Here is a 274347-nt window from a genome sequence, read left to right as displayed (position 1 = left end):
AAAACCTGTTGGAGTCTGCAAAAGACCTGAGACTGGGACGGAGATTTATCTTCCAACAGGACAATGATCCAAAACATAAAGCCAAATCTACAATGGAATGGTTGACAAATAAACGTATCCAGGTGTTAGAATGGCCAAGTCAAAGTCCAGACCTGAATCCAATGGAGAATCTGTGGGCAGAGCTGAAGACTGCTGTTCACAAACGCTGTCCATCCAACCTCACTGAGCTCCAGCTGTTTTGCAAGGAAGAATGGGCAAGAATTTCAGTCTCTCGATGTGCAAAACTGATAGAGACATACCCCAAGCGACTTGCAGCTGTAATTGCAGCAAAAGGTGGCGCTACAAAGTATTAATGCAAGGGGGCCCAATAATATTGCACACCCCACTTTTTAGGTTTTTATTTGTTAAAAAAGTATAAAATATCCAATAAATTTCATTCCACTTCACAAATGCGTCCCAGTTGTTGATTCTTGACAAAAAATTAAAATTTTATATCTTTATGTTTGAAGCCTAAAATGTGGCGAAAGGTTGAAAAGTTCAAGGGTTGGCCGAATACTTTCACAAGGCACTGTATTCCTCCCTTGAGACTGCAGTGTACAGATGACAGATTGAAAACACAGATTCAGACTTTTGGGTTACATACTTAACAAATCCGAGGAACCAATCTTGCAGTGTGAGGATTTCTGTATGACTATTCTTCTCCAGAATCACTTTCTACTTCAAACACATATGACTGAATTACTTCAGTTTTACAATTTGCCATTGTGTACAACAGAGTAGTTCGGCAGTGTCTGAGCCATGTGTGAGTCGGTGTACTCCAGCTGAAGTCAGCAGCGAAGGGTGAGTGGAGAAAGAGGCAAGGACTTCATAAAGTTATATATTCCAGAGGAAGTAACAATATTGAGCTACATCAAGGACATTTGAGGAAGGAAGGGATTTTTTTTCATGCAAAAACACAAATATGCAGAGATAAATTTTAGGAGATAAATCAACAATCAGAGGGAAATAAACTAATGAATCAAATTCTGTAATTCAGTTTTACTTAATCTGAGCAGATTGAAACTTTCAGGGGTTGTTTATTTCTGCTGATTGATCAATATACAGTATACTATGTGCTGAGGCTTCATGCTGACATAAGCCCCTTTCCATTAATAGTGGCACTCTGTGCATTTTGTATCATGCATGACTAAGGGGTTATACAGTAGTGTCAATGTGAATCATTTTACAATTTGATCAGATCCTCATTGTGAGACAGTCGTGCATTTGATAGTATTTTATGTGGCCAATCAAATTGCATTATCTGTCAAAAAATTGCAATCAGACATTTTCCTACAAATCTTACAGCCCTCCTACATACTATAAAACATATTGGGGAGAAAAATACATTGCTCATGAGCCACTTAATCTAAAACAAAACAGTAAAAATGACTTACAGGGTTAGGAGAGGAGGACATAGAGATAGAAGTAGGCCGCTTTCTGTGGTTAGCCTAGAACATGGTTGATTCATGGTAGGCAGGAGAAAATGGTCTATTTGGGATGTTTTAAACCTAATCTTTACGGTGTCTTGTTCTAAGTGGCAACCTGAGAATGTTGAGGCTATGAGAAACCATAACTGGAATACACTGGAATGAGAAACTTCTATTAACTTCTCCCATAATTCATACAGACAGGCTCAGATAAGGCCCCACTCCCAATTCCACACATAAATCATTACTATGTCTGAAGGCTGCCACTGCTCCCTCTGCAATAAGTTACCAATCAATCATCAAATACTACCTTGAACATTGTGAAAAAATTCTTTCAAAGGACTTCACTTTGAATAACATATTCATTTGCTACTCCTTAGAATAAACTCCAGTCTGATCTGGCCTCATACAGACTAAACTATCTACATACTTCAGTCAGTCAGTGTCTATTCCAGTAAAATGATAGGTTAGCAGGCTAAAATTTGTGTGTATTTATGACAGTTTAATTGTGACCATAAAATCCACAATAAATCATCACTATCTTCCTGTTAAAATCCTGGCATAACTTTGATTAAGTAAAGCACTGGAAACTAAGAGTAAACATTGAGGAAACAATGTTTTTGTAATTTACATACATTCTCTCTCTCTCTCTCTCTCTCTCTCTCTCTCTCTCTCTCTCTCTCTCTCTCTCTCTCTCTCTCTCTCACACACACACACACACACACACACACACACACACACACACACACACACACACACACACACACACACACACACAGTACTAGCCCTTCCCCCATAATTCTCAAGCAGGGCAGGCAGAGGCAAAGAACAGAAGAAAAGTACAGCATAAACAAAACCTTTGAGGAAAAAAAGATGGTGACAGCCAAATTTCAAACTGAAGATTTCAGACAGGTAGTCCACAAACCATTAGGTGTTTTTGATTTTTATGCATATCACGATGTTTTGTGTACAAGAAGCTGCTGCAAACAAATTGTTTCTAGGGGTATCAGTGAAGTTTTCTGTAATATATTGCATTGCATTTTGAACGGCATCGACTCATTCTGAAACAAATCTGACCAATTTCATTTTGCTGGCAGCACAGAGCCTCATGATTCCAACAGTGTAAGCCATTTTAAAGGAACAGTCCCACAACAGCAACAGTAGTAGCAGTTACCATAGTTTCTTACTTTGCAAAAAGAGTGTGTACGCAGCACAACAGTGTATCTCACCTTTTCTGCTGTCAGTAAGGCACATACTTGCAAACTGTTTTCACCATGAAAGACCAATAAACAAAACACTTTCAAGTTTTTATTCTTTTAAGGGGGAGGGGGGAGGTATACCCTTAATTCAATTTATAGCTTCTATTAATTGTACTTGCTTGCTGTCTGTGAATGTACACTTCACAGTAACTACACACAAATTATCACGCTCACTTTACAAACAAAAATACAAAGTTTGTACTTCCTTGACGAGTGAGCAGACTCCATCTAAAAGCTTGAGAACAAACGATTACCAGCCTCACTCTTTATGTCCAATGTGATGCACACTATCTTATTAGAGTACCATGAAGGGTTGGTTTGGTCCACCACTGAGACAACCAAGAACATTTTTGTTCTTGGTTGGTGTATTATAATGTTTAATTTAAACAGGGTTTCTCTATGCATCAGTCAGACTGTACAATGCTGCATTATAACTTTACTGATCCACCACATTTACTGCTGCACTTTTTTCTTCTTCTTACATACACATTTCACTGACTTACATGCAATAACTTTAACAGCCTCATCCTCTTGTATATAGTGTTCTTGAAATTTTCATCTTATCTATATAATGTTCTCTGCAAGTTTTGCACAGTTTTTTTTTTACTATATTCTCATACTGCCCTTTTACCCCTGTCTTTTGAGTTGCTGTAACAGTGAGCTTTCCTCACTGTGGGATCAAAAAAGTTTATCTTATCTTATCACAAATTTGCTTGTATGAATTCTGTTTTTAAAAGCTTTCTATGTGTGCAATATGAAATGCAGGGGCAGCAGTCAGTATGTGTGTGAAGAAATGAAATCTGGGTGCCAGCCTGCTGTTGCTGGCGGGATGGGAAAACTGGCCATGGCACTGTCTGCAGACAGCTCTGTGTTAAGATAACACAGCCAGGCGGCAACAACACAAATACATCAATGAGAGTTTAGAGAGAGCTTCCTGCCGCAGTTGAACTTATTTTGATAAGGCCAGTTGACTTTTTGCAGCACACAGCTGCAGGCAGAGACACTCTATGGACACAAGTGCGGCCATGTGGAGCATTGCTAATGGTCGCTGAGAAAACTTATATAGCCTGACTTGCAAGTCAGTTAGTGGGCACTAAGTTAAAATTATTTTGCAACATCATATCAGCACTGACAAAATTTCCCTGCTGGAATCACAGGATATACAAACTGTTGGATGTACAACTACTTCTGCACAGATTAGGGCCCACGCAATTATTTTCCAGAGTTCAAGTCAAGCAGCAGACACAAAAGAAACAGAAAAAGTGTAAAGAAGGAGCTGTATTTGTGTGGGGGCACTTTCATAATGACACTCTTGGAGATTTATTACATTTCAAAGTAACACTTCTCAAGCATGGCAACCACAACATTTTGAAACAGCGTTTAATGTCTTTGTTATTGCACCTGTACCTAAAGCACCGGCTCACACAGACTAGACTAAGTGTTATACTTTTACAAGAGAAGTATTGTTTCCATTTTCTTCAAAGTGTATCATGTTGCTGTACTTGTTGCAGCATCTTTGACCTGATGGGGACGATGATGGAATACGACCCAGCTAAGCGCCTCAGTCTGAAACAGGCCCTCAGACATTTCTTCTTCTCCTGATATTATAACTGGAGCAGCAGTAAAAGCAGCAGCAGTAGAAGCAGCAGTAGCAAAAAATACTGAACTGCTGAACCTGTAAACCTCGGACCTGCACCCTCGGTTGGTCCCTGGCTGTCACCGTGACATTTATCACAACACTCAGTACCAGCCACTACTTCCTGACTCTCCAGGAGAGGTGAACCATAAGTGACTGTATCAGTCCACTGCCTTGCTTTGCTGTGTCCTCCATAAATCAGTGTTGAGTCTCACTCATCATGTTGCATTAAAATCTGTTGCATATGTTCGTGCAATTGCATCCCCTGAGTGATGTCTATTTATTTGATGTTGTAATTTAAATTGAACTTCTAAGGGTATATTGGTCAAACTTTTTTTTCACTGCCTGCTGCAGAGACCGTTTTAGAATCTGTTTTAGAGCTGATGCTTACATGAGGTGCTTGCAGTTACAAAGTGTTATTGAAATTACCATGCCTGGGATCATGGTAACTAAGGATGTTCTATCAATCTGTGGTGGCCAGTGTCATCTTTTTTTTACCATGATATGCTGTGGATTTGTCATTGTGAGCTGTGGCTCAAACAAGCTGAATAAACTTGTTAGGAGGGCCAGCTCTGTGGTGGCAATGGAACTGGACAGTGTGGAGGCAGTAACAGAGAAGAGGATGAGGGGAAAGCAGAAGGCCATCATGGACAGTCCCTCTCATCCCCTCCATGCTGAACTGAGGAAACTCAGGAGCACACACAGTCACAGATTCCTACAACCAAAAGCCTCAAAGCAACTGGGTGACTCCTTCATCCATCAGACTGTACAACACCACAGTACCCGGACCATCCTAACAGTAGAGACTGTTGCCAGGACTACTGAACTTCTCTGCTCATTTAACAACATCCATGGCAATCCATTTGCAAAGTTTACATTCCAATTTGCACAACAGTAAAAGCAGTCATCAAAGCAAAGGGTGACTATTTTGAAGAATCTAAAATATAAAACATTTTGACTTTTTTTTGCTTACTATATTCCATGTGTTCATTCATAGTACTGATGTCTTCAGTGAGGACCTACAATGTAAATAATCATGAAAATAAATGAGAACCATTAAATGAGGTGTGTTCAATTTTTTGACGAGTAATGTATATTTGCACCCTAATTTTATTTCTATATCTTTATTTCTATATTTTCTTCTCAAATGTAGCTGTTGTGTCATGTGAGTCCCTCCCTCCCCCCTGCCAGGGGATAAATAAAGGTCTATCTTATCTTATCATTTGTTTGCACTCTCTGTAGCACTTAAGAATGTGGCAGGCCTGACAGCTTCATACGATCAGTCCAAAAGCCACGCTCAGGGGCCCTGATAGGCATGTAGTAGATATGCAGAGGATTTTTAGACATGTTCACTCACATTAAATCATGAAGATCTGCTCTTTCATGGCCAGCTTCAATGTAAAAAAAAAAAACCTCAGTGGCAGGGCAGTCTGACTTGCTTGAACATGGCAGCTGCCTTCCTCCAGGCTACTCTTCCTTCATCCATCACAATGAACGTAACAGAAACACACTTAGCTCTATTACGATAGTTGACATTATCACTCTACCTCTTAAGTAATGATATATGCAACCTTACATTGGTTTACCATAAAGGTGTACTTTACAGCGATAATTTCCTCCTTGATCACATTTTATGTCACTATGTTGAAGTCGTTGGCATTTATCACTCTGCTGAGAAATGAGTCGTACAAATCTAAATCCCGTCAACATACTTTGAACGCCAGAGCTCTGGGGAAAAATAAAGATATTTGTACAGATTTATTACAATATGCATGTGCTCATAAAATGCTGTAAAATAGCATTTTTGAAAACAGCATTTTCATGAAACTAATATTTTTTAAAAACAACAAATAAATACCTTAATGGAATTCCAGAAAAACGGAGTCACATTCTTCAAATTTTATAAAAACCTTCTCGCTTAATATTATTTCATGTGAGGTTAGAGGATACTTCAGTCTTAATAAGTTTTAACTTTCCGTTGTCAATGATATATCAAATGAGCATTAAATCAATTTTGAAATAAATACCTTTCTTTAGAATTTCTATGTTTTGTTGAACTATTTTTTTTCAGGGAAAATACATTTTTTATTCCATCACAGGCAAATGAGACAGCTAGTTTTCAGATAAACATTTTATAAATATACACTAACTTTATGAGGCACAAAATCTGTGAAATCAATCTAAATCTAACCCAATAAGAAGGCTTTCCCATGAACTGTACTTCTACATTAAAAAAAAAAAAAGAAGTGATAACTCTACTTTATGTATATTATATTATGAAGGTCATCGTGGATGGTAGTGGCTTTACTCATGTTTGGAACTTCTCATGTATATTATGGGAAGGTCAAAATATTTTTGGTTGTATTGTAGTGTAACTGACTGATTATTTTACTGCAGTTTTGTATTATGTGCTAGTAAATGAAACTTCTTTGATTATGGACTGCTTGTTGGACAAAACATTGAGAATGTAATCTTAGGTATGCAAAGTAGGGATTCCTGACACAGCTTCACTTAATTAAAAAAAAAAGAATTGTGTGATATACAGCAAAGGTCCACAACTAGACAGTAATGAAGATACTGTGGTGTTAGTGGGGCCACCAGGACACCGAGTTATCTTTATAATCTGTCTCTTAAAAGTCCAATAGCTTTTTTGTTTTAATGTAATACAAAGTCAGTGGTGGCCCCCAAAGAATCAAGATTATCAGAAGGTTCACATAGTTAGATCTTACCGATTTACAAAGCCAGTTACATCTTTGGGTTCACCATTTCCATCATGGTCAGGCCAATTGGGCAGGCACTAATTAAAGACAATACTACAGTTTTATATTGAAGTTTCTTTTTAAAAAATCTTCCATAAAATGCAAAGAAATTCTATTAGAGGAAGAATAAACTGAACGCTGTATTCAGCCGTGAATGTGCTGTTACAAGACTTAAGCTTTATATATGACAGCAGCTTTCATATAAAAACTTTGGAATAGAAAACCTCATTAAGGCTTGTTTCCTGTAAACCACCAGTGTAGTTTCTACATTTAATGTTACTGCAGTAATTTTTTTATTTCAGCAGGTGAGTTTTTTTTTTGATAGTAGATACCATCAGGCTATACATCTATATAGAAAAATGTTTATGAGGCTGTAAAGGGGCACATTTTATCCCTTGGTCTGAAGGACTCATCTCAAAAGCTGTTTATCTGCTCAGACTGCCCCCTGCTGTCCAGTATGATGTGTTTAAAGAATAACCCTACTGCTGTACTTGTGGTTGCCAAACAAGGGTAACACTTGCACCTCAGGGGGTGCCTCTGTGGTTACCTCGGGCTAAGTGAGAGTACCAGGAGGATGATCACCAGTCCATCACAGGGCCAACACATAAAGACTACCATGCACTTAAAAAAATAAGAATTTTGGCAAAGGTGTTTATATTTATATGCTTATATTTTATTGCAAAACATCTATGCAAAGAAATTTTTACTCAGAATAAAATACTCAGGCAGAAACCAAATAATGAACACAATCTTCTTCTGTGATCCTTATCCACTTGCAGCAACTTCAAAAGGGTAGTGCTGAGGGAAATCATGGATGAGCTTCACAGCTTCATTATACAGCTCTAAATCTGTGGGACAAACAGAACGTTGTGTAAGTGGCAATTGATGAACGCTGTCGTATTACACGGGTTATGCCTCACCACAATGAACCATACCAAAAGGAGTGCCCTTGTCCTCTCGTAGCACATCGTATGTGGTGGCCATTATTGCTCCTTTGTTGGACACCATACCGATGACTTCCACAATACCGCTCAGCTCTTCTTCGAGCTGGGGGGGGGGGGGGGAAAGAAGAAGAAAAAAAAAAGGTCAAGGTATTTTTAATACCACACTCTTGTTTGGTTTGTTGGTTCGGCATTTTAGATAGCACACTGAAAAGTACTCTTCACACTTAAGAAAAACAGCATGTAGTTTTGGTATATGATTACCTCAGTATCAAAAGTGAATTTCAAGAGAAAATCCTGGTTTATTTTAACCTGGCATACCTTCATCTCTTCAAATCAAGTTAACTTTGCACCCTCAACATCTGTTATTGATATTCAGGGAAATAAATCAGAATACATCAGCTGTACAAACCCTGGCTGTTGGAATTGTCTGTCTAGAATGGTCATTTTGGTCCAACACCATCACTCATTGCTTTGTGGACCGCTGTTTTGAAGCCTAGTGTTTGAAGTTTAGCTGTTGACTTCTTGGTCTTCTGAAAGTGGATATAATGAACAAGTGGTGGATCTGACTGAGATTTTGAGGACACAACACACAGTATTACAGCAACCACCATTCAATCACAACATTATCCTGCCTTAAAAAATATGATTGATTATTTTTTTCTAAATGGGACCACAATTTACGCCCCCCCCCCCGCACACACACACACACACACAAACAAATCATCATGCTTTATACAAAATTCCTACAACTAGCAATTGAGACCATAAACTCATTAGAGAAATATTTACTCGGGTAATAGATCAAGGAAAAGGTAGTATTATTTTGGTGTAGACTCGTATATACGCGCATATACTTCATTTGGGATTTCTTTTGCAAACAGATGAGTTGCCCCCTGCTGATGACTGGAAAGAGTGCAGCGATCCAAAAGTTTTCAAATTCATCAACTGACATCTAATATAATAGTTTCTCCTTTAATGAGTCAATACTTTGTAAATTTCTCAACTTCAACGAGCAGACCACAGTGTGTCCACAGACCCGAACAGCATTCCAGGACATAAAAAATGTCCCTACTGAACGTTTCTTGAGAAGAACAGAACTATTACATTATGGCAGAAATTATCTTGAGGCAAATGACAACAAAGCTTCACTAACTTAAAATCTGATCAAATGTGCACTCACAGGTTCGTTCAGCTCAACTGTTGCATTATTTCCTTCTCCATCCGAGACACTGAACGTTTTTCCAGTTGGGTGAACCTGAAAGAGCAGAAAACAACATTTGGCTTTACTGACATTCACAGTGTAGCTTGGTTAGCCACGTTAGCAACAGCTACACCTTAACTTGGACTGGCTGCAAACAGCACTGACCTTTTCGACACGTCCAACGAAGCAGACCGCCCTGTTGATGTGCTGCGACAGCATAGAACAGTTTATTCTGGGTTTTGGGACATCCAGTATTCCTGCCATCTTAACACGATGTTGTTCTTGCGTTACTGACCTAGTCGGAACAATGCAACATCGCGCGGGAAATGTTTAGTTCAACAAGTTCTTACCACATAGCAGCCCGCGCGGGCGGAGTTTACATTTACGTCAAAAGACTACGACTGACTAACCATAGACACGGCTAACACAGGAACTAAAACAAACGCCTCAACCTACGACATATCCGCTGTGGTCTATTATTATCTTCCCAAGAAACACCAGCAGTTCCGCCATATGCTGCTGATGTGTAGGGGAACTCGAGTTGTAGTCTGTAGTTTCTACACGAACACGGACCTCACTGAGGCAAGGAACGTCACCGTCAAAACAACACGGGTAATACCGACGGAAGATTTATCGTCTTATAATCTGTGATGTGCAGTAGCTGAGCGAAACTAACCCTTTGAACTGTATCTAACCGACAGACGCTAAACTAACAGAACATCAAATCCTACAGAACGATGAACTGACTTCAGCACCTCATTGAGAACTTGACAAAGCAGAACGAAGGTTAGAGCGTCATTTTCACTTTGTTGAGGCTTGGCGTTGTCTTGACTGTTATAGAATAATTTGCAGCCACAGTGATAGCCTCCGCATTTTATACTGTCATTAGACACGAATAGGCTGAAAGATGCAGTAAAAACAGTTCCGACCATGAGGACATTATCTTCTTTAAGGACCTTTGTGTAACTTTTAAAAACCAGTGCTGGAGGATTAAGGTAGAACTGATTTTTGGTTTGTTGTCATTGTCATCACTTCCTCTCGTGATCATCCGCGGGTGCGCCCGCAGACTGTTCATCAAATGTATCCAGCAGCATTTGTCTGACTCTAACAGATGATAGTTTTGCAATTATCATATGGACTGTAATCTTTAAAATGTAAAGCGTGAAGGAAATTAAATCATTCTGATGTATTACCAACATTCCATGCACAATGTAGAAGATACAATCACTTTTTGGCAAGGGTAAAATTGCATTATACGAAATCAAGTAGTCCTTTAAAGTCCTTTAAGCGGGCTAAAAAAAACCAAAACAAAACAAAAACATCTCTAAGTCTTGTTAGTTACATTGTAGCTTTCAATTGTAGACGTACGAAGGACGTTTAAGCCAAACAATTGAAACAATACCAAAATATTGCCTAAAGTTCTAAATCTCTGTTGCCTAATAACGATGTAAACTACAAATGCTTGATTAGTCACAATGGTTTGATTGCAAAATGCATTTAGGTTAGCAGTAGTGGAGCTATAGGATCAGCCATTAGAAACAACAATCTTTCCGAAGCAACATCTCAGGTTGAAAGTTACAGCAGGACATTACAGTACTAAATACCTCCTTCTAACCTACCATCACAGGAAAGGAAAGCAGTAGCTTCACTAAGCAAAGACAAGAATATTACTGCCATGTCTGGTGATAAAGGAAGATGCACCATGGTACTCAATACAGCCATCTACTGCACAAAAATAACAACATTACTCAGTGACAATACCTCCCATGAGGTCCAGAGATAAGAACCCACACCCATCTATCAAATGAAGGTTATAGACTGCTTACAACAGTTGGAAAAAGTAAAAAAAAAAAAAAAAAGCATTTACCACCCTTCAGACTACTAGCTGTATCCTTGAGCAGACACACCATACATATATGGACTTCCAAAATCCACAGAGAAGGAGCTCCATTTTGACTCATCATTAGCAGCATTAACTCTGCCACTTCAAACATTGTAGAACACCTTGCAACTGTCATAGCACTGCTGGTTGGAAAATGCACATCACAGCCACAACACCTCCCATTTTGTTAGCAGGGTTTTTTTTTATGTCACTTTACTCTTTGTATGCATATCCACATAGGAGCCAGTGTTGACTAAGCAGTAACACCCCGAGACAGGTATGTGCCCTGCTGAACTTCTGCCTGACCACCACATACTTCAGATATTAAGCAGATTTCTACAGACAGATGCTTCACTGTCCCACGGGCTCTCCAGTATCACCCATTGTGGCTAACCTCTACATGGAGAAAGTAAATAAACAGAACACTGAGCACTTTAAGGAGAACAACATGTGACTCATTCACACCTGGAGGCATGTGAGCCCTGGGTTGTTAATGAGCCATCAACCATGTGAGCTAGAGTGATAATATACATCTGGAAATCTTCAAACATGCCCTGAGACAGACTGGCGACCTGTCCAGGGTGTCCCCTGCCTTCGCCCGAGTCTGCTGAGATAGGCTCCAGCACCCCCCGTGACCCTAGTGAGGATAAAGCGGTGTATAGAGAATGGATGGATGGAAATCTTCAAACATCAGCTAGAACTGAAAAATACTTTTGAAAGATTTAAAGTCTTCAAGGAAATCTAGTTGCACTTCAAGAACTTGACACGAGCATGTCTGTGTAGAGCATCAGTATAAATCAACTGCACCTCTCTTGTAGGTTCTTGAAGACTCAGCAGTTCACATGCATCTGAAGGATAAGAGACATTCTTCTGAGAACACATTTTGGACAGAGAGGACAGATGGTAGACAGAGGAGTAAAGGAAGCTATCCATGTCAAATTGGAACAGACATCTCTAAACAGAGGATGGGGACCGTAACACCACTTATCAAACACCTACAGAACAGTTATAAGGTCTCTCTCCAGAAGGTTTCGCCATAGTTAACATCTTGAGTCACTCCTGACTTGGCAGATCCACATTCTTTGTTCTGTACCCCGGCATGCCCCATCACCATGATTGCTGATTTGACAACAATTCACACTCTGAGGCATGTGAGTCCTGGGTCGGTAATGGACTATTAGCCATGTGAGCTGGAGTGACTATATATTCTGGAACTCCCCATAAGTCATTTAGAACTGAAGAAGCCTCTTGGATGAGATTTGAAACATCTTCAAGAGCCTACAAGAGAAATTTTGTTGATTTCTATGAAAGCGCCTATGCCCAGAAAGAAGACCAGTTGCTTTTTACTGTAGCTCTTAGGATATAAGTCACAACGACATGCCTATCACCACCATAGATTAAATTCTGTGTGGTTGCATAATATCAATGTTTGACTCAGATGAAAGCAGATGCAGACAAATGTGAACTGGCTGATCTAATTTTAGTTATTAGAAAACAATTTTTGCTCATTTTTTGTCATGACATCAGCTTTGAGGAAAAAACTCGAACTGAAGTATTTTCAGCAGAAAAAAACATTTTCTTTTCTTTTCTAACACTTGAATTTTGAGTGTAACTAATCTGTTTACTTTAGTGGCACTGAAATGTGACAAATACTAGCAGCTCATGTGATATGCACAGTGACTACATGATGACCTTTGCTTTCTTCTGTTGACACAGGATAATCATGTTCAGTTTTCTTGGATCCCGCAAGGACTCAAAGAAGTCAACATCTGACAAGGAAGTAGATGGGGGCTTTGTTATCATTGGTGAGAAATATAAGTTCATACTAAAATGAAACAAACACTTTGGGACTGTCTTCTGTTCTTTGAATTGCCATATGTATAAAAGACTTGCTTACAATTATTGTTGCAATAGTAAACAGACAGTGGTAGAAAGCAGTGTGAACCAGAAAGCACGGTAAATTAGATGGTTAGTTTGGTGTATTTTAGTTTGAAGAGTAAAATGTTCCTAATGACACAAACATACCATTTTAATATTTATCTAGAAGTGAGGAATTGTAAGAATGACAGAATGTTAAATGGAGTTTGTTGTTATGTTCCATTCATTATTTGTGATATTCTTGTTTATGATCCAGTGTGGACATGCAAATGGATAGCTGCAGACACCAACTATAAGTCCATGCATACTCTTGGAGACTTTCTGAGATTGTAAAGCTTGTAAGCCAGCCATTGGCCGATATCAGTTTGCATTCTTCCCCCTTCTGTTACCTATGTATTACATTTTTTTAGCCACAGTAAAAAAAAAAAAAAAAGACAACAAACTTTGGGTGTCGACCTACCACACTGAAAATGAAACAAAGTTTGGCAGAGGATTTGGATCATCCAGTCAGACAGCTCTGCAATTTTTTTCAGTGGACTATCCATTTTAATCATGCTTAATTAAACTCCTCAATTATTTTTTGCCATTTATTATTTGCCCTGTCTGCATATTCCATAAAACTAGACCGCAGAAAGCTGATAAACTTAGTCTCTCTCCCTTGGCTGGACTAAAGTTTCCATCCATCTGTTAAAATGTTTTTCCTTGTGCTGAACACTAGGAGGCATAGTCTCTCTTATAGAGCGAAACAAAATGGTTAGGAAATGCGGCATCAAGACCACACTGTTACAGACCACGAAGTTTACTCACATCAGCAAAAATAGACTGAAAATGCATTGACAAAGCATTTACCCAAACACATATTGACAGCTAATGTAATAAGGTCTTCTGCACTCCTGATCATGATTCTTCTATTATTGGAGCGCAACTTGAGAAAAAGCAGTTCTGGAAACTCGTCAGGATTCGTCTCTCTGTCTTAAGTGAGCTATCTGTTGTTCATGGTTTCTGCATAACAGATGTGGACTTTGAAAGTGAACATGTACATATTTCTGTTCATACTTAAATATGTATGTGTCATTGATCTCATTTCCCCAATATAAAACACAGAAAAACACACAAGGCTTCTGTAGATGCTTCTGAGAGGCTGTAATTTTACACTTTCTTTAGTATATAGTAGCTAGCTACAGATTGGGCTGTAGCACCATGTTAATGTGTACAGTTGCCATGACATAGCAAATGGTTTCTAAAGAACTGTCAGCTTATAGATCAAAGCACCCCCAAAGTCTGGCAGTAATGACTTCAATCGCAACTTTGAAATTGTGACTTATAAAGGTGTGAATGATTGAGAATCTCCTTATGCAGTCTCATAAGGAGCATTTTTAAGCACCAGTTGTTTTCCTAACACATGCATAGTTTGTGTGCTTGCAGTATGGATAGTGTGCTCGGTCACAAATTTTGCACTGCATGCAAATGTCTGCATGGACCCTTGCTGACTATTTGTAAATGACAAAATTTACGCACATAACCATGCCGACTCATGGACATGGAAAGCTTGAAATGAAAAGGCCTTTAGGAAGGTCCTGCCACATTGAAAAGTCACTCCAAAGATGTTAGTGATGCAGAACTAAGGATCAGTTTGGTTAATTATGGGTTAGACCTGTAATAGAGTTGGTATATTTTAAGGCAGTAATTTTGATAAAGTGAAAGCAACTGGATGCAAGGTGATTTTCGGGAAACAATAACAGAATACTACTAGTAAAAGGCTTCATGAATGTTAATGTAGTTTAATATTCAGAGATATAATATGGCTGTGAAGGGAGCGCCACAAAAGAAGAAATTTGTAAAGAGGATTGGTTTACTGCGCTCTATCTCATGATCACGCAGCACAAAGTAAGAGAATCGGAAATATCACAGATTTCACAATTTCCTCATTGTGTAACTTTGTTTTGTAACTCTGTAAGTCAGTGTTGACATTGGGAACAATAGTGTCACATCATATCCCATGATGCCTATACTCGCATCTCATGGTCTCATAAAAGTATGGAGATCTCAAGGTACCACCGTATTTGCCCACCAAGTATCACATTATCAAAGTTCCATATTTTTTGATGTCATGCTAATCATCTTAACACATAGGCAGCAGATATTTTGACAGTACTCTAACATGACAAACCCTGGAATCAAATTAAATTGACAGTTAGGCATTAGTGTTGGCCCTTAATAAATACTGCCTAACAAGCATGATGAGCTTTTTTTCTACTTTTTCACAGTGATCTGTGTTATTTGACGTGACTTCAGTGAATACTGCTTTATATCCTTCCATTTTAGTATGGATCAAGCTCACTTTATTTATTCATTTATTTATTTTTACATAAACCTCATCGGTTGTGGTTGATCTTACATCAAACTGTATTCTACTTTATTTCCTGGAGAAGTGCTGTATTGTTTGCTGTTAGTCCTTGATTCAGTTTAATTGGAGAAGCTGGTGAAGTAGACACAGATGGTCAAGAGCTGCATGTTATTTTTGGCAAAGGAGGACAAGTGTTAGAGCCAGACCTTGTCTTTCAGATTTAGGCAACCAACTGAGCTCACAGACATTCAATGTAAACTCAGTGTTTACTATTTAAAAATGTTCTGTTATCAAAGATGGCCTCAAAAGTAGCTCTTCACCACTCGCTAACATAAACCCAAACATGTCAACAATGACAAGGGGTCCCATATATATAGCACCAAAATATTGCCTTAGCTGAGGTTTCACTAGAGTTTGAGTAGATTTTATAGAGCTGCAGAATGCACCTCTCCTTAAGTTTCAGTTTTTCTTTTTTACTCCTGTAGTTTCTGGTAGATTTAAACTGAACAAACAGATATCCAAAACTGAACTGACGATCCAGTGCATGACTAAATAAACAGGTGGGTCATTTCATGTGGTTTCAATAATGGGTGTTGCTGCACCATCTAGAAATTGGCTACATTTTCTTGTGATGGAAGATAGACACAAAACAACTTTCCATGCAAAAAATTTAGAGCTCTAGCTCTATTAGTTCCAAACTTATGGGATCTTGAATTTTTTAGAATTTGGGCTTAAACCCACCCCCTTAATCCTCGCATAGGATTTTGCACTATTTAACTGCTTATTTCTCAGCTTGGGTCAACATTTATAGCATTTCTTTTTAGACCCCTAAAACCTACTCCTGAGTGTGTTTTTCTTAATTTTTAGCATCTTTAGATGGCTCCTGTGGTTTGTAGAGAGTAGCTAGGAGGCTGTGAGGCTACCTGTGATGTCAGATGGTTGCTGTGAGCTTGTCTGCCAAATTTCAGCCATCAACAATGTCTAGAGGCTGAGAAATAAGCAGTTAAATAGTGCAAAATCCTAGGCGAGGACTTAGGGGGTGGGTTTAGGTCCAAATTCCAGAAATTTGAAGAGGTCATAATTTTGGAACTAGTAGAGATAGAGACCTATAATTTTGCATGGAAAGTTCTATTGTAACTATCTTTCAGCACATAAAACCCTGAGAAAATTGTCAATGGTGCAGCAACCACTTTTCTGGAAGTTGTGTGTTTTCACATGAAATGACCCAGATACGTGGCTATTTACTGCTCCAATAGACCATGCAAAGAACAGGTCACTCATTTAAGTATATTCATGGAGCTTTTAATCATTTGAAATACTCTTATGGTTTTTAGTATAGTATTTCAAAACGGTATTCATAATAGTCTTTATATGTGGATCAGTTTCACTTTCAACCCCAAAAATAGGTTTACAAAGTGCTTAATTAGGGAATAGAAGTCTGACTGGTGGGCACTAAAGAGTTATGAAGTAGGAGAAAAATGAAGTCACTGAAATGTTTACACAATGAAATGAGACAAGATTACAGAATACATACAAAATATTATTGAAAAATAAAGATTTTATTTATTCAGAAAAATGTTTAATTTGGCTCACTGACCACATTGTGTTTTGCAGTGTGTTTGTCTGTTCTGTCAGTTTAACACTTGGTTGGTTAAAGTTATTCACAACTGACCATTATCTTTATTATCAAATAATCTGAAATTACTTTGATTAATCATTTTTGTTTCTAAAATGCCTGTAAATAGGGAGTAATGTAATGGCCAAGGGGATGTTGTCATTTTTTGTTTTTCCAGGATATGCAGTTTACTGTTATATGTGACAAAGAGACAAATATTTGAAACAGTTGTTCAATTTTTACTTGATAAATGAACCCTTTGAACTGTAAACATAATCAGGGTGTTTTTTTCCCCTTGTGTTGCTCCTGGAACTGAGATCAGAGATAGTGACATGAGTATGAACGGTTCATGATGAAGACGAAGCCAGTTTGGCCCTGGAGAGGAAGAGAAGGATAACAACATTCCATTGTCACTTCACCCTCCCACCAGTGCCTCTGCTCAGTGATTATTATGGCCACTAGACGAAGGAGATGTAATTAATTGGCTTTGTAACAACAGCCTGCTGCCAGACACTGAGCATAACCTTAAAATAGTACAGAACATGGAATGAGAATAAATTACATTCCAAGAGATTTCACTTCCGTTCTTGGACACAACTGCAATCTGTATTTACATTGACTTGAATATTTATTCTGCCGACAGTGTTGTTGGTATATGGTAAACTTATACATATTTTAAATGTAGTGAGGGTAAAGGGGCTTTGTACCATATGGGACATTTAAAGGATAATTCTGGATTATTTTACGCTGGTATATTTTAATGTGGCTACTCTGCCTCTGTGGATCAAACTCCGCCTCCATTTTGGAGATTCAGGCAAATTAGGTGTCTCACAAAACGGTGTGTAAATGTCATTTACCATACCTGAAGCTTTCTAAAAACGTTTTCCATTTTTGACAAGCATTTTAAATGTGTGTTTTTATTATGACTGAAAGTAACAAGACAGAGAAAAACTGAGAAATTAGGCTTTTGGAACAGCCAATTGAATCAGGGATCTCCATCAGGGCACCTTACTGTCTGCTCTCAGCTGATTCAATACAAATGCAGTCCATCATCACTATAAAATAAAGCATAAAGCTACTGAACACTTTTTATGACCTTTATGTTTTATCACTAAAGACACATTACCATTTTGTGTACAACAAGTTTGAATGGACTTCCCTACAGAGAAGAACAATTATTCATCCTATGTGAATAGTTTGCATAACTTTCTTGTTGCACTTTCCAGACTACCTGACATCTCTTTAAACATTTAGATTCTGTAACTGTGAAACATGATCTGGCAGCTTCTGAACCCTTGATGTTCCTCGTGTACCCACAAACCAAATGAAGGGGAATGATCTCCAAACCTACTGCTTGTAATTGTTGTATATAATGCATCTTAGTTGTGGTAATTGTGATTGCTGATTGTTAGCCTGACTTCAATTTCAGTGGGACTACTTGTTTAATAATAACAATAGTATGAGTTCAATTAATGAGAGGCCTTGTTTTTTTTAGTATGTATTTTCAGTAAAGTGTCCGCTTCCCCGCTTTTTTTCATCTGCAGGAGAGACAGTTGAGGAACAGAGGCAGAAGATGCAGATCATGAACATCACACAGCCTTCAACAAATGTCATAGTGCAGCCATCAAGGGTGAGCTTGTTGAGGGTTTCAGCCCTGCACCATTATGGTCAGTGTTGTGGAACACCTTAATCAAACACATTTTATCACACAAAATGGCCTGGCTGTCCACTGTATCAGCTTTGAGACCAGCAGCTGTGAGCATCCCAGCTGGAATTGTCTTGCATGGTCCATACAGAACAATCTCTGCTACTGTGATGTTGACAGGTGCTGGGAGGAGGGCAGGGGGCTGTGAGCCAGCATGTCAAATTATGCCACTACCATTCACTACGCTAGCTTTAACACTGAGCTGAAACAGAAACCAAGCCAGATAGCAATGCTGGTTTGTTCATTCACTTTATGAGCCTTGCTGCTTTCTTGTTCATTACTTGATTTCTGATTAAGTCCATTTGTGTGGACATTGGTATGTGTTTATCTGTGTGTGTGCTTGCACATTTGGTGCATATGGCATCCTGGAGCAGCTTAGTGAGCAGCTCAGCCCTCCAGTTCTAATCACATCGTGCAACAGCAAGCACTGAGATACAGCAACAGCTATGTGGAAGTTGTTTTCCATTTTAACTGCTAAACTACCTAACAAATGAACCTGCAATTTATTATTAATTTTTTGCTTTAAGCAGTAAAAGTTGAAAACAGCATATGCATAAATTTGTTTTACACATAATTTTGCATGGCGGTACACTGAAAGCTTTACATCATAGTGATGAACCCACAGGTATTTATCAACCATTTCTGTACTTTACCTAAGGTTTGTGGTCTCGTTTAGCTGATTGTTTTAGCTTTGTCAGCCCACAAACAGAGTTACTACACTGATAGCCTGATTTGTGTACAGGCACCTTCTTAGGGAAAAGCGTTAATTTAATCATCTGATGACTGGTGAAGAGTTATTATTTCCAAGTTGGCATGTCAAAATAGCTTTTTTTGTGTGGCCAGTGGTCCAAAACCGAAATGGTAAACTTAACATTACAGTCAGCGGCCTTGACATGTAGTTGACTGTATCGTAAAGGTTTGAGAGATGGGGCATCAGCTGTTCGTCAGCCTTTGTGACCTACAGTTATTCATAACACATTTGCCTGTGTTGGTCTGTTACTTGTCCAGTATCTAGCATAACAACTGACAGTCCACTGGAGCTTATTATAAAGAATAATTTCACTTTGGTTAAAAAGCTGGAGCTCAGCACAGAAAGTAGCACCCAGCTGTTTTTTTTTCTGTACTCAGAGGACAGATCATAGCTTTAGTCTCTCCCACATTGTTTGTGTTAGCTTACCTTAAGGTGCGGATATGTTAAAAGCAAGTTGTCCGGAAGCATTGTCGGATCATGAATGGACAGAAATGTTATACCTGTTCTGAACAGACACAGTCAATAATGAGATGAAAAGCCTGCTGCCACAGAAAGGGTAAGATCAGGTGTTTAACTGGGCTGAAGCCCACTGCAGCTGAGCCTTACCTCCTGGTGTCTAAGACTTCCAGAACCCTGACTGTGATTCAATATGACAGCATTACCAGCTGACATCCAACTCTTGAAATCTGCTTTGAGATAGTGTTTCATGCTGAATAAACAATGAATATTCTTATAATATTCTTAGACTCTATTAACTGTACCATTACACAGCAACAGAATCTACACTGTCTCCAAACTGAGTCATGCTCAGAATTAGGCCCTTACCATCAGCTAAATGAAGTCGTCTAAACTATGGTAGTTTACTTTTTACCATTCACACTCCTAACTTTAATATATTGAATACAACCTAATGAAATGCGATTCTCACAGCAAACTGCCACTAAGGCAGTTTACCAATATATAGTTATAGAAGCTACTGTTAATTGAGTAAAGAAAGATTCAAAGAGATGGCATTCTCCCTATTACGAGCTGGTGTACTGTCAGAATAATATTGACTCAAACAATGTCCCACCCACAGCTCAACATGATTGGTTAAGTATCAACCAATAGCCAGCTACAAACATTGAAGAAATTTATTTAAACACATGTACAAAAGTAAAATAAAAGATTCATGTTGAAGTTTGTGTTAAATTTAGATTTAACACATTGATTACTAATGATTGATAATATTGGCCCTAGTAAATGGCCAATGCTGTGTCTTGCTTTCAACTCAGCATACATGCACACCATTGCTGTTTCAGAATCACATGACTCTATAGTCACTGCTATTTTATGTTTGAAGGCATAGAGTGTTTCTGTGTTCAGCTGATGATTAACAGTTGTAGAAGCAGACCTGTCAAGAGCAATGGCGGGGACTACGCCTTTGCAACCTCCTTCCTTAGGATGTGACAGAAGTGAAGGCTACTGTCTGTGTTCTCAACATACCTAAACAGGGATTAGTATCTATACTAACTAGCACTTCACAATTAATCACAATATCCAAATTACGAGAGATATTATTTGGTAAAGATGAAATATGTCACATCAAGCCATTATGAATAAAGTGCAACAACTAAGAAGCCAAGCAGTGTCATAGAGTAACCACAGTAACCACCAACATTCAATTTCATAATGGGAAGAGAATAATTGTATTTTTTTCCAAGTCAATATGTATATACAGTGGTACGGAAAGTAAACTGATATTTTAGTTTTTCTTTTTTTAATAAATTTGCAAAAAATTCTACCTTTCTGTTTTTTTTCTGTCAAGATGGGGTGCTGAGTGTAAATTAATGAGAAATAAAATGAACTTTTTTGATTTTGGCAAATGGCGGCAATGACACAGAGAGTGAAAAATTTCAAGGGGTCTGAATACTTTCCGTACCCACTGTGTATATATATATATATATATATATATATATATATATATATATATATACCAGGCTTTGCAAAAGTTGTTACACGGTTTCATGATCTTTAGAGATGTTTACATGTCGGAGTGAAAAATTCCATTAAATAAACTGAAAGTTCTACCTTATAGGCAGGTGTCCTTAATACAAATTTTTTTCTCCGGTGAAGTTGTATCAAGATGGAAGTCAAAAGAGTTGAGATATCTGCTCTCCTTTGTACTGAACATCAGCCGGATGACCGTCCAGAGTCGCGGAGAGGCTCAAGAATGGTGAAGATCTTTCAGTGATCTTTCAAGAATGGTGAAGACCTGAAACATCTTCACCATTCTTTAGCCTCTCTGCGACTCTGTATCACCTAAAATAGGAAATAGATTTTAATGTAATTGCTTTAAAGAAAAATAGACAATACCATTTAGTTAGACTCTAGTATACAGTACCAGCATAAATATACTAGTAGGCTAAAAAAAAACAAACAATATAGTCATTTGTCTATAGCAAAGAGCACAGCAATAATGTAACGTTAATGTAAGCTGACCTTCATCATAAGTTTAAAACCTCAGTTCTCAACAATGGAGTATGGCTGTAGATCTGCTGCTCTGAAAACACCAATGGAGTTGGTTACTGCTTTAGCCCGTTCTGAATTGCTAGGCAGGTGGCACATCGGATCGGTCGTCAACAGCAGCTTGCGATTCCCGTCGACAGACCCGGGTGATCTGCACAGTAAGGGATCGTGGCTTGGGCCTTTTAGGTAGCCAGCCTCAGCTAGTTATACCAGCTTCTGTCATCCCAAGCAGATTGCAATACTGAATATTGCAAAAGCTTACAAAAAAATCCTATTACACCTACAGTCTGTAGACACTACAGTCCTATTATGACTCTTGAACTTGTTTTATGGCACTTATACAGATTGTTTTCTCCTTACTAGATCATTGCTTGTGTTGTATCTATTCTCAGATGTATGTCGCTTTGGATAAAAGGGTCTGCTGAATGAAATTGTTAAATTGTAGAGTCAACAATTAAGAGAAGACCCCCCCCCCCCCCCCCCCCCCCCCCCGAGTGAATACAGAGGGTTTACCACAAAGTGTAAACCATTGGTGAGCCTCAAAAACAGATGAATTTATGAATATATGAATTTCTGGAACAACATACTATGGACAGATGAAATAGATAGATGCATTCATTTCACTTGCTGAAGGGAACCCTCCTGCACCTTCCTTCTTCTGTGACTGCCTCACAGTCAGCAGTTGAAGTCAATTGTAATCACTCATAAGAAGGTAGTAGGCAATACTGCTAAGGATATTTGATTAACACAACTTTCTTCATTGCTAACACTTATAATTCACATTGTTGTATGTATATTTTGCATATTTAGTCATTGTTTTCAATCATTCCATTATAGAAAATTAAGAATTGTAGAAGTCATTGTAAACTCAAGCTTGTTATGATTTACATGGCCTTTTCAAGTATATGTAAACATTTGTTCACAATTGTACATCAATCTGACACAGCATTAAGACCACCTGCCTATTACTGTGTGCTGCCAAATGCCCAACAGTTAATAAACACTGGATCTCTGTGGATGTCCTGTGAAGTCTGAACGGTGGCAGCGCATCCTTTAGGTCCTCTGGGCTGCAGGTTGATGCTTCCATGGGTCCACCTTTTACTGGTAACTCCTGTGGATGCTTGATCAGATTGGAATCTGAGGAATTTGGAGGCTTGGTCAACATTATGGGCTCATTTCTTCCCAATTTCATAGGCCTTTCCTTATTTGGTTTTTGATGTGCGCTGGGGCGCATGGTCATGGGGGAGGCTGTTGCCGTGGAGGGGTGTATTTGGTCTAAAACAGTGTTTAGATGGGTGGTACATGGCAAGGTAACATCAACAATCTTGCCAGGAGCCAAAGTTTTCTGAATTTCAATTTAATTCACTTTCAGTTTTAATTCTGTGGCTTAATGCTTGTCAGTGACATAGAGCCAACATTGAAATAAACAGCATTTTGTATACGATCTGTAATGATGGGAAACTACTTCCTGAAAATAAATTAAACAAGTTACTGTGGTTCATCAGCTTCAGGAAGCTGTTTGAAGAATATTCAGTTTTTTTGGACAAATATGGATATTTCTTTTTTAAACAAAAATGTATGGATAATTGGAAACAACAATCCAAAGGTGCAGCTGATTACACATATTGCTTAAGTTTCTGTCAGTACTGATAAGATATTCTGGTCTGATTAGAGAAACTTTTAATTTTTAGACAGAACTCCAAGCACTGTGTCTGGCAATTACCAGTTACTGCTCACCATCTGGCTAATACTATTGGCATGGCGAAGCATGGTATTGGCAGAATCATGCCTCTTGGCAGCAGGGACCTAAGGAGCATGCAACCTTAAATGGGGACCAGAGGACCAGAGACATCGACAATGTAATGGATTAAGAATTTTTGTACTTTTATATAGGAGAGATTTCAGTTTTTGATCTTACTTTTTGAAGAGTTTGTTTATATATACATCTATCTGTCTCCATTTTTCCTCTGTACACTGACAAGAAATGTTTTCTTTTCCTTGCAGTCATCCTGCCCAACTCCAGCTCAACCCACTGACCCAATGCTCCCTGCTGTTTTACCTAACATGGGTCCAGTAGTGGGGCCCCCAGTGGAAGGAGCAGCTTCCACTCTCCCAGATCTCCTGGGGGATATCCCCTTCACTTTGGCTCCTCATGTCCAGGCCATGCAGGCGGGTTTCACCTTTATCCCTGATGTACTGCTATCCCGTGACATAAACTACAACTTGGCCAATTTTCAGTATGACTTCACTTTAGAGAACTCTGTTCTTCATAATGCCTAGTTTTTTATTTAAATGTGATTAGTAGCTCACACTGTGGGAAACCTGGCTGATAGTTTAATATAGCCAGTTCTGGATTACATAAGTAATTACAGCTCTAAAACATTTAACAGGAAAATTTACTATGTAAACCAATCAAACCCTATTAAAATTACATTAATTTAAATATTTATAGAGATGGAGCTCTGAATTTCTGTAAATAACTTCAACGCAGTAAAGTGAAATGAAATCAAATTTGACTAGGTACAACTATTTTAAGTGAAAAGTTAACAGTTTTCTAGTAACTGTATGCCCTGAGTTTCCTCCTTCCTGTTTCACTCTCGCTTTGATTGTAGTTTGCTGCCGTTTACTTTCATTGCACATATGGGATTTGAATCAAGATGGGTTTAGTCATCATGACAAGTTCTAATGTCAAATGTGGGTGCAACTGAGGTGTTGTGATGGTTAAGACTGGAACTAATGGGAACCCCTGCACACGACAATGTAAATAGAGTGAACTTCAATGTGTTACAATGTCACAATTTGGTGTAAACAGTTAAAGAAAGCTGGGCTCAAATTTATTACAGCTTGAGTCCCATTTTTGGAGCTTTGGTCATCATTTATGTCAGCTATGATCACATACTCAGCTGAGTGACTGCTGAGATCTGTGAACACAGCACTAAAACAACTCAGTCAGTGCAAAAAACAGTCACAGACAAGAGATAAGCGGTTACCCAAATTATCTGAATTGCTACAACTGTGTACACAGTACAGTAGGTCAAAATTGGATGGAGTTTGTTAAACTGTCTTGGATGTTGAAAAAAATTGTAGCGATGATTTTACAGCTCATCTCTGCCAAATAGAGGGATGGTCTAAAATGTGTTTAACCCTTGGATGCATGGCCAACCAATACCTACACTCTTCCATGGGTGGGGTCAAAAATGACCCCAATTGAAATCAATGCTTTTTTGCAATAAACTTGAGACATTTCTTTCATGTTGGTTAGACATTATATATTTTGTTCAACAAAAGAGTATTTTCAGTTTTGATATGTTCTTTCTTCACTTTTATTTCAAATTTTATCACATAACAATCACTGAAACGGTATCAAAACATGTGTAATCTTCCTCTGTATTTTAAAACAGACAGAGGGACACATAAATTAACATTCAGTAACAATAATCATTAACATTCATAACAATCATAACATTCAATAACATTCATTCAACATTCAGGTTCAGACACAAACATGTCTCTTCTCACTCTTCACAGCTTACACAGACTATTTTCTTGTGGCTGTGACCATTGCAGACAAGGCTTTTGCATTTCCAACAGAAGTTGGTGGCTTTGCGGTCTTCGCACACACACACACACACACACACACACACACACACACACACACACACACACACACACACACACACACACACACACACTAACCCATTAGGTAGCCTATTATATGATCATCGATTATTCAATGGTGTATGTGTGTGTGAGAGAGTGTGTGTGTTTGTGTTAGCTAACAATACTTTAGCTATCAATCCTGTTAGCTAAGATACTGTGTAATAACAGTGCAACAACAGTGTATGAGTGTATGTGCATGTGTGTGTGTGTGTGTGTGATTGTGTTAGCTAACAATACTGTTTGCTAATAATAATGTTAGCTAACAGTATTGTTAGCTAACAGTATTGCTAGCTAACCACAAACTAGGCAAATTTCACAGATATTCACATAAAATTCACATCTTCTGTCAATGAAAAATAAGTTCATAAATGGAGATAATACTTACATGTATAATGCTGTGCAAAAATGACCTCCCAGGTGGTGGGACTGCTGACATCAGTTGTATGAGGGACAGTAAATGTTTATTTACACTCACAGTTGCCAAGAACCAATGTTAAGTGAAATATCCCATTGGAAATACTTGGGGTCATTTTTGACCCCGCCCATGGAAGAGTGGGGTACTGATACAAAAATTGAATCTTTTTTAAATTAATGAAAAAATGAATAAAAATGCAAATGGCATCATGTCACAAACATGTTTTATGAGGAATACCATACTCCATTGTTGAGAACTGAGGTTTCAAAACTTTTAATCTTAAAGATATTAAGGAATAACAACCTCTGGGGTCAATTTTGGCCCCACCTATGCATCCTAGGGTTAATTGTCTGCCTACTAAAACACTGCTACCCATCTTGGACATGCAGCATCTAGTTGTGTTTTTGCTTTTTTGTGGCAAATAGACAAACAAAAACCCGAGGAGACAACGTTAGAGTTGTAACCTATGCAATGCATTAACTTGGCAAGTTAACTGTAGTCAAGCATTATTGCAACATCAGGTCTTTGGTCGAGAATGAGGTCTCAGATTTGGCAGTACGCATCATGTTTAGACAAAAAGGTAAACTTTCATATATTCTTTATCATTATTATTATTATTATTATTATTATTATTATGTCCCGGAGAGGACATTATCGACAAAGTCAACACAGCCATCTACAGGAGATTTTAGAGCACTTCCTGCTTCCATCTGCCAACAAGCTAAATGGTGATGCTGATTTCTTTAGCTTAGTTTAACTTGGCTTCTGCCCACAGTGCCAAAACTCTTACCAAATGGTTTGCTGACCATGATATCACTGTGCTTGACTGGCCAGGCACATAACCTATTTGAGGTACTGTCAAGATTAAGATGACAACTGATTCAAAAATGCATGCAGGTGAAGGTTGTAATCAAAACAACCTGGACTTTGATTACACCAAAAGCAATCTGTCTGCTCTCCCCCATGTCATGCCACATTGATGCAGCAATCCATGTTAAATGAGCCCCAACCAAATATTGAATGTATGAAGTAGCGTACCTTTCAGAAGTTGGGCATTTCTGCAATGCAGTGTGTTTGTGTGTGTGTGTGTTTGTGTGTGTGTATATATATATATATATATATATATATATATATATATATATATATATAAAGTTTTATGTCTTTACCCTCAAAATAAGGTGGATTTTATTTCCCTCTGTTTCATGGTCCTCGTGTTGCCACTTGATCTTAGGGCATTTTAGGATGGGGACCCTAGATGATAAAGCAATAACATCATTTAAAGCTTAGTCATTGGACAAGGGAAAAAATTGTTCCCTCCATTTGTGTTAAACCTAAATCTTTTTATTTATAATCTTTGGAGTAGTCTTTTTATGCAAGAACTGCAACATGTAGACACCGAACAATAAAGTGAAATGGACAATTTTAATTAATGACAGCTTTTATGTAATCATTTGACATGTTGCTATTTACATTATTATTCAACAATATGTATTGCAATAACACCATGTTTTGACTATGTTACAACTGATACTCCTTTCCAACAATCACACTTTTGCTCCTTGAATATTGCCTTTTATTTTAGTCCAGCAGATTTTTCTGTTAGGTTTAGGCTCTTGTCTTACATTTTATGGCATGTAATAGATAAATATGAATTACATTAGCTATATCATTGCTAAGCTGGTTCATCATTTACTTGTTGTGAGCTATGACAGCATGTACTGTACACATTATTTACTGCAAAGGTTGAGCTACATTACACTTTTTTGCATTCATACATTGAATGCTCAGGATACCACAAGTCCTAACTTTGTTTTATTGATAGAATACACCACATAATGTGCGGACACCTGTCATTGTTTAGAATTCAACAAGGGCTTCATCCTTGATGCTGACATACTGTAAATTGTCAGAGTGGAGCCTTGGTTTACCTCAATAAAAATCTTAGCACTTCCTCCATATTGATCTGCTATCTTTCTGCAGCTTCCTCAGCACTAATTCAACAATCAGCCAAACTAGAATGTCATGCTTTTCATTCACTCATGACTAGCTGCTGTTTTTTGTGATTGTTAAGCTACTGCCAATAAAACCCACAATTTAATATGAGTATCAATATTTATAAGCCTTTCCTTTTCTCTCACATTTGCTTAATGTTGATTTTTTTTTTTATGGTAATGAAACCAGCTACTAGATGTAACCCCTGGCCTTCATTTGTTAATTCTGGTTATTGTTTGAGTCTTGGCCTTTATTAGAGTGGCAGTTTGATGTAGGAATTTGAAGTAACTGCATCAGTCAAGTTACAAACACTTGTGCTTTGTTGCTGGTAAACATTGTACAAATGTATAAAATTCATCTTTGTTATTTTGCACAAAACTCAGTGAGGAGTACTTAATATAAAGGGAGCAACAGACCAATTGCATCTCTTTTTAAGTCCTGTTCACTGAATTATGTTCTTAACTGATCACAAAGTTTAGCGGAAACAAAATCTTTCCCATATGACACTCTATTTTTTGTTATTTTGTAAATGAAATCTTTGTAAAAGAAGATATTTTTCTGAGAAGAGGAAATACATTTGTACAGTCATTACTGTACCCAGAAATATACAAGAACCTGAAATAATGAACAGTCAACTAAACAATGGATTAATTGTATGTACATGATCAAATTTCAGTTCCTCAACCTGCCATGCCTCTTATTGACTCCCACTAAAATCTTTTCTTTGTCCATGTTATTCCCCGAGTTGTCTGTTGATGTTGACAATGTATGATTGTGGCTGTGACTGTGTATGACAACTTCCTTTACAAATAAATTTGCCGTTTGACTTGTAACTGGCTATGAAGGAAATGTTTAATCATTTGTTGCTGTAGAAGAATGATTAGCAGGGGTAGTATTGCTAGTTTGTTAAGAAATAAAAAGTTCAGGTTAAACAGAAAACAGAGTAAAATGCAACTTCCACACTGAGAAATATTTGGATGAACAACTGTTAGTTTTACCACCACTTTTTCAATCCAGGTACTAATTTAATAATGTCATTGTTGTGTTCAAAACTGAACAAAAATAAATAAACCATCATCAAATTAATATTTGGTAATTCTGCCGTTAGCACGCAGTAGAGTTCTAATCCTGGCTGGCATGTTCCCCACAAGCCTTTCCCACTGTTGAGGGGTTAGCTTATCCCATTCTTCTTGAATTGCAACTTTTTAATTCTTCTACATTCTTTGGTTCCCCCCAGTAGGCCTACTACTGGAAATTGGGATCGGGTGCCGTGCCCACTGGGAAGTAGGCAGGAGCGGGCGCCTGGGTGCACAGTCTGCTGGTGGTGTAGGCTAGCTCTGGGGATGTCAGACATCACCTTACTAGCAGGGAAAGAACCTGAGCTGGTGTGGAAGGTGGAGCGATACTGACTAGGTACAGTTGGGCTCCCCTCCACACACAGCAAGGGTTCTGGAACCAAAATCCTGGAAAAGGGTTGGACTCTCTCCTTTTCCGGAGGTGCCCAGGGTGAGAGGCGCTGGGCAGGTGTGGGGATAACCACGACCCCCAGCTGAACCCCGTTTTGTTGGAGTTCTCCATGGAGAACAAGAGGGTTGTCTCTCTCTGTGACTTCATATTGCAGAGGGAAAACTCTGACTGTTGTCTGTGCTTATGCACTGAACAGCAGTTCGAAGTATTCGGCCTTCTTGGAGTCTCTGGGTGGTGTCCTGGAAGAGGTACTGCCTGGGGACTCCATAGTTCTCCAGGGGGAATTCAACACTCATGTGGGCAACGATGGAGAAACCTGGAGGGGGGTGACTGGGTGGAGCAGCCTGCTCGATCTGAGCCCGAGCAGTGTTTCGTTATTGGGCTTCTGTGCTAGTCATAGATTGGCCATAACAAACACCATGTTCAAGCATAAGGTTGCTCATGAATGTACTTGGTAGCAGAGCACCTTAAGCCAAAGGTCAATGATTGACTTCGTAATCATATCATCAGACCTGTGGCTGTATGTCTCAGACACTCAGGTGAAGAGAGGTTCAGAGCTGTCAACTGATCATCACCTGGTGATCAGTTGTGATCAGTTCCGATGGCAGGGAAGACTGCTGGACAGACCTGGTAAACCCAAACGTGTATTGAGGGTGAACTGGGAACATCTGGTGGAAGATCCTGTCCGTGGGATTTTCAACTCCCACCTCTGGAAGAGTTTCTCCTGCATCCCAGGGAAGGTTGGGGACATGTAGTCTGAGTGGGCCATGTTCAAAGCCTCCATTACAGAAGCAGCTGTTAGGGGCTGTGGCCAGAAGTTCACTGGTGCCTGCATCCAAAAAACCTCCTGGTGGACACCAATGGCGATGGTGATTTCCCAAGCGATGGACCTCAAATATCTCGGGATCTTGTTCACAAACGATTGGAAAATGGAGCGAGAGATGAACAGGCAGATTGGTGTGGCATAATGCAGGCGTTGTACCGAACCATCATGGTAAAGAGGGAACTGAGCTGCAAGGCGAAGCGCTCGTTTTACCAGTCCATCTACAGTGCATCCGGAAAATATTCTCAGCGCTTCACTTTTTCGACATTTTTTATGTTACAGCCTCATTCCAAAATGGATTAAATCCATTTTTCCTCAAAATTCAACACACAACACCCCATAATGACAATGTGAACATTTTGTTTTAAATTGTTGCAAATTTATTAACAATAAAAAAAACTGAAAAATCACTTGTACATAAGGATTCACAGCCTGTACTCAGTACTTTGTTAATGCACTTTTGGCAGCAATTACAGCCTCAAGTCATTTTGAATATGTTACGACGGTGGGATTTGGAGAACCCAGGTGCAGACATGACAGACAGGCAACCAGGCATGATAAAAAGGATTTATTAATCAAAATCAAATCTACTACAAAACAGAAAACAGGACTGAAGTGGCTAGAGGGAACTAAACGGTGGTAACCAACAGTGCTACAAAAATATTCACACTCGGGAGAACAAATGACCAACGGCAAAAACAAACTGAAGTCCATCCAAACTATTGAGTCAAAAAAGGGTTAAATCCACAAAGGGGGAAAAAGTTGAGTAGTCCATTAAACAGGTGTAGTCCAGAGGTAAGGGGAAAGCGGGGGAGCGGAGTCTGTGACAAAGTAAGTGTCCAACAATGAGCCAGCCGAGACTGAGGGGAAGAGCAGAGCTTAAATGGCAGAGGAGGGGAGCAGGTGAGTAGAGTTGGCTGATTAACGGCAGCTGATGCCCATGCAGCAATCAGTTGGCAGAGCTAGTGGGCGAGCGACCAGGAGGGAGAGACAGGAGGAAAAGGATGACAGACGGGGAGACAGGGGAACAAAACAACAAGGGAGGAAAAAATGGGAAAAGGGCAGAAACTGGGGCAGAATCCTAACAGAATATGATGTCACAAGCTTGGCACACCTATCTTTGGCCAATTTCGCAGATTCCTCAATGCAGTACCTCTCAAGCTCCATGAGGTTGGATGGGAAGCGTTGGTGCACAGCCATTTTCAGATCTCTCAAGAGATGTTCAATTGAATTCAGGCCTGGGCTCTAGCTGGGCCACTTATGGACGTTCAACAAGTTGTCCAGAAGCCACTCCTTTGATATTTTGGCTGTGTGCTTAGGGTCAGTGTGTGTGTGTGTGTGTGTGTGTGTGTGTGTGTGTGTGTGTGTGTGTGTGTGTGTGTGTGTATATTTATATATATATATATATATATATATATATATATACACACACTCAACAAAAATATAAACGCAACACTTGTTTTTGCTCCCATTTTTTATGAGATGAACTCAAAGATCTAAAACTTTTTCCACATACACAATATCACTATTTCTCTCAAATATTGTTCACAAATCTGTCTAAATCTGTGATAGTAAGAACTTCCCACTCCTCTTCAATGGCTGTGCGAAGTTGCTGGATATTGGCGGGAACTGGTACACGCTGTCGTATACGCCGATCCAGAGCATCCCAAACATGCTCAATGCGTGACATGTCCGGTGAGTATGCTGGCCATGCAAGAACTGGGACGTTTTCAGCTTCCAACAATTGTGTACAGACCCTTGCAACATGGGGCTGTGCTGCACCATGAGGTGATGTTCTTGGATGTATGGCACAACAATGGGCCTCAGGATCTCGTTACGGTATCTCTGTGCATTCAAAATGCCATCAATAAAATGCACCTGTGTTCTTCGTCCATAGCAAATGCCTTACCATACCATAACCCCATCGCTACCATGGGCCACTCCATCCACAACATTGGCATCAGAAAACCACTCACCCACACAACGCCACACACGCTGTCTGCCATCTGCCCTGAACAGTGTAAACCGGGATTCATCCGTGAAGAGAACACCTCTCCAACATGCCAGACGCCATCGAATCTGAGCATTTGCCCACTCAAGTCGGTTACGATGACGAACTGGAGTCAGGTGGAGACCCTGATGAGGACGATGAGCATGCAGATGAGCTACCCTGACACGGTTTCTGACAGTTTGTGCAGAAATTATTTGGTTATGCAAACCGATTGTTTCAGCAGCAGTCCGAGTGGCTGGTCTCAGACGATCTTGGAGGTGAACATGCTGGATGTGGAGGTCCTGGGCTGGTGTGGTTACATGTGGTCTGCGGTTGTGAGGCTGGTTGGATGTACTGCCAAATTCTCTGAAACGCCTTTGGAGATGGCTTATGGTAGAGAAATGAACATACAATACACGAGCAACAGCTCTGCTTGACATTCCTGCTGTCAGCATGTCAATTGCACGCTCCCTCAAATCTTGCCACATCTGTGGCATTGTGCTGTGTGATAAAACTGCACCTTTCAGAGTGGCCTTTTATTGTGGGCAGTCTAAGGCACACCTGTGCACTAATCATGGTGTCTAATCAGCATCTTGATATGGCACACCTGTGAGGTGGGATGGATTATCTCAGCAAAGGAGAAGTGCTCACTATCACAAATTTAGACAGATGTGTGAACAATATTGGAGAGAAATTGTGATATTGTGTATGCGGAAAGAGTTTTAGATCTTTGAGTTCATCTCATAAAAATGGGAGCAAAAACAAGTGTTGCGTTTATATTTTTGTTGAGTGTATATAGTTCCTGACAAAAGTCTTGTCGCATAAGGATATAGTAACCTTAAATGGCATATAACTTTATTTGTAATCAATCAGTTCTCACAAAAAATGGTTCATTTTAATGTCAAGGGCTTTCACATTAATAACTGGGTGCAAATTGAACCCGTCATAAAGTGTCCTGATGTTCATGTCTTGGTAAAGCCCATGACATCTGTTTTTGCAAGGACAAAAATTTTGTCATGTCTTTAAATGATTCAACCAATCACAGATTAGAAGTTCACCTGTGACAAATACTGTAACTGACACATTCCCAGGTGTGTATAAAAAGAAACCCAAGACACAAGACCTTCATATGAAGCCCAACCTGACCCCGACAGCATGCCAAAGACCCAACCACAGACCAAAGTGCTGATCATCAAGAGCCTGAAGACCAAGTCTGCTGCTGAGGTGGCAGACAGCTTTAATGTATCCAAATGTCAAGTAGAGAGGATAAGAAAAAGATCTGAAGAAACTGGTGACGTTTATGACAAGCCCAGGTCAGGCAGACACCTGTTAGAGAAGAGCATTTGTTGCTTCAACAGTCTAGGGCCAGCCCTTTTTCAACTGCAACAGAGTTACACGTGAACTGGTCTCCAGAAATCCCTGTATCTACAAGAACAGTTTGTCAAATTCTCTCACACGGTGTTCTCCATGGTCAAATTAGTGTGTAGAAACCAGCATTAAACAGAAGACAACAAAAAATTGTGTTGCATTTGTCAAGGTCATGGAAAAGTGGCAGAAAGTTGATTTTTCTGATGAATCACCCACTGAACTGCATCCCAATCAACGCAAATCCTGCAGAAGCCACACTGACCAAAGATTCACCAAGAAAACAGTCAAGTTTGGTGAAAGAAAACTCATGGTTTGGGGTTACATCCGGTATGAGGTGTACGAGAGCTCTGCAGAGTGGATGGAAACATCAACAGCCTGAAGTATCAAGAAATTCTTGCTGCCCGTTACATCCCAAACTATAATAGAGGGCAAATTCTGCAGCAGAATGACATTCCTTCTCATACTTCAGCCTCCACATCAAAGTTCCTGAAGGCAAAGAAGGTCCAGGAGCTCCAGGATTGGCCAGCTCAGTCACCAGACATGAACATTATTGAGCATGTCTGGGGTAAAATGAAGGAGAAGGCTTGGAAGATGAAACCGAAGAATCTTGATGCACTCTGGGAGCCCTGCAAGATTGTTTTCTTTGCCATTTAAGATGACTTTATCAATAAGTTGTTTGAGTCATTGATGAGACGTATGGATGCAGTCCTCCAAGCTCCGAAATTCATACACAATATTAATTCTTTTTTGCAAGACACCATGACTTAATGTTCTGATGTTTTAGAGCATGTTTGTGTATTCAGAATAAAGTATATGTATAATTTCAACATTATTTTCGTATGCGACAAGACTTTTGTCCAAGCAAAATCTAACCTTTCTGTCCTAATTAATTGATAAAACTCAATGAATGATACAAAACTTTTTTTTTGGCATAATAAATATAATCTAGAGGGCTTTGTCATTCATATGAGCCATTTCTGATTCCAATTGATCAACTACAAGTCCAGTTGTTATTTGTTGTTCCTACAACTTAAGAGAAGCGACAAGACTTTTGTCAGGGACTATATATATATATATATATATATATATATATATATATATATATATATATGTATGTGTGTGTGTGTGTGTGTGTATACACACCACCACTGACAGGTGAAGTGAATAACACTGATTATCTCTTCATCATGGCACCTGTTAGTGGGTTGGATTTAGTTTTGTCCTCAAAGTTGATGTGTTCGAAGCAGGGAAAACAGGAAAGCATAAGGATTAAAGCGAGTTTGACAACAGCCAAATTGTGATGGCGAGACAACTGGATCAGAGCATCTCTAAAACTGCAGCTCTTGTGATGTGTTTTGCAGTGGTCAGTATTTATCAAAAGTGGTCCAAGAAAGGAGCCATGGTAAACCGGTGACAGGGTCATGCGCAGCCAAGGCTCATTGATGCACATGGGGAGTGAAGGCTTCCTGTGTGGTTCGATCCAGCAAACGAGCTACTGTTGCTCAAACTGCTGAAGGAGTTAACACTTATTCTGACAGAAGGGTATCAGAATATACAGTCCATCGCAGTTTGTTGCATATGGGGCTACATAGCTGCAGACCAGTCAGGGTGCCCATGCTGATCTCTGTGCATCGCTAAAAGCACCAACACTGGGCACTGGACCCCGGATCAATGGAAGAATGAAACCTGGTCTGATGAATCATATTGTCTTTTACATTACATGGATAGCCAGGTGCGTGTGCATCACTTACCTGGGAAACACATGGCATCAGGATGCACTATGGGAAGAAGACAAGCTGGTGGAGGCAGTGTGTTTTACACCAAGTAAATGGAATAATGAAGAAGGAGGATTACCTCCTTCAGGAAAATCTAAAATCATCACCCTGCAGGTTGGGTCTTGGATGCAGGTGGATGTTCAAACAAGACAATGACTCCAAACACTCAACAAAAGTGTTAAATAAATGGCTAAATCAGGCTAGAATTATAGACTGGTCTCTCTGAAGTCATGACTTAAGCCCCATCAAGAACCCATGGACTGCGAGGAAGAACCAAATCTGTCAGAAAGCAACAAATTTAGTTTAACTGCAATAAATCTGTCAAAAGGACTGGCCAAAGACAACCAGAAGCTTGTGGACTGCTCCCAAAAGCACCTAGTGCAAGGCATACAATCGTATTATTCTTAGTTATAAAATAAGAAAAAGGTTGCATACTACCATGTTCATTTGATGTAAGGCAAATTATAAAGATACAGGCTGTTTACACGCATATCAACGGATCACGCATACAGTATACAACAGAAGTGACTACACTCCTGGTGTAGTAATATCAAACATCAAATGATTCAAAAATTCTATCACCTCTCAATAATTGTATTATTTCTAAGTTGACCAGTAGAATTTTTCTGAATATGAACAATCAAAACATTTTTTTTGGAAAGACTCCATTGAAAGCATTGGTCCCAAATTAGAAATCCGGTGCAACAAAACTGAATATACCTGTGATTACTAGCATAAAAGTCAGGAAACCTGTAATCATCACTAAGACAATATTGAGCACACCCATGATTTCCAATTAGCCTAAATGCATGAACATGGTTATATAAACACACATGGAAAAGAATATCAAGAAGAACTAAAAAATCTCACTGGCAAGCTTCATAAAGATCGAAAAGAATAGAGGAAGATTAACTACCAACCAAAAACCAGTGAAAGCACTGTTGTAGCAGTATTTAGGAGGTACAAAATGAGGCATAGTACAATTACACAAGTACACAGCTGTAGTGGTCATCCTCCTAAAATGATGCCGTAGACAGTGCACTACTATTGCTCTGAAAAGCACAGGGACAAGTGCTTCAGACCTGGCAGGTTAATCAGTTGAAAATGTAATTTCTGGGACTATGAAGACACTGTGAAGGACATTTGTATAACATTACCTTTAATAGATGGCGAAGCAAGATACCAGCAAGCGCTGTTCAGAACAAAGCTGCAAGACGAAAATTTGCAGAAGGACATGAAAAGGAGCTTGATATGCAGATGAGTTTCAGCATGGTTGGCATTAATCAGACCAGGACTTATTGCAGTTAACGTACAGTCCTAATACTGAAGCACAGAGGTGGGAGTGTGATTATGTGGGGCTGCACGAGTGCAAAAGTTGTTTGACAGAAAGCAAAGAACAGCTAAAAAAAAAAGGTCTAAGGAATGGCAGAGCATCTCTCCAGAAATCTGGTATTGTCCAACAATAAAGGTGGATTCACAAAATATTAGACTAATAAATGTCATGAATCTCAGCAATATAAGGTATACTGACTTTAGTTGCACGGAGTTCCTACAGTATGGCGTCCATTTTTGATACAACTGTTCTATATTAATTTTAAATAGGATTAAAAAAAATACTATTCAACTTAGAAGTAACGTAGTTACTGCAAGGTGATAGAATGTCCAATCATTTAATATTAAAATAATATTACACATGGGGTGCACTCACTTCTGTCATATACTGTAATACAAATAAATGTCTTGCCCTCACTATAGGAGTGACCAACCAATAGCACGCCCTCAAATCATTTCTGGTAAGCCTGTTGCTCATTTCTATTGGTTACATCTTCCATAGTCTTGCATATATCCAGTAAACAACCCACGGACATATTCAGGTGGTAGTCAAACGCCAATCAGAGAGAAGTTACACTGCTTTGGCCCCACCCATGGTCCAACCTCTGCTGTCAGTACTTTCTACTCATAACTGGACTGTGTTGGAGATTGTGACAAGACAGGAGTCGCGATAGAAACAAAGAGCAGTTTGACAGAGGTTATAAAGACGTTTCGGCTAAGTTAGTTCGCACTGTAAGTGCACTGTCTGTGTTGGTACTCTGGAAGTTCAGCAACTTAGACGACAGACTTTTTTGTAATTGACCGCTTTCAAGTCGTGTGCTTACAGCAAAAATATTAAACAACATTTTCAGCTGTTCAGCAAGACTTAACACTTTGAAAAACATGTATTGACTAAGAAACAACTAATAATAACTAAGAAAACAACTTGATGAACTGAAAGTGGGTGGTCATGTCAACATCAACAGCAGCAGTCAGCTCATCCCAGCAGCGGGTGAACCACTGTGCCTTCCCGACAGCCTCCTGCTCTTCCTGTAGCAACACCACCTCCACGGTCCGGTTGCAGCCTGTCCGCTCCACGGTGTCGTACCAGCTTCTGCGTGGAAGTCAGCACAGCCCAACCCGCTCCGTTTCCTCCTCCTCCTCTTCAGTAGCCGAGAGCGACACAGGACCGACGACGTCCCGTTGCTCCAGTCCCGCCAACCCGGGTGGAAGTGGCTCGGAGGGCAGGCTCGTTCCCAGGAAGAGGCTTTCACCGTCGCACAGCAGGAGCTCAACAGATCGCTCTTTCCATCCGTCTGTTTCCAAAGGTAACCTCAACCTTATGTTAAGTTTGTCTTAAATTTAGGCATCATCGTTCCGATAGCTTGATGCTATGCTAGGAGTTGTTGTGTCTCCTGTGGCGCGATGCCAGACTAGCTTAACAAACCCGGCAATTTGATTGCTTGGACGATAAATTAGCAAAATACGTGCGTTTCGAAACGAGAATCCATCCTGTTTCCAAACAATTACATGTTAATCTTATGTTCGGCGTATGTATAGTCCACTGTCCATCATTAAACGTAAATAAAAGCTCAACTTTAGTAATTCTTTCCCACCATTCGCCAACAAGCGCCACGTTGTGTTTTGGTAAGTCAAGCTAATGGGAATAACAGGCGAAGCAACTCAAAACATTGCATTTTTATTCAAATGTTAATAGTTGTGTTAACTAGATATAAGCCGAATTGTAAAATGAACTGTCTTTATTCAGACGAAAACTGACAGTCGTGAAAGCTTGTATCCCTTTCTCAATAACCCAGACAACTTAAAATTGCCAAATTTTGCATTGCTACGTTCAATTTACCAAAGCATTCTCTCAGTAGCTACGACAGAGCTACCAATATAGGGGCGATATGCTAGGCTACCTCGCTAGCTCTCTATTTAGGTCATAATACAGTAGGGATCTGATGCTTGGTCTAAAACATTGAGGGGATACATCGAGAATCGCTATATTTACTACAATCACGTTCTTATTTTAATCATATTACCAAAAATATTTTTTAGCACGCTCTTACTAGGTCTATTAAAGCTCATTATTCGACCGTATTACAATGGCGATTTAAACTGAATAATGTGTTATGATCAATAACTGATGGAGTTATTGTCTGGCATTTTCCTCGCTGTGATGAGGTAAATATGTCAGGGTTATGGATGCCTGTGTAGTGATGATGCAGCTACTGTGTCAGAGATAAACAGGGCTCACTGGTCATCATGACACGGATGATTAGCTAGATTTTCTATAGCTGATGTGTAGATCGGACACTACTATTAATTAGTTACAGGTAGACTGCTTACCATCATTGAAATGGAAAAAAAATAATTAGTCAGTTGGTAGGTCTATGGCTCCTATGACAACACTGGGGCCTAGTAGTCACTGAGACATAAACTTAGCCCTCTGGGCAAGCAGGCCAGGCTCTGAGACTACATGCACACACAAATAGTGCTACCTGACAAACATGAAGTAGCTAGAATGTGTGTACACCAACAATATGATGCTCTTTATTATTGATGATGTTTTTGTAATTCAGCTAATGCAAGCTTGTGTAATGGTTGCTACATGTTTGTGTGAAGAGCTGTTAGCCTTACTGTCATTCTTCTGCTGTATCACGACACTACAGGCAATCTCTTAGATATCATTGCTGGTAGCATGCCGTGTCCAGGGCTTTTTGATGGGGTTGGCCTAGGTGGGGCATGCATCCAGCCTAGATGGGACTGAGAATGACATTTTTTATCCTGGCCAAAGAAACAATAAAGGGACACATAGAGAGCAGGCAAGGGCTGAACGGTCAATCAAAATATAGCTTAAATTCCAATATGACCAAGTACAATATGCAAATTGTAGACTGCTTTCTTGTGATAATGTGTCACAACACGCCATTAGAAAAGAAGCATTGTTCTATATAAATGCCCTAGCTTACAGATCATGGTCTCCAGATTTAAGAGAGCATGCCTGTTTGATACCAGCAGCAGCTAGAAATCCAAAATACCGTTAAAGTTGTGATTCATGTTACAATATCTCCTTAAGTGTGTGTGTGTGTGTGTGTGTGTGTGTGTGTGTGTGTGTGTGTGTGTGTGTGTGTGTGTTCATGTATAATTAGACAGAGATAACCCACAAAACACAAAATGCAGTTTCTAAATGATGCTTTATTGAAAAATTATTGAAAATCTATATCACCACTACACTATGAAAAAGTAATTGCCTCCCTAAACCTAATAACTAGTTGGTCCTTTGGTGCAACAACTGTAGGTAAATGTTTTTGATAACTTGTGATCAGTCTTTCTCCTCACCATGGAGGGACGAACACATTCTTCTCTGCAGAATAGTTTTAATTCAACTGCATTAGATGGTTTTCCAGCAGGAACTGCCCTTTTATGGTCTTGCCACAGCATCTGAATTGGATTCAAATTTGGTCTTTTACTTGGCCACTCCAAAACCTTAATTTTGTTCTTTCTTGGGATCATTTTCATACTGCATAACTGAATATTTTTGAACTTTAGGTCATGAACTGATGGTGGATATTCTCCAGGAGGATGTTCTGATAGAGATCAGAATTCAAGGCTCCATCAGTGATGACAAGTCGTCCAAGTCTTGGACTTGGTTGTGTGCATACTTGTTGGTATAATGTTCTTCTTGTGGAATGCAGCTTTACACCAAATGTAATGGACCCATGTCTTCCTGAAAATTCCACCTTTGACTCATCAGTCCACAGGATGTTATCACAAAAGTCTGGAGGCTCATCGAGATATCTTTTTGCAAATGCAGGATGAGCCTTTACATTCTTTTAGGTCATGAGTGGCATGCAGCTCGCAACTCTTTCATGGATAACGTTTTTTCCCAGTGTCTTCCTTATTTTGGAATCGCTCTTTCTCTTTTGTGACCTGGATGAGATGTAAACTCTTGGAGAAACTTTAGTCAGCTGCCCACTACTGGGAAGGTTCACCACTATTCCAATTTTTTTCCCCCATTTTTTCACAGCGTTGTGTATATACAGTGCTGTGAAAAGTATTTGGACCACTCTTTTAAAGAAAGTGGGCCAAAATTCCTCCATGGACATGCAAAAGACTACCAGGTATTGCAAACATTTAACTGCAGTTGTTGCTGCCAAGAGGCCAACCAATGATTAGGCAATTACTTTTTCACAGGGATTAGGGAGGTTTTCAATAAATATTCAATAAATCATGAATTCAAAACGGCATTTTGTATTTTGTTGCTCATTTCTGTCTAATATTTAATAAATCTAATTATTGATTTGATGATCTGGATTTCTGCATTTAGGTGTGGGAAATATGCAAAAAGATATCAGGAAGTGGTCAGATACTTTTTCACAGCATATTGACATGCTAGCGTCACACAGTTGCTTCAGATTTGTCAGCTGCACATCCATGATGTGCATTATTGGATGGAAATCTGGTGACTGTGGAGACCATTGGAGTACAGTGAACTCAATCTCATGCTCAAGAATTCAACTTGAGATAATTTGAGCTTTGTGACATGGTGCATTATCCTTCAGGAAGTAGCCATCAGAAGATGGTACACTGCGGTCATAAAGGGATCGATATGGTTAGCAACAACACTCAGGTAGGCTGTGGTGTTTAAACAATGCTCAGTTGGTACGATTGGTAAGATTCCCAAAGTGTGCCAAGAAAATATCTTGACTGAATATTTGGATATTCAGATCCAGCTCTATTTGTTAGCTTGTCTTGTTTTAGTTTATCTCTATTTCTTCCACACATTGCATTCAACTAGTCTGCCGAAGCCTCCCTCCACTGTGAGTTTGGGTGAGACGTGACGATGCCCATCCCAAGTACTGATCAACATCCAGCCCCCCTGTGACCCATGGTTTGTCTGTATGTGTATTCAGAGCCAGTGAGTAGCGGACTTTTAGAATAATAATAAATGAAAAAGTGTGTGTGTGTGTGTGTGTGTGTGTGTGTGTGTGTGTGTGTGTGTGTGTGTGTGTGTGTGTGTGTGTGTGTGTGTGTGTGTGTGTGTGTGTGTGTGTGTGTGTGTGTGTGTGTGTACTTGTTTATCTATACCAGTGGGGACCTGGTGGGAACTTCAACCTGACTATTGCTATATAGGTGGGGACTCGTCTCACGGTGGGGACCTAAAATGAGGTCCCCACTATTACTAAAAATGTAAAAGTGCAAAAACGTTTCTTTAGGGTCAGGCATTATTTTGGTGAAGGTTAGGGTAAGGGTTACAGGTTAGGTATGAATTAGGGATGTGTGCGACTAGTCGTTTAATCGTTTAACCGCCTACTCATTTATTAAACGTTTAGTATTTTACTAGTCGGTTAAACGCTGCATTAAGCATCATGCACCTTGTTCTTCGCGCCTCTGCATCACCTTCTTTGTAAACAGGCTGAGCAGCCAGGGAGAGAATTGCTCCTCCTCCCCTCCCCTCACACGCACACGTAGCAGGGGGCAGGGCCACACAGTTTGGGGAAGAAAGTTTGGAAAAGTGAAGTGGGAAGATGGCGACACGTAAGAAAATCAGCACAGTTTGGCAGTATTTTGATGCAGCAGATGACAACAAGGTCGCCTGTTGGCTATGTAAGCAGAAACTCGCTTATAACCACTCTACCGGAGCGATGAGAAACCACATCCACCGTAGACACCCACCACGTCCCCTCCTGCCACCCCGGACCCGGTGAAGCAAAGCATCGGCTCCAGTATGTGCTGCTTGTGGACTGCCATGGCGCACCGACCCGCTGCCGTTATGCACAGACGCAGCGGTACTTTCTGTCTCACTGAACATCTTCATCAGAGGGTGAATATTCCTCTTCAGAATCTGAGTAAGCCATTATATGACAAAGTACTTTGTCAGCGTTGACCAGACCTCTCCTCACTCTAAAATGTGCCGTCTTGCGCTCTGATACGCTCCGACGACGAGTCTCGTCTCCTCGGTTTTCAAACTCTGTAAACTCCAAAACTTTGAATGAAAACACACCCACAACTGATGCTCAGATTGAAGTTCCAGATGTCCGCCATCTCCTGGTGTACAGTACATGAGGCACACGAGGCAGTATATTTGAAGCTATGGCTTGTTATGTTCAGGAATGTTGCTTGTCGCAATATTGCGACATTGGCGCTTAAAGGATAAATTGCAAGTTTTCCGAACCGACTAGTGGCAAATAAAATTTAGTCGGTTCGGAAATTAGTCGAAATTCCCATCCCTAGTATGAATGGGAGTCAATGGTAAGTCCCCACGGGGATATAAGAACCAGACACGTGCGTGCGTACATACATACAGACAGAGAGTCATGGAAAAAATATTAGACCACCCTTGTTTCCTTCAATTTCTTGTTCATTTTAATGCCTGCTACAACTAAAGGTACATTTGTTTGGACACATTTAATGATGATTACAAAAATAACTCACAAGAGCGTTTAACTGAATTAATTTAATTTAATAACATTTAATTCATTTAAGACCTGATATCTAGCTATTTTCCATGATTTTCTTGGTCATAACCAAAAATCACTTAAGTTCTTACATCAATAGCTATGGCAAAAAAACTGTAAAAAACTGTGTTTTTAAGCATCTCATGTTTTCTTTTCTGTATGTTTTAGTTACATGATACACACCAGAGTTAGTACTTGATTGCATAACCATTGTTTTTGATGACTGCAGCCATGTGTCTTGGCATGCTCTCTACCTGTTTCTGACATTGTTCTGCTGTCACAGCAGCCCATTCCTGTTGCACAAACAAATTTGCTTTGCTTTAGGGCTTGTGGTTCTCCATTTAGCGTTTGATGATTTTCCACGGGTTTTCCCTAGGATTTAGATCTGGTGATTGAGCAGGCCAAGGCATGGTTCCAATGTTCTGGTTCTCCATTCGGGCTTAGGGTGCTTTCACACCTGTTAGTCCGTTAGAGTGGTTCGTTTGGATCCAAAAGTTGTTACAATGTTGCTATTTTCAACTGGTTCAGTTCGCATTCACACCAGTGTTTTCGCAGTTGAACCAACTACGATGAATGTTATATTTCTCCCCCCAGTCGTTTGGCGGCGCTGTTCACAAAATAAGGTGTTTTAGATGATGTAGGTGGACGCTGATTGGCGCAGCATGTGAAGAGGGAAAAATCCCGGAAGAAAACAACAGGCTGTGTTTATTCCATGGATCGAGGTTTATTCGTAAACAATGAACTATGCTCTCCTGTTCGTTCTTGTTGCCATATATTCGTATCATTGCTTTATGCAGCAAGCACAAATACTGCTGTTGTTCCAACATTCGGTACGAGAACATTACACAGTCATTTTTGGCACGGAGAAGATGCATTGCAAGACGTTATCGTTATCCCAAAATTCCCTGTGTAGGTTGCTACGGAAGCTCCCGTAGACCAAAAAGTCTGCTGCGCCATCAAGCCGGTCCGAATGGAGACAGGTTTGTGTTCTCACCAGGAGCGAACCGAACTGGAGTTCACATAGAACCAGACCGAGACCACCTTCGGGAGGTGGTCTCAGTCCGGTTCTTTAGTCCGAACCAAAAAAATCTGGTCTGCTTTCACACCAGCCCAAACGAACCGTACTTGCAGGTGTTGCAGACTCCAGTCCGCTTTAAGCGGACCAAAAGGCGTGGGTGTTAAAGCACCCTAACTGACCTTGCCATGTGGCAAGGGGCATTTTATTGTTGGAAAATACAGTCATTGGAGGCAGGAAAGAGTTTTCCAGCTGATGGAAGAAGACGGTTTTCAAGAGTACCCTGTACAGGACCTGGTTCATTCGCCCTTCACACAATTGCATTTGCAATCTTCCTCCCATACTGAAACAACCCCAGATTGTCATTGATTCACCCCCATGTTTTACTGTAGGGGCAAGACAGTCTAGTTTGTTGGCTTCTCCAGGCTTCCTCTTAACCAGTAAGTTGGCTGGAGTGGGCATCAACATTTTTCATTCACGCAAGACTAGAAAATACACCAAGTGATGTATAATGCATAATGTAATAACAGACTCAACCTAAATTAATAACACCTAAACAAAGTGTCCAAATAAATAATAGCCCAGTTTATTTCTGATTCCTTAAACAGTGAAACTGAACATTCAGGACTCAACTGGAGGAGGCTGTGATGTAACAAAATATTTAACTGCAGCTGATAAGCTGTGACTCTTAGTACCAGCTCAGTTGTCTGAGGTGAACAAAGTACAGTGTGACCTGCTGTTAGAGCTGTCCATAAATGCACACAGCTCTCTCTCTATACTGACACTCGAGTACTGTACCACTATCTGATGCTCCAGGTATGCAATAAAATATGAAGAAACAGACTTAAACAGCTGGAAACTAAACTCCAGTCCTCCATGTGACAACTCACCTTTCTGATGTGATGACATGTAGGCATACACAGTGTGACCTGCCATCACATCCTGGCCAGGACCGATCTGTTCCCAATGCGCTCTCAGTGATAATTTGCAATGAGATTGACATTACAATATTGAATAACAATAAGAGTTTAATGAAGTTACCACTGCTATTACTCTGTGTAGAAATGTGCGAAACTCTTTCTTTGGAGGTGCGCATATAGCTGCTACTGCTGTCTGATGTTCTTAGAAGCTGTTAGAAGGCCCTGAACATCTTGTGTGTGGGGAAAAAAAATCTTTAAAGTGGTGATAAATTATTATTGTGTATATTTTATTTTGTTGCCGAGTAGATTTGAAATTGTAGAACAAAATGCATTATAAAAAAAAGTTGTGATGGGATTTTGGTATGCAAGATGTGTAGTAAACACTCTCTGTGCCCTCCATCCCAATAATTTGACAGCAATTTAAAATTTTGACTTGATGTTTGGGTGCACACCCTAATCATGTTTTCATAAAAGTTGCGCCAGGTATGCTGGTAGTTGAGATGCAGTAATGTTTATATATAACTTTCAACATGGCAGAGGTCTGAATTGAACCGTCACAGTAACGGTAAGGCACCTCACAAGGAGCGGTACTTTGAGCTGTGTGAAGTGATTGAAGGAAGAATCTTTCCACATTTCATTATCAGTATTCACCCAAAAACATCACAGAAACGCTTGATACACAGTCGATGTGCCACAGTCACAAGACACCTTTTTCATATGCCTTCCTCTACAATTTCAAATGTATTGTGCTCCAAAATAACATGTCCATAATAATAAAACTTTACTTTATGAACAGACACTAACAGCTTAATGATTAATGAAACTCACCAGTCATAAATGTAATCGAAGTTTTTTCCAGACAAGACATTAACAGGACAGCAGTAGGATCCATACAGTCAGGTCCATAAATATTTGGACATTGACACAATTTTCAACATTTGGGCTCTGTCTGTCACCACAATGAATTTGTAATTAAATAAACAAGATGTTCTTTAAATGCAGACTTTCAGCTTTCATTTGAGAGTATTAGCTGAATGGTATAGAAACTACAAAACATTTTATATTTGCCCTCCACCTTTTTAAAGGACCAAAAGTAATTGGACAATTGGCTGCTCAGCTGTTCCATGGATAGTTGTGTGTTTTTCCCTTATTTCATTTAAAAGGAGCAGATAAAAGGTCTAGAGTTGGTTTCAAGCGTGGTGTTTGTATTTGGAATCTGGTGAGGTCAACTCTCAATGAAGTCCAAAGAGCTGTCACTATCAGTGAAGCAAGCCATTATTATACTAAAAAATCCAGACAAACCCACCAGCATGATAGCAAAAACATTAGATGTGGTTAAAAAGAAAGAATGCACTGGTGAGCTCAGAAACAGCAAAAGACCTAGAAGACCTGGTGTGGTGGATAGAAGAAGATTTATTTTTATTTTTTAATTCCTTATTTTACCAGGTAACCTCAGTTTCTGGTCAGGAGAAAAACCCTTTACAACAGCTCGCCAGACCAAGAACGCTCTCCAGGAGGTAGGCATGTCTGTGTCAAAGTCAGCAATTAAGAGAAGACTTCCCCAGAGTGAATACAGAGGGTTCACCACAAAGTGTAAACCATTGGTGACCTTCAAAAATGGGAATGTCAGATTAGAGCTTGCCAAATAAAATTTTAAAAAATCGAAAACAGCCTGCGAAGTTCTGTAGCAAGATCCTATAGACAGATGAGACAAAGATCAACTTGTTCCAGAATGATGGGATGAGAAGACTGTAGCGAAGGGAAGGAACTGCTCAGCATTCAAAGCATACCAGCTCATCAGTGAAGCATATCTGTGGTAGTATTATGGTGTGGGCATGTATGGCTGCCAATGGAACTGGTTCTCTTTTATTATATTTTTTGATCATGCGACTGCTGACAAAAGCAGCAGGATGAATTCTGACGTGTTTCAGGCAATGTTATTTGCTCATATTCAGCCAAAGACTTCAGAACTCATTGGATGGTGCTTCATTGTGCAGATGGTCACAGATGGGACCTGAAGCATACAGCGAAAGCAACCAGAGTTTTTTAAGGTAAAGAAGTGGAGTGTTCTGCAATGGCCAAGTCAATCACCTGACCTGAATCCAATTGAGCATGCATTTCACTTGCTGAAGACAAAACTGAAGGGAAAGTGCCCCAAGAACAGGGAGAAAGTGAAGAGAGCAGTAGAGGCCTGGCAGAGCATCACCAGGGACCAAACCCAGCATCTAGTGATGTGTATGGGTTTGAGACTTCAGACTGTTATTAATCGCAAAGGATTTCCAACTAATTATTTCAAGTGTTGATTTGATTTTTGAGTGTTTGTTTGCCTAGTATACTTTAGGTCCCATAAAATGGTGGAAGGTACATATAAAATGTGCTAAAAATTTCTACCCTGAATTAATCTAAAATGTATAAAATGATTTGGATGTGAGTGCACACACTTTTTTCTGATAACCTCATCAGATCCATGTGTCCGAGTTGGCTTTGAGGAACTATACAGCCTTAGGGTATAATAGTAAATGCTTAGCTTTCATTTGTTTTAAAAGCTGATTGGTTGTGATGTTGACTCAAAGGTTTGTTCTGTTACCAGTGGGCTTGTTATGTGGCTGATTTAATGTCAGAGATGCTAAATATGGTATATCACAGTTTTTGTCTGTTGTAGGTTACCATTACAGGGATTTAATTCAACAACAGAAAAATGTCTAAGTGAATTGTGGTGATTCCTCAAATAACATCTGCACAGATGTTTCAGCCCTCACTGAGTATCTGACAGACCAGTAATAAAATCTGGTGTCTTGTATTTCTGTTGTCTCTATTTGACTTTTTATTGATGTTTTTAGTGTATGTGTACATATTTATGTCTGTACAGTATACAAAGAAGTGTGTACATCCATGTGTAGTATCACTTAAATATCAATGATTCTAAATTGGATTTCTAATTTGATTAGTAGGCGGTTTGCTGTGTCATGGCAGTTGGTCTAATGACCACTTTTTCAATTTTGCAGGGGGCACTATGGAGCCATTTTGAGACACACATGCGCAACTACACTAAAATCTCAAATTTTTCGCCAGTCCTAAGATGCATGCCAACGTTGATGCGTTTTGGGGTATGATAAGGCCGCCAAAAATGCAATTTCCCTGTCTATAGAAAAAGCGGAATAATAATAATAATTAAAGCTGCAAGCAGCGATGGATGGGTCCGCCATCCACGCTGGTCGGTGAATTCACGCGTGTCCACCAGGTGGTGCTGCGACCGAGAGTGTATGTTGGCCTATGGATGTCATCAGAATTGGACTCTGATCACACATATTAAATTTCAGGCAGCTCGAAGCATATACAGGCTAGTTATAGAGCATTTCCTTCCATCCACCAGGTGGCACTATGACCATGTCTGTATTTCAGCATGTGGATCTGATCGGGGCAGGACTCTGATCATACATCTGATCTTACATGTAAAATTTGATGCAGATTGGAGCACATGCAGGAGAATTACACAGCATTTCCTGTTTCATGGTGAATTGTAATTTTCCTGGGGTCGCCATTTCCACGTCCTCTGACTTTTGCGGAGCGTTTTGATAACTTTTAATCACCCATGCCTGCTGTACATCCTGGCCAAATTTCAGCTCTCTGTGTTACCCTGTTTGAGTATATAGCTTTTGAAAATAGTCAAAAATGACCCAAAATCATAAATACATCTGACAAATAATTCAAAATGGCTGACTTCCTGTTGGGTTTTGGACATGGGTGTAAATTACATTTTTGTGTGTCTTGACGAGTTACATAAGTGTACCAAATTTCATAACTTATGTGACACATACTGGCCATAGTAAATGTTTGAAATATTCCAGGTGGCGCTATGGAGCCATTTTGCCACAATTAGGTGAAATTCCCCTAAAACCTCAAATGCTTAGCCAATCCAGATATGTGTGTTAATTTTGGTGAGCTTGCAACATTTTTAACCTGTCAAAAAGTACTTTGTTTGTTATGGCAACGATGTGTTGCCACGGCAATGGCGTTTTATGAATCATGAAAATCTTCACACTGTGGCATTGTGAAGGCTTGAACACCGAGCTATGCAATTTCCAGAATGATATGACAAAGTTTGAGGAAATGGTACATGCAAATGTAATGAGAAGAAGTCCCTGCTACCAGTAGGTGGCGCTATGAAGATTTTCAAATTTATGAGTGTAGATTTGTTCAGACCCAGACCCTGACTGGTGTCCATCATATGAAGTTTGGTCCAGATTGGATCATTTGCAGCTGAGATATAAAGAATTCAATTTTTATGGTGAAAAATCAAAATTCGCCGTGCCGCCACGTACACGCCCTTTGACGATGAGTCACCATTTTCTCTGGGTATCATCATGAACGTGTTTGGGCTTGTGTCACCATATTTGACGTGAATCTGAGCAACCTGCTACGAATCATACATCAAAGTGTAAAAAAATTTGTAATTATTGATACCACAAGGTGGCGCTATGACTGTGAATGTACATAACTACACGGATGTCGTCAAGGCGGCACTCTGATCTTGCATGTAGAAATTCAAGCAGATTGGAGCATATTTAGCAGAATTAGACACTATTTCCTGTTTCATGGCAAACCATCAATATTTTTGGGGGCCGCCATGGCCACGCCCTTTGACTTTTGCGGAGCGTTTTGATAACTTCATCAGCAAGGACTGCTGCACATACTGGAGAAATTTGAGGTCTCTCAGACTTATCCCCGATGAGTTATTAATCTCCAAACATGTACAGCAAACTCAAGATGGCTGACTTCCCGTTGGGTTTACAGCATAGTCATGATTGAGTTTTTCATGTGTCCTGATGTGCTCCACATGCTTACCAAATATTGTAGCTGTAGATGAAATGTCGTGGAAGTTAGCCTAATGAGCACATTTTTGTATTTTGCAGGGGGGCGCTATGGAGCCATTTTTCCACAGACATGCGCAACACCCATAAAATATCAAATTTTTCCTGATGGGCATGCCAACTTTGACGCATTTTGGGGTATGATAAGGTTGGCAAAAATGCAATTTCCCCGGCAGACATAGAAAGTATAATAAACCCTAGGGTTTCAATAGGGTCCTAGGCACCGTGGTGCCTTGGACCCTAAAAATCGGCAAATTTACTGGTCGCACCTGCGTGAGTAGATGAAAAATTTACTTGCACTCCCTCAAATTTTGGTTGCAAAATGCGACCATTTAGTCGCAGTCTGAAGCCCTGTTCTGGCTGGTGATTTTAGGTTTTCCTGAAGAATATGGAGAGAATCCTCCTCCTTCATTTTTGTATTTACTTTGTGTAAAGCACCAATATGACTGGCATCGAACACGCTCCATAATACTACCACCACCATGTTTGACTGTAGTTTTGGTGTTGTTAGGATTAAAGGCCCCATTTACTCTACTACAAACATATTTCTTGTCATTGTGGCCGAGTGGCTAAATTTTTGTTTTATCTGATCCCAGAACTGTCCTCCAGAAGACATGTCCATGTGATCAGCCACAAACTTGAGTCAAGATTTAAAGTCCCACTTCTGAAGGAAGCGCTTTGTACCTGCACAGCATTATCTCAGCCTGTTTCAATGTAAAACATGCCTGGCTATGGACACTGACACCTGTGTTCTAGTAGCTTCTAATTCATTGCATGCAGATTTTTGGTGATACTTCCTGATCAATTTCCTCTCAGTAGCAGGTGATAGCTTGTGTTTTTTTCAAAGAATGATCTACCGCAGAAACTAACAATGATTTCAGTCTCCTGAACAGTCAAGCACAGAACCTTGCATCCTCACTATAAATTACATTCACAATATATAGAGTATAATTGGAATCTGTCTTGCTATTGGAATGTTGCAGCCACTATATTTGAGTTGATAATTTATTTTTATTTTTATTCTTATGCTTGAAGCCCCTGGGGTGCTTCACCAGGATTTAAAGAGTTGACGCGACGACAAACTTTAATGTAGCCGCAAGGGGACACAAGCCAGTGTCTTATTGTGCCGGTCCCAAGCCCGGATAAATACAGAGGGTTGTGGCAGGAAGGGCATCCAACGTAAAACTTTGGCCAAATCAAACATGCGACTCAAATGTATGACTTCCATACCGGATCGGTCAAGGCACGGGTTAACAACAACCGCCATCGGTGCTGTCGACCTACAGGGTGCCGGTGGAAAATGGACTACTGTTGGTCAAAGAAGGAGGGGAGGAAGGTCTGTTCGTAGGAAGAGAGAGAAGAGGAACACCAAGAGTCTAGGACTGAGAGTAGGGACTTTGAATGTTGGAACTATGACAGGAAAAGGTAGAGAGCTGGTTGACATGATGCAGAGGAGGAAGGTGGACATACCGTGTGTCCAGGAGGCCAGGTGGAAAGGTAGAAAAGCTAGAAGTTTAGGAGCAGGGTTCAAGTTGTTCCATCATGGTGTAGATAGGAAGAGAAATGGAGTAGGAGTTATCTTGAAGGAGGAGTTTGTTAGGAATGTCCTGGAGGTAAAAAGAGTGTCAGATCGAGTGATGAGCCTGAAGCTAGAAATCGAAGGTGTGATGTTCAATGTTGTTAGTGGGTATGATCCACAGGTAGGATGTGAGCTGGAGGAGAAGGAGAAATTCTGGTTGACCTTGATGAAGTGATGCAGAGCATCCCTAGAAGTGAGAGAGTTGTCATTGGTGCAGACTAGGGCTGGGCAAAAAATCGATTTAATCGATTTATCGAATTTGTTGCTAAAAAAGATTTTTATTTTGCAAATTCGAGTTTTTCCCCCGCAGTTTTCCGGCATCTTTCGCTTTCCGTCCGCCCATTCCTCGTGGGCTTCCGTAGCACAGTGTGACACAGCCCCCTTCCCCGTGGCAGCTGCAACATGTAACAGAGAACTCATTCAAAGAAAGGCACAGCTAACTCAATCATTTGGAACTGGTTCGGTTTTGATGCTTCAGACGAACAACAGACAAAGCTTCGCTGCAATTTTTTATTAAAACTTCAGTGTACCGCCGGCGGTACACTTACTAATTTGCATAAGAATTTCAAGAATGTCCGAAGGCTCCAAACGCGATTATACAAACACTATACGTCGATGGAAAGCTTAGATTCTCATGAATCCGCCGGTATAAACCACTTTCAGATGTGATTACCACAGCGGGTAATATAAACACATTTGTCCGACAAACAACGAATATCAATCCATCAGTTCTCTATACACGGCTTCAACGTACACAGCGCGACTCACATTTCCGGGTTCATTATTACACACAGATGAAAATATTCCACAAAAAACGGCCATAATCCAACCTTTTACATCCAGACGACACAAGCCAGTAAACTATATTGTCCAAAACATGTCCTGAAGTCGGTATATGATCCACGAATCGGTCGTTTTCAAGGAAATGCACCTCGCGATGCGCGTCCAATATTCCCTATATTTCTTGTCATATTTTTTATTTACAAATAGAATATTAGTGATTTTTTTGAAAATGGCTGGAATTGACTGCAACTGTTGAAAGTGTTAGATGCAAGGTACGTTGTACCCAGTCGCAAGTATTTCGCCGATGTGGCGCTGCCTCACCTGTACAATACCACTCGGCAAAAGATCCGCAACGAGCTGGAGGAGGTGGCCGGACAATGCAGCTCACAGCGCAACGACAGCTGGACCATGCACAGCATCTGCCTCCAGACAGCATATTTCCCCGATTACCACACCGGTGAAATAATTGCCCACGGATTAAAAGATGCTCTCAGTTCCTGGGGAAATTGTTGAATTACAGAGCCTCATTAACTTGCGTCATTAACTTGTTCATTAAATTGTTTACATGTGTTTTTTTATTCTGAGGACAATTACAGCAATAAAGTTACTTTTGACAGTATATCTGATGTCTGCAGTAATTTTTAAGTGCGTTGAAAGAAAAATTGAAAATCGAATCGAAACTCGAATTTTTCTTAAAAAAAATCGGAGATTTTTTTTTTTAGACCAAATCGCCCAGCCCTAGTGCAGACTTCAGTGGACATGTTGGTGCAGGAAACAGAGATAATGAGGAGGTCATGGGCAGATTTGGTATCCAGGAGAGGAACACAGGACAGATGGTGGTTGACTTTGCAAAAAGGATGGAAATGGCTGTAGTGAATACTTTCTTCCAGAAGAGGCAGGAACATAGGGTGACCTATAAGAGTGGAGGTAGGAGCACACAGGTAGACTACATCTTGTGTAGACGGTGCAATCTGAAGGAGTTTTTATCTAAAACAAACAATTCATTATTCCCAACTTCTTCGGGGGGTTCTTCGGCGGTCAGAACTGTTTTTCCTTCCGGGAGAAACCTGTCCAGACAGAGATGGCTTCCTATTTATAATATAACGAGCTCATTGACTCCTACATGATTATTGTATTTTTACCAGCTTTTGCTCCCCCAAGCAACCCATGGATATTAACTGAAATTTTGTGCTAAGCAATAGCCTTTTAGTAATATTTTGAAGTTTACTATGTGCCTCTGTTGAGTTACTTTCTTTCATTATTTTAGTGTCGTGTCAATATCTATGCTTTAATCTAATCAAACCTACCCGTCCATAAACCTTTCATTGCCATTCACTGCACAGAGGTGAGAAAACAAAACAAAACATTATAATGTTGCATTATACAGTGACAAATTTAGTACATAGAAATGATGTGCAAAACTTCTGAAATGGTTCTTAAATAGAGTCTTCTGAATAATATATGACCCTCCGGAAGGAGAGTTTCTGCTGCGGTTTGAGATGGCCACATGCCTCATACTCAGACTGGATGACCTTGCTGTCCTGCAAAGGATTTCAGCCAAGTATAGATCAGTCTGTAGGCTCTGTTGATTCACTTGAAATCCTATAGTATAGTAAACGTAGTCTTTGTTGTGACATTTGTCATGGGCTTGTATTTCTGAAGATATTATATTGGAAATCTCCCAAAAAACAGTAGTTTGTAAGTACGAAGTGCATGGCCTAGTTGTATCATTGCCATGACCAGAAGAAAAACACAAGCTATCACTTGCTGCTGAGAGACAATTGGTCAAGATAATTAAGGGTCAACCACTATTCAAAAATCAGGTTCATAATGAATTAGTAGCTGCTTGATCAAGCATGTTTTGTATTGCCATATCCTGAGAGGCTGCCATGCGAGAGGGAAGCGATTTCTCCAGAAATGGCACCTTAAATCTCTACTGAAAGTTGCTGCTGATCACACAAACAAAAGGCCGTGTGAAGGAAAGAGCTGTGATCAGATGAAACAAAAATAGGCTATTTGACCACAATGACTGTATGTCATATGTTTGAGGAGGAAAGGCGATGCTCTGAATTCCAAGAACACACACACAAAAAAAAAACATCAAGCGTGGTGGTGGTAGTATAATGATCAGGGGCTGTTTTGGTGCCTGTGGAATTGATTGTGCACACAAAGTAAATGGAAAAATTAATAAGGAAGACTATCTCCACATTCTTAAAGCTTGTGTCCGGAGTTTCCGTTTGTTTTCAATTTATGTATCATTGTTTAACAACGCTTAAATGTGTTAGTCTAGTTCGATACTATAATATGTTAGTATGACGCGATATGAAAATTTATTCATGAGCTCCGCCTTCCTCTCATAGACCCCCATGTTATTCCAAAAAGCGCCGGTCGCTGCCGACCAATCAAGTTCGAGCCTCCGCTTTGTCATGCTGTCAATCAACGGTTACGCGCACAGCAAGCAAGCCCATGCAGAGGTGGGTGAGCTACGCACTACGCAACCGCGCTTGTGGAGGAGAGAGCATCAGGGATCAGCAACTTCCAGAAAAGTTACCAATCCCACGGCTTGTCAGGCCAAGAGACTGCAGGACGTTTTTTGGCTCGGGGTGCTCGCGTCGCTCCCCGACCACGGCCTCCATAGCCCGCCTGACGGCTTCGTTTAGATGCCCAGCCTCTGGAGGAAGATATTGGGACATCTGGGACATACTCTTCGTCAGAGGAGCCATGCAATTCTGAACTCTAGATAGAAATAAATAATGTAACACATATACACGCGTAAATGCACTAAGTTTGATAAACAACGTCATCGAGAGGGATACACGAGTGTAATCACATATTGAAACTTTACTCGTTCGTCCTAGCAGATTCATGTTATTTTGGTATTGGGACAAGTTAGACTCAATACAGAATTCTAACGTAATTCCTTTATTATTTACTAAATGTACTAAATGTAGAAGAGTGGAAAACAGCAAAACAGGCAAGATGCTGCAGCACTCCGGGTACTCCTCTCAGGTACTGAGCGCGTGCACAAATAAAGGGGCGAAATCAGAGGGAGGGTGGGACCAACAGTGTTTTGGGAGATGCTGCGATTCAAACTCCGGACACGAACTTTAAGGAAAACCTAAAATCATTTGTCAAAAGATTGGGTCGTGGATGCAGTTGGGTGTAACAGCAAAATAATGACCCCAAACACACAACAAAAGTAGTGAAGACATGGCTGAATCAGACTAGAATAACGATTTGAGAATGGTCTCACTAATGTCCTGACTTGAGCCTTGTTGAGAACCCTGACTGGGCTGGAGAAACAAGTCTGTGTCAGAATGTCAATAACTCTTTTAAGAGGAGTGGTCAAAGATACAACTACAAACTTGCCAGAAGCTTGTGAACAGCTACTCAATGCACCCAAATGAAGTGAAAATGGCTAAGGGATGTTTACCTAAATATTAGCATGACTGTAGATTTTGTCATATTTTCAGAAGATCTATAATAAATTAATGGAAGAACCACAATGCATGATTGTTTTTGTGACAAAGACACATTTTAATCATTACATTATGGAAAATTAAGAGTTCTATTAGTCATTGTGTGATGTTGTAGATGTGTGAATGCTGCAATGATTATTTATTACAAGACATACTACTTACCTGTATAAATGCAACATGGATATCTAAGTATAATTGAGTAAGCTTATGTAAATATGGCAACTGGGATCAAGAATACTTGCACAGCCATTGTCATTGACAACACTGTCACAATTATTAACAAAAAAAACCCAAAAACGTATTATCTACCTCTTGCTGCCAGAGTTCAGAAAGGCAAATGGCAGGAGAATTAATAAGTTCCGTATTTCTTGCTCTTTAGAGGGGATGGCTGAACCAGGAGAGAGAAAAGATAGAATCTGAAATGCAAAGTGTAAGGGATGGGGATTGGCTGAAAGGCTACTTGTTTGTTGCACAGGTGAGTGAGGTTCCTTTGCTTAACACCAAGGATTTTGCTGCTGACCTCTACTATTTCTAAATGTGCAAATCTTGCCTTAACCTTAAGATCGCCACACCACCAGGGTATAGAAGAAGTTTATACGGAGTCTGTGTACAATTTGTAGAAAAGAGTCATGACAGTATTGTTAATGTGGAAGCATTACTGAAGGCATGATGTGAACTGTAGTGTAGTGACTTGCTGTTTACGCAGTACTAATCTACAGAATATTGTATCAGCCTGCTTCGTACATCCTTGGAACAATGGCACTTGCTTTCATCCATTCATATACATGTACTCTTTGTGTAATAAAAAGCAATATTTCAAACTGCATAAAGCTTTAATATGATAAACCTCTCCTAAAGCATATGACAGGGCTCAGATGCAAACTGGCGGTATTTTTGTGTTGCCCAGCTTATTCTGAAAATAACAACATAAGGCATGCCAAGCTAAGACATGCAGTAACTATGCCAAAACCTCTAGACAAAGGCAATAAACTGAAAAAGTCTAGTGTTTAAATGCTGACTGAAAAGGTGTATCCTTAGATGTAATCAAATACGTTTTCAGTCACTACTCTCAAGTGGGGAAAGTGTACTTTGTTGTTAGATTTAACGTTAATACTATAGTTTGCTAAAAGCCATTTCAATTCCTGATACAATATCTCACACAGGACATATCCCACAGCTGGAACATGTGTTTTTCTTCAGTGGTGTGCTGCTTACTTCAACTCTAATTGCTCTCTGGGGTCATGCAAGCAGACATCAAATGACAGAAAGTTAAAGGCCTGTTTCAGGGCAACAATTGTTCATGAAATCTTGGAAACAATTTGACTGACAAGAGTCACTATATTTCTGTGTACGCTGTAGAAAAGTTGACATACTATACAGCCAAGATAGCTCACAATCTACAGCTTGTCTGTACAGTGTTTGGCCCTTTCCGGTAGCATTAAAGCTAGCATAGGAAACCTGTTTGAAGTAAAAAGTCATTCTGGTTTATTACAACCTGGATCATATTATGTAGTATGAGCTATCAGTTATATGGTTATCAAATGCATTGTAGTGCACTGTATGCACAATTTAAAGCCATATATCATGTGTGTTGAAGTGAGGTTATAATGACAAGTTCAGATGTTGCATTCTTGGGCTGGGCTTTATGAAGTTTTAGTAGCCTTAAATTCATCTTTCTGCAGTATTTGCACAGTGTGTTATTGACCTGTTCTTCATGTAATGAGCAGTAGAAAACACAGGGCAGACTTTTTGTATGTAAGGATGGACAATATTTGTGAAATGCCAGATATCATGCCATTTAAAATTATATTACAATACACAGAAGACTTTTAAAAACAGCATATTTATGATTTAATCACATGCTTACTAAACTGAATATTTTTCTTCATGTATTTACAATCTTTCATGATATCAATGTTAACTGTGGGACACATGCATATCTACAAATACAGTACAATACATCAGTCCATTTAAAAAGTTAAATCTAACAGCTGCTGCTGTGTGTTCTGCATTTTTAACTTTGTGAAATTAAATTTTACATTAGAGTAAACTACAGGAAACAAATGAATGTAATGTGTAAATTCTTGGTAGTCTGCATCTGGTACAATGGTCACATTCCCACTTATGAAGCTGCTCTTCCTAGAAAATGTAGTGCTCTCTGCTGCTGGCCTGGCTAGAGACATATCTTACAGATAATTAGATCCACAGCAATTGGGGCAAGGGGTACGTCATACCTCAATTAATGTTAAAAAATTAATCAGTCAAGACAACTGCACTTGACTCACCAAGAGACTATGAGATTGGTAACCATGAAGTGTCACTGAAATGCCTTTCTGGGTAAAGTTGCATATTCGGTCTAGATTAATGACAATTTCTGACTAAGATGTGAAGCTGTTTCCTGTGAGACTAGGTCATTTACTACTAAAGTTTGTAAAGGTGTCCCTGAAGGATCAGTTTTAGATCCTGTTGATTCAAAGAACATTATAGGTTCAAAAACAGATTGTTAAATATTCATGGAAAAATTCTTGCTGATGTATTTCTGTCACAGTGAGAATGGGGCTGTATGTACGGTATACATGTATGTGTATATATATGTAGTCCTCAATAAATCATCATTTCAAAACTGTATTGTGCAGGTTATCTCTGTCTAGTATTCAATAAATATAAATATTAGTTTGATTATCTGGGTTTCTGCATTGAAATGTGGGAAATATCCAAAGATATCAGAAAGTGGACAGATACTTTTCACAGCTGACCTCTTTCTCTCATCATCTCTGTGCATTGTGTGTGTTTGCAACCATGCATTCTCAGACTGTGCAATACAAGTTTTAGCGGCCAATCTGTGTGACTTGAGCAGAGCCTTTCATGACCACCACCTGACAGCCAACAGCCAATGTCTTAAGTCCAGCAGACCACTTTTTTGTGTTATTTTTGGATTCAAAGCAGTAGTTTTGATTCACAAGTTGTGATTCAATATTTGTATACATTTTACAACCACCAGCCTTTAGTTGAAAACAGTGTATGAAAACAGTGTAAGCATAATGACAGAGAAACATGTGCATCTGTCCATATTATTCCCCTACATGGTTTACATGAATGTCAGCACACTCACCTGGGGAGTTGTGTCCTGCCAATCGCAGATACACTTACATTCTGTTCAGAAAGATGTATTGTCAGGCAAAGCGCAAACCTCGTCCCAGTCCTTGAGGTCTGCCAGAGATTGTTATGTTACCAAGATATTTTTATCCAGATTAAGAACAAAAAACTGCCACCACAGACGATGTGTTAAAGCCAGTTGAGAAACGCTTTAGCTTACTGACTGTACTCACTAGCTAATTTTGTGTGTTATTTATTGCTGGGCAGGTAGTGACTTAAAAGTAGTGAACCTTTAGGTGATAATTTGTTGTTCCTGCTACACTGACCTAATGCTGTCTCACTTGTCTTTTATCTGTGCAGTTGAAAGGACAAAGTCACAGCAGGTGCAGAGTTTGGGGGCCATTTGGCGGGCTTCCTCTTTGGGCGCTATCACTGGACCCTACCTCTTTGGACAGTGGCCTTGTGACCTCCATGTGCACTGCTCATCTTGTTTGAAAGATAAATCTACACAGGTGAGCACATCCCACACACCCACCTTTTGCCTTCATGTGTCATGCTGCGTCCAGTCCCCTACAAAGATGAAGTCGTGTGGCATTTTGCTGACATAGGTAAGACAAGGCAGATTTACTTATTAAATGCAGTTCTTGAAGGAGATGATTGTCGTGGGCAACTTTACACTTCCAAATATGGTTCCTGATATCGGGAGATGCTGCTAAAAAGTTATGTAAAATGGGGTCTTCATCTCTGGTGCAGGCTAAAAGGGCCACCTCCAGGCATTTTATTCACGGTACAAGGGGAGTCTGAAGCCAAAATGAGAGCACACAGAGCAGGCAGATTGTATTCAGACAGGTTTTTATTTACAAATTATAATCCAATCAACCAAGGCAAAACTCACTACAGGAGAAGGAGAGGGGAAGGCAAGCTCCCGGGGACCGATAGTCGGAGGAGGCACATGCCGATGCTCATAGCAATCGGCAGCCAGGGATGACGTCAGGTCCTCTTTGGGGAGTGGGGGCAGGGTTGACAGGGTTGAGTCCGGGGGTCCACGTCCTCTGTCCAGAGGACTGCAGGTTTCAAGTACTCTATCTGGAGGAATCCACTGGGGGTTCAAAGGATAGGGCTTGCACCGTCGTCAGAGTGCAGCTGAGCGGGCAAAGGGATCTGACAAAGAAAGATGTGCAGAGGACATCTTAATTGAAGTGGTGATGGGGATGAGATGATCTGCAGGTGTGCATGTCCAGCAGCTGCTCTCCATCTGCGCTGATTGCCAGCAGCACGGAGTGCAGCAAGAGCTGAAGATGTACAAACAGGCATAGGAGCAGACGGCAGGCAGTGGGGGCCAGGCAGGGGCTGTGACAAGTTTTGGGTTGTGGATGATAGAGAGAAAAAGGTTTGATTAGAAAAAAAATGTGTAAAGGGAAAAAAATACAAGCCTTTTCTTTTTAATACTAATACACAAGACAGATAGAGAGATAGATTAAGGCTACGTTCACATTGCAGGCTAAAGTGACCCAAATCTGATTTTTTTTTTTTTTTTGTCCCTATGCAACCTGTATCTGATCTTTTCATGACGGTCTGAACGACACAGATCCAATTTTTTCAAATGCTACCCAGGCCACTTGGATATGTGGTCCTAATTCCGATAGGTATCAGATCTTTTGCCATGCGACTTCAGCCTGAATGGCCAGGTCACATTTATCTGACCTATACGTCATTGGTACACGACAAACGTCACTATTCTGCGTTCAAGCAAAACACGTCTTCGGGCTGCCGAAGACTTGTCTTGCCGTGAGAGTGTTAAAAAGAGGCGCTCACATATGTACGTAAAGGTTGCCCTTGTCATTCGAAAATTCTGAATGAAGTCCGCATCTGTGAAGCCTCTCGCATCACTATCCCACCACTCCTGGCTGCAACTCCGCACCCACACAGTTCTCTGGACAGAAGATGCTGCCACTGCCCCACAAAAAGCCAGGGCCAAAATCCTAGCTCTCTTCCTTCTTCACCTTCTCCTTAAAAACGATTAAGTTGTAAATATGCTGGCTCCGGCTGGACAACAACTTTAAAATGGCCAGACATGCTCTACTGTTAGCGTCCATGTTTACTTCCGTAAACACTGAACACGCTCTCTGCGTGTCGTCGTTGTGTCCTCTTCTGCGCATGCGGGACACTTTTGGGTCGTGTGAGGTTCACACAGGAGATCACATACAAGTCACATTTAATTGGAAATGTGAACGAACTCGCAAAAAAATCGGAATTGAGCATTAAGCCCTGCAGTCTGAATGTAGCCTAAGAAAAAAAACTGACTGACTGGTAACATTTCCTTTTACAGTACTGTGCTATATTGTCATCAGTACAGTACCTTTACAATACTGTACTGTACTTGTTTCATACAAATTGCGATACTGTACTGTAAAAGGAAGCCTTTGTATGTTTATTTCTGCAGTATTACCATGTTCTTTTGTGACAGATTATTCCATTGTCCATGCAATCAGGATGAACTTGTGCCACAGTGTCACTAAGTAAATAATAGCTCAAGCTTGTCTCTGCCAGTCTGGAGTACAGCAGCCTTCAGTGTTGATAGAGTATCACGTGTAACAATCAGATGCCATGGCTCATCCATTGTCCAAAACCACAGAAAGATGATTACTGACATACATAGGCGGCTACATCAGAGTCATAGCCACACTATAGTTGTTATTCTTTTAGGAAATGTTACAGCTGAAGAATTGTTATTATTCAGATCAAAATTGCCGTTTTAAATATGGCCAGACTGATTATTGACCTTGCCAGTAATTATGGCCAATATTTGCCATTTATCCAGTCATTGGTATCTACACACGTGGACAAAATTGTTGGTACCCCTCAGTTAAAAAAGGAAAAACCCACAATTCTCACTGAAATCACTTGAAACTCACAAAAGTAACAATAAATAAAAATTTATTGAAAATTAAATAATCAAAATCAGCCATCACTTTTGAATTGTTGATTAACATAATTATTTAAAAAAACAAACTAATGAAATAGGGCTGGACAAAAATGATGGTACCCATAACTTAATATTTTGTTGCACAACCTTTTGAGGCAATCACTGCAATTAAACGATTTCTGTATTTGTCAATGAGCGTTCTGCAGCTGTCAACAGGTATTTTGGCCCACTCCTCATGAGCAAACAGCTCCAGTTGTCTCAGGTTTGATGGGTGTCTTCTCCAAATGGCATGTTTCAGCTCCTTCCACATATGTTCAATGGGATTCAGATCTGGGCTCATAGAAGGCCACTTTAGAATAGTCCAACGCTTTTCTCTCAGCCATTCTTGGGTGTTTTTGGCTGTGTGTTTTGGATCGTTGTCCTGTTGGAAGACCCATGACCTGCGACTGAGACCAAGCTTTCTGACACTAGGCAGCACATTTCTCTCCAGAATGCCTTGATAGTCTTCAGATTTCATCGTACCTTGCACACTTTCAAGACACCCTGTGCCAGATGCAGCAAAGCAGCCCCAAAACATTACTGAGCCTCCTCCATGTTTCACCGTAGGGACAGTGTTCTTTTCTTCGTATGCTTGGTTTTTGAGTCTATGAACATAGAGTTGATGTGCCTTACCAAAAAGCTCCAGTTTGGTCTCATCTGTCCAAAGGACATTCTCCCAGAAGCTTTGTGGCTTGTCAACATGCATTTTTGCAAATTCCAGTCTCGCTTTTTTATGAGTTTTTTTCAGCAGTGGTGTCCTCCTTGGTCGTCTCCCATGAAATCCACTTTGGCTCAAACAATGACGAATGATGCGATCTGACACTGATGTACCTTGGCCTTGGAGTTCACCTTTAATTTCTTTGGAGGTTGCTCTGGGCTCTTTGGACACAATTCGAACGATCCGTCTCTTCAATTTGTCATCAATTTTCCTCTTGCGGCCACGTCCAGGGAGGTTGGCTACTGTCCCGTGGGTCTTGAACTTCTGAATAATATGAGCCACTGTTGTCACAGGAACTTCAAGCTGTTTAGAGATGGTCTTATAGCCTTTACCTTTAAGATGTTTGTCTATAATTTTTTTTGGATGTCCTGGGACAATTCTCTCCTTCGCTTTCTGTTGTCCATGTTCAGTGTGGTGCACACCTTTTCACCAAACAGCAGGGTGACTACTTGTCTCCCTTTAAATAGGCAGACTGACTGATTATGAGTTTGGAAACACCTGTGATGTCAATTAAATGACACACCTGAGTTAATCATGTCACTCTGGTCAAATAGTTTTCAATCTTTTATAGAGGTACCATCATTTTTGTCCAGGCCTGTTTCATTAGTTTGTTTTTTTAAATAATTATGTTAATTAACAATTCAAAAGTAATGGCTGTTTTTGATTATTTAATTTTCAATAATTTTTTATTTATTGTTACTTTTGTGAGTTTCAAGTGATTTCAGTGAGAATTGTGGGTTTTTCCTTCTTTAACTGAGGGGTACCAACAATTTTGTCCACGTGTGTATATTTTTGTTTACCGATTATTGATAAACTAAATGCACTACTTCAGGTCTGATGCAGCGTCCTCTCTCTGTCTGTTGTCACTCTGTGGTCCCAGAAATGTCTCTTAAGCAGAGACTGCAAAACGTGAACAAGAAACACAAGACTTTTCCACAAACTAGGAAATTGACTACTCTTGCAGTGCCTAAGACTATGCTAATAGCTAATTTAGAAGGCAGCTAAAAATTACCCCAAAACAGAGTCTTGAAAACAGTAGCTAATAATGCTTTAAGATCTGCATCTTAGTGGGCAATAAAAATGATAGAACAGTGAAAGATTAAGAAAACAGAAAAGAACAGGAGACGTAGCTGCAGGAGACAAAGTGATCAATGTCAGTCAATCCCACGTAAACAAAGGAGATCACCCAAATGTAATCACTCCTATTTCTATTTTACATATTCAGTCATAGTCACTCTTATTATTGAAGAAGCTTAGTTATGAATGGCAGGATATCTGCTATCACATGCTGTTAAAACATTGCATTCAGTGTATATTGATTACAATTACTGGATATTGGCCTTTCTTGAGTACCAATAATCAGCATCAGTATCGACCCTGAAAAACCCATCCTGGTCGATCCTTTGTTTTAAGTAATGATATTAGCAAATCATGAATACAAAAGGCTAGTGTCAGATTTTAAGACATTTTTAAAGGAAATATAGCAATATGCTGATGGTAATGTGTAAGTGTAATGTTCTTTTCAGACTCCTGGATGTTGGAGTGACGAAACAAGAGAGAGGAGGAGCACCCATCAACGCTCTGCATCGTGGAGCAGTGCTGACCACCTCAGAGAGGCATGACATTACCATTTTCACACCATAGTCAGGCTGATTCTTTATTTCATTCACAGTACTGCACATACCCCACAGCATGTTTTTTTTTTATTATTATTATTATTTTTAAAGCAATGTTTGTGAAAGTCATTCACATGCAGTCCAAAAATAATATGCAGTTAAGTATCAGGTACATATATAGTGTGTATGAATACACACACTGGTCACTTTATTTAATACACCTGATGAAATGTATTGCGGTCCAATACAACTCCACCATTAACTCTATTGAGTTTTTCAGTTATAAAGGTGATAGTGCTACTTTAGATTTTTATTGAGGTCAAAGTGGGTGTGTTGCATTGTCTTGCATTATATTTAAAAGTGTTCTTAATATTTTGCCCACCACTTTTACATACATGAATGGGGCAATATACAACTTTTAAATGTAATGCAGTGCACTAAACCACCACCACAACCTCAGTAGCAAACAAAAGGTAAATTATCACCTTTTAGACCTATAAATTCCTACATTTTAACCAGTGGTAATTAGTACTAGGCAAATGAGAAGCTTGTACCTGAATATTTTGTGCACGGCTCTTTGCTAATGGAAAAGGACAGTTAGTCTGAGCTTTATAAAATCATGGTCTCTGCCAGTGCAGGCATACTAAAAAAACACCTACATGCACACACTAACATTCACTTGAAAATGCAACAAAATTCTACACTGTCACAAAGGAACGCAGAACTGCAAAATGAGAAGGCTGAGGTTGGCACATACTGGGATGACATGATACCAGTACCACTGAAAATTCTGTATTTCTCCATACAGAATTCTATACCTAAAACAACTGATAAATCATCTGCATTTTGACATATACTCTTTAATATATAAAACAAAAAGGATAAGCCTAAGATGGAAACAAATACAAGGCAACTTAAGACTCTACATTAGCATAAACAAGATATTAGCCTAAACAAGATAATGTTAGCTGCTATTTTAACTTCATAAGATAACATGAGCTCCTGCTTTAACTGCAACAAAATAACTATTTTAGCCAAAATGAGCTCATGCTAGCCTAAACAAAATAATATTAACTATGTTAACCTCATCCAGGTAACATTAAACACTACTTTAGCATAAACAAGACGTATTTAGCTGCTGAATTAGCCTAAACAGAATAATGTTAGCCTATACGCCTAAACAGGATAATGATAATTGCTGATTTAGCCTGAAAGGATAATGTTACAGGGTATTTTACGGTAAACAAGATAACAGCATCTAATGCATTAAGCTAAACAAGCCAACAGTAGCTTTTGTGAATGTTTTGTGTGTGGATAACTGCTACAACAGCTGTAGTTGTTGCAAGTCACAAATGGCAACTTTTCAGGATGTACACATTCATGACATGCTATTAATATAAAGCAACAACTGACTGTTTTTCAACTTGAATTCTGTTTACTCAAGTCTGTCTTTTAGCTGCTTTGATAAGTATGAGGCCACTTCACATGCTCTGTAACACTGTTTGCATTCTGGCTTTTGGTACTATACAACTTTCCAACTCCATGATCACCATACCCAGATCTTGCTTGTTTTTGTTTTGTTTCTTTGCTTTTATCCTTAACGGGCCTGTTCTTGCACCATCATTCCACATGTTGTTGCTATTGTACACTATCTGCAGTAACTAGAGCATCTACAGTACCTTTACTAATTGCAGTACTGTCATGAAAAGGGTATCATATTTTTAGTACAGTAAAGAAAGGATCACATTTCACTGACTTTATTTTAACTCATACCAATCCATAAAAATATGCCCAGATTGGCCTTGAGGTTTGGCCATTTTTAGTATTTGTTAACTAAAGTTTCAGTTCGTTTGCTCTATCAGTATACTGTACTCTTCACATGTTTTCCTGGTTCTATCTGAAAGCTTCATCTTAAGCAAGTGGAAGTCTTATTGTTAATGACAACACTCTTGTGAAATATTGGATTGAATTAAGAACTAGACCCTCAAGTCCTGTATGAAGAGGAAATAATTTCATTCAGTTCAATTATCACCATTTCTCAGCATATATCATCACATAGCACTTTATATTAGACCCTCCAGAAAAACGCGGGCTAAAATACTTGATTATGCAAATAAATATGCGGGGTTTTTATGCCATTTTATGCGGGGAAATTGCGGAAAGTTGCAAAGTATGCGAATAGTTGTGAAATATGCAAAAAGATCTAAAATATGTAAGAACTGGGAAAAAAGGTGATTCTTCTCCTACATCCTGTTACTAGGCTACCACTGAATGAAAAAGAGCAATATAAAGTTAAACAGACATACTACATGCAAGACACATCACAGTAAGTGCTGCCAATGTTTCATTTATTATTAGCTTAAGCATGAACTCAATCACAAATTTCTCGGAAATAAAACATTCTTTCTGCTTAGTTATACTTTGAGGTAGAGCAAACTACCTGCAACACGGTTGATTTTCTTCGGTGCTCCAGAATGATGTTGCACAGGGTGCAAAAACGTTTCCCCCCACTTTCGTGCAGTAAATCTGGGTACTGTTTTGCCTGGTCTCTGGCTGAAATATTCGTAGGTAAATGTGATCTTTGAGCATTCGCCATTCTTGTTTTTCGTCTCTGAGCACCGCGCTCCGCATCAGCTCGTGCTTCTAGTGTGTGTGTGAACTGATGACGCCAGGCCGGGCGTCACATAAAACTTACTCACAACTCCATTTATATTGGTTATAGTTTTCTCATTTTATGCGGAAATTGTGAAATAAAGCGCCTATTTCTCTTTTTTTCGTGGAAATGTGAGATTCTTGCGGGAGTTATGCGCTGTTTTGCGGGGATTGTGTGGCCTTTTGGGAAATAATTGACCCCTGCATAATCAGCGGCATTTTGGTGATGAATGCGGGAATTCATGCGATCGCATAATCACGTTTTTCTGGAGGGTAAGGTAAAGACTTTACAAATTTTAGACAGAGAAACCTAACAAATATAGAGATTTTTTTGCAAAAACACACCTTTCCTGGAATACCAAAAAGAAACGCTATGCTTCAGGTGACTGGTCATTTGCATTGAAACAATTGTGACTGAATCCCAGTTTTGGTGTTAGTTACATTATTAGGGTTCTATAGCCTCTTGTATGATATCTGAGCTGGGGTATGTGCGTGTTTATGGTGTTGATTGTGAACAGCAGTGACAGACAAATCCACTAAAGCTGCACCCTACCTTATATTATCAGCCCCTCTCAGCTCTACCCTGCTGATATTCAGCACCAAGGAGGTGTTAAGATAATGCTGTTTCAGTCTTGACTACCCCCTTCCCATCTTTAAAATGGACATAACACACTGCAGTTTATTGTCTGGCGAGACCCCGCTGTCTCCTCTCTGCCCCTGCAGCAGAGGCAACAACAACAATAATAATACAGTCCGAGTATTCAGATCTCACAATATTCAGATGCAACGACCAAATATTTGGATCTTCAGATATTCGGGTCCAGCCCTACTTGGCAGAGTAACAAATGGCAAATAACAGGTGACAGCTTATAAAGGCTATAAAAACACAAGGTCATCATTGCCATATAACAAAAGCTAAAATGAGCTAATTACTATTAGAATTGAGTACTGCAGAGTTTTTCTTAAATTCAGTTTGGGATAGTAAGTCGTCTATGATTATTATAATTGGAGGATAAACTCTGTGGAATAACTTTACAAAAATAGAAGGTAATGTTGTTCCCAATGGCCTTCAGCATATGAGGACAATGTGCTGCATTAATGTAGCACATTGTAATTATAGCATGTCGCTATAATCAAGAACTGGTGTTATGGTGGCAACAACCAGCACTTTCCTGGTTTCCAAAGTAAAAGAGGACTGTCAAAATAAAATCCAAATTTTTAGTTTGTGTAAACAGCATATGTTTGCCTCCCATGAGTCATCATAGTACTGTGTTTTTTACTGTGTTTTTTATCCTCTGTAAAGTGACCTTGGGTGTTATGAAAGACGCTGCCAAATAAAGTGTATTATTATTATTATAGTACCCGCAGTGGCTTGAGGGCATTTTTTTTTTTTTTTTTCACAATGCGTTAGAAATATTGTTGTCTGGTTTTGTCTGCATTCAATACAAGCTTGAGCTAAATGAGCTGAGCCTGTCAACTTACATTATCCTTCAGCCTGACTATCTCTGGGCTTGTTTTTTAAAGTCCTGCAGCTCTGTGGAAATGGCACCACCATGGCTAGAAGTATAAAAAAATATGTCATAAATCATAAGACACAAAATAAAATAGATTGTTTTTAAAATGTATTTTGCAAAATAATAATAAGTAAATAAAAAATACAATTAAAATCGTCATGTACAACATTATTCCAGGTGAACACAGGTACTACTAATACTGGGTAAAGAAATGATAATTCTATATACTATAGTCATTTACTGCTTAAATCTTTGGATTATAAATACAGACAGCAGGTCAGCCAAGTCATCCCAGATTTTTTATTTCATTTTTTATGGAATGTGGTTGGTATAAGTGATTTATTTTTGGTGACTTTCTAAATTAGATTTGTAGAACAAGAAAGAGGATTTAGGCCAACTATCAAAACCGAGATTTCAATAATTTTCTTAAATAAACCATATGACACAAATGATTAGTTTTAGGACTGTCAGAGATTTGGAAATCTGGTGATTCTTTCTGTTTTACAGTTTTGGGCTTTTTTATCCCCCGCCGGCCGTAGGAACGGAGGGGGATATTGGCGTGGGCACGTCCGTCCGTATGTCCGTCCGTACATCCGTACGTCCACACGTCCACATTTCGTTTCCGGAGCATATCTCAGAAACTACTTGAGGGATTTCATTCATATTGCACCCAGGCCATCTCTATATAGTATAGATGTGCCTTTTGGGGCGTATGACCTTGACCTGATTTTCAAGGTCATACTGAGGCACTTCAAATATTTTTTGGTTTCCGGATCATATCTCACAAACTAGTTGAGGGATTTCATTCATATTGCGCACACTAAGCCTGTTGGTAATGTAGATGTGCCTTTTGGGGTGCATGACCTTGACTTGACTGTTTCTTTTATTGTAGTGAAGATGTATCATTTTGTAGGTCTATCGTCCAGTATATATTATTATTTCTTGCACTTAGAGGCACTATATATAAGGCGGAGCGTGTTTATTTAAAGGTGCCGTGCTTTTTAAAACTACTTGTCTTAATTGGAATGGGTGCATAGCTATATAAAACATTGTTCATGGGTATATAAAAGGCAGCTAACACCGAAATATCGAGAGTACCAAGATGAGCAATGTTTGCAAGTAGTGAAAATTTAGGAAAGCTGTCATGTTGAAAATGTTTGTGGTCTTATCAAATCTTGATTGTGATCTATGGAAGATCGGCCATGTAATGACAGCATACACCTGTGCTAGGTGCCAATCCAATGCAACAACTCTTCCATAAGTTAATCTTTACAAAATTAACTATAAAATTTACACAGTGCTGTCCAAACATCTTAAAACACTGTCAAAGATACCTTTACTGTGTATTTGTTTTGAATTTAACTGAAAGTTAATGCCTGCTTCAGACAAGTCAGATTTTTGTTTTGCGTTGTGAAGTTCCATTTCTAAATTAGTTTACTGTGGCATCTTTTTGGATTTCGTCCTTGAATACATGTTTATTAATGAATAGCACAGCTATGTGGGAATACGCAGAGCTGAGACATAGCTTTGTCTTCTTGTGTGTGTGTGTGTGTGTGTGTGTGTGTGTGTGTGTGTGTGTGTGTGTGTGTGTGTGTGTGTGTGTGTGTGTGTGTGTGTGTGTGTGTGTGTGTGTGTGTGTGTGTGTGTGTGTGTGTGTGTGTGTGTGTGTGTGTGTGTGTGTGTGTGTGTTTTTTACAGACTGGATGTAGTGTCTGTTGAGAGGTGAATGGCCTGAGTGAAGGAAACAAAAACATACAGAACTGCACTGTGTGTCTGGTTCAGTGGCTCAGATAAAGTGATCACATAACAGTCTTTTCACACAGAGCCTTCATCGATAAGTCCTGCATGTTAATTAATTGAGCTCTTAGGACAAGATGGTACAATCCCTTAGATTAATCAGCACTTGGTACTGAGTGAGGGGAGGGGGTGAAAGGGTGCAAAGTGACCATCCAGGGGCAAACACTTCACTGGGGTCTTCAGGTGGGCACCCCTCTTCACTGGCGTTTCGTTAATTTAAGCCCACTACACCTCCAAAGGGCTTAACGGCGACACCCAGCGTCCCAGGTGTGCCCCCCTCTGCAGTTACCCCTGGACGGTCACCTCGCAGCCCAATTGGAGTCCTTTCTCTTGATCCATATCCACCTGCTGCTTCATTCGGCAGCCTCTGATACGGACTTGACAGCTCGTCGGAAGGCCTGTCCTCGCACTCCCATTCCCTTCAGAAGCTTGGTTGTGGACGTAGCAACAAAACCTCTACATTCGACCTCAACTGGAAGCACTTGTCCACGCCAGCCACGCAGCTCTGCCTCGGCTGCTATATCCGCATACTTCAGCTGTTTGCGCTCATATGCTTCACCAACTGCCGCCTCCCATGGTACAGTCAGTTCCACAATGCACAGAGACTTCTGGGAGAATGACCACAAGACCAGGTCTGGCCTGAGACTAGTTGTAACAATCTCAGGTGGAAAGATAAGTTTCTGGTCTAGGTCGTCCTGCATCCTCCAGTCCCTGGCAGAGTCCAGAAGGGTTGCCATCACTCTTGCAGATGGTTTTGCTGGGAGATGTCCTGCTTTTACGAATGAGGTGGTATTTGCATATCCTGGTTGTGTCTCCAGGTGTAGCGACCTTGGGACAAACTGGTGTTGCAGCCAGTGAGGATGCGCTTTAGTGTTGCAGGGGTTTGACAGAGTGGACAGGAGGGATCTTCTCCAAGCCACTGGCTTAGGTTCTTGGGTGTGGGAAGAACATCGTAGGTGGCTCTGATGATGAAGCTGATCTGGCTTCCTTCCATTTCCCAAAAATCCTTCCACGTGAGCTTACGATGTTCCAGATTTTCCCAGTTAGTCCACTGGCCCTGTTTAGACTGTGCAACTGCTCTTGCGCATCTGTTTGCCTCCTCTTGTTGCCGCACCTTAGCCACTACCAGCTTTCTCCTCTGGGTTGATGTTGCCTTATGCCATGTGGGTTGACTTGTACCAAGTCCGAATCCACCTCTTCCATACTGCACCTGCCCTACAATGTCACCATACCTGAAAGCAGATTTTGCTTGCTGCACGGCCTAAAATGGGATCCATTTTCTCCCAGTTGCCAGTTTGGGAGCAGCCGCTCGGATCGCATCATCTTGAGACTCAGTCAGGGTCATATCCAGCCTCACCTTGGTGCACTTAAACTCCTCTGTGAGGCTAGAAATGGGCAGTTCCAGAGCACCATGTCCATACAAACCGATGTTACTGAGGCAACGCGGGAGCCCAAGCCACTTCTTTATGTATGAACTGACTGTCCTCTCCAGTTTCTCGACTTTAGTCATGGGGATCTCGTACACCGTTGGATGCCACATCAAGTGGGGGAGCAATCCGAACTGCAGGCACCACAGTTTCAGCTTCCCAGGAAGTTAGGTCTTCTCTACACTGACAAGGCCTTTGATGGTTTCTTCCCTCAGCTGAACACTCTGGTCTGAGTCTTCGAGGGTTGCGTTGTACACTCGCCCTAGGCTCTTCACTGGCAGTTCTAACAGCAATGGAATGGGTGTATCCTTGATGTGGAATCTCTGGTCCACGAGTTTCCCCTTGAAAATGGACATGCTTCTGGATTTGCTGGGTTTATCTGTGCCCACGTAATGTTAGAATGAAGCTTTCCTAGCAGTTGTTTGGTGCATGCAACGGTTGAGGTCAGAGTGGTCAGGCATGAATGGGAGGTAGACACTGTCCACACTTCAGCCGTTCTCCTCCCACAACCCATTTTGAAGCACGAATGATCACTTCCATGGCCTTGGCGAAGGCTAGTGGGGAGATGGTACATCCAGCCATTATTCCCACCTCCAAAGATTGCCATGATGTTATATACTGTGTTATTTTAACACAGAATTGCAGATCTTGGAAGTAGTTTTTCACAGTTTTACAGCCCCCGCCGGCGGGGGCTCTAGGGAAGACATTTTCTGCAAAACAAAGTCAGCAGCTGTCTCCCTTTCACACACATACACATTCCACATACCCACAGAAAGCTTAGAATCTCCTCTAAACACTCATAAAGCTCACAGCACATTTTCAAATGGAATTGATACTATAAAGAGAATTTTTTTAGGCGAGGATAAAAAACTTTCATCTTTTCCTGTGTTCCTTCTGCATTTACTCTGACACAGTTGTACCTACAGTGATGGTTACACCTCTGATGAAATCTCACTGGTCTTACCTTTATTTTGATATCCAGATTATTCACATAGAGGTTGTATTTCCAGAGATATAACCTTTTCATTTATTTTTTTCATTTTCGAGCAGGTGCCTCAAAAACAGGGCTCAGGGACCAACAGGTTAAAGTGTAAAATATCTATACTTGTAATGCTTGTTTAATTCCTCCCAGCTGCACTGGGCACAGTGACATCTGGTGGATTTGTTTTGCCTTGGCAAAAAAAAATCTCCATTTTGTAGCTGTACTTTCTGCTAAAAATTAGAAATAGTGGAGAGGGAGGCAGAAGAGAAAAGTGGGGGCATCTGACAAGAACCCCCAGCTGGAACTACACCAGTATTGCGGTATTGCGATGAAAGTAACATATACAGTCCAGTTTTGAGCAGTAAAAGTGTTTCATGTTTTGTTGGAAAAATCATCTAGACATACCACCAACAATTTATTTGGTTATGTCTGAAGTTCAAAAAAGTTTGGTTTTTATTGTTAAGACCATTCCCATTTACTACAATGTTTATTTTGCTGTATATAGATGCTGAGATGTATGTATCAATTTACTCTAGCAATCAAAGGGTTGGTTACACCTGCTGTTTTTTTTCTTCATTTTAGATTGTATTTGAAAACTTGAAAACTATGAAAAAACATATGGAATAATTTAGCAAGCTAAACTTGTGTCCGAAAACCAAAATATGACAACTTTGTGTGCTCTTCATTTTTCTCAACCAGCTTATGAAGTTGTAACTTGGAGTTTTTCCTACAGTACTAGGAGTTTCTAGTACTGCTGACCACTTATTGGCTGCTTTTCTTTCACACTGTGCTCCAACTGATTCCAAAACATATCAGTTGGGTTTAGGTGGGTGTAGGGCTGGGTGATAAATCGAATTAATTCGATTAATTCGCCTTTTTAAAACCTGACGACTTGAAAATTTGCAAAATTGAAAAATCGAGGTGACCTTAAATATATAACGATACAGATTCTTCTTCTGCCTTTCATGACTTGTGCACTGGCGTTTTCTTCAGCCTCTCATCTCCTTCCGCCAAAACACTCACACCCCCGTCATGGCTGACACAACAGCAGAAGAAGAGTTGGTTGCGAGAAAAGGGCTTCATGCTACATCGATTATATGGAAGTGGTTCGGCTTTGACAAGACTGACACAGAGCAAACTACAGTCATGTGCAAGGTTTGCAAAATATTAGCAGCCCAACTAACCTCTTTCAGCACCTCCGGCAGAGGCATCCTAAAGAATGGGAAGAGTGCCCGTAGCTATGGGAGTGCGGCATGGCTAGCACTCGCCATAGCAAACAGACTGCAAAGAAACAACAAAAATCGATTAAAATCGTAATCATCCAAAATGACTAAAAAAATCGAGATTTTATTTTTTGGCCATATCGCCCAGCCCTAGGTGGGTGATTGTGGATGCCAGGGGTTTTAGTTTATTTTCCTGCTGAAAACCTAATGACAGACCAATGAAGGTCAGACCAAATGCAATGGTGTTTCTCTCCAGATGGATGTCACCTTGAAATCTGAACACATCTCCAACAGTGTCATAAGGAAAGCCCCATCCACACCATCACAGTGCCACCTTCATGATTCACAGTGGGAAATCACATGCTGATGCCATCTGTTCACCTTCTCAGTGTCTTCTCACAAAGCATCTGAAGCCCTAAATCTCGCATTTGGTCATTCTTCAGACTAAAGTCCAGATTTCCATTGGTCTGATGTTTTATGTTTTTTTGATTTTTGTTGATGCAAGAGGTTCTATTCTTGTTGTTGGTCTGCATCTTTGTTTTGATTGCAGCAATTCTACCGTAAAGGTCTGAGTTTCTACCGAACAAATGATGTTGGCATGTGTCTGCTGCTTGAAGTCTAGGAAGCGTGAATGTGGGCTTGGTAATTGTTGATTTGTAAGGCAGCTAAGTTGAATGGTCTTGTCTTTTGCAGCAGGAGGAACTCTTGGTCTTCTTCCGGGGGCGGTCGTCTTGACAGTCAGTTTCATCACAGCATTTTGTAATTGTTGTGACTGCATTAAAAGTTTTTGAAATTTTCCAGATGGACTGACTTCATATACTGTTATTCTCTTAGTTGAGTGGTTCTTGCCATAAGATGGATTCTGACATTACTGGGTGGAACAAATGACTTATATCGGCTCATCCCATTGTGTGATCACATAAGCATATTCACCTTATTCAGGAAGTGAGGCAGGGCGGTGCCATTTTTGAAATCGACTTCCGGTTGACCGTCTTCGCATTACAACAACATCGAGTCCTCTCGCTACTGTAGCTACTTTTAACTGTTCTTTTAAGCGATTTTAACATGTTTGGCATCAATTGCGCTGTCCGTGGGTGCCACAACAACTGGGGAAAGATGAAGCTTTCTCTCTCTCAGAATTGTTTAGAGCACGGAAAGGTTAGATCTGAATGCTGCGGACCAGCTCATGGCTATGTAAACACACAGCTTGCATCGGTCACTGTCAGCGCAGCTACAGCGATTCTACCAAAGTTCAGTTTCCACTAAAGACCTACCTATGCCATCAGTGAGGTAAAAAGATACTCTCTGCCATTTTGAAACGTTGTTATGACTGTGGTTTGGTCAGAATCAGTTTTTTGTTGCTCCAGGGAATTAGCATTAGCTTGTGACAGGGCTAATAACACAGTAAACCGCAGGAGCTGTTTCACAAATGACAATAATAACCTCCGTTTGCACAACCACATCATATATATATGAATCAAATAAAGTTTTATTCAAATCAACATACCTTCCATAATATCGCAGCAGTGTGACTGCAGGACCGTCCCAACCCAGCGATACAGGAGCATCCCGTGGTCTCCACCACTCCATCAGCTGTCACCAACACCCACACCATGTGTGAGGAGGTATTAGCCTGACTCGGACTGACATTAGCTTTAAGAAACGTATATTTCCGTTCTTGATGTAACAGAACAGCGCCGACTTTACCACTGTGCAAATATTGATAGGCTTCAGTGCTCTTATAATTCCTCATAGCCGAGCGATCAACGCCAAGAGACAACACGAAATAGTTAAAAAATATCGCCATACATGACTTGTGGCCACTTTTTCATATCATCCTCTCACTCTGTAATAAGTCGCGGATGAGGCAGACTTGATCCATTTCTGTTTTTTAAAGAGGTTTTCGTTTCTTCCCACATCACTCTCTCAGTTGTAAACACCGGCATGATCGAGTTACCGGAAGTGCTACTCAAAACAGGAAGTCCCGCCCGTTGGAAAATGGGCGGAGCTGAATAAGGTGAATACACATATGTCTATGACAGGGGTCGGCAACCCGCGGCTCCGGAGCCGCATGCGGCTCTTTCATCCCTCTGTTGTAGCTCCCTGTAACTTTGGAAAATAATCAGCAGGCTATTTAATTAAAAAAAACATTTTAGTTTATTAATTTTTAAAAATTTAATTCTAAATTTGAAGATTATGGTCATCTTGTAACATCAAAATAAAATGTCTTAATTTTTTGTCTGTCAAAATATGCGTCCCAGCCATCAATCTCCGACCCTCGCCGGCCTGTGTGTATTCATTTGGAGTCCTGTTGATCTTCGGATCCCAGTGTTTGCTCTACATTCATTCAGCAGTGGCCGGCCGCCATTCCTAAATCCTAGCCGTCGCTCCTTCAAATTTCTTTCTTTTTTTATTGTCGCAAATACACCACCGCCGCATGTTTCTGCCTTCACAGCAGAGTCCTGTATTGTGTCGGGTACTCGTGAGTACTAAGGTAAACTACGGATAATTATCTTGCTCAGTATCTACTCTTTGATGTGTCAGGTTAATACAACGTTACTCACGAGAGCATGGCTCGATGTCAGGTCCAGCATCTAGGCAGCAGGTCAGAGAGTCAGAGGAGTGTCATCTTGGAAAATAGGGCAGCGACTTACCGGAGAAAAGTTATTAGCTTAAGATAAATAGATAAATAGATTTTACAAGTTAAATAGACATTCGCAAAATATTGATTTCCAGCTAACATTACATAACATATGAGGTCCAAAAATGACATTAACCAGGTAAGATAAATATTAGTGGTAGGACACAACTGAAAAAATGAATCTATCTAATTAGAGGCTTTGTAATTAATTAATCACGACTGATTAACAAGGGCATAGAGGTAAAAAAGCGATATATGCAGTGTTGTCTTCATTTTAAATGCCAAAAGCATTTTGCGGCTCCCGGTGTTTTCTTTTCTGTGAGAAACGAGTCGAAATGGCTCTTTAAGTGTTAAAGATTGCCGACCCCTGGTCTATGACATATGTCTATGTGATCACCCCCTCCTCCCCCCAGAAGAAAATAGGAATATTCGGAGCTCGTCTCTTCCCTTTGGCCCGCTTCGGCTCATCCCGCCGTGTTCGGCTCATCTTGGCTCATCCATTCGTGTTTGTTACCACCACCTGAATGGCCAAGTGGCTGCCGACTCTGACGTCACGCTTCACTTCGTTGCATAAACACAAGACAAGATGCCGAAGACCTCCGCTGTTTGGCAATTCATCAGTTTAACTGAAGACAAAACGAAGGCAGTGTGCAAAATTTGCGTCCGGGAGACCAGACGAATGGATCCGAATATTCGGGCTGTCTCCGTCACAACAAAACATAAAACAAACATAAAGATATAAAATTTTAATTTTTTGTCAAGAATCAACAACAATTGGGACACAATCGTGAAGTGGAATGAAATTTATTGGATATTTTATACTTTTTTAACAAATAAAAAACTGAAAAGTGGGGCGTGCAATATTATTCGGCCCCTTTACTTTCAGTGCAGCAAACTCACTCCAGAAGTACAGTGAGGATCTCTGAATGATCCAATGTTGTCCTAAATGACTGATGATGATAAATAGAATCCACCTGTGTGTAATCAAGTCTCCGTATAAATGCACCTGCTCTGTGATAGTCTCAGGGTTCTGTTTAAAGTGCAGAGAGCATCATGGAGACCAAGGAACACACCAGGCAGGTCCGAGATACTGTTGTGGAGAAGTTTAAAGCCGGATTTGGATACAAAAAGATTCCCCGAGCTTTAAACATCTCAAGGAGCACTGTACAAGCAATCATATTGAAATGGAAGGAGTATCAGACCACTGCAAATCTACCAAGACCCGGCCGTCCCTCTAAACTTTCACCTGGAACAAGGAGAAGACTGATCAGAGATGCAGCCAAGAGGCCCAGGATCACTCTGGATGAACTGCAGAGATCTATAGCTGAGGTGGGAGAGTCTGTCCATAGGACAACAATCAGTCGTACACTGCACAAATCTGGCCTTTATGGAAGAGTGGCAAGAAGAAAGCCATTTCTCAAAGATATACCTAAAAAGTCTGGTTTAAAGTTTGCCACAAGCCACCTGGGAGACACACCAAACATGTGGAAGAAGGTGCTCTGGTCAGATGAAACCAAAATGGAACTTTTTGGCCACAATGCAAAACGATATGTTTGGTGTAAAAGCAACACAGCTCATCACCCTGAACACACCATCCCCACTGTCAAACATGGTGGTGGCAGCCTCATGGTTTGGGCCTGCTTTTCTTCAGCAGGGACAGGGAAGATGGTTAAAATTGATGGGAAGATGAATGGAGCCAAATACAGGAGCATTCTGGAAGAAAACCTGTTGGAGTCTGCAAAAGACCCGAGACTGGGACGGAGATTTATCTTCCAACAGGACAATGATCCAAAACATAAAGCCAAATCTACAATAGAATGGTTCACAAATAAACGTATCCAGGTGTTAGAATGGCCAAGTCAAAGTCCAGACCTGAATCCAATGGAGAATCTGTGGGCAGAGCTGAAGACTGCTGTTCACAAACGCTCTCCATCCAACCTCACTGAGCTCCAGCTGTTTTGCAAGTAAGAATGGACAAGAATTTCAGTCTCTCGATGTGCAAAACTGATAGAGACATACCCCAAGCGACTTGCAGCTGTAATTGCAGCAAAAGGTGGCGCTACAAAGTATTAATGCAAGGGGGCCGAATAATATTGCACGCCCCACTTTTCAGGTTTTTATTTGTTAAAAAAGTTTAAAATATCCAATAAATTTCGTTCCACTTCACGATTGTGTCCCACTTGTTATTGATTCTTGACAAAAAATTAAAATTTTATATCTTTATGTTTGAAGCATGAAATGTGGCGAAAGGTTGAAAAGTTCAAGGGGGCCGAATACTTTCACAAGGCACTGTATATAAACTTCTTGCGTATTTGTTGTCATGTCTTCACCTCTCCTCCTGTTTGATTCCAGCAGATTGCAAAGCTCCGGCAGCAGCTCCAACGGAGTAAACAAGGAGGACGTTACAGTAAAGACAGGGGCAGACCCTCCCTGCTTCAGTACAACACCATCACCCACATAGCCCTGACCAGCACCACCAACCACACTTCCACTACAGTCAGCCACATTAAGGTATCCTTATTACCTCCGCCAGGAGGTTATGTAATCACCGGAGTCTGTCTGTCTGTCTGTCCGTCTGTGTGTGTGTGTGTGTGTGTCTGTTTGTCTGTTAACAGCATAACTCAAAAAGTCATGGACGGATTTTCACCAATTTTTTACAGGATGTCCGGAAGAGCAAAAGTAACAATCGATTAGATTTTGGAGGTGATCCGGATCACTGTCTGGATCCAGGATTTTTTTAAAGGTCGAAGGATCTAATCGATTGTTACTTTTGCTCTTGCGGACATCCTGTAAAAATTTGGTGAAAATCCGTCCATGACTTTTTGAGTTATGCTGTTACCTGACAAACAGACACACACACACACACACACACACACACAGACGGACAGACAGAGAGACAAACGGCATGGCGGAGGTATGCGCTCTCCGAGTGCTTTTCTAGTAATAATCTTGTGCTTAAATTCTTTCCTTTTGTGAGTCAAGGGGTTCATAATGCAGTCCAGGGGCATTTTGTCAAATCGTGAATCTTTGGAAAAAGTCATTCTGTTTGTTGTCTGATATTAAGAGTGAAAGTATTTGATTTCCTGCTGGTAATAGGTCTGTGCTGATTGATAGTCTTGGAAGACTTGGAAAAGACTGCTGGTGTCCCTATCATTTTTAGGATGAATGATTTATCAAAATTGTTATTTATTTATAGGGAATACAAAATATTTGTAAAACATGATAAATGATATACAGTCATTTCTCATGCACTGTGGACTGTGTTTACAAAGACACACAGATTCCCAAGCAGAATTAAAATGAGGACTCTTAACCACTTGGTTTCCAGGGTGCCCCTGGACATTTCATGGTTGTAACACAACCTGAGACTAAAGTAACAAGTGCAGGCATTTTGTTACTGTTACTGCTCTGTCTCCCCTTTTACCGCTCTTCAGCTGCAGTAACAAATGCAAGCATTTTATTACTATGGTTGGAAAGAGGTTAAGAGATGGAGCAGTGTCTCAAGAGAGTTCAATTGGAAGTTTTGTGCTGCTGCTACAATGAGGTACAACCTGTTAAACATACATGATGCCTTAATACTAGAAATCCTAGGTTTTGCCATGTTTTTTTACTCCCAGGACTGTGCCAGATGGCTCTGGCTACTATCTATTTATTTTGATATGAGGACCATTTCTGAGGAATGCGAGCATTGTCCCTGATAATGGCTGGTGATCAACACTTGAAATCCCAGGTTCAAGTGGTAATGCGCACACTAGTGCCTCGTTGTCATAACAAAAACGTCTGTAAACCAGGGATTAGTGCCAAGTGGTTCTTCTCTGGGGTGCAGAGATATATGTGCCAAAGGGTTCAGGGATGGGACTTTTAGTGTTGTAAAAAGGGAGAATCCATACTGTTCCTAAGTAAGACACCCTTTCCTTATTTATGACTGCAGCAGTTTTCCATGTCGAAGTCGGCCCAGATGCCGCTGTCCAACATCACAGTGCCAAAGCCATCCATCTCCAGGGTGCCTAGCAGCATGGAAGGCATCAACCATGAGTTGGAAAAGGTTTTCATCAAAGATAATGGAGAGAAGGAAGAGCTAAAGGTAGGGCTTTCTGTCATCTTAACCAAACTTCACCCCCCTCTACCTCTTCTGTCCCTCTCAACCTGCCAACCAGCAGCAGATGGGTTCTCCCATATGAGCTGGGTTCTGCTCAAAGTTTCTTCCTGTTAAAAGGGAGTTTTTTCTTGCCACTGTCGCCTTAGGATTTGCTCTAGGGGTTCAGGCATATGGGCTCTGTAAAGCGTCTAGAGACAATTTGAATTGTAATTGTTGCTATATAAATAAAATTGAACTGAATTGTTTTAGTAAAGCTATCTTTTACTTGAACTCTGCATGTTGTCTTAGCTCTGACTTGTGCTTTGTCCTTCTGCTCTGGGAATCAAGTCCTTGGAGGTTCCTGATGGGCGACGGGCACCCTTCCCTCCCCAGCAACGCAGCAGCAGCACCCGCAGCGTGGATACGCAAACTCCCTCAGCTCCCGGACGGTCCAGCAGCTGCTCCAGCCTATCGCCATGCCCCTCACCAGCCTGCCCACCAGGATCACATGACGGCAGTCCGTATTCCACAGAGGATCTACTGTACGACCGGGATAAAGGTAAGCAACATCAAATTCATGTTGAAGCATCCATGTCAAGGGCCAGTCAGTGGGCCACTGGGGTCACCCAGTTGAAGTTCAAACCTACCCATATCTTTTAAGAGTGGATCACTGGTGATTTTGCTATTTTGGAAAGGAAGACAATAAATAAAGGACAGACTGAACTGGCATGTGTATATCTGCTTTTCTTTGTTTTATATACTACAACAGAGATTTCCAGCTTATTATTTTAATGTTGATAGTGTTCATTCTATGAGTAGGTGGTACATTGCAAGCTCCAACCCCTAAAAAGAAAAGTAGTTTCCTTTTATAAGACTGACGGCAGGATAACTTGACCTAGCATAATACTTTTTTGAACAGTAATGTGTACAAGCCGGTACAGCTTGCATCACTGTGCTTTGTAGCTCCCAAATCTCTGTTCAATGAATATTATTCCAATTAAAACATCAAACCATTTCAGTGAACCTCAGTGTCTCTTCATGACATGTTCCTCCATTACCATGAACACGTGTAGTTTATTCTGACTTAATCTCGCATACTATGCGCTATCCTATTGTATAAAATAGACACTAGTGTATCAAATGTGTATCAATCCACTGCTGACAGTATGCCCAACTTGAAATCTGTTTGAGTGATTGTATCCAGCTGTTATAAAATATTTTAAGTTTACAATTGAACTGAAGAGAGTAATATTGCTTGTGCAATATCACTCAAATGTCAAAAGATGTTCCGTTTTAGCACCTTACTACAATTGCATCATTTCCAAGTTGAACAGTAGGGTATTTGTTTAAATGTAATGCGATCAAGAAGTTCAGCATCTACATATCAGCGATACACTGCTCACAGCACTACTACTTGTAACACTCACTGGAACTTGATCTTAGAGACTACAGGGTCTCCCTCTGTGAAGACTGTTCGGCATGTGGGTCACAGCCATAGACCCAACTCTTATCAACAGTAATAATCCCCAAAATGATGGTTGAGTCATCTTGGGTCTGTTGACAGAGATTTTTGAAGAATTTTACATGGTGTTGCCTCTGAGGATCAGTGGTGAAATTGCAAATGTGCAGCTGCAATTGGTTTCAAAATAAGTAACACAGGTCCAGGTGTTGACCACACAATGTCTCAAGGAATGCTGACTCATTACAGTTTCTGCTCGCACCTATTGCATGCCAATGATTGCTCCCCTCTCCTGCACAACAGAAACTTAATCCAAACTTTGTCATCACACCTCATATGCAAAATGTAAAAGTTTACAACTTTCTGCAGACTGATATTTCTCAGCCAATATTTGGTATAAACACAGATATTCATGGTGCCATTGATTAATGTCATCTTCTTTTGTTGTATTGAGTTTTAGGCCTAATTTCGTAACATAGTATTTCTAAGCTACTTGCTTTTGGTTTTTCACACAAGAAAATGCATTGCTACGCAACTTAGAAATAACCAAAGTATTGTTATATGCAAAACTATCGTGTAAGGCACTTAGAAAATGCTGCAAATGTTTCCCATGAGCCAGTACCCACTCTGTCTCTCTGTGTTCAGACAGTGGAAGTAGTTCACCACTTCCAAAGTTTGCCTCCTCACCCAAACCCAACAACAGCTACATGTTCAAGCGAGAACCACCAGAGGGCTGTGAGAAGATTAAAGCTTTTGAGGAGATGAGGTATGGACTGTTTGATACTTGTGCTGAATTTCAACATCTCTTTGCTGCCTGAGGAATGTACGATCCTTGCTGACACTGCAAATGTCTTTTTGCAGCTCCAGGCAGTCCATATCGACATCAGTCCCCCTCTTTTCCTGCCCCGACAAAAACAAGGTCAACTTCATCCCGACAGGCTCTGCATTTTGCCCCGTCAAACTCCCCGGCTCTTTGCACCCCACCACAGCCTCAGAGCCTGAGGAGGATGAGGACAACGCGGAGGCAGGCTCCAGCTCAGAGCCTCAGGGGGTCACCTCGTTCTACCGGGCCCCCACTCAGGTCTCCACGAGCACCAGCACAGATGACCCCCCAGAGGAATCAGATTCACCATCAGAGACTGCAGAGCCCCAGACAGACAGTCCAGCCATCAGCTAGACTTAAGCAGGGATGGCCTCTGGCTCTCTAATCAACGCTAGCGACCACCAACCACCACCACTGACTGTCCCACCAACACCTCCGTCTGCTCTGTCAGGGGAGCCTCCGTCTCTCTGTGCTGACCCCTCCACCCCCCTTCTATCTCTGCATGACGACGCAACAATGTCCCAAATATCCACCACCGCCACCACAAAGACTCGCCACCTTAATGTACTGTCCTAAATAATGTCTGAGCTTTAGTTGGCAGGAAAGGACCTGATGGTTAAAGGTATTATATGCAGGCATCAGAGGGAAGAATGGAGCGCTACTACGGATGGGGGGAGGGGCATGCATTTTAAACTCGTAGTATATTTCTGATTAAATTATGTGTTCTCTGTTTCAGCATTCACAGTATGAATAAGCTCTCTAAACACACACACACACACACACACATATATACACACATATATATATATATTTTTCTTTTGTTTTTTTTAAACACATATGGTTCTATGAAAAGACAGAGAAATGCTTGTTTTTAAAAAAAATCCAAAACTGTGTATTTGCTGTGTGAAGTACTGAACAGGAAAAACAGCTGTAATATTCAGGATTATGTTTACACTATCCAGGTCACATTGTTAAACCCTGTCTCAAAGAAATGCAATGAGAAAACAATTTGGGCAAAGAGAAAAACAAAAGACAAAATGACTACAATCCGTTGCACACTCTCTGCATCTGGCCTCGCTTCAGGTATTTAACAATCAGAGTCTATACTCAGGTAATTTGGAATGTATGTCCATACGAAATATCTGCAGCTTCACAAAGCAGAACTGAGTCATTTATTCCTGTTTTTTTTTCCACATTTCCAGACAAATCATTCTTACAATCTTACTCTTACAAATTCCAGTCTGGGACTTGAATGGTAATAGTGGCTGCAAAAGGTAAAGAGTTGGAATAGTTGCTACCATCTTCTTCTGCTGGTGGTGGGATAATGTACAAGCCACACGTACTATGACTGATAGCATTTGCAGATGTGTGAAATACTGATGGAAGCATGCTGGACAGACTTGGATGACATACATGGGTTGTCTGTTATTTAAGCTTGATATAATGATTAACTCCTGAGCCTGCTGACAGTGGACCAGTTATGATTGAGTCTGCAGTAGCATCACATGAAGGTAAAATCGAATGGTACAGACTGGAGGTGTAGTTGTACAAAAATTGGTTTGTTATTTTGTTATGCGTTTTTGTTTGATGTTATCAAGACTAAAGCCCAACTGAAACTGAATTTGTAAGACCGATGTCAGCATTTAAAACACACACAGCTTCTGGGAGCTCACACATTTTTCCCTCAGAAATACTGTTTTGTGCAACTCATTGTTTCCCCAGATCTCTTCAACGTTAACATTAGTGAACAAGTGAAAAGCATAAGTAACACCAATACAGAATACAGTCAGAAAATCGACTCTGGAATGTCATTTGTACAGCATCATATATCTAAAACTTGCTAAATTGCTAACAAGCTACCGGTCATACCAAACTGTATATTGAATTAAAATTGGAGTCGACAGTATTTTTATTTGGCATCACTGAGTAAAAATCCCATGCTAACCTTTCAGCATGTTGTAATTTAAGTGATAGGAAACTAGACTTCTCCACCTCCTCCTGGCTGTGTTTTCAGGCTTTAGAAAATTTATCCTGTGGCAGGAGAATTTAGCTTTCCGCAGATCATGTCACCTACAGCTAGGAAATACTATAAAGAGCACCAAATTCTGTGGTACAAATAGGCTACAGTGGGACAGTGGATTAAATAGAGGACTTGACTATCTTTACACATTTGGAATGAATCCTCATTTAGTGAAAGGTAGGAGGGGCTCAGGACAGAGAAGATTCTAATTGTGGCTTCTTCTTTTGCCTTTTCCAGATTGCTGCTTGTACCACCTTTACACCTTTACATTCTAGTGTGTTTTGCTTATAAAGTCCAAGTTTAAATTGCAAGAGGAAAAATGTTTGATTTCCTCTTTTATTCAGCTCTCTTGTCATGATATGGTCAGGTAATTGGATGTCCTCAGGTGGTAACTGTTCAACACGGCTTGCGTAGTTTCTTTAATTTTGAGACCGTAAAGAAAGCAACAAAAGCCTGCAGACAGAAATATCAAGGCACTGCCTCCTGGTGTGTACACTGAAATCAGATTTGTGACAAGTTATTACAGTTGGAATGTGTACATTTGTACATGTTTGTCATAACCCTACAAGGCATTGTTTGAGCTCTAAGATGGCAAATTTAAAAAAACAAAAAACAAATATGCACCAGTCATGTTTTTATGACCAAAACCAGCAGGGCTGGGTATTGTTGGAAATATTTCAATAGTAGTGCTGATGAGAATGCTGAGTTTCAGTACTAGCAGCAGTATGAAAACAGTAGTTTTTGGATGCCTTACTTTATGGGAGATAGTTGTTGTTTTTTTATTTCTACAAAAAACATGTTCGAATGAAATGTATAAACACAAGAAGCTGTAAGATAGATCAAATCCAGCCAAATCATAGCTCTAATTGGCAAAATGATGATTTGAAGCTGCGTTAATCAGTGTTTTTGCATTAACAATGACACAGCATCAACTCTGCAGTGCATCTTTGTGCGTTACTTTTAAAATTTTCTTAGCTTTTTTCCATCAAAATAGTACAGATGCACCCCCTGCCCACCTGTAACTACTAATCAACAGCAAATCGACACAGTTAGTACTATCTGGTAAAGAGACAGACATTTTTCTAAGGACTTAGAGACCAAAGTAACTATTGGATTGACACAAACACCACTCTAAACAAAGCATGCCTGCTAAATGTTTTAATTGGAGAACTGAGTGCTGACACATTAGCACATATTCAGTGATAATTTGTCAATGTTGTGGTTTCAGGTTGTTTAGCTGCCTCTCGGGAGCCAAAAGCAAATTACTGAAAGCAGATGGAAATCAAAAACTAATCAAATAAGTAGGGAAGTTACAAATCTGAGTGAATATTTACCTCGAGCTTTCAGTAATTTGGTTCTGCATAGTCAGTGCTACATACACATTCCTGTCATTACTAAAAAAAAGTATTGAGTTTTGATGCCCAGCCCTGGGCTGTCTTGGGTGTAGTTACATAGTCCATACAAAACAAATGTTTGTACATCTTTTACCTCCAGTCTGCATCCAGGTTGATATCCAAACTTAGACTGTTCTAATATTCCAGAAAATTGCAATTCCGTTAAATGCATTCCATGATATTTTAGCATCCAACACATAAATAGACTAATGACAATTTGTTCCTAATGTATCTCTTGGCCTTTTGACGTGATCGCTGTAGGAGACTACCTACAGTACTAAGAGAGGTTTAATTGCAGTTGTACGTTCATCTGTTTGATCCACAGATAAAAGGATTGTGCTGGAATGCCTCACTCTCACTGTCGATCTGTTATTAGGCAGTGTTGTAAAGACCCTGATGCTTCCACCAAGCCACTAAACCTTCTTAGCAACTTATGTATTCTGTGCAAAGCACTACTCTCTAGGCTGTTAAAACAGACATCACCATGCAGAAGTGTAAATGACCCTTACATTTTCTTTTGCAAGAGTAAAACATAATCCACATTTATTTTTTAATATCTGGTGTGCTTGTGGAATCCCTGCATTGATGATCCATTCATATTTAGTACATGTGTGGCTTTTAAAGAGGTTCAGTGCAATGTTGTGGTTTCTAAAGATATTTCAGCACCTTACAAAGAGCTATAGCCTTCCCAATGTCCCATATATACTTGGCATTGGTAAACTAGATGTGTGCAATAATAGGGGAAAAAAACAAAAAGGTGTTGTCCTTCTGGATGATGTTCTTTGACACAAGCGTCTCATCTTGCATTCCTTTGGTTTTGAGTATGGAGGCTGGATCAGCAATGTAGTTTGTTGCGAAAGTCATTAACCAATACAAAACCAGCACTGAGAGTGACCAGAGCACATTACTGGCAGGTCAGAGTGTTCATCAACGCACTACATGATACTCCTTGTGTAACCTGCAATGTCAAAGTTCATGCACAATGGCAATAAAAAAATCTTGGTTGTTTTGTCCACTTTTTAGTGCGTGTACATCAGTGAAGGCCATCTATGAGAATTACTACTGGTCCATTTTTAAAACAACTGGCCTTCTGGGTTGTTCTGGTACTCTGTAACTGGTACCCATCAAAAGTGGCCCAAAGAAGACAAACTGGTGAACTAGTCACAGGGTCATGGGTACCCACTGATGTGTGTTTGGAGTGAAATTTGGACTGTGTCAAAGCACACAGTGCCACGCAGCTTGCCATGTATCAGACTGTGTATCGTAGAATGCTATTGCTGACCTGACCCACGTCCACCCGCAAAAGCACCTACAATGGACAAGTTAGCATCAGAAATGTATCATGGTACAGTGAAAGTAGATGGCATGGTCTGATAAATTATGTTTTCTTTTTCATCATGTAGACAGCTGAGTGTGTGCATCATTTTTCTGGAGAAGAGATGGCTGCAGGATGCACCGGGGGAAGATGGTGATTTGGTAGTGATATTCTCAACAATGTTCTGTTGAAAAAACTGCATTTATGTGGATTATACTTTGATGTTTACCACATTGCTGTAGACCATACATATACCTTCATGTCAACAGTATTCCCTGATGGCAGGGGCCACTTTCAGCAGAACATTGCTCCTTCTTAACTGCAAACACTGTTCTGGAATGGCTTGACGAACATGACAAAGAGTACAAGGATTTTACCTTGGTATCCGCATTCCCTATATGTCAGTCTGATAGAAAAATAAGTTCAATGCATGGAGGTTCCCCCACACAACTTTCAGGACTTTAAAGACCTGCTACTTAAATCTTTGTGCCTGATACCACCAGGCACCTTCAGAGGTCTGTGGAGTCTTTAATAGGATTCAGACTCTTAACAGGGCATTGTATACTTCCACATGCACACAGTGTTATTTTCCATTTTGTGTCTGGGCTCAGATCACCATGAGCTGTAATGAAGTCCCAAAAATACAGTTTTGGAAAACCATGTCCCTAACAAAGAAGACTGATTTGAAATTTGATGCTTAAGTTAACCTTAATGTGCTATACAAAAAGCCTCTGGACCATAAAGGCACCACAATGGATTTCTGGCTAGGTTACATGACTTAAAAAACAATGACATCTACTTTTTGAGCTTTTACAGTCACCGCACCAAATTTGGTGACCAGCACTGTGGAGTTGAGCTACATGTTTGTACTGTGTATGGACAGCATCGATTAATAATGTTTGCAAAGGTCTGGGCTTAACAGGTAATTGGCTATAACTTCTTGACTATTTGTGCAATCATCCTAGGTCTTAGTAGATAGAGTGGTGAAATTTTGCTTTCCCTTGCTAAGACCAAGCATATTACACAGTCCTGATTTTCCAATGGCTCCTATAACTCAGAATTGTCTATTATAAAATCAATGAAATGCGTGTCTTTGTCACAAATAACAAACAAAAAAACTATTGCACATTTTTGTTCTTTAACTGATTTATTATACGCCTTCTGGAGGTGACTGCTGGATCAAAAACTACAGCAACTGAATTATCAATTTTGGTGATGCAGAAAGCCAAGTTACTAAAATTTTCTTAGTGGCTTGGCCTTTCAACCTACCAAAAGTGATTATGACAGCCCTGACAAAAGTCTTGTCGCATTAGGATATAGTAACCTTAAATGGCTTATAACTTTATTTCTAATCAATCAGTTCTCACAAAAAAATGGTTAATTTTAATGTTAAGGGCTTTCGCATTAATAACTGGGTGCAAATTGAACCTGTCATAAAGTGTCCTGATGTTTATGTCTTGATAAAGCCCATGAAATCTGTTTTTGCAAGGACAAAAGTCTTGTCATGTCTTTAAATGATTCAACCAATCACAGATTAGAAGTTCACCTGTGACAAATACTGTAACTGACACATTCCCAGGTGTGTATAAAAAGAAACCTAAGACACAAGACCTTCATATGAAGCCCAACCTGACCCCGACAGCATGCCAAAGACCCAACCACAGACCAAAGTGCTGATCATCAAGAGCCTGAAGACCAAGTCTGCTGCTGTGGTGGCAGACAGCTTTAATGTATCCAAATGTCAAGTAGAGAGGATAAGAAAAAGATCTGAAGAAACTGGTGACGTTTATGACAAGCCCAAGGTCAGGCAGACACCTGTTAGAGAAGAGCATTTGTTACTTCCACAGTCCAGGACCAGCCCTTTTTCAACTGCGACAGAGTTACACGTGAACTGGTCACCAGAAGTCCCTGTATCTACAAGAACAGTTTGTCAAATTCTCTCACGCGGTGTTCTCCATAGTCAAATTAGTGTGTAGAAACCAGCATTAAACAGAAGACAACAAAAAATCGTGTTGCATTTGTCAAGGTCCACAGCTTGCAGGAAGGATGGACAATGAAAAGTGGCAGAAGGTTGATTTTTCTGATGAATCATCATCCATTGAACTGCATCCCAATCAACGCAAATCCTGCAGAAGCCGCACTGACCCAAGATTCACCAAGAAAACAGTCAAGTTTGGTGAAAGAAAAAATCATGGTTTGCGGTTATATCCGGTATGGGGTGTACGAGAGCTCTGCAGAGTGGATGGAAACATCAACAGCCTGAAGTATCAAGAAATTCTTGCTGCCCGTTACATCCCAAACTATAAGAGAGGGCAAATTCTGCAGCAGAATGGCGTTCCTTCTCATACTTCAGCCTCCACATCAAAGTTCCTGAAAGCAAAGAAGGTCCAGGAGCTCCAGGATTGGCCAGCTCAGTCACCAGACATGAACATTATTGAGCATGTCTGTGGTAAAATGAAAGAGAAGGCTTGGAAGATGAAACCGAAGAATCTTGATGCATTCTGGGAGCCCTGCAAGATTGTTTTCTTTGCCATTTAAAATGACTTTATCAATAAGTCAACCAAGAAGCAAAAAACAGGACCACAATAATTTAGAAGCAGCTGGAACATGTGTGTCAATGTCCAAACTGAACATGTTTTACATCACCATGAGCTGAGAGACTGCCGTGCAAGAAGGAAGCTGTTCCTCCAAAAGAGATACCCTAAGGCATGACTAAATTTGCTGTTGATCACGCTGACCAAAAAAGGCCTTCTTGAGTAAAGTTTTGTGATCTTTCTTTAAAAACAAAAAAAAAAATCAGATTTATATGTTTGGCCATAATGACCAGGAATGTGTTTGAATGAGAGACAAATGCCAGTGGCATGCACCTCAAAACAATGTTCCCAGAATTTCAACAATTTTGTTACACATGATCATGGTAAATGATGCATGGGGCTTTAGCCTTTTTCTTTTCCACCATTTTATGCATTTACTCAATTTGTTCTGATTTGGAACTATCTATCCAGAGGCATGAAACATTGTACCATGACTTAAAACGATGTGTAAATACTTCACAGAAATATGATCATATGGTCTGATGGTGGCGGCAGTGTAATGCTACAGTGGCTAGCACCGAAACCTCAAAGTTTCCTGAGTTAGAATGTCGGCTGGGGCTTTTCTGTGTAAAGTAGAGTTTGCATGTTCTCCCTGTATTTGTGTGGGATTTCACCGAGTGCTCTAGGTCTCTTTCACAGTTTCAAAGACATGCTTAGGTTTATTGGTGATTTGAAATTTGCCTTAGGTGTGAAAGTGAGTGTTCATTGTGGTCTGTCTCTCAGTGTTGGTCTTGTGTTAGATGGTGACCTCTCCAGGACGTACACTGCCTTTACTCTTAGCCATATGGGAGAGTCTCCATCTCCCCTGCGACTACAGAGGATAAAACGATGTATAGACGAAGAATGGATGGATTGCTGAGCTGTCCCTTAGTTATGGTGCTATAGGTTTAGACTGCTGGGGGATTCTCACGATGCACTGGGCTCCTCTCCTCTCTGTATGGTTATATACCATTACATGTCACTAACCTTGTGTTTCCCCTGAGGTCCTGTGCTTGTTCTCTCGGCGGATGTCTCTGGATCTGGAGCTACATGTCTTTGATCTGCAGGAGCTGACCTCACCACCTGCTAACTTGCCATCCCCACTCTCACCCAACCAGTTAAGGCAGATGGCTGCATTCCCTGAGCCTGATTTTGTCTGAGTTTTTTCCCCCTCCTTATCCCATTTTTTTTTTGTTCCTTCCTACTGTTGCTCAGGGAATCCAAAGGCAACTTCAGATTGTTGGATTTTCTCTGCTCTCTGTAATTTGTAAGGTCTGTACTTTATTATACAAAGCTCTTCGAGATGGCATATGTGGTAAATCTGTACTATTTAAAAAAAAAAATTGAATCGATTTGAATTTGAATAGCCTGACGGCGGTGCTTAACTAACAGTCAAAAACTGAAATTTTTTAAAGGCTGGCCCTCTCTCACCACGAGTGCTATTTATATTTTGACTCTATCGACATCAAATCTGATATACAGCATTGCAGAACAGACTTACGCAATTCTACTAAAACAAGCAAGATCAGTGAGTGGCAATTATTGATTTGAAAAAAGCATTTACAAATGGTATGTCTTAGCAGAAAATTTGAGACAACTCATTTTTCCAGTCATCAACAATCTCGGCAGATATGTTCAGGCAGTGTTTGAAAATAGGCCTACTATACTACCACAGACTGGACCAGTGCAGTTCTTGCTGACACAGTTCAGACGCAGCGGCTTTGCTCTCCTCGAAGTGGATGTTTATAAAGCAGCTGAACCAGTGCAATAAATCCCAGTGCAATAACTCCTGAACCTGTACATTTAGCATGGGCAGTGCAGCTTTGGGTGGGTTTGTGCAAAATTTATATATTTGTTATTTTATCTATTTATTTCCATACATATATAATATATATTTTGCATACTCAATTTTATATCTATTTTATCTTACCTATTGTTATCGTTTTATCCCACAAAGAGAGACATTCAAAATTTTGTTGTACGTGTGTCCAATGACAATAAAGGCATTGCGCTGTCACGTGACAATGTTGTGACCCGCTAGTGACTACCCACCATGTGTGTGATTTTCAGAGGCATCGTGTTTACATGTGGGAAAAAACGCCTCTAGGGGACACTTAACGTAAGGCTGTACTGAGTATATATGCACAGTAGTGTTTTGAGCTAAAAGCTAATGTCAGCCTAATAGCATGCCGAGTCAATTACCATCAATCGCCTAAAACAAAATTAAAATGTTCTCCATTCCAATCTACCTAGAGAATGAGGAGGAGACCTTCAGTCAACTATCTGCTATCCAGAGTCTCAGTCTCAAGATGGCATAGACTGACAATAGGTGGCTTCATAAAAACAGTCATGCATTTACATGGAAATTATAATCAACATGTCAACACTGAATTTATTCAAGAAAATATTTGCAGATCTGAAATGTTAAGCAGCTCAGTCAGTCATATATACTTGTGTGGCTAAAATAAAAATTGAATGATGAACTGTAGTTGTGATGTGTTTGTTCAGAAAGATTTTCCATTCCTGCTTCTTGTCTTCTCCTGTCTCCTTTCTTATATCTTAAATTTAAACAAAATCTGTGTATTTCAATATTTCTGCATCTTCATCCAAAACATTTGCGAGTAGTGAAGCATGAATACTCTCCCTAGGGACATATAAATCTTGTTATTTTTTATTTGAGCATGTCTTACTCTATGTATACTTTTGTTCACTTTTTTTTAGCATGTTTGACTGTTAGCCCTCTTACCCCTCTTTTTCTCCCTTCTCTCCTCCTCTGTTCATTTTCTTCTTTCTATCCCACTCTGATTTTCACTTTTAGAAAGGACTGACAAGAACAAACACAATTAAATTAGAAATTAATACATTTTCTTCAATTGAGAATTAAACTTTCAAACAGAACTTTATCATTTTCCTCTCATTGCTGTACCTTACACTTGTTTATTGTTGGGAAATAGACCTCAATTACCTGTTGCAAAAAATAAATAAAAATAAACAATTTGTGAAAATAAGTAGTTTCTTATGAGTGACATCTCTTCAAGGATGATTGTAGATTTCTCCATGTTTGTGCTTCAAGATGCATACTTTAAAGATCTGTTTGTAAGCAAAGAGAAAGTAAATCACACCAACAGAAAAGCAAATAAAACACTGCCTAATAAGGTGGGTTTTACCTGTAGTGTGACATGTGAATGTCCTGGTTTTCTTAGAACTGTCACATGCCAGGTTGTTGCTACAAAAATCTGGTCAGTGCCACAAACGTCTTCTGCTGGGAACAAATGGACACAATAGAATCCCTTACATTGCTTGTATTTTACCAAGGAAAAAGGAGAATCAGAAAGCACATATTCCCTTGGTTCATCTGTCTTGGAATTAGGAGTGCTGTTATGATCCCTGTTCCAGCCTCCGTTTTTCTCCCTCTTTCTCCCTCCTTATCCCTCTTTCTCCCTCCTTGTCCCTCTTCATCTGTTTGTGTCTGTTTTGACCTGTCTGTCCCTCTGGCTTCCTCTGTCTGCCTCTATATCTGTCTGTCATCTGTCTCTCTCACATGTGTCTCTCTCTTCTGTGTCCCTGTGTTCCCTGCATTGCCTGCCTGCTCTGTGTTGATTACCATTCTTTTTTAAAAATACCATTTTAACCTCTTGACTCGCCCATTGTCGTGAATTTGCAGCATACCACTTTCATTCAGACTGCAGCCGAGATAGCGAATCCATTCCCCCAATGCCATTTTGTCTATATTCAATACAAACCTTGGAACCTTTTGCAAACACTGGTTTTCTCGTAGGACCGGTTGGAGTGAGACCTAATTATTATATATCTGTTATTATTAATATATCTATGTATCTATGTGTAATAGATAAACTTACAGTCTCCACTTATTTTAGCATCAACTGGAAAGCAACAACACACAACAGAAATGTTTTTTTTTTATCTAATTGTAAATCAATTCAGGCATCAAGGGGTAAATAAATAAATAAAATTTCAAAATTAAAATCATTATATGTGTCTAGAGAATGTGTCTCTTCTCAAAAATGCGTTTATACTCTACAGAGGATTTATAAATCAGTGACATCATCTGACATGCCACAGTGAATTTATCCAGCAGATGTCAGTAGACAACCACCAGTAAGTTGCATCTAAAGCAGATTTGTGCCCAGAAGAACTAAGATTTCCTTAGTTTTTGTATTGTGTGTAAATGGATGAAATACTCTTTTGTCTCTTATAAAGACCTGTCCAAACCCCTACCTGTCAGTGCTAAAGTCAATGCACAGTACAGATGTAGTGCATTATAGCAATCTATAATGCCACATAATTCACATCTTCTCAAAAAAATTGGAGTAGCAAATGGAAATATTTTGCTGCTTGACAGGAAAAATGCAGATTCTCTAACAAGAAAGGCATTGTTGGCCCTGTTTCAACTGCTAATCGGCTTTGTCACAAACTCAATTCTCTGTGCTAATCTCAACCTCCCAGCACATCCTAACTGGGCACATAGAACAAAGGTAAGGCTCTTTTAAAATCAAATTACGGTGCAAAAAGCCTCTTGTAATCCTCTGTTTCCTCGCCTTCTTAGCAGTGCTGCTGTTTCTCCATTCAGATGCAGCTCTGTGCAAAATGCTAATCCCTATTTATCAAAGAAAAAAGATAATGAAACACATCGAATCAGCACCGACTGCAAAAACACACGTGTGATGTGGTCGTGTGAAGACATTGAGAGTTCACCATGCTGCCACACAGGCTGTTTGTCCTTCACTCTGAATTCACACTCTGATCAATCAAGCCTTTAAATTAGTAGCTAGTTAGTGAGAGTTGTCCCCAATCAGAGCCCTCTCATCCAGCCAATCAGTCCGGCTGACATGGAGGCATGGCTCACAGGTTAAACTGCACTTCCACAGCCTGCTCCACTACTGCATCTGAATAGTAAATTTTAGATATAGTTTTTTTTGTATTTATTAAGATACAGGCTAGAGAATGTTTGCCCAAAATGCACGATAGCCCAACCAATTATCAATTACTAAACATAAACATTTCTAATATGATTTTTCTGCAAGATTTCATTATATTAACACTGTAGCGCCATAATTGTAATTCGGTTGTTATTACTAGCGCATGTCTGTGTTGGAGACAGGTCCTGGTTAAAAAGTATTACGTTTTCTTAAATGCAAATATGTGGATATATTGGACTTAACCCTTTAAGTGCAAGGCAATTTTAAAAAAAACTTTCCAGTGGGAAAAAAAATCCCCCAATTCAGTGAGCGAGAGCTCCACAGCTGTGAGGACAGAAAGAACAACGCTAGGCTCTATTGATCACAGAGGCTTGGGAACACTTCCAAAATGAATTAAGCCTTCTTGTCCCCACCACAAGGCAGAGTGAAATTTGAAAAGCTTTATCAAAAATTGTAATTTTTATTTAAACTAGAAGAGGCTACACAGTGGCTTGGTGGTTAGCACTGTCCGTTGGTGTGAATATGAGCGTGATTGTTTGTCTCTATAAGTAGCACTGTTATAGACTGGTGACCTGTCCAGGTGTCAACTGCTTTCACCCAAAGTCAGCTGGGATAGACTTCACTCGCCCCCCCTGAGACCCTATTGAGGATTAAGTGGTGCATCGATAATGGCTGGATGAATTTGAACTAGAACTTCATTACAGTTATCAGTTTCAGAAGTCAGCTATTAACAGCAGCTCAGATTAAAGCCTATGTTAATGCTTCTCCAAGTTCAAACAGCAGAGACCTGTAAACGTCAGCTTTTGGGAGGGAACAGTGTGAATCAGACCGTCTTGTTTGAACTGCTGCAAAGAAGCCATGGATGGAGACCAAGAAAAACAAGAAATGGAGGTCAAAGCAGTTGAAATCTTGATTTCGGACAACACAGTAATAGTTTCAAACTACAGTGACACACCATCCAATCTGCACTTAGCAGGTCAATCATTAGTTTCTCAACATTACTAGTCATTCATTCTGCTAGAAAGCTTATGACAGGGTGCCCAGAGAGGAACTGTGGTTTTATATGAGGAAGTCTGGAGTGGCAGAGAAATATGTTAGAGTGGTGCAGGACATGTATGAGGACTGTAAGACAGTGGTGAGGTGTGCTGTAGGTGTGACAGAGGAGTTCAAGGTGGAGGTGGGACTACATCAGGGATCAGCTCTGAGCCCCTTCTTGTTTGCTATGGTGATGGACAGGATGACAGATGAGGTTAGACAGGAGTCTCCATGGACTATGATGTTTGCAGATGACATTGTGATCTGTAGTGAGAGCAGGGAACAGGTGGAGGAGAAGCTAGAGGCATGGAGGTTTGCCCTGGAAAGGAGAGGAATGAAGGTTAGCCGCAGCAAGAACGGAGTATCTGTGTGTGAATGAGAGGGACCCAAGTGGAAGAGTGAGGTTACAGGGAGAAGAGATCAAGAAGGTGGAGGATTTTAAGTACTTAGGGTCAACAGTCCAGAGCAATGGAGAGTGTGGAAAAGAGGTGAAGAAGCGTGTACAGGCAGGCTGGAACGGCTGGAGAAAAGTGTCAGGTGTGATGTGTGATAGAAGAGTTTAAGCTAAAATGAAAGGAATGGTTTACAAAACTGTGGTGAGACCAGCCATGTTGTTTGGTCTGGAGACAGTGTCCCTGAGAAAAAGACAGGAGGCAGAACTGGAGGTAGCAGAACTGAAGATGCTGATGAAGATGCTCTCTGGGAGTGACCAGGATGGATAGGATCAGGAATGAGTACATCAGAGGACAGCACATGTTAGAGACTTTGGAGATAAAGTCAGAGAGGCCAGACTGAGATGGTTCAGACATGTCCAGAGGAGAGAGAGTGAACATATTGGTAGGTGGATGCTGAGTTTCCCACTGCCAGGCAGGAGGCCTAGAGGAAGAACAAAGAGGAGGTTTATGGATGTGGTTAAAGAGGACATAAAGGTAGTTGGTGTAAGAGAAGAGGATGCAGCAGACAGGATTAGATGGAGGCAATTGATTCACTGCGGCGACCCCTGAAGTGAAAAGCCGAAAGGAAAAGAAGAAGACTAGTCATTCATTCTGCTCTCCTGAATGAATCCAAACTGCTTAAGGGTCAGAGAGGACTGTCTGACCAAGAAGCAGAGTATGTATTTGCTGCTCAAATGACCTGGCTTATGCAATCACAAACCTGAATCCAGCTGATATTTAAGAAATATCCACTGTAATGATCCACTACTATTCAAGACTGTTGAGAAGGAGTGAATCATAAAATTAGTTGAGAGATGAAAGAGTGTTCAAAGCTGTTATCAAAGCTAAATGTTGGAAAAAGAATGAACAAACCCTGGAATAGCAGATATGTCCAAACTTTTGACTTTAATGTCAACACTTACCAACTAAGTCTGTTTCTATTGTACTTTATTTCATTTTGCTTTTATTGTTGCAAGAACCTTTTCACCTTAGCCAAGTATGAAAGTGTTTTGGGGGTATTTCAATATTTTGACAAAAAAACAACAATTATGTATTGGTAGAGACTATATGCAACAAGTTCTACAGAAAGTGAGTCCTTCACAGAAAGGGTACCACCAGCAAAGTTGCTCCAAAATGTATTTTAAAAGTGGCATTAGAAGCGGTCATTGTGCCTCCACGGAAGTTCAGCTTAACAGTCAATGATCGTCTAACAAAAACAGTCACCAACCATTAAAAGCAAAGCAGACAGACTCTGGTTTTAAATGGAAACATATGGAAAGTAAACCAGATAGACAGCAATATACAGTAAAATTTCATCCCCTTCTATTTAAATGAGTTTATTCCCTGTGTGACCGTAGCTCTGTGAACTGCGTCTAATGTGTCAAATCTGTCAAATATTCAGTACAATGCTGAAGGAGGCTTTTGTGGCTTTTGTGAAGGTGGAGGAGCTGGCAGCCAACTCGTCATCTCAGGAGACGGTGGCCGGCCGAGTGGATGGACTGTCAGATTCAGCTCTTTTGTGTGTCCGTCTCGTCTCGTGGGTCCATTGTGGAGGCTGGACAGGCTGATCCCACCTCGGGAATCCAGCCGTCCTCTCTGCCTTGTATGCATGTCAATGCATGTCACCCTCCCCCTTCTCCCTGTGAGGAATTTTATTGTCCTGCCCTCCCCCTTTAAAAATCGGACGCTTTGAATGCTACACTGATCAAGGAAAAATAATCAACTGCCCTTTTGTTTTAGCAGCCATTTCAACAGGAGAAAATAAACTTATGGTAATGAAGCCTTATCGTGTGTGGTTCAGACGCTGGGTGTGATGTGATTTGCCTTCCAGTGGTGTGGAGCCGTCCAGCTGAGGCTCCCTGCTGCGAGCAAAGGCCTGCTGCCAGCTGACGGAGCTCTAACGCATTCTAATGCTCAAGTCCTGCTGCTCCTTCTTCCCCTTTTTCACCCCCTACACAGCTCCCACCTATAGTTAATACACAGCTAACAATAATAAGTGTTGTGTGGATGTGGAGAAGAACAACAATATTATAATAAATTTTCATTCAGTTTCAAGTACTACTCATTTTTAATTGTGATGGGGCAGGAGTCCCCTCCAAACATCTAAAATTTGTTGTAACAACTAATGTCCGAATTGCATTATGTATGAAAAGGGAGGTTTAGCATTAAAACGCAGTTATAGAAAAACAACAACAATAATAATAGTAATAATAATAAATGTATTAAATAAATGTAGAAAATTTCTAAAAAAAATTGATCCAGATTTCAATGATCTATATGTTAATTTTAGTATGATATAGAAAAATGAAAATGTCATGTAAACATCTACATTTGGAACAGTTAATGTTCTGTTTTATTAACCTCAAATATATCTGAAACAACGCTATTTAAAGGGGGCACTTTATATTTTTAAATTGTCACCCACCTGCATAAGAAAAGATAAGATAAGATAAGATAAGATAAGATAAGATAAGATAAGATAAGATACACATTTATTTATCCCCCAAGGGAGAAAATTCACTTAACAGCTCCAGTTGAGAAAGAAACATGTAAAAATATAAATAGGATGCAAATATGCAGAATATGTACAGTGTACTAAAATAGAGTGCAAAAATGTATTGTAAAGTATTGTGCAAATTCCAGTGTAAACTGTGCAGATGGATTGTCATCGATGTTGTAAACTGAACAGCCAAGTTCAATAGTCTTGGTAACTCTCTCTGCTGTCAGGATATTCCAAGAGCTGTCGTGTTGTACAGTCTGATGGATGATGGGATGAAGGAGCCGCAGTGAGAGTGAGTTGTTTGTCTTTATATGTAGCCCTGCGATAGACTGGTGACCTGTTCAGGCTGTCCCCTGCCTTCACCCTAAGTCAGCTGGGATAGACTCCAGCCCCAAACGACCCCAATGAAGATTAAGCAGTGTTCAGATAATGGATAGGTGGATAATTCCACATGAGTAATTTCATTCTTTCGGTATCTATATAATAATAAATAAGCATTTACTCAATTCCCCTTCTGCAGCAGCATAATACTGGATAAATCCAGAAAAGATTTAAAATATTCTAGTCTATTCCATTTCATCTAGAAAGGAAATAAAGATGGTTTAGTTATTGACTATTTTAAACCCCTTTACATCAGCATTATCAGATGCCAAATTTTGTGTTAAAAACTGAATCTACATTCTCCAGACTGACGACTAGCATCATATGCATACAGATGCATTTGCTTCAGTGTGCCGTGTGCTGTATGTAGGGTCAGTGTAAGTTGCCGTCTCAAGTCACTCATTGGAGAAGTGTACTTGAGAGAGAGAGAGTTGGGGTGACGACCTGGAAGACCTCATTTAAACAAAGCGGCTACACAATGTAAGATTACACGCTAGGATGTGTAGGACACGCTTTGCTCATACAGAGCCAACCAGCTGAGAAGATAAAGATGTGAAAACGTTAGAAAATTACAGCACACCTTGGTGCTATCACCCCTCTGCAGAGCTGGAGGTGAGAGATAGAACTGTACTAAAAATGCTGGGCAAAGAAGAACGACCTTTCACAATATTTTACACAGGTAGCAAGCTGAGCATCAGTATCTGTCCTCGGCACTATGCTCTGTTTGAATGGCTGTTTTTACTCAATGTCAGTTCAGTGAGTTTTGCTGTAAAGACAGCATGGAAACAAAATTCTGCTTCAGTTTGGTTACTTTGAATAGTATTAAAGTCATGATGTACAGGAGATAGAAATTTTGTAATTCTTCTAAATGCCCTGAAAGAACCTGAAGAAGATTTTTTCAGATTTAACTATGTAATACCATTGGAGATACCAGTTGCAATCTCACTCCTCATTTTGTTATATTTGAACAGGTTTTTGCACAATTCTGTGCTTGCTTTAATTACTGCAGTTTTAAAGCTGCATTTAATAACAATACTTTTTAAACATGAACACTGACTCATGGACTATGGCAATGTGAAACAAAAAGAAAATCTTCACCAACTTTATATCAAGATGCAACTTTTTAGCCACTTGAAGGCTTTTCTTTAAACCTGTTCTTCAGGAACATCAGACATATATTTTCAATGAAAAAGATAATGAACCCACTGCTCTCAAAGTACTCAGGTCCAAACGGCAGAGACTCAGTTGATAATAGTTGAGCACACTAGTGCATTTAGCAGCTAAAAGCTTGACATGCCTGCAGAGAGGACAAAACACAAAATATGGACAAGAGAAGTGCATGCACTGGTGGTATTAACATGCATGGACAGTGAAAGAGAGCTCAGGAGAGGATCACTGTGGTATATTATGATAAGTGTCACAACCACTTTGACCTGTTGCAGCATAACTCAGGGGTTGTTCAAAGTCACCTGAGCCAGTCCTACTGGTAAGCTTTTTCAAAAAGGAAAATTGTAAGACTAAAAGTAGGGAGGGTTTCTGTCTCCTAAACTTAAGCTGTGACCTGCTTCCACAGGCGAGGAGCCTGATAACTGAAGGCTCTGTCTCCCATTCTGCTTTTCGAAATTCTTGGAACCACAGATCTGAAATCTGAGAGCAGTGTGCTCCACTGGAATAATGTGGCAGTATGACGTCCCTAAGACATGATGGAGCTTGGTGATTAATGGTCTTTGTTTCATGTGCGAAACAGGATTTAAAATTGTATTTTTGATTCTACATCCAAAACAAAAACAAAACAAACAAACAAACAAAAATATATCGATTACTGCAGCTCTACTGCTCAGGTAACATTTACTACTGATGTAATTTAGTTTGTTGGGCAATTCACATTATGGGCCCTATCACCATATTCAATCTAATGCATAGCTGAAAATTTGCCATTTGCTTCAGACCATTGATCTTCTAATATTTGTGGTGCACTGGAGGTTCAGGGGTGATTGGAGGGGTCATTAAGCTTTAACTGTAACTTTCTCCAGGCTTTACTCCTCTTATGAGCCTCTATCCACTTTTTTGGTTGAGCACACTGTCTTCTCTCACTGCAGTCTTTTTGAAGCAACTTCTCTCCAGCTTCTACATCTTTTCTACATCTCTCTCTTTTTTATTCAGTACTGTTGTCTCTGTACATCAGCATCACGCTTGCCACGGTAGCATATCTGCTTTTCAGCAGCACTCCATGGTGGGCCACACTGTAAGAAAAGAAACTGTCTAAATTAATTATAAGATTTGACTCTTAGAAGTGAAGTGTCCCAACTTCTATTCCTACTGTGGGGCCTGATTTTTTTTATATAGTACATCTTAAAGGTTAATTTTTACTTTATATTTAAGCAAAAAATAGTAATAATAATAATTAAACAACACAAAAAGCAACAACACTATTCCATGTATAATGCAGTTACTGTAAGATGCTTCAGTCTGGAATCAGTTGATATTTAAATGACATTGCACAGGGATGCATTCACTTTGGTTGTAGAATATAATGTGGCTTTGCATGTGTTTTAAACTAACTGCTTCACAGTAAGACAAAGCTAAGCAAATCTGTTGCAGAATTTTTGCACTGAACTCACAAAGATAAAACTCATCAATCATTTCCTTCATCTCCAGCCAACAAAAAACAACAGCAGTTTCCCAAATAGATTTTGATTTGGTTAGCCAAGAGTGCAACAACTCTAGTATCTGCCTCTGTTTGTATACCCCTATTATTTATCTGCCAACTCTGATATTAGCCAGATGGATGTGGATGTTCACACACTGTAGCTTATTTTGACTCAGCTCTCCTGCCACTAAAACTCACTTGAGGTTGTGGTTTATTTCACAGCTGAAAATAATCCTCAACAAATACAATATTTTCTTCTGTTTGAGGATGTTTGCCAAAACTGCAGTTTAGGAAATTGCTGACGTTTTTCCCAAAAACAGGAAAATATGGATTTGTGCATATATACGTATATACAGGGTGACACAAAAAACGGGAACTTTTTAACAATACAATAAAACCAAGAGTGATGGAAGAAAAATATTTTATTTATAGTAATTGAAACCTTAAAACATGCCATTTAAGAAACAACAATGGAATTTTCATTTCTTAAAAATTACTTCCTGTAGATGACGTCCTCCTGTACGAATGCACTCTTGAAATCTGCTGTTGAGATTCCTCATTGACCGCTGCAACATCTCAGCTGGGATACTGTGAATTTCATCCTGAATTCTCAGTTTAAATTCATCCAGAGTTCTTGGTCGAGTCATGTACACTTTACTCTTGAGATAGCCCCACAAGAAAAAATCACAAACGGACAAATCTGGCGATCTAGGGGGCCAGGGAACATTACTGAATCTTGAGATCACACAGTTACCGAACAATTCTCGCACAGCCTCCAATGATTGCCGTGCAGTGTGTGATGTCGCTCCATCCTGTTGAAACCAGGTTTCTTGAATGTGTGGAAAAATTGTTCGATTCAGGTGTAACGAAGGATTGTAACATCTCCATGTAATGATTCACAGTGACGGTGACTGAGATCCCCTGTTCATTTTCAAAAAAATAAGGTCTGATGATCCCATGTAATGAAACAGCACACCATACTGTCACCTTACTAGCGTGTAAAGGGCGCTCATGAACTTCATTAGGATTTGTGTCTGCCCAGTAACGGTAGTTCTGCTTATTCACGTAACCTGTGAGATGAAAATGGGCCTCATCTGACATCCATAACTTTCTTAGAAATTCATCATTGTTTATGTTTGTTATCATTTGTTGACAGAATTCTAATCGCAGCTGGTAATCATTTTCCCTCAGTTGTTGCAATATCTGCAGTTTGTATGGATGAAATTTCAAATCTAAAGCAAAAATTCTGTGAACCCTCTCCCAGGACATTTCAACCGCAGCTGCTTGCTTACGAATTGAACGCCGTGGGCTTCCTAAGACAGACTAGCGTACAACATCAATGTTCTGTGGAGTATGAGTACTTCTTGGTCATCATGTTGGTTTCTTCTTTAGGGCAGATCCAGTCTCTTCAAAGTTATTAATCCAACATTTTATCGCGTGTTTTGATGGAACAGCACCATGACGTCCTAAGTTGTAAAAACGTCGGCACTCCCTCTGTGCAGCTGTCAAACTATCACAGTTTTTATAAAACATTTTTATGGCTAACGCACGCTGTTGCCCGTTCCACTGATCCATGATTACTAAAATGGGGGTGTGTTTACTTGCTCAAGGTCACTTTCTCGCAGTGCTGCCACTTGCTCATGTCTGCCAATACGCACTTCAAAAATTCCCGTTTTTTTGGGTCACCCTGTATATATATACTGATGGATCCTGTGTACCTTTATCTACAACAGTCCTGGTACCAGAAAACAATGTAGCCAGCACACAATAGACCACTTTTCAAGACACTGAAAGTGCTTGAGTTTACAAAAGTCTTAAAATGCTGAATTTAATTACTATAATTGCACATTGAGTTTGCAGTAATCTGTGAATGTAGTAGATAGATGAAAAATGCACAGATACCTAAATATAAATGAAACAAACATTTTTCTTGATTAAGTTCACATATGTCTATTCATCGATTCAGTCGTCAGCTAAAATTTATTTGAATTGACCTTTGCTTATTGTGCCAAATATTCAGAGGTGGGTAGAGTGGCCAAAAATTGTACTCATGTACTTCAAAATAATATCACTCAAGAAAAGGTAAAATGTAGTCATCCAAAAAAATTAATGTGCAAATTCTGGTATTTCCAAATAATAAAATAGCAAAAATCAATAACATCTTTACATCCCCGACCCCACACCCCACACCCTACACCCCCGCTCTGGTTGTATCATGTGGGGCTACCAAGCGTGACCTCACTGCCGTGTTGGTAAACAGACAACAAAACCCCAAGACGGAGATATCCATGCTAATGCTATGCTAATGTTGTCAGAGTCCATAGCAAGATCAAACGTCTCGAAAATGCCCCCATTTTTTTCATTCCCTGTCTACTGTGTGTGTAGAGTTTGTGCTGCTATGCCACTACAATTCATATGAGGTTGTGTGGCTGTAAGGCGACGTCTGGTGAAATGGAGTCACGTGATGACTGTTGTGTCGCCTGATTGGTGAAGCACAGTCATGTGGCAGATCCACTGGGGGCACCTCTCTGGCAAAATAAAACAAATCTAATGTGGTAAATAAAAAAGTAACGAGTTGAGCATAGCCCAGTGTAATGGAGTAAGAGTAGCATTTCTTCTTTACAATTCTACTCAAGTGAATAAAAGTATGGCAGAGAGAAACTACCCTCAGAAAGAAATTTTTTCGAACAGTTACTTAAGTAAATGTTATGGAGTAAATGTAACTCATAACTACTCACCTCTGCAAGTATTGCTATTGTTAATCACGATTAATTAATTACAAAGCCTCTAATTAATTCGATAAATTTTTTTAATCGTGTCTCACACGTAGTATGTTCACCGCTCGGCCATAACATTATGACTACTGACAGGTGAAGTGAATAACATCAGTTATCTTGTTATAATGCAACGTTCTGCTTGGAAACCTTGAGTCCTGACATACATGTGGATGTTTGACATGTACCACACATCTAAACATTACAAGTCAAGCAATCCCCCAGACCCCACTCCCACATGACAACAGCAGTCCTTTATGCCAGTTGCCATCCTCAGCAGGACCATACACCCTGACACATAACAAAAACTGCTCAGTAGTGGCCCAGGGAATGGGACAGAGCTGAGGTCGCATTCCCCAGGTTCCACAGTCCCCAGATCCAAAATCTTATCAAGCATCTGTGGGATTTGCCAGGATAAGCCTGATCTGGGTAGGTCCCACCCTGCAACCCACAGAATTCACTGCCACCATTCCGGTGCAACAGGACCTCCCCAGAAGTCCTGTATCCATGCCCCACTGGGTGAGAGGAGTTTTAGCAGCATAAAGGGGACTAACACAATATTAGGCAGGTGGTCAAAATGTTATGCCTGATCGGTACATATACGTATATCAAGTTCGCTCCTTCAATCAGAGGCCTGTATCTTTGCTGTTCCTAGGACTGCACTCATCTGGACAGAGACCTCAGATCTTGTTCCTAGGATCTGCTGGAGCCACTCCTCCAGTTTGTGGGTCACCATATTATCCTAGCAGAACTCTTCGCTCTCAGAGTGCAGGTTTACTTGTTGTTCCTTGAATTTCTAAAAGTAGGCGGAGCCTTCAGTTATCCGGTGCCTCTCCTGTGGAACCAGACTTAAAACCTTCTTTTTGGACTAATCTTGTAGGCTGAATAGGGTGACCCTGAGGGACTTCCTTTTTGACGTCCCTTAGTTTTGCCCTTAGTTATGCTGCTATAGGCCTCGGCTGCTGGGGGATCTCTCTTGATGCACTGAGCCTTTCTCTAACTACCTTTGTATTTACTATATATACCGTTATTGCATTGCATTCACTCTGTTTCCAACTGTGTCCTTTCTCTGCGTTTCCCTGGTCCTGGAGTTTGATGCTTCAGATCTGCAGTTCCTGTCCCACCAACTGACTTAGTCTGTCGCAGTCACAGCCAGAGGATGTGATTAGGTGGCAGTGCTCTCTCCTCCTCCGGTCCTGCCTGTCTCTCTCTCTCTCTAGGTGTGTGTGGTACAGAGGCTGCAGCAGGTGCAGCTGATCCTAATCCGTTGATTGAGTGCAGGTGGGAGTTGTCTAATCAGGCACACTGGGTTCCCTTTAAAACCTGACGAGACAAAACTCGCCAGCTGTATCCAATCTACTTTTTCTTATTCATATTATCACAATAATATGGATAATATAATATGTATAAATATAATGCCCAAATTGGTAACAGAACTCAAAATTAGCATTATAAAATAAAATTCTGGCTTTGGGATGGCATTAAAGTAGCCTAGCCGCGCTAGACAACCCACAGCAATGAATTTAATTCTCTGCCAGGGTGGGTCGAGTTACCCTCCATAAGGCTTGAGGTTGGATGCTCCTAAAACTGGCCGGACGAATCACCATGAAGTGATCAGAAGGCGGGCGTAACTAAGTGACGACAGAGGCGCGACGATTCTGACAGAAACAACCAGCGCACAATAAACAGTTATCTTTCGACTCGGCTTTGGCCATAGCCCTTAAAGATTTGAAGCTAAAATTCAACTTGAAAGATAAACAAAGGACAGCACTGAAGTGTTTCATTGAGAAGAAAGACGTATTTGGACTTATGCCGACGGGATATGGCAAATCCTTAATATACCAGTTGGCTCCGCTGGTTGGGAAGCTAATGGGACTTAGCCACAATTTGGTGCTCTAGGAACTACATCAGCCTATTCGTTGCTCTGATTGGTTGTATACCTACCCAATTGCTGCAGAGTGATTTGAAAGACAACCTTAGCCCGCCTCCCTCCCTGTCGAGCGTTCCTAGACCCTTGTGTCTTAAGAGCTGGGTCTAGCGCGGCTAGGCTAGCATTAAAGTGCATTGGTTTTGAATTGCTGCTCCATGTAGAAACCCTGTACTCAGTTGTAACATACTTTTTGTTACAAAAGTAGTACCCCACTACACATTGTTCTTGTGTTTTGTTTTGTTTTTGTTTATTATAAAACACATAAATAAAGAGTCTTTCTCTGTGATGTTATTGTCACTTGGTATCATTGCATCTATCACCACCGCCTTCTCGCATTTGTCCACCAAAAGTCCCACAGGATTTTGGTTCATTGTTCACCACCATAGGAAATACCTTCCACTCCATACTTGGTACAGATGTTCTTGTACACAATGTCTTGGTTGTGGCTCTCCATATACACTTTTCCTGCGATCATCTTACTCCCCGCTACTATGTGCTGGACTGTCTCGGGAGCATCTTACACTGTCTGCGCTGTGGCTCCTTCCTGGTGTGCTAGACCGCTGTCTCTATGGATCTTGTCCTGAGGGCCTGTTCTTGTGCTGTTATGAATACTGCTTCTGTGCTGCCCTTCAGTCTAGCCCTTTTTAGCCACGAGTAGGATTTCCTGATATTAGCCACATCCTCTGTCTGGCACTATGGAGAGGCTTATCTTGCCATGATGGTTGGGTCTCCTCTTCTGCATTACCGGGTCTACTTGACAGTCCCTCCAGGAATTCGAGATGTTGCGATTGTGTGAATTCACGTGAAATCAACCAATCTCCGCGAATTTTGCGCAGCCTTGCAATTTTGTCCAATCACCGCAACTTTCCCGCTATTTTGGCCCGCCTCCCGTGATTTCCACCAATCATAGCAGCTCCCAGCGAAACGTAATGCACGTACATCACCGAATTCACTTCCTGTTTATGGTTTGAAGATGCAAACGTGCGATACGAATGTCTCTCTTTCATCAACAAAAATTACTGCTGAAGACCGTGATAAACAATTAATTCACTGATGTTCTTCACCAAAGCGGAGCTAAACTATTTTACAACCGTGCAATATTGTGGTGGAATACAAAAAAGGAAAAAAATCATCGATTGATACACACTTTTTTTGAAAACACGAAACATATTAGAACGGCTGAAATGAACGGACAACAGACCAGACAAATCACCATGATGGAAACTGTTGCCTCCAGATCTGTTAGAGCACTGAAAGAATGAGGTAAATTAGATTAATTATTCCACCAAAGAACACGGCGGAGTTATGTGATGATCAGCTGCGTGAATCATTCCTCTGTTACCAACATCACTCAATAACGGGAAAAAAAGAACAACTTATGAAATTGTTTGAGTGTTTCTGAGTCCCATCAATTCCCCTCGCCCCCTGCATAGTTAGGTCATGTCATGTTAAGCCAGTATCTGGCTGCTGCTAATGTCCCACCATGGTGTGCCAGCTTTTGTGGAAATGGGTTGGAACGTTAAATAATTAATTTTGGAATAAATATAGTCAATTACAGTGTTGAAACATGTTCTACAAGCTGGAAAAAACGCAGCTTTTAGCAACTGTCACTTATCTCCCGCAATTTTATCTCAACAAATAAGCTTAAAACATCACAACTTTTATCGCAATTTTTTAGAAAAGCTGCCGCGAATTCAGGCATTTTCGGCCGCAACAATCACGAAAAACGCCCGCGAAATCCTGGAGGGACTGACTTGAGGTATTGACTCAGCATTCGCCTTCAAGATGTATTCCTGGACCTTAGTTGTTTCATCCTGGAAGATGGTGCAGACAGTCACCAGTCCTTTGCCCCCTTCAGTCCACTTCGTTTACAAACTCAGGTTGCTGGACTCTTTCCATGGATTGTGAGGAGCTTCCTTGTCTTAATATCAGTGGTTTCAGTCTCCTGCACTGGCCAGTTGATTGTATCAGTTGGGTGCCAGTTGAATGGCAGGGTTTATATGCCCAGATCATGCTCCTCCCATTCAGCTGACTCTTCAGGACCTGCATTGAGTCATAGATTTTCTTGTAGTCAATCTAGGCCATGCACAGGTTGGTCTGTCTGTTCTTGCAGTCATGGATGACTGCTCTGTCTACCAGTAGCTGGTGATTGGTTTCTCTATTATTGCTACCAATTCCCATCTGTATTGGTCCATGTGCCTATTCATCTTAGATGCTATGATGCTTGACAGGATCTTCCATGTTGTACAGAGGCAGGTTATTGGCTGGTCGTTTGATGGAATTGCACTCCTCTGGGGTCCTTTGTAATCAGGAATGTGTTTAAAACAACAACAAAAGTATTTTGCAATGGTACTGTACCAGTTTATAATGCAGTGTAAACAGCAGTCCAGAAAGGAGTTTGTAACCTGTATGACACTTCATTATAATGTACAGGCTGTAGGACATAGTAAAACCTTTAACACTCCTATCAGGAAAAGATGACAGTTTCTGCTAATCAGTAATACAATAATAGCTCAGGGCTGTACCTGGATCAGCGATCAAGCAGCAGCTTGGAGGGCACTGTCACTGTTCCACTAATTCAGTGATGAATCGGAGCAATTGTGTATTATATGGCAGCTGAAATGAGCACTGTGGTTGGAGAGGAGCGTGGAGAGGAACAAACCGCTCATAAACAAGCCTTCAGTGACAGATCAGCCAATTCATGGAAATGTAGGAATGCCATTACCTCCACTTGTAAAATCACCAGTGACCTTTAAATATGTGCAGAGCTGGAGATACGGGCTCTGCCTCTGCAAGATTATTATAGATTCCTCAGCTTTTTTATATAAGCTGCTTTATCTGCAGACCTAGGAAAGTTCTACACATCAGAGGGCATTTTCTAGTATCTGCGAGTTTTCACACTACACCCCACCTTCTGAACAGAAAGGGGGTAAAGGGCAACCATGTCAGAAATCACAAACATATTCTTTAAATCTTATCAGAAGATAACAGTTTTTGCCCTGTGCGTAATATTGAATCAAGAAAGGGTGAAGTTATGATAAAAGGCAGTACTTATTTCAAGAGACGACAATTAGACAGTTCTTGTGGCCAGCAATTCATAACCCAAAGTACCTACAAATTCTAACATTGCTGACCAATGTTATTGCTATTGTTGTCAATATTTGCCATAGAAGTAGTTAACAAGTCTTTAGGATATAAGGCTGCATTTCGGCTGAAAATACGTTTGTCCAAACAATTCATCAGCAGAAGCTCTACCGCAGCATTATAACATGGTTTCAGAAAGTCAAGTTTTCAGTGACTTTCAGCCACTGAAAACATGGTGAAGCTCTCTTGATTTTCTTTTATTCTCAGAACCAGTTAACCTCTTTCACTCACTGTTTCAGTCCCACAGTATCTATACCAGCTCTCCGGACCCACTATTTTTCAGAGTATTGTCTTTGCATTTTTATTGCAGCCTTATTTCATTTTTCTGACTGTAAACCAGCGGAAAACTGTTTCTGCCTGACTGATCTCAGTCTGCATTTGAGTTCGCTGTCCTGCTTCCTCAGCACCTCACAACAACATAGCAAATTTCAAAACATGATTTTGAATAGTAAACACAAAAGATTTTCTTTTTTACATAAACACATGTGAAGAGCAATTTCCCAGTGTTTTCACCTCTTTGACATTGACAGAATAGAATAGAATAGAATAGAAAGCCTTTATTGTCATTGTACACGGGTATGCAACGAAATTGGGAGCGCTGCTCCATTTGGTGCTTGGAAAAATATATACATTACAATAAAGAAATAAATAAAAATAGAATAAAATGCGATAAAAATACAATAAATACAGTGAGAAAGAGAATTGCACATACTGATACTGATAAAGTGACTTTACATATTGTTCTTGGAGGTGAGTGGAGATTCAGTGTAAATGAATATTGCACAAGATTGCACGTATGATGTGTGTTCCTAGTGATGTTATTATGTTCATGTCTTCTTGTTGTTCAGAGCACTGATGGCTCTGGGGAAGAAATTGTCCCTGAGTCTATTTGTTCTTGTTTTATGTGCTCTGTAGCGCCAACCAGAGGGCAGAAGGTTGAACAGATTGTGACTGGGGTAGAATGGGTCCTTGATAATGTTTGTAGCTCTGCTGAGATAGCGAGAGCTGGCGATATCGTCCAGGCAGGGGAGGGGGCAGCCAGTGCTCTTCTGGGCAGCGTTGATCACTCTCTGCAGCGCTCTCCTGTTGGCTGCAGTGCACCCAGCATACCATACTGTGATGCAGTATGCCAGAATGCTCTCAATGGTGGCTCGGTAGAAGGTCAACAGCAGCTTCTCCTCCAGGTGGTTTTTCCTGAGCACTCTCAGGAAGTGGAGTCGCTGCTGGGCCTTCTTCACCACCGCCGTGGTGTTAACAGTCCAGGAAAGGTCATCAGCGATGTGAACACCCAGAAGTTTGAATGAGTGGACCCTTTCAACGCAGACCCAGTTGATGAGGAGTGGGGCTGGGTCCATGCTGCATTTGCGGAAGTCCAGGATGAGTTCTTTTGTTTTTGTGGTGTTCAGTGTGAGATTGTTCTCTGAACACCACACTGACAGTCTCTCAACCTCATCTCTGTAGGCTGGCTAGTCTCCTCCTGAGATGAGCCTGACCATGGTGGTATCATGGTATCTTAGTTTTTATATGCCAGACTTCACATCATTAGCAAAATAGCAGTCAACCTCATGGCGGAGTATTTAATTTCTTTGTTTTAAAAATGCTGTATACCAATGACAGTCTCAAAACAGATTGAGACAGCCTTTCAGTTAAGAAGGGTTCTGTCAGTGGCGGTTGGTGAATTTTTCTCTTGAGGGGGCGCACTTAATTTACCAAACCAAATAGCAGAGTCGGCAACACCGGAATACAAGAATTGATGTAAATTATGTTCACAGCCATTTGATGTGCTATAACTATGCACCACTATGAGGGTAAACCTGAGCACTACTGCTGAGTCAAATAGACAATTAAATGCACGTAAATGTTACCAACTAGTTAATTTGAATTTATCTCCCCAGTGTTTGATATGATTTGCTCCAGATAAAGTGTAATTGGTACACACAAACCCTTAAAATCTCCCTTTCTATAATTAAACAAATTAAGAATGTATAAATATGCAAATCTATTTTCTACTTCAAACACAAAAAAGAAACAATTCATTTTTCCAGCTTCAAAGAGTGCCAAGTGCTTCTTCTGTCCAGCAAAATCTTTGGAACAACATCTTTATATTTACATACTCAGATAAACAAAAACAAATCCATACCTGTGGAGACAGCAGGGCGCGGTCAGACTGCGCCCTGCTGTCTCCTGTCTCTTGCATTGAAGAGGAACAAACTGCGCATGTCAAAGTTATAACGAGAGTCAATGGGGAAAGATGAGTGCGCCCCGGCCATATATGTCCACTATTAGTAATTGTAGACAACGTCGGACATTTCTAATCTGACTTTTTATTACATATTATACATTTTAGTAACTCTCTACAGGCTCTATTATCCATTTTGCTTGTTAAAAACATAGGATATACATGTAAATGTATTTTAAAAACATTTTATTAAAGGAAGGGCTGTGACTCTACATGATGTGAGACAGAGGGGGTGGCACCCTAGCGCCCTCTATTGACCAGCCGCCCCTGGGTTCTGTATCATTTGTTTTTTTTCAGAATCTGTTTCTGGGTTGAACATATCTGAATGAATATTACAACTTGTCATTGTGTCGTGTAGAGTAACTTTATGGTTTTTGAGCAGAGCGGAAGGCAAGCTGGTGTGCTGGAGGTGCAGCAAGCAGCAGATTTAGAAGGACGATAATAGATCTGTGCATACTAAAGAAGATGAAGGTTCTCTCAAACTGTCCACAACAATTTTCTCATAAAGGAGGCAATAAAGGCTAATGTAATGTGTTCTTTGAGGAAGGATTTTTTAAATTACATCTAATTTAAAATAGAGTTCCATCCAAGCCATTTTACTACACAACAGGATTGTTTTCAGCAAATATTCTAAATTTGCCATTTTGATGAACAAAGATGAGGTTTGTCAATGCTGGGATGGGAAGTGCAGTCACACTTCCCAGAGGATAAACCCTGTCTGTTTTGGACACTCCATGACCTTTCTTCCAGCATCATCATCAAATGGGTCCCTGTACACCAACTTGGCAACCATATTTCTAATGTTTTGGTGGGGAGGTTCCCATGAAACTGATTGTTTATATTAATTCATGTTGTTAGCAAACATCAGTATTTGACTTGACTGCAAACATGTCTGTTTCATTAAATATTAAGCAGGCTGGTGAAGTGTTGTGTAAGCATGTTGGACTAGAGGAGATGAAAACAGCCATAAGTCAAAATCATGAAGAAGTGTTGAGGGGTTTCAGGCTGATGTGGACCCCCCGTCTCCTCAGGAGCCAATCAGGAGGTTTATTTTTAGCAGTTGTGAGCACACATAGTTCGGGCAGCAGATGGTATTTGAGAGGGAGTGGGGTGCAATTTACAGTAAACAGATTTTTTATCCTTGGCAGGTCATGGAGAGAGATACAACAGCATGGCAATTTAATAAGAGTGCTCAAACAAACTCTGGCAGGACAAGACTTAAGTGAGATAGAGTAACCGCAGCATGAGTCTGAAACAAGCCCTAAAGCTACCGACTTGTTTACCCTGGCAAATAGTGTATCTTCTGATTCACAAGGCAGATTGAAAAGCTCCATAGAATGCTATATTTTCAAAGAGCACAGATAGGAGGAATATAGTCTTTAAACAAAGAATTAAGGACAACTAATGTTCTGAAGACACAAACAGAAAATGTACTGACCAGACATCTATTTGTTTGGAAGAAAATTAATCCACATCTTAATGCCTTTTTGAGCTTCAAGTAGGTCTTAAGCAAATAGAAGTGAGGCATTAAATGTACAGATCTGATCAAAATCTTAAGACCAGTTGAAAAGTTGCTAGAATTGACCTTTTGCACATTTGGATCTTAATGAGGTCTTAAGAGCTACAATATGCAAAAGCAAGAAGGGGGAGTGTGACAAAAAGCACTTTGAAAAAGTAATTTATTGAAAACAACAAGTAAACTGAAATAGGCTGTTTATCAGCTGATCAAAAGTTTAAGACCACAGGTTATAAAAGCCCAAATCTGCTCAAAATTCTCATTTTATGACAGCCATTCACACGGTCATGCCCTCCTGATGGCTAAAGCTAAGAAGTTTTCTCTTCTTGAACGTGGTCGGATCATCGAGCTGCATAAGCAAGGCCTCTCACAGCGTGCCATTGCTGCTGAGGTTGAACGCAGTAAGTCAGTTATTCTAAGTTTTTTGAAAGATCCTGAGCATTATGGAACAAAAAAGTCAAGTAGTAGACCCCAAAAAATTACACCTGCGCTGAGCTGGAGGATCCGATTGGCTGTCCGTCAAGTCACAAGGCGGTCCTTGACTCAAATTAAGGCCCTTTTTGGTGCCGACTGCAGTGCAATAACCATCAGACAGCATCTGCGGGAAAAGGGTTTCTAAAACAAAAAACGAATTCAAACGCCTCGTCTCCTTCAATGCCACAAAACTGCCCATTTAGACTTTGCCAGGGAGCATCAAACATGGGACATTAAAAGGTGGAGAAAAAAAAAGTATTCTCTGATGAGGAAAAATGTAACCTTGACGGTCCAGATGGCTTCCAACGTTACTGGCATGACAAGGAGATCCCACCTGAGATGTTTTCTACCCGGCACAGTGGAGGGGGGTCCATCATGATCTGGGTTGCTTTTTCATTCAGTGAAACACTGGAGCTTCAGGTGGTTCAGGTCATCAAACGGAGGCTGGTTACATGCAGATGTTGCAGCGGGCATCCCTCATGACTGAGGGCCCTCTTCTGTGTGGTAACAGCTGGGTTTTTCAACAGGACAATGCTGCAGTTCACAATGCTCACTTGACCAAGGACTTCTTCAGGGAGAATAACATCACTCTTTTGGACCATCCCGCATGTTCCCCTAATTTAAATCCCATAGAGAACATTTGGGGATAAAAATGGCCATCAGTTCCAGACAGCTGATGCCCTTCATGAAGCCATCTTCACCAGCAATGTTCCCAAAAGCTTCCTGGAAACCCTCGCATCAAGCATGCCCAAACAAAATTTTGAAGAGATTAACAAGAACGGTGGAGCTACTCATTACTGAGTCCTACTGAGAAAATTTTTTGTTCTGGTTTGGAGAGTTTTTTGTAGTTTTTTGAGCGATGGTCTTAAAGTTTTGATCAGCTGATGAACAGCCTATTTCAGTTTACTTGTCGTTTTCAATAAATTACTTTTTCAAAGTGTTTTTTGTCACCCCCCCCCCCTTCTTTCTTTTGCATATTGTAGCTCTACTTAAAACCTCATTAAGATTCAAATGTGCAAAAGGTAAATTCAAGCATTTTTTCAACTGGTCTTAAGATTTTGATCAGGTCTGTACCAGTGTGCAGTCAATTTAAGCCTATCTGAAGGTTGTACAGGCACCACAAGGACATTTAGTGTTGACACTGAGACATTTATGATACAAGAAATCAAAATTGAAGATACAAAACATTTTTTAGATGGTGTTGCATTGTACTGTCTGAAGGCCATGGTTTATTACCATCATGATATGACATTACTGAATGCTGGTTTTAATGTCCAAGGTATAAACAATAATGTATTAATTATGACTGTCCAACAACAATGCTAGCCTATGAACTTTGAGGTACTATACTTCAATAAAGCAATCAAATCAACTAACATAATCCTGTTCAAAACCCATTATTGATATTTCTCACTGGTAGTGCCTGGCTCGCATCATGTTTGCAGCAAGTCCAAATCAGAGGCAAGCAGTAAGTCAAGTCAGTAACTGTACATAGTACTTTAACACTTATTTTGCTTCCATTGCCTTTGTTAAAATGCATGTGTTCAAGTACTTTGAAAGCTAAGTAGACACCAGAGTCTAATTCCTTATTTGTGTTTACATACCTGGCCAATACAGTTGATTATGATTCTATTTTTAAAGTCAAATCCAAGTCAGTTCACTGGTAATTTAGGATATCTCATGTTCAATTTTGGTGGACAAGTTAAAAAAAAAAAAGAATTCAAGACTTATCAAAGTCAATTCAAGACAAATCTGGAGTCAAGTCTCTAGAGACAAGTCCACGTCAAATGATGTCTCCAGTCATATAAGTCTGGTCTAAAGTTACTGAGTGATTGAAGGGTATTCCCAATAAAGTCATGTCTCCACTAATCCAAGGCTGTCTCCAGCAACTTAATATAACTCCCAGATGAAGTGTCTAGTGACTCAGTATAATTCAAAACACATCTTGACATCATCTTACTACCCGCTATATATCTAGTATATTTAATGCCAGAGCCTTACACCATAACAGTTAACTTATGAATCAGTTTCATTGTTGGCCTGTTCTTTGTATGTACCAGCTATATTGTTATAATGCACATATCCCAATGTGTGTTAGATGTTTCTTTGTCCTCCACCCCCTCTTCTCCCATCCCTCTCCCTCCCACTCTCTCACCCCCTCTACCTCCTCTGTCCCTTTTAAACCTGCCAGCCAGCGGCAGATGGGTCCCCACATTTGAGCCAGATTCTGCTCAAGGTTTCTTCCCGTTAAAAGGAAATTTGTCTTGCCACTGCCACCTTTGGGCTTGCTCTGGGGGTTCAGATATATGGGTTTGGTAAAGCATGTTGAGACAATTTTAATTGTAACTGGAGCTATCTAAATAAAATTGAATTGAACTGAATTGGATCTTAAGGCACGTTTTAAATAATTCAAGTCAAGTTGCTCTGAACAAGTTCAAGTTGTCACTCCTCATGGAATATAAAATAAATATCAAGTCAAGTGTGATTTTCTCACCTCCTTATTGAAGGTATGGAATACAGGTTGACATACCAAGACATCTGAATTCTTCATTATGATTGATATTTCCTACAAATTTCTTTTACCTGGAATTTTATTTTGAAATTATGCTACCTTGTGATTTATTTCTTAAATTCTTCTTTTGAGTCATCAAATAGCGGGAAAGTTACTCTCCCTGCAATACAGTCTTCACTGTAGTAGGGTGAAATATTAACCCTGCGGTCAGCCCCTCCAAACCAATATATCAATGTAAACCTATTGCACTGGACACGGTTGTTTGTTAATGAACAGCAAAGTGTTTGGACATACGGCAGAGACATAAGTGATGTGCGTGCCCTTGGAGGATTGAGAGGAATTGCCCGAGGTGGTCTGCCATACTCAGCAGTGTCCTCTGAGGTGGATGTTTTATGTGGCGGGAGGAAATAGTGTGGCTGGCTCACCATGCAGTCAGATACACAGAGGTTGTGCGTATGTAATACACTTTGTTACAGATGCGTGTCCTTCATATGGTAAATTTGCAGATATGATTTAGCATTTTTCATTGAAGATAATGATGAAAACGAAGACATTAAACAAACCAATGTTTCTCCCAATGAAACTGAATTAGAAATAGAATATACTTGCACTTGCAGCAACAGATAACGTGGGCTACATATAATTTTTCATCATCCTATCTGCTCTTCTATAGGGTTTTTACTGGTTGAGGTATTTTGGTGATATATATGGACTGATAATTTTCAGAAGGGAGACAGTTAAGGCTCACCAGTGGATGTTGCGTGTATGAATTACACCTTCCATAAAGCTGTAATAGGAAGGACAATCAGCAGCTTGTATCTGTGCAGCCTTGCAGGGTATTTATCCTTTTATGTGGGTATAAATTTGACATATGCCAAGGACAAGTCTCTTTCCAGATGTCTTTCCTTTTAGTATAGGTTCAAAGGGCTATGTAAATTGAAACACAATTAGTGCACAATATACTATCACAATTTTTGGTCAGAATCAAACAAGAACCATGCCACTGAAATGATATTGAACAATATACACTGGGTGTATCATTGAAAACAATAAGCTTCACTTACAGCTATCAGAATGAACTGCCAGCTATACAGAATGTAAAGGAAATCCAGCAAGACATACTGTATGCAGCACAAGTTGCAAGTTGTCTGTGTGAGGGATCTGATTGCTGCAGTAGCAGAAACAGACTGAATCATAGGCTGTTGGTCTGATCAGGGAGAACACAGATGTGGGTGAACATATAGTCCTAGATAACATATAGTGGATACTAAGCTTCAGTTTTTCAGACGAGGATTACATTGCAAGCTTTGGCATGTGATTCGGTGTTATGAACTTTTGTGTGTTTTGGGGCTCTGCCTCCCAAACACAACCTACCAACCAATTAATGACCAAAGCATTGATCTGTCATGTATTTAATAAAGCATACATCGAGGGATGCTAGTGTGCTTGTGATGGAGTAGATGTGTTTTGCTAATGCTCTGCTATGCTCCGAGGTCTCAACAAAAGTTCAATAATACAACAAATATCAGCTTACAGGCAGACAAAATGTGACTGGTCCCTCTATCAGAAAGTGGATGACCCACAATGCCGAAGTCTCAAGTTTCCAACAAGGCCAAAGCCACTGACAGCCAAGTCACCAGAGCCTCTGCTATTGCTAAGATCAATGTCAATGCTGATGATGGACCTGTCGACTCTCCCACCAGCTTGGAGAAGCCACGGGATGATGCTATGCTGAGTTATCAACGAGCATTTTGATGCATTTCAAGCCCGCCTCCAGACACTCACAATAATGCAAGCCGAACTCCAGGTCCATGCAGCTAACCAAGAGCTGACGACTAACGACCATGAAGCACGTTTGCAGGAGTTAGGAGCTTAGTGTTCAGAGTTAACTACCCAGAACAAACTACTAAATGCCAAAGTGTTAAACCTAGAAGCTTGCTCCCGGAGACACAACATCAAGATTATGGGGATACCAGAGGACGAGCAGAATGGTACTCCAGTCTCATACCCAAGCTGCTTGGGGAAGAAAACTTCCCACATCTGATCAAAGTAGACCGTGCACACAACCCTCTCCAGCCGAAACCAGCGGCCGATAACAACCCACGCACCATCATAGCACGTATCCATTACTTTCAGGCAAAAGTTAATTCAGCACCATGGCAGACTGCATGACATTGAGTATAAGGGCAACAAAGTTTTGATTTTCCCTGACTACGCTATCAAGGTGATGACACAACACTAAGCCTTTCAGGACATGACGTAGCTACTATGTGAAGGGGGAATCAAACACACCCTGCGGGTACCTGGCTATAGACTACACATTCATCAGTGTGACAGAACTACCTGTGATTTTCAGTGATTCACAGGAGGTAGTGTGGTTCATGGAAACACTGCATGAAAAGCCAGATTATCAGCCCTGTAAATCGCCAGAAACCTCCTAAGTTCTCGGCAGTTATCGGCAGTTGACAGGCTATGAACTCCAGGTTTGCGTGTCCTGTGAATTGCTGGAAATGGACCCTAACTTTAAATAGGATACTTGCATAGTAGGACGTCTGTCTCCACAAATTCCAAATCTGGACTTGCAGCCAGATTTTTTACTTAATATGCAGTGACTGCCTTATTGCGAGGCAAGCCCCGTCTGTGGAAATAAATCAGAACATTCATTTACTACTTACAACAGAGTAACCGTAGAGTATTTTTTAAATAATTTAAAACAGAGAAGCTGTTTAATTTGGCTTCCGTGGTGGCCATTCTCTCTTGGAACCGCTGCTCCCTCACCTCTGACGCTGGTCCAGCTTCTACTCCAGCTATCTGGCCAGACAGACCACTGATGATCCTCAACAATTTCTTCTCCGTGTCTGTCACTGACTGGAACCAGTAAGTCATGTCCAGGCTGACCCAGCTGAGGAGGATGTGGTGAGTCAAGCTGGAGATACCAGGCAGCCATTGTAGAAACTCACGTAACAAAGACGACTTGTTTGTCTGTTCGTGTATCACACAGTTCTCATGAGACTTCTCAAGTGATCATGACTTCAAATGTGATTTGATGAGCCCTCTAACGTGATGATGTCATTGACACAGCATTTATGAAAGTAAATATTAACATGCCGACTTCTCCACGTCAACAGATTTTCTCTACGCCTACAAGACGAACTTCTCCGAGCAAAAGAAGAAAAGGCCTTGCCCCTTACAGTGGTACAACTGTCGCCATTCCACTGAGAATGTATTTCTTCTTAAATAATAGACCATTGCAAAATACCCTTGAGTTTAACCCATTGTATTACCAACGCTAACAATAAGGGCTGTATTTTGTTTTAACATGCTTTGCCATAACTGGTCCTGTGAGATGCAGTGGAGGTTGACTAACCTGTGTCTCATGAGGAGGAAGATGGAGACCTTGAAGAAGAAGGTCTGTTTGCTGCATACCATAAGAGACAGAGGAAAGATGCTAGCACCACTCCAGCATTACAGCTAAGTCACTCTCTCAACTTGTGTGAGGGACAGAGTGTGCTGTCATTCTGGGCAATGTACATGAATGGTCTTCCTTCACTCTTTTGAGTTTCCATCACGGTCTTAGCAGTTCCTGCTACCAGTGCTCTGGTTGAATGAGTTTTCAGCCATGGTGGCATCATAACGCAGCCCCATCGTGCATAAATGTCTGACAGACTTTGGCCAATTTGATCTTTGGCAAATGCAATGCTAGTCTGTACGTGAATGAAACATTGATGTGTATGCCACCCGCAAACATTCACATAATGCAACAGCTATCATGGCTCTCTCTCTCTCACAGAAATGCATGCAGGCACACACAGACAATATAATAGCTAGGCTGGCTATGACATTCTCATATTAGTTCTTCTCTTTCTCTCTCACACACATAACTAAAAAAAAGCAACAAGTCAACTGCACATGACATTTTAATGTCAGTTCTCTTGAACACACACAGACACAGATGACCTATTTAAGAGAGCTCGGTGTGCCAGTTTAGAACCTAGTCATTGATTTAAAATGACATCACTTTTGGTCTCAAATTGATCACATTCTTTCTGCTGTGTATTGTTTAAACATGTAAGACAACCATTTTAGGAGAACTTTACTTACATATGTACTTATATACTACAATATGGCTTTTGTTCTATCAATTAATCATCCCTGAACACATGGAGGGCTGTGAATAATTGAAAGAAGGATAGTCATTTTTAAGTTCATTACTGAGGAATGTTTACAAGGCACAATGGACTGTATTTCAAAACTCGAATCTTGTGTACAGGTACAGTACAGGGGCATGGTGCTCATTCTAATTTATGTTGCAAAGTACAAACTACCTCTTATGTTCTCAAAGAATTATTAGCACTTTTTTGGTTATCCTTACAGGATGTTTTTGGTATTGGCTTCCTGCTGTGCGTATGTTTTACTGTTAAAGTTTACTGATAAAGGATCACTTCAGAGCCCTGCGACAGACTGGCGACCTGTCCAGGGTGTCCCCTGCCTTCGCCCAAGTCAGCTAGGATAGGCTCCAGCGCCCCCACGACCCTAGTGAGGATAAAGCGGTGTATAGAGAATGGATGGATGGATGGATGGATCACTTTAAAGTGAATTTTGTTCTATCAGTTACTCTCACATTCCTTTGAGGTGATTCAGGAAATTTAGAATGAATGGAAGTGACAGGCACTGATTTTGCCCAATGGAGGGAGCAGATCTCATTCCCTTCCATCAATTCCATTCATTTTGGATTTCTTGAATCACTGAAAACTAAAATTATCCTTGTATTCAACTCACCATGGGGGGAGTAACTGATAGAACAAGTCATTTTCAAGGAAGGTAAAGTGGTCTTTTAAAGTTTAAGTTTTACATTTGAAAACTAGAAAAGCACTCAGAGAGCGCAGACCTCCACCAGGCCATCTCTCTCAATTGTACAGAGTCCTTCAAAAAAATCCTGGATCCAGACGGTGATTTGGATCACCTCCAAAATCTAATCGATTGTTACTTTTGCTCTTCCGGGCATTCTGTAAAAATTTGGTCAAAATCCGTCCATGACTTTTTGAGTTATGCTGTTAACAGACAAACCGACAGACAGACAAACAAACAAACTCCGATGATTACATAACCTCCTGGCGGAGGTAACAAAACATCACATTAGAGTTTTTTTTCAGGTAATCTTGTATAAATAAGCTCATAGACTGTTATAGCCAACAGAGAAAGTTGTGTGTTGGGCTCTATTTTTATGCAGCGCTTTTCTTAAAATTCAGTGGCACCTTTGTAGGGGGAAAAAAACCTTGAAAGAAATAAACATTTTGAAATGTTATCCTTATTCCATTTTTATTATATATTAAAGTTCAAGGTAATGGTTTTCTGTTATCTCTTGCACAAAATGACATAACAGCACAGGGACTCTGGATTCCTAAAATATAAATTTTTCATTTTATTTTATGTAAATCAAGTTGTGAAAGTGTCTTCAAATGTCAGGAATTATAGGAATTGGGTGTTACACTTGGTTGTGTTTGACAGACAGATATTGTGAAAATGCCCAATCTACAAGCTCACATCTCACTAAGAGTGTATTGATATCTCAGCCAAAAATTTCCTTATCGGTGCCTCTCCAGTTATATTTTTTTAATGATTTGTTTAGAACTCGAGGAAAAAAGGTTAGGACTTGGACTCAACTTGGGACTCGACTGTCTTGACTTGGGACTCAACTCGGGAGTGAACTGTCTAGACTCCACTCGGCAGTCGAGCGCAAAGTCTCGAGACTCGACTTTGACTTGCAAAACAAGGACTTGGTTTAAACCATAAACTGCTACTGTCTTGATCTCATTATCATTGCTTATGTTGTCAGACTTCGGAGCAAATCAAGATGAAGTCGGACAAAAATCTAACCAGCTGCATTGTGCGTTGATCGCCAGTGATTGAATCTGTGCAGGTATGACTCATCCTGAATGAGCATGATGAACAGCTTTGTGAGACCACTCATCCTGATTGTGGTTGTTAGCAAGGGCGTCGGTTTGTTTTTAAAAGTGGGGGGGATGGAGACCACAGCCATTGTCAGATGGAAATGCACACCCTGGGTGGCATGCTGGGTAATCAGGAACACCAAGGATATCCCCGGTGGGCCGCTTTATTGTTGGGCCGCTTCAGTCATAAAATAATAATAATAATGATAATAATAATAATAATAATAATAATAGTAATGCTTTAAATCATGGGTCTCAAACTCGCGGGCCAACTGCGGCCCGTGGGACGATATTTTGTGGCCCACTACTTGAGATCAAAGTTTAGCATTGGTGCGGCATGCCTGCTTTTCTCATATGCTTCCGTGTCGTTGGTAAGAAAGCACTTTGAGAAAATGTCGAAGAACGGCGGCAAAACGCCGCAAGCTCAGCTCGAACTCACAACTACTGCACTAAAGGCGGAGGCTCAACCTGTTGAGCTATCAGTACATGCAGGTAGAGGGGTCTGTGGGCCGCTATAGTACTAATTCTCCCGGGCCGAAATTTTGCCCCTGCACGCCTCTGGTCGGAGCTTCCACTTGGCACGGGCGCAAATTTAGCATCTGCACGTTTTTTTTTTTAACCTCACAAAGGTGTGCTGCATGTCTGTGCAGCTCTCGGCGAGTGCGGATGGTGCGTTCAGGAGCGTCGGAATTTTCTATACTGTTGAAAATAACTGGGTTTACAACGGCTTATATGTGAAGAATTTGAATGTGTTGGAGACAAAATGACCCCTGACAAAAAGTGGGGGGGACACATCCCCACCGTCCCCCCTAAACTGACGCCTATGGTTGTTAGGTTAAGTGAAGGTAGATACTGAAAAGACACCCAGGGCATATTGAACTCATTATGTAGTAATATACCCAGGGTATATTATGTGCATTCACATGCAGTTGTGAATGCACATCTGACTCTTTTTCAGCAGGAAAATCTAAAGAACAAATCGTAGTGACTGAGAAATATTAAGCCCTGCAGTCAATAGTGATTCACATACTCCAGATATATTGATGTTTCTTGAGGTCTTCACATGAAAACAAAGGCTACACTGACACAAAGCAGTTCTGTTAATTAGTAGATCAATCTGTCATCAGTGGAGAACTTTCTACCCTGCTGAAGACATTCTGTAAGACATTATCTTTATGACTTTATTTTCCGATGAGAGGGAACACAGTTTGTTTTTCCTATCAGTGCTATTAAAAAGGCATTAACCAAGCTTTTTGCTGTCCTCGTGCACAAATGGAAAATCACTCACTCTGTCTTCATGGATTGGCATAGATCACTAATCAATACCAATTTCTGAACACTTGCAGACAATTGTGGCATTTAGTCTTCATTTCTTCATATTTTAGAAACATATTAATTTTGAGGTTGTGGTTTTAACTGACCAGTCATGATTTTCACTGTGTTCCACTAGCTTGTATCAAATTAAATCCATACTTGATCTGTGTGGATGCTGTCATGTGGAGCCCCTTAAAAATTATGTTTGAAAAGACAATTACATTAGAATATATGGTGCAGAGCACATGAGACTCTGAGAGGTTACACTCATGTTCATGCACAATAGTACAGCAGGTGGAGCTTTAAAGGGGAACTTCGGTTTTTTTCAACCTGGGGTCTTTTTTCATGTAATTTCATACATGTGAGTGACGGAGAAATGAATTTTCGACATAGCTCCAGTATTTAGCCAGGCAGGCAGCTTAGCAGCTCAGCTAGCAGCTCGGCTAACGAAAAGTATGGGGCAGCTGGCCCCCCCGCGTCAAAGTCTGCCCTAACGTGCTTTTGCCCCACATTGACCGGCTCAGATAGTCTCAATGAGTGTCCCACAACATACTAGAGATGAGAAGTGAACGAAAACCTCCACATTACCTGGCGATCGCTCTTTGTTGTGGTCTGTATCCAAATCTCAGGACGCTAGAAAACAAATCTCGTTCCGAAATTGCGCATGAGCTCGTGCCAAAACACCGGTTTTGGCGATTTACTTTACTTTTAAAATGTTTAAAATATTTAATTTAAAAATAGTTTCAGAAAGCTGCAGGAATTGTCCTGATGGAGGTGGAGAGTGTAAAGTTAGTATGATCTACAGAGTCACAATCACAACATGAAGGAGGAAAGGAGCAGTTAAAAAAGAGCTGGATTGTCTGATAATCTACACCTAATTATCCTGTAACTATCGTCTTTAATGCACTCTTAATTAAATATTATATATAGTAATCTTAGAAATAATTCCATTTCAATTTGAAATTTGAATTTACTGTCACATTTTCCATCCTACACTCCTGAAAATATTGTGATTGTTGTTCTGATCATCATTATATTGTTGTTTATTGTTGCTTATTGTTGCTCTACAGTGTGATACAATGCTGCTGTAACATGGGAATTTTCCCCGGACAAGGGGAGTAATAAAGGATTATCTTATCTTATCTTATCTTATCTTATCTTATCTTATCTTATCTTATCTTATCTTATCTTACTAATATTACTTCTGTGAAGTCCGGACAGCATCTTTGCTTGGAAACAGTCAGGAATGTAATTGTGAATGCAAAGAAATCATAGTGATACCGCACACTGGAGATTGGTAATAAAAATGGAACAATTGGGCAAGTATTACATACAACCCAAGTCAATTTCAATGTGTGAAAGACTTGAAAATGTGCAGTTTAGGCAGACAACCAGTAAACCAGTTGTGATTAAGACAGACAAGTGTGTTGGCACTACTCTAGAATCACTAGCATCAGGAGAAGTGTGTGTCCTCTGCTGGTGAGGATGTAACAAGGATGTACAGGCACAACAAAGTGAGCTATGTTTCCTTTGTTACTGTGAAAACTAGCTGTTAAGCACCGCTCCACGCTCTGGGTAGTATTCTCATCATCAGAAACTGTTTAGTATGCTGCGGGTGTAAATGGGAGATTGGCGGGGCACTGGGTGGCAGAGCGGGCCACTCTGTCATTAATGTGCCCATCGCTGTTATCATACGCCTAATGACATCGCTCTCAGATGGCATGCTGGGAGCTCGACCGCAGGGAGCCCGGCTCAAACGTCTGCAGGCGGCAATGCCTCCTGTCATCAATTCCACATGTCTCTTCACCAAAATCTGAAGCCTCCAGATAATGTCTTTCACGGTTCAGCAGTCTTACAGGGCTTCCCTCCTGCCTGGCCTTGAAATGGGCAAATTAATAGTTCCTTTGAAACAAATTGGAATTACACCCCTCGATGCCTTAATGTCAGAAAGCGAGCGTGTTGACGTCCTGGGTCTGACTGTTGATGGAATATGAAGATCTGAGAAACTCAGTGGAAGGGGGGACAGTGTAACGATGTGCGGGATGCCCCTTGCACATACACCACACACACAGACACACACACACTCCTCCCTCCCTGCTCAGCACGGACTAGTATAGCACTGTGTGATCTTTGTGAATGGAAGTGTTTTATCTTTAGCATTAAGAGGGAAACCTTTCAGCCTTTTTAAACAGAGAAGGAATTTCTAAATGTCACATGAGACATTAAGATCATTTATCACAGAGCTGTTTACATGACAATAAACTATTGTAACTGGTAACACCTTTTTTAATTATTAATTTTTTTCAAAATATGTCCTTTGCATTTTAGGCTTTATACACAGCTTTTTATGGACATTGTTAACACTCCTGTTGACTTGTTGTAGCTTGTAAAAAAGATAAAGTATAAAGTAACTAGCTGCATTAAGCATCAACAACTGTGTCGACAGGTAGGATATTACCCTCAGCTATTTTTTGTTTGTTTTTATTTATAACTTTGTAAGGTGTACAGGTGATGCAGTGGTCAGCATATTGGCATTAAGCAGAAGGATTCTCAAACTGGTCGACTGGAGGCTTTTGTATAAAGGTGGCATGTTTGATTCCTTGGCGATTCTTCAAAAGCTGGGGATGTGCCAGTGACCTGTCTCTTTGTATTAGCCTCGTGATGCACTTAGTCCATTGTGTACATTGGCTCTTGCTCCATGCTAGCTGAGACAGGCTCATTGCATTCACACCACTGATCTGTGGTTGCTGTCCCACCAACTTAGTCCCCATCATGTCCACAGTGGGATGCTGCTGCTGTATTTCCTCGAATCCACTGTTTCTGGCTGCCCACTTCCACCAATCTACTCTGTATCGCCCTTACTATACTTGATATTCTCATATACACAATGTTTTCATCTTACTATCAGCTGTACAGTATTTTTAATGCCAGAGCCTTATATTATAACAGTAAACTTATGAATCATTTTCAATGTTGTGTAATTCACTCTGTATTCATTATGCATTACTTTGTATGTATCATCTGTTACTCTCATCATGCATGTACGCCAGTATGTGTTATATGTCCCCTTGTCCCCTACCCCCCTCTTCTTCCATTTCTCCCCCTCTACCTCTTCTGTCCCCTTTCAACCCAGCTGGCCAGTGGCAGATGGGTCCCCCATATGAGCCGGGTTCTGCTCAAGGTTTCTTCTCATTAAAAGGGAGTTTATTCTTGCCACTGTTGCCTTAGGGCTTGCTCTAGGGATTTTGGCATATGGGTTTTGTAAAGTGTTTTGAGACAATCTGAATTGTAACTGGCGCTATGTCAATAAAATTGAATTGAATTCATAAAGTTAGACACTGTATTCATGGAATGTTTGTGTTGAACTGTATGACCAGGGAGTCTGCTGTAATACCATGAAAAATCAATCATATATGGTCGGGACAGGATTAAAATCACTGACACGCAGGGAGATAATCTATGTCCTGTCCTGCAGTCTATAGTGTTATTCTGACTTTATACAAAAGCAAAATTCCCATTTCTAGAGTCATAGAACTATTAACTTCTGCTGTTGTGCTGCCAATTCAGGCAGACACCAAAAAACCCCCAGAACCACAATGACTGAGACATTCTGACATTTAATGTGCATTGAGTATCAATCATAAAGAAGCAACTTTTTTTGCAATTCAAATTTATTGGCACTTTAAGGGATAACTAAATTTACACTGAAAATTTGACAGTTCTCTAGCCTGACAGTAGTCTCTGATCAGATCTAACAATTTATTAGCTCTCTGTTGACAGTCATCACTTGGCGTTACTCCTAATGTTTGGTGCATATAGCCGTAAATTTGAGAGAATTAGACTATGAACACTTTTGCTGCCTCTTTGGATTTAATTAATGTAAAAATTTTAGTTGCGAAACTTTGCTGAGAATTGAGTGATGATTCATAGGCTGCTCAGAGACTTAGTCTGAACCGCAGATTACAAGCAGGTCAAACAACCATCTGGCTAGGAAAGAGGAGTAAAAGTATGTAAGTACAATCTCTGAGTAGACACATTCCTAAACGTTGATGATTTTCATACAAATCCAATGACAAAAAAGATCGGTATGTGGTACTTAAAGATACTGTAAGGTTTTTTTTCCCAACACAAAAAACAAAACTCAGTACTTCACAGAACTTTAACTAAAAGATAAGCAGGTATTTCCAATGGGGGAAGGCGACAGATATGCATAAAATACAAAAATAAAATCATCCAGTCAAATGCATTTGAAGACAATGGAAAGGACTTCCAAGCTGACATCTGACTATTGTGGGCGTGCTTAGCAGGGAAGAAGATATGTTCTGTGGGCTCAGAGAAGAAAGTTTGGTCGCACACTACTAGCTTCATCTTGTAAACATGACACTGTGAACACACTGTCTGATGATCATTACTGTATGAAAATAGATTGCATGGAAAGTGTCATAAATGTATCAAGTGGCTGGATGTTAACAGTCAGACATACAGTATCTTGGCTGTACAAGGAGCATAGGGCTGTGTGTGCTCCTGTGGTCAGCTGTTTTCATGTGCTGCTTCATGAAAATGTCTGAAATCTGTCCATCTGTCCAGCACCATCCATAAAAAGTACAAACTCTACCATAAAACTAAAGATATTACCATTTGAATAGTGTTTTCTAAAATACACCTCTGGCTATTAGACCATCTGGAGCGGAACAGCTGGCTGCCTAAAGACTTTGGGAGGCTAGTAGAAAGTTATGGGCACTATAGTCTGAACAGAAAAAGCTAGGACTGGAGGAGAAGCCACGCAGCAGGTGTGTATATGTCATGTCACTCAGGTTCTGTTTGAAATCTCCTGCTCTGGTCTTTCCTCTTTCACAGAGTTATCCTCCTCCAACTGCTGTTCCTCTTCCTCCTGCAAAGACATGACACATCATGCTGTCAAATATCATACAAAGTAAGTCTGAAACACATTAGGTTCTGCAAAGAAGAGGACAACTGAATCAACCAGCTCTTAAATACTGTAAAGCCAAGGAGTGGTATAAAGTAATGGAAGTCATGACCTCTGTCTGCCACCACCAACTGCGGAAATGTATGTTTAGAAATGAACGGACATTCAAAGTGATTTTACATTTATTGCTTGAGAATGGGAAACTCAAATGCATTCCATATTTAAATTTTCTTTTCTTTAGTGTTGCAGCACAGAGGTTGTCCAGTTACCTTAAAAAAAGCTAATCAGCATCTCAGTGCTCAAAGCTAGACTACGAGGTTGTTCTGGATACCCAGAGCACACAAAAATGATGTGGCATCAAATTCAGTCAGCCAAATGGAAAGATGTGTAGTATTCTTAGATTCAGACAATGTAGTTGACTGTTCCACACAGTCCACCATCAGAAGCATCTGAGTAGGAAGACAAGGTCAAAGTAATCAAGACTATAAAATAATACCCATGGAAATACATAGTGACTTTCCTGGTGACACTGTTGGAGATCTATTCAGAATGTGAGGCAACACTTAATCACCATGGCTACCACAACATCCTGCAAAAACACACCATCCCATCTAGTTAAAGCATGGTGAATCCATCAATACTTCTACAGAAGCGCAATGAACCAAAACATCTCCAGGGTCTGTAAGGACTGTATGAGCAAGAGGCACGTAAAGAAGTGCTGCATCAGATGACCCTGTCTCCACAATCACCCACCTAAATCCAGCTCAGATGGTTTGGGATGAGTTATAGAGTGCAGAGAGAAGGAAAAGCAGCAAAGAAGAGCTGAGCATATGAGTGAACTCCTTCAAGTCTGTGCTGGATAAAAAGTGGTTACTTTCTACAATTCTACAATTTCATTTAGCAGACGCTTTTGTCCAAAGCGACGTACAACACAAGCAAGAATTCAGACATAAGGAAAAACCTGTAATAAGTGCAAAAAGTGCTTCAAGTGCAATTGGTCAAAGGTGTTTCCATCAAGTTGCAGAAGAATTGCCAACCCCCCCCCTTTTTTTTTCCAACTTTGTCAGCACAAAATAAGTGCTGGGTTTTGGACCACCTGACTTATTCTACCCCTAAGGTGGAGTCGGATTAAGTGCCTAGGTATTCTTTGAACAATTGAGTCTTCAATTGTCTCTTAAAAGTAGAAAGGGACTCAGCAGAACGCACAGAGTTTGGTAGTTTGTTCCACCATTTGGGAACAACAGAGGAGAAGAGTCTGGTTAGAGATTTCGAGCCGTGCTGGGCTGGAAGCACCAGGCGTCTACTTCAAAGAAGTATATTTTCAAAACATTTTTGCTTCGTTTCCCCCTATTTAGTTTACATAAATTGATATTACAATAGATATACCACTACTACTACTAATAACAATGATAATAATAGTAACAACAAGAGGAAGAATTTACTAGTGTGGCAGCAGATATTCAACTGTTGTTGGTCACAAGCATTTGGGTACACAATTTTGCCATTAAGCCTTTACCTGCAGTTCAGTGAGCTCAGCACACTACCCAAAAATTCAAATCCACATTTGACTGCTTCTGCCACCTGTGCTGTGTCAACAGGTCCATTGTCTTGGAGCAAGAGCACACCAAAAGTGCCGCAAAAGTTTTTGTGGACAGTGATAGAAGGAATTACAGTATACAATTAAGCCCAAAATGAGAGTTAGGCCCATTTTTTCCCCAGTGAGGCCAAGAACTTTTTGAAGTACCCCAGTAAATATATGTGTGAGTTTTACAAGCAACAAGAAAGTGCCACACGGAGAGCAGGAGCCAACTGATTTAGTGAAGCAGACAAGGGGAAAGTGACAGTGGTGAGAGCTGCAGCGGTGATTAAACAACTCTGACAGATACAATTATCCCCCCTCCAGAGGTTAATAAACACATCTACACACTAGAATGTGTGATCACCAGTTTGGGATCCGCAGCCCACAACACCCCATGAATCTACATGCCTCCAGCTAGCTGAGGGTGGTAATAGTGAGGGGCTAGTTCTTTTAATCCAGGATGGTTTGAGTCCTATGCATGTTTTTGTGCACTCACTGACACATAGTATATAGTATGAAGGGTAAATTTTCTTGAACTCATCCTGTCATGATCTGATCACTGCTTACACAGAATGTTGGTTCTTTTCCCTAAAACAAACTGTACTGCATGTATCTATTGTTCCTCAAAGCCAGTCTCTGGGGAAGCCAGTTTTTTCTATTTATGCTGCAATGTGTTTCAACTGTGAGATCACTGATTGAATAAGAAAAGCACCCAGAGGGCGCAGTACTCCATCAAGGCTGCTCAGTCATATGATTTCTGACAGTCCCATTAAATTCGGAGCGGTGGATTGCAGTAGGATCACAGTCATGTGATCATCAGCAGGTAGCTGACATAGCATTCACTTGTTGTCATAACTGCAGTGACGCTGTGATGCTATCTTGTAATTATACATATATCTTTAACAAATTTGTGGATCCAGACTATAAGTTGCATCACTGCCAAAATCTAATCAAGCTTCTTGTGTCATTTCTGGCCTTCCCTGAAAATTTCATCCAAATCCGTTAGTCCATTTTTGAGTAATGTAGCTAAAAAACAGACAAACGTATGCCGATTGTCACATAACTTAAAAAGTAAAAAAGAGTCTTTGAAAGATCAAGCTTCAGAGAAATCTGTTAAAATTGATTCTGATGGGGAATTTCACCAGTGTATTAATTAAAAATTCGACTTCTGGGTACAGTCCTGTTCTTAATTATAATTATTCTTGAAAATGATCATCTTTGTGACTTCATCATCGCATATCTGTTGTTATTTCAAGCATTTCAATAATATTACCAAGGTTACTGGTCTGGTTGGTCTATAATAAATTGCACAGGTTTTTCTTTTATCCTCTGTCTTCCAATTTCATTTTTTTTCCTTTCAAAAATTAAAAATTAACACAGAAACAGAGAAAGTGACTGCATGTCAAATTGAAAACAAAAACAAAAACATAAACGTATACGTATAAGCTCAGCTGACACTGAATGAAAAAGGATCCAGTCAGTGGTACATAACAGATTAGTAATGAAAAGCTTTGTTACAGTGCAAACCATTGTTATTAAATTAAAAGTACGACAACTTGTGCTGCAGAATAAAATCACTTTTTTTCAGCAGCATAATCTATAGTTTTCACCTGACATCAGGTATGCAGTTGAAAACATTTTAAGTTGATCCGATTATCTATGTTTAAAAGCACTTTAGCATTTTTTCCCCCAATAATAAGCTAACACAGGCCAGCACATTTGACCTTTAATGAATCTGGCATTTTAAGTGTAGCTATTAATATTTTGGGCTCATGATTTAGGCAGTGGAGTTTCTTACTGAGGCAAGATATAGAGGAGTTCCAATTGTGAGTTACACAGTGCAGCTGGTGAAAATTCCATTTTTGCAGATATTTGGTAAATCTAAATTTGGGAAAGGAATCCTCGAAGTGATTGCAACTAATATACTATAAAACATGAATGCCTATCTAAATCTCATTGCAATCCAGTAGGTGTTGAGACATTTTAGTCTGGACTGGTGAAACAAAAGACATATGCAATATAAACTACTACTAACCACTTCTACAACTAATACATTAATAATGTATAATACTGAAACTATGTCCCACTGCACATGAATATGAATATCTGTTTTTAAAGGTGCAATATTGTAATTGCTTGCCATTGCTTAGCAATGAAATCCAGTTTTGGAGGATTCTGCATGAAAGCTTAGGAATTCTTACAGTTGTTCAAGCCAAATCAAGAGGTTGGTAGTCAGTTTTGACATAGCACCCTATGTTTGTTTACACACCCACCCAATCTCAGAAAGAAGGATTTTGCCTCGTTGTGTCATTCACGTTTGATATTTCAAATATGGATCTAGTAGACTGACAACTGTTACTGCACTGTCTCGATCTCAAAATCCTACTTAGCAGACACAAAGATTTTATTGGTCGATGTTCATTTTGGACTGAAGAATTTTTCAAGACACGAAGTGCCGGATGTACGGGGCTATTTAAAACAGTTGCAGACATATGTGTAGAAATGGTAAATGAAGGTTAGGGTTAATGCATAACTGATCTCTCACTAACAAGAACCTTGTCAGTGTATCTGGAACAGTCTTGATATGCAGTCTCCCCTTGAGGAAAATGTGCTACTTTTTTCCTGAACTCTGGATACTTTCTGGTGCCAGTCCATGAGGTTGATATAAATTTTCCTGTGGGATGACACCTCATGAACTCCACCATCGTATACACTTGTTCCATCCACCAAATCTCCCTGACAAGCCTGCCAATTTTCCAATTACCTGTGGCGCCATCCGTTATCGGAGGGCCAGTCAGCTCTTAAATGGGAAACAAGAGGGAAGGAGGGGCCAGCGCATGCTAACTATCTCATAAAACTAGAGATGTGTCTCCCATGCCTCCTCCTGCACTGATTTAGTGTATGTCCCTGGGGAGGGGTGACACTGGTTCCCCTGGCCTCTCAGGGCCTTCACACGATTTCTCATGTGCTCTTTATCCTCCACACTCCAACCCTCAGCCACCTATCACTCCTGTCTCTGCCTGAGGGCAAGCAGACGGGTGCCTTTACTGTGCTGGTATTATCCTGCTGTCTGCCTGCAGAGCCTCCTCTTCCAGTCTGGGAAGGATGGCAGCAGCAGGGAGAAGCATAGCCTCAGTCTTCATCTGCTTTCAAGTTTCTTTAAATTTCAGTAAAATGCTGTGCTGTAAGTGATACTATATCTGAAGATTGCCATCCAATAGAGCCCACTCCTCATTCGTCTGCATTTATAGTCAGGCTTATGGAGTGAGTCTACAGAAATTGCCTGTGCAGCATGCAATTTGAAGTGTCAGGGAGATGGAGAAGATAAGCTGTTAATTATATCTGAAGTACAAATATCACCTAGAGAGTATCTGACAAGTTGTTTAGGAATGGGTGTAATTGCTGTTAGAGAGCACATACCAAATTATAATTCTCTAAACCAACTCCTTCATCTGTCATAGCTTTATTGAGCTTTACTGAAACAGCTACAGTTTATAAATGGAGAAACGTGGAGGTACACAGCTGAAGGTTCATGCTAAAATGTATTCCCCTTAGAATCTGGGCCTCTATGTATGATTGTCTCTGTTTTGGTCTTCAGCAATCCCTGAGAAATAAAAAAAGCTGTTAAGTGCTGTATTATTTAAAAAAAAGGTGAGGACAGCCTTGTGCAATATCATATTAAAGTCAAGTGATTCAATTTTGTATCACTTCTCAGTATGTCCATTAATTCTAAGTTACACAGTAAACTTCATAATTTTATGTATCAAAACAAACACTTCAGGGCTAAATGTTGAAACTCAGTGCAACAAAAGTGAACACACTTGTGAACACTGACACAAGTTAGAAAACTTGTGATCACTGGAAAAAAATTGAGTACACTTGCGCTTTCAAATTAGCCTTGAACGTGGTTCTGAAATGGTCATGTATCCAAAGGCAAATACTGTAGCTAAAGTGTTGTTAATACTCCAACATTCTTAGTTTTCTGTATCTGGTATGTTATACTTAGTGTGAAACTGACTAAGGCTATCACAGTGAGTCAATATTTCTGACAGTGAAGCAGAGAGGTGGGAATGTGAATACATGGGACTGGATTAGCTGCATGAACTGTCCAAATTTGTTGCCTGATTTGAAACCAAACAGTTCAATTAAATTAAATTAAATTTTAATTTAAATAGCCAATTCACAACATAAGTTCATTGCACTTAACATAGTAGGGTGAAGACCATACAAGCTTTAAACAGAGAACCCAACAATTATCTACAACTTTGCAAAAATGTGCAGGTTTTCTTAAATGTTTACATAGAATTCTACTTTAAACAATTGTTTTTCACTTCTACATTAGAGCACTTTCAACAAATGAATGATATGGATAATACTAATACTAATACTAATAAAGAAAACAAAAAAGAACAGTGGTGAGAAATTTAGTATGGAATGTTCTTTCTCTTCTTTTAAACAACCTTTGTAACCTTTGTAATCAAGGCCCCTGATGAAAGAGTTGATGAATGAGGAAAAGAGAGTAGAACAAAGAGTAGAAGAGGTGACTGTTGTGGACCAGGAAGTGGCAAAGATTAGTAAGGATGAAGTGAGGAGGGCACTGAAGAGGATGAAGAGTGGAAAGGCACTTGGTCCTGATGATATACCTGTGGAGGTATGGAAGTGTCTTGGAGAGGTAGCAGTAGAGTTTCTGACTGGGTTGTTCAACAGGATCTTAGATAGTGAGAAGATGCCCGAGGAATGGAGAAGAAGTGTGCTGGTGCCCATCTTTAAGAACAAGGGAGATGTGCAGAGTTGTGGCAACTACAGAGGAATAAAGCTGATGAGCCACACGATGAAGCTATGGGAAAGAGTAGTTGAAGCTAGACTAAGGGCAGAGGTGAACATCTGTGAGCAGCAGTATGGTTTCATGCCAAGAAAGAGTACAACAGATGCAATATTTGCTTTGGGGATGTTGATAGAGAAGTACAGAGAAGGTCAGAAGGAGCTGCATTGTGTCTTTGTAGATCTGGAGAAAGCTTATGACAGGGTGCCCAGAGAGGAACTGTGGTTTTGTATGAGGAAGTCTGGAGTGGCAGAGAAGTATGTTAGAGTGGTGCAAGACATGTATGAGGACTGTAAGACAGTGGTGAGGTGTGCTGTAGGTGTGACAGAGGAGTTCAAGGTGGAGGTGGGACTACATCAGGGATCAGCTCTGAGCCCCTTCTTGTTTGCTATGGTGATGGACAGGATGACAGACGAGGTTAGACAGGAGTCTCCATGGACTATGATGTTTGCAGATGACACTGTGATCTGTAGTGAGAGCAGGGAACAGGTGGAGGAGAAGCTAGAGGCGTGGAGGTTTGCCCTGGAAAGGAGAGGAATGAAGGTTAGCCGCAGCAAGACGGAGTATCTGTGTGTGAATGAGAGGGACCCAAGTGGAAGAGTGAGGTTACAGGGAGAAGAGATCAAGAAGGTGGAGGATTTTAAGTACTTAGGGTCAACAGTCCAGAATGGAATGGAATGGAGAGTGTGGAAAAGAGGTGAAGAAGCATGTACAGGCAGGCTGGAACGGCTGGAGAAAAGTGTCAGGTGTGATGTGTGATAGAAGAGTTTCAGCTAAAATGAAATGAAATGTTTACAAAACTGTGGTGAGACCAGCCATGTTGTTTGGTCTGGAGATAGTGTCCCTGAGGAAAAGACAGGAGGCAGAGCTGGAGGTAGCAGAACTGAAGATGCTGAGGTTCTCTTTGGGAGTGACCAGGATGGATAGGATCAGGAATGAGTACATCAGAGGGACAGCACATGTTAGAGGCTTTGGAGATAAAGTCACAAAGGCCAGACTGAGATGGTTCGGACATGTCCAGAGGAGAAAGAGTGAATATATTGGTAGAAGGATGCTGAGTTTCCCACTGCCAGGCAGGAGGCCTAGAGGAAAACCAAAGAGGAGGTTTATGGATGTGGTTAAAGAGGACATAAAGGTAGTTGGTGTGAGAGAAGAGGATGCAGAAGACAGGGTGAGATGGAGGCAATTGATTCGCTGTGGCGACCTCTGAAGGGAAAAGCAGAAAGGAAAAGAAGAACTTTTGTAATCAATCGCACTGTCATTACATCAATGCTACACACATTCATATATTCCTATTTAACATAGCCATAATCAGTATTCCAAAGGTATGTAGGATCCTGCTATTTAACACTGCCACAATCGCTTTTCTAAACCTAATATTATCTGCATACTGTTGGGAATGTGTGTTATTCTTGATGTTGGACAGAAGGAAAGTACAGCAATGATGTTCTGCCTCTTCCTGATCGCTCACTGTGGACTGTGGAGGTGTTCAGCTGTGTTTTGCATCAGTGGCCCCTGTTTGCTTTGTGGAGAGCAGAGCACCAGACGCTCCCCCCACTGAAGGGTCTGCAGGAGCTGATGGGCTCTGTGGGATATCTCCATCCCCCAGGGGAGACAAAGAAGAGAAGAGAGGAGGAGGGCTGGCTTATTTTCTGTGCTCATTTTCTATTGGCTGGCACACCCTCAGGCACTAACATATACATATATGATAATGAAAAGCCATGTTTTTCATTCCAGTTAAGGTCGGCGTTTTAAAGGCCAGGAGCACAGCATCGTCTCTATCATGTGATGCACAAAGATACTAGGAGAGCTCAGACTACGCCCCAGGTGGCAACAAAGACCAGTCTATACCAGGGGCGGCTGGTCAATAGAGGGCGCTAGGGCGCCGCCCCCTCTGTCTTACATCATGTACAGTCACAGCCCTTCCTTTAATAAAACGTTTTTAAAATTGCATTTACATGTATATCCTATGTTTTTAACAAGCAAAATGGATAATAGAGGCTGTAGAGAGTTACTAAAATGTATAATATGTAATAAAAAGTCAGATTAGAAACGTCCGACGTTGTCTACAATTACTAATAGTGGACATATATGGCCGGGGCGCACTCATCTTTCTCCATTGACTCTCGTTATAACTTTGAAATGCACAGTTCGTTCATCTTCAATGCAAGAGATAGGAGACCGCAGGCTGACCCGCATCTTCAGCAACACAGAGTTCAGGAGTTGCAATGGTGCTGTGGCTCTGTACCAGCTCTTCATGAACAACAATCTTCAGGACACCTTCTCAGAGACTGTGTCTCTCCTGAAGATCCTCATCACGACTCCAATGACGACAGCTGCATCTGAGAGGTGCTCAGGGGCGGACTGAACGTTATTTTACTTTTCCCCCATTCCCTGTCACTCTTCACTGCGACTATTACAACAAAAAAGCAAAAAAATATAAATAAACAATTTTGTTTATTTATCCATATGCGCCCGAATGGGATGAGCGTCCAACCATTCATCAGCCCTGTACAGGCACGCAAGCCCACATGTGTCACACACACGCACGCTCAGCCCCGCACAGGCCCTGGAGGTGCTTCTCAACACTAAAAAGAATCAAGACCTTCCTCAGGAACACGATGTCGCAGGATCATCTTAATGCACTGGCCATGTTCTCTATGGAAAAGCAACTTGTCAGGGAGACCCCAGATTTTAACCATAGAGTCACCGAGAAATTTACATGTCTCAAAGACAGAAGAGCAAAACTTGCATACAAAAAATAACACAGATGTAGAGGTGCTGGCTTTAATCTCTAAAATGTGAGGATTTACTTTTTTGTCATTTAATAATGTAAATAGAAATGTTAGTTGACACAAGTGGCACTTTAGAGTGAAAGCCTGTTGATTTTCATATGTTCTGAAATCCGAGGAATTCCTGTTTTTCTTTATTTTCATTGTAAATATTTAATGTTAGTTGACAGAAGCACTTTGGGCTCAAAGCCTAAGATAAGATAGGTTTTATTTGTCACATGCACAGTTATACATAGTATAATGCCTAATGGTTTCAGTATTTTTTTTTCAGGCAAAGTGACACATTTTTATTGCTTTGATCTTAAATATGCAGATTTGCTGTTTTCTCATTGTCATGTAAGGTTGTTAATGTAAAAGTTAGCTCACAGAAGCACTGTCTGCTTTAAGCCTTATAGTTAGGTTTTTTTTTTAAACAAAATGTCCAATGTTTGTTGGTTTCACAGGTATGGATTTGTTTTTGTATATTTGAGTATGTAAATATAAATATGTTGTTCCAAAGATTTTGCTGGACAGAAGAAGCACTTGGCACTCTTTGAAGCTGGAAAAATGAATTGTTTCTTTTTTTTTTACTTTTGAAGTAAAAAATAGATTTGCGTATAATACATTCTTAATTTGATTAATTATAGAAAAGGAGATTTTAAGGGTTTGTGTGTACCAATTACACTTTATCTGGAGCAAATCATATCAAACACTGGGGAGATAAATTCAAATTCACTCGCTGGTGCATTTAATTGTCTATTTGACTCAGCAGTAGTGCTTAGGTGTACCCTCGTAGTGGTGCATAGTAATAGCACATCAAATGGCTGTGAACATAATTTACATCAATTCTTATATTCCGGTGTTGCCAACTCTGCTATTTGGTTTGGTAAATTAAGTGCGCCACCTCAAGAGAAAAATTCACTAGCCGCCACTGGTCTATAATAGTCAGCATCACATCCCTGGTGCTTACTCTGTTAACTGCACCATTTGAACACACACACACGCACACGCACACACATGCACACACACAGTAAGAGATATTCTAACCACACACACCTTTTTCAATAAGCCTCATTAACATAAAATTAAAATTTCACTCTTAAGGAATCAGTCTTTTATCAAACCTATACAGCCCTCAAAAGAAACAGCAGTTAATTAGTGTGATTGATTTTTTAATCATGTTTTCTGCTTTCACTATATTTATTTATGAGAGTGTCTTACATTGCACAATGCGTGCATGCAGAGGAGATCCTACTTTACTCTACCCTCTCACCTTTGATGGATTCATTCCTCTCACAGTCAAATAAATTTCCAGCCACACAGACAAGCAGTTGTGCAGATTTTGAGCAGTGTAATCATGTCCAAAGGGCAAGATGAATCATTTAGCATTGTTGCAAATGAACTGGTATGCTAATCCCAGTTTGAAAAGAATGAAAGAATGTCAGAGTACCTAACATAATAAAAAGTAATTCTTCAACAACAAAATTAAAACAAAAAACATCTTAACTTTCAAACCAGGTCTTAATCAAAGCTCTTTTTCAAGCGTATAAACAGCTTTGTTTGAAAGCTGTTTATGAGATCTTTCAAACACATCTCACATTAGAGACAACTCAGTGCCATGTCTTTTCATGGTTTCTAATATGAAACTCAAAAACAAACAAAATGAAATGAATAAAAAATCATATTATGAGTATGTCTAAATTTAACTGAATGAATAATTTAAAGTCACCTATTTCTATTTTCAAAATATCAGTTTTATTAACCTGTATATATTTTGTGGTGGTATCTATAGCAATTTAATTTATTTCATGATGCATTCCTGAAAAAAGACATATTTGGCACTTTTCACATTACTGGGACAATACATAATTCTGAGGACGTATCTTTTCAATTGCGACTTACTTATTATTACTGTTGTTTAAAACGCAGCCCACATAATATACATTCAGTCTATACACGTACATTTACATACTTTGAAACCAATTCAAAATTAAAAATGTTTTGATTAGTTTTCATATTATTAAACGCAAGTGCTCAGCAATTACACATTTCTTTTAGGAAATACTTCTCTAGTTTATATTTGCCATCTGTATTTATGTCTGCTAACTAGTTTTATCAGGCTAAAGAGGCAACAAGGGAAGCCATCACAGAATGGCAAAAATGATTTTTTCACCAAAATTTTGCCAAGCTCTGAAAACCTATCAGCACACTCATAGGAAAGGAGGCCATTTCATCAGCTCTGGCCTCCTCAGTGTCTGACATGTAAGTATGATGGCTACATGTGATGTGAGCCTCTTGGAGGACTCTGGAATTTTCTACTGTACCATGGCATTACTGCAAAGATGATGTCAATGAGTTTGCACAAATATAGATTGTGACAAGTCTGTCCTCCCAAAATTTTGGTACAGATATATCCCTACTGTACATATGCAAACCTACGTCCAAGCCTCATGTCATATGGACATAGAGAAACTAGGATTGGGCGATTAAACAGATATATCAGCTATTGTTGACTGCCTCAGTCTGCTCGGTCAGAATTTGACTCTGTAAATAATCAACATATAAAATGCAGTTTGATGAGTGTGCTAATGGGAGCTGGCAGTTGAGAAAAATTACACGTTTTTGTACCGATTTCCATCACACACTTCTTTGTTAATTTAGTGCAGTACCAGTCACTGCATGCCTTGTGAGCCTCATGCAGCTTGTCTATCTTTAACTGTCACTTGCATGGTAACTAATAATTTTATGACAATGCTTCCAATTGACAGAATAAAAACATAACAGCTAGTCATATACAAGATGGCAATGTATGTTACAAATACAGAACTTTTAGAATCTGCTCAGACCTTAACATAAAACTTTTTACATATTAGTTGTGTTTTTAGTAAAATTCATTTATGTATGCATGTTTCCGATGCTTTGGGTTCTGTGGCTTCCTCCCACAGTCCAAAAACATGCTGAGGCTAATTGGTGATTCTAAATTGTCTGTATGTGTGAATGTGAGTGTGTTTGTTTGTATCTATGTGCAGCCCTGTGATAGACTGCTGACCTGTCCAGGGTGTCTCCTGCCTTCACTCTAAGTCAGCTGGGATAGAGTCCAGCCCCCCCGCAAACTTAATGAGGATTATGCGGTGCATAGATACTGGATGAATGTTTCGGATGACAAATTAGGACGCAGACATTTTAATGACTGGTTGGCTGTATGTGTTTTGTAGAACAATGGCTCTTTCATTGACTTTTTTCTGCCAGTGTTTCACTCATGATAAAAACTGAGAAGATAAGACTAAGAGGCAGCAAGCAGAGGTGTCCTACATCTAATATCATCTGACTTTTTCAAATAGCACTGGACAGCTGTTCAATGTGGGGAGTGGGATATCTTCTGTGCGTGCTGTACACAATCCTCCATATCAGCAGTCACCAGCAGTTACACCGAGAGTGGCCACTGGTAAAATTGTAACATATTGTCACAGTGCAGGGGGAGTCTGAACCCAAAGTGAGAGCACACGGAGCAGCTGGAGGCATATTGAATTCAAAAAAGGTTTTATTTACAAAATAATCATTAATACAATAAATTACTAAGGCAAAACTCACTAAGGGGAAGGAGGGGGGAAGGCATGCTCACAGGGACGGCAGTCGGGAGAGGCACATGCCGGTACCGACGGCAATTGGCGGAGAACATCAGCCAGGGATCAAGTTGGATCCTCTTCGGGTACCGGGGGCCAGGTCAACAGGAGCAGTCTGAGGATCCAAACTCTCTATCCGGATGGCGGCTTCCAAGTCCTCTATCCAAAGGCTTTCTTTGGGGGGTCCATGTCCTCTATCTGGAGAATTTTCTGGGGAGGGGGAAGGCAAGCTGCTCCGGCGGTTCAGGATGCAGTGGTCTCAGAGAGCGAAGACAAACAGGCAGGAGGATCTGATGCTGAGTAGAGTGCAGAACCTGATTTTACTGTTCAACAGAGTGTGAGATGAGCTGCATGTGTGGAGGTCCAGCAGCTGCTCTCCCTCTGTGCTAAATACCAGCAGCGCAGAGGGGAGAGGTAAACAGGCAGAAGAGTAGACAGCAGGAAGTGGGGGCCAGGAAGGGTCCATGACACATTTGGCCCAACCACAACAGTGAGGAGAGTAATTGTACTTAAAATGTTTTTTCCCATGCTTGGATTTTTGTTTAACACTATTTTGAAAAGTCGACTGTTGAGCACTATTGAACTATAAATTGTGATATTGTTCTGTATAATTTGCATGTGGACTATTTCTAGCACCAAAAAATTTTATTCTACACCCTGCTTCTCGAAAAAGCCTACCGGTCAAAAGTTTTAGAATGCCCATTTTTCAGAATCAGAATCAGAAAAGCCTTTAATGCCAGGTCAGTTCCCAAACACAAAGAATTTGACGTGGTGTATTGAGTTGCAGTACTCAGCGACAAGCAACAAGAACAGACAGTAAATGAATAAATATACAAATCCAAATCTGAGAATTTCTAAATAAAAAAATGCTATAAGTATAAGAAGTACTGTGTAAAAGTAAGTGTAAACAAAGTATTGTGTAAAAAAAACAAAAAAACACCATAAATTTGCGATGGCTGGAGGGCAGCAGGTCAAAACGGTGGTGACCTAGGTGAGAGGGATCTGAGAGAATTTTTCCTGTCCTTTTCCTCATCCTGGAGGAGTACAAGTCTTGGAGGGAGGGCAGGGGGACACAGATGATTCTCTTAGCAGTCCTGATAGCTCAGTGCAATCTACTCATGTCTGATTTGGTGGCAGAACCGAACCAAACAGCTACAGATGAGCACAGAACTGACTCAATGATTGCTGAGTAGAACTGTTTCAGCAGCTCCTGTGGCAGGTTGAACTTACTCAGCTGGTGGAGGAAAGACAATCTCTTCTGGGCCTTTTTCACCACAGAGTCTAAGTGGTTCATCGCCACTGTTTTGAACGTGTTAAGCTCCAGATTGTTGTGACTGCACCAGACAGCCAGCTGTTCCACCTCCTGTCTGTAGGCAGACTCATCACCGACCTGGATGAGCCCAACAACAGTGATATTGTCTGTGAACTTCAGGAGCTTCACAGAGGGGCGTCAGGAGGTGCAGTCATTTGTGTACAGGCAGAATAGCAAGTGGGGAGAGCACACATCGCTGGGGGGCACTGGTGGTGCAGGTCCGGATGTGAAGTGGCCCAACCTCACAAGCTGCTGTCTGTCAGGAAACTGGAGATCCACTGACAGGCAGGAGGTGAGAAAGACAGCTGGGTGTATTTGGGCAGGAGGAGATCCGGGATGATCGTGTTGAAGGCCAAGCTGAAGTCCACAAACAGAATTCTTGTGTGGGTCACTGGTCTATCGAGGTGTTGCAGTATGTGATGCAGCCCCATGTTAACTGTATCATCCACAGACCTGTTTGCTCATTCAGCAAACTGCAGGGACTCCAGTAGGGGTCCAGTAATGTCCTTCAGGTGGTCCGAAACTAATCTCTCAAAGGACTTCATGACCACAGATGTCAGAGAGACAGATCTGTTGTCATTCAGTCCTGTGATCTTGGGCTTCTTGTGGACTGGGATGATGGTGGACTGTTTGAAGCAGGAAGGAACCTTGCACTGCTCCAGTGATCTATTGAAGATCTGAGTGAAGACAGACGACAGTTGGTTGCATAGGCTTTCAGGCAGGAAGGTGAGACTCGGTCTGGGCCTGCTGCATTCCTGGTCTTTTGTTTCCTGAAGAGCTGGCAGATGTCATCTTCACGGATCTTGATTACAGGTTGCGTGTCAGAAGGTAGGGAGTTTGGGGCTGCAAGAGCAGAAAGAGCCTGGGCTGCCGGAGGTGTTGATGGCTGTGTGGGGAGATTGTCGGTGCGGGTGTAGGGTGTGAAGTCCTTTTCGAACCTGCAGTAGAACTGGTTCCGGTTGTCAGCTAGTTGTAGGCTTGTAGTAGTTAGCGATGTTCTTCAGTCCTTTCAACACTAATGCAGGGTCGTTTGCTGAAAGATGGCTCTTCAGCCTCTCCGAGCAGCCACTCTTAGCTGCTCTGATCTCCTTTGTCAGTGTGTTTCTGGCCTGGATGAGGCCAGTTTTTCATTGAAATTCAAGTAGTTCTCATTCAATGAATAGCTTGAAATGGTACAAAGGTAAGTGGTGAACTACCAGAGGTTAAAAAAGGTGAGGTTACCCAACACTGAAAAATAATGTACATTTCAGAATTATACAAAAAAGTCCTTTTCAGAGAACAAGAAATGGATTAACAACTTGAAGCTGTTCTGCAGCAATGGTGGTTGATCAAGCCTTGAAAGTTGGTAGTACCGAATCCTACAGGTGTCTCAATTTTTTTTTTGATTACTTACACCCCCTCTGTCTGCATAAAAGTAGTGCTGGAACATGTCGTGGCACCATACCCTCCAGAGCATTATTTGAACAGTATTGTACTGCAGAAAGTAGTGTGTTGCTATAAAAATGGAGAGAGGAAAAGGCAATTAAAAGTAGGAGAAAAATGGGCCATCACAACACTTAAAGATGTCAGCATTTCCTACAGAGAAACTGCAACGAAAGTCAAGGTGTCAGTGAGTACAATTTTCTTCATCATCAAAAGGCACTCAAACTGGGGGAAACTCTGACAGGAAGAGGTCTGGAAGACCCAAAGCAACAACAGAATCAGAAGACAAGTTTCTGAGAGTCAACAGCTTGCGTGATAGGTGGTTCACAGGACAAGAGCTTTAAGTACAGCTTAATAATGGTCATAGTAAGCAAGTCCCAATTTTAACTGTAAAGAGAAGACTTGGAGTTGCAGGTTTGACAGGTCAAGTTGCAGCAAGAAAATCATTGCTAAGATTTCAGAATAAGAAAAAGAGGCTTGCCTGGGCCATGAAACACTGGACTACTGAAGACTGGAAGAAGGTATTATGGAATGATGAATCAAAATTTGAAATCTTTGGTTCATCACGCAGGATTTTTTAAATATGTCAAGTAAGCAAAATGAAGGGTACTCTGCGTGTGACAAAAACTGTCAAACATGGAGGAGGAAGTGTGATGGTCTATGGCTGTTTTGCTGGATCCAGGGTCGGTGACTTGTACAGAGAGAGAGGTACCCTGAACCAAAACGGCTACCACAGCATTCTGCAGCACCTGGCATGTTCCTAGTTGATCAGGGGTTCATCCTACAGCAAGATAATGACCCAAAACAGAAGTCCAAGCTATGCCAGCACCACCTTAGGAAAAAAGAACAAGATGGTAAGCTTGAAAAAATGGAGTGGCCAGCACAGACTCCAGACTTAAGCCCCATGGAGCTGGTTTCGGATGAACTGGACAGAAGAGTGAAAGCAAAGCAACCTACAAGTTCCACACATTTATGAGAACTTCTGCAGCAGAGTTGAGAAGAATTTTCAGAAAAATATTTGATTTCCATTCTGGAAAGAATGCTACGAGTGTGTTCAGCCGTTTTATCTGCCATAGATGGCTACATTGAATTCAATTCAATTCAATTTTATTTATATAGCGTCAATTACAGTCAAATCGTCTCAAGACGCTTTACAGAACCCATATGCCTGACCCCCAGAGCAAGCCCAAAGGCGACAGTGGCAAGGAAAACACCCTTTTAACAGGGAAGAAACCTCGAGCAGAACCCGGCTCTATATAGGGGGGACCCATCTGCCTGCTGGCCGGGAGGGTTGAGAGGGACAGAGGAGGGCAAGGGGGAGGGATGGGAGAAGAGGGAGGGGTGGGAAAGCAAGGAAAACACAACACACATTTGGATACATGCATGACAGGATATGTGACACAGACAAAGTACAAGCTAACATTGAAAACTGACTCATAGTTTACTCTTATGATGTACGGCTCTGACATAAAACATACTCCATATATAGCTAGCAGTAAAATTCAAACAGTATGTAGATTAGCATAACAAGTATAGTGAAGGCGATGCAGAGTTGACTGGTGGAAAAAGGGGAGTTGGAAGCAGAGGGCTGGAGGAAGGTCAGCAGCAGCATCCCACAGTGGACATGATGGAGACTAGACCGGTTGGTGGAACATCGACCGCAGATCTGAAGCATCCAGCTCTGGGACCAGGGACACTCAGCATTGATGAGTCAAAAGTTTAGAATACATTTTGGTTGCCAAATTGATTAGTTTTTTTTTAAATTTAATTTGTTCATTTGTTCTATGTTTTCATTTCAGAGCACAATAAGTCATTACCGTACATAATTTCCAATAAAAAACTGTAATAACTGGGGTGCTGTAAAACTTTCCACCGGTAGTGTATATGCAATTTAATAAACACAACACTAGATTTGGTAAATTGAAGCACATTCTGGAGTATGTGTGCAGATTTGTATGTCTTTGTGTGGAATCTTGCTGTCACTCAAGAGATGACACAGTATCAGTGGGTCATAAACAGCAGCTTCATTAGCCTGTTCAGGCAGTGTGTTACTTTCTACATTTAACCACCTCTGCCCCCAGCACTTCTACTGCACTTCAGCTCCTCAGCACCCACAAACCAGTCACCAGAGAGCACAATTCAATTTCATGAGTGCGCATATTTGCAATTCCCATTTCATTTATTACAAAGGGCAGTGTTTAATGTCCATTTTTTTTCAAGAAACAAATTTCCATTTTAGTGAGGCATGACTAATGCTGAGATGAACTTACCAGGCGACACCTAATTTAATCAGATGTAAAATGCACAAGCAGGTTTTCTTTTTATTGCCTCGTCAGATAACTCCAAATGCCACCTCGAGGAGGACATAGTCGAGAAGAGGAGAGCTGCTTTCTCTCTATTTTCAATTTTTCAAAGCATTTAGAATAAAGCAGATGTGAGTGCTCGGGCACTCTGGGAAAACGGGAGTATTTCTGCTTTGTTTCTGAACAAGGCTGATGTGGACACATGTTAAAGAGAAAATGGCAAAAACGTTTTATAAAATGAAAAGAAAAAAAGAGAGACTTAAGGCTATGTTTTAAATGTATTTTACATGACATAATGAGCTCTACCAAGGACTTCTATATTCTTTCTCTGCACAAGTACACAAATGCAAATGACAAGATCTGGGTTAAGTGCAGTAGATTCATGGCATAACAGCACATCCACAACATCACCACAGAAGAAAGACAATATATGTAGTGTTTCTACTGCATGGAGCAATATGTGGTGCACCACCAAAGTTGCACTACACCTGCTACAGAATAAGGAATTTTAAAGATACACCATTAAACATCAAATATTGTATACTTCACAGTATCAGTCATTATTTTCAAAGTCATTTGGAAAAATGAAACAATCAAAATTGACTGAATTAAAATGAAATTGAATCAAAACTGAGAAATGAAACAACCATTTGTTATGAAACAATTATTAACTAACTAACTAACTAACAATTATCAACTAAGTTTTCTATTTTTGATTGAGGGAAATCATCTTGATTATCAAAAATAAGATATGACTGGGAAGATAATGACTTCTCTGTGTGTTTCACTTGATAAGTGTGCAGCAAATAAAGCACTATAGGTTCACTGTAAAGGAAAGATGAAAATCACTCATTTCCAATCAGTGCATCAGTGAGTATTTACAAATAGGCTAATTTGGGTTGGAGGACATAACGACACGAGAACCAAACGTGTATTAAACACTTGTTGTCATCTTCCTCCGGGGTTACACTTTGAATGAAATGATATGTTAATATTTTTTTATTTGTAAGTTTTTAAATGGTGAATTTTGATTAGTTTTGAAATTCAGTAACTTGATATTTGATATTTACTTGATATTTACACAGACTCTTTAACTGCCAGAGGGTGATGGTACATTTTGATTAATTAAAACTAACAGCACACTTTCAGTGTCAGTTTCATGCATGGTTTACTTCTTCTGCAGCAGTAATATTGGCATTGCGACATGACTTGCACATAAAATCAGTCAGTGGATTAGTTTATAGTGCATGAAGTGTTGGCTACATGGATAAAATGTTGTTGGTCAAAAAACAGCTCAAGCAAACTATAAAACTCCATAAGTGTCTTAGTTAGATTAATGTACAAAAAAAAAAAAAAAGAAATAACATGTTAATTACTTAGTTTAAAAGGTGCTGGAAGATGTATTTGTTTTACAACTCTGTTGCATGTTGTGTACATGTTTACCGTGTTACCTAATCACAGTGGTCAGGAACAATGATATGATCCTTTATTGGCTTCCCATTAAAAAAGTAACTTCAGGACATAGCTCCACTGAAAAACACAAATTAATCAAACAAAATAAATTGTGTGAATTTGTGAGCTTGAGACGAACTGGGCTTGAATTTTGGACAAAACTGTTAACTGTGTTGACCATTTCCTCCTGTTCTTGTCCTTACGTCCAAACAGATGAACCGCAACCAAATTCCTGCTCTGTACTCTGTATTTAAGCTATAAATAACAATTTTTCTGACATATTTTTTCACTTCAACCCCACAAATGACCCCTATGCTGAAGCTAAACACTATTCCACCTGTCATATTCTTCGAATCACATTATTCAGCTACCACGCTAGCTGAATAATGAACGAGAGAACTAAACCTGGTTACAGCTCATTTGAAAGTTTTACTCTTTGTCTCACACCCAAACTGGAAAGCTCAGAGACCATCAACATGTCTTTTAGACCCTATCCCAACTAGACTGTTCAAGGAGGCTTTACCTTTAATTCTTCAATGATTAGGTCAATCTCTCTCTAGTAACAGACTGTAATCAAACCTTGACTTAAAAAGCCTACTGTCAATCCAAATGTTTTAGCTAACTATAGGCCTATATCCAACCTCTCATTAATCTCAAAAATTCTTGAGAAAACTGTTGCAAATCAATGTGAACATTTACAAAGGAATAGCTTATTTGAAGAGCTTCAGTCAGGCTTCAGAGTGCATCATAACACAGAAACAGCTCTGGTGAAAGTCACTAATGACCTTCTCCTAGCTTCAGACAAAGGACCAGTCTCTATACTTGTTTTGTTGGGCCTTAGTGCAGCACTAGTACCATCAACCACAAACTTTTATTACAGTGACTACAACACTAAAGGGACAGCGCTGGACTAGTTACCATCCTTATCAGACAGGTTCCAGTTTGTACACGTCAACAATTCTTCTTCTAAGGTCCTCGGGGTTCTGTCTTAGGACCGATACTGTTCACATTATACATACTTCCTTTAGGATGTATGATTAGGAAGCACTGTATTAATTTCCATTGTTACTCTGACAACACTCAGTTGTATTTATCTATGAAGCCATATGACACTAATCAGCCAGCAAGATTGCAAAATTGTGTCTTAAGGACATAAAGACCTGGGGCCTCATTTATAAAACATTGCGTAGGATCCATACTAAAGTTTGCGTACGCCGAAAATCCAAAATGGGCGTATGCCCTTCGCCCCTGATTTATAAAACTGTGCGTAAGCACAGCTGCATGCAATTTCCCCTTTATAATCACACACCAGCTGGAAGATTGCGCAGGTGGATCCACCTCACATCCCGCCCAAAACACACCCACATTTTACCATGAATGGTCAATGCAAAGTAACTCATGAATGTATCTGTATATAAATAAGCTGCTGGATCCATGGTATTTTACGCAGCGCCGGCCTGCAGTCTTTTCCCTACACTGAGCGTGGTTGTGGTATGACGCATGTGGGCCTGCGTGCCTGTACAGGGCTGATTAATGGTTGGACGCTCATCCCATTCGGCCGCATATGGATAAATAAACAAAATAATTTACTTTTTTGCCTTTTCACTGTGATAGTTGCAGTGAAGAGTGACAGAAAATGGGGAGAAGAGTAGGGGGAAGACATGCATAAAATGGCCGTGGGCAGGAATCGAACCCGGACCACTGCGTCGGACACCAGTCTATGCAAATGGGTCACCTGCGTAACCTGATGAGCTATATGGGCGCCAGGTGCTCAGTAAACAAAACTATTTAATGAAGACCAGCGCACCGGCCCAGATGTGGACCGGCCCTTCGGTCAAACGACCGAATGAAATAACGTTCAATCCGCTTCTGTTAATACAGTGCCTTGTGAAAGTATTCGGCCCCCTTGAACTTTTCAACCTTTCGCCACATTTCAGGCTTCAAACATAAAGATATAAAATTCTAATTTTTTGTCAAGAACCAACAACAATTGGGACACAATCGTGAAGTGGAATGAAATTTATTGGATATTTTATACTTTTTTAACAAATAAAAAACTGAAAAGTGGGGTGTGCAATATTATTCGGCCCCTTTACTTTCAGTGCAGCAAACTCACTCCAGAAGTTCAGTGAGGATCTCTGAATGATCCAATGTTGTCCTAAATGACTGATGATGATAAATAGAATCCACCTGTGTGTAATCAAGTCTCCGTATAAATGCACCTGCTCTGTGAAAGTCTCAGGGTTCTGTTTAAAGTGCAGAGAGCATCATGAAGACCAAGGAACACACTGGGCAGGTCCGAGATACTGTTGTGGAGAAGTTTAAAGCCGGATTTGGATACAAAAAGATTTCCCAAGCTTTAAACATCTCAAAGAGCACTGTGCAAGCAATCATATTGAAATGGAAGGAGTATCAGACCACTGCAAATCTACCAAGACCCGGCCGTCCCTCTAAACTTTCACCTCCAACAAGGAGAAGACTGATCACAGATGCAGCCAAGAGGCCCATGATCACTCTGGATGAACTGCAGAGATCTACAGCTGAGGTGGGAGAGTCTGTCCATAGGACAACAATCAGTCGTACACTGCACAAATCTGGCCTTTATGGAAGAATGGCAAGAAGAAAGCCATTTCTCAAAGATATCCAGAAAAAGTCTGGTTTGAAGTTTGCCACAAGCCACCTGGGAGACACACCAAACATGTGGAAGAAGGTGCTCTGGTCAGATGAAAGCAAAATGGAACTTTTTGGCCACAATGTAAAACGATATGTTCGGCATAAAAGCAACACAGCTCATCACCCTGAACACACCATCCCCACTGTCAAACATGGTGGTGGCAGCCTCATGGTTTGGGCCTGCTTTTCTTCAGTAGGGACAGGGAAGATGGTTAAAATTGATGGGAAGATGAATGGAGCCAAATACAGGACCATTCTGAAAGAAAACCTGCTGGAGTCTGCAAAAGACCTGAGACTGGGACGGAGATTTATCTTCCAACAGGACAATGATCCAAAACATAAAGCCAAATCTACAATGGAATGGTTCACAAATAAACGTATCCAGGTGTTAGAATGGCCAAGTCAAAGTCCAGACCTGAATCCAATCGAGAATCTGTGGGCAGAGCTGAAGACTGCTGTTCACAAACGCTCTCCATCCAACCTCACTGAGCTCGAGCTGTTTTGCAAGGAAGAATGGACAAGAATTTCAGTCTCTCGATGTGCAAAACTGATAGAGACATACCCCAAGCGACTTGCAGCTGTAATTGCAGCAAAAGGTGGCGCTACAAAGTATTAATGCAAGGGGGCCGAATAATATTGCACGCCCCACTTTTCAGGTTTTTATTTGTTAAAAAAGTTTAAAATATCCAATAAATTTCATTCCACTTCACGATTGTGTCCCACTTGTTGTTGATTCTTGACAAAAAATTAGAATTTTATTTCTTTATGTTTGAAGCCTGAAATGTGGCAAAAGGTTGAAAAGTTCAAGGGGGCCGAATACTTTCACAAGGCACTGTATATGAACATAGTTCTGCAAATACAGTCGTAGGCCGAATGGCGCACTATATGAACATCTACAACAATGAGGGTTTAAGATTATCCGGCTCTACAAGTCTAGTATGTGATGACAATAAAGGTTTGAGATCAGTCTGGTTTCAATTCACCACTTCACCCTCCGGCACTGCCGTTCCCTCTGTCTCCAAAATGTGCTTAAGCAAGCATCAAAGTTGGTGCACTGGTGCGCACATTCTCACGCCAAGTTTGTTTTTAGAAATCACAACGTACAAAGCATACGCCACTTTCTACGCAAAGGTTGTGATTTATGCCACTTTCTAGCCCTGTTTTGTGCGTACGCAAGCATCGAGCATCAACATTCTCACGGCAAGTTTGTTTTTATAAATCACAACCTTTGCATAGAAAGTGGCGTACTTTATAAATGAGGCACCCAGGGGCCTCATTTACAAAGCTTGCATATATACCATATATAACAATATATAATAATAATATACCAAGTAACCTTTTGTCATTAACATTCCAGCTGTCAAACAATAGACTGCCTAGATATATAGCTTCACATTTAAAAGAAATGTTCATCCCATACATACACACGTGGACAAAATTGTTGGTACCCCTCAGTTAAAGAAGGAAAAACCCACAATTCTCACTGAAATCACTTGAAACTCACAAAAGTAACAATAAATAAAAATTTATTGAAAATTAAATAATCAAAATCAGCCATCACTTTTGAATTGTTGATTAACATAATTATTTAAAAAAATCAAACTAATGAAATAGGGCTGGACAAAAATGATGGTACCCATAACTTAATATTTTGTTGCACAACCTTTTGAGGCAATCACTGCAATTAAACGATTTCTGTATTTGTCAATGAGCGTTCTGCAGCTGTCAACAGGTATTTTGGCCCACTCCTCATGAGCAAACAGCTCCAGTTGTCTCAGGTTTGATGGGTGTCTTCTCCAAATGGCATGTTTCAGCTCCTTCCACATATGTTCAATGGGATTCAGATCTGGGCTCATAGAAGGCCACTTTAGAATAGTCCAACGCTTTTCTCTCAGCCATTCTTGGGTGTTTTTGGCTGTGTGTTTTGGATCGTTGTCCTGTTGGAAGACCCATGACCTGCGACTGAGACCAAGCTTTCTGACACTAGGCAGCACATTTCTCTCCAGAATGCCTTGATAGTCTTCAGATTTCATCGTACCTTGCACACTTTCAAGACACCCTGTGCCAGATGCAGCAAAGCAGCCCCAAAACATTACTGAGCCTCCTCCATGTTTCACCGTAGGGACAGTGTTCTTTTCTTCGTATGCTTGGTTTTCGAGTCTATGAACATAGAGTTGATGTGCCTTACCAAAAAGCTCCAGTTTGGTCTCATCTGTCCAAAGGACATTCTCCCAGAAGCTTTGTGGCTTGTCAACATGCATTTTTGCAAATTCCAGTCTCGCTTTTTATGAGTTTTTTTCAGCAGTGGTGTCCTCCTTGGTCATCTCCCATGAAGTCCACTTTGGCTCAAACGACGACGAATGGTGCGATCTGACACTGATGTACCTTGGCCTTGGAGTTCACCTTTAATTTCTTTGGAGGTTGCTCTGGGCTCTTTGGATACAATTCCAACGATCCGTCTCTTCAATTTGTCATCAATTTTCCTCTTGCGGCCACGTCCAGGGAGGTTGGCTACTGTCCCGTGGGTCTTGAACTTCTGAATAATATGAGCCACTGTTGTCACAGGAACTTCAAGCTGTTTAGAGATGGTCTTATAGCCTTTATCTTTAAGATGTTTGTCTAGAATTTTTTTTCGGATGTCCTGGGACAATTCTCTCCTTCGCTTTCTGTTGTCCATGTTCAGTGTGGTACACACCTTTTCACCAAACAGCAGGGTGACTACTTGTCTCCCTTTAAATGGGCAGACTGACTGATTATGAGTTTTGGAAACACCTGTGATGTCAATTAAATGACACACCTGAGTTAATCATGTCACTCTGGTCAAATAGTTTTCAATCTTTTATAGAGGTACCATCATTTTTGTCCAGGCCTGTTTCATTAGTTTGTTTTTTTAAATAATTATGTTAATCAACAATTCAAAATTAATGGCTGTTTTTGATTATTTAATTTTCAATAAATTTTTATTTATTGTTACTTTTGTGAGTTTCAAGTGATTTCAGTGAGAATTGTGGGTTTTTCCTTCTTTAACTGAGGGGTACCAACAATTTTGTCCACTTGTGTATTATAAATCTTACTATGTTTTTCCAACAGAACTCTGTGTTTGAGCCTGTTGAGACCTACTTTAGCTGACATATTTTCTCCCAGATCTCAAACGATATCGAAATATTTCCTTGTCTTTTTGATTTCGTCTTTATATATTCTGTGTTGTGTCAGGATCCCTGCTTCAGCCTCTGCCTGATTCCCTCTGTTTCCCTCTCTCTCTCCCCCTCTCGCCCTTGCATGCACATCTGCTTGTATGCAGGGATTGGAGACAGCTGCGGGGATCAGCTTACCTGCTCATAATCACCTCACTCAGTAAAACCTTGGCTCATTCATCCACATGCTGCCATACCATACACTCATTTCCGTATTCCTGCCGGTCCCTGAACTGTCTCCAGCTTGCTTCCTCCTGCCGCCTGCCGGTCCTGCATCAGCGACACACTTGCTGTCCCAATCCTGTCTTGCCTGCCACCAGCACCGCTCTAGCTTCTCCCTGGCCTTCACCAGCTCTGGCTCCTCTTGCCGGACCCAGGATTCCCCAAGCCTACCTAACCATTTAGTTTGAGTTCCTCTGATTCATGAATACCCTGTTTTGCTAGCATAGTTTATCTGTGGTTTTCTTAGATTTACCCCCCTATGTTGCTAGTTTAAAGTTTTGTATGTTTTTGTGTGTTTTGCCTCTTTTCTGAATGAGGCTTGGGCTTATTTTCCCCTGAGCTTAGTATTGGTTTAACTTTGTTTTAGTATCCTGTCTTGGTAAGACTGTAGGATGTCATTATAAAATTTGAATACAATTTTTTTGCATGATCTGGACTTAAGTAATGCTAGAAACACCGGCAGGAACCATTAGTTTATTCTGTAATTAGGGCCAGGGAATTTTTTGCTCTCCAGATGTCATTGTTACCCATTTTATATTCCGTCTCTGTCTGATCCACTGACTCAGCAGTTCTATAAACAGAGTGAAGAGGAGTGGCAACACACAACATCCCTGTCTTGTTCCTCTTTCCAGAATAAATTAGTTACTTAGGTCCCTATTAGATTTAATTTTGGCATTAGGTTTATCATATAGAGCAGTAAATGTGTGCAGCCATGTGAGGCTACATTTTGCTCTATGCTTTATGATTCTACCTTATGAGGCTGTTGTGCTACATGTATAATTATTTTCGTGCTCCCATTTTAGACTACACATTTTCACTACAAAGCCTTTATCTACCCGTGCTTTTTTAAATTTCTTGTAATTTTTTAATTGCTAGTTGCTGTGTATGTACAACATAGTTAACAATTGCATGACTTAATTTGTTTATTTTCATTTAAAATGAGATATAATATCAGCCCTGTGTTGGGAGGAATGCAAGAACGTTTTGCCTTCTCAAAATTTGCCTTCTCGGATTATTCTTTGGCACACAGAGAAATAGCTAGCAATCAGCAGAGAGGGTAAGTTCAAGTTAATTCTGCAAGTGACTTGATGATGGGTTACAATAAATCTTTTGGTCACCACCTCACTGAAATGAAGGAGGCTCAAGTGATTGCTGACTGTAGGAATGTATAAACAGAGCCAGATGTCCAGATATCTACTCCCTAATCCAGATGTAAAATAACAAAAACCTGGACAAAGCATCTTGCACATTTACTTACGGTATCTTTCTGTATTGGTACTAGTCCTACTGTCAGTAGTCATAATGTAGTCTACTATGTCCTTAATGTCTTTGTTGTATGACCACTAGAATTTCTAGTACAAATTAAAACTGTAGTAAGAGTTAAGGGAAACAAAGACCAACTGTCTTTGCTTTGGAATGACTGGTCAATATTATTAACATCACTTGCTTAATATTTCAACTGTTTTTTTTTTTTTTTTGTATATCTGTGTTATTTGTTTTGTCTCATCCAAATTGAATTTTGACACAATCTGTGATTTTAACACCATCTGGGAATCTTGACATTTTTTAGCTCATGTAAAAACATTAAAATGAAAGTTGAGGTAGTGTGTTACAATATATTGTAGAGCTGTGGCAAAAATATGACAAAGAAGTCTCATTAAGATCAAGATGTCAATTGTAAGACAGACCTAAGTACAAACTAATGCCTAGCCAGCCTTTTAATACACTTCACAGTAGTGAGTTTCTCGTAAAGGTGATGACACCGTTTCACTCCTGCCAGAAATTCTGTCACTGTTTGTGCCAGATGCTCTCACATTAGACTTAAGTTAGTTTCTACTACGTATGGCTAAAACAAATTTAGGTGAGAAAAAGGGGTTTGATCTATTTTGTATTCTAATGCTTGGCATGGCTATCAGCAGCATGGTTACTGGTTAAAGTCTTGAAAAATAAAATCTAGCCCGATTTAGACTTGTGAATAAAATAAGCTGTTTACTTATTTAAATTTGAGTTTGAATCAAGCAAAATGTCAGAAAATGGCAAGAATGGCCTTCACAGTTCTCTCAAGCCCAGTTCTATCAGATATGATGGCTCTGTTTTGTTTCATCAGTAGCCAGATTTGCTATATTTTACTTAAACAGAAGACAAAGAAAAGCAGCCTATATTTTTTTTGTTTAATTATCACCTAATCATTTAAGCTCTGCTTTGATTTAAATAAATCTGAGCCTAAAAACAACAATACACTGTGTGAGATATACTATATCTCAAGTACCACAATATTGAGCTGAGGTGGGTTTACAAAAAGAAATGTTAAACTAAAGCTCATTATACACATTTATGGAATGAAAGTGTTACTTCTCTATCTGAAATTCCATTAGAATATTGTATGCTTTCTGCCCACGCAGTGGGAGCTGGTAACTTGTGGGAATGTAATTTTAATGGAGGCTGGTTGTGCTGCTTCTCACTGTCTTCTATACTGTTATGACTATACTAAGGGGTCCAAATGTGGCCTCATGTACACTCTCTGCTAAGAGGGTTATTACAATGAAGTCAGGTCCAGAGAAATGGACTGCTCAGGCCACCAGGGACTCCAACACCAATCACACACTCCTGTTTACTCCACAAATTGGCCCCTGAGAGGGGCATAGGCATCTGTATCGCCTAGTTAAAGTGATTGAGTTGACTCCTTGCCATTGATTTTCCCTTTGTCTCTGGCGTCCCGCCTGGTCACCCTTGACCATGCTCCTGTGCTCCCTGCAGGCTAGTTTATCTGGCCCTGCTCACCTTTAAATCACATTAAACTGTGGTTAAATTTTGACCACGTCTAAAAGACAACCATCATTGATGCTGTTATCATCTTTACACATTTCATATGCTTGAGCTAAACCCCCGACGCTGGCTTTATTGATTGCACTCTCCTCACGGTATTTGGATTAAACTTGAATACAGATAAGAAAATGTAGAGGGCAAAAAAATCTTCATTCCATAAATGCACCAATGATACTGATTAAAGTAATCTGAATGCTAATGAAAAATGCTTCATTGACAAAATAAAAACAGTTTAAAGTTTTGATTTTTCCACTGAGATAGACATGCACTGAATAACGAGTTGGCAAAAATGCCTTCCATGTACCTCTCTAAATACCAGACCAGCTGATGAGTAATGATGCCTATTTTTCTTTCAATTTACTCTATATAGTAAAGCCAGCAGAGTGTGACACTTCATTAAGTTAATTAGGCTAACTTAATTACAGTCTTTTACAGGTCAAGCATGACGCTTTTGATTGATGGCACAGCTTGTGGAGGTAATCTTCCCCTGAATTACAAAACTTACATTAGCTGCTACAACCCATCAAAATTACAAACACTTAAGGTGCACTAAGCTTACAAACACTCTGTAGTCAAAACAGGCAAACATGAACCTTAAACATATGACTGCTATGCAGACATGAACAGAACTGAATACTCTGAGGTCATAACAGAACTTCAAATACAAATTGTTTGCTGTGTAGGAGTGGGCCTATGGCTGTGGAAGGAGTGAAGAAAATGAAATCTTTTCGGACAGAAATTTCAACAGTTGCAATTCTTTTGATAACAACAAGTCTGAGTGCAGCTAAGTAGTGCATCCCACACAAGTTCACAGCTGAGTACTTTAAACACTATCTGAGCAACTTTAAGAGCTTTTGGCATTTCAAACCTTTTATCCAAATCTCCTGGTCTGATTCACCATGGAGCCTAGCATGCCAAGAACTGCTGCAAGGGTGTAAATAAAGCCTTAAACAAGCGCCCCTTGGCTTGGTAACAGGCCTGAATTAAAGGCCATCCGTATATTACGGCAAGACTGTCACTTTATTACTGAAATCAATTTGGTGAGGGCCTGGGGTGACAGTGGGAGGGATATGGCCTTGGTCAGAGTGAGCTTTATCTAAGCTGAGCAGGCTGAGAGAAACACAGCATCTATAATGAACTCAAGGGTGTCCAATAAAGCCTTTTATTGCCCCTTTGCACAACAGAAACATGTGTGCAATGGCAAGAACGTTCAGCTTCACGTTTTCCTGTAACACCATAAAGCAGCAGCTTTTCTGTAATTACTTCTGCTCTACAAATATGTCAACAATACGAGCAAATCAGAAGGGCAAATCATCATTAAAAAATATTTTGTTATTAATCAGGGCCTCATAGATAGAAACCTTATTACTTGACCTTTATAAGAATACAATAAGATGAACACTTCTGTAAACAAAGGATTTGTCTCAGAGTTTGTTTTCAAGAACTACAACATTTACTTTAACTATATCTAAAAAAATTGTGCAAAAATAGCAAAGACATAGCTTTCTCTTTTTGTCTTATTTTTCACAAAACTACATTCAAGATGAAAGCCTACATGCTGACACACTGCATGTACGTACATAAACCAGAAACCTCTTATCTCCATTTGTATCACTCAGACCATCTCGTTTTTCTAGTTAGGGCAGACATATTGTAACAACATAACTATTAATCACACATCTTAACACAGGATTGTATGTACTGACACTTTTGCAATCAGAAGGCAACAAATGACAATTGTTTTTTGTCAACTAACAGAAAGGTGTGCTGTTCATGTTATACTTTTTTCAAGCATTGCCTTCAGTGCATTACACAAACAGGCTGGCTTTCAAACAAAACTTCTACCCAAACTGTGATCACAGCCACACACTGCAAGATATTCTGTGCAGCTTGCTGCCTACCTCTTCCTTCAGATGCCATACATCTTCCTCTCAGATAAGAGCAGTGGCTGCAGGGAGCTCTGACAAATCACTTCATGTACCATTCTTTGTAACAGACTGTCAGGCGGAGGGGTTGACCACCCCCTATCTCTGCCAGCAGCTGAATCTCAAACGCAAGGATCAGGTAATATTCTGCACTTAATGCTGGCATTTAAGAAACATTCTCCCCCCACAGGCAAAAACGGTGCATGGCTTGGCATTTAAAAGCAGATAATAAAACTTTCCTTAAATACAGCTCTCATCTCAGAGTGCTTTTTAGATGCCCTTAGTGGAGTCAATTATCTCCCCACACTTGCTATTACAGAGACACTCTGAGCACCTTGTGCCTTAAAAGGTCTGTACATCATGCTTTCTCAAAAATGTCACATTCTTAACTGCCTCTCAAAATGTAGACCCTGCAATATTAGAAATGGCATACACGTGTCGGCTTCTTTCATCCATTTGTTGCTTAAACATACCTCTTCAACGTGCTGGATGAACTTAAAGCAAATAGTAAAAATGCTTCAGAATTGGAAACCATTCACTCCTTAGATATAAGGTACTTTCTAAGGTATAAATAAACAGATCTTCATAACCAATGCTTTGTACAGCTGGACATGAGTGTTCTTTGCTTGCAAGGAGAGTAGAAAAAAAAGTGTTCACATTAATTTCTAACGTCAACACAGCAAATGCTATTCTTCTGTCAAGTGAAATTTCGCCCTGTTCTGGTGCAGAGAGACCTGAAGCCCAGAAGTTCCCGCATTTGATGTAAACAAGAGGGAGAGGGATAGGGACAACTTCACAGGGACAAGATCCTCTACAACAATGAGATTACAATGTTTCCTTCTCATCTTGTATCAGCTGCATAGTGCATATCGATCTTAAAGTACTGCACTTCCTTCCCAGAAATTAAAATCTGTCCATGAATATCAGTGATATCAATTTCATGTAAGGCAACATGAGGCCAGGAATTGCCATGACATGAAAAAACTGTGCTGAGGGACCGCTGACATTGGATGAAAATAAAAGGTAGCAGAAACACAGAATTTACAGCAATATTTAATGTGGATTGTTAAACATCAGCTTCATACAATCCAGGATGATGGATTAGTGAATCCCGACTTGAATTGGAATTTCTCAGCAAAGAAAACAGCTGAAATTCTAGTTGAAATTTTGGTTTTATTGAATAGAAAGACTGAAAAGAGTTTATGACAGTGATGCTGCAGTGTAAATGACTGTATTAATTGTTTTAATAGGTGGGCATCATTGTGTTTAGCGGAACCCTTAAACCATCATACTTTGGTTAGAGCATTGGGATTGAACAAAATGTGCTTGGGTTTTCTGAGATTTAGGCACAAAAATAGAGGGGATTGAGCCTTCGCTGTGTCTGTTCCTAATCTCTGAAACAATTTATCAGTTTATTGTTTCTTTTAAGAACTGCTCAAGAATATTTAAGTTACTGCTGATGCATTTCCATTATTTTGTTTTATTATCCTGACTCAACCCTTGTTGTGGCTACATATGCCTCACAGCTAAATTTGATTTGGACTATTTTTTTAAGCTCTACACCAGTAGCTCATGGAGGAGGAGAACACTGGGAATAAAAAGAGAAAGTCTGTAAATGTGCTTTACTGACACCCCTCTCCCACACCCACCATCCCACCCCACCCCACCTTCAACCCCAACCCACCTCCAACACACTCACCTTGGATGAGGATGTGTCACACTCCTGGCAGATCCAGCCATATCCAGTCTGCTTGGGAGATTTCTTCAGCGGGGGGTCCAGACACCCGAAGTGGTAGCAGAGCCGGCATTCGTCACACCTGAGGCAGAGACAGCAGAGGCACATGATACCTCTTGCATGAATAAAGCCAATGTCTTCCCTCAATGATGAGACTTGCTCAAACATGACAAGGCAGCTAGTTGTCAGTGATGAAACTTTGTTGATGTATTCCAAAGTCCCTCGAGTCACTCCACTCAATAGACCTTATGAGGCCATTGACTGTCCAATGGTTTGTGTCAGTGTCCAAATAAATACAGGCCTTGTTATTGTCAGATAAATGTCAGCCGGGCCTCATAGGGCTGGACTGATTGTGTTCTCAGGTGAAGCAACAGGGACCAGGCAACACAGAAGACACACACTAAGACAAAGTTGCATTGATTTGGAATGTCTTTCTAATTTTTAAAAACATGGAGACAGTTTTACGCTGCTAAAAAAACAAGTCACATGCTCTATTTTGTTGGACTGCCTTTAGTTTTGAGTATGACACTCATTTGACATGGCATCGTTTCGATGAACTTCTGCAATGTCACAACATTTATTTCTGTGAAGAGATGCATTCATTTTTCACCAAGATCTTATATTGATGATGGGAGAACTGGACCGCTGCGCAAAGTCTTCTCCAGCACATCCCAAAGATTCTCAATAGGGCTGAGGTCTGGACTTTGTGGTGGCCAATCTGTGTGTGAAAATGATGTCTCATGCCTCCTGAACCACTCATTCACATTGTGAACCCAATGAATCCTGGCATTCTCACCTTGGAATATGCTCGTGCCATCAGAGAAGAAAAATTCCATTGATGGAAAGACCTGGCCATTCAGTATATTCCGGTAGCCAGCTGACCTAATGCTTTGAGCATAACGTTGCTGAACCTGACCAACCCCAGATCATAGCCCTAACTCTCACAGGCTTGTAGGCACTAGGCATGATGAGTGCATTACTTCATCCGCCTCTCTTCTTACTGTGATGCGCCCATCACTTTGGAACAGGATAAATCTGGACTCATCAGACAACAGGACCGATGACATTTGTTCCTTGAAGATAATGGTACACCACTATCCTTCAGGTTCTAAGGTTCTAATAATGTGTTGGATGATTCTTAACCTGATTTTAGTAGTTTCAGAAATCTCTTTTCTTTGCTTGATGCAGTCAGTAATTTCACCCTTCTCAGACAGATTAACATCCTTTCCATGACCACAGGATGTGTCTTCTAACATGGTTGTTTAAAAAATGAGAAGCCCCTCATTGCATCAGCTATGGTTAAATAAGTTGTTGTCAACTGAAACGTATTCATCACTGCAGTTATTATCCAATGAAAGGCTCTTACCTATTTGCTTAGTTAAATCCAGATGGGAACTTTTTTTTGGCCAGGCAGTGTATAAGCTAAGCTTAGACTCTAGAAACGAGTAGCCTGGCACTATTCAAGGTTCAAAAATACATCTACTAAAAAGCTTAAAAGCTCACCAACTAAAGCAGTACACACGTGGACAAAATTGTTGGTACCCCTCAGTTAAAGAAGGAAAAACCCACAATTCTCACTGAAATCACTTGAAATTCACAAAAGTAACAATAAATAAAAATTTATTGAAAATTAAATAATCAAAATCAGCCATCACTTTTGAATTGTTGATTAACATAATTATTTAAAAAAACAAACTAATGAAATAGGGCTGGACAAAAATGATGGTACCCATAACTTAATATTTTGTTGCACAACCTTTTGAGGCAATCACTGCAATTAAACCATTTCTGTATTTGTCAATGAGCGTTCTGCAGCTGTCAACAGGTATTTTGGCCCACTCCTCATGAGCAAACAGCTCCAGTTGTCTCAGGTTTGATGGGTGTCTTCTCCAAATGGCATGTTTCAGCTCCTTCCACATATGTTCAATGGGATTCAGATCTGGGCTCATAGAAGGCCACTTTAGAATAGTCCAACGCTTTTCTCTCAGCCATTCTTGGGTGTTTTTGGCTGTGTGTTTTGGATCGTTGTCCTGTTGGAAGACCCATGACCTGCAACTGAGACCAAGCTTTCTGACACTAGGCAGCACATTTCTCTCCAGAATGCCTTGATAGTCTTCAGATTTCATCGTACCTTGCACACTTTCAAGACACCCTGTGCCAGATGCAGCAAAGCAGCCCCAAAACATTACTGAGCCTCCTCCATGTTTCACCGTAGGGACAGTGTTCTTTTCTTCGTATGCTTGGTTTTTGAGTCTATGAACATAGAGTTGATGTGCCTTACCAAAAAGCTCCAGTTTGGTCTCATCTGTCCAAAGGACATTCTCCCAGAAGCTTTGTGGCTTGTCAACATGCATTTTTGCAAATTCCAGTCTCGCTTTTTTATGAGTTTTTTTCAGCGGTGGTGTCCTCCTTGGTCGTCTCCCATGAAGTCCACTTTGGCTCAAACGACGACGAATGGTGCGATCTGACACTGATGTACCTTGGCCTTGGAGTTCACCTTTAATTTCTTTGGAGGTTGCTCTGGGCTCTTTGGATACAATTCCAACGATCCGTCTCTTCAATTTGTCATCAATTTTCCTCTTGCGGCCACGTCCAGGGAGGTTGGCTACTGTCCCGTGGGTCTTGAACTTCTGAATAATATGAGCCACTGTTGTCACAGGAACTTCAAGCTGTTTAGAGATGGTCTTATAGCCTTTACCTTTAAGATGTTTGTCTAGAATTTTTTTTCGGATGTCCTGGGACAATTCTCTCCTTCGCTTTCTGTTGTCCATGTTCAGTGTGGTACACACCTTTTCACCAAACAGCAGGGTGACTACTTGTCTCCCTTTAAATAGGCAGACTGACTGATTATGAGTTTGGAAACACCTGTGATGTCAATTAAATGACACACCTGAGTTAATCATGTCACTCTGGTCAAATAGTTTTCAATCTTTTATCGAGGTACCATCATTTTTGTCCAGGCCTGTTTCATTAGTTTGTTTTTTTAAATAATTATGTTAATCAACAATTCAAAAGTGATGGCTGATTTTGATTATTTAATTTTCAATAAATTTTTATTTATTGTTACTTTTGTGAGTTTCAAGTGATTTCAGTGAGAATTGTGGGTTTTTCCTTCTTTAACTGAGGGGTACCAACAATTTTGTCCACGTGTGTATGTCTCATTGTTTAACTTGTACAGATAAACATACAAAATCAACAATGTGTGATTTTCGTAGGATTTATATGATGTAACTGTTTATTTCTTGACAGTGTATAGATGTATAAACATCCACCTGTGTTTGTGTAGTATATCTGGTAATTGTTTGGGGTGTTACATAGTTTCAGTGTCAATGGTTTTCTGATGACAAACATAAGCTCTACTAGAAGACAGAGATTTCAGCTTTGTTAGTATTTGGTCATCAAGTGCTACATAACCAAAAGTAGGATTAATCCTTTGGGAAAATTTAAGGTCTATACAAGAGTTTATGGGAATTGATGTTACAGCTGAGATATTATCATCTGAACTAAAATGTTGGATGTGTCAACACTAAGATGTTGGACAAGAAAAAAAATTCAAAATGATGTTCCTTCATTTTTCATGTTTGCTGATTTTACATGTAAAGTGTCTTTGAGTGTTCTAAAAAGCGCTATACAAATGAAATGTATTATTATTATTATTAAAAGCCATCAAATAAATCAGATAAATTCCACATCATCACAAAATTAAACTAAAACTACTTGTGTTCTAGCAAATCTTTATCTGCTATCTCTGTCACCTCTATCATTTGTAGATTACTAATAGCTTAAAAAGTAAAAAGTCGTAACGAACCTGCATATGCACTTATTTTCATCACCGATATTGTGCCTTGTGTTTTTCTTCCTGTCATCAAATCCCCCACACTGCCCTTCCTTCCTCAGTAACGGAGACGAATAAAGTGCGTTCAGATTGACCTACTTGACTCTTTTTGCGTTATCAGATTTTCATTGGAGAATGTGACTCTCCTTCATTGATTAGGACATAATTGGTTGTAATTGTGAGTGTATGTGTGCTTACCGAAGCTTGCTGAAGGGCGGTCAGCCCTGTAAATGATTACAAGAAAAATATACTCTCTTTGTGCTACAGTCACAGGTCAATCTTGTCTTGTCAAACACATCCAGGCTTGTAATGCATTTTATAGTGTGTATTAGATTGAATAATTAGGGTCCAAACACCGAATGGTGCGAAGACCCTATTGAAACCCTATGGTTTCTTCTTCATCTTTTTCTTTTTTATTCTTTGGCAGACTTTTCATTTGGACTTTTGAGGGCCTAAAAATACTTGAAAACACATGAAACTTTGCACACACATTAGGACAGATGAAAAAAATTTATGTTTTAGGAGAATTGCATAGGTGTGAGCCAAAATGACTCCATAGTGCCACCTGGAAAATTTGCAACATATACTATGGCCAGCACAATTCACCTACAGCTACCAATTTGATAGGCATATGCAGCACATCAGGCTGAACAAAACAGTCAGTGACAGCCATATCCTAAACCCAACAAGAAGTAAACCATTTTGAATTGTCTGTTTGAAATTTGATGATTTTTGCTCGTTTTCAAGAGCGAACTCCAAAAACACTCAAATTTGGCCAGTACATACAATAGGTCTTTGTGATCCAAAGTTATCAAAATATTTTACATAAGTCTGAGGGCGTGAAATAACTTTCAGTTGTAGTGCCACCTGCTGGCAACAAGAAATGACATGTTTTACACTTTGATGTACTGCTGTTAGCTGGACCCAAAGTTTGATATTCACAACATAAATATACCTTGGATGTAATGATGATTAAACTTTTGACTGAAACTACTTGAGATATCCTCATTTATGCTTAGATAGAAAATATACCAAATGAAAGAACAAGAACAAGTATAAACACACTGTTACGTACTGTGGTGTGTAAGTAGGATTGTGTTCCCTTCTCTTTTTTTTTCTGTTCCTAGGTTACACCAGGTGGGAGTGGCTAGGTGCACCTGTGGCTCCTTACCATCAGTCGAGATGGTTAAATGGGAGGAAAGCCTGATCATCAGTGCCAGTGAGCCAAATCAGCTGCCTGAGTGTGGAGCTGGTGTTTCCTCGTGTTCTGTTTAAGACCAAGGGTCTACTTACGGACGGGCTGCGTGTGGGGCGCCCAGTGTTGGTTTTGTGAAGCCTGTTTTGTGTTGAGCTATTGTTTCTCCTTTGTAGCAAAATAAATTCCCCTCTGTTAAGGTTGCACCCAGTTTTCACATAGACTGTATATAAAGATGGACGTAGCATCTGGCTCCAAAATTGAAGCCCACCCGGAAGTGTCAAAAACTTGCAATATCACGCCGTCTGCTAGGGTTGGCTCCAAAAAGCTTTTGCTCCATAGACCCCAATTCATTTTTGGAAAAAATAAAATTTGATAGACTGATTTTCTACAGCTCAGGATTTTTTCCCCGTTAGTTTTCATGGTCAAAATGAGAGATCAGGTGGCCGATCTTAAAATAAATCAATACTGAATTTTAAATAAATCGTTAAAGTTGGCGGAACCAGGGGGCGTGGCTATACTTGATTGACAGTCCCATTGACTGGTCCTGCCCCGAGTTGCTCTCCAGTCCAGCCTGTTTGATGACGCTTTTTACGTCACTGGCTCCAAAAAATCCAAAATGGCGACCAGGAAGTAGCAAAATCCGGGCTTCATTTTCTCGGCGTTGAAACCAACGGGTGACGTCATGGTTAGTTTACGCCTGAATTTTCACTGCCTCTGTATATCTTCATTCTTACTAATATGCTACGTCCCGTGAACTAGGGGATGAGGGGAGTAACAAGTAGTAAGAATGAAGATATACAGAGGCAGTGAAAACTGGGTGCAACCTTAACAGAGGGGAATTTATTTTGCTACAAAGGAGAAACCAGGGCCGGACTGGGAAAGAAATTCAGGCCGGGAAATTTCCAATCAGTCAGGCCACTTCCGCCACCACAAGGGTGGTGGGATAATGCACCAAAATTGTGTTTTTTTTCCTTCCAAAAATATGCCTTTTACAGTTATGTTATAGCAATTACAACACTACTAAACAGACAGTAAGTCTATTAAACACAACCATAACGACAGCTCCATACAGTCCAGTACTTTTCTCTTCTGTAATCTCTTCACTACCCTCACCAATTCTTCCAATGTTTTCCTTTTCCTATTATTTATATAACATGTGGAATTAAAAAGAAATATTATTTTGTCAGCAAATCATTTAGATGTCAGCTGGTTATCGCTAATAGTATATGCAAACACCAATGTTCATTTTATAACTGAAAATTGTAAGTCAACTGCCTACCCTACCTGAAGAGGGGGTCTCAAACGTTTTCAGGCTTCTTGCAACCCACCTGACACCTGTGGAGCTTATTTGGGCCAGACATTTTTTATTATATTTTGGCATTTGAAGTCTGATGATGCATTTGTGAGAAGAACCGACTGTTTGTAAACTTAAGGGTGCTCCATAATCTTCGCTCCTTCCACTCTCTGGCCTCACTCTCTGATATCACTGCTCTGCAGTGCTTGCCAGTCCATGGCTGGCCTGTTCAGGCAGGCCAATAAGGAGGCAGGCCACCGGGAAAAGTCCCGCCTCTCCCGATTGCCAGTCCGGGCCTGGGAGAAACAATAGCTCAACACAAAACAGGCTTCACAAAGCCAACACTGGGCGCCCCACACGCAGCCCGTCAGTAAGTAGATCCTTGGTCTTAAACAGAACACGAGTAAATACCAGCTCCACACTCAGGCAGCTGATTTGGCTCACTGGCACCGATGATCAGGCCTTCCTCCCATTTAACCATCTCGACTGATAGTAAGGAGCTACAAGTGCACCGAGCCACTCCCAGGAACAGAAAAAAAAAAGAGAAGGGAACACAATCCTACTTACACATCACAGTACGTAAAATACACATAGATACTGTAAGAGTTTTTCAAACGTTCTACACCATGGGAGTATAGTTTCCTCGTAACAGACACATTGCTATCACTTGTTTAGATGTGCAGCATTAAGGGAGCTGTTGATCCTTCCTCCTCAATGAAAAAATTAAAAAGTATTTTCGAAAAATAATCCTCCACATTGATTCTGTTTTATTTTTGTTTGGATCATTTGGTGTTGTTGTGCTGTAGTTTCAGCATAAATATCGTGAAATCACATTACATGCTCTGTCCAACAAGCTGTCTGTGCATGATTTATGACAGCCAGCAATATAAACTTCTCGTACTCACCACTGCAGCTTGATTTGTGTTGGATGTGTGTGCTGAGAAGAGTTAGATAGTTTGATGGCCTCACATGTGATGGTTTTACAGACAAATGTAATATGTTGGATGACGACAGTGCCTAAGGCTAAAACAGAGGTAAATGTTGCATAGGAAGGATTAAGAACAGCTTTAATCTGTACAGCCTGTAGAGAACAATTCTGCATTCTTTACTTCACATTAAAATCCAGTCTATGACGGTAGTATGAGTATGAACAAATCTCTACCCATAATGAAGTTTTTATATTTAACTCAAACTAAAATAAAGAAAATGTTCGGAATTATTATGTGAGTCAAGTTTGGAGGATTTCAGTTTTATGAAAGCATTAATTAAAAAAAAAAGACACTAATAAACAGGCTTGTTAACATGTGGTTACTTTTTATTTCAAGAAGGCAAAAAAATGGCAAATGGCAAAAAAATCTACCCTACGTGCAAATGTTTGGGTACCTTCTTACAGTTCGGTGCATCATTAATTTGTTGGACATAACTGAGTCACTGGGAGTTGTATGACAGGACAAAAACTGCCCACTGATGATGGCTTCAGTATTAGACCTGGTGCCTGACTCTTTAAACTTGGCAACAATCGATAACTATGGCTCCTCTACGCAACTGACTGAGGAACTGAAAGAAAGTTGAGTGATATCTTCAAAGTAGGAAGAGTCTACACAATTTTATCATCATCAAATGACAGTGACATCAATAAACTGCTGTTAATGATTTACTGATTAAAACAAAATATTATGCTACGAGGGTAAAATTAACATAGAGGATGAAGGATATGCACGTCAGAAAACGTGGTATGGATTAGCTGTAGTACCTGGTTGTTACAATCACAATTACAATTTCATTTAGCAGACCCTTTTATCCAAAGTGATGTACATCTGTAGTACAGGGTAGATACAACACAAAGCATGTAGGCGTGGCAACAGCAAGGGCCTTGCTTAAGAGTCTTCATTGGACAACTGCGCTCTGACCAGGATTTGAACCATAAATCACGCCATGTCAAAGTCAGGTGTGTTAGTTACTGAGCTATCCAGCTGCCACCAGCTTCCTAATTAACAGAGTACCTGAGGAGGTGGTCCCTTGAACTATCAGTAGATTTGTGTCGGCAAGCAGAGAGTATTGTGGGAGTTGAGCAAGTAAAGAGCTACCAGGAGAAAGTGTGCTATAATGCTTAATGGCTATTGGTCAGAGCTCTCGTGCTGCTAGTGTGCTGAATTGTGACACTGGGACTATGAGCTCAAGGGTATTTGTCTGTGTTAGATAAGCAGCCCAATACATGTCGTGGCTGTGGTCCATCACAACACAGAATAATGATAACCCAAGTTCATTTTATTTTATTTTATTGACTAATTGGTTATTGGTTGATACTACTGCAAACTATCAGTTAAGGGAACTGTCAAAAAAAGCATATCTAACAAGTTCTGGAGACCAAGAAAACTTAACATAAAACTGCCCCTCTGCTAGACAGAAAGACATAACTCTCATAAACATAAAAGAGCTGTGGGAACGTTAAGCTGAGACAATAGTCTTTATGTATTTGTCATTGTGCAGAAAACAGACAGAAATATTACCGAAGTTCATTTCAGTTTGGCTAATCTGAACGCTTGTTTAAGCTTCTTGCCATGCCACAGATCATGATCTCAGGTATCTGCAACTGACTTGGCATTATATGCAAAAAGAATGATGGCCCTAGTTGTAATAAACTATAACAACCAGTAGCACACAGCGGGTCGTCCACATTGATTTCGACTGAGATTAACCGAGCTCTAATAAGCATAAAGTTATGGAATGCTGCCTTCTGACAGTAAACTAAAAAACCTGTGAAATAGGTGCTATAATACTGTGTGATATTTATGCATGGCAAATTTAGTAAAACGTCTCGTCTAGAAATGTAATTGGCATAGATAATTGTCATCTTATGAGTTGTAGGGGCATAAGCTAACAGCTGCTGCACATTAGCACAAACATGCCGAGGCCAGTGGATTTCTCTCTCTCTTACACACACGCACGCACGCACAGTGTGTGTGTGTGTGTGTGTGTGTGTGTGTGTGTGTGTGTGTTGATGGGCTGAACAGGCATATCTGCCTGGTAAACGATGGGAATTTAAAGTGCCCTCCAGGCCACCTAGTGAATAGAAGACAAATGACCAAAATGTGTGTGTTCCACTAATGAGCACACTCCTATTGTTGCACACAAACTGCCAATTGATTTCACACGAATCTCCAACTAAGGCAAAAAGGAAGGCGCAAACTCTTCTGTTTCGCTGCAGGAGACCCTTGGAAGACCTTTCAGATTCACAGGAGGGCTCTTTTTATTTTGCAAGACTGCAACGACTGCATACATGCTTATCTAATTACTTTACCCCAATAAACCCTTTGTAATGTTTGTTGTGTATCATGGGAAAGATCTTTGAATTAAAGCATTGCTTGCTGATGCAGAAATAGGGTTTTCTGTGTCGGTGTGGCTTTTAATTTTCATTTATAAACGGAAAGTGGGAAAAAATGTGATCTTTCTCAGCAAAATTGCGCCGACAGGTTCACACATTCACACTGAGAGATGGCTACCAAAACATACATTGTACTGTTAGGGTCCAGTAACAACACAGTATTCAGACAGAAATCAGTTCTTTTAATGAGAGGAGTCATTTCCACAAGACACTCTCAGAATGTAGTTCTAACTTTGACATGGTAATTTACACAACTGACTAAGAGCAATATACCTTATATTACCAGCGCTGGTATTTGACAAGACAGGTTCCAAAATCGATTAAGCTGCTGTGGATCTAGCTGTGCTGCACAATTCTAATTTTACAATAGCCTAATTGTGTTGGAGTGCTCCCAGTTTATCATAGAATAGCAACAATAGTAAAACCTGCCAGCCAAACAGCAAAGCAAGTATGTTTTTACAGACAATACCAAGCTCCAGAAACACCCACTGTGCAGGGACTTAATGTCACTGTTGCAGGAACATTTAAGCATTTTTAAAAAATATTATCTATTTGCTATCAAACTTTATAGCAAAAGCAATTATCTATGTATGCAGAAAATCTTTAGCCTTCCCTAGTCAATCAAAAGGAAACTGTCAGTCTATTTTCAAAATTGTATTTCTCAAAATGCCGGATTTGTTTTCTTCTTCAGATTTCATGTACACACGTGGACAAAATTGTTGGTACCCCTCAGTTAAAGAAGGAAAAACCCACAATTCTCACTGAAATCACTTGAAACTCACAAAAGTAACAATAAATAAAAATTTATTGAAAATTAAATAATCAAAAACAGCCATTACTTTTGAATTGTTGATTAACATAATTATTTAAAAAAACAAACTAATGAAACAGGCCTGGACAAAAATGATGGTACCTCTATAAAAGATTGAAAACTATTTGACCAGAGTGACATGATTAACTCAGGTGTGTCATTTAACTGACATCACAGGTGTTTCCAAACTCATAATCAGTCAGTCTGCCTATTTAAAGGGAGACAAGTAGTCACCCTGCTGTTTGGTGAAAAGGTGTGTACCACACTGAACATGGACAACAGAAAGCGAAGGAGAGAATTGTCCCAGGACATCCGAAAAAAAATTATAGACAAACATCTTAAAGGTAAAGGCTATAAGACCATCTCTAAACAGCTTGAAGTTCCTGTGACAACAGTGGCTCATATTATTCAGAAGTTCAAGACCCACGGGACAGTAGCCAACCTCCCTGGACGTGGCCGCAAGAGGAAAATTGATGACAAATTGAAGAGACGGATCATTCGAATTGTATCCAAAGAGCCCAGAGCAACCTCCAAAGAAATTAAAGGTGAACTCCAAGGCCAAGGTACATCAGTGTCAGATCGCACCATTCGTCGTTGTTTGAGCCAAAGTGGACTTCATGGGAGACGACCAAGGAGGACACCACTGCTGAAAAAAACTCATAAAAAAGCGAGACTGGAATTTGCAAAAATGCATGTTGACAAGCCACAAAGCTTCTGGGAGAATGTCCTTTGGACAGATGAGACCAAACTGGAGCTTTTTGGTAAGGCACAGCAACTCTATGTTCATAGACTCAAAAACCAAGCATACGAAGAAAAGAACACTGTCCCTACGGTGAAACATGGAGGAGGCTCAGTAATGTTTTGGGTCTGCTTTGCTGCATCTGGCAAAGGGTGTCTTGAAAGTGTGCAAGGTACGATGAAATCTGAAGACTATCAAGGCATTCTGGAGAGAAATGTGCTGCCTAGTGTCAGAAAGCTTGGTCTCAGTCGCAGGTCATGGGTCTTCCAACAGGACAACGATCCAAAACACACAGCCAAAAACACCCAAGAATGGCTGAGAGAAAAGCGTTGGACTATTCTAAAGTGGCCTTCTATGAGCCCAGATCTGAATCCCATTGAACATATGTGGAAAGAGCTGAAACATGCCATTTGGAGAAGACACCCATCAAACCTGAGACAACTGGAGCTGTTTGCTCATGAGGAGTGGGCCAAAATACCTGTTGACAGCTGCAGAACGCTCATTGACAAATACAGAAATCGTTTAACTGCAGTGATTGCCTCAAAAGGTTGTGCAACAAAATATTAAGTTATGGGTACCATCATTTTTGTCCAGCCCTATTTCATTAGTTTGTTTTTTTAAATAATTATGTTAATCAACAATTCAAAAGTGATGGCTGATTTTGATTATTTAATTTTCAATAAATTCTTATTTATTGTTACTTTTGTGAGTTTCAAGTGATTTCAGTGAGAATTGTGGGTTTTTCCTTCTTTAACTGAGGGGTACCAACAATTTTGTCCACGGGTGTAGTAATTCCTCTACACAACACAGACTTCAGCAAAAGGTGAAATTTTCAGTGTGGCAGGTTGATGCTCAGATATTGTTGATTTTGTAATTGGGAACATACAGATAGTGGAAGGAGAGGAGAAAGCCAACCAACAGGAGCAGCCAATGACAGGCTTTTACCACCCAGCCCCCATGCCCATCACCCCAATGAAAGACAATGCGCTAGCCTAGCCGCGCTAGACAACCCACGGCAACGAATTTAACTCTCTGCCAGGGAGGGTCTAGTTACCCTCCATAAGGCTCGAGGCTGGGTTCTCCTAAAACTGGCCGGACCAATCACCATGAAGTGTAGAGTCAGAAGGCGGGCGTAATGAAGTGACGACAGAGGCGCGACGATTCTGACAGAAACAACCGGCGCACAATAAACAGTTATCTTTCGACTCGGCTTTGGCCACAGCCCTTAAAGATTTGAAGCTAAAATTCAACTTGAAAGATAAACAAAGGACGGCACTTAAGTGTTTCATTGAGAAGAAAGACGTATTTGGACTTATGCCGACGGGATATGGCAAATCCTTAATATACCAGTTGGCTCCGCGGCTCCGCTGGTTGGGAAGCTAATGGGACTTAGCCACACAATCCGCCGGTGCTCTCGGAACCATGTCAGCCTATTCGTTGCGTTGATTGGTTGTATACCTACCCAATTGCTGCAGAGTGATTTGATAGACAACCTTTTAGCCCGCCTCCCTCCCTGTCGAGCTTCCCTAGACCCTTGTGCCGTCAGAAACATGGGATCTAGCATGGCTAGGCTAACAATGCGCGCTATCAACAGTTAAGGAACACGACCAAGAGCACAAGGCAAAGACCCAGCCACAAAAATCCCTATATTCCATTCCAACTGAACATGCACATGATTTGCAGGAACAAACCTGATCCACAGATGACAACCCTGCAACCTGCTAATGTCAGGACACCCCTAGAGGTCCCATGTCCTTGCAACAAGCAAGAGGTCATTCAGTTCTCTTGAAATATTCATGATAGAGATATGTTAATTCAGGTGCTGAACACTTTTAGTCAGTTTGACACATTGTCTGGATCTGGTCTCAATGCTTTTGTACAGTCTGTAGCTTCAACCAGATGATGGTCAATTTGGACCCTTGTTGGCTGATCTGCGTAATGTAAACGGTGTTGTTCCCAGTCTCTTAACTGTCAGAGTCACCTGCTACCTTCAGCTTTTATCTGCTCCCAACACTGCCCTTACACATCCAGCCACGGCAAGGTCCTTGATGTTATCAAAGCAATTTGGTCCTGCTTTAATCATTGGGAAAATTGAGCAGCCCCTCAATCCACACCACTCCCACATCCCTCCTCCCTTGTACTTTGAAAGCAGACCAAATCCAATCACTCATAAGAGGTGTTATTGATTGATGTAATCTTATTGGAGGTGAGGTGGTGGAGGGGACATGATTGATTGCTTTTGTCTGCTACATGTGTTGCTCTCGGTTGGCGATTCGTGTCCACTTTCATCTGTTTAATCTCTGTGTGAAGTTCTCACATCCCTCCTCTTCGGTGCCACCAAGCAGGGCTGACGTCCCACAAATTTAAGCTGGTTTTGTTTGATCTCATCCACCTCCTCAAAATCGCTGTCAAATTCGTGTCTATGGTCTCATAAAAAGGAAGTGTAATTGCCTGAGGAACTTTAAAGAGTCTCCATTTATTCACATAGCCTCTGGAAATCTTCAGTGATGTAGCACTACAACTAAATTAAATCACGCAGAATAGGCCATAGATGACCCAAAATTGAAATTGATCCAGTTGAGTAAAACAGAAAATTCTCAATATTAGATCTTCAGACTTGTAAATTAGCAATGTAATTCAAACTATGTAAAGGATTTTGCCAGAAATGCTTGGGGTTTTGTTTTAGTCTACAATAAACCATCTTAAAAACTACAATTTTTTAGTTCACATCCTGAAAAAAGATGTCATATCAGGCAACGGAACTTTATGTATCTCTCTGTTCTTCTCCTCAATTTTGTAGGCGCTATATATCAGTTTATCTATTTTTTTCTTTTTTGATGTACTTACATGATATTTATGTATTGTTTGTACCTTTGTGGTTGTTTAACCTAGGTACTAAATATTACATACATACTGATTTTAGCAAAGAAAAAAAGTTGTTAACCAGGTTTCTTTCTATTCCTTAATGTTCTTCATACAAAGATTTTGAGGAACAGGCAATTCTTCAAAACAAAGCATGCAGCAAAACTGGAGAAAACAGGATGAATCAATTAAAAAAAAAACCTATGCAACTTTTGCAAAGGCTATTTAGACCTAACCCTGGCCTGTGCTTGACACAGTGGCTCAATTATAACAATTAGTATACCATAATATTTATTATGGTCACTCAAATAATGTGGTAGTGCATCTCAAAAAATTAGAATATCATAAAAAGTTATTTTGTTTCTGTAACTTAATTATAAAACGTAAACTTCATTTTATATCCATTACACATGAAGTGAAATATTTCAAGGTTGTTTGCTTTAATTTTGATGATTGTGGCTCATGAAAATCAGAAACCCAGAATCTGAAATTATTGGAACATTTCCTTAGATCAAACAAAAAGGATTTACAATACAGAGGCATCCAGTTTCTACAAAGTATCTTCATTTATACACTCAGTATGGGGCTTCATTAAAAACTACTGGTGGGTTTTGGGGTTCCGTATTAAGAAAAAAAATCATCCTCATTATAAATTTATGCCTCAGTCTCTCTCAATGATTTCTGGCAGTTGTTTCAGCTTTGCTTCAGCTCTTTTCCCTCTTTAATGTATTTTTTTTATCATGTATTTTATTCTACTCTTAAAAACATTCCATACCGTATGCATCTTGTTGCTGTCTTGCTCTTAAAAGGTGGCTAAACAAGCTGGACTTGTCTTTGACTGTTGCAGCTCAAAGAGCTAATAACACCGTTTCCCTTCACATTAACTGTGACAAATATGTACCAATTATGCTAAAACAAGTTTTGTATACTAATGAATAAACAAATTCTGTAGTATGGCTTGCTAAGCCACTATAAGCTACTGGCCCAACCCCAGTCCTGGGTGAACTTAGAATGGCTGTGTTTTGTTTCTCTTGAGTTTAGCATTTCATTGTTACAAGAGATCATTTCTTCTTTAAAATGCAACAAGGGCTAGTGTAAAATGTTAATATAGTAGCTAACATTTTCCTTGGATATTCTTACGAGCTTCACTGTGGCTGAACCTCAAAAAGAGTACTATAGGAAAACAATGATATAAAATTAAAATGACAGAAATGAACCGGGCTTATTAATAACAAGATGCAGAACTTGTACTGGTATTGATGCTTGTTGCTCCCCAACTACTTTGTACCCAGTCATAGGTCCATGTATTGACAATTGGGTCTGTGGCCTAAAAAATGTCTTTTCTCTGCAACAACCCTAGTGTTTGAGCTCAAATGGCTGAAGCAAGGTAGTGAATTTATCACAAGTGGGTAATGCAATTACTTTGGGGGTGACCACGTGACAAAAATCAATATGACACAAAGCACTCAGCCATCGACTCTCATTCATGACAAAGTGCACCGCTGTCTTTCCATAGAAAGGACTGGATTATTGTACTCGGTGAGCCTCCTACTTTTTGATCTACTGTTGGGTCACTGCAACATTATAAAAGAGCCTTTGTTTTAGAAGAAGTAATGAATTGACTGCTAAGTCGTACCTATGGAAAAAGCCCAGTCAGAGCAGTTACCTTTATTAGCCTATTGGAACACAGCTCATTCACAATTGGGAGAGGAAGAGAATAGGAGTAATCTCTGCCACTCTCACCTCGTGCTTGGTTTGTGTCTGAGCTTTTTTATATTTTCCAGCAGGGGGCCTCAGTAAACTGGTTACCACACCGGAATAGAGTTCATCCGAACAACATAGAAGGACTCACCTCTGCAGAACAAACTCAAAACCTGTAGCATTGACCTGGTCACAAATTTGCTGCAGAAATAGGCCTAGAAATACAAGCAGCTTGCTTAAAGTTAGATAGCCAGTTAATATACAAAGCAGCCATAAGGTTCATGTTGAGGGTGTAATAATTAAAAATGAGAAGGAGGCAAATAGTGCAGTCAACCATAGTGGTGAAAGAAACCAGTTAAGAAGGAGGAAAAGGAATAGCGAGTACCTCGGGGAGCATTCAAGTGGACCAACACAGTGTCTGAATCAGAGGGATAAAGAGACAGAAGAAGCAGCTCAGGAGTAATAGATTTTAGCCGCTTGGCCCTGCTTCCCACACAGCCCCAGTCCCAACTCCTGTGTTTTCTGTTTTAATAGGCGGAAAAAGGTGAAGTCAGCAAAAACAAAATGCCGCCATTAAATCATCTCTCCAGATCTAGTGTCAGAGCAGTAATAGAAAATGCACTCATCATCAGAAAGGTTACTGCTTTCCAGAACCTCCCTGCTCGCTTTTCTCTCTCTTCATCCCTCGGCCCCTCCCCTTCCTGCATCTCAGCTTCTCTCTCATCCTCTAACCAAAAACCAGCTATAGCCAAGTTGATCTCTGGTTTGCTGGTTGTTTTTCCACCTTATGGCGACTGGGGCAGCTACAGGTTCACTATGGTGAGTTGGTTAGATCTCATAGAGGTTCCATGAATTGAGCCTGCCACCATTATCAAAACCACTTTGTTTTCTTCCAGCTGTTGTGTAAAGAACGGAGGCTGTGCATCTACCTCCAGTAAGTGTTTCTTTATTACACTATGTTTAGAACTTTAATGGTAACTTTTTACACAACAGGGGTGGCAGTATTAGCTTGTCTCAAATTATTTTATATCTCAAGAGCCACTAGCAATTTGCCAAAAATTACCATAGCTGCATCTTGCGCTGTCAAAGCCTATTGTTGACTATTAGAAATGTGCTTTAGGTCACTGTCCTTCAGGTTATTTTTACACTGACATCATCCCCAAGCCCTTCCTAGATTACAGTCACACCAGGAAATAGTGACTAATACCAGATGTATTGTGAGTACAGAAGAAAACAGAAACACTGCTAAATACATCTCAAATGTATGGTTATTTTTTTATTCTATCAAAAAAAGTTAGACTTATTGTACAGACAAAATTTAATTGGAGATATAAGCATCAGACTGCAATTAACTGTTTACACACAGTTTTGTTTCAAAGACGAAGCATTTTACATTCTGGCCATCCTACTTCTTTCCAACCACAAAGGTTCTGGTTGTAGGACCGGCTTTGTTCTGGGTAAGTGGAACCTGGATGGCGCCTTGACAATCAACCTGTATTTCAATAAACTTGCAGCAGAACTGCTGCACTACCATAACGAGACAAATGTAGCTCAGGGAAAACAAGAAGAAGAAGATCCTGAAATTGTTTACCTTCTAGCTTTTAGCGCCTTATTATAACTATTTACTTCAGTCCAGTTGCAATATTAGTCAGTTATGTATATTGCTCATAAGCAGACAAGATGTGCAGATGTGTGGTAGGTAATTTGTATTCTGCAGACCTTCGTCATTGTTTTTCATTTTTAAGCAAGATATGCTCACTGATCATGAGATGGTTTGTGCTTCAGGTCCTGTAGGACTCCAATTGTTAGCAAAATGCTTCAAATTTACATTTGTAGTCTTTTTGTTAATGGAAATGTTCATCTAGAAACACTTTTGCCAAGCACTCACCTCAGCCACATATCAGTCTTATGCAGTTTTATCATTAAGTAATACTCCTAAAAATAAAAAATATTAAAATGCCATGAAATTTACTTAGCACAATCATCCTCAGTTGGTGCTAGTTTTAGTGTTGTCTTCAGTGGCCTTTTAATTTTTTTTTACTTACCGACATATGACAGCTAATTGTTTATTTTCTTATTACTCATCTGCCAACAAAAAGCCCTATTGCATATATCCACAATATGCAAATTAAAGATAAATTAGGTGCCTTACTAATGTGCATGTAGTTCACAAAACATGCTAAAAATTACATTATTCGTATTGCTCAATGCCTTATTGGTGTCTTTGGGCTGTTGGCTTTATTGTTCTATGCTCTAGGGGCTTTTAAAATGCTGTGGTTCTCCTGACATGTGATTCACTCGTGAACTTATACTAACACTATAGAACACTATAAAAGAAAGTATCTATATACTGACAATCAGCAGCTACAATACACATTTTTACATGTGACTGCAATAAGTGAATCCAGCAGATCTGTTGAGACTTCACTCTCACAATGTGGGCTGAGAAGCAACATTTCGTCTGAGCCACCCCCTACGCAACAAGAAGGCCACTTCCCAGGTGATAAATCACAGATGACAGAGGGCATTACACGCACAAATGGACCGCCGATGCCATACCTTTAGAACAATTAATTAGCTGTCTGACACTCATTTATCACTGCAGCAATAAGGTGAAAAAGTCAAGAGTTTATTAAAGCTCCGCTTAATTTTCAAGAGCTATAGGCCAGAGGCTGAGAAATTTCACATACACAACAGCAGCAACAGTCACATTCTTACTTCAAACAGGATCATAGTAATACAGAACACAATTTATCAGAAATATTCCCTTAAAAGCGTGTCTGTCAACAAATGTAAACAAATATTTGGCAAATTAAAAAAATCTGGTTATTGGTTCATGATCACATCACAAATCAGAGGTCAACTCTGTTCACAACACAAGCTTATGATATACGTATAATCAAGTATGTAGGCACAAAATGAAAAGACATAGTTTGACCTCTTCAATAAATACTGTACACATCATCACACTACATAGCTACCCGGCATTCAAATTTTTACAAGACCACATCACCTATATTCAGTTATAATCCATTGTACAGATCTGGGTAAATACATATAACCATGCACTGTAGAACTGACGCACAGTCTTTGAGACTGACTGTAAGTGAAAGGAGAGGACTGTCAGGCGTCAACAAGTCATTCCTCACCTAAATCTTATCGCTAAAGACATACCAAGTGAGGTGATACTTCTTGGCACACCAAAAGAGAGCAAAAAGCATGAAACTGCATTGGTCTGACTGGTCCCAAAAGCATGCAAATAGAGCCTTGGATAGGCAACAGAGTGACATATGAGGGCAGAATATGACACTTGTCACAAGGCCTGACAGTAGAGCAAGCAGCTGTTGTTTTGACAGCACTACGGTCCACCAGGGACATGGAGATGAAGCTGGGCTTCTTTCTGATGACGAGTCAGTTTAACTGTCACTTCAGGATATGAGGACAAAGAAAGACTTCTAAATAGCTAAGGACGCTAAAGACATCAGAACTATGTAGGTACTATTACTGATAACTACACTAGTTTGGACTACAAATACTTTATGCTAGCATTACTTTACCGCTTTACTTGATACGCTAGAAACAGTTGTCATTTCTGATACACAACAATGACTTTTCTTAATACTTCTGGCTTTCTGTACACCTAAAAAACACAACACTCAAGTCCGGGAAAGCCTGGGTTGAACTATATCTGCAATTAACCAAATTTACACTGAAATGCTCAGGGTGATTGAGTGACAGATGACTTCAGTCAATAACACCGATTAGTACTGATGAGAAGTCATACAGGGAAGTCAAAAGTGCAGAGCACTAGTTGAGAACCAAAGAAAGGATAATCTGACAATCTACAAGAACTGCTATATATGTTAACTGCAGGTGAGTACCTAGAGGTATAGAGAGGAATATCTGGGATGGAGTACAAAGCTAGAAGATGCAAAGATCAACTGTTGCAAAGGGTGAATCAGGTTTAAAGCATGTTCAGCTTTATGTTGTGCTCCCACAGTGCAAGCATTTCCTACAGGGTGAAAGCGTCAAACAAATTCAAAAGCCATGTGAGAGTTCAGAAGGCTTGCCAGCTTTCAACAATTTTTTCCATCTCAACAGCCTGATTTGAATAAAATTTTAAAGACTCCATGAAATGGGAACTTGGGCTTCCAAGAAAGCTGATTCTTTGTGGAAAACAGACCTCTTTCAGTGGTGTTCATGTTTTATTAGATGATATACTGTAGTCAAGAATTTCAAAGCCACCTTGTCCACCTTGCCTGTCATATCAGATTAAAACTTCTTTGGACACCATATCTGATAAATGCTTCAATGTCTAATATCCAGAACATTTTTTTGTAAAAGAAATAAAGTATGTTAAAGAAGTAATGACACAATTTCATGGGATCTTTAAAGATACCAGCGCTCAAATATCTTACAAATGAAATTTGCTTCTATCAGTTGGCTCAATGGTTAGCTCCTAAGTCAATCTGAGTAGCCCAAGAGAGATATTGCAGTATCTTGCCAAAGTACATGAATTGTATAATACACAAATATTTCTTACTTGATCAAAACTTGCATTGTATTCACAGCTAGTCACATAAGAAATCAACCAAGTTACTGGTAGTGTCTAAGAGTAGGTAAAGAATCCAACACCATTAACAATCACACTGGCTTCAATCAGCTTCAGCAGTTAGGGTTACATGTTTTAGATTCAGACAGTTCTGCTCAATTTTCGTTGAACAGTTGCTGGTCCAGTTTGGATCAGAGATGGTTGTGGGACGGCGTGACGGTCTTGTTCTTCAGCCTGACTCGAGCGCCATTCTTCAAACACCTCAATTTGTCTCTGTCTCTAAGCCAACGGTCATCTGTCCCGAGTTTTTATGGGAGGTGAGGTGGCTGCCCCGGCTCTCACAACCTGTGCAATGCAAAGATAGAAAGAGTCAGGGCAGCACACCTCATACTCCGACCAGTAACCCTTAAAATTCAAACGCTGCCTCAGGAGCACGATAAATCAAACACAAACATGGGCAAAGTATCATTTCTAAAAAGCAGTACAAATGTCACTGCATTTCTGTTAATTAAAAATCTATATATTTTTGTGTGTAGATCTTACTGTGCACTGTTTTTTTTTTCTTTTTGCTTCCTATTTACAAAAACTACTCATGAAGTAGTGCAAAAGAAAAACACATTTAAAGGGCAGCTTCCTAGATGAAAGCCAGCATTAAAAATGGCCTAGAAACACTAAGCCTGCATGCACAAAGTCAGTTGACATTATCCAGACAAAAACAGTAGAGAACAGCTGGCAGGGAAATTACTTACCTTACCTCATCATTTACCTAGGTTTCTCTTATGAAGAATGCATTCATAAAAAATACATGTGTGTATACTTTGCCATTTGTGCTATCCACATTTTAAAAAAACGACAAAGGTAGTTGAATGCACCACTTACATTAAAAGCAGAGGCACAGAAAAAAAAAAAATCCTCACATCAGGGAAGCTGAAATTATAAAATATTCTACATTTTTGCTTAAAATAACTATGATAATTACACAGTTATTGAAAGAGTTGGCATTTTATTTGCGGCTGATTAAATATTTTTCACGCTCTAGTGGGTTTATGATTTTTACATTGAAACGTTTATGAATTAAATGTTGAGTTCAGTGACAGCAGTTTAACAATGATAGAAAAACAGGAAAGTAGATTGGAATTTATTCAAAAACAATTTTAGCATTTCTTAAAAATGAAAAAAGCTTGCAAGCTTGAAGAACAATGGTGGACATGGCACTGTTGTAGTAATGGAAGTAGTGCTGCAAAATGTAGTTTTCGGAATTCACCAAGAAACAAAAAAAGGTTTACTTCAACAACAAATAAACTCAGGAGCAGACAAGGCCAGATGCTGAACGAAAATTAATGACAAAACAAGGAACATAAAGGAATAAATGCCTATTGTACATACAAGCCTTAAAAAAAAAGGCTGAAAATTTTCATTCTACCAGTTGAAACTAGCCACAGCTATATTTCAAAATAAATAACTTATAAGCTGGTAAAAGCTGGATGAAGATGGTGAAAGTTTAAAAAAGGCAATAACAAACTCAAGAAGGAAATTCTATTCAGTGAAGTCTGATGAAAATAGAGGCATCTTTTAGGAAAGAAGTTCATCATATGACAAAGCTGCCTGCTGTAATCTACATTACTACATTTCTATTTTTTTTTTTTGCACAGAATTCCAATGGCAAGAAGAATCCTGTTTATTAGATGCCTGACACCTGAAATCCCAAGAACGGAGTGGAATAAATTGTGGTATTCATTATGCCCTAATCAACTGTGCAAATATATGTGGCAGGTCAATATAGGGGGCCTATGCAGAAGATACCCTCAGCCCTTTGATTTCGCAGAGCCCAGGCGGTCAGAGCCTAATGAAGACTGAACTTTAATCATCAGGAGGATATGGCTGCCTCAGAACGCATGCTCGTATGCAGGCTGTGCACATGTGCGCACTCGCACATGCACACACGCACGCACACACACACACACACGCACGCACGCACACCCCCTCACCTCACAAGGTTTTCATTGTCGCCAGGTCCTTTGCAGGTTGTGCACTCAGTCCTTGTGTCATCTGCCTTAGGTTTTTTCTGCACTGCAGACTGGCGCTGTCGACGTTCCCTTGGCAGTGGTTCCTATGGAAACATGGCTGATTAGAGATGAGAGTTGTATAGGTTCTAGCTGGTAGGCCTGATTTAAAAAAGAACAAAATCTTAAACTGGAGAGAGATGAGAAGTACACTAGAGCCTTTTTGTCATAAATATACTATACATGAATAATTACAGCAAGACCAGTACATACAAACATTTTGTTCTGTGTGTAAGTGTCATATAATTCCAGCATCCTTCAGGTTAGTTTGTCTGCTTTACAAAGGAATTGTGTATAGCAGGTGTCACTGTTTTCTGCCACTGTCTCTTTTGGATTTTAACACTAGTGAGCACCAAAGTCCAAATTTAAAATTGTGCATTTAAGTAACTTTAGAGGAAACATTTTAATGATTATTCAGTTTTCTTCAAAGAGTGAGATACTGACCAATATGAGCAAGGTAAAACTTGTAAACCTACATTACTGAACCATGCAAACTGTGTCAACAAAGCAAATAACAGCGAAGGTAGAAGGGCAGGGGTTGAAGGTTATTTCAGCAGTATGGAAGCTGGAACAAGCAGTGTTTTGGTACAGTAGAGCAAAGTGACAAACCTCGATTTTATCTTCTCTGTCTTCACAAATTGGAACTCGCTTCCTCTTCTGCCCTCTGGTTCTCTTTGAAACACAAATATTTGCCTCAATTAACACAATTACTCATAGTTTATAGAGGCAAATGTAATACAAGATGACGTCAAAAAAGAAAAATACAACAAAGACAAAAACCTTAAAGGGAATAAGAATAAAGAGGACAAATAAATGCGACTGAATAATTGTATTCATCATGATCAGTTTACAGTTTTCTTTCAGGGCCTCTGACATGATGTTTTCTGGTGTCATTTTAAAATGATTGTAGCCAATCTTGAATATTGGCCACCAAATTTGCAACTTATGAATAAAAGAAAAACAAATACACTTTCTTTTTCATTACAAAATGTATATAATGGTTATTCAAAATCAAATATGTTACATTGTTATTTTAGTAACAGCAATTGTGTAAAATATCTGTCTCTGAAGAAGGAATCAACTGCTGTTTTGCAAGCTGTTCTGAAAAAGATGGTGAAATATGATTATAGACAAAGTTGGCAGTATGGCCTCTGCTCTATAAAATGAATATATGATATAAATGAAAGTATAAATTATTTAATTTATCTTTGCCTTTTAACTGATGCACACACCTGCTGTCTGTATCCATTTTTATTTAGTCGGCCTCCAGTTAGTTGGAAAAGCTAAAACAAACTGATTGCATTTAACAACATTGCACATTTAATATACTGTACATTAAGCAAAATTGTTAATATGGAAGGATCAAATCGTATGTGCTATATGCAATGAATTATTTGACCAGTGACGCTCCTCTGAAATGACACAAACAAGTCACAACTAACAACAGTAGGACATTGCATTCAATATGTTATTGTTTCTGGTATTTTGTTATGTTTTATATTTAGATTTTTGCGAACAAAAAAAACCCAAAACACCAGTTTTTGAGAAAACGCAGCCTCTAAACCAATGGTCCTGGTAATTTCTACCAAGTTTTAGAGCATTCTGGTTCAGCTTATACAGTTGCTCTCTAGCCACTTAGTCAATTGCAAGACCAAACAGCTTAATGAGCCTGAGTTGGTACCAACATGTAAAGGCAGATACTCCAGCAGACATGACACAAGGCTGGTCTCTATGGGCTAATAAGAGCATCGTTCCTCTAAGATAGACAGAAAACTTGCTTTTGCAAACACTGCCAAAAGAAAGGAGAAGCAATCAAATCCAAGAACACCAACATCACATTCAAGCATGGTGGTGAGAATGCAATGTTTTGGGGATGTTTTTCAGATGGGCCAGGTAGCCTTGTTAAAGTAAACAGCATCAAGAGAAAAGAGAACTATATTATGATTCTGATGAAAAGCATCAGGCAGTCTGCAATACACTTGACCCTGGGAAGTATTAAACCTTCAACAAGACAATGGTGTAAAACATAAAGCCAAAGTGATCATGAGATGAAAACAGAGGACCGCAGCAACATGTTGGGAGTGTCTCAGCTACAGTCCAGTCCTGAATCCTATCCAAAATCTGTGGAGAAACTGAAGAGCAAATGTTTGCAAGGAAGACATTCAACCGAAAAGACCAAGAGACTGTCATAAAGAGTAGCAGAACATAATCCCAGTGGTGACATGCAGAAAGGCAATAATGGCAGTTATAAAAATGTTTGATAGTATGATTACTGTGACAAATAAAGGCTTTACACTTGCCTATTGGGCATGAATGACTTTGGACATTATTTTATTTTTTAAATTTTAACAAAAACATACAAATATTCTAAATTTGTCTTTAAGTTCTCTATCACAAGGTTTTACTTTTTTTGTTTCGTTGAAATGGGAAATGTTGCAGTTTGGTGGGGCACATTATCCTGCAGGGCCAGAATGCTGCATTCAGGGAGTGCTAAATGGAAAATGATGTGACAGCAATCTTGCCCTCTGCCATCGGGGACTGTGCTTAGTCTGAAAGCACATTTAGGTGGATATTACGTATCAAACTAACATTCACATTAATGCCAGGACTCCCGGATATCCAGCACAATATTGCATTGTAACAACATGATCAATGCTGTACACTTGTCAATGGGTTTTAATGTAATATATATAAATACATACATATACACAAATTAAAGGATAAACCAACACAGTACCAACTTAGTGAGGTGTTGGACCAGTCCCAGTGGTGACATGCTTTGGAGCTCTACTTAAAGGACAGACCAGATGGACCACCATTTGTTATTCGTTTATTTCATTATTTATTTACTTATTTAAATGTATTTATATATATATTCATTTCATTATTTATTTACTTACATTTTTACTTTTTATTTTTACTCTTGTCTTTACGGTTTTCCCCTCAATTTTCTTATGCTTCACTTTTTCTACTTCCTTATTACAGTACCAGTCAAACGGCTGTATACAAACAGTATCTGTAAAAAGTTTGGACATGCCTTCTCATTCATTGGTTTTTATTTATATAAATAATTTTCTACATTGTAGATTAATACTGAAGACATCAAAATTATGAAATAACACAATTGGAATTATATTGTAAACAAAAAGGCATTAAACCAGAATATGCTTTATATTTCAGATTCTTTAAAGCAGAAAAAGTCGTTTTGCTTTGATTACAGCTTTGCACACTCTTGGCATTCTCTCAGTCAGCTTCATGAGGTAGTCACCTGAAATGGTTTTGAATTAACAGGTGTGCCTTGTCAAGAGTAAATTTGTGGAATCAATTGCCTTCTCAATGTGTTTGAGACCATCAGATGTGTTGTGCAGAGGTAGGGTTAGTGCACAATGGATAACCCTGTTTGACTGCTGTTGTACTCAACAGTATGGCAAGAACCACTCAACGCAGTGAAGAGAAACAATAGACCATCTTTACTTTAAGAACTGAAGGTCAGCCCATCTGCAAAGTTTCAAGAACTTCGAATGTACCCTCAAATGCAGTCACAAAAAAACATCAAATGTTATGATGAAACTGGCTCACATCAGACTCACCCCAGGAAAGGAAGACCAAGAGTCCAAGTTCATCCAAGTTACCAGCCTCAGAAACTACAAATTAACAGGACCTCAGACTACAGCCCGCATAAATTCTTCACAGAGTTCAAATAGCAGACAGATCTCAACATCAACTGTTCAGAAGAGACTGTATGAAACAGGTCTTCATGGCAGAACTGCTGCAAAACATGCCACTTCTGAGGATGAACAAGAAGAAGAGAATTGTTTTGGCCAAGAAACATAAGGAACAGACATGACACCAGTGGAAATGTGTACTGTGATCTAATGAGTACAAACTTGAGATTTTTGGTTCTCTTTCTCTGTCTTTGTGAGATGCAGAGAAGTTGAGTGAATGGTTTCTACCATGAAGCATGGAGGAGTGTGATGGTGCAAGGGTGCTTTGCTGGTGACACTGTTGGTGATTTATTAAAAATTCAAGACACGCTTGGCTACCACAGCATTCTGCAGCAACGTGCCATCCGATCTGGTTTGTGTTTACCGGGACCATCATTTGTTATTCAACAAGACAATGAGCCCAAACACACCTCCAGGTTGTGTAAGGGCTATTTGACCAAGAAGGAAAGTGATGGAGTGCTGTGCCAGATGACCTGGCCTCCACAATTACCCAACCTAAACCCAACTGAGATGGACCGCAGAGTGAAGGAAAAGCAGCCAACAAGTGCTCAGCACTTCTGTGAAGTCCTTCAAGAGTGTTGGAAAACCATTCCAGATGAGTCATCAAAGTGACTCCTTGCCCTATAGATTGGGGCATTGTCATCCTGTAGGATACCACACCCATCAGAATGGAAATGTTTTATCATAGGACAAATCTGGTCACTCGGAACAACTTTGTATTGATTTGCACCGACTCTTCCCTCCATGGGGATATACAAGAGTACGCCAAATAGTTCTTAGACTCATTTGAAAACAATGGGCATAATTCCAATTTTGGGGAATAACTGTGTACTATAAAGCCTTAATTCACTGTCTACAAAAACTAAAATGTTTGCAGCAATCAAAGAAAAAAGGAGAAGAAAGCTTTGCACTTTGGAGTGCTTTTGCTTCAGGACAATGTGCCCGTCCACAAAGCACGTGGCAGAAGCAGTCAAATGTGGCTTTGAAATTTTGCCCCATGCACCTTAATGTCTGACTTCTGTTTCTGAAATTGAAATCCCACTTGCATAGTCACATTTTAAGAGTGATTATGAAGTCATCCACGCTGTTGAAGAGTATCCGGGGGCTCAAGATGTGACCTTCTTCTGCAAAGGGATAGTAAAACTTAAACATTAGTGTACCAAGAGCACTGGAAGTTAAAGGAAACGATGTTGAAAAATAATGAAACTACAATCCCCCTCTTCTGTGACATGTTTTTTGTGAGGCTGAGAATTCCTTCAAGTACCCTCTATGTCAGCACAATGTCCACCACATTATAACAAAGCCCCTCACTGTGGGATACTACTTCCTAACCACTAGTCTCCTCACAAACTACACATTAAGGCAACTTGACTCACAGCACCAATAATACTAACCACATGCTGTGACAATGAAAATGACTGCTGAACATGCCAGAATACAGACCACATTCTTTCTGTGCAAGGGAAAGCAGCACTGGATGGACACAGGACAATACCCATCTACTTCACAGGCCTGCAATGTGATCCCTTCCTACAGGTGGCTTAATACAGCATGAAAGGAAATACAAATCAAACATCTCCTTCTTGTTGCTAGCCAGCGAGTGTCTGATGCTGGGGAAGGTTTAAAAGGGGAAGAAAAATTGACAACATATTTAAACAGATTGTGAAAACAATTCCATCTGTCGCCTTTGGCTCACCACCACTCACCAGATGGAGCACTTATCATTAAGACTGCTAACTGCAAGAATGCTGCCAATTGGCTCCTTCAGACCTCAATTTCTCCTGCGATTGCAGCACTAAACAAAAGGCCTAAAATTATTAAATAATTTCTAAAATAGTGTCTGTTAAAGCAATCTATAAGGCCAGGAAGAACAGAGTGAAGTTCAGTAGCTGGATCAGCTGAAAAACACTCAGCCACACAGCAAAGCTAATCTCAGGCTCTGCTCAGGTGAAGAAATTAAAGCTGTGGGCAGTTTATAAGTCCCAGGCAAAATCAATCTTTTAATTAAGTACATCAGTGCATCTTTAACAAGCATGAATCATTTCACACAGGATTAAAGAAATTAACAGAGCATAGGAAGTGGTAATAACTAGATATATTAACTTAATTTCACAATTTTTGGCTGATTAATGGCATATGTTTATGTGGGAGGTTTTAATGTTAGCACTGTGGTGAGTTGCCAGCAGCAGCAAACCATATCCCATTAGTTGGAGTATTTTATCACCACCTTCAGTTAGCCTCTTGAACCCCTTGACATTTCTCCTTAATTTGCATTAAGGGTAGAAAATAGCTATATCATTGCATCAAATTAGAACATATACCCTGTAAAACTATTCCCTCCCTTTTACTTTTCTACATCTTGCTTTGAACAATTAACAACAGGCAAAGAAATTAGCAGAATCCTACACAGCAAAATGTCAATTTAAACAAAATCTGTACTTCGGCAATATTTGCTCTGTGTGAACTAGGACACAGGATTCAGCTCAACTGCATGTATTCTGTGAGGTAACACACAAGCACCTGTCTGTACAACCAGTATTTACATTTCAAACCAGAGATTTTGACACAGCAAATTAGCTAGAGGAAATTCTGGTTGCTTCCAACGCTACAGAGCCAGTGTGTATTCATGAACTGCCCTTGCATTTGGCTTAGCTTGAACTGGAGTTTTGATTTTAAGTTGGGCAGTGTTAAATCAGACAAACTGTAGAATGGAGCATTAATTACTTCGCCAAGCAATACGGCAGAGTTATGTGACAATCAGTGTACATTTCTCTGTCTGTCCTTCTGTGCGCAACATTACTCAAAAACTAAATAACAGATTTGGATGAAATTTTCAGGAAAGGTCCAAAATGACACAAGAACCACTTGATTAGATTTTGGCAGTGATGAGACTTATAGTCTGGATCCACGGGTTTGTCAAGGATTTCTGCATTATTGCGAGATAGCGTCATGGCGTGACTGTAACCATGACTACAAGTGAACACTACATCAGCTGTCTACTGACGACCACGTGATTGCGATCCTATTACAAATCCACCACTTACTGGGACTTATCCATAGGAAATCATACAACGACTGAGCAGCCTTGGCAGCGTACTGCACTCTCTGAGTGCTTTTCTTGTTTTACAACTGCAACATTCCATCCATCCATCCTCTATACATCGCTTTAGCCTCACTAGGGTCGAAGAGGGGCTGGAGTCTATCCCAGCTGACTCGGGCGAAGGCAGGGGACACCCTGGACAGGTCGCCAATAGGGGTGTAATGGTACACAAAAATCACGGTTTGGTACGTATTTCCGTACGGAAGTCACGGTTCGGTTCAGTTCGGTTCTCAGTTAAGGGGAAAAATTAAAAAAAAAATACCCTGTTGATATAAGAGCTGGTATGACTTTCTGGCTGAAGAGTGGATGAGAAGGAACTTCATAACGGGGCTCTATCACCTAAAATAGGAAATATATTTGAATGTAATTGCTTTTTTAAAAAAACAACACCATTTAGTTAGGCTCTTGTTTACCAGCATAAATATACTAGTTGGCAAAAAAAAAAAAAAAACGCAATATAGTCATTTATCTATAGCAAAGAGCACAGCAATAACGTGAAGTTAATGTAAGCTGACCTTCATCATAAGTTTAAAACCTCGGTTCTCAACAACAGAGTATGGCCATAGATCTGCTGCTATGAAAACACCAATGGACTTGGTTATTGCTTAGCCCGTTCTGAATTGCTAGGCAGGGTTTGATGAAATGATGTTGGGAGCATCGTTTGTACAGTTCGCTGTTTTTTCCTAGCAGCGGGGATAGTTATGTTTGGATGGTGCTTTTTCAAATGTGTGTCTAAGTTTGATGTGTTGCTGGATGCATAGTTGAGGACCGCTTCACAGTATCGGCAGCTTTCATCTTGTCCACTGGTTTTTCTACTTTTTCATACTTCACTGGGAAACCGAAGTGATCCCAGACGAGTGATTTTAATGACGCTGGAGTGTCTTCCAGCTGTAGCTTCTTTTAGTTGTTGCTAGCATTAGCCATGAAGCACCGGCAGGAGAATAGCGATCCGTCACATCCTGTGGTTCACTGGAAACTCCTACTTGTTTTTAGTTCCGCAATACTGCACGACTGTGAGCCAGAGAAGGTCCACCACAACTGTGGGCACTACGAAGATTTAGGTTTCACAATTAAAACAATTCTGTACATTGGCCATTCTTAATAGTCTTAAAATTTTCGTACCACGGTACACCTTTGTACTGAACTGAACGGGCTTGTACCGAACAGTTCGGTACGAATACGTGTACCGTTACACCCCTAGTCGCCAGTCTGTCGCAGGGCTACACATACAGACAAACACTCACTCTCGCATTCACACTTTCACGCAAATTAAAGTAATCAATTAGCCTCAGCATATTTTTGGACTGTGAGAGGAAGCCAGAGTACCCAGAGAAAACCCACGCATGCGCAGGGAGGACATGCAAACTCCATGCAGAAAGATCCCGGGAAAGCCGGGACGCGAACCAGGGATGTTCTTGCTGCAAGGCGAAAGTGCTACAACATTCCATACATCTGAAATTAAACGGGGATCACAGGCAGACATTAGAAGGTTTTCCTCCAGCAGACACTACCTACTACAAACTGTGAATAGCAGCATCATCTCTGTTTCATCAAGGTACCACTGAACTATGCTAGACCATTTAACCAAAGGTGAGTGTATGTGCAAGCACATGCAGTATGCTCTTCCCTGACATATGAACTCTCAGAAATATATGTACACACACACACATGTGAACGCTTACTCTCTCACACACATACGCGCGCGCTCACGCTCTCACACCACACACACACACACACACACACACACACACACACACACACACACACACACACACACACACACACACACACACACACACACACACACACACAAAGCCAGCAGGAGGTCGATTAAACAGTCCTGATAAATTGAAACATGGCCTTAGAGAAGTGCCAGCGCTTGGGTGCCCTGCTAAAAGCATTAAAAATGCAAAGCATGGTCCTTTTAGCAGCTGCCATTGCACGCCTTGCATTTGAAGATAAATGCTGCACTGAAGTGCCTCGCCCAAGCGACTGTGGCTGCGAGAAAAATCAGAAGGCTGCTTAATCCCTGAGAGCTCCAGCAGGGTCCTCGGCAGATGTCTAGGCCCAGGGTTTCCAAACCTGAACAGAAAAACACATTAACCCAGACTGCCACTGTGCTCCAACACCGCTATTTCCCAGACAGATAGAGTGCAGAGTGCGGAGAAGTGGCTGAGACACCCTCCTTTTCTTTGTTCCTTTCTCTGTTTGTAACAGAGACTGCAGTCAGTGGTATTGGCTGTTCTGTGAGCATGCACGGTCACAAGAGGAAAATTCCCTTGAGTCCTAGGTGAGAGGTACTGGGTTACATATTGACAGTGGAAAGACAAAAGGGAAGTAAAAGACACCATGCCATCCCTCTGCCACCAAGCTGTCAGATATCAATCTGGAGCGTTTCTTGAAGGAATGGAGAGGCAGCTCTGTATCAAATCAGAATCAGCGCATGGCCACCTCAGATAAGTATGATCCAGTGGGAGGTGGAGGGATGTTTCTGTTCCCACTCACAGCTGACACAAAATGTTACACCACAAGCTGATACAGTCCACAAACTGCTGCTGTTTTATGGGCAACAACAATAAGTTGCAATGGAACAGCCACATAAGTTATGGCAACAGTAGTTTCACTTTGCTAACCCAGCCTGTAGAACAAAATGGTCTGGGTGAATTCCCCTCTAAGGGGAAAACACTCTGGATTGTTAGTATTCCTTTATACCAATCACAGTCATTGTGGGTGGGACAAAGTGAAGGATGTGGTTTCAATGTTCACTTATAATTATGACGGCTGTAATTCCTGTAGAGGAACATTTTCATGCAGTGGAGCAAGCACTGCAATTAAAATGGATAATCCACCACAAACACTCACAGCACCCTTAGAGCACGATTGGAATTCTCAACATAACTTTTGTTTAAGTTTTATTTTCAGTGCAGTATGTTGCACTGTTATGTTGCTATTGTTGTTTTTGGTGCTGAAAAACAGGGCAACACACAGCTAGCGGACGGTAGCGGGGGAGGGGGGTTGACTGAGATAATCGGCCAAGAGATAGCAGGCTTATACCTGCAACCTTTATCAGATGAATGAGACTGTAAACAGTGACACAATATTGACACCATGGTAGCACAGACAGCTTTAAAAGCTAAGAGAATATATTTTTTAGTTATAATAAAACACTATTTAAGCATGCAAGATTGAAAAAAGGATCTCTCATGAGCTGCTCGTCCAGAATAAAGGATCTACAAATATACAGTGGGTACGGAAAGTATTCAGACCCCTTGAAATTTTTCACTCTCTGTGTCATTGCAGCCATTTGCCAAAATCAAAAAAGTTCATTTTATTTCTCATTAATGTACACTCAGCACCCCATTTTGACAGAAAAAAAACAGAAATGTAGATATTTTTGCAAATTTATTAAAAAAGAAAAACTGAAATATCACATGGTCATAAGTATTCAGACCCTGTGCTCAGTATTGAGTAGAAGCACCCTTTTCAGCTAGTACAGCCATGAGTCTTCTTGGGAATGACGCAACAAGTTTTTCACACCTGGATTTGGGGATCCTCTGCCATTCTTCCTTGCAGATCCTCTCCAGTTCTGTCAGGATGGATGGTGAATGTTGGTGGACAGCCATTTTGAGGTCTCTCCAGTGATGCTCAATTGGGTTTAGGTCGGGGCTCTGGCTGGGCCAGTCAAGAACAGTCACAGAGTTGTTCTGAAGCCACTCCTTTGTTATTTTAGCTGTGTGCTTAGGGTCATTGTCCTGTTGAAAGGTGAACCTTCGGCCCAGTCTGAGGTCCTGAGCACTCTGGAAGAGGTTTTCCTCCAAGATATCTCTGTACTTGGCCGCATTCATCCTTCCTTCAATTGCAACCAGTCGTCCTGTCCCTGCAGCTGAAAAACACCCCCACAACATGATGCTCCCACCACCATGTTTCACTGTAGGGATTGTATTGGGCAGGTGATGAGCAGTGCCTGGTTTTCTCCACACATAGCGCTTAGAATTAACACCAAAAAGTTCAATCTTGGTCTCATCAGACCAGTCTGGGAGTCCTTCATGTGTTTTTTGGCAAACTCTATGCGGGCTTTCATGTGTCTTGCACTGAGGAGAGGCTTTGTGGAACTTTCTCCTATCTCCCTACTACATCTCTGGAGCTCAGCCACAGTGATCTTTGGGTTCTTCTTTACCTCTCTCACCAAGGCTCTTCTCCTACGGTTGCTCAGTTTGGCTGGATGGCCAGGTCTAGGAAGAGTTGTGGTCGTCCCAAACTTCTTCCATTTGAGGATTATGGAGGCCACTGTGCTCTTAAGAACCTTGAGTGCTGCACAAATTCTTTTGTAACCTTGGCCAGATCTGTGCCTTTCCACAATTCTGTCTCTGAGCTCCTTGGACAGTTCCTTCGACCTCATGATTCTCATTTGCTCCGACATGCACTGTGAGCTGTAAGGTCTTATATAGACAGGTGTGTGCCTTTCCTAATCAAGTCCAATCAGTTTAATTGAACACAGCTGGACTCCAAAAAAGAAGCAGAACCATCTCGAGGAGAATCAGAAGAAATGGACAGCATGTGAGTTAAATATGAATGTCGCTGCAAAGGGTCTGAATACTTATGACCATGTGATATTTCAGTTTTTCTTTTTTAATAAATTTTCAAAAATTTCTACATTTCTGTTTTTTTCAGTCAAGATGGGTTGCTGAGTGTACATTAATGAGAAAAAAATGAACTTTTTTGATTTTGGCAAATGGCTGCAATGACAGAGAGTGAGAAATTTCAAGGGGTCTGAATACTTTCCGTACCCACTGTAAGGTGTTCATGCTGTGCAGGTTGTAAACCTGCTTCAGAGAATTTGTGATATTGGGCTGTATAAATATAATTGAAATCATTGTTAAACCATAGAAAATGACACACAAGCAAATATACATCGTTCAGCTTGTTTCATAGGAAAAGATTTAAGTAGTGAATGGATGTTGTCTTTTTAACATTATTGTTAGTTGTGTGCTCATTTTTAGTGATCTATTTGCTTTCATTGATGTCATGTGTTCAAGTGTAAATGAAGTTCTCCAACATGGATTATTCAGTATTTTAATCCCCTGCCTACATGTATTAGGTGGTCTAGATTGACATTTGATACTTGTGATCACCTTGCGATCACTTTGCACATGCATTTTAGAAGATGCTTGACCTGTTTAATAAGATAAAACATGGCAATGAAAGTTACCAGAAGTGGGATAAAAGTCTGGTGGTTAGTGACAGTATTACACTTCTGTGACACAGGTTTAGTGTTGTGTATAACTTTGTGCCAAAGTTTATCTTATCAAATCTAATATCTACATTTGATAAGTCTGTCTCCTCAATTGTGGATGTGTGTCTGAGACACTGACAAAATGCATGGTAGGCCATTTAAACCAATTAGGACAGCAGCAATTAGATGTTGAAACGGCACCAAAAATGAAATACACAGAAAGGGATGATTTACATCCACTCAATAAAAACCTATCTTTGATACAATAAGATTAAATATAAAAAATGTTAGGTTCAAGACAATTAATTGTTTTTCCATGAATTTATGAAATCTTATTATTCTGCTTATCGGTGACGCAACAAATGTCACTTGCGCTACTTTATACAATGGTGCGCTACAAGCAACCACCATCTATTTGTGTCTTTAGTGCCTGTGTGTCTTTCCATCTCTTCATGCATTTATCTTAATAAACCATTTAGCATTTTTTTCAGTTAACCTTGCCACCCATTGCTAAGGTGCTTAATTAGCAGGTGGACAGCACATATTAGGTGCCTGTCTTGTAAAAATTATCTGAAAAAATAAAATCCTGTTAAAAAACAATATATAAGGACAGGACTGAACTCTGCTATTGTTATAGTGAAGTAGCTTGAGTAAACAAGAATATGTAACAGGACAAAAACATCATCACTTCAGTAACTATTCTGCTCATTAAAGCTTGTTGCAGATGACTAAGGTAGCTTTTTTGTCCTCATAGCAACACTATACTGTTACCGTAACTTCTCTCACACATCGAGACAAACTGACTTCCCACGACAAACCCACTAGCCTATATCACTACTTGTTCAAAGAGGATGGGCTGCCAGGCTGTAGCTGTGAAAGACAGTAACTTTTTAAATCATACATTTAAGTGCACAAAGTACTCAGATCCTTTACCTAAGTAAAAATATGTCCCAGCAAAACAAGTAATTACATAAAACAAATGTTTAACATCAGGAGAGGCTCTACGAGCAAATTAACGGTCACTGAATCGATCAATTGAAGTAGTTGTTATCAGACTTCAGAGAAGCTTTACTTGTACAGGCTTTCATCAACAGAGCGAAAATACAAAGGGAAGTCTTCATTTTTCCAACTCGTGACATTTTAGCCAACTAGCAGGCCTATATTTAAGTATGAGCAGAGCCATGCAGAACCACGAATTGGCCTTTGTTGGCCTACTGACAGAGAGAACTCCCTGCACCTTTCTGACATTCAGCCTTTGGATTGAAGGGCTGTGTTTGACCACTTCTGCTACTTTGGTCAATTCATGCTGTGATTGACTAGATGTGTATATGACATACGGTTCCATAATTCTGACTTGTTTCTTGTTTAAGTTTGTAAGATATATACTTGATTTGGTAAGCTAAGCCTTACATAAGCCAAAGACAAACTACAGAAACATTTACTGTACACACAAGATTGATGTACTTGAGTGAGCTGCAGGCTGAGCTTTAACAGTCGAGCTTGGGTTTCAGGTTTCAGTTTCACATTTCTTTAAGTCTAATTTTTCAAACAACTTTAGAACTACTAGGCTGTCTTGCTAAATATATAATTAAGTAAGTAAGTAAATATATACCAAATCAAATCAAAAAACAAAGTTAAAGTCTTCATTCAAAAGATTGATGGGCTTTTGGGGAGTGTGACATTGCTAATTTTAAAACATCCCAGTAGGAACCCATTTTGTTATAGTTTTTTGTCCCAGGCTCTTTCCTTGCTGCTATTGTCTGTTGCCTCTCAGTAGATAAAATGATAGCACAATTTGAGTTTAGGCATCCCACTTTAGCTCCACCAAGTACAAATCCAAATCTGTTGGGTTTACTCCAGATTGTTGTACATAGTTACACTTTCCTCTATAACAAATGTTGATTTTGTGCTCAAGGGAACATGCTATTACCTTGTGAAACTTTGTGATAACCTTAAGAAGAACATGAGACTAATGAGAACTCAAGTTAATTATTTGTAATAAATAAGAATCTAGCAATTAGCCAATGGTGACATCAGTTACACTCTAAGTACTGTCTAAGTCTTAGTGTGGATGAGGAGAGCATTCAAACTTTTCATTAATTTTAGCTGAAACGCGAGTGGTTTTAAATAATTTCCAGTGTGAATGTACACACCGCGCCTCTCACTTGATGTTTCTTGGGCTCTGGTGACATCTCCTGTGGGATGAACTTGATTGGTCCTTTGATTTGTCTTCGAGACCTCTTGGTCCCATCAGGTAAGGTCTCCATGGCGATATCAGCTTCATCGCTGCTGGCCTGGTCACACTCAGAGCATTGCCTGAGGAGAAGGAAGGGAGCTTGTTTTACTCAGATGTATTGATTTTATTATCACAGATCCAACTCTTTATCCTCAACTGTAAAAAAAAAAAAACAAAAAAAAACAATAAGAAGAACAAAAAGTTTTACAGCTCTTTCTAATAAAAGCCTGAAACACACACACAATAGGACTGATTACTAAACTGTAGAAATTCTATTAACCACTATTTGTAACTGATTTGATGCTTTTCTTTGCAAATTGAAATATTGTTTAATGTTAGACAAAATTTAAAACTGTTCTTTTGTACCATTTGTTCTTAAAAGGGGGAAAAAAGTAATTAACTTTTACTGATGATGAGTAGGAATTGCAAAATTACTAAGATTTTTTTTTTCTACTTTTGGAACATTTTGACTTCGACAGACTTTGTTAATCCGCAGATGGAAATTCTGTTGTTTTAGCAGCTGGGTATCTAAGAAGAGTGTAAACAATAAGACATAGCCAGCCATCTGTTTTCCATACATACCAATTCCAGCTCAATACTTCGGACATACACATAAATGTGGAATTAATCTTAGCATTTTAATATTTTGTTAGAATCCAAACTTCCAACTTAGACTCAGTCCATTCATCAATGATTATCTTTCATAAACAGACATAAATTGTAAACAGCAGGCGTACACAAGAAAAGAATACCTGGATAATCTTTATAAAACCTACAATGTACATAATTTGTTTAGAATGAAAAAGCTGTTGACAATTTTAGCCATTCCACACAAATACAATGAGAATCCTGCTGGAGAATAATCTCACCTTCTTTGTGCGATAATAAGGTTTACATTTGAGGTTCTGAGTAAAATACCTCCACAACTATTGGATGAACTGCTATGGTATTTGACACACACATTTATGTCCTCCAAAGGATGAAATGCATTTATTTTGGCTTCAGCATCCATAATTACTATTCTGAGATTAATATGCAAGTAGCAGTTGCACTTCCAAGCAATACTGCTGACAATATAATGGTACCTTATGGAAATCTACTAAACAGAGCCATAAAAACAAAGCACACATTGAACTTGTTTTCTTCTTGTGTATTTGAAATAGTGTTCTCACAATATTTAAGTCAAATCAAAATGTCCCTTGGTCAAAATTCACTGATTATTTTCACAAAGGACAAATACCTGACATGCCCCATCGATTCTTGAAACAAGGAAAGGGGTCATTCTGTGTGGTTTCACCAGATGGTGGTTGTCACACCATTTTCAAATTAGTCCTAAATTTGCATGCCATTAGATAGTCACAAAAGTACTTTCTATGCAAAATTGTAGGCCTGTAGCTCAAATACGTAGTTTCTGAGTTGTAGGGGTCTGAAATTTTCAGAATTTGGGCTATAAAAAGCCTTGCCAGGTTTTTTTTTTGCATCTTTAGGTGGTTAATTCTCAGCCTTTAGACATACCAGAGAGCTGTGAGTTGGTAAACAAGGCCTCTGCATGTAGCTAGTGCCCCACAAACATCCCCAGGTGTTTCACTACACTCTGCAGGCCATGGGGGCTTGCTAAAAATGCTAAAAATTAAGAAAAACCTACTCGCAAGTAGTACTGCTGTAATACTACAGTAATGAGTATTACAGCAGTACTACAGTAGTACATTAAATAATTTAACAGTATAAATTAATTGCACAGACATAATAAATAAATTAATTCCATGTTTAATAGTTCACTTTATATAGTGTTGATTGGAGAGGTTCCGCATTTCTCATAATTCCTTCAGGTGGCCCTACAAAAAACCTTTCCCATGTACATCCCACATCTCACTCCACCACCCAAGTGTCTCCATGTGTCTTACCAATAGCTGTTCTTAGTCTTCTTGGGCATTCGTGTCAGTGGTGGCTCCAGGCAGCCTAGGTGGTAGTAGAGCTTGCATGTGTCACATAACACCAGCAGATGTTGGTCCTGGTTTTTCTTACAGATGCCGCAGCTGTGGGAATACATCATGTGACAATGTATGTGAGCTACTGTTGCTAATTAGAGTTTTTGGTCAAGATTTTGGAACATTACCAGACACTACAGAAAATAATAAAAAGCAACGCGTCTTTTAAAGCTGCACTTTCACCAAAGGCTATTTTGCCAAATAAAAACTCAGCCACTTTCCTTATAACACACTACTACGAGTGTTTGAGAGTGTTTTATAGACAGAGGGTTTTTCAGCTGAGATGCTTTGGTTGCTCTGATAAGGAATATCTGTGGTAGTGATGTGTTGGTAGACCCATGTTCGTTCAAGAATTCTTTCTCGCATTATTACTGTGGTGGTCCACAGATGTCATTTGGTAAAATCAAGAATATTCAGGGACCACCAGCATTAACTTAACAGCCGGTCAGTATGGTATCTCTTCTGCCTGTTCTCTACTGTGACTAGACGACTGGATAAATAGTGTCAATGATTTTTATGGAAAGTTGAACATTTTTCACTCTCTGTGACCAGGACACAAACATTGAGAGCCTTATCATGCTGACAACACTCTTACCATGACACAAATATGCAGCACTTCCACAGAAAGCTATTGAAAAAATACACTGGCTTTAGGGGGAAAAATGCTCTGATGACACACACCCTGCATCTAAAAAGGCTATCTGATGAACTTGATCTGATTTTGTACTAGTATATAAATAAAGACGCAAATATGCACACTTAATCCAAAGTGGTCTGAAAAAGTTAAACAGTAAAGCATGCTACTTGTGTCTCTGGCATTCGATGGTAATAAAAACAAGCACTCTCTGGTTTTATTGCCATTACTTTATGGATTAATCTTTATCTTTAATACTTTTCTTAGCATCTCTCAAGCAATTGTGTGTTTACCTGTAGAGGATTGCTGGTAGACTGGATGACTTCCCTGGAGTTCCTCCCTCCTTCTTGCTGGGCTTCCTCTCTTTTGGGGCTTTCAGAATTGCTGGAGTATTTAGCTTCTATCAAAAAAAAAAAAAGAAAAGAAAAGAAAAGAAAAACAGATTTACAAATATTAACTTTTTTTTACCTGTCTTGAACAGCAACTAATCTTTCTAGAAACACTGTCACTGGAAGTGTATATTGTATGGACTAGGGGCTAATTACTTAAGTTTTTTCTTTATAGAAAGTACTTCTAACAGTCTATGGTAATGAAGACTGAAGACTGTTTCTGAAAGGAAAAGTTGATGCTGAACTTTAAATGTCATTTCTTCAAGTGGAAAACTTTGTAAATCAAATTCCATTCTCTCAGTGCATTTCCATTGCAGTACATCCTTTTCATTAACTGTGTAGTTGCACTAATCTCATCCATGCTGCTTGCCATTTTGCTGTTCTAGATCTGGTAGTTGCAGCATCATTTGCTTTCCGTACAAGTCATTACACTTTACCAGCTTTTGGGTGGTGCACAGAAGAACAACAGAAACAAAAATCCAAAACAAACAAACAAACCAGAAAAAAAAACCCAGCAACATAAAGATGACATTGAGACTCTCTATGCCATCGTGTACTACTTGATTCTCTTACTTTTCCAATGGACTACAACAGACAGTGTTTGGACTGTATGATTAATGTTTGCCAAAGCATTGCTGTAAAAGTTTTTCACAGCTGAGCTTGGAAAAATAAGGTAAGAAGCGAAACAGTTTTATGTGGTAGGTGAAAAGCAGCAACAGATATGCATTTTATTCTTCACTGTATCTCAGGAGCAGTACTGGCACGTAAGTTAATTAGAAAACTTATCTTGTAGGGACTGACTCTGTCACTAAACAGACAAGGTTTTCCCCGAGGAAGCTCTAATCTGAGCACGTTTGCTCTGCCTGCAGCACAGAGGAGCATCCCCATAGGGAGATCTGATAGAAGGGAGGACAGGTGACCAAAGGCCTGCTGAGGCTATCTCCTCAACCTGGACTGCAGTCTGCCAGCATCTGACTACAACAAAGTATCTCCACTGTTGATATGGAACAGTCTCAATATTGTTAACATGCTTTATCAGACAGATGAAAAGTTTAAAGGTACTGATTAGTAATAGTGGGTTGAAGCAGTTAGCTACACAGACAGGCTTTAAGCTGTCTGGCATCCATTCAGCCTGGTGCCAACTGGCCACTTTCTGTGGGCGACAGCATTGTTCTTATGTTCAGCTGTGTAAAATAATGATATTGAAATAATATTATAAATAATCTGAAAAAAAATCAACCAATGGCACAAAACAAACAGTTCAGCACAGGCAAGTAAGCTCGTTAATAACAATCTGTAAGTGCAAGTCATGTGCTTCAGCTGGGAGACTAATCCACTGATGCTGCCATGTTTGGGCCCGAAAGCCCAGTTTATCTGAAGCTCTCTGATCTAATACCAGATTATGAGATTCAAAAATCTCTTTATTGCATTCTGAGGGTATATGTGGCTACGTGGATGGTAGCAACAATAGCAATCCTCCATCAAACTGCAGGCAATTTGGCTACAGGACTTCAGTCTACTGCATTGTGCTGCTGTCTCTGACTTGTCGTAATTTCAGTGCTGTTTGTACACAGATTTTTTTCACCGACTTTTTTTGCGATTTTGTCTATCTTGCCTAGTGTAACTGTTGGCTCTTGTTTCTGGATTGGTGAGAAAGTCTGTAACAAAATCTCAACTTAATTTCTCAGTGACAATCAAAAAATCTGCTTTGTTACCAACTTCGCCATTTCCAATAAAAGTAAACTCCTTCTTTGCACTAGACAGAACAGTTGACAGATCAAAGGTCCCAGGTTCTCAACCAAAAAACACAAAGAAAATTCCATCAATTCTCTATACACCGCTTTATCCTCACAAGGGTCGCGGGGGGTGCTGCAGCCTATCTCAGCTGACTCGGGCGAAGGCAGGGGACACCCTGGACAGGTCGCCAGTCTGTCGCAGGGCTACATATACAGACAAACAATCACACTCACATTCAGATCTACGGGAAATTTAGAGTAACCAATTCCAAAAAAATTATTTAACAAAATTAATGCCATTGGCATCAGCTAATGGGATCCTTTTAAATAAATAAAAGGAAAGCAAAAGGTTTCTATTTTGAGGAATCTAAAATAGTAAACATATTAGAAGTTATTTCACAATTGTTTGCTACATAATTCCATATATCTTGCTTCATAGTTTTGATGTCAGTATGTATCCACAATGTAAAAAGTCGTTTAAAAAAAAAAAAGAAAAGAAAAACAGTAAATGGGAAGGTGTGTCCAAGCTTCTGACTGGTAGTGCACAACCAAACCAATTCAATGCATGGTATAATGTACAGCCAATACTAAAGTCTGATATTATTAATTCATTCAATAAAGAATCAGGTATTTCTGTGAATCAACAATTACTTGATATAAATGATTACGCATCATTTTAATCACCTATTTTTAGAAACATAACTTTAACTAATTTGACTTAATGTGAAATTATGCACTTAAGTCTATTTATAAAGGTACACAACACATGCATAAAATAAAAAAACACACAATTAAAATTTATTTTAAAGACAGAGACAAAATAAAGGAAAGATCTCACCAAGTAGGTGCCGCGGGTGAGGATGGAGGTAATGAGAGGCCCATCTAGAGGGCAAAGGGGTGAAAGAGTGTCACCACCAAGATATGATAGGATGTTTATGTGCTTGTATATGTATTGCATAGTAACAGTTTCTTCAGTATACGACACTATATAAGTCTATTTTTGAGACAATCAGTGATATTTTATTTGTTTAGTTATATTTTGCTTTGTGTGTGTTTTTTCTATGCTCAAGCAAACAGACTACCTGTGTAAGTCTTATTCAGGGACGCTTCTAGACATCAGTGCCCTTAAAGCACATTTAGTTTAAAATTGTTTAAGATGCTGGGATGCAGGTCTAGTTGACAATTTTTGCTCTGCTGAAACTGGATTGCAATGTAACACTTCTGCCTGCCTGAAACATCTGCAGCCCAGTAGCTGTTTGAGCCTCACAGTGTTTAATAGCAGCCGATGGAGAATGTCTTCTGAGTGTATTCTTGTGAAGTTGCCAAGAGTGTTAAACTTTCAGGAGCATCACGAACAAAAGCACTGACTGTGTACTGGAAGAATAATGGGAGTCCCAGTTGGGGACATCAATAATTTCTGCAAATGCAACAGCAGGATGACAAATAGGAGATGAAAATGTGGCAGATAGATGACACAAAAGCATGCGGTGCTGTGACTGATGTTGCTACTTAAACCGTGCGTGTTCATAATTAGGTGATTTATGGTGGTCATTGCAGATTCACTGCCAGTTTCCCAAGTTCCTGTCCATTCTGCTGCCTCGCCACATCATTTGACCATTTATCTACACGGCTCATACTCTCAATGGCCACACTTAATAAAGTGTTTTATGGATTTAGCTGGTGCTATATTTAAAACATAAAACTCTACAGAAGTGACTACCCTGTCCCATGTACGACGGTGAATTTATTATTCATTTTCTTCAAAAGTCAAAAATGACCAGAATTAGCTGCATTATTTGAACTGTGAAATCAAGTCTTAGACTGATTGCTATCCTAGTTGCGTGCAAATCTTTAAATGAGACTATATCAAGTTGAACACAAAAAAAGGTTGAATGAATGTAATCTACTTCATTTGTTGTTCATTATCATTAAAAATTCAGGTTCACAACCAAGCTAGAGAACAATATTGGAGAAGAAATACTTGATTATGTGTGCACGATATCACAGCCTGCTGTGACTGTTACTTGAATTCAGACTTATTACTCCTAACATGAAGCCTGGGAGTTTGAGGGTTTTGCAATTAGGTGAGTCCTGAAGCGATGTAAAGTAATAGTCAAACAGATGTATTGATTGGCCAATATGATTGTCTGATTGTGGCCTATACATCAATATCATCGTATGTGCTGTCTGATAGCACATCGCACATTGTGGAAGCTCGTCACAATAAAAAATATATGAAAACACTTGTATACTGCATAATCCTGTGATACAACAAAAATCTGCAATACAGTGAGACTGCAAAAAATGAACCGCAATATGGCAAGGGACCACTGCGTGCGCGCGCACACACACACACACACACACACACACACACACACACACACACACACACACACACACACACACACACACACACACACACACACACACACACACACACACACACACACACACACACACACACACACACACACATATACCGGGCTTTGCAAAAGTTCTGTTACATTTGTTGAGACATTCACGAAAATGAACACAGACTTTTTGGTGCAATAAGATAATTTTTTATTTTCCAAATATTTCAATATATTTGTTAATGATAATATTAATCAGAAATGGGGCCACCCAAAAGTTTTATCTTATTCAACCAAAAAAATCTTTGTGTTCATTTTCGTGAATGTCTCAACAAGTGTAACAGAACTTTTGCAAAGCCCGGTATATATATACATATATACACAAACACACTACTCACAATAACTTAGGGATATTGTTACTTACATGAGTGCTTTTCCTATTTGGTCTGAATTTTAATAAAATAAGTAATAGTTACCTTTGATATTACTGTTAATGAATGAGAAGAAGCACCATTTTCATTAGTGCAATATTTATTACCCCAACAATTTAGACAAGAACAAAGATAGCCCCGAATAACCAAAATTGACAATGTCAGTAGCAGGTGTTTCCACCATTTGCTGCAATGATAGCTTGACATCGATGTCTCATGATCCTAACTAGCCTCATGATGTTGTTCTGAGGCAATGAGTTCCACTCCTCCACAAGTGCTACATGTAATTCTGGCAGGTCACATTGGGGTGGGGGAAGGAGAATTCAGTTGCTGCTTCAGTTGGTCCCAAACGTGCTCTATGGGGTTCAGGTCAGTAGACATTGCTGGCCATACCATATGAGCAACTCCGACTTCCTGAAGTCGAGGTGTGACACTTTTGGTACAATGTGGCGGAGCATTATCATTCATGAACAGAAATTTGGGGGTGTGCTGGCAGAATTGGGGGATGATGATGAGTTCTGTGATGTCTCTGAGGGAAAAACCTGCAGTGCCTGAACCATCTACAATAACCAAATCTGTTTTGTGCTGACCGGTGATGCCTGCCCAGACTGTTGCACCTCCTCCACCAAAGCCAACCCTGGGGACCATGTTGACCTCGGCGTATTGCTCACCTTGCCTTCTCCAGCAACGCTTACAATCATCATTTCTGTACAAGGTGACCCGACACTCATCAGTGAACAGGGCGATAGACCACTGCTGCATTGTCCAGGTCACATGGTCTTGTGCCTATTGCAAATGGTCACGGTGGTTTCTTGGTGTCAGTGGAGTCACCTGCAACGGACGTCTGGCATTCAAGCCAAAGCGGTGGAGTCGGTTGCGAATGATTTGTCTGGAAACCCCAGTACCCCTCACTTGTAAACAGGCCTGCAGCTGTGTGGCAGGTGCATAACAGTGCCTAGTGCATAGGACCTTAAGGTACTGGTCCTCATTGTGGTCCATCATTCGTGGGGCTCCACTCCTGGGTATGTCAACAGCACTGCCAGTAGTTCTGTGGTTTGCTGTAAGTCTGCTGATGACACTTTGAGACACATCAAGCTCACGAGCAACATCTGACTGTTACCTGTTACCGATCTGAAGCCGTGCTATGGCCAGGTGGCGCTGCTCGTCCGTTAAGTGAGGTCGTGTGTTCATGACTGCTTAAATAATGAACTGGGAATGACTTACTGACAATACCAGTTTTTATACCCCCAGAATGTTGAAATTGATGCCACATTGAAAAGAGTTGTCTTTTTGTATTTTTTGGGATTGGCCCCACTGTACACAGTGAAACCATTACGTACAAAACACAAAATGTGGTGTGTCTAGCACCCTAATATAATTGCCTCTCTATCCCCAAAATCACTGAAGTGAAATAAAAACCTTTTGTATGAAATCCACTGAGGACCTCAATATCCCTCACTTATTGTTAGTAGTGTAAATACATAATATACCGGGCTTTGCAAAAGTTCTGTTACACTCGGTTTCGTGATCTTTGGAGACGTTTACATGTCGGAGTGAAAAATTCCATTAAATAAACTGAAAGTTCTACCTTATAGGCAGGTGCCCTTAATACAATTTTTTTTTCCGGTGAAGTTGTATCAAGATGGAAGTCAAAAGAGCTGAGATATCTGCTCTCCTTTGTGCTGAACATCAGCCGGATGACCGTCCACAGAGTCGCGGAGAGGCTAAAGAAAGGTGAAGATCTTTCAGGTCTTCACCATTCTTGGAAGATCACTGAAAGATCTTCACCATTCTTGAGCCTCTCCGCGACTCTGTGGACGGTCATCCGGCTGATGTTCAGCTGCTTGGCTCTGTCAGACTTGTTGTGGCCAGCATGAAGGAGAGCAGATATCTCAGCTCTTTTGACTTCCATCTTGATACAACTTCACCGGAGAAAAAAACTGTATTAAGGACACCTGCCTATAAGGTAGAACTTTCAGTTTATTTAATGGAATTTTTCACTCCGACATGTAAACGTCTCTAAAGATCATGAAACCGTGTAACAGAACTTTTGCAAAGCCCGGTATAAACACCTGTGCAAAAAGATAAAATGGGAATGAGAGAAAAAAAAAGATTGAGTGAGCAATTTACTGAAATAGGCTGTTCATTAGCTGATCAAAAGGTAAAGAAAGTCCCTCCAGGAATTCGTGATGTTGTGATCGCGTGAATTCACGCCAAATCAACCAATCTCCGCGGATTTTGCGCGGCCTTGCAATTTTGTCCAATCACCGCAACTTTCACGCAATTTTGGCCCGCCTCCCGTGAGTTCAACCAATCATAGCAGCTCCCAGCGCAAACGTAATGCGTGTACGTCACCGAATTCACTTCCTTGTTTATGGTTTGAAGATGCAGACGTGTGCGATACTAATGTCTCTCATTTAACAACAAAAATTACTGCTGAAGACCATGATAAACAATTAATTCACTGATGTTCTTCACCAAAGCGGAGCTAAACTGTTTTACAACCGTGCAATATTGTGGTGGAATACAAAAAAATATCATCGATTGATACACACTTTTTTTTTTAACATGAAACATATTAAAACGGCTGAAATGAGCGGACAACAGACTAGACAAAACACCATGATGGAAGCTGCTGCATCCAGATCCGTTAGAGCACTAAAAGAATGGGGTAAATTAGATTAATTATTCCACCAAAGAACACGGCGGAGTTATGTGACGATCAGTGTGTGTGAATCCTTCCTCTGTTACCCACATCACTCAAAAACCGACTCAGGGATTTGAATGAAAATTTAAGGGTCGGTCAGAAATGACACAAGGACCAAATGATTAGACTTCGGCAGTGGTATGGCTTAAAGTTTGGATCAACGGATTTGTTAAGGATTTCCCATTGAGGTAGCGGCACGTCATCTGATAGCGGCACGGTAACCATGGCAACAATTAAATGCTACCTCAGCAGCCTGCTGACGATCACATGATTGTGATCCTACAACAAATCTACCACAGTGGACGTATGGGAAACGGTACAAGGAACAACTGATTAAATTGTGGGGGTGTTTCTGAGTCCCATCAATTCCTGTCGCCCCCTGCATAGTTTGGTCACGTCATATTAAACCAGTATCTGGCTGCTGCTAATTTCCCACCATGGTGCGCCAGCTTTTGTGGAAATGGGTCGGAACATTAAATAATTAATTTCGGAATAAATATTGTCAATTACAGCATTGAAACATGTTCTACAAGCTGGAAAAAAATGCAGCTTTTTAGCAATTGTCACTGTCCCGCAATTTTATCACAACAAATAAGCTTAAAACATCACAACTTTTATCGCAATTTTTTAGAAAAGTTGCCGCGAATTCAGGCATTTTCGGCCGCAACAATCACGAAAAACACCCGCGAAATCCTGGAGGGACTGCAAAGACCATCGCTCAAGGCATGCTTGATGAGAGTGTTTCCAGGAGGCTAGTGGGAACGTTGCTCCAAGTGGTGGAAAGGCAGTTTCACGAAGGGCATCCACTGTCTGGAACTAATGTCCACTTTTGTAGACTTCCCTTTCCATCTGTCCCCAAATGTTCTCAACTGGATGTAGATTTGGAGAACAAATGGGATGGTCCAAAAGAGGCCCTCAGTGATGAGGGATGCCTGCTGCAACATCCCCACTTTGCCACACAACCTGAAGCTCCATTGTTCCATTGAAGGAAAAACTACCCTAGATCATGATGGCACCTCCTCCGATGTGCTGCATACAAAACATCTCCAGTGGGATCGCCTTGACATTTCATTAATGTTGGAATCCATCAGGACTGTCAAGGTAAAAAATTTTACAGTCAGAGAATAAAACTTTCTTCCACCTTTCAATGTCCCATGTTTGGTGCTCCTTTGCAAAGTCCAAACAGGCAATTATGTGGACGTTGAAGACCTTTTTTGTTTTTTAAGCGTCACAGATGCCAGCTGATGGTTACTGGGCTACAGTCAACACCAGTAAAGGCCTAAATTTAGGTCGAGAGTCATTCCGTGTCTTGGCAAACAGCCAATCGGATCCTCTGGCTGAGTGCTGGTGAAATTTTTATGGTCTACCACTTGATTTTTTTCCCCCATAACTCTCAGAATCTTTAATAAAAACCTGAGACTGTCTTACTGCATCCAACTTTGGCAGCAATGGCATGTTGCGAGAAGCCTTACTTATGCAGCTTAACAATCCTATCATGTTCAAAGACAGAAAGCTTTTATGCCTTTGCCATCAGGAGGTACCATGACAGTGTGAATACCTGACAGGAAATGACATGGAATCCAAATGTTTGTGCAGATTTTGGCTTTTAAAGGCTGTGGTCTTAAACTTTTGATCAGCTGACAAAAGAATGTTTGAGTTTAAATGTAGTTTTCAATAAATTGCCCAACCAGTGTATTTTCTCTTGCTCCCATTTCTTCTTTTTGCATTTTGAAGCTCTACTGAGATCCTTCTTAAGATCTACCAGTGCAAAATGCAATTTCTTGCAATTTTTCAACTGGTCTAAAGATTTTAATCGGGAGTGTATACCTTTACATTTAGTGTGTTGAACAACACAAAACTGACTGATAGATTAATCTGTTAATGTAAAACTAAAGGACTTTAAAAACAGCACTGTTTTTTGAACATGGTCTCACCTACGGTTAGCCAGGTGGGTTGTTACTTACCATTGCCATGCTAATAAAGGCAATTACATAAACAGACGCCAACTTTATCAGTAGCTACTCTTTGTGTGAAGAGCAGGATGGTTCATGGTGGCAGGAGGTGATGGCGACCCTACCTGGCCCAAGATGCCCCCCAGCAGAGTCCACATGGCCTGGCCTTCACCTCGCAGCTCTCCATTTACATTCAACAGTTCCTCCAGAAACTCACAGAGCTGCAGGAGGAGAGAAAAGGAATCATGAGACAAGGACACTATTTATTTTATCCCTATTAGCACACAGGAGTACCTTGCAGGGTTCTCAACAGCGCATTTCAGCGTAACGGACCATTACGCTGTCGTACCGGGCCGTTACACTGTCAGTTTAAAAGATTACGCTGTGATTAGGGCCGCTACGCTGTTATTTTGACAGATAACCCCATCTGCGTATGTTTTTATCGACTGGGTGCCTATCTAGGTTAATTTATGTCTCTCCACCTCAGCCGTACTTTCCTGTTGATTGACCCGTTCCCGTCTAAACTTAAGAGTCGCTTCCAATCTCGGGGTTACAATTAGCATGTCTCGGTTGTTTCCGTGATGCCATGTATGGTGAATAGTGACCTAAATCACGAGCATTTGGAGCATCTGCGTGATGCTCATTGGCTGACATCTGGGCCGGCCGCTAGCAAGATTTAATGAAGGCTATTGCGCATGTGCGTGCGGGAGGACCTGCCGTTACGCTGTAAAAAAAATCCTGGTGAGAACCCTGCCTGGTCCATTTTTTTAAAGTCAAGTGAAGAAAGAAATAAGTAATTCTCATCTTTAAACGAAAAGTTAAATACATTAGCTTGACACTTTGTTTGCAAGAGTGAGAAGTCTCATTCTATGTGGTAAGTTCATAACTGCTTTTGTTCAAAGTTCAAAATCTACTTACAAAGATATCCTAAACTCACTACTTCACAATTGTTGTCTCACACTGGCAAACATTGAATGAAAGGCAGTTCATGGTTTTACGAGGAATGTGCTAGGACTATTTCTTGACAAACAATAGTCAGGTACTAGGCTTCATGTATTTTCCTTGCCTTGTCTGCCAGATTTGGCACTATCGTTGCTGGTCCTACACTATATTGACGAATGTATTGGGATAGTCCTCCAAATAATTTATTTCAGGTGTTCCAATCACCTCCATGGCCACAGGTGTATAAAATCAAGCACCTAGGCATGCAGAAAGCTTCTACAAAGGTGTGAAAGACTGGGTCATTCTCAGGAGTTCAGTGAATTAAAGCGTGGTATGTGATAGGTTGCCACCTGTGCAATAAGCCCATTCGTGAAATTTCCTCGATGCCAAATGCAGAGTAGCCTGGCCAAAAAGGTCAAGAAAGGTGGTACACAGTTAGAGTCAGCAGACTTCTTGAGTACAAAAGAGGTGCAGATTTTATTTTACAGTGCTTCTCCATGGATGTGAAACCTAAGTTACAAAACAATTTAAAATAATTTGCAAAGAAAAAATAATTCAAAATTAACTCATAGCTACTTAAGAAAAAAATGTCCCGTTGTGGCAGCACAGCCTCACCTTTCTCTTGAGGCAGCAAAATCTCTTCCACTTATATAGGCATCCAAGTCATACCTACTTATTTCAGCTCTTCCATCATACAGCATGATGACCTATTCTTTAACCTCAAGACAAACAACTCTGGAAACAGTATTATTGTATACACTACAAACTTGTAGGCATTTCTAAATGTCTGCCTATAAGCTAAAAATGTAAACACAAGAAAAATGAGTTTCCAGTCTATGTTAAGCTAAGCTCACCAAGTCATACCTTCAGCTCTGTACTTGACAAAGAAAACATGAGCCTGGCAGCTCTCTTTATCATATTTGTGGAAAATAAGCAAATACACAATTCCCCAAAAATGACAAAGATCCCTTTAACCTGTGGCAATACTGGGTATGTAGGAGACTGTGTAACTGTGTATGACTTCATATGGATGCAAGAGCTGAGCCTTGTGTCATGACTAAACCTTTTACTGGTCTCTATATCTGTCAAGGCCAGACTTGTAATGACAATCCTCCACCAGCATTTTCCCCAAGGCTATAACCATACAAGAGCAACTCAGGCGATGCAATTAGCAACACACACTCCATTAATAATGCTTAACACGCATGGCAGAAGACTGAACGCAACATTAACTCTAGTGACTTTTACTCTGCCATTGTATTTTTTTCTCATGTTGACAGATGAAGCAGCAGCCTCTTCACAGAGGTCACGTTTGAGAAGAGACAACAGGAAGATGCACACAGCAATACCACAGCCAACTCAGTATTATCACATAGCATATTAATTACATTAAACCCATCTAAGCCATCTAATGTAGAGATACAGTTGTATAATCTAAGATGAGCATAAAAAATTATTCACTTTTGTAAGAAACATCAGACACAGCAACGAAAAATTGCCGTTAACATATAATATTTATAAAAAACATAATATCATGCAACACCACTTAAAATTCACACCAATCATGATTTAGTTTTATCTGAAAAATGCATTATTTCACTAAATTCATGGCTTCAATCTTCTATATTCATACAGATTTACAGTACAGGTAGTTCATGGTGCAACCCACCAACAAAAATATACAAAATTAACATGTCTCTACAGTCCTTAATCCTGACAGACTGACATGCTAGCTATAAATATGAACATGACTCTCAATGATTATAGCTGTCTTAATTAGTTATTTTTACATAACACTAAAAGTCTAAACGTTCATGTACCACCCCCTGTCAAAAGTTTTAGGACACTTTCTCATTCAAATAAAGTAGAACCTGACCTACAACTTTTGACAGGGGGCATATCTACCAAATTTGGTACACATATGCAGCACATCAGGCTGAACAAAAAAGTCAGTGACAGCCACATTCCGAATCCAACAGGAAGTGAGCTATTTTGCGTTGAATGTCAGATTTTGCCCATTTTTCATTTTTTTCTAGAGCGAACTCCTCCTAGGGAGAAACTCCAATACACCTCAAATTCTGTCAGTACATACAGGAGGCCTTAATGATCGAAAGTTATTAAAATCTTTTTCCAAAGTCAAAGGGTGTGTCTGTAGCGGCCTCTGGAATTTTGATCCTTCGCCATGAAATTTCAAATGCTGTGTAAATGCCCTGAACATGCCCCAATCTACCTGAAACTTTACATGTATGATCAGAGTCCTGCCCTGATCACATCCATATGATGAAATACACCCCCTGTCAAAAGTTGTAGGACAGGTTCTACTTTATTTGAATTAGACAGTGTCCTAAAAATATGACAGGGGGTGTACACCCAATAGTGGTTACCAGATTACAATAGCCATGCAATGGACTGGCGACCTATCCAGGGCGCATTCCACATTGTGTCCAGTGACAACTGGGATAGGCTCTAGTCATTGAATGTATATAAAGAGAGACAAACACTCTAACACATTACCCATATGTTCACAGTGGCTTTGAAGCTCAGTGTGTCACTCAGTGTGTATGTGTCCTTACTTATGCATAACCTCAAGTCTAGATACAAGTTAAAAGAGTGAGTTCTATTAAAAGAAATTATTCACTTTTGGAGTTAGCCTCCAGAGTTCATGGGAGGAAATACAATTTCTGGGCAACTTTCACAACCTCAGAGTCTACAGCTTGACTCCAGCCCCACTTGTAAGGACAACAGTTGATGGAGCTATATAAATAACCATAGTCCCAGTCCCAACTTTCCTTTGGATAGCATGCTAACATTTGCTCATTGGCCCTTACACCTTTACAGCTGACGCTGGCTGAAGGTATAGACAAAATAAAACACTGATCCATTGATGACAGCATCGAGTTAGCATTGTCATCATATGTGTGTGATAGCATATTGGCACTGGCATTTACTCTAAAGTACTCCACAGCCACTAGCATTGCTATGCTGCAATTTGATATCTTCCCAAATAATGTTGCACGGTATACTGAACCTACTAAAAGAAAGACATTTTTGTGGTTTAACTTATTACTCTGCCGAGGCGCCGCCTCTTGGGCAGTATAATAACTTGAACCAGAGAAATGCTTGTTTCATTTCTATTTATCTGCATTTTTCATCTGTCTACTACATTCACAGATTACTGTAAACTGAAAATGCGATTATAGCAATTATATTCAACACAATAAAAACAACAAAATTCCAAGTTTTAGTAGTATCAACACTTAAAAAATGACAGTGTGTTAACAGAACTGCGAGGCTTTGTGTGTTGGACGCGTTCTGCTTGTACTGGCTGCAAGTGCAACAAGCTTCTTTGTTCTCTCATATGGACACTGCAGTTTTCATGGTGACAAAATGAGAAATGAAATGGATTTTTTCACAAAGTAGACACACAAAGGAAAACATGGAATTACTTTACTTATAGCTGACAGTCATGGTGGGCCCATAGACACCATAGTGCCCATCTGTAAGAGATGTTCTAAGCCTACAACAAGGGAGCCAACACATCTAACTTGCATGTCTCTAACAGATATGCAGACTTGTTTAAAGAATGAAAAAGTGACAGGTCAACAAATAGACAACCTACTAGCATCATGTCCTAAGCTGTATGTCAAATGAGTGATGTATTCTGTGACAAGCAAACTCTTTCACCACTGGTTTTATCTTTTTAACTAATGTACCAATATGTTGTATGTAAACACAGCATTCAAAACGGTGGCTGTAGCACTCTACTAGAAATCATAAATGGCTCAGCTATAACAGGCGATTTTAGCTCTTGTAGCACTCGACAGCTGCCTGTCCATAGAAATAAGGATGCTATGGGTTGGGATTGTGCTGCATACCTTGTTGTACTCTACATGTAGTTTTTCTTGCTCGCTCTCCAGCTTGTCTTTTAGGTTCTTCTGCTCGGAGATGTTGTCCTGGATCTGGATCATTCGCATGTTCCGCTCTGAATATCAATGGGGCAAAAATCAATGCCACAATCACAATCTACAGAAAAAGCACATGAGATAGTGTACTGATGGCAGATAGGCCCCCTGCTGCAGGCTAAAAGAGAATGCTTTCAAGGTTACCTACATAATATAATATATTTAGGGGAAAAAATGTCTTTACACAGCATTCACATAATAACTTAACTGCATTATGCAACAGCTATACCTATATGTTATGGAGATAAATATTAAAATGCTTTTAACTTTTTTAGAGTTACAATTATGATGATAAACATAATTTCTGCACTTTAGATTTAACAAATAGATACTATAAATTGATGACTATAAAATATTTCAATTTTATGGATGTTTTAGTAACATTTCAGTAAATAGGGTTGCAAGGAGTAGAAGCCAACCATAGGAAGTGCGGGCAGCAAACATTGAGATAAGCATCATGTTTTGAGCTTTTGAGCAAGTCATCCAGATCCTGTGGAAGCAAAGCAGCTCCAAACCATCACACTACCACCACCATGACTGCACTACCAGCACTTAACTGGGACCAGTGAGGCCTGCAGTTGCATTGATGTTCGTGTGGGTGCTTTTATGAGGATAAGATATCGACATGCTCTTGGAGAAATTTTGGTTGCCCGGCCACTCCTGGGAAGTTTTACCACTGTTCAATGTTTTCTCCGTTTGTAGATAATGGCTGGTCAGGTCAGGTCATAAAGTCATGCTATTTTCCAAAAAGTGCCCTACCATTATTGTGTATGTAAGAGGACTAAACTGCATGGGAATAAAATTCTAACACTATGTAATTCTTTATGAAAAGGTTTTAAACACAAAAGAGGTAGAAAGTTGATGTTAGATAATGTAGCATTACTGAAGCAAACTAGTAAACACAGCTGGTAAATGCTTTTTTCCACCAAGCTTAAAAAGTCAAATATTAATTTAATTCAAATGAAAGAATTTTAACTTATTAATTCAGGCCAGAAAGAAAGAATCGTTAAGGGAAATGCTCTCCTGTAGGCTGATATTACCATCAGCTACAGTATATGCATAAGATACTGTGTCAAACAGAATTTGGTTGGTAATGGAAAGGGACTGCAGTGAGCTACAGAGGTCTGGTAAACTCACTTCTGTATGCACATTCAGATTTTTAGTCTTCAGCCTTAGCAGATTCTGACTCAAGTGGCATCCCCTAAAGGAATTTATTGGACTTCACACCACTCTATGTAAAGTCACTAAATTCTATACACTGTGTTTTGAAATATGTAATAGCAACATTAAAACCACCTGCCAAACATTGTGTAGGTCTCCCTTGTGCCACCAAAACAACTCTGACCACTGAGGTATGGACTCCACAGACTCTACAAGGCGTCCTGAGCTATCAGGCATTATCGAGCAGCAGAAGCTTCTGTAAGTTGTGGAGCTTAGAGGTGAGGCCTGACTTTTTTATTCACATCCCACAGATTTCGATCGAATTGACAGGTACTACCTACATAAGCACTGCTCAGACGACTTACAGTCCTTAGGGCAAAGGTGTTCCCCAATGGAAGTGTCATCTTTCAGCAGGAAATTGCACCTGACACAATGCAAACATCATTCAAGAATGGTTTGAGGAACTGACAGGAACTTCTCCATATCTCAATCCTATTGAGCATGAGTGGGATCTGATGGAAAAACAAATCTGGTCTTGAAACTTTGAGACATTAAGCTAACATCTTGGTGCCTGATACCACAGGACACCTTCAGAGGTCTGTGGAGTCCAGTAGGTCCAGGAGTCCTCAGAGATAAGTGTTGTCTTGGCAGCACGAGGGGATCTACACACTATTAGGCAGGTAGTGTGCATTTTTTCCTACCCTGCTGTTTGACAGTAACTGTTTGTATTTAACTGCAATGACAACTGAATATCGGATTACATTACTTAACTATTTAACAGCTTTTTCTCTGAATGTACAGCTTCATTTGCATCTAATCTCAATCCATTCTTCTTTATTTATTGACATCTAAAACATAAATTTTACTTATAGCAAACACAAAGCTTCCAAAGCAATGCTAAGTTCTGCAGTATTCTGAAAAAAAAGTTGTTTGAGACTGAAGGTATACCAACCTTTCTCACTGTTACACAAAAATAATTTGTAAACACCAATGGCAACGAGGTGTTTACAGATTCTGAACTGATAACTGACAGTACGCAGGTTGCGATTTGATTTTCCTCACAATGTAACTTAGTTAAGGTATGACTCAGTACAAAGTAACCCAACTTTCCTCACCCAGGTAGTAGTTTACGAAGTCTGCTGTGAGCGCAGGCTGCTTGTGTTTCCTGCGTCCGTCCATGCTGGCGTTAGCATCAGATGTGTCCACAGGGAAAATGTCGGTGCTGATGCCCATCAGTTCTGCCTTCCTCATCAATTTCCTGATGGCTGAAGCACTAGATGTCAGAGGTCGTGGCAATTTCTCCCGGGGCACCCATGCTTGAGGCCGAGTGTTCCTCGACAGCTCTGCTTTTGCCCGGTACTGCTGGAGGCGGGTGGTAATTCGGGCCTGCAAGTGGGACACACAAACGTGTTGTTTTCTTGAGTTATTTTTATGGCCACTTTTGGCTTTGTTTGACAGGTTTTAGTTGAGGGTCAGACAGGAAAGTAGGGAGAAGAACGGGGCGGCAAAGGGCTGTGAACCGGAATCGAACCATGGCCGCTGCATTGGGGATTATAACTAATGTTTATGGGTCGCCCGCTCAACCAGTTTAGCTATCTGGATGCCCACACACAAATGTTTTACTGTTAGGAACTTGTCCTTTACATAACTTCAATCTATTTTACAAAGTAAATCACTGACATTACCAAGCATCTAGAAGAGCCTCCACTTTTCTGGTTGTAGGTTTACCTCAATATTCTCATCTGTATTCAGGGGTTTGCTCATATTCGGTTACAGGAGAACTACTGTAGGTCCAATACTGGTGGTTTGTGATGGGGCAGGCTAACAGTTGGTATTCCATACAAAACTGGGTATAACGCATCTTTATGGAGGAGGCTTTCATACATGGGTACTGCTGTGTTGAAAAATGAAAGAAACTAATGCACATTTTCAGCACAAAGTTGGAAATACACCGTTTTCTTCTAACTATTTTTTGACCTTTTGCTAAAGTATATGTAGGTTCTGACAACAGGTATAGTGTACTTACTATACAGCAGTGTGTTATTTATTAAGGTTAAGAAAAAAGTATTCTTGCAGTTCGCATAATCAAGTTGAAATTCATCTGCATTTTTTTAACTGCTAGAAAATCTAATAATTGTTAAAGTGTATCTCAAGCATGCAGTGAATAAAAACACATGGGCAGAGCATATTGACATTTAAGTTAAGTTGATTAATCCAAAGTGTCTACTCATGCACTGAGCAATGTACAAGAAAACATACAGTGGTGGTCAAAACTTTAGACCAAAGTACAAAACTGAATGTTATTGCATCAAACTATTTAATACAATCTTGACATATTTACTGTGAATTACCCATTCAAATTCACATTTATTAACACCACAACTGAAATTTTGTTACACATAACTAAAGAGAAAGAAAATGTTTTCTAAATTCCAGGTGGTCTAAACTTATGACAGTTTTGTTTGTGCTTCAATATGTAAAGAAAATTAGTCCTAAATTGAGGTCAAACCACATTTTTATTGAACAACTACCAATAATATATTCATGTCAATATTTTGTAGGGTATCCCTTCTGCTTGATGACTTCTTGCAGCCTGCGAGGCATGGACTCTACCAGTTTTCAGCAGATGTCTAGTAATTATTGACGAGGTTGACTGACAGTCTTCCCACAGCTTCTCTTCATTTTTGGACTGGCCACTGCAGTCTCCAGACTTGAAACCCATTGAAAACCTGTGAAAAATCCTTAATCACTATCGGGACAAGTCCATTCATATCAAAAATGAATAGAAGCTGTGGGAAGACTGTCAGTCAACCTGGTCAAAAATTACAAGACATCTGCAGAAAACTGGTAGAGTCCTTGCCTCTGCAAGAAGTCATCAAGCAATGATTATATTATTGGCAGTTGTTAAATAAAAATGTGGTTTGACCTCAATTTAGGACTAATTTTCTTTACATATTGAAGCACAAACAAAACGGTCATAAGTTTAGACCACCTGGAATTTAGAAAACATTTTCTTTCTCTTTAGTTATGTGTAACAAAATTTCAATTGTGATGTTAATAAATGTGAATTTGAATGGGTAATTCACAGTAAATATGTCAAGATTGTATGGAATAGTTTGATGCAATAACATTCAGTTTTACACTTTGGTCTAAAGTTTTGGCCACCACTGTAGGCAAAAGTTGCCAGTAGCTGCCAGTTGCCTTTGAGCAGCACAGTGAATTAAATCATTTTTTTCTATGGTCTACACATTCACCAGTAAAGATAAAGACCCAGCCAAATGCTCCATTTTTTTAACAGCTAAAAAGATAACAATACATCTGTTTACCTCATTCATCACTAATGATGCTAGAGTTCATCAGTGTTAGCATCTAATGTTGGGTTGCAATAAATGTACAAATGCAAGCACACAGGTCGAACACGATTTCAGAGAGCAAGATCTTACCTGAGCTTCAGGAGTAAGTTGTTTTTCTCTTTCCTGCAGAGAGACCTTACAATAAGACTGTAAGGCCAGGTAATTCTTCCTTTTCCATTTTCTGTCAAAGCGGTCTGCATGCTGTTTGCAGTATGCAAAAAATGGATCAGCGATATCCTGAGGAGACACAAACATGTGTCCATTAACAATTCAAAGGAATTGAGACACACAAAATTGGGGACACATGAGTGAAAAATGCATTAAAACCCATTGCTGAGCATCTCCACCTTCAAACTATAGCATACAACAGTCTAAGAAACACAGACTCAGACTTCCTGGAGTTCATATTTAATCACTTGGGAAGATGAGCCTTACGACCTTACAAATGCCAGAGTGGCACTTGAAGTACTTCACCTTAGGGTTTTGCTTATGCACTTGTGTGGTCATTTGCATCTAAGTCATTACACCTTAGTATACCTACCTCCTCTGCTGCAGCTTCAGACAGAAGTCCCTCCCTCTGTGCACATGTGACATGGAAGTAGGAACGACACATTCCTGCATCACAGCTGATACACACACCAGTCCTGGCAAAGCGAGCATCCTCACAGAAACTGCACTCCTACTTCAAACAAATACAGTGGAGAGACTTAAAAGGATAATGTGAACACTAGTTCCTCCAAGCTCATTATAATCATGGTTTCTGCCATCTACATGTCAGTTTTTCCTGTGGCATGTTCACAGTTGACAAGTAATTACTTCAAAACATGCGTGTTTGTCTTATTATTCATTGATGGCAGCCCCTTTAGCAACACTGTACAGTAGTGTGAAAACAAAACTGTTAATCATAAGAGCTTCAGTAAAAAGCAATGGAACTTCTCTTTAAGTTCCTTCTTTAAGTTATTTCACCTCTCATCCAAGAAGCCTCTTCCAAAACGGAAGAAGCCTCTTAATTGGGAGAAAATATCCAGTTTCTTTCTATTGAAGCTCATAGAATTTCAATGACCTGGATGATTGAAAATCTACACAGACAAAAGTGTTAAAACGTGCTCTCTGTTCTCCTTCTGAGAAGATTTACTGGTACAGTGTTAAGCAGCAAGGAGTGCCAAAGGGTCTACAGAATGATTCAAGTAGGATTGTAAAATGCCAATATTAAACTCTGTCATTGCTTTCACTTAAACTGACATCTCACAACATATGCTGAAACATTTGCTCTTCACCTGACATTTACTGCTGTTACTACTGCGGCTACCTTTAGCCCTTATACTTCTACTCACATACCAACTGCATGTAATGCTGGCATATCAGGTGACACCTCAATTATCCATAACATTCAAAGTGCAATAATGACAAAAACAACACTTCATTTGTTTCCCTGCTTCTGCTAGCAGTTGCTAAATACCAAGCAGCTTCAGGATTTCTTTTTTTGTCTTTTTGCTTTTGTAACATTTTACTCACTGCTTGCTAATTTTTCACTGCAATACAAGTCCTCCTACTTTATACAAACAGTACAGGAACGGCTAGATATAGACAGAAATCTGAAATGTACTCTAGGTAGTATGGCAAAGTTATAATGTTTTCAATCCTAAAGTTTATTTTTTTGATTATTTATTTTAGAAAAATTCTGAGAGTGGAATCAACATGGCCAACATGTTCAAGCAACGACAAGTGTTACTGATGATGGAAATAAACATACTACATATCATAGATAGGATATTCATTTGTTTCCATACTTGTCTCCTTTCTAGTCTGTGTGACACAGGCTGCTGCTTAGTGGAAAAGTGCCTGATTTTTGTTACTTAACTGTTTCTCAGTTCATCACTAAAGGCTTTTTTAGTTGCACCAAGAAGCACAAAATTGAATTGGTGATTATTTAAAGAAAACATGGTTCTCAAACCCGACAGAGGTTTAGCAGGAAATTAAGCTACTCCTAAATTTCAACCTGCCATCAATATTTAAACAATAGTTAAATTATTTTCAGCAACAAGACTTTAGCTGTTATTCACACTAACTTCACCTGAGACATCAGTTTACTGCAGTAAAAACCTTTAACTGAAATCTTGACTGCTTTCATCCCTAAAAATAAACTAAAGCTGAACCCTTTCTGTGCTGTACCTCCCTAAATACTTTAGCTACAACACAGATTTCAAATGTTGCAAGTGGAAATGAGCCCCTTAAATTTCCTTCAGAATGACAGTGGAAAAATAACTACCTAAGAGGAATTTGGACATAAAATTAGTATGCACTTTTCAAAAAGAAAATCTAAACACTGGCTTCTCCAGGATGTTAGCCAAGTCAGTAAATCACTATGAACACCGAAGTCAGTCTGCATCAGTATGTAAAAAGAGAACTTGCCTTGGCCCCATATTTTGAATAATTCATCTCTGTGAGCGTCACTGGCCGCAGTTTATCGATGTCTCCAAATGCTACTCCAGGAACATAAAGTGCACACACCACATGTACCCATCTGAAAACATTAGAGAGTAAAATAAAACTAGGTGATACATTAGCTTGTTACAGAAAAACAGAACATACAGTACAACACATTAGGATGACAATTCTGACCTGAAAAACATTCAGGATGAAAGGAAGGTATTAAAAAGTTGCATTTTTAATGTATTGATTTCTGGATCCTGATTTCAAGGAATACCATAAAACTGATTAAAATCTACAGCTGTACTTTATTTTTTAATTTAGTGCAGAGACTTATTGAGAACAATAAGAAACTTAATATGATGAAATTGTCTGCAATGAGTTGCTCAGACACTTCAAAACGAAATGGACTCATAGATTTATGTAGCCCCAGACTCTTGCTACAGTTTCGTGTGACACAATTTCAAATGCGGACTTTAGGGAAGAGAATCCGAAGTCCAATATAAAGATATCCATCTCTAGCAAGCAACCGCTTCACAGTTTAATTTGCTGTGTTTTTCATGCTCTAGTGAAGTAGTAAATTCGGGTGCAGTCTGGCTGAGAAGCACTATCAGCGATAACGTGGCTGAAGTCTCCACGCTTCACATAGCACACTCTTTTCTCTCACTACTTTTCTTCCTCTATCACTTCTCTTCCCTCCATCTCCTCTCTCATTCCTTCACCAGTTTTCTCTCCTCTCCTTAATCCATCTGTCTATTCTCCTCAGCAGTGAATATATGGACAATTTAGCCTCGGGCTGCATGCAGCATTTTGATCAACTCTGGTCATTAGGCGTTATTTGTTTCTGAACACGTTCCAGTCACTGCCTCTCATAAATGACAACTGACCACTAGGTTAATGTGCTAATGTATCCCACCTCCCGGCATCTGTCTCTTTGAAGATGCCATCCTGGTTGGGGCACAGCTCACAGCTGGGAGTCACTCCATTCTTACAGGCATCACAGAACCAAGGCTCTGTCGAATTCTCTGACGCTGAGCTCATAATCGAGTCACTCTCGCCATCCACACCATAACACCCTGGAAACACAGAACAGTTTTGGTGTTGCAACCACATAAATTACATTGTTCATGAAAGATAACCTCCGCCATCCTGTTTTCAGTGTCACTGCCTTCATAAAGGGCAGTAACATGAAGATCATAGAATGTCACTACTCTCAGAAGACTAAGTGACATGCCATACAAAGAGTTTTGGAGCTAGAAACAAATAATATCTGTGCACTGACTGACTTAATTGTGAGGGCGAAAAGGTTGAATATTTTTGCCGTAGCATCTCGTCTGATTGCTTGAGACCGGCTGGACACAGAAGTGGAAATATTAAAGATGTAAATAGCTACAAAAACATTACCCAGGTTATGATAAACATAAATTAAGCTGAGAGTCCCACCCTACATACCTACAGAGTAGGATGTGATGTATCACAGTTTTATCACAATTTACGCCTTTAAACAACAACACCCAGTCGGCTCGTTTAAAAGAAATGTGTCACCAAAATGACATTGATTATCTGAACCAGAAAGAGTAAAAACAGGAAGAATTGTCAGTTTCGCAACTTTCGTGTTTCTTGGCACAACCATAAAGCCATTCGTGATTTTGCTGTAGTGAACAATCATGCAAAAATTAAGACTGAACTACAGGCTGTGTTTACACAGAGCAAATAGGGGACGCATTTAAAACAAAAGTAACAAAATATCTATAGAATGAAGTGACCCCATTATTTTCTAGTATTAGTAACAATTGTTTGCACTTGGATTGCAGACATTTGTAGCCATGGTTGTGCCGTTTGCTCAGAGGTGCCGTATTTTATATTGCAATGAAAAATGAACCCATAGTAAAGAAAAATTTGACAAAAGCAAAAGAAAAAAAAATGTCCCAAAACTGCCTGGTTTCAGAGGTTTAGAAAGGTCCCTGCCAAAAATACTAGCAGCTCAAGCTGGCCAGCAAAATTCTTGTGGTCCCCATGTGGTATTCTTGTTACCACTGTAGCTCTGATGTGTAGTTACATTTTTTAGGGCAAATGTTAGCTGCAGTATAGCCTGTGGTGTAGCTTCAAAGCTTCCATAACTCTGCAAAACCTTTAACATATCAAGTGTAACATTTGGTTATATAGTTGCTTTTTTTTTTTTCTTCTAACATGCAGCCTTTCAAAGTACAGTGACATAAGGTAACGATTATCCAAACTACAAAGACTAGGCAACTACTACCCATATATTGGCCATAAACTGAGACAAATCTGCACCCTGAAAAAATAGGGAACAAGAGTAGAGAGTAGAAAATAAATCCAAACGCTCTCTCATCCAAAGCTGTCAATCTTCTATGGCATTGCAGCCCCACAAATTGAACATTTGATAAAAAATGTAGCCCCAGAGAAGCAAGAAGAAGCCAAACGAACGCATTTTAATGTTGTCCTCTTAATTTTCTGAGGTTGCCTAAACAATTACTTGGCTGATGTGGTTTCTATGGCAGCTATTACAGCAGGCAAACGTGCTCTTCACTACCAATGAGAGCAGCAATCAGTACTCTGCCTCCGTTGGGGAGATAACACTCCAACTCCTAATTCAGTCAAGCAGCCTTCAGGCTTTTTGAGCAATAGGAAAGACTTACAAATCAAAAGCTCAATGTTCTGCAGGCCTGTCACTGGATGCCACACTAGGGAGTCAGCCAGCCCATCAAACGCAAACAGTGGGGCAGACAGAGTTGTTTATTCAGCTCTATACTTTGTTTGGTGGGTGTATGTCCCTTACAGATTGAGAGACCTTTTGCTGTGTGTCACTGTGAATCACTAATTTTGAGCTCTGCTTTTCAGAGGCTGTAAGGAATACATCCTCAGTTTTTACAGGTCTCTGATTTCTTGTTGAGATCAAGGCACTGTGGCAATTAAGTCACAGCTGGACTCCATCCTGACCTTCAAAATGAAAGATGTACCGTACTTCGAATCTAACAACACAAGATGTGAACACAACTACTGCCCATTTCTCCCTCCATTTTCACCCACAGTATGTGGCAAAGGCAGTATAGCCAATATAGTTCCACTCAACATTTACTGTCTTAAAGACAGGTATTACTGGAATACCTCTGGCAACAGTTGGGTGCTTCATCTTCACTGATTGGGCTTTGAACTGCGGAACTGGGGGTTGTGAACGACCACCATGCTGATTTAACCGACTTATGGCTGAACCGTGGCACAAATCTTCGGTGTTCCTTTTGAACTGAGATACAAAGCTCAGACCGGTAAGCTACGGGTTGCTGGCTAATATGAGCTAAGCTGACAAAAAGTGATGACTACAGGATAGCTTCATAATCCCTAAAGGAAAGATTATCCTTGTAAGAAATGACGAGCTTGGCAAGAAAAAAAAAGAAGATGGAGTTGACTCAACCAACAGAAGTACTTTCAAATATACTGAGATTTAACAGGGGGTAAAAAAATGTTTTGCCTGCTCTCAACAAAAGCTAAACAATTATGTATGGATGTATCAAGTGGGAATATAAAATCTTACGTGTATGAAGACTCAGAATCAAGGTAATGCAGGGGGTTGGATCTCCAGGAGATGAAAAGAAAAAAAAATGAGGAGCTCCTCATTAAAGTGAACTACCCATCTGTTGCTTAGACAGCACATTGGCCGCTTACATTTTCTTTCTATATTGTGCTATAAACGTTGTGTAGATCATAGAAAATTAAAAGAAATGTGAATTAATGAGTGGAGAAACATAGTGAAAGCAGATACTTTAACACAGCTGTTGAGAACTATCCTAATGGTTTAGTGACAATGCAAAGAAAGTGGCTCACATGCTATGACCTTTAAAGTCTAAGCCAAATGAATACCAAAAAGAATTTTTTGAGTCATGGATTACGTCACTATTGACTATCATCACAAAAACAACCAATTATTATAATAATTGTTTTTCGTCATTATCCCTTGGGTACAGTTCCACAAGTTTGGAAACTCTATGACAAGAAACACTTAAGTTGTTCTGGAGGCTCTTTGTTAAATTTCAGGATATTCTTTACTGGATTTTCCAGGTGTTGACTGATCTATATGTCCATATTCACATCACATTCACACATTTCAGTTTATTTTACTTCTACTTTGACAAGTAAGTGAACTCTTAACAAGTAAATTAAATCAGCCATGATTCAGTGTTAAAAAGCAGTAAAAAGGGACAACTTCCCAGAGGAGCAAAAATTTTTTGGTATATATAGTTTATATAGAGATATTGTACACCTTAAATTTTTTGAAATTTTTAATACTTTTTCTGCATGTTGTCAACATGGCCTGCAGTACAGCCCAGTTCAGCTGAAAAGTTCCCAAATTTTTGCCCCATGGCTTAATCACATTTGTCATAATTTTAGGCTTAGATGCCAATAAGTTTTCATTTGGAATGGCACATCACAGGCAAGTATCTCATGGACCGTTAGAAAGTTGAAAATCTGTCAATACTTCGTCTTTCTACAATTTGTGGTTCTAAAACTGTGTCTCATTTGTCCATGAATTTTCAAATGTACTATTTTACAAAAAAGCGTAAAAATTGTAAAACAAATTATTATTTTTTGATTAAGATGCCAAATTACAGATATTTGCCTGCATTCCTGTGCAGAAAATTTTGTTCTAATGGTTGTATGATATTCTTGACTAATTTCTGACTTCTCAGAGAATTCCAATGGGCTGGCTTAAATTTGGGTATAAAAGCGTGAATTCAGTTTGAAATTCCACACTCCCGTTCAAGATGGTGAAGTGTAGGGAACTCACTGAGACAGAGTCCAAATTAAAGCACTTCATTCATCATGTTGGCTGATCTTGGAGACACAGTGTGTGAGGTATGCCTTGGACTCGATTGCAGAGACTAATACTGAGAAAATGCACCAAGGAAGAGGCCGAAACCAAAGCAAACTGAAGTAGTTGTCAGGCACCTCAAGATTTGAAGTACTAGAGACAAAATGAAGACCACTGCTGATTTTCAGGCAGAGATCAGAATCTGAGAAAGTCTCCAGAATGACCATAAGCTGACGACTGAAGGAACAAGGCTTAAAGGGAAGAGTAGCTGTTAAGTAGCCATTATTGATCCCTGCAAAGATCCAAAAATATGTAAAATTTTCCAGGGACCGCAAACACTGTACTGTAGATGACTGGAAGAAGTTACTCTGGACGGACGAGTCCAAGTTTGAATTCTTGGATCATCATTGTCATTTATGTATATTTATGCTCGCAGAAAAACTGGAGAACATTTTAACAGTAGATGCATTGCACCCACAGCAAAACATCGTGGAGATTCCATTATGGAGTGGAGTTCCATTTGTGGAAACAGCATGGACAAATCAGTTAAAATCCATGATATCAAGACCAAGAAGGTCTATCATAACATCTTGGTGCATCATGGTAAGAAGGTCTACCACAACATCTTGGTGCATCATGGAATCCCTTCTAGATTGAACCTAATTGGTCATGGGTTCAAATACCAAGATGACAATGACCTGAAGCATACTTCAAAGCTGTGCAGAGACTACTTGGCCAAGAAAAAGGAATCCGGAGTAGTGGAACTTATGGCTTGGCCAAGTCAATCAAGTTCAGTTGTAAATCTTGTTTAAACTAGGATTTATTGAATTCACAAACAGATAGCACAAAAGTTTAATCTAAAGCACGTCTCTGTAAATAGCTAGAAACTATTTGACAGTCAATAACAAAGACAATGTCAAAAAATACAATGAGCAAGAATGCAAGCTGTGAAAAGGGCCAGAGAAGGTCAGACAAAATACTAAGATTTTTGGTTAATATATGTAATTACTATTTAGTTGTTCCAGTTTATTTGTCTAATAAATAACACAATTTATAGTTTGAAGTAAGTTTCGGACAGATTTCTAAAATATTTGTCTTTTCTTGTTTTTGTGACAGGTGGTCTAACAAATTTGTTAAGCACTGTATATATTTAGAAGATGTTTAGGACTCAGGTCTGACAGATAGATGACAAAAGTCAGAATGCATTGATTGACACACTTTTGGGTTTTGTCTCTTCATGGGATTTGCAGACAATCACAAACAAAGGATGGCAGTCTTATAACTAATATTCAACTAAAGAAACTGCATAAAGTGACAGCATAAATAAGTTGAGCACATTGGGTAAATTATATTTACAATCAATTTGAGCACATTTAATTGACCCTTCGCTATGTCCCTCTCACAAATGGCTACTGTCCAATCCTACCTTAGCAACTGTAACTAAGCACGAGAGGTCTGTCAAGCTTTCAGCAGAAGACAATATGCCGAAGTGGTGTGCGTACGGTACTTGCAAGTCCGACACTCGTTATCCTCAAAGCTTGGAGGGTGGTGTTGATTTTTTTGCATTCCCCAAGCCAAAGACACAAGAAGAAAGGTGCTGTGTGTGGATTAAGCAGTGTGGGAGACCGCATGATCAGCTGAATCCCTCCAAAATCAATAAGAACACCTACGTCTGTTCTAAGGTAAGTTGCTAGCTAACATTAGCTAACCGTAGCTCTGTGTGTTAGGTCAGATAACATTAGCAAAGAAAGACGTCTCAATGGAAGATTACTTCTCTTAAAACTTGAGCTACTGTGTATTATTTGAGCAAAATAAATACTGGTGATATATAGAGACAACTTCTGACATACTGGTATCTTTAAGCATTTTGTGGACGGACGCCCTACAACTGAATAAAAAAGTGACACCTCAGACCTGTCAAATCCAAATAGTGGTCTTTATGTACTTTTAGTACACACTGTACTTTTATTACACACTAGCGACTGTATGCAACATAGAGCTCATTGTACAGTACCTCATCTTCCTAAATATGATCCTACCTGCTTCCTTTGTAGCAGCAATCTACGGGTCTCCGCCTACACTCACGTCTGGCTTTGGCGACAACAACAGATGAGATCGGTACTGCATTAATGTTGTAACCCCTTGGTTTGTGCCACTGTTGTGGCAAAATTGTACAAGATATTGCTGGGCTTTGCTGTGCCTTAATGAGATCAAGTGTATAGATCAGCCCCACTATATGTGAGCAATATCCTGGTGTGCTGTAAACAAACACAAATTTAGCTTAGCAAGAAATGGACAGACACATGATAATGACAGTTGACATAACATTAATTTAAATGTATATAATACATATCGGCTTACTCTGCTGTACAAGAACATTGTTGTTCTTGTATATGATTATTTTTGACGTGAAGTGACAATACATGGGGTGTTTGGCGCTTACACTGAGATCTGTGCGCTTTTCCCTCTATTTTAACGTCCTCTTCATTTGCACTCCGCCAACATTTAATTTGGTGAATGTAGTTCTCAAAAGCATATTGGAGACCCTTCTGTCTGCTTCTCTCTGATATCGCTGTAGAATATGTCCAGAAATTTGCACATATCTCCTGAGAAATATCACTCACCCGTACCGCTAAAAACTCCATATTACATGCTAGGAGGGAACGCTTGACAGCCGTAGCAACAGTAACCAAGGGGGGCGGGGCTTAGCGAAGGGTCAATTTGCACTTGAGGATGAAAGCTTGATGGTTATGGAGTCACATTTTTTACAGCTACCCTTTTTTGATGAAAGAAGACATCTGTATGTGGACCACTGAACAAAGGAAATCCAGCAGATCTTAACACATAAATGTGTGACAAAAGGGGCCTTCTTTGGTATTTGCTACCTGAGCCAAATAAAAGCAAAGGGAGAACCTGTGCTGGGGTAATAATATCTTCCTTTATAAATGGAGAGAGTCTGATCATCAGAAGGCAGGCCGTTACGAACAGGACTCTCTATGTGCTCTGTGTAGATGCTTTCTTTGTTGCGCTCTGTGTATTCCAGCTTTTGATCTCTCAGTCAGGTCTTGTTCACCTATTTTTTATGTCAGCCTCTCTTCTCATGTGAGAGGGAGTGACAGTGTCCAGACAATGTGCGAACACAAGAACAAAAAGAAGCAGTGGCACTGAGCAGCAAGACTGACTTGTATGGGTTGCAGATACCAACATTCATCTCTCATCTTTGGCTTAAAGTTCTTTCTTGTTTCACCTTGCCTTAACCTCAAATGAGGTAGTTTGTGATCTTTAAAATTAACTAGCATTATTGAAGTATTACATCTTCTCAGGAGGGGTGCATAACGTTATCTCCAGACAATCCAACTCACAAATACTAGGATAAGCAAATAAAGCTGTACTGATGAAGCAATTTGCTTCCATATTGCTTGATTTGTCAAGTCCAAATACATTGTTTTTTAACTTCAGGTGGACAGCCCCACACAGAAGGGTTCAGTTCATTAATTATCACAATTACAATACCGATCAAAAGGGGGGACAAATAAATTGTGCTAATAAATTTAGCTGTATTAACCAGCCCTACATGTGAAAGTGTAGGTCTGTAGTTAGCAGGGGATTTGAAATATCGCTGCACATGATGAAATCTTTTCTAATGTTTTCTAAGAACTTGCTTTGGTTGTATTATCTGTTTAATGGGTCATAAAACTGTATATCAGTTAATGTACAGTTGCTTTTCTTACTGGCGGTCTTTTAAAAATACATTTATGAGAAAATACTAAAAAAAACATAATCCAGTACACTTTATTTTCTTTTACATACTGTATATAAATTAACTTTGAGTAGCACTCTGCAATAGTACTGTTTTGAACAAATCATAACAAGCTATAATCTGATAATTAAAAAAAATAAATTCAATAATTATTTACAACAAAAGTAATAGCAATCTTTGAAAAATATCAATTCATATTACTGCAACTAATGTTGCGGTGATTGAAGTGTTGATGGGAATGATCAGAGCACGGTGGACAGAGCATCACAGGTTTTACTCACTGTTAGGGAGTGCCTTATAAATAAAGTAAACTCCAGCATTATGAAGAAACTATAAGCTACGTAGTTTATAAGACATTATTTTAAAAAAAATGTCTAATTAAAAAGTATTTCAGAAAACCTATGGCACCATCAACAATTTGTGCTTACAGCAGGAAAAGACATATTTTCTTTGCCAACTTTCAGGTCAAACTAGCCTGCCTAAGCTTATTAGTTCTTCATAATAAAATAGGTGGATATCCAGTAGGCAGGATCCTAGCGCAGCACTGAGCATAATAAATGCGAAGAGGGCCTGAATGTTCATAAAACAGAAAACAGTGCAGTACTTAAAATGACTGGATTAGAGCTACATGATTTCAGAACCAGAACTAACATTGCTCAGCATCCCTGCCAACAATGCTTACTAAACAGGAAACAAATATATTTCACTGTTTCACAACAGGAAATGAACTTTGTTGAAGCAAAATAAAGGAGTACATATTAAGTATGGATAATGTAAACTTTCAGTTACATCTCAACTTTCAGTAAGTAATATATTAGCCATAGTTTATTTTTACCTGTCAATATAACTGCCGAGTCACAGCTATGTAAATGACACACAACTGCAGTGTAAATGTAGGCCTCAGAAAGACATTTTGCAGTGCAACACCATAAATGCCTCAGAGGAAAAAGTCTGAAAAAAAGTCTGAGATGCAAACAATTTGTTAGAGGGTAATATAATATTTAGGGTCTCTCCAAGAAAAATATATTAATTGCAGTTGCTTCAAAATACAGCTGCAGCTTGACTAAGATCAGAAGGTGAGAACAGGTTTTACCAATTTAAAGTCACTGACTACCTGTTTGCTAGATAAAGGCTTTAAAGATCCTTTAATTGAGGATGGATGAATGAATGCATGGATGGATGAATGGATGGATATTAATCAAAAAAGTGAGTTCCTTCCCCTGAGGTCCTGCCTCTTGTGCTTGTTCTCTCCACTGATGTCTCTGGATGATATTGAGCTAACCTTCTCTAATCTTCAGCCGCTGACCTCACCACGTGGTATCCTGCCATTCCAATCCCAACACCTCCTGCTATCCCCACCCGCCTCATCCCCACTCTCACCTAGCCGTTCAAGGCAGAGGACTGCCTTCCCTGAGGTCTACCTGTTCGACATCTGCAACTTAGTACACCGGTGGTTTCTTTCTTCTTCAGGACATTCTAAATGGTTGTACTGCCTATGGCCAATGTTTGTGCAATGGCTCTGATTGATTTTCCATCTCCTCTCAGCTTCACAATTGCTTGTTTTTCATCCATAGACAGCTCTCTGGTTTTCATGTTGGTTACACCTCTAACTATAGATGCAGGCTGCATAGGCAAAACCCAAATGTGAAACTGAATGCAAACATTGAGCGCTATTTATCGTTTGAATAATCAGTGTGATACAGCACATTAGGGCAACAAAACACACCTGTCAGTCACATGTTACAATACTTTTGCTCACAAAAAAATTGGTGGATTCAAACATGAAGAAAATAGCACACTTTTGCTACAGATACTTCGCAGTGTCACGAGTCACTCCATTCCATTTCCCACGGTTATCCACAATTATTTTATCTTTTATTTGTTGCTCTGTCAGATCCCCTCTTACCTTCTGTTGTCGCACCTTTGCTATTAGCATTTGTCTGTCAGACCACTTGATTCAACCACCTTTTATTCTTTGTTGTATTACCCTCTGTTACTGTTTAGCAACCACACACAAATTAACCACTATTCACTCTTGTATTTACATATGGCTCCCTCCCTACCCTCTAACTATCCTTGTAAATTGTGGACTCTGCAAATGTTCTTGTTCTGCTTCCCTTCACACACTCATGCTCTGTGTTGGTAACCCACCATATGCAGAAATACCAATAAACACCTCACTACAGCAAACTTTGAAGGACTAAGAGTGAAATTCTAAGTTGTGTATTAGATCAAGACTTACATAGCTGGAAATAAAAGATGAAATGTTGACCTCTTGTCTCATCTTCAGTGTTTGATGTCAAACCCAAATGTTTTCAGCCTACAGCAAAAATAAAGAAGTTGGCCTCTGTTCCAATCCTTTTGAAGGGGAGTGTAATTACAATGAACAACATCTGAATAGAGTGAGCTTACCACAAGCAAGGTGTAGGTAAAAGTCAAAGTCATTGAATACACACTGCTTAGCCATTTTTCTTCATCAAGATGCCATGCTTGGAATGACGGATATTTGACTCACATTTTGTCTGTTGTGGAAATAATTCTGTCAGAAATGTTCAACATGCGAGTCCTGCGTTTTACCAGCTTGTTGTGTTTGTATACACACAAAGTACACCTATCTTACAGATGCAACACTTTGTCACACACCTATATGATCACAGCCCTCGCTGTGAGCTAGCTAGCAAAGGACAAATTGACTGCAACGGTGAGATAGTGGCTTCAGTGTCAGCCTCTAAATTATCTCAGAACTCAACAGAAGCTCCTGTCCTCCTGCAGTCTATCGTCCTTTTCCTGTTGTCCAAGTACATGTACAAAGCAGATTGATATGGCTAAAATAAAAGGTTGACCAGAAACAGGACGTTCCTTTTACATAGTAATTAAGGGTTTTCTAGGTCTATTATCTGTTTGTCCTAAAAAATCCTTCGTCTCCACTGAATTACGGTGGCAGTCTTTTCCTGCATGTTGACATGACCACCATTATTTTAAATAATTTCCAGGTGAACTACAATTTGGCCACATTCTTTCCAAATCTAACTGCTACTCAGTAGCAAGTCTAAACTAAGGAATGTGAGTGGCGAACACACATCCAAGAATAAGTCTTTATTATCCCAGCAGATGATGTGTCATGTGCAAATCTCAAGGAAGATCATTACTCCTGACAAAAATAGTTAAGCTATTGAATTAAACCTGCAACAATATAATAGATGTGACCATTTTGAGAAAAAGCACATAGGAACACCAAACTTATTGCTTGACTTAAGTTCAACATTTTACAGCCCCAGTAAAAAGGAACACCACTCTGGCCCTTGGAGAAGAGATAAGAACTGGCCGTTAGTGCTGCCAATGCCTTCTCTCTCTCAAGCCTCCACTGCAAACCACTAAATCTCCCTTCTGTGTCTTTTCTCTGAGTTTAAACGTGTCTCAGAGGAAGAAAATATCAACCAGGCAAACGAACAAGATAAATTTAAGACCTGCTCCTAATATCTCGTGTCTCCCCATGGAGAACTTGTGATTAGGACGTACCCTTCACTAGTGTGTGTGTGTGTGTGTGTGTGTGTGTGTGTGTGTGTGTGTGTGTGTGTGTGTGTGTGTGTGTGTGTGTGTGTGTGTGTGTGCCAGAAAAGAGAGTGTGATTTAGACTGCATGAAATAATCTAACAAGACCTGCTTTTACCTCAAAGGTGTTTGCTGTTTCAAGGCCAAAACCTGATACAATTCAGGCAATGACAGTGATAGGGACTATGTCATTTTGACACAAGTTTTGAATCTGTGGAATACTGTCTGTATTATATACAGTCAGGTTCATAAACATTTGGACATTGACACAATTTTCAGCATTTTGGCATTGTACACCACCGCATTGGACCTGAAATTAAATAATTAAGATATGCTTTAAGTGCAGACTTACTAATATTTTAATTCGAGGTTATTTGCATCCAAATCAGGTGAACGGTGGAGGAATTAAAACACACTTTGTATGTGTCATCCACCTGTATAAGGGACCAAAAGTAATTGGACAATTGGTTGCTCAACTGTTCCATGGACAGGTGTGTGTTATTCACTCATTAGTTCATTTACAAGGAGCACAAAAAGGTCTAGAGTTCATTTCCCTTACACCATAACAGCAGTAAATTAAATAAATCAGTTTCACTGGTTGGCTTGTACATTGTATATACTATCTATGTTACTGTTATCATGCATGTAACCCAATGTGTGTCGTATGTTTCCTTGTCCCCCAACCCCTCTTCTGTCCATCTCAACCCAGCCAGCCAGTGGCAGATGGGTCTCTTCGTATGAGCCGAGTTCTGATCAAGGTTTCTTCCTGTTAAAAGGGAGTTTTTTCTTGCCACTGTTGCCTTATGGTTTGCTCTGGGTATTCAGGCATACGGGTTCTGTAAAGCATCTTCAGACAGTTTGAAATGTAATTGGCCCTAAATAAATAAAACTGAATTGAACTGAATTGAATTGAATTTCAAGTGCAGTAATTGCATTTGGAATCTGGTGAGGTCAGCTCTCAACATGAAGTCTAAAGTGCTGTCAGCAACAGTGAAGCAAGACATAATTAGGCTGAAAGAACAAACAAATTCTTCAGAGAGATAGCAAAAACATTAAATGTAGACCATTCAACAGGTACATATTTTAAAAGAAAGAATAAACCGGTGAGCTCCGCAATGCCAAAAGACCCGGAAGACCACGAGTTAAAACAAGTGCGCTGAATGACAAAAGAATCCTTTAACTGGTCAAGAAAAATCTCTTCACAACAGTTGGCCAGATCAACAACAATCTCTAGGTGGTAGGCATGTCTGTGTCAAAGTCAACAATTAAGAGAAGATTTACAAAGAGTGAATACAGAGTAAATACAGAGGGTTCACCACAAAGTCTAAACCACTGGTGAGCCTCATATACAGCGTCCTCCATAATTATTGGCACCCCTGGTTAATATGTGTTTAAAGCCTTAAAATAAATTAAATTTTTATTGCAGAAGCATACTCCAGCCATCCATCCTCTATACACCACTTTATCCTAAATAGGATCGCGGGAGGGCTGGACTCTATCCCAGCTGACTCGGACGAAGGCAGGGGACACCCTGGACAGGTCGTCAGTCTGTCGCAGGGCTACATATACAGACAAACAATCACTCTCGCATTCACACCTACCGTCAATTTAGAGTAATCAATTAACCTCAGCATATTTTTGGACAGTGGGAGGAAGCCAGAGGCCCCATGGAAAACCCACGTATGCACAGGGAGAACATGCAAACTCAATGTAAAAAGATCCTGGGAAAGCCAGAATGCGAACCAGGGATCTTTTCACTGCAAGGCAAAAGTGCTAACCACTACGCCACTGTGCAGCCCAGGAGCATACTCTCCTCACATTGAAAAATTGTTGAAAAATGTATTATAGGAGAAGATTAGGTGCTGTTTTGTTGGCAAAAGGTGGCTCTACAAAGTTTTAACATCAGGGGTGCTAATAATTGTGGCACACATAATTTGAAGTAAAATAATAATTTCTTAATGTGTGATTTAATCCCCACTGAATAAATGCACTTGAAAATCCAACCTTTAAGGTTGGATTTTCCTCTTTTTTTCCCATTGTGGTCCTATGTTATTTTTTTAAAAAAAAGGAATTTATTAGAAGCTAAAGAACACATCTTAACCAAGGATGCCAATAATTATGGAGGGCGCTGTGTATATTTATATATATAGTGGGTACGGAAAGTATTCAGAGCCCTTGAAATTTTTCACTCTCTGTGTCATTGCAGCCATTTGCCAAAATCAAAAAAGTTCATTTTATTTCTCATTAATGTACACCCAGCACCCCATCTTGACAGAAAAAAACAGAAATGTAGACATTTTTGCAAATTTATTAAAAAAGAAAAACTGAAATATCACATGGTCAAGTATTCAGACCCTTTTCAGCAACATTCATATTTAACTCACATGCTGTCCATTTCTTCTGATCCTCCTCAAGATGGTTCTGCTTCTTTACTGGAGTCCAGCTGTGTTTAATTAAACTGATTGGACTTGATTAGGAAAGACACACACCTGTCTATATAAGACCTTACAGCTCAGGGGCCGTTTACACGAGGACCATCCTAACAGAAAACGCAAAAGTGGCGTCTTGTCATTTCACGTTTAGACGAGCGGTTTTGAAGGAAATCTGCGTATATACGGTGACTCTATAGTATGTGGAATTCGATTGGATATGCATGCCTGGCAGCTGGGTGGCGCTGTGATAAAACTCTGCCATGTCTACGCGCATGCTTACTATCTCCCTTTTCGGATCTCCGCCGCGGTAAATGTTCATGAATGGAATCTGTACAGATTCTGTACGTTTGTTGGTACGACTCCTGTAGTGTACATAGAGCTGCCAGAGTTGCTTGAAGGTAGGAAGGATGGAAATAATCACACATCTTTGTTTACGTCCTTGTACCGGCCGGCAAACGAAAGCACGTCTGTGACGTAATCGCGTGCGCGACATGGTCAGATCTCGGCAGAGTTTTGCGTTTTGCTGTTTAGACGGAAACGTAACGGCGGAGCGTTTTCTACTTTTCCACTCTGGAGGCCGGTTTCAAATTTTTGCGTTTTCAAGCCCCCAAAACGCCGTCCTCGTATAAACGGTAGGGTGTTTTGTTGAAATATTTTGCCATTTTCACCTGCAAGCGTCCTCGTGTAAACGGCCCCTCACAGTGCATATTAGAGCAAATGAGAATCATGAGGTCGAAGGAATTGCCCAAGGAGCTCAGAGACAGAATTGTGGTAAGGCACAGATCTGGCCAAGGTTACAAAAGAATTTCTGCAGCACTCAAGGTTCCTAAGAGCACAGTGGCCTCCATAATCCTCAAATGGAAGAAGTTTGGGACGACCACAACTCTTCCTAGACCTGGCCGTCCAGCCAAACTGAGCAATGGTGGGAGAAGAGCCTTGGTGAAAGAGGTAAAGAAGAACCCAAAGATCACTGTGGCTGAGCTCCAGAGATGTTGTCGGGAGATAGGAGAAAGTTCCGCAAAGTCAACTATCACTGCAGCCCTCCACCAGTCGGGGCTTTATGTCAGAGTGGCCCGACGGAAGCCTCTCCTCAGTGCAAGACACATGAAAGCCCGCATAGAGTTTGCCAAAAAAAACACATCAAGGACTCCCAGACTACGAGAAATAAGATTCTGTGGTCTGATGAGACCAAAATTGAACTTTTTGGTGTTAATTCTAAGCGCTATGTGTGGAGAAAACCAGGTACTGCTCATCACTTGTCCAATACAATCCCTACAGTGAAACATGGTGGTGGGAGCATCATGTTGTGGGGGTGTTTTTCAGCTGCAGGGACAGGACGACTGGTTGCAATTGAAGGAAGGATGAATGCGGCCAAGTACAGAGATATCTTGGAGGAAAACCTCTTCCAGAGTGCTCAGGACCTCAGACTGGGCCGAAGGTTCACCTTTCAACAGGACAATGACCCTAAGCACACAGCTGAAATAACAAAGGAGTGGCTTCAGAACAACTCTGTGACCGTTCTTGACTGGCCCTGACCTCAACCCAATTGAGCATCTCTGGAGAGACCTCAAAATGGCTGTCCACCAACATTCACCATCCAACCTGACAGAACTGGAGAGGATCTGCAAGGAAGAATGGCAGAGGAGCCCCAAATCCAGGTGTGAAAAACTCGTTGCGTCATTCCCAAAAAGATTCGTGGCTGTACTAGCTGAAAAGGGTGCTTCTACTCAATACTGAGCACTGGGTCTGAATACTTGTGACCATGTGATATTTCAGTTTTTCTTTTTTAATAAATTTGCAAAAATGTCTACATTTCTGTTTTTTTCTGTCAAGATGGGGTGCTGAGTGTACATTAATGAGAAATAAAATGAACTTTTTTGATTTTGGCAAATGGCTGCAATGACACAGAGAGTGAAAAATTTCAAGGGGTCTGAATATTTTCCGGCTGTACAGCGGCGTAGTGGTTAGCACTTTCGCCTTGCAGCAAGAAGATCCCAGTTCGAATCCCGGGTTGGGCCTGGGATCTTTCTGCATGGAGTTTGCATGTTCTCCCTGTGCATGCGTGGGTTTTCTCCGGGTACTCCGGCTTCCTCCCACAGTCCAAAAATATGCTGAGGTTAATTGATTACTCTAAATTGCCCGTAGGTGTGAATGTGAGTGTGCTTGTCTGTCTGTATATGTAGCCCTGTGACAGACCGGCGACCTGTCCAGGGTGTCCCCTGCCTTCGCTCAAGTCAGCTGGGATAGGCTCCAGCACCCCCCGCGACCCTAATGAGGATAAAGCGGTGTATAGAGGATGGATGGAAGAATATTTTCCGTACCCACTGTATATGTCACAGGCGAAATTAGAATCCAGGCAGATTTTAAATCCGCCTAGGCAGAATTAGAATTTTGATTTCGCCTAGGCGAAATCAAAATCCTACCATGGTTGTTGTACAGATTTCAATCTTGATATATCAATAGCCTGTATATAAGAAAGAATAATCCTAACCCTAATCCTAAGTCTCTAACAGGATTTTGGTATACAGTATATGAAAAAAAACAACCCAGAAGCTACTTTGACAACATAATTTTTTCCCCTGTTTATTTTGCCAAGTGTTGAGGACAAAAGTTGACATTACGTCTAAAGTAATTATTTACCTTGTATCTAAAACCAAATTCCAAGGTACATAATTTTAGGGAAAACAAATAATTACATTTACAGAGCATATCATATTCAAAACCCTTCAAATTTCAATGTAGCCCAGGCAAAATCAAAATTCTAATTCTGCCTAGGCAGATTTAAAATCTGCCTGGATTCTAATTTCGCCTGTAACATTATATATATACATATACATACACACACACACACACACACACACACATATATATATATATATATAAATCCATCCAGGACACTGACACCAACTGTGTTAGTTAGTGTCACACTGACACACTGATTTGAATTATTTGGTTATTTCACACTGCAGACTGTGACAGATAAAGTCATGGAAAAAATTATTAGACCACCCTTGTTTTCTTTAATTTCTTGTTCATTTCAGTGCCTGGTACTACTAAAGGTATATTACCTGAAGAATACAATGAACATGACAAAAGATGCAGCTGATTACATAACATTTTATGTCCTATTTGACATGCTTAAGCTTAATTGTATTCCCATAGTATATAAGAGGCCATTTCATATCTTAAGCAGCACGGCACGTGCAAAGGCCTAGAGTGGTTTCCTGCTTGCATTCAAGCCGTAGCAAACTCAGAAGTTGTCTTTTCTTATAGAATACTGAAAACAAAAGAATTAGGTGAAGCCACAAAGGCAGACATCTTGACACTGCTGGAAACTGGCATGAGTGAGACAGGTAGCAAAAAAACTGAAGAGCTCCAAGACAGCTGTTCATTACATTAAGAAAAAGCAAAGCTGAACATGGTACTACTCTACTGCTAACTGGTCGCGGCAGGAAATGTCTTTCTACCCCATGAATGACCGTGCACTCATCTGTTCCTGTGTCAGGAATCATCGTCAGACCTACAGGGACTTTACAAATGAGTGGGCACTGTGGAGCAAAGTGACTTGTCGGCAAAGACAGTACAATACTGACTTCTTCAAGCTGGTCTGAGGTCCCGCAGGACACGGAAGAAGCCCTTCATCAACGATAGACAGATCAAAGCCCGGTTACTCTTTGCTGGGATCACAAGGATTGAACTGCTGATGATTGGGCTAAGGCTCTCAACAGTGATTAATTCAATTTTCAGTTGATGCCCACTCCAGCCAACTTACCGGTTAGGGGGATGCCTGGAGAAGCCTACAAACCAGACTGTCTTGCCCTACAGTAAAATGGATGGATCAGTGCTGATCTGGCATTGCTTCAGTATGGGAGGAACAGGGCAAATGCAATTGTGTGAAGGGCCATGAACCAGGTCATGTACAGGGCTACTCTTGAAAACAGTCTTCTTCCATCAGCTGGAAAACTCCTTCCTGCCTCAAATGACTGGATTTTCCATCAAGACAATGCCCCTTGCCACATGGCAAGGTCAGTTAAAGCCTGAATAGAGAACCAGAACATTTGAACCATGATTTGGCCTGCTCAAGATCTGCGATTTAGATCTGGCCTCCCAGACTAAAACAGACAGAAAAGAAAACGTGGAATGCCTCAAATCATTGTTTTAGGCAATACAATTCCACAGCTATTGATGTAAGAACTTCAGTGATTTTGGGTATTATCAAGTAAAGCATGGAAAATGGCTAGATGTAAACTCCTAAATTAAACTCTTATGAGCTATTATTGTTACCATTATATTTGCTCAAACAAATGTACCTTTAGTTTTACCAGCCATTAAAGTGAACAAGAAATTGAAGAAAACAAGGGTGTTTTTTTCATGACTGTATAAGAGCAAGACAGTCAAAGCATAAATTGCAATATTATAACTAGCAGAACTCAATTGTATGCATACTGCATGCAACAGTGCATGCTTTGTAAGGAGCAGCAGCCGAATGCACTAAAAAGGAAAAGGGATGCAATTTTTTTGTTGTCTTTTATTCATTTACTTGCAAGCAGTCTTCTTCTTTCCTCCCTTTGTTGTCTTTGTCACTGTTTTACCACCGCATCTTGATTAGATGCCAGGATTGTGGATCACATCATCTGTGCTCACACACATACATCAGAGAAATAAAAAACCGCTCCATAGCACTAATAGAGGTTAAAAACTCCCCAGGGTAATGTTAAAAGCTTCTCTACAGACTCCTCTATTTGCTCCCTTTAAATTAGTGCAACAAAAGGGGAAATAACTGAATAAATACAGAGAGTGAAAGTTAGCGGTGTCAAATTGATCAACCTTGCATGGTCAGCCTTAACTATGGATGTCTGGGGGAAGCCCATTCCAAAAGACACGACTTACAAAGTCATTGATTTTGGTCCAAGCAGTCAGGTTCACTCAGCTGATAAAGCTGAAATGGGAAGTTTACTCCCTCCGAGCCTCTGTTATACAGTTCCAGCTGTAATAATGCTACAACACAAGCTACAAAAGAAACCTTACAAGACTCGCCTGGAAATGAAATTATTGAATATTACAATTTTATCAAAATATTTACATCAATAAATGAATTTCTTAGTATTACTCAAATATCAATGAGTGTATACAGGATGAGCTGCATCATAGGTGTGTAGGGTATTGTGTACCATACAAGACATTTCACTAAACATTTACACAAGCTGCGTTGTGTTTTCAGAGAGAACACAGCTTCTACAGCACCTTAAATAACTCTTTTTCCCAAAAATGCCAGTAAAATAAAGCCATTGTCAGAGTTAAGATAGTGTGTTAGTGTATACTGAAGGACAAGCACTTTTTGACCTCAGTCTGCCATAAAGTGAATAACTGTGAACTGAATAAAAGGTTTCTTCTAAATGTTGCATTACAAAGTCAAAACATTACATGTAATTAAAGATGGAGTTTGCTCTCAAATAATTTCTCAGGTCTTGAAAAATTACAGAAAAAAAGAGTTTTTTTTTTTGTTTGTTTTTTTTTAACAGACAAGAAAGAGAATGTCTCCATTCTGTTTCTTTGGTCTAGCGCAGGGGTCGGCAACCTTTAACACTCAAAGAGCCATTTCGACCCGTTTCCCACAGAAAAGAAAACACTGAGAGCCGCAATAACCTTTTGGCATTTAAAATGAAGACAACACTGCATTTATATTACTTTTTTACCTCTATGTCCTTGTTAATTTTGACTAATTAATAAAAAAAATAATGCATTAAAAAAATAATGTATTTAACCGCATCTTTCTCAGTTCCCAAATTTTTGGCACACCGATAACACTGAGAACACTCCAGCCAGGTAGGTAGCGCTAATGAACCTAAAATCTGTTTTCCAGCCATGAAGAAGATTCACAGGATGCACTCTCAGCGCACAACAAAGTTTGGTGAACAGTGATTGAAGACGAGAACACTCTGAGTGTGTTGAGCAGAAAGTTTCTTTTAAACATATTCCTGATGGCAGCTTGGATAAAAACATGGTTATTTGGAAATTGTGCAACAAATAGTTTTCTGATCACCGCAGCAGGGGAGGACAGTTCTCCAGGGCCGAAGTTATTGTTATTACTTCAGGGTTAACCCCCTTCACTTCCTCAGCAGTCGTAGAAGGCAAAGACACAGAAGCCTGGCCTTATTGAAGAATGCTGCAGCCTTTATTGCGAATTAACATTGGCTGAACCATACAGTCGCACTAACCGAGCAGCTACACACCTCTTCTCTCTTACTCCCTGAACCGACTGTCGTCTTCCTCACTCGAGCTGCATTCAGGGTCACTCGGACATCTCGCTCTCCCCCTCTCTCTCACACACACGCTGCTCTCTCTCTCCCTCTCTCATAACGGAGCCACACACTCTCATAACAACACGCAGGCCAGCGAGTGTCGGAGATTGACGGCTGGGACGCATATTTTGACAGACAAAAATTAAGACGTTTAATTTTGATGTTACAAGATCACAATAATCTTCAAATTTAGAATTAAATTTTTAAAACTAACAAACTAAAATAAAAGAAATTTTAATTAAATAGCCTGCTGATTTTCCAAAGCTACATCGAGCCGCAACAGAGGGACGAAAGAGCCGCGGTTGCCGACCCCTGGTCTAGCGTATTTGTGCTAAGATGAAGGTGTCTTGTGAAGTTATAAGGAATAAAAAAAATGCTTTAAAAATATCTTATCTTTACATCTGCTTTGCAGTCTAATGTAGCCGCAAGGGGACACAATCCAGTGTCTTACTGTGCCAGTCCCAAGCCCGGATAAATACAGAGGGTTGTGTCAGGAAGGGCATCCGACGTAAAACTTTGGTCAAATTAAACATGCGAATCAAATGTATGACTTCCATACCGGATCGGTTGAGGCCCGGGTTAACAACGACTGCAATCGGTGCTGTCGACCTACAGGGTGCCGGTGGGAAATGGACTACTGTTGGTCGAAGAAGGAGGGGAGGAAGGTGTGTTCGTAGGAAGAGAGAGAAGAGGAACACCAAGAGTCTAGGACTGAGAGTAAGGACTTTGAATGTTGAAACTATGACAGGAAAAGGTAGAGAGTTGGTTGACATGATGCAGAGGAGGAAGGTGGACATACTGTGTGTCCAGGAGACCAGGTGGAAAGGTAGTAAAGCTAGAAGTTTAGGAGCAGGGTTCAAGTTGTTCTACCATGGTGTAGATAGGAAGAGAAATGGAGTAGGAGTTATCTTGAAGAGGAGTTTGTGAGGAATGTCCTGGAGGTAAAAAGAGTGTCAGATCAAGTGATGAGCCTGAAGCTAGAAATTGAAGGTGTGATGTCCAGTGTTGTTAGTAGGTATGCTCCACAGGTAGGATGTGAGCGGGAGGAGAAGGAGAAATTCTGGTTGGACCTTGATGAAGTGAGAGAGTTGTCATTGGTGCAGACTTCAATGGACATGTTGGTGCAGGAAACAGAGATGATGAGGAGGTCATGGGCAGGTTTGGTATCCAGGAGGAGAGGAGCGCGGAAGGACAGATGGTGGTTGACTTTGCAAAAAGGATGGAAATGGCTGCAGTGAATACTTTCTTCCAGAAGAGGCAGGAACATAGGGTGACCTATAAGAGTGGAGGTAGGAGCACACAGGTAGACTACATCTTGTGTGGACGGTGTAATCTGAAGGAGATCAGTGACTGCAACATAGTGGTAGATGAGAGTGTAGCCACACAGCATAGGATGGTGGAGAGGTGACACAGCATATGGTGGTGTGGTGGTGTGTAGGATGACCCTGGTGGTGAAGAAGATGAAGAGGGCAAAGGCAGAGCAGAGGATCAAATGGTGGAAGCTGAAAAAGGAAGAGTGTTGTATGACTTTCAGGAAAGAGTTGAGACAGGCTTTGGATGGTCAGGAGGTGCTTCCAGATGACTGGACAACTACAGCAAATGTGATCAGGGAGACTGGTCGGAGAGTACTTGGTGTGTCATCTGGAAGGAAAGGAGATAAGGAGACTTGGTGGTGAAATGAGGAGGTGCAGGAGTGGATCCAGAGAAAGAGGTTAGCTAAGAAGAAGTGGGACACTGAGAGGACTGAAGAGAGTAGACAGGAGTACAGGCAGATGCAGCGTAAGGTGAAAGTAGAGGTGGCAAAGGCCAAACAAGGGGCTTACGATGACTTGTATGCTAGGTTGGACAGTAAGGAGGGAGAGACTGACCTGTACAGGTTGGCAAGGCAGAGAGACAGAGATGGGAAGGACGTGCAGCAGGTTAGGGTGATAAAGGGATAAGGATGAGTGTGTTGACAGGTGCCAATAGTGTGATGGGAAGATGGAAAGAGTACTTTGAAGAGTTGATGAATGAGGAAAATGAGAGAGAACAAAGAGTAGAAGAGAGGTGACTGTTGTGGACCAGGAAGTAGTAAAGATTAGTAAGGATGAAGTGAGGAGGGCACTGAAGAGGATGAAGAGTGGAAAGGCACTTGGTCCTGATGATATACCTGTGGAGGTATGGAAGTGTCTCGGAGAGGAAGCAGTAGAGTTTCTGACTGGTTTGTTCAACAGGATCATAGATGATGAGAAGATGCCTGAGGAATGGAGGAGAAGTGTGCTGGAGCCCATCTTTAAGAACAAGGGAGACGTGCAGAGTCGTGGCAACTACAGAGCTGATGAGCCACATGATGAAGCTATGGGAAAGAGTAGTTGAAGCTAGACTAAGGGCAGAGGTGAACATCTGTGAGCAGCAGTATGGTTTCATGCCAAGAAAAAGTACAACAGATGCAATATTTGCTTTGAGGATGTTGATAGAGAAGTACAGAGAAGGTCAGAAGGAGCTGCATTGTGTCTTTGTAGATCTGGAGAAAGCTTATGACGGGGTGCCCAGAGAGGAACTGTGGTTTTGTATGAGGAAGTCTGGAGTGGCAGAGAAGTATGTTAGAGTGGTGCAGGACATGTATGAGGACTGTAAGACAGTGGTGAGGTGTGTTGTAGGTGTGACAGAGGAGTTCAAGGTGGAGGTGGGGCTACATCAGGGATCAGCTCTGAGCCCCTTCTTGTTTGCTATGGTGATGGACAGGATGACAGATGAGGTTAGACAGGAGTCTCCATGGACTATGATGTTTGCAGATGACATTGTGATCTGTAGTGAGAGCAGGGAACAGGTGGAGGAGAAGCTAGAGGCGTGGAGGTTTGCCCTGGAAAGGAGAGGAATGAAGGTTAGTCGCAGCAAGACGGAGTATCTGTGTGTGAATGAGAGGGACCCAAGTGGAAGAGTGAGGTTACAGGGAGAAGAAGTCAAGAAGGTGGAGGAAGTACTTAGGGTCAACAGTCCAGAGTAATGGAGAGTGTGGAAAAGAGGTGAAGAAGCGTGTACAGGCAGGCTGGAACGGCTGGAGAAAAGTGTCAGGTGTGATGTGTGATAGAAGAGTTTTAGCTAAAATGAAAGGAAAGGTTTACAAAACTGTGGTGAGACCAGCCATGTTGTTTGGTCTGGAGACAGTGTCCCTGAGGAAAAGACAAGACGCAGAGCTGGAGGTAGCAGAACTGAAGATGCCGAGGTTCTCTTTGGGAGTGACCAGGATGGATAGGATCAGGAATGAGTACATCAGAGGGACAGCACATGTTAGAGGCTTTGGAGATAAAGTCAGAGAGGCCAGACTGAGATGGTTCGGACATGTCCAGAGGAGAAAGAGTGAACATATTGGTAGAAGGATGCTGAGTTTCCCACTGCCAGGCAGGAGGCCTAGAGGAAAACCAAGGAGGTTTAGTGGATGTGGTTAAAGAGGACATGAAGGTAAGTTGGTGTGACAGAAGAGGATGCAGAAGACAGGGTTAGATGGAGGCAATTGATTCGCTGTGGCGACCCCCCTGAAGGGAAAAGCCGAAAGGAAAAGAAGACATCTGCTTTGTAGTCTGCAGTCTTCTTATTCTCTATACGGGGAGTCCATAGTGCATTGTTACTTGTCTGTATGTGCTACTGCCATCAACAGCTCAGCTATGACTGCAGAGCTCAAGTGAAAGCAAGCCATTGCAGCAGGGGCAGAAATGGACATCTATCCATCCATCCATTCTCGATACACCGCTTCATCCTCACCAGGGTTGCGGGGGGCGCTGGAGCCTATCCCAGCTGACTCGGGCGAAGGCAGGGACATCCTGGACAGGTCGCCAGTCTGTCGGCAGGGCTACATATACAGACAAACAAGCACACTCACATTCACACCTACGGTTATCAATTAACCTCAGCATATTTTTGGACTGTGGGAGGTAGCCGTAGTACCCGGAGAAAACCCATGCATGCACAGGGAGAACATGCAAACTCCATGCAGAAAGATCCCAGGCCCCACCCTGGATTCAAATCTTCTTGCTGCAAGAGGCAAAGTGCTAACCACTTACGCCACTGTGCAGCCCTAGAAATGGACATGTGGTTGAAAATACAAAATGCTGTATATACAAAGTCTGAGGAAAACTATAAAGAGCAAGGATGACCACGATTGGATTTTGTAGATGAATTACTAGCAGTACAGATTTGTAAAAAAAACAAAAAAAAAAAAACACCACAAGACAAGAGAAGCATGGATTATGAAAATTGTGTCAGTGTGGTAACATGAAAACCTGTAATGATGGTGTGTGCCTAAAGATCTTTAATCTGGCCTCATTTCATATTACAAGCAGCTCTACCCCCATACACACGTGGACAAAATTGTTGGTACCCCCTCAGTTAAAGAAGGAAAAACCCACAATTCTCACTGAAATCACTTGAAACTCACAAAAGTAACAATAAATAAAAAATTATTGAAAATTAAATAATCAAAAACAGCCATTACTTTTGGAATTGTTGATTACATAATTATTTAAAAAAACAAAACTAATGAAACAGCCTGGACAAAAATGATGGGTACCTCTATAAAGATTGAAAACTATTTGACCAGAGTGACATGATTAACTCAGGTGTGCATTTAATTGACATCACAGGTGTTTCCAAAACTCATAATCAGTCAGTCTGCCTATTTAAAGGGAGACAAGTAGTCACCCTGCTGTTTGGTGAAAAGGTGTGTACCACACTGAACATGACAACAGAAAGCGAAGGAGAGAATTGTCCCAGGACATCCGAAAAAAATTATAGACAAACATCTTAAAGGTAAAAGGCTATAAGACCATCTCTAAACAGCTTTGAAGTTCCTGTGACAACAGTGGCTCATATTATTCAGAAGTTCAGACCCACGGGACAGTAGCCAACCTCCCTGGACGTGGCCGCAAGAGGAAAATTGATGACAAATTGAAGAGACGGATCGTTCGAATTGTATCCAAAGAGCCCAGAGCAACCTCCAAAGAAATTAAGGTGAACTCCAAGGCCAAGGTACATCAGTGTCAGATCGCACCATTCGTCGTTGTTTGAGCCAAAGTTGGACTTCATGGGAGACGACCAAGGAGGACACCACTGCTGAAAAAAACTCATAAAAAGCCAGACTGGAATTTGCAAAAATGCATGTTGACAAGCCACAAAGCTTCTGGGAGAATGTCCTTTGGACAGATGAGACCAAACTGGAGCTTTTTGGTAAGGCACATCAACTCTATGTTCATAGACTCAAAAACCAAGCATACGAAGAAAAGAACACTGTCCCTACGGTGAAACATGGAGGAGGCTCAGTAATGTTTTGGGCTGCTTTGCTGCAGCTGGCACAGGGTGTCTTGAAAGTGTGCAAGGTACGATGAAATCTGAAGACTATCAAGGCATTCTGGAGAGAAATGTGCTGCCTAGTGTCAGAAAGCTTGGTCTCAGTCGCAGGTCATGGGCCTTCCAACAGGACAACGATCCAAAACACACAGCCAAAAACACCCAAGAATGGCTGAGAGAAAAGCGTTGGACTATTCTAAAGTGGCCTTCTATGAGCCCAGATCTGAATCCCATTGAACATATGTGGAAGGAGCTGAAACATGCCATTTGGAGAAGACACCCATCAAACCTGAGACAACTGGAGCTGTTTGCTCATGAGGAGTGGGCCAAAATACCTGTTGACAGCTGCAGAACGCTCATTGACAAATACAGAAATCGTTTAATTGCAGTGATTGCCTCAAAAGGTTGTGCAACAAAATATGAATTATGGGTACCATCATTTTTGTCCAGCCCTATTTCATTAGTTTGTTTTTTTAAATAATTATGTTAATCAACAATTCAAAAGTGATGGCTGATTTTGATTATTTAATTTTCAAAAATTTTTTATTTATTGTTACTTTTTGTGAGTTTCAAGTGATTTCAGTGAGAATTGTGGGTTTTTCCTTCTTTAACTGAGGGGTACCAACAATTTTGTCCACGTGTGTATATCAGATTGATAGTTACAATATTGTCAAAAGGAGAATAAAGAAACTCAGAACCATCTTTCCTCTATACAGACACCAATCAGGCATAAATATAAATATAAAATGTTGTATAGATCATGAATTCACTGAGAGAAGTGTCTGAAACAGCTTTTCTACCATGTGACAATCTAAGCAGACATGTTGACGTGTCACTATAAGAAAAGCTTAGTTGTTGCTAAAAACATTAAGAATCAATGTTTCATTTGGTGTCCCAGTAAACTCGCCCACTGAGACAGCACATCTTACATACCCTAAGAAGAACATCATCGCTTTTTAGGCACTAACCGATTATTGGTATGGCCATTTATTACATCTGATAGTTGGGATTTTTCTGATTATTAGTATCATACTGAAAGAAGTGAATTTAAATGCGCTACTTTGGCCCCAATGTAATCACACTGTGTAGTCTCAGGCGTTGCCCCACCCAAGGCATTTCTGATTGGTTGTACATCACAACTGTGTGTGTCAACACTGAAAAATGAAGAAGGCTCCAGGCTGACATTTTCACTGGTTAGTACTGGTGCTACCAACTTTCTTCTTATCGTATTTCTTCACACTGTTTTGCACTGACTGAAGGGCTTTTGCAATTTCGTAGTACTTGTTGCAATAACAAATAAAGTTCTATTCTATTCTATTTGTTGTTCACACCAGCATATGATTTGGGCATAAAGTAAGTGCATGTTGCCTGACAAGCTAACTTCAGGAATTGTGGGATCTGGCTTCCTAACAGTGATTCTGTAAAGTAATATTTTATGAATTACCCATGGACTAGACTGCTGCCTGACTGATTTAGGCATGAATCAATTCTAGCTCTATGAATATTGACACACCGCTTCCTGGGCAAACTCTGCAACTTACCTTCGTGCACAGTCACCCCGCAGTTGTCACACTGGATAATCTCATCTGCATCCTCACTGTTTGTCTCCCAGACAAACGCAGCAAATGAGGATGTGCTGAGTGCTCCAAGTCTGGGACCGATCCAGCAAAGCATCCTAAAGGATCAGGAAACAGAGTCATAGTAAAGCCACTTATCAATGCCCTATCCCTCTGTGCTGACCACAGATCAAGTGATAGGCACTTAGTAAATCCTATATACAATGTTCATGAACACTATGTAAGTTGGTTACAACAAAGGCAAAAGCATTCTCCTAGTATCACTCTGATAACATTTAAACCTCCGACTGGATTGTATGTTGCCTTTGTGACTCATATCGTACTTTGGTATTATGGAGTGCCATACAAAGTTTCGAATGTGCAGTTCATCTGCCTAATTTGTTGGGTTTTCTGTTCAAGGTTTTCATTTTACTATGTTATGTGCTATGAGATGATATATGTTTTAAATTGCCACTACATAAAACTACAGCTCATTATCTTGTGTTACAATTACTGTTTCAAGCAAAATCTTTCTTGGATGAAGTGCTCAGAGCAACATTAAGTTTACCAAACCCATTGACCTCACTGCAGTATTTTGTTTTCTTCTGTTGCTGCATTGCATGAACTACTTATTGTTGATCAGCTGAACAAGCCGTGTCATCCAGAGTGGGTCTTTCATATTCAAGGACGGAAATCATCTCTTCAATAAGCCTAATAAAGTGAAAAAGAGTTGCGCTGTTTCATAACGCCAGCTCAGAGCTACTAAGTAGTATCCAAAGCCTTAGTGTAGTACATATTAAATATATTTTTTTTAAAAATTACACAAAATTAAATAAAATCCCTGACAAAGCAAAAGAAAACTGCCGGAAGCACAATGCAGATCACAAATGAACTCAGGCTGGCACTAGTGATGATGATTGTGGGTTCAAGCCAGTGTGAGTAATAAACTGTAAGTGCTGAAAATGCATGAGCATATGTTAAGGAACAACTTCATATTAAACTCTGAAATAAGTTCAGCAACTGTAATATATTCTCCATTAAAGAAATACATTGCTAAAATAAATAAGTTTATTTTCAAGAAGATAAAGTCCTGAAAAGGTAAAGGTCTCCATAAGCAAATATCATTTCAAGCTCCATATGGTGGGGACACTGTACATACCTTTATAATTAATGTCTAACAATCTTAAATATGAATTAACACTATTCCTAGGTGTATGTTTAATTTCTTCAGTTCTCCTTGATCATTGCTCTATTATTCTCAAGGGCTAGTCGCAAACTGTCTTTCTGCCATTACCTGCCTTGCAGGTGAAGAGATGGGATGTAAGATAAATGCACGGGTCAAAGAACCAAAACAATGAGTTTCATTTAGAGATGAGGGGAACTTTAGCCTAGTCGCGCTAGACAACCCACGGCAACAAATTTAATTCTCTGCCAGGGTGGGTCTAGTTACCCTCCATAAGGCTCGAGGTTGGATGCTCCTAAAACTGGCCGGACGAATCACCATGAAGTGTAGAGTCAGAAGGCGGGCGTAACTAAGTGATGATAGAGGCGCGACCATTCTGACAGAAACAACCGGCGCACAATAAAAAGTTATCTTTAGACTCAGCTTTGGCCACAGCCCTTAAAGATTTGAAGCTAAAATTCAACTTGAAAGATAAACAAAGGACAGCACTGAAGTGTTTCATTGAGAAGAAAGACGTATTTGGACTTATGCCGACGGGATATGGCAAATCCTTAATATACCAGTTGGCTCCGCTGGTTGGGAAGCTAATGGGACTTAGCCACAATCCGCCGGTGCTCTCGAAACTACGTCAGCCTATTCGTTGCGCTGATTGGTTGTATACCTACCCAATTGCTGCAGAGCGATTTGAAAGACAACCTTTTAGCCCACCTCCCTCCCTGTCGAGCGTTCCTAGACCCTTGTGTCTTAAGAGCTGGGTCTAGCGCGGCTAGGCTAGGGGAACTTAAGAGTTGACGTTCTTTTTCAATGAGTTTTTCACGAGAAGTGACACCCACCATAGTACGCATAGCCATATGATCCAGTATTCATATGTTTTAGGATTAAATCAGGGTTATTTGCTTAAATAGTATCTTGCTTTTGAAACACGCCTCAGGCCATTACCCTGACCTTGTAATGCAACATTTACACTCACCTCATTGCCCTTTCCCTGTGACATGCTATCATTAGTGAGTTCATCATCAAAAGCAGCGCTGTTCTTTGTCTTCTTTTTGGGCTTCTTCACCTCTTTGTCACTGTCACTGCTACTGTTGTTGTTGTCATCACCATCTTCCTTTTCGTCGTCCTCATCATCATCGTCATCGTCATCATTGTCATCATCATCATCGTCACTAGCACTGCCACCATCTTCTTCTTCTGTGCCTCCTTTCTGTGTTGCTGCTTTGCCTTTCTTCTTTCCTGCAGTAGGCCTCCAGTCATTGTCGTCTTCACTGTCGTAGTCGTCCATCTCATTCAGTTCTTCCATGGTGGTGAAGTCCAGCAGGGGGCGGTTTCTGCGGAAATTCCATTTCTTGGGCTCAGCCTGAGACTCTTCAGCATTTGTGTTGCCAGGCACAGATGTTGATGTAGATTCAGTTTCCGTAGCTGCAGCAGGCTCCGGCTCTGGCGTCTTCTTACTCTTGCGTCTGCCTTTAGGTGGGGTGATAGTGGGAGTGTCTTTGGTGGAGCTGTCTGATGATGGTTGCTGTTTGTTTTTCTCTTCATCCTCAGTTAGGTTGTCCTCAGCAGCCAAATCTTTGGCCTCCTCCTCATCTATACCATCTTCTGCAGAAGGAGCATTGTCCGAATCACTTTCTGAACCCGCAGCACTAGCTTTGGACCCTTCGTCATCACTGCCATTGCCTGTGCCATCTGACCCTATCAGAACAGAGAAGAATGACAACAAAGAAAATAACATTAACACTTTATTTTTGGTAAAGGCTGACCGTAGTCATAACTTGACTGGTTCAATATCCGTGCAGACATTTTGTTTTTCATCTAAATTCCCACAGGCTAACAATCAGTTGTCTACTCAATTGTCGTTTCAGTGTCTCATTACGTGGGGCACTCTCTTAGTCATCAGGTTTAGAACTACGAACAACCTATTTTCGGTACAAGTCCCTCTCTAAGATTAATCTAGCACTGATAAAGAATTGTACGGAAGAGAAGTAATTTTGATGGACAAGTTAGTCTGGCATCAGCCAATGATGCACACTGTCACAGGTAAACTTATTTTCTGCTATCAGTGTGAATAATATTTTTTAATACACCACTTAGTCCCAAAATACCAAGAAGCCAAGGAAGTGGAGAAGTGATAGTTTGTGGAAAATGTGGACTAAAGCTGCAACAACAGTGTAGCGAGATATGTCATACTAATGATTTCCAACTTTGACTTTGCTTTACGTAACTGTACCAAGGTATTACAATTATCTATTTATACTACAGCAGTGCTTCTAAATTCTGGGTTGAGGATTCCACCAAAGGGTCCCAATAAACAGAATGGCTCACAATATGATTGAAAGTGTGAGAGAATAGGGGCAACCTCAAGTGGTCAATGACATATACCGCAAATGCAGCAAAATGGGTAACACCAAATTAACAAAAAAAAAAAAAACATAAAACAAAAGAAAAAGCATTTTCTTTATTCATGGGGGTCATACACAGTGAATGCTAATTCAGCTGGTCTGCAAGCATTTTGAAAAACCGTTTCACTGTTGCAATGGAAACTAAAATAAAATAATACAATAGATAAAAATGTATGTTTACTGGTGCTAGACATTGCAAAGACCATGCATACCTGAGGCATCTCCAACTTCAAAGTCACTGTCATCCGAGCTGTCATAATCCAAGGCATCTAAGAGAGAGGCAGCAAGTGGCTTCACCTGCCGTCGCTTCAAACTGCGGTCCACTATCAAAGAAAAGTTTCAGAAAACAAAACACGAATATACAAAGTCTGAGAAAACTATAAAGAGCAAGATGACACATTTGGATTTTGTAGTTGAAATACTAGCAGTACAGATTTGTAAAAAAAAAAAAAAAAAACAACAACAAAAAAAACAATAAGACAATAGAAGGCAGGTGATTATGAAAATTGTGTCAGTGTGGAACATGAAAACCTGTAATGATGGTGTCACCTAAAGATCATTAATCTGCCTCATTCATATTAAGCAGCTCTACCCCATATATCAGATTGAAAGTTATAATATTGTCAAAAGGAGAATAAAGAAACTCAGAACCATCTTTCCTCTATACAGACACCAATCAGGCATAACATTATGACCACTTGCCTAATATTGTGTTGATCCCCTTTATGCTGCTAAAACTCCTCTGTGACCCAGTGGGGCATGGACACAGGACCTCTATGGTTGTCTGATGACACTGAGATGGTGGCAGAGAATTCTGTGGGTCCTGTGGGTTGCAGGGTGGGATCTATCTAGATCTCTAGATCAGGCTTATCCTGGCAGATCCCACAGATGCTCGATAATATTTGGATCTGGGTAGTGTAAGTACCCTAGTGAACACCTTAGCTCTATCGTGTTCCCCGGACCGCTCCTGTAGTTTTTGCGATGTGACAGGGTGCATTGTCCTGCTGACGATGGTAACTGGCATCAACAACTGCTATTACCATGGGGGCGTGGGAGGTTAGATGAATGTCAGTCTCAAGGTTTCCCAGCAGAACACTGTATTATACCAAGATGATACATGTTATTCACTTCACCTGTCAGTGGTCACAATGTTTTGGCTGATTGGTGTATATATAAAAATGTTTATCAAAAACTGAAGTTGTGTTGAAACATAAACTACAAATATAATTTTATTTATATTAGTATTATGTACAAACTATGAATGTTGATTTTTTTGGGTAACCATAAACGGATTGACAATATTAGCCGAACAGGGAGTGGAACTTAATTAACACTTCGTCAAGTTTACAACATTGTGGAGGGTAAGTGTAGTAAGTAGTAAAATGGTTAATAGTCCACATTTATAAGGATCTTTCTAAATCTCATCCCAAGCTCTGAGAGGGGCTGAGATTGATTTGCCAAACTTGCAGTTAGTGGAAAACCCACTCCACCACCAAGAGCCATCTGAACGTGACTGAGATCAGATGTAATTTGCAAACGCCAAGCTCAAAAAGTTGACAGTTGTATGTCACTTTGAATTTAACAGCAATGTATCTGAATTTTCAGACGGACTTATCTATCCATTCTCTATACACCGCTTCATCCTCATTGGGGTCGCGGGGGTGCTGAAGCCTATCTCAGCTGACTGGGGTGAAAGCAGGGGACACCCTGGACAGGTCGCCAGTCTATCGCAGGGCTACATATACAGACAAACAATCAAACTCACATTCAAACCTACGGACAATTTAGAGTAATCAATTAACCTCAGCATATTTTTGGACTGTGGGAGGAAGCCGGAGTGCCCGGAGAAAACCCATGCGTGCACAGGGAGAACATGCAAACTCCATGCAGAAAGATCCCAGGCCGGGACGCGAACCAGGGATTTTCTTGCTGCAAGGCGAAAGTGCTAACCACTACTCCACTGTGCAGCCCCAGACGGACTTATGTTTGACATAAAACACTAACAGGAGTACAAGTTTTTGAGTTATATTTTAGTGTCAGATTTTACCCACAAATACCACCCCAGCAAGACTAGAAGGATGTATCATATGTGTTCATTCTTTAATCAAATGCATGTGCAAGCACTTAAATCACTAGGTTGGTATCCATATATTCTGCCGTATCTAATAACGGATACTACAAGAGAGCAGCAGTGTGGGTGATTGGGACCACACTACCTCTACTCAGAGACGTTTATACCAGCAGACTTCAGAGGAAATCCAGGGGAATCACCAGAGACCCCTCACACCCAGGACACTCTCTTTTCTCCCCCCTCACCTCAGGTAGATGCTACAGGACACTTGGTATCAAAAACATCAGACTCAAAAACAGCTTTTATCCCCAAGCTGTCAAATGTCTGCTCCCTCCCCTCTGAATGACAATATCACACACCTATAAGTGTAATACCTATGTCAGTGCAATTCATATCATGTGCAACAATCATGTGTAGAGCAGGTCTCTAACCACAAACTGTTTCCATACTGTATATTTGCTCTTATGTTGTATATATATTTTTAGAGTGTGTTATATAGTTTGTTTTTAATGCTGCTATTCAGAGATTACTAAATCGATTTTCATTATTTTCTGTAACAGTGACAATAAAGATCTATTCTATTCAATAAAGTGCCTTCAGGTTTCAAACAATAATGAAATAACTGTGGGAGAAACAGCATTATAAAGAGCCTGAAATACAAGGGTTCAAATGTAATTTGACACGATTAGCACAACACTGGAAAAAAAGGGACATTGCAGTATTTAGTTTTTCTGCAATAAATACCAAGACATGAAGAAATTTTCGCCAGATGACTTAAACAAATATCTGGAAAGAATTAACTGCTGTAGAATGAGTTTGGTTGTTTCAAAGGAGGGTGCATCTACACAGAAAATATAAAATAATTTTCATTAAGATAAAAAAATATTTTTAACAGTGTAGATTTCCTTTTATTGAAAACTGTTTGAAATATTGATAGTACAGTGCAATACTGGCAAAGGCATCTCGGGTAGTTTTTGCTTCAACTGGCATTCCGCTCTGGCATTGCCCTCATCATATAGAGCTTTGCGTTTCTGATTTACATGGTCAAACTAATTAGTTGAGTTGCCTTGTGTGGTACCAACAGTTGCAAGACCTGGCCAACAGAGCAGCTGTTTTTGGTCAACATCACTCTCTCTGTAGTCGAAAGATATTTATACACCTAAATAGGGCAGCACGATTATGGTCAAGGTTAGAATAATTAATATTTTAATGAATGTTGAAATCATGACATTATCACAACTACTAACAAACTTCAGGAACAACACATGCACATTGGCCTTTATATGAACAGTGCACTGCCTTCACTTCCATCAAGGCACATTATTAATAATGTACAAATCTGCATCATAAAAAGTTTTTAAAATCAGTTTCTTCTTCACCTTAATTCAGAGCATCTCCGAGACGCAAAAAAAGATAAAATTGTACTTAAAGCCCTCACTTGCTGAACATGTGGATAATCGATGGCAAATACAAGCACTCCACATGCTGTCTACAGTCGACACTAGCTAGGCAGAAAAAAACAGAAGTCTCCAGTCTCCATTCAGTTACTGCAGTGCAGCAGCTCAGACAGCTTTGTGATGAAAAACTAGCTATTCTAATGTCAGATTTCCCAAAGCTGACACCAAGTGATTTTATCTACATGGGTTATTTTCTATGAGTGGAGCATTTTAATCATCAATATTGCAGTTAATCATGTCCATTTAATTATGCTATGCTTGCACTAGGAATTTGAAATGACGAGCCACTGTGGCTCACTCATAAGAACAACAATGACCAATTCCGTCTGAATTCACAGATGGGGGTTGCAGCACCATTTTCAATTTGGCTTTGGAAGATAGTGGTGGGAATTCATGATATTAAAAAAATAACTTTATGTGCAAAATTACAGGCATCTACTCCCAGTAGTTTTTGAGTTATGGCATTTTCAAATTTTAATAATTTAGGCCAAAATGCCCTCCCCTCAATCCTCACCTGGAATTTTTAGGTTTTAAAATGCTTATATCTCTGTTTCTGGGTATCACAGAGACTTGAAATTTTTTCTCCAAGCTCCCTACATGTTGGTGATGTCCTAGAAACAACACACACACTCAGGAGAAGTCTCTACAGAGCAGGGGCCTTGCCCAAAATGTATACATTATTTGTAAAAAAAAAAGGCTCACGAGTAGGGTTAAGGGTGTTAAAAATACTAGAAATCTTACAGATTAATGTCTTAGCACCATTTAGTATTGCTCTAGACCAGACTGGCTTGTAACTTATACAGGGGAGCCTTCTAAGCACATTATTTAGAGAGATATGGACTGCTGAACATTGCCCCCCATGAAAAGTGCCTAATTTTCAAGGACCCTGAAGTCAATGTAGCACAGGTGATAGAGATCTGCAAATTTGCACAGAAACTCCCCGGACACGGGGAGCAATAAAGGATTATCTTATCTTATCTATCCTCTTACTATAGCCATGCAAAGTCCCAACTTCTAGCCATCACTGCATCATGCTCAATTTTACCCCCAAACTAGGCCATTTTTGGTAGTCACGAATCTGAACATTACCTGTTATGCATATACAGTGTGCATATTTATGCTGTTGTGTACAACTGGAGTTGGAAAAATAACTTCCACATTTTTTAGATAACTTGCAAGGGCTGAATTGTGCCCACTGAACTTCTGAATTTAATAGAATAAACAAATAAACTCCCCCCAACCCCACCACAACGTGAAATGTTTAAGTCTAAGTCCTGAATATAAATATCATCACAAAGTGTGAGTCTATATCATTTTGCTGAACTTTCAGATCCAAATTTAATGTTATTTTAGTAAAAACTGGCAGTCAGGGGTGAAGAGATATTCCCATGTATATATATGCATTTGGCCATTTAAAAAAAACTGTACCTGAAACATGTTCATGATCAAAACTTTTTGACCCATAAAAATATTAATTTCATGTCCAATTTACCTTCTTTTCCTCCTATGTCCAATTCTTCAACCCTCACTATGTACCATATCTCACAACTGTAGCATAAATTCAACAAAAACCTTCTCTTACTCGCTTTTCCTGATCGCAAATGACTCGCCTTGTGGAACACCGTTCAGAGATTTCTCGCAGTAAAAATAGCATGCTTTTCTGTGATTGGCCGAGATCGGGTCATGACCCGGGCGTGTGATCAAGATTCGGGTAGCTCCGACCATTTCCGACGCCTGCCGAGAGAAAAAGTTTGTTTTTCTTATATTATCGCTCGGGCGTTTCGAGGAAAAAAATAAGTCAAACCCTTTTTTGTTGCTTTTTACAAGAAAAATAGAGCGCCACTGTGGCTCACACGGTTCAGAATGACTGCGCCATCTAGCCAAATGATGCACCAATGGCGCTGTGGCGATTAGCTAGCGCAAGCCTAATTATGGAAAGCCAAAGAGTAATATTCCAATAATTGTAAGCCCTACAACTGGCATTGCTTTTCTTTTTTGCAATCAAAGCTTCCTTTTTAGTATTCTCTCCTTTTCTTCATTCATTCTGTCGTGCACATACAGAACCTGCATGTCAACAGTCAAAATGCAACAGAAAAGATAAAAAATCAATTAAAAAAATGAGCACAACCAATAATCTTTAACTCATAATAAATTATGTTCCATAAAATAGATTTCACATCACACTTCCTGCAATATAAATACAGTCTGGGCGCTGAAATGCATGTAGCTGTACTACTAGTATTTCTTGGGCAGCCACTGCTGACTTTACTTGAATGTTGAAGTCTTGATTCCTCATTTTGGCAGACACCTCCATCTCAGTCCATCAATATTCAACAACAACTCCCTAAAAACTCTGCTTAGTCACATGACAGCTTTTTTGTGTACACTGAAACTACAGAGCTGTCGAACAGCTACAACAAGCAGCAGCAAGCAACAATTAACCAAATGCCCAGTTATTTCTGAACCCCTCAATTTAGGTGTTGTGTCTTCACAGAAAAAAATAAGCAGTTTTTCTAGGATGTTAAAGAAGTGGGTCAGTTGAGGTAACTCTGCTCTCCTGAGAAAAACTTGTACAGAAGTCTTTACACACATTTTTGTCTCACATTTTAGGGGTTTTGGTGAGGGATCTTTATCCAACTTTAAAGACTGTTACTGGGGCGATCACAGCATATTTTTTTTGACTGATTGGTATTGGCTTTATGGAGCACAAACCTAGACGCAATCCTGTGTGTACATTTACTGAAAAGTAATCATTCAAGAGAACGTAATTCTGAACAAACACAGTCGGGTAAGTCAGACAAAGGCTGCCTATCTGCAACACACAATGGAGAATAGTTTTAAAAGGTAACATAACTCTTCTCAGCAAGGTCAAAAGAGGTTACAAAGAGGGTAGCCGAAAATCACTGTGGGAGGAAAGGCAAGTAAGCATCTTTTGGAGCTTTAAATGCCACAGTACAGCCTCCCTTTTCAACACAACATTTTAGTGCCACACCAAAGCTTTACCACAAGGCTTGTGACCATTTGCAAGGTGTTTTGTTGCATTTATCACTTTAAAGTAAAATGGATGTTTTTCTTGTTCATTATACAATAAAATAAAAATATTTTTCTATTTTTATTTGTTGTAACTGTGAATGTTAAACTATTATACCATTTCAAAGTGGAAATGTGGTAATATCACTCATTACAAGCATTTGAGTCTTCTTGCTATTTAAAAAAAATGTGGTAGGAGCTATTTATAGAGGCTAATTTTAGTTTGCTAATTTGTTTAAAATAGCAATGCTGTACCAAGTGGGATTGTGATAGGATTCAAAAGTCTGGACTTTTTTTACTGCCTTTGTCTACTTCGTTAGTTTGTAAAATAGAAATAAAATTATGCAACAGCTCGGACGCAGGTGTTTTTCGTTGTACTTATTGTACTGGAGAGCTATTACGTTGTCAAGCATTTACGCTGGACTGACGTTAACTTTAAAGTATTTGAAGCATGCACTTAGTAAAAATGTTCACATCTCGGTATAACTAAAATTTGTAGAAACAACTACACAATGGTCAGATGCATTTGACTCTAAAGCTTTTGTGAAGCTGGAATTTGGACAGTACAACAAGAACGCTCTTCACATGACGACGCTTTGCTATTAGCAAAATGTTAGCAAACAAAGAGGACTGCTGCACCTAGGCACCTATCAAAACTGCACCGCAAGTGTTATTCTTCGTGCAAAAAGATACATACCAATGACCATACAAACTCTCTTAAACTGGACACTCTCTTGAATGTTCACAGTCAAGCAGTAAAACAAGCTTCGGAACACATCTAATGGAGTTAAGTGGCTACCTCACGTTCTTGTCTACTAAGCTAGGTAGCTAAACGCGATTAGCATCAGCTCATTCAGTCAAATCATAACATAGTTATTCAAATACTTAAATCCATTTCACGCGGAAAGCGTATGACAGTAACAACAAAGGGTAGGTTCTGGTTAGACGGACAACAACAGACCAAGAAAAACTGGATCGATAACCATTCCGCATAAGCATTATTAGCAAGGCCAACTGCTACACACAAAGCACAGCCGGGCTAGCTCAGCGATTTAGCTGCTAACTAGTCGCAGTTCGTGTCTGCAAATACTATTACCAAATGGACGTGCCAGTAAATGTAAAACCAAATCGTCATGAGTGTTATAGGAAAATGACAAAGCAGAACGGAAAACTCACTTTGTAGTTCGTATTTACTACAAGGAAAGAGGCAGGTCTCCTTTAAGCGGCATGGCATATGTGTGGACAATGGCGAACGCCGTAGTGACGTACTGACGACTGGATGTTGTTGCCATGGGGACCGTTGTGGAAGAAGATACAGGACATTCACATTAAAAAAGAGCGTGTCAGATGTTATTTCAAAACCACAGCAAGTTCAGTGCTCCTTGCCAAATATGTAAACACAACATGTGTTTATTACATTATAACCATTTTTTAAACATAGGGTAATAAGTATTTGTTGTTCCAACATGCAGCACCTCTACAACATAATGAACATCATGAAACAACCAACTATGCACTATTTTTGGGAAAAAGTAATTGGCATAAGTCACACATCTGCAATACAGAGAGTTAATGAGATTTTCGGTACTGTTTGGGGAATGTTTTCTTTCTGGTCGGGTTGATGAAGCTGGCAGACATTTTCAGAAACAGAATCACCTTGTCAGGCACATCCAGAGCATCATGTAGCACACTGTCTGTCATACCATGCTGTTTGAAAGGATTTCTTAGACAAATGGTGGAGTTGTGGACATTGAAGTACCTCCATTTGCCATACCAACATCCAGTATGCTACAGCTTGTTCTATTCCTATGTAAGCCTTTGTAGCATAGTCACGACTCAAATTTTGAGCTGCCCTTAGATTTGTGCAGACTTGAGGAGATTGCCAAATTTGCAATACATGGACCATGGCCAAGTCATGTATCCACATGTAGCCTTTAAAAGCTTAAAATTTGAGTCGTGACAGCCCTGGTGAAGGTCACCCATGATCTTCTAGCACCTTCAGACAGTGGACTTGTCTCTGTACTATGATTTATTCTACATCCTGAAACTGTTTGGACAAATGATTTCTATGCAGATAATCACAAAATTAGCTTTCAACTAGCCTAGCCGCGCTAGACCCAGGTCTGAAGACACAAGGGTCTAGGAACTCTCGACAGGGAGGGAGGCGGGCTAAAAGGTTGTCTTTCAAATCACAACATCCAGTATGCTACAGCTTGTTCTATTCCTATGTAAGCCTTTGTAGCATAGTCACGACTCAAATTTTGAGCTGCCCTTAGATTTGTGCAGACTTGAGGAGATTGCCAAATTTGCAATACATGGACCATGGCCAAGTCATGTATCCACATGTAGCCTTTAAAAGCTTAAAATGGAGACGCACACAGTTCTATTCATGCTGCAATAGTTACACATTGGTCAGTAGCATAGGTCTCTCATTAAGTTCGGATATCGGCAATACATATCCAATCTATTCAATTTTGAGGGATTCAATTCTTTATTAAAAATATTAAGTTGATATTGCCAGTTGTTTGCATTTTTTTCTTTTAGTAAATGGTTATTGTAGCAACAGTGCAGAAAAATTTGTAAAAAAAACAGCGGTATGGCTTGATGCCAGGAGTCAGTACGGAAAAATATTTTGTATGAAGATAACAGCTTGACTTGAATATATACGATTACATATATATATATATATATATATATATACACACACTCTAAGTCCTGTAAGTTGCGAGGTGGGACCTCCATGGATGTTCGAATGGATTGAGATCTGGGGAATTTAGTGGTCAATTCAACACCTCAAACTCATTGTTGTGCTCGTTAAACCATTCCAGAAGCACTTTTGCTTTGTGGCATGGTGCATTATCTTGTAGAAAGAGGGCACGGCCGTCAGGGAATACCGTTTTCCATGAAAGGCTGTACGTGGTCTGCAACAATGCACAGGTGGGTGGTATGTGTCAAAGTAACATCCACATGGATGGCAGGACCCAAGGTTTCTCAGCATAAAATTGCCCATAGCATCACACTGCCTCCACCAGCTTGCCTTCTTCCCATAGTACATCCTGGTGCCATGTGTTCCCCAGGTTAGCAATGCACATACACAACGCCATCCATCTGGTGTAGAAGAAAATATGATTCACCAGACCAGGTCACCTTTTTCCATTGCTCCGGGGTCAAGTTTTGATGCTCAAGTGCCCTTTGTTGGCACTTTTGGTGGTGCAAGGGGGTCAGCATGGGTCCTGTGCAGCCCCTTACACAACAAACTGTAATGGAGAGTGTATTCTGTCACCTTTCTGTTACAACTAACTTTAACTTGTTTAGTAATTTGAGCAACGGCAGCTCACCTATTGGATTTGACCACACAGGAAGCCTATACAGTGGGTATGGAGAGTATTCAGACCCCTTGAAATTTTCCACTCTCTGTGTCATTGGAGCCATTTGCCAAAATCAAAAAAGTTCATTTTATTTCTCATTAATGTACACTCAGCACCCCATCTTGACAGAAAAAAACAGAAATGTAGATATTTTTGCAAATTTTTTAAAAAAGAAAAATTGAAATATCACATGGTCATAAGTATTCAGACCCTGTGCTCAGTATTGAGTAGAAGCACCCTTTTCAGCTAGTACAGCCATGAGTCTTTTTTGGGAATGATACAACAAGTTTTTCACACCTGGATTTGGGGATCCTCTGCCGTTCTTCCTTGCAGATCCGCTCCAGTTCTGTCAGGTTGGATGGTGAACGTTGGTGGACAGCCATTTTGAGGTCTCTCCAGACATTCTCAATTGGGTTGAGGTCAGGGCTCTGGCTGGGCCAGTCAAGAACAGTCACAGAGTTGTTCTGAAGCCACTCCTTTGTTATTTCAGCTGTGTGCTTAGGGTCATTGTCCTGTTGAAAGGTGAACCTTCAGCTCAGTCTGAGGTCCTGAGCACTCTGGAAGAGGTTTTCCTCCAGGATATCTCTGTACTTGGTCGCATTCATCCTTCCTTCAATTGCAACCAGTCGTCCTGTCCCTGCAGCTGAAAAACACCCCCACAACATGATGCTCCCACCACCATGTTTCACTGTAGGGATTGTATTGGGCAGGTGATGAGCAGTGCCTGGTTTTCTCCACACATAGCGCTTAGAATTAACACCAAAAAGTTCAATCTTGGTCTCATCAGACCACAGAATCTTATTTCTCATAGTCTGGGAGTCCTTGATGTGTTTTTTGGCAAACTCTATGCGGGCTTTCATGTGTCTTGCACTGAGGAGAGGCTTCCGTCGGGCCACTCTGACATAAAGCCCCCGACTGGCTGCAGTGATAGTTGACTTTGTGGGAACTTTCTCCTATCTCCCGACAACATCTCTGGAGCTCAGCCACAGTGATCTTTAGGTTCTTCTTTACCTCTTTCACCAAGGCTCTTCTCCCACCATTGCTCAGTTTGGCTGGACGGCCAGGTCAAGAAGGAGTTGTGGTCGTCCCAAACTTCTTCTATTTGAGGATTATGGAGGCCACTGTGCTCTTAGGAACCTTGAGTGCTGCAGAAATTCTTTTGTAACCTTGGCCAGATCTGTGCCTTACCACAATTCTGTCTCTGAGCTCCTTGGGCAGTTCCTTTGACCTCATGATTGTCATTTGCTCTGACATGCACTGTGAGCTGTAAGGTCTTATATAGACAGGTGTGTGCCTTTCCTAATCAAGTCCAATCAGTTTAATTAAACACAGCTGGACTCCAATAAAGAAGTAGAACCATCTTGAGGAGGATCAGAAGAAATGGACAGCATGTGAGTTAAATATGAATGTCGCTGCAAAGGGTCTGAATACTTATGAGCATGTGATATTTCAGTTTTTCTTTTTTAATAAATTTGCAAAAATTTCTACATTTCTGTTTTTTTCTGTCAAGATGGGGTGCAGTGTACATTAATGAGAAATAAAATGAACTTTTTTGATTTTGGCAAATGGCTGTAATGATATACACACACACACACACACACACACACACACACATATATATATATATATATGATGCTATGACTCCCAGTGTTCCTCCAGACAGTGAGACCTTCATTTTAAAAAAGAACTACATGATTTCATTTCATCTGGAAAGAGGACTTTGGACAACTGAGCAATGGTCCAGCTCTTTGTCTGCTTAGCCCAGGTAAGACATTTCTGACGTTGTTGTATATTTAGGAGTGGCTTTACAAAAGGAAACTGACATTTATAGTCCATTTCCTGGACACGTCGGTGCCACACAGTGGCTGTGGATGTTCTCGCTCCAACCTCAGTTCACTGCTTGTCAATCTCCCCCACATTCTTGAATATTCTTCTTTTGACAATCCTCTCAAGTCTGCAGTCATCCCTTTTCTTGTGCACCTTCTCCTACCACATTTTTCCATTCCAGTTAACTTTCCATAAATATGCTTTGATACAGCACTCTGTGAACAGCAGCCCTTTTAGCAATATTTTCTTAAACATGCAATTAGGCATTTTATTTATGAAGAAATGAGAAAGTTCCAACTTACATAAATTAATATGTTGGCCTATGTTCAAACCAAGCTTTGTTTCTGTTGTCCTCCTTTGACTTTGCCAGTTTCGCAAATAAGAGACGATTAAAATAAATGAGCCTAGATTGATCCTGATACACGGCAAGGGAAAGACTGATGGGGCAGGCAAGCAAAAGGGATGATTACAACTGTCCTTGTTTGATGACAAATGGCCCTGTATTGTGCTGGAAAGAGGTAGTTTTTTTTATGAGACTGCATCAAAACAATTCAGTGATATCGCATAGCTATCATTATCATCATCAATATCAGTGTTTTTATCATTTTATTTCCTGCTCTGTTGTGACCATATGGAACCTGTTATCCAGCTAGTGTTGGAGATAATTTCACAAATAGTGTGGCTGACATTGAAGCAACTATTTTCAAAGCCAATTGAAATTTATACAAGGCTTGAGTAATACAATTGTATATAGGTTAGTAAAGTAAACGTATGTTTTTCTACATATTAGATGAGAATATCTGATGACACACAATGTCTGTAAAGGGAGGGTTCTTTTCCCACCCTTAGTCTAGTGTCTCTTGTTTGTTTTTAAGTCATTTCTTCGTATAATTAATTGACTGTACATCTTCTGCTGTAGAGGAAAAAGATCTGGGATATTTATATTTCTTTACCATTACAATTCTTACAATTCTTACCTGCTGTGTTCACTTAATACATTTACATGCAGTAAGACAAGAACTGCCATTAAATAGAATGATTTTATTGCACAATCCAAACCTCTGGTAGAACTTGAAATTTCCAGTGTGGTTGGTAGCTGCCTGGAATTTATTGTTGTTTCCCCTCAGAAGGGGATTTTTGCTAGAATAAGACACAGATAGTGTAAGGGGTGGAGAAAGCTGTGTGAAATGGCAGGCTTATATACACTCAACAAAAATATAAATGCAATACTTTTGTTTTTGCTCCCATTTTTTTATGGGATGAACTCACAGAGCTAAAACTGGGGGTGGGGGTGGGGGGTGGGGGGTCCACTCCTCTTCAATGGCTGTGCGAAGTTTCTGGATATTGGCAGGAACTGGTACACGCTGTGGTATATGCCGATCCAGAGCATCCCAAACATGTTCGATGGGTGACATGTCCAGTGAGTATGCTGGCCATGCAAGAAATGGGACGTTTTCAGCTTCCAAGAATTGTGTACAGACCCTTGCAACATGGGGCTGTGCATTATCCTGCTGCAACATGAGGTGGTGTTCTTAGATGTATGGCACAACAATGGGCCTCAGGATCTCGTCACGGCATTCAAAATGCCATCAATAAAATGTACCTGTGTTCTTCGTCCATAACAGACACCTGCCCATACCATAACCCCATCGCCACCATGGGCCACTCCATCCACAACACTGACATCAGAAAATCGCTCACCCACACGACGCCACACACGCTGTCTGCCATCTGCCCTGAACAGTGTAAACCGGGATTCATCCGTGAAGAGAACACCTCTCCAACATGCCAGACGCCATCGAACATGAGCATTTGCCCACTCAAGTCGGTTATGACGATGACCTGGAGTCAGGTCGAGACCCCGATGAGGACGACGAGCATGCAGATGAGCTTCCCTGAGACGGTTTCTGACAGTTTGTGCAGAAATTCTTTGGTTATGCAAACCGATTGTTTCAGCAGCTGTCCAAGTGGCTGGTCTCAGACGATCTTAGAGGTGAACATGCTGAATGTGGAGGTCCTGGGCTGGTGTGGTTACACGTGGTCTGCGGTTGTGAGGCTGGTTGGATGTACTGCCAAATTCTCTGAAACGCCTTTGGAGATGGCTTATGGTAGAGAAATGAACATTCAATACACGAGCAACAGCTCTGGTTGACATTCCTGCTGTCAGCATGCCAATTGCACACTCCCTCAAATCTTGCCACATCTGTGGCATTGTGCTGTGTGTTAAAACTGCACATTTCAGAGTGGCCTTTTATTGTGGGCAGTCTAAGGCACACCTGTGCACTAATCATGGTGTCTAATCAGCATCTTGATAAGGTACACCTGTGAGGTGGGATGGATTATCTCAGCAAAGGAGAAGTGCTCACTATCACAGATTTAGACAGATTTGTGAACAATACTTGAGAGAAATGGTGATATTTTGTATGTGGAAAAAGTTTTAGATCTTTGAGTTCATCTCATAAAAAATGGGAGCAAAAACAAAAGTGTTGCGTATATATTTTTGTTGAGTGTATGATCATATGTAGCTTTACCAACCTAAACATTTCCCTGTGTAGCAAACTGAGTTGATGTATGCAGGTCCACCCTTTCCACAATTTCCTCTGGAGAATCACTGTATTTTTTTTCTTGTGTATAAAGTGGATTATTGGAGAGTTTTTAGTTTTGCTGCTTAATGACAATGATATTTGGAGTAGTGGAATTATTGCTGGAAAGGAATTTATAAGATCACACAAGGAAATTAAAAAAAAGAACAGACAGCTACTACAGGTACTTTAGCTGAATCAGAGCAAAGCATTTGTTTAATGTGTAGCAGCAATGTCACAATTTCCTAACACATCAATTCAATGTAAACTTTAACCAATATATCATAAAGACGAGAATTGGAAAAAAAAGTGGTCCTTTTGAACGTCATTGAGGTAAACTTTTCTTCCATCATCCAAATGACTGAAATGCACAGAAAATACCTCAATGAAGTAAAACAAAAAATATGACTCTCAGTAATATCTGGCTATTTAGACAGAATTATTTTGAGGCCTAATGCTAATCTTAAACAATTAAATGGACGTGAATGGAGTTTAGACACCTACAAATTCCCACCTTTTCAGTGGAGGAAGGAAGGGGCAGGACAACAGAGTTTGGGTGCAGTAAAATGAGGAGACAGTCAGAGACATGTCTCTGACTGTCTCCTCATTTTACTGTACAGCAGGCAGACACTGGGATTTACCCACTGAACAAAAGGTCATAGTTCAAAAATAATGTAGCAGTGAAAAAACTCTTTAGTCGTGTAAAGCACAATCTTGTTTTAGAACAAACTGGTGTATTTTCATGTATGTACAGACTGTACAATATACAGTTGTGGTGGCAGGTTAAAGAGACTGACTTTTCCTGATTTTCACCCAAAATGAACTTCAATATAATGTAAGTCAATGAGATATATCGCCATCACTCAAAACCGTTCAAAATCGTGTCAGAAGAATATATAATATGAGCAAAGAATGGTAATAAGTGTGCTTCAATGTCAGTGCATTGGCACATTTAATGAGTCTCTTTGTCTCCATCACCAGGACAGAGTGAAATGTAAAAAAATACCAGCAAAAGATGATATTTTCACTTCCACTTAATTTAAAACTGACAGTTGAAAATTGGTAACCAACCTCATTACAATAAGCGAGTACAGACTGAAATTATGGAGCTTGTTCTAAAACTTCTTAGAATACAACACCACCGAATTTTATGCAACAGAACTGAAGTACAAAAAATCCGATACTCATTTTGATCACAGTTGACCTGCAGCTTTGTCACTGAATTATCATTCACAGCAACCTTCAAAAATGTACAAAAATGTCATGGTACATTGACCTCTACAGTGCAACGAATCAAAGTTAAACATTGCACAAAAGGTCTGATACCTTTCATTATTTAGAAGAAGGAAACAGCTAAATTGCGCAAGAGCTGAAATTTTGTACGTGCAGGCCGTAATTGCAAGTAATGATAATATTATAATCAGGCATAATGGGGTTTGAATTGCTCTCCATTTATTTTAAAAATAAATTATCATTGATGGACTTAACTGTTAATTGGTATAATGTAGTTTAAAGGCACAGAAAGATGCTTATGTCATTTAAAAAGGACAAAGGAGGTGCTCAAACATATTGTTTGTGGTGGCAATTAAAGCTCAACACATTACTCTGAGGAGGAGAGTGAAATGCAGCAGACAGTAAAGGTAGATAGGCTCAAGTTTGATTTAAGAGGAAGAGCATTAGGACCAAGCCAGAGAGTCAAGATCTTGAGAAAGCATCCTACCACAGATATCAGTCAGCTTGATGAGCCAGAGGACAGAAGCAATTACATTGAAGCCAAGAATAACACAGGGTTTAGGAAATAAAAACATTACTGTAAGGATGTGCCATGACAAGTAAGGTTTAAAATCTCATTTGAAGAGGAGTAATTGCAGTAGATGTTATTTATGAATCTTGGGGTAAAATGTACCAAAATGTCTGTGTGATCTACAGCCTCCTTCCACCTCAGGATTTTGCATTTAAATTGGAATGTTTATTCATTCATATGGTGTAAATCACGTGACATCGTGTTCTGCATTTTGTCTTTCATGAGACTGCCTTTACATTTCATTTTACATCTGAAGAAAGTGAATTGTATTGCTGTCCCACTGGCAGCGTCTGACGATGACTTTATGTAATAAAATGTTCACTGGTAGCCAATTACTTCCAAGGCATGCAGAACAAATTTTATTTAAGGAGGTGCCATTTTCATCTCTCACTTAAATAAATCTGATAATGCAATTTGATGAGCACAGAATCAAATATTTTCTTGCTTAATAGATTTAGTGTCCAGAATCCTGTAGAAGCTTTGACAGGTTCAAGAGTCCACATGGAAGAGGGTTCCAGTGTGTAACACAAGTTAGATTATTCAGTTATTCAAGTTGTATTAGCTCTAATATTGATGGTAGTTAATTCAGATTCATATTATCCAGATGTAGCATGGGTGTCATGGCTCAGAAAAATAGATCAAAATACTCTGCACAGGTATGGGCAGGGAAAAAACTAATAATGCAACAATAATTTCCAAACCAAGTAGCATTAAGTGGTAAAGGTAGAAAACCCTCCGACACTGGGTCTGCCTCTCAAGAAAACTCATTAAGCATAAATGAAAAACATTTGTTGGACATTACTGTGTGTACATGTTATCCCTATTGCAAAAAAGGAAACAAACAGACCTCAAATCAAGAACTAAAAAGTTTAAGGTAAGATTCTCTTCCTTAAACCTGAGGCAAATCATGAAAACAATATGCAAAAAACAAGCATTGCCACCTGGTTAGCCACCTAAAAAGTTATGGGGTGGTAGCCTGGCACACATTTTACAGCTGTGCTGCCCCTGCCTGTCAACCAGAGACAATTGTCACATATGATGCGGTGTGCATACTAACACTTGCTTTGTTTCACCCTCTTTAGAAAACACCTCAGTGTTCCTGCCTTGAAGAGTCGGAACTTAGAGCCAAAGACAATAAACATTTTTGATCCAGACTACCACATCAGTAATTACTTTAAAAAACTAAGCCATAATCTGTCTCATGCAACCCAATTGAGGAAAGCAAAACATGTGTGGAAAACCAGCTCTTAAATAGACAGCAAGTTTATTCAGCCATCAAATATGAACAGAAGATTTCTCTTCACCTGCAGCCTTCCAAATTAGGCATTATTGCGCAATCAGAGATTCTATTAAATGTACAAGGCATGTGTACTTTCATGTCAAAAATGCATCCAAGAAAATTTAACTTCCAAGTTGTTGTTCTTACATAGCCTACTCACGCTGTACTTGTGATACTTCAAGGTCACCCCTCACTGCACAAGATAAGGAAATTAATAGATAGTCTGTAAAACTATTGTACAGAGCAATCTAAGTATCTAAAGTACCTTAAAATTCTGTACAAGTGTCAGGATCCCATTCCAGCTCCTGCCCTGTTATTCCTTCCTGTCTCTCTCTCTCTCCCAGCCGCTCGCCCTCTGGATGACAGCTGAGTGCTACGTGAGCTTCAGCTGGGAGTAATCAGCCAAATCCGTTCACCTGCTTCCCTCCTCTGTATAAAAGCCCTCTGCTCCCCTCAGTGGTAGTGGGAGCATTGTGTCACAAACCTACATGCTGTCCTTGACTACCCTTCATGGAGTTCTCTTTTGGACTCTTCAGTTTGTGAATTTGCCCCTTGGATGCTGCTGTTTTTTGGACTTGCCTGCAGCCTGTTCATTCCTTTTAGGAGAAGTTTATCACTGGGGTGTGAGTACCTGTCCTTTGTGTTATTTTCAGCTGTTTGGTTTTGGCTCCCGCACCTCAGTCCTGTTTTAGTTACATTGTAGGTTTTGGTTCTGTTTAATAAACTCCCTTCCCCTTCAGATCTGTTGCCTGTGCTTGGGTTCTCCAAACCCTTATTGTAACAGGTGAGTGAGCGAGCGAGCTGATACAAGGCAGGATAGATCCATGCTTTCATGTTGTTTATGCCAGATTTTGACCCTACCAGCTGAATGTTGCAGCTAAAATTGAGACTCCTCAGACCAGGCCCCGATTTTCCAATCTTGTATTGTCCAATGTTGAGTTTGTGTGAACTGTAGCCTCAGTTTCCTGTTTTTAGCTGACAGGAGTGCACTTGGTGTGGTCTTCTGCTGCTGTTGGCCATCTTTTTCAAGGTTTAACATGTTGTGTGTTTAGACATGGTAAGTTGCATTCCTTGGTTCAAGTGAGTGGTTATGTATTACTGTTGCCTTTCTATCCTGTCCAACTAGTTTGCCCATTCTCCTCTGACCTCTCACATTAACAAGGCATTTTCTTCCACACAACTGCAAGTCACGGGACATTTTCTCTTTTTTTTGGACCATTCTCTGTAAACCCTAGAGATGGTTTGCATGAAAATCTCAGTAGATCAGCAGTTTCTGAAATATTTACACTAGCCAGTCAGGCAACAACCATACCACTTTCAAAGTCACTAAAATCCCCTTTCTTCCCCATTCTGATGCTCTGTTTGAATTTCAGCAAGTTATCTTGACCACATATCTAAATGCATTGAGTTGCAGCCATGTGATTGGCTGATTAGCTATTTGAGTTAACAGGCAATCAAACTTGTGTACCTAATAGAATACCCAGTGAATGAAGATGTGTGTATATATATATATATATATATATATAAGTTTTCCTAAACAAAGCACTAGTTTTAACCTCTTTTAGTCATGCATTGTCAATGGAAAATATTGATGGGTCATTGATGTTTGGTGTCTGGGATGTCCAAAACACTCTTTCCTTCTTTGCAACCCTATATTTATGAAGATATTTCAAATTTTACATTAAAAAATTTACTTGATGCTCCTAATGGAAAACATCAGACTTTCTCTTTGTGGTGCCTGAATGCAATGCAAGTTTTCGTTCACTCTGAGCCACATCTCCCTCCCTCTCTCTCTCTCTCTCATGGTGGTGCTAGATTGAAAGTCAGGGGGCAGTCAGTAGGATTTATACTGACAGTCAATAGAAACTTTGAGGTAGAAATGTATGCAGAATTCTACTTGTAGGGGGGTTGTAATTATTCATTGTGGATTTAGTGATGATCTAGTGCCCTGGTAGTTGAGATAATGAGTTGTCATGATTCATTGCACATGGATTGGTCACTTTTGCAAAAGTGAACCAAACACACACCAAGCAATACTCAGTGAGTATCTGCACAATTTGAGAATGGGTTTTGAAGGCCTATATAAAGGCCACCATTGTTAGTCCAGTGAACAGCATCATGCCGTGTCTATCACATGAACGTCGTCTCCGGGCACTGGGTATGGTGGAGGCCGGTTTGAGCTACAGTGATGTAGCCAGGTGTATGGGCTGTTCCCAACCCACAATCAGAAGCCTGGTCCAAAGCATGCGCCGACGGATTGCTGCTTGCATCAACGCAAATGGAGGCCATACTTGGTATTGACTGTTGTGACTTTGTGTTTAGCAGGTGCCATTTTCTTTTGTGAAATTCTCTATTTTGAAACTTTAGATTTTTGTTTCTGTATGCCAATATGCTAAACAAATTATTCATATGAAGAAAATCCAGTTTTGGGCTTCAAAACAAAAATGATGTTGAAAAAATATGGTCTCAAAGTTTTTAATAACTCAGTGTACATATCATCTGGAAACTGTTTACAAAATTGACCCATTTCATAATTGCATTCAGATATTTTAGGCTGGTCCAAAATAGTGGGTTGTCTAGCAGGTATATAGTATAGCTACTTCCACAGCTACATGCCTTTCCATAAGGATTAATTCATAAGGAAGTTTATGATGTCAGTATTTTGAAACAATTCTAAGATCATCATTACCATTTGGACAGTATACTTTAAGCTTGCAGTTCTTTAACTCCAAACTCTAAGTGTACAGTCCATAATCTTAACTGGCTGTTTTTGCTTCAGCTGTCCTCATACAGATATGTTCACAAACACAGTGGCACACAAGCATTGCTGCACACATAAACAGCATAAGTATATGAAACGTTAATAGATTTCATACAAATTGGATTCATTAGCCTTTAAACACTGACATTGTCACTGTGCTGGGAATAAACTTCTCTAAGTGGAGCAGGAGATCTAGTCATTTCCAGATTGGCTTTCAGCTCTGCCACTTTGTATATTATGATGCTTCAGTCATGTTCAAAGAGTGGCTTTATTGGAGAAAGTCTCAAAAAATGTAAATGGCATGTGTCTGACAACTTCCAATTTCCTTTTAAAAGGCACAACTATTTATAAAACTTCGAGGCACTCTCTCCTTGGCACTTTAGACACAGCCTCCATTTCTCTGATGGATTAGTTGTCATATCCTGACAGCACAGTGCTTCTTTCACTTTATAGACATCTCTGTGCTCCTGACTGTGAACTGCAAGCTGTAGTTTTTCTCCCTTATCACTACACTGCTGCTTCTGGGCTCGTTATATAAACAAACACACAGCACTAAATAGTCATGACTTTGGGAGGATTTAGCTTGGGTACATAGGCACCATGTAAGTTATTTAACACAACTCTACCTCATCAAAAATGTTAATTAGCATCATGATTATGATGTACTCGGGAGATGCCTGTATGAGCTATATATTTATAAGCAAAAAAATTGCTCACTGTAACAATGAATGAAAATAGATATTTTTCCAAAAGGATCCCATATTGCTATGGATATCTTTAAAGAGTTAGTTTATGAACAGAATTGAGGTTTTGGTTGGAAGTTTGATTTAGGATTAGGGGTGGATTAGAAACGGGGCGGAAGAAATCCAATTGCCCTCATTTTACCAGATGCCCCTGTACTGTCAAAAACAAAGCAGCATGGATGAGGAAGCTTTATCTGGAAACAAGAGCTTCCTTACTATATAACACTTTATAAATAAGCCCCACCAACCTGCAGGCTTTTTCCACTGCAGTAATGCAGACATAGCATTTAAAGGAGAACTTGTTTTTTGTTTTTTTTTCAACCTGGGGTCTGTTTTCATATGTCATTTCATACATGTGAGTGATGGAGAAATGAATTTTTGACATAACTCCAGTATTTAGCCAGGCAGGCAGCTTAGCAGCTCAGCTGGCGAAAAGTATGGGGCAACTTGCCCTCCCCCGCGTCAAAGTCTGCCCTAACGTGCTCCCCCCCACACACACTGACTGGCTCGGATAGTCTCAGCGAGTGTCCCACAACATACTAGAGATGAGAAGTGAATGAAAATGAAACTTTTTGCTAGCTGAGCT

General features: G+C 40.1%; 4 protein-coding genes across 10 annotated transcripts; 2 read left to right on the top strand and 2 right to left on the bottom strand.

Annotated features, from left to right (window-relative positions):
* Nucleotides 1–7771: 7771 nt before the first annotated feature.
* rpa3 (replication protein A3) lies at nucleotides 7772–9666 on the bottom strand. The gene is made up of 4 exons (XM_022207244.2): nucleotides 9431–9666; nucleotides 9245–9319; nucleotides 8056–8167; nucleotides 7772–7968 (listed from the first exon to the last, which is right to left on the bottom strand). Exons 1-4 carry the CDS (start codon nucleotides 9527–9529, stop codon nucleotides 7886–7888), a joined length of 369 nt encoding a protein of 122 aa, XP_022062936.2. The 5' UTR covers nucleotides 9530–9666; the 3' UTR covers nucleotides 7772–7885.
* An 89-nt stretch (nucleotides 9667–9755) lies between these two features.
* On the top strand, nucleotides 9756–28851 carry umad1 (UBAP1-MVB12-associated (UMA) domain containing 1). Of its 3 annotated transcripts, XM_051955136.1 has the most exons (5): nucleotides 9756–9877; nucleotides 9967–10051; nucleotides 12864–12952; nucleotides 18532–18617; nucleotides 23956–28851. In XM_051955136.1, the coding sequence occupies exons 3-5, from the start codon at nucleotides 12871–12873 to the stop codon at nucleotides 24229–24231; spliced, it is 444 nt and encodes a 147-aa protein (XP_051811096.1). In that variant the 5' UTR covers nucleotides 9756–9877; nucleotides 9967–10051; nucleotides 12864–12870; the 3' UTR covers nucleotides 24232–28851. The 3 variants fall into 3 exon arrangements, with proteins under 3 accessions (XP_051811096.1, XP_051811097.1, XP_051811095.1); XM_051955137.1 differs by lacking the exon at nucleotides 9967–10051 and having other exon boundaries at nucleotides 9765–9877; XM_051955135.1 differs by having other exon boundaries at nucleotides 9810–10051.
* Nucleotides 28852–37674: 8823 nt separating this feature from the next.
* glcci1a (glucocorticoid induced 1a) lies at nucleotides 37675–87283 on the top strand. 5 transcript variants are annotated; one of them, XM_022207725.2, is made up of 8 exons: nucleotides 37675–38080; nucleotides 59320–59471; nucleotides 64169–64258; nucleotides 78847–79005; nucleotides 80429–80578; nucleotides 80921–81131; nucleotides 82677–82797; nucleotides 82893–87283. In XM_022207725.2, exons 1-8 carry the CDS (start codon nucleotides 37723–37725, stop codon nucleotides 83206–83208), a joined length of 1557 nt encoding a protein of 518 aa, XP_022063417.2. In that variant the 5' UTR covers nucleotides 37675–37722; the 3' UTR covers nucleotides 83209–87283. The 5 variants fall into 5 exon arrangements, with proteins under 5 accessions (XP_022063417.2, XP_022063415.2, XP_022063416.2 ...); XM_022207723.2 differs by having other exon boundaries at nucleotides 37705–38080; nucleotides 80426–80578; XM_022207724.2 differs by having other exon boundaries at nucleotides 37708–38080; nucleotides 78850–79005; nucleotides 80426–80578.
* A 40264-nt stretch (nucleotides 87284–127547) lies between these two features.
* Nucleotides 127548–260119, bottom strand: phf14 (PHD finger protein 14). The gene is given in 19 exon segments (XM_051955129.1): nucleotides 127548–128841; nucleotides 160701–160818; nucleotides 183102–183223; nucleotides 183786–183848; nucleotides 197388–197550; nucleotides 199375–199506; nucleotides 200386–200492; nucleotides 209784–209879; nucleotides 214476–214582; nucleotides 216839–217109; nucleotides 219167–219313; nucleotides 219618–219755; nucleotides 221489–221600; nucleotides 222423–222582; nucleotides 249243–249303; nucleotides 249305–249376; nucleotides 251411–252132; nucleotides 253052–253162; nucleotides 260095–260119. Coding segments are annotated over 19 exon segments (2793 nt in total). The 5' UTR covers nucleotides 260105–260119; the 3' UTR covers nucleotides 127548–128760.
* Nucleotides 260120–274347: the final 14228 nt, after the last annotated feature.

Source organism: Acanthochromis polyacanthus, chromosome 11 (genome assembly GCF_021347895.1).
Source record: "Acanthochromis polyacanthus isolate Apoly-LR-REF ecotype Palm Island chromosome 11, KAUST_Apoly_ChrSc, whole genome shotgun sequence".
Taxonomy (NCBI): Eukaryota; Metazoa; Chordata; class Actinopteri; family Pomacentridae; genus Acanthochromis; species Acanthochromis polyacanthus.
Note: the sequence above shows the minus strand (reverse complement) of the source record. Positions and strands in the feature narration are given on the sequence as shown.

Bases quoted from the DNA above. Each gene is read 5' to 3' on its own strand.
- umad1 (XM_051955136.1), top strand. From the start codon at position 12,871: ATGTTCAGTTTTCTTGGATCCCGCAAGGACTCAAAGAAGTCAACATCT. The intron at 12,953-18,531 runs GTGAGAAATATA...TTTCATCTGCAG, and splicing joins TGGGGGCTTTGTTATCATTG to GAGAGACAGTTGAGGAACAG. The intron at 18,618-23,955 runs GTGAGCTTGTTG...TTTTCCTTGCAG, and splicing joins TCATAGTGCAGCCATCAAGG to TCATCCTGCCCAACTCCAGC.
- rpa3 (XM_022207244.2), bottom strand. From the start codon at position 9,529: ATGGCAGGAATACTGGATGTCCCAAAACCCAGAATAAACTGTTCTATG. The intron at 9,320-9,430 runs GTCAGTGCTGTT...CTGCTCTTTCAG, and splicing joins TCGTTGGACGTGTCGAAAAG to GTTCACCCAACTGGAAAAAC. The intron at 8,168-9,244 runs GTGAGTGCACAT...CCCCCCCCCCAG, and splicing joins CAGTTGAGCTGAACGAACCT to CTCGAAGAAGAGCTGAGCGG.
- glcci1a (XM_022207723.2), top strand. From the start codon at position 37,723: ATGTCAACATCAACAGCAGCAGTCAGCTCATCCCAGCAGCGGGTGAAC. The intron at 59,472-64,168 runs GTGAGCACATCC...TGTTCTTTTCAG, and splicing joins TGAAAGATAAATCTACACAG to ACTCCTGGATGTTGGAGTGA. The intron at 80,579-80,920 runs GTAGGGCTTTCT...CTGGGAATCAAG, and splicing joins GAGAGAAGGAAGAGCTAAAG to TCCTTGGAGGTTCCTGATGG.